This window comes from Phoxinus phoxinus (assembly GCF_949152265.1).
Source record: "Phoxinus phoxinus genome assembly, chromosome: 16".
In the NCBI taxonomy this organism is placed as follows: Eukaryota; Metazoa; Chordata; class Actinopteri; order Cypriniformes; family Leuciscidae; genus Phoxinus; species Phoxinus phoxinus.
Genome location: NC_136891.1, coordinates 10,978,952 through 11,267,309, shown reverse-complemented (window position 1 = coordinate 11,267,309; position 288,358 = coordinate 10,978,952). Strand labels below are relative to the sequence as shown.

The 288,358-nt window shown below is 37.3% G+C and overlaps 17 protein-coding genes and 1 long non-coding RNA gene across 57 annotated transcripts in view; 10 read left to right on the top strand and 8 right to left on the bottom strand.

The window, feature by feature from the left end:
• ivns1abpa (influenza virus NS1A binding protein a) overlaps positions 1-8,271 on the top strand; it is a 12,611-nt gene extending 4,340 nt beyond the window's left edge. The window contains exons 2-15 of the mRNA XM_079583665.1: positions 850-1,114; positions 1,337-1,462; positions 2,298-2,467; positions 2,571-2,646; positions 2,729-2,902; positions 2,992-3,117; positions 5,125-5,232; positions 6,129-6,255; positions 6,339-6,566; positions 6,640-6,761; positions 6,838-6,964; positions 7,358-7,489; positions 7,649-7,822; positions 7,909-8,271. Coding sequence (XP_079439791.1) covers positions 1,352-1,462; positions 2,298-2,467; positions 2,571-2,646; positions 2,729-2,902; positions 2,992-3,117; positions 5,125-5,232; positions 6,129-6,255; positions 6,339-6,566; positions 6,640-6,761; positions 6,838-6,964; positions 7,358-7,489; positions 7,649-7,822; positions 7,909-8,165 — 1,932 coding nt within the window. The 5' untranslated portion in view covers positions 850-1,114; positions 1,337-1,351 and the 3' untranslated portion in view covers positions 8,166-8,271. The remainder of the gene's footprint in view (positions 1-849; positions 1,115-1,336; positions 1,463-2,297; positions 2,468-2,570; positions 2,647-2,728; positions 2,903-2,991; positions 3,118-5,124; positions 5,233-6,128; positions 6,256-6,338; positions 6,567-6,639; positions 6,762-6,837; positions 6,965-7,357; positions 7,490-7,648; positions 7,823-7,908) is intronic.
• Positions 8,272-10,038: 1,767 nt separating this feature from the next.
• On the bottom strand, positions 10,039-52,102 carry swt1 (SWT1 RNA endoribonuclease homolog). Of its 10 annotated transcripts, XM_079583655.1 has the most exons (19): positions 52,008-52,102; positions 51,261-51,324; positions 42,818-42,911; positions 42,537-42,601; positions 40,969-42,058; positions 40,313-40,357; positions 40,109-40,238; positions 39,864-39,959; positions 39,588-39,776; positions 38,413-38,506; positions 37,980-38,137; positions 37,696-37,853; positions 37,366-37,504; positions 35,758-35,900; positions 35,528-35,679; positions 34,464-34,607; positions 29,021-29,087; positions 28,301-28,368; positions 10,040-11,143 (listed from the first exon to the last, which is right to left on the bottom strand). In XM_079583655.1, the coding sequence occupies exons 3-19, from the start codon at positions 42,899-42,901 to the stop codon at positions 11,056-11,058; spliced, it is 2,910 nt and encodes a 969-aa protein (XP_079439781.1). In that variant the 5' UTR covers positions 42,902-42,911; positions 51,261-51,324; positions 52,008-52,102; the 3' UTR covers positions 10,040-11,055. The 10 variants fall into 10 exon arrangements, with proteins under 10 accessions (XP_079439788.1, XP_079439787.1, XP_079439784.1 ...); XM_079583662.1 differs by lacking the exons at positions 51,261-51,324; positions 52,008-52,102 and adding an exon at positions 44,422-44,498 and having other exon boundaries at positions 10,039-11,143; positions 37,696-37,850; positions 42,546-42,601; XM_079583661.1 differs by lacking the exons at positions 51,261-51,324; positions 52,008-52,102 and adding an exon at positions 43,808-44,033 and having other exon boundaries at positions 10,039-11,143; positions 37,696-37,850; positions 42,546-42,601.
• Positions 43,945-51,335, top strand: trmt1l (tRNA methyltransferase 1-like). Its single transcript, XM_079583664.1, has 16 exons — positions 43,945-44,086; positions 45,396-45,527; positions 45,624-45,686; positions 45,792-45,905; positions 46,035-46,099; positions 46,914-47,070; positions 47,702-47,822; positions 48,540-48,619; positions 48,768-49,011; positions 49,104-49,316; positions 49,407-49,597; positions 49,786-49,864; positions 49,958-50,124; positions 50,264-50,329; positions 50,490-50,619; positions 50,721-51,335. The coding sequence occupies exons 1-16, from the start codon at positions 44,026-44,028 to the stop codon at positions 50,911-50,913; spliced, it is 2,076 nt and encodes a 691-aa protein (XP_079439790.1). The 5' UTR covers positions 43,945-44,025; the 3' UTR covers positions 50,914-51,335.
• A 230-nt stretch (positions 52,103-52,332) lies between the features above and the next one.
• niban1a (niban apoptosis regulator 1a) lies at positions 52,333-63,247 on the top strand. Its single transcript, XM_079583663.1, has 14 exons — positions 52,333-52,454; positions 56,113-56,243; positions 56,335-56,463; positions 56,558-56,672; positions 57,664-57,828; positions 57,929-58,044; positions 58,878-58,970; positions 59,291-59,453; positions 60,280-60,467; positions 60,587-60,730; positions 60,845-60,955; positions 61,031-61,138; positions 61,255-61,366; positions 62,152-63,247. Exons 1-14 carry the CDS (start codon positions 52,403-52,405, stop codon positions 63,051-63,053), a joined length of 2,529 nt encoding a protein of 842 aa, XP_079439789.1. The 5' UTR covers positions 52,333-52,402; the 3' UTR covers positions 63,054-63,247.
• A 911-nt stretch (positions 63,248-64,158) lies between these two features.
• Positions 64,159-86,176, bottom strand: kifap3a (kinesin-associated protein 3a). 4 transcript variants are annotated; one of them, XM_079584656.1, is made up of 21 exons: positions 85,939-86,108; positions 85,282-85,413; positions 85,021-85,166; positions 84,871-84,926; positions 84,608-84,749; positions 83,403-83,502; positions 82,896-83,020; positions 82,589-82,687; positions 80,454-80,632; positions 79,454-79,616; positions 75,449-75,549; positions 73,332-73,440; positions 73,134-73,246; positions 72,849-73,014; positions 72,617-72,742; positions 72,400-72,498; positions 72,210-72,295; positions 69,566-69,752; positions 68,870-68,963; positions 67,231-67,286; positions 64,159-65,211 (listed from the first exon to the last, which is right to left on the bottom strand). In XM_079584656.1, the coding sequence occupies exons 1-20, from the start codon at positions 85,968-85,970 to the stop codon at positions 67,259-67,261; spliced, it is 2,283 nt and encodes a 760-aa protein (XP_079440782.1). In that variant the 5' UTR covers positions 85,971-86,108; the 3' UTR covers positions 64,159-65,211; positions 67,231-67,258. The 4 variants fall into 4 exon arrangements, with proteins under 4 accessions (XP_079440782.1, XP_079440781.1, XP_079440783.1 ...); XM_079584655.1 differs by lacking the exon at positions 67,231-67,286 and having other exon boundaries at positions 85,939-86,176; XM_079584657.1 differs by lacking the exon at positions 67,231-67,286 and having other exon boundaries at positions 64,159-65,257.
• Positions 86,177-86,232: 56 nt separating this feature from the next.
• On the top strand, positions 86,233-94,777 carry ntmt2 (N-terminal Xaa-Pro-Lys N-methyltransferase). Its single transcript, XM_079584123.1, has 6 exons — positions 86,233-86,352; positions 87,285-87,399; positions 87,510-87,757; positions 90,582-90,754; positions 91,540-91,792; positions 93,299-94,777. Exons 3-6 carry the CDS (start codon positions 87,583-87,585, stop codon positions 93,553-93,555), a joined length of 858 nt encoding a protein of 285 aa, XP_079440249.1. The 5' UTR covers positions 86,233-86,352; positions 87,285-87,399; positions 87,510-87,582; the 3' UTR covers positions 93,556-94,777.
• Positions 94,778-111,225: 16,448 nt separating this feature from the next.
• Positions 111,226-114,356, top strand: gorab (golgin, rab6-interacting). The gene is made up of 5 exons (XM_079583533.1): positions 111,226-111,475; positions 111,681-111,996; positions 112,423-112,524; positions 112,648-112,788; positions 113,129-114,356. The coding sequence occupies exons 1-5, from the start codon at positions 111,412-111,414 to the stop codon at positions 113,556-113,558; spliced, it is 1,053 nt and encodes a 350-aa protein (XP_079439659.1). The 5' UTR covers positions 111,226-111,411; the 3' UTR covers positions 113,559-114,356.
• A 3,667-nt stretch (positions 114,357-118,023) lies between these two features.
• Positions 118,024-125,033, top strand: prrx1b (paired related homeobox 1b). Of its 2 annotated transcripts, XM_079583535.1 has the most exons (5): positions 118,024-118,887; positions 121,467-121,642; positions 122,715-122,896; positions 123,617-123,678; positions 123,889-125,033. In XM_079583535.1, exons 1-5 carry the CDS (start codon positions 118,641-118,643, stop codon positions 123,942-123,944), a joined length of 723 nt encoding a protein of 240 aa, XP_079439661.1. In that variant the 5' UTR covers positions 118,024-118,640; the 3' UTR covers positions 123,945-125,033. The 2 variants fall into 2 exon arrangements, with proteins under 2 accessions (XP_079439661.1, XP_079439660.1); XM_079583534.1 differs by lacking the exon at positions 123,617-123,678 and having other exon boundaries at positions 118,244-118,887; positions 123,889-125,009.
• On the bottom strand, positions 121,672-128,270 carry LOC306983287. Of its 2 annotated transcripts, none has more exons than XR_013794332.1 (3): positions 128,118-128,270; positions 126,678-126,876; positions 121,672-122,285 (listed from the first exon to the last, which is right to left on the bottom strand). It is a non-coding gene; the product is annotated as an uncharacterized lncRNA (long non-coding RNA). The 2 variants fall into 2 exon arrangements; XR_013794333.1 differs by lacking the exon at positions 121,672-122,285 and adding an exon at positions 122,595-123,208.
• Positions 128,271-143,081: 14,811 nt separating this feature from the next.
• On the top strand, positions 143,082-211,361 carry pde4dip (phosphodiesterase 4D interacting protein). Of its 13 annotated transcripts, none has more exons than XM_079584493.1 (44): positions 143,082-143,286; positions 149,563-149,615; positions 151,967-152,034; positions 169,620-169,733; positions 172,279-172,355; positions 174,801-174,924; positions 175,205-175,368; positions 175,503-175,659; positions 177,037-177,090; positions 182,301-182,438; positions 182,596-182,715; positions 182,950-183,042; positions 183,226-183,594; positions 183,695-183,799; positions 184,452-184,589; positions 184,679-184,858; positions 184,940-185,134; positions 185,221-185,499; positions 185,573-185,692; positions 185,817-185,868; positions 187,976-188,091; positions 189,344-189,513; positions 189,595-189,730; positions 189,810-189,954; positions 190,495-190,611; positions 190,814-191,246; positions 192,077-192,312; positions 192,408-192,462; positions 199,658-199,902; positions 200,017-200,160; positions 200,683-200,871; positions 201,998-202,267; positions 202,371-202,502; positions 202,627-202,749; positions 203,788-203,977; positions 204,107-204,228; positions 205,165-205,287; positions 205,406-205,498; positions 205,612-205,808; positions 206,544-206,675; positions 206,877-207,015; positions 207,095-207,141; positions 207,901-207,991; positions 209,212-211,361. In XM_079584493.1, the coding sequence occupies exons 1-44, from the start codon at positions 143,240-143,242 to the stop codon at positions 209,379-209,381; spliced, it is 6,462 nt and encodes a 2,153-aa protein (XP_079440619.1). In that variant the 5' UTR covers positions 143,082-143,239; the 3' UTR covers positions 209,382-211,361. The 13 variants fall into 13 exon arrangements, with proteins under 13 accessions (XP_079440619.1, XP_079440618.1, XP_079440620.1 ...); XM_079584492.1 differs by having other exon boundaries at positions 185,814-185,868; positions 200,683-200,889; XM_079584494.1 differs by lacking the exon at positions 143,082-143,286 and adding an exon at positions 146,336-146,777 and having other exon boundaries at positions 185,814-185,868; positions 200,683-200,889.
• Positions 211,362-211,942: 581 nt separating this feature from the next.
• slc25a24 (solute carrier family 25 member 24) lies at positions 211,943-222,995 on the bottom strand. 2 transcript variants are annotated; one of them, XM_079584509.1, is made up of 10 exons: positions 221,444-221,909; positions 220,216-220,342; positions 219,820-219,907; positions 219,084-219,195; positions 217,499-217,657; positions 216,617-216,769; positions 215,921-216,028; positions 215,553-215,720; positions 213,032-213,182; positions 211,943-212,950 (listed from the first exon to the last, which is right to left on the bottom strand). In XM_079584509.1, the coding sequence occupies exons 1-10, from the start codon at positions 221,624-221,626 to the stop codon at positions 212,769-212,771; spliced, it is 1,431 nt and encodes a 476-aa protein (XP_079440635.1). In that variant the 5' UTR covers positions 221,627-221,909; the 3' UTR covers positions 211,943-212,768. The 2 variants fall into 2 exon arrangements, with proteins under 2 accessions (XP_079440635.1, XP_079440636.1); XM_079584510.1 differs by lacking the exon at positions 221,444-221,909 and adding an exon at positions 222,852-222,995 and having other exon boundaries at positions 211,944-212,950.
• Positions 222,377-240,997, top strand: elp3 (elongator acetyltransferase complex subunit 3). Of its 2 annotated transcripts, none has more exons than XM_079584508.1 (14): positions 222,377-222,566; positions 224,534-224,633; positions 225,112-225,250; positions 225,367-225,437; positions 226,185-226,248; positions 226,361-226,429; positions 226,623-226,777; positions 231,689-231,850; positions 232,319-232,445; positions 236,717-236,910; positions 237,207-237,297; positions 237,383-237,676; positions 238,724-238,805; positions 239,738-240,997. In XM_079584508.1, the coding sequence occupies exons 1-14, from the start codon at positions 222,563-222,565 to the stop codon at positions 239,812-239,814; spliced, it is 1,629 nt and encodes a 542-aa protein (XP_079440634.1). In that variant the 5' UTR covers positions 222,377-222,562; the 3' UTR covers positions 239,815-240,997. The 2 variants fall into 2 exon arrangements, with proteins under 2 accessions (XP_079440634.1, XP_079440633.1); XM_079584507.1 differs by lacking the exon at positions 222,377-222,566 and adding an exon at positions 223,325-223,981.
• Positions 240,998-241,982: 985 nt separating this feature from the next.
• On the bottom strand, positions 241,983-248,091 carry LOC306983813 (serine/threonine-protein kinase PDIK1L). Its single transcript, XM_079584533.1, has 4 exons — positions 247,848-248,091; positions 245,371-246,065; positions 243,859-244,084; positions 241,983-243,005 (listed from the first exon to the last, which is right to left on the bottom strand). The coding sequence occupies exons 2-4, from the start codon at positions 245,983-245,985 to the stop codon at positions 242,773-242,775; spliced, it is 1,074 nt and encodes a 357-aa protein (XP_079440659.1). The 5' UTR covers positions 245,986-246,065; positions 247,848-248,091; the 3' UTR covers positions 241,983-242,772.
• On the top strand, positions 247,279-261,226 carry pnocb (prepronociceptin b). Of its 3 annotated transcripts, none has more exons than XM_079584536.1 (4): positions 247,279-247,417; positions 251,757-251,968; positions 257,608-257,804; positions 259,286-261,226. In XM_079584536.1, the coding sequence occupies exons 3-4, from the start codon at positions 257,682-257,684 to the stop codon at positions 259,862-259,864; spliced, it is 702 nt and encodes a 233-aa protein (XP_079440662.1). In that variant the 5' UTR covers positions 247,279-247,417; positions 251,757-251,968; positions 257,608-257,681; the 3' UTR covers positions 259,865-261,226. The 3 variants fall into 3 exon arrangements, with proteins under 3 accessions (XP_079440662.1, XP_079440661.1, XP_079440663.1); XM_079584535.1 differs by lacking the exon at positions 247,279-247,417 and adding an exon at positions 248,115-248,447; XM_079584537.1 differs by lacking the exon at positions 247,279-247,417 and adding an exon at positions 250,589-250,716.
• Positions 261,227-262,022: 796 nt separating this feature from the next.
• znf395b (zinc finger protein 395b) lies at positions 262,023-268,545 on the bottom strand. 8 transcript variants are annotated; one of them, XM_079584522.1, is made up of 10 exons: positions 268,432-268,545; positions 266,977-267,090; positions 266,727-266,878; positions 266,434-266,540; positions 265,906-266,105; positions 265,691-265,791; positions 264,384-264,624; positions 264,198-264,287; positions 263,984-264,102; positions 262,023-263,033 (listed from the first exon to the last, which is right to left on the bottom strand). In XM_079584522.1, the coding sequence occupies exons 2-10, from the start codon at positions 267,043-267,045 to the stop codon at positions 262,922-262,924; spliced, it is 1,191 nt and encodes a 396-aa protein (XP_079440648.1). In that variant the 5' UTR covers positions 267,046-267,090; positions 268,432-268,545; the 3' UTR covers positions 262,023-262,921. The 8 variants fall into 8 exon arrangements, with proteins under 8 accessions (XP_079440648.1, XP_079440646.1, XP_079440650.1 ...); XM_079584520.1 differs by having other exon boundaries at positions 266,727-266,881; positions 266,977-267,089; positions 268,430-268,528; XM_079584524.1 differs by having other exon boundaries at positions 268,380-268,450.
• A 624-nt stretch (positions 268,546-269,169) lies between these two features.
• LOC306983819 (uncharacterized protein) lies at positions 269,170-276,310 on the bottom strand. Of its 3 annotated transcripts, none has more exons than XM_079584543.1 (5): positions 276,239-276,281; positions 272,341-272,411; positions 271,713-271,869; positions 271,264-271,339; positions 269,170-270,432 (listed from the first exon to the last, which is right to left on the bottom strand). In XM_079584543.1, the coding sequence occupies exons 3-5, from the start codon at positions 271,841-271,843 to the stop codon at positions 270,040-270,042; spliced, it is 600 nt and encodes a 199-aa protein (XP_079440669.1). In that variant the 5' UTR covers positions 271,844-271,869; positions 272,341-272,411; positions 276,239-276,281; the 3' UTR covers positions 269,170-270,039. The 3 variants fall into 3 exon arrangements, with proteins under 3 accessions (XP_079440669.1, XP_079440670.1, XP_079440668.1); XM_079584542.1 differs by having other exon boundaries at positions 269,361-270,432; positions 272,341-272,490; XM_079584544.1 differs by lacking the exon at positions 272,341-272,411 and having other exon boundaries at positions 269,342-270,432; positions 276,239-276,310.
• A 1,072-nt stretch (positions 276,311-277,382) lies between these two features.
• paqr8 (progestin and adipoQ receptor family member VIII) lies at positions 277,383-279,338 on the bottom strand. Its single transcript, XM_079584534.1, has 2 exons — positions 279,287-279,338; positions 277,383-278,585 (listed from the first exon to the last, which is right to left on the bottom strand). The coding sequence occupies exon 2, from the start codon at positions 278,552-278,554 to the stop codon at positions 277,493-277,495; it is 1,062 nt and encodes a 353-aa protein (XP_079440660.1). The 5' UTR covers positions 278,555-278,585; positions 279,287-279,338; the 3' UTR covers positions 277,383-277,492.
• A 1,044-nt stretch (positions 279,339-280,382) lies between these two features.
• mcm3 (minichromosome maintenance complex component 3) lies at positions 280,383-287,896 on the top strand. The gene is made up of 17 exons (XM_079584501.1): positions 280,383-280,560; positions 280,744-280,856; positions 281,088-281,296; positions 281,386-281,516; positions 281,876-282,114; positions 282,227-282,335; positions 282,481-282,634; positions 283,609-283,740; positions 283,856-284,064; positions 284,335-284,509; positions 284,717-284,840; positions 285,405-285,555; positions 285,677-285,817; positions 285,992-286,104; positions 286,427-286,512; positions 286,888-286,972; positions 287,156-287,896. Exons 1-17 carry the CDS (start codon positions 280,486-280,488, stop codon positions 287,352-287,354), a joined length of 2,445 nt encoding a protein of 814 aa, XP_079440627.1. The 5' UTR covers positions 280,383-280,485; the 3' UTR covers positions 287,355-287,896.
• The last annotated feature ends 462 nt before the right edge of the window (positions 287,897-288,358 follow it).

Below are 288,358 nucleotides of genomic sequence, written 5' to 3'. Positions count from 1 at the left end.
AAATTAAGGCCTAGAGTTTTCCGATTACTGTTTTCAATAATCAGCCCCTGCGTAGGAAAGAGCAAGAGAGGATGAGCAGATTATCCAAAGATCTCCACTGCCTGCATTTACGCCGACTGAGGCTGAAGTGAATAAAAGGATGTGAGTGGAAAAATACCAGCAGGTTTTCATGCAAAACACAAGGATTCCACACACTGGTGCTCATTTGTTTTTCGCTTAGCATTTTTCCATCCCCACACAGCTGAAGCCACATCATTGTGGGAATGTGATAAATCCATCAAAATTCCTGACCGAGTGAGTTCTTGGTTTTGTGACCATCCTCCGCCCCTAGAATTGGGCCATCTGCTGGCTGAAAAAGCATTGAAAGACCTGTGGAAATTTCCAGAATTGCGGGTGTGGTAGAGCCATGTGGTTAACGGGGGAAGGACATGGAGAGAATTTGTGTTTGGGTGTTGTAGAAACGGTCTGACCAAGGGAGGCTTGACGGCAAGGTTGGAAAAGCATGTCCTGAGATTTAGGCAGCTTCTTGAATTAAGTCTGTACGAGACAGATTCTCTCCGGATTAATTTGAAATGTCTGTGCAGCAGAAGTGAAGGCTGATCCCGAATAAGGCACGTGTTTAACACCATGAAAGCAATCAGTAGTGCAAAGCTGGGTCAGTCTATGATCTGCAGCGTTTCTGCCCTTGAGCGACACATGAACCTTTCAATTCCATTGGTTCTTTTGACATCAGTAATAGACGTTGCGGCCATTGACGTTCTAAAAATTGCCATTGATGTGATCAGTCCTGATTAAATCCTGCTGCTATGTGGCGTCATTACAACCTCTTATTTGTTATGTGTCCTGCAGGTTATAATGCATGATCAACACAGAAAAGGTTTGAGTCTATAGCCAACGGGACACCCGAGGACTTGATTGCAGTCACTCTAAGCCTGAGAGTTTGAGTCACCTCTGACCCCCTGCTGTGCCCTCTGGTTGCCTGGTATTGCCTTTTCCATCAACTTCCAGTGACGGAAGATTTAGGCACTCCCATTCCTGGTTCCTCTTCACTCGTGCCTTTTTACGGCTTTCCCAAGAAATCTATCTCTCCCAGACAAACGTCATTCGGTATTAGGTAAGCGCATGACTTATACATGAGACTTAGTGTTATGTAGATGGTTTAATAGTGATTATAGTGGCAGCTTTTTAGCCAGCAGCTAAAATGAGTGATGCATTGTATTGTTTTTGTGTGCGTGGGTGATGATTATGTAAGATGCACTGTGTGGGAAAGATATTTTGAGGTAAAATCATAAAATTGACTGAAGATTGTTTTTCTTTTTCTTTTTTTTTCGCTAAGACTTAATTTCCAAAAATGATTCCCAACGGATATTTGATCTTTGAGGACGAAAGTTTCCTGGATTCCACCGTGGCCAAAATGAATGCCCTTAGAAAGAACGGGCAGTTCTGTGATGTGAGACTTCAGGTAACACACCCTTTTTTAACCTTATTATTCTAGGTGTCATTACGAGAAGGCTGAAACATGACTCAGGGAAGAAGAGTGTGTTTCATTAGACGCAGGTCCTGGATCTTTGAATGGCCTTTAGCTGTGTGACGTTCATTAACAGACAAAGCCAAACCCCCTGTGTTCAGAATATTTCAAAGAATGCTTGGAAGCTTTAACAAGAGATTTAATAGTTAATTATCAAGATTAATTTCCTAAAAGACTCTTGTTCCAAATAGAAATATTGTAAGTTGTCTAGATATTTGTTTTGGTAGGCCTGTTTAAAGGGATATTTCACCCAAACATCATTCATCATTGACTCAAGTTGTTCCAAACATGTATAAGTTTCTTTCTTCTGTTGAACACAAAAGAAGATATTTTGAATTTGAAGAATGTCGGTAACCAGACAGTTGATGGTAGCTATTGACTTCCAAAGTATTTTTATTTTTCCTACTATGGAAGTCAATGGTTACGTCAACTGTCTGGCTACCAACATTCTTCAAAATATCTTTTGTAAATGATGAAAGAATTTTAATTTCTGGGTGAAATATCCCTTTAATGATGCTGCCAAGCTATTACTATTGCTAATAATTCATATTTGGGATTTGTTCAAATTTGTATAGCAACATTCTAAAAACCACACAGAACACCTTAGAAACTGCATAGCAACATACTAAAACCCACTCCGAACACCTTAGCAACATTTGATTGGCCAAACATCATATCTGAAAATCCAGGTTAAATTAAAACAAATGGTGCCTATTTCTTTGTAACAATGCCATCATAAACTTAACCGTTGCCCTTTTTATCTCTGCAGGTCTGCGGCCATGAATTAATGGCTCACCGGGCAGTGCTGGCTTGTTGCAGTCCGTACCTGTTTGAGATCTTTAACAGCGACCTGGAACCTCACGGAATTTCCCACGTGAAGTTTGAGGATCTGGACCCTGAGGCTGTGGAGATCCTTCTCAACTACGCTTACACTGCCCAGTAAGTGCTAGGAGGGCCATCATAGGGCACTTTTTCTACCATATTAATGGCTTCCCATTTGTGGCAATCAATGATTTATGATATTTAATTTTGCTTTCTGCAGGTTGAAGGCAGATAAAGAGCTGGTTAAGGAGGTTTACTCTGCAGCCAAACGGCTCAAAATGGACAGAGTGAAGCAGGTAGGCATATTAAGCATGTTTTTGTGTATTTCTGACAGGTTTACTTTAGATGAAGCCTTAACCTAGTCTTGTCTGCCACCAGATCTGTGGCGACTACCTTCTCTCCAAAATGGATTCCCAGAGTGCCATCTCCTATCGCAATTTTGCCAGCTGTATGGGAGACGGGCGTCTGCTGGGCAAGATCGACAGCTATATCCAGGAGCACCTTCTAGACGTGTCTGAGCAAGAGGATTTCCTCAAGCTTCCACGCCTTAAAGTGAGCTGGCCTTTAACCTCTCGGGTCATGCACTATTCTTGATTGCACGCTTATGCTAACCACGCACTTTCTTTTGGTCTGCTTTATAGTTGGAGGTGATTCTGGAGGATAACTTGACCTTGCCTAGTAACGGCAAGCTGTACTCCAAGGTCATCGGCTGGGTGCAACGCAGCCTGTGGGAAAATGGCGAACCCCTGGAGCGACTGATGGAGGAGGTCAGTACTGCGCTCCACTGTGAGCTCCTCTCTCTCCTCCCTCACTTCTTCCCCCTCGTAATTCATCCCATTCACAGATTTAACAGGTCCGTTCACACCAGCCATCTTAACGGTAGAGGTCGGTTGGGTTTGTTCTCTTTGGCTTCCATATATTTTTTTTTTTGTTTGCTCTCCCCCTTTACCCACAAATCACCCCCGCGCCTTTAAGAATATACGTTTAGGTACAGAACGGGGCTGTTACACCCTCCGCAAAGGCGAGTGGGTAGTCCAGGTGAGCCAATCTAAAAGCCTCCTGAATGTTCAGTGCTGTGCAGTAACTGCAGCTACTCTTGTCTGCTCGCAGAGAGTGACATGGCATGTTGCCGTCCCAATGACATCTCTCTCTTCTCTAAGCAGGTGTGTGAGTGTGTGAGTGAGTGTGCGTTCTTTGGGAACCAGCACTAACAATTCTTCCTCCCCACTGATTTATCTCTCCTTAGGTTTATTAGAGCAAACATCAGCAGGATTCTCACAAGACTGAAGAAACCAAGACTGGGGGCCTCCAGGGTAATGAGTCAGTGAATGAAAGAAAATAACAAAAGAACGAGAGGGAGCCATGGTGAAACAAGTGCTAGGCTCCTGTCTGTTAATCAAATGCACTCACCAACAGTACACAGTTCATTTAAAATGACACTTCAGATCTCCAAGTATCAATGCGTTGAACACTTCAAGACATTCACATATTAAGTCCCCCATACAACACCTCACACAACACAAGTCAACTCGCATATGCATGCATTGTAAAGTAAATCAAAGCATGTTACACAGTTGTTCATGCACACACTTACAGGATATTCAGATAACTGACTAAAATGAATGGTTTATGCCACTAGGGCATTTTACATTTACACAGTATACACTTGATTACTGATTACGTACCGATGAAGGTAAAGGAAGAGAGCCATCGGCTTCAAAATGGCACCTACAATGTCTTTTCTTTTAAATAAAGGAAGTGGAAACTGAGTGCAGTTTAGAGGGATGTTCTCAATTTGCTCTCAGTTCCTAGTTCCTTTTAATCTGCTTTTGGACACATTCCCAGTAGGGATGGGCACAAGTACTCAAAAGTGACAGCTGCAATAATTGCATTACATGATTTTTTTCAGTATTTAGCAAACTACATGAAGCTACTATAGCTATACACAAATGGCCTCATTTGTAATTTTTTTGATTTTCAGCGTTACCTACTGGTCCTAATCAGTTAACGTCAGCACTGTAGACAGTCGGTCAAGAACAGCTCCTTAAAAATGTGATACTCATGGTGCAAGACACTTAAAAACTGCATCTGTGCTGTACTCACTTAATATATCTGTCGAGTACCCATAGACAAAAATACCGAAATGCCCATCCCTAATCAACACTGATGCACAGATTTTTTTTAAAACTTATTTTTAATTTATTGTACTACTTTATTTAATTTCAGTGGATTTTTTTCAGTTATTTGAACTGAATTTTTTATTTAATTTGGTTTCGAATTCACTTTTTCTTTAAGCTTGAAGACGATCCAAGATTTTTTTTTTTAAATGAGGGACTCATTTTTTGAGCTGTTAAAGTTGAAAACAGCAAACTAGTGTTGACCTGGAGTTTATGTGATGACGTCTGATTTGACTAACCCCCTCAGCTGAGAAGATGGCTGCAGGATGACCCCCTGAACATGCACTGATGAAGCTTGTTTGTTTCCTTCTCCAAACTTAAATGAAGGTTCCCAAGATGCTTTGTGGCCGAAAGTATTGTGATCCACATTCTGCTGTTTTCAGTGCAGTGAAAAGTCCCGAAGATCTTGTGAAATGATCCACAGCAACACTGTGTTCATATTCTTAAAGAAGCTTTTTTTTTACCAGCATCTTGCAGCGAACGAGTGCTATGGCCCTCCCCTTCTTAACTTTTCTTCCTTCCCTGACCCACGTAGTTGGGTGTTCTGTTGTCATGGAGACAGCCACATGGGTTTTGTTGTCGCTGTGTGTTTTGCAGGTGCAAACGCTGTACTATTCGGCCGATCACAAGCTGCTCGATGGGAGCCTGCTTGACGGGCAGGCTGAGGTGTTCGGCACTGAGGATGACCACATCCAGTTTGTGCAGGTACACAACCAGCGCCGAGCTCTTCTCGGGCTGGACCGCAGCAGACCTGTAGCGAATGCAGGATTTAAGTGTAATGCTAGCAGAGCAGCTGCTTTGTTGTGCTGGGCTGTTGAGTCTGAGCTTTTTAAGGCTGAAGATATCACGGTGTGTCCGTGATGAGTGTGTGGATTGGGTTGTAGTGCTGCTTATAGTGTGGCTTTACATTGGGATTAGATTAATGTAGATATAAGGTCAGAGGAATATTCCAAGGTTCAGCACAAGCTCAATCAAAAGCATTTGTGGCATGATGTTGATTATCACAAAAACTAATTTCCCCAAAAAGAGAAGCGAAAATGGAGGTGAATGAGGCCAATTTTTAAATAGTATAGTCAAAACAAAAAATGTAAACAATATGCATGTTAACATGATTTTAATGTGACAAGAAAATGACTAATCTTTAAACGTTCTATTCTAAATACTAATCTTCTTTGAGTTATATCCAACTCTGTTGCCATGACAAAGTAATGGATAAAATGCCTGTAAAAATTAAGATTTAAACTGCCTTACAGCTCAAATAGTACATGTATCAATGTATGTCTAAAAGTGATAAGCTTCATATTTGATTTAAAATCCTTTAAAATGGTTAGAATTGTTAGAACCTTACCAAAACCTAATGGTTTGCTTTTTAAAAGAAAATGAGGCATGAGTCAAAATGATTTTTGTGGTAATCAACATGATGCCGCAAATGCTGTCGACAGCGCTTAACTTTCATTGAACCGGGAATATTCCTTTAAGCTGATGTAGCCTGCATCTGATAAGTTGAGTCGGGTTTACGCCTAGACGGGTCTGGGACTGTGTGAGGTTGTATGTGTGTGGACCATGGGCTCGGAGTCTGTAGCTGCACTGTGCCTTTGCAGAAGAAGCCCCTACGTGAGAACGTACACCGACAGCTGAGCACCAGCTCCTCTGGCAGTCTCTCCCCCGGATCTGCCAAACATTCCTGCAAGCAAGAGTGGAAATACATAGCTTCTGAGAAGACAACCAGTAAGTTTGCACCTTTGATGTGTTCATCAGATCGTTGAGACTTCTCTGCGGTCCCTTCAAGTTATCTTTTCCTCTCCCCACAGACAATACATACCTGTGTCTGGCTGTGTTGAACGGCATGCTGTGCGTGATATTTCTGCATGGGCGCAGCAGTCCCCAGGCCTCGCCCTCGTCCACACCTTGCCTAACCAAGAGTCTGAGTTTCGAGGGCCAGCCGCTGGAGGAGGAACCTGAAAAGCTGATGGCACCCATGCGATATGCTCGCTCCGGCCTGGGCATCGCTGCTTTGAGCGACCGACTCATCGCCGCAGGTTGGTGGACCGCACAAAGAAACTTCTGAATGTCTCTCTTGCCTTCGTTAAGCAACTCTGATCTGTTATTCAGGAGGCTACAATCGTGAGGAGTGCTTGAGGACTGTGGAATGTTACGACATGAAGACGGACAGCTGGACTTTCATTGCTCCGATGAGGACCCCACGTGCTCGGTTTCAGATGGCCGTGCTCATGGTGTGTACATGTTCAAATGTGTATGAAGAAGTAGTATTTGAAAGTGCTGTGAACTAACTTGTTTTTATCCAATCAGGGTCAGCTTTACGTGATGGGCGGGTCCAACGGCCATTCTGATGAACTGAGTTGTGGGGAGACGTACAACCCCAGTGCTGATGAGTGGACTCAAGTGCCAGAGCTCAGGACCAATCGCTGCAATGCAGGTAAAAACTTCACTTGTAGCATTTCAAATGTTTTTCAGCTATGAAAACCTTTTCACAGCATTCTAATTTTGAATTTTGGGGTTTTCATAAGCTGTAATTATCAAAATTAAAACAAATAAAGGCTTGAAATATCTCACTTTGCATGTAATGAGTCTATATCATATATTAGTTTCACATTTTAAGTTGAATTACTGAAATCAATGACATTTTGCACGATAATAAACATTTTTGAGTTTCACCTGTAGCTTATTGGCCATGACATAAAACAAAAAAAAATGTATCTATTGGTTTTAGCCAGAATATGTGCATCCCTTCAAGAGATTATGAATTTGTCCATTCAACACAGAGAATACAGTAGGTTTAGATTAATCAATTATTGTTTTCTTTCTTCAGGTGTCTGCTCTCTGAACAACAAGCTGTACGTTGTTGGGGGATCAGATCCTTGCGGACAGAAAGGTCTGAAGAACTGTGACGTTTTTGACCCCGTGAGCAAGGCCTGGACCAGCTGTGCCCCTTTAAACATCAGTAAGTCATGTTGACGTCAAAAATATCCCTATAATTGCTTCCACAGGGGTTTCTGGCACTTAAGAGATCACAGCTTAAGCGTACAGCAGGGATTACAATGATAAAAACCCAGATGGATCTGCAGAAATGGTTCTCAATGCTATTTTCGTGCATCTACAGGGAGGCATCAGGCTGCCGTGTGTGAGTTGGATGGCTTCATGTATGTGATCGGAGGAGCAGAATCATGGAACTGTCTGAACAGTGTGGAACGCTACAACCCAGAAAACAACACTTGGACCCTCATCGCCCCAATGAACATAGCCCGCAGAGGAGCTGGAGTGGCTGTCTATGAAGGTAACCAAAGGACAAATTGCCAGTATATGACCATTAAGCTTGCATATGGTGACTGATTAATTTTTTTTTTTTGTCTTCTCTCTCAGGTAAACTCTTCGTGGTGGGCGGCTTCGATGGCTCTCACGCCCTGCGTTGTGTTGAAATGTATGACCCCGCCCGCAACGAATGGAGGATGCTGGGGAGCATGAACTCGCCACGCAGCAATGCTGGTGCGACCGTGCTCAATGATGTCATCTACGCCGTTGGCGGCTTCGACGGAAACGACTTCCTTAACTCAGTTGAGGCCTACAACCCTAAAACAGACGAGTGGAGCCCCTGTGCCGATGCCTTCACCAATTCCTAAGAGCCAGGGGCCGGGGAACCAAATGGGGACGGGGGGTTATCTCACTCAAACTAACAGGCTTAGTGACGTAATCGTGCTTTGTGATGTCCTGTATGTATGCGGGAGGGTGGGCGGGTGGGTTTTTGAGGCGTGAGGGTGGTCTCGTTGGGTTCTTCTTCGCAGGAGTCACCCATGAGGCTGATTTTTCTTACAGTGTTTGGGTGGGGGAGGTCCGTTGGGGGTTGCTGAAAGCAACATTAAGCCTTTGCATATTGCATACTTTATTTTTTTGTTGTTGTAAATATTGTTGTTTCTCTTTTTTTTTTTTTTTTTTTTCAATTTAAGAAGAATGCCAACATTTATTGCACACTGAGTGTACCTTTTTGAGTTGAGTAGTTTTGAATTTCTCAATAATTTTTAGCGAGTTGAAGACAGGATTGATTGGTTGAACCCATTAAGGAAGTGATTTCTTTTTCTTTTTTTTTTGCTCACTTCATTTGAAGCTCCATGCTTATACAAAGCCTTATTTTACAAAACATTCAAACACATGGCTTTCCTTTTTGTATCATTAGCCATGACGTAGGATTAATGTACCAATCTTTAAAGATTGCCTTTTTTATATTTTTGATACACTGCAACGTAACCAATAGATAGATGGATGAGCTAGCAGACACAAAACACCCATGAAGTTATGAACTCTAACCAGTGCCAGTTTAGTTACTCACATGCGTATAGTCAACCACGCTTCAGTGCTCTTGCTCATTAGATATTTTGTTACTATTTCTTTTGTTTGACTGATTCAAACAAGTGAGACCATGCTCATTTCCTAATTGATATCTTCTCTTTTTAATATTTTCTGTGTTTAGCGATTGGAAGCAACAAAAGAGTTTTTTGGTTCCATGGTTTTGTTTTTTTCCCTCTTATTATTTGGCGGATAAAATTCTGTACTACATTTGTTATGAGCTGATATTTCCTTACTAATAAAACCATTTCAGCCTGTGAAATAATTTTGGTTTGTGTCTCTAGAAACAATATTGAAAATGTCTCATTTACTTGGATTGTGCATTGAGGATGTTTTGCCCTTTTTATCTCAAGAACTGAATTTTGGTTTGACTTTATTGTGTTACATGATTCTGGTAGGATAATTACACTAGTGTTTAGTTTATAAGTGGGTTTAGGATCAGATTAAGGGAAACCAGGCAAAAGAAAACTGGATAGTTTATTATCAGACCATTTATTCCTCTTCTAATACTAACCTGTTTTAATCCTAGATAAATCACATTAGTCGTGCTGGCAGGAAGTAGGCCAAAAATCACAAGGTCTACAGGAGGGATTATAGGTCTTTTCTGGCACTTTATACTCAGGTCAGTCATTAAGTCACTGCAATAACCCTCTGGTACTTGCATGTGGTTTCTACTGAGATAAGGATGATTGAAAAATACGCATCTAGACCTTGCGCGTTTTTTATTTTATTTCCCTGTGTCTTGCGTTTTTGAAACCGCGTTCAGACTTCAGTGTGAACTGAACACCCCCTAATTTACCTATTTACATAATTTACTCATTTAGAACGTATAATACATTAAAACACATGACAAACAACCAATTTCAGATGTATCTGCAATGATTATTATAACGCACATTCTGAATAAAGGCTTTAAGTAAAGTTTTAACAATCTTTTTTCTTGCCCATATTGTAATCGTCTTTTGAACTCAGTCACCTATGAACACACAGCCATTATCTTGCTTACGTCATTGAACGTTGGTGTAATCTCAAGAGGATATTATTATCACTGTTCCCATAATCCTGTAAGGCCTCTCAAACTGTGATGTCACCGGTCTGCCTTACAAACCAGAAACCCAGATTTATATGTGACAAAAAATAATGACACATCATTGATGATCAAATGATTTAATCAAAATGCAAATATATGTAAAGGAAAATATTCTTTTTGAACTATTCACAATATAATACAAATAGTACAGTATCAAAACTTACACCAAATAAAACCATAGTATATTAATAATAAAAAATCTGTCAAAAATTATACTACTGAGGTTCATGTTGGTGCTGGTATTACATGTGCAGAACTAAAGATTTATCATGAGAATGAAAAAAATATATAGCAGCTTATCAGACCTAAAGAGTCTAAGTTTCGCAATTCCCTGATTTTGTAACAAAATGTACCTTCTTAGAATCATGGAACAAATGAGTGGATTTCACAGAATAGTTTCCAGAAGGGTGCTTAGACTGATACCCAAGAGAATTGGCTTTCTGACATGACTCGATGTTGCACTCGCTAATTACTGAGAGCCTCGGAGCAATGGATGTCGTGTCAGACAGTGTTATGAAGTAATACCTCCGTTTCTCCCTGAACACATAGTAACCTGTTACCACAACAGCTTGTGGACGTTAGAAAGACACAACGTTTTTAAAGTGGCACATCAGAATTTGAACATATGGCAATTCTACCTTCTTCTATGCTATATAAAACCACCAACAGACCTATAAAAAAAAATTGTATCATCACTTAAAGAGTTTATTTTTCCCAGAAGGGAACACATCTATAAAGCAAGGTAAAATAATCAATAAATAATCCAAATAGTTTAATACAATTAAAAATATATTGAAGCTTATAAATAAAACGAACTAGAACAGGGTGTAACTTGATGAATTCTTGTCTATATAGACTGTTAGCCCTTGATGCCAAGTTACTTTTGCATAACAGGTTAGGGTCACGTGACTGATGCACCGACTGCTACAGGATGTTACAAAGACAGAGAATCAGTAGGTTGGTACAGCTTTGGTTCCAGCAGATTATGACTCAGCTACCAAAAAACCAGGTCGGTCCAAAGGAGTCCAATAGCAAGTAGACAGTTGGCTGGGTCCAAACATGGAAAGTGAGGTGTTAAATCAGGGCCAAGAGCTCAGAGCAGCCGCACAGTGATCTAGATTTGCATACAGCTCAGACAGCTGCGCACCACCCACACACAGCTTCTCCCTGAGGACAAACAGACACACATAAGTCTTCTCTATCTTGTTTGTACATTTTTCTATGATATATATTTTGTTTTGAAAAAATGCAGGTTTGGAGCAACATGACGGGAGTATTTAATGAACATCTTTGTATATACCGGTATATACAACTTTTGTGTTCACTTAAATAATAGCATTTGGAATGACATGAAGGTGAGTAAGTGATGACAGTTTACTATTCCTTTAAGGATAACATTGGAAAGCATTCTTCATTGTTCTCTTTTTGATAAATATTTGGTCAGCGTAAACAGTTGTTCACACAGGATAACTTCCACTACATTGCCTAAAGTTCCAAACAGGAAGTGGATGTCCCCGTATGCAGGAAGTGAAAGAGGTCAAGAGAAGGTGGCTGAAAAAATTACTTTGCAGAATAAACAACATTATAGAATTAAAAAAAAGCAATTCATGACCTCTTTAACACAAGGCAATCTCAGTGTGCCACGAACTTCATATCTACACGAAATGCTTGTCTGACTAAAACAAAGTTATTCTCAAAGTGTTTAATACTAGCGGGGTTCATGGGAAAGGAAAATAATTTAAACAATTGCAGAAATCTCAAGTCACACGCACACCCGCCCGCTCTCTTTCCCTGGTACTGTGGTTCATAACTGACTTCTCATCTCTCTCGTTCTCGATCTCCTCCCTCTCTTTCTTGCAACCTGTTGCTGCTTGTTGCCTTAGTTTGTTTGCATATTGTGTTCCGCAATGGATGTTACATAACTAAATACAAAAAAAAAGGAAAGACAGAAAAAAAGAAAGAAAGAAAGAAAGAAAGAAAGAAAGAAAGAAAGAAAGAAAGAAAGAAAGAAAGAAAGAAAGAAAACGAAGGATTGCATGCACTTGTTCATTCCCGGTGCACACCCTCACCGAACTGATTCAAGTAATGAAGGGTATGGTGGAAATGAAGAGCAGGGGCCAGTTGCATAAAAGTTGCATAGCCATTGTGTTAAGACAGTGTCTCAAGATCTAGTATGACCCACTAGCAGTTAATCAAGGGATAGTTCTTACTTTTCGTTATCAAATTAGGTAAATGTATGTTTTTATGTAACTGACTTGAAACGAACAGTCTTATAGAAGAAATTTCGATGACTAACTTGTAAGACTAGTCGAAGCGGTTTATGTAACCGCCCCCTGGTCTGGATTTGGAATGTTGTCTTTGTCTCTTTTTTCAGAAATTACAGTTCTGAAAAAATATATCCCATTAATATATCCCATTAATATTAATATATCCCATTCAATATATCCCATTAATAATTTACTGGAATGCACAAAGAATCTCTCGGTTTCCTCCCCAAATCCTTGCGTCTCTTTCCGGGCTTGTTTTCACACAGATGCTTTAAAATAATTGTCTCCTATTTTCACTTCTAATTCCTATTAGCTGTGTTTACTGGAATGTTTCTAAAGCAGGTCAATGTAATATTTATTCTGTTATAATATATATAAAAGATAATGAAATATTATCACTCAATGTTCCAATTTATGAACCTTTTTGATTAAGGCAACGTGTAATGCATAATACAGACATATTACCACACAGTGATATTTAACAAGTGCATAATATTGCTGAAGAAATAATAGGGGGTTATTCATGGTCTGTGTTAGTAATTTGTTAATGCTTTCAGACTTATAAATAGCCTTTTAATGTTCGATGGTTAAAGGGTGAGTAGAATAATGTCACGTCATTCACAGTTTTTGAAAATGCTTATTATTTCGTACAGTTTTAACAGAAGTTATTCACATAATTTGCGCAAAGCGTCATGTGGCGTAGGAAAAAGGTGGATGCACTCACCGGCCACTTTATTAGGTACACCTGTTCAACTGCTCGTCAACGCAAATATCTTATCAGCCAATCACATGGCAGCAACTCAATGCATTATGGTATGTAGACATGGTCAAGACGAACTGCTGATGTTCAAACTGAGCATCAAAATGGGGAAGAAAGATGATTTAAGTGACTTTGAACGTGGCATGGTTGTTGGTGCCAGAAGGGCTGGTCTGAGTATTTCAGAAACTGCTGATCTTTTCAAGCTCATCCATCTCTAGGGTTTACAGACAATGGTCTGAAAAAGAGGAAATATCAAGTGAGCAGCAGTTCTTCAGGCGAAAATGTCTTTTTGATGCCAGAGGTCAGAGGAGAATGGCCAGACTGGTTTGAGCTGATTGGAAAGGCAACAGTAACTCAATTACAACTGAGTTATGCAGAAGAGCATCTCTGAACACACAACACTTCGAACCTTGAAGCAGATGGACTACAGCAGCAGAAGACACACCGGTGTCGCTACTATCAGAACAGGAAACTGAGGCTACAATTCCCCACTGGCTTACCAAAATTGGACAATAGAAGACCGGAATAACATTGCCTGGTCTGATAAGTCTCGATTTCTGCTGTGACATTCAGATCGTAGGGTCAGAATTTGGTGTGCACAACATGAAAGCATGGATCCGTCCTGCATCTATCATGTGTGGTTCAGGTGGTGTGATGGTGTGAGGGATATTTTCTTGGCACACTTTGGGCCCCTTATTATCAATTGAGCAACGTTTAGATGCCACAAGTTAAATGAGTATTGTTGCTGACCATGTCCATCCCTTTATGACCACAGTGTACACATCTTCTGATGGCTACTTCCAGCAGGATAACACGCCATGTCACAAAGCTCAAATCATCTTAAACTGGTTTCTTGAACGTGTTCACTAAACTCAAATGGCATTCACAGTCACCAGATCTCAATATAATAGAGCACTTTTGGGATGAGGTGGAACAGGAGATTTAGTTTATGGATGTGCAGCTGACAAATCTGCAGCAACTGCGTGATGCTATCACGTCAATATGGACCAAAATCTCTGAGGAATGATTTCAGCACCTTGTTGAATCAATGCCATGAAGAATTAAGGCAGTTCTGAAGGCAAAATGGGGCCCAATCTGGTACTAGCAAGGTAATAAGTATATATTCATATTAAGCTTTTTTATATATTGTGATTTTATAATGGTTTTTCTATTTTAATATATTTAAAAATATAATTTATTCCTGTGATGCAAAGCTGAATTTTCAGCAGCCATTACTCCAGTCTTCAGTGTCAGAGGTGGAAAGTAACGGATTACATTTACTCGCGTTACTGTAATTGAGTAGTTTTTTTGTGTACTTCTACTTTTTTAAGTAGTTTTTTAAATCTGTAATTTTACTTTTACTTAAGTACGTTTTGTTTGAAGTATTGTAATTCGCTCCATTTTAAAATCATATCCGTTACTGAGTAAAAAATAAATAAAATAATAATTTTCAAGGAAAAAAAAAAATAATAATCGCGCTCCGGAAACTACTGCATTGATTGAAGGGCGGGAGAACCGTCTATCTATGGGAAGAACAAACGCGCATAAAAGGTGATGCAGACCCAGCTGAAAGTGAAACGCCGTCGAATTCTTATGAAGCGAACCATATGGCCAGTATGTGAATAGGCTACTTTAGATGTAGGAAAAACGCGTGGTTGTCCTCGAGGATAGATAGCCTATCCAATGTGCAAAAAGTGTGGAGTGGACGCAATGTGGCTGCAAAAGGATGAAACATAGAACACCATCCATCCGTGCAGATAAGGGTATGTCCCGTTTGCAGAGTGAATCCAGTCATGAAAATTCAATTTACATAACGCAGGTGCCACGTAAAACACGCAATGATGTAGTAGGCTATATTAATAAATTGAAAGTAGAGCTGTGCAATAAATCCAATCGCGACATGGTCTCTGAATATTAAAGCGCAAAAAGACTGCTATGTAAATATGCTTGTTCTGCGTGCCTCTGTGTGAATGAGCTGCGTCGCGCCTACTACATACTCAAGTATGCCTGATGCTCATTGTGTTTTCAGCCTCTCACAAACAATATGAGGACATGAATACATGAACATTTAGAGAGCTGCTCTGAGAGAACGCCTAATGAGCATTTTCATAATTTTGTTTGAGAAAAACCATTGTCAAATACACTCTGAAACAGGTCTTCACTAGAACCCGTCAAAATAAAAGTTTAGTGTAACTAGGAGAAATTATGATAGAAATAGCATATATTACTATCGTATGCCTATAGAACATACTTCTCAAAATAATAACAACAATAATTTGAATTTAAAAAGATTTAACATTATTTAAGGAATATCTTTTTTGGGGTCCTTTTTAATAATTTAATAAATCTGTTCTGCAGAACTTTCCCAAAAAATAAAAGGATACAGTTTACATTTATTTGTATTAAATCATAAAAATAAACATTCATTTTCTGAATAAAATACATTTCATAGGAGTATTCTTAAACATTTTAATAAATTATTAATGTTAAAAATAGTTCATCTAATGGTCATTGGTCAGTTATTGAATTTAGTTGATTAGACATGTTTTATTGAAATTTTAATAAACAAAACAAACACATAATTTTAAGTTTGTTATAATAAAAGCATTGTTAAACCAAAAAAACAGTTTTCATTCATTTAACTGTCATTTTTTAACTGATGATAATAATAATAATAATAATAACAATAATTTATTATAACCGTTTATTTATTTATTAATTGATTAAAGGGGGGTTAATAAAGGCCTTCTGAAGCGAAGCGATGAGTTTGTGTCAGAAAAATATCCATATTTAAAACTTTACAAAGTAAAATAACTAGCTTCCGGCCACACGAACATGATTCCACTTAAAGGGCACCTATTATGCAAAATTCACTTTAACATGATGTTTGAACATAAATGTGTGTTGGATTTATTTTACATCTTGTGAAAAGGGGCACAATAGGTGCCCTTTAAGTCTAAAGCTACGCCATTACGCACTACGCTACTTCGACGTCATAAGTTGTGCTTTAGACGCAAGTAGACTGCGTTTGGCCGGAAGCTAGAATTTTACTTTGTAACATGTTAAATATGGATTTTTTTTCTTAAACTCATTGCTTTGCTTTAGAAGGCCTTTATTAACCCCCCAGAGCCGTATGGAGCACTTTTATGATGAATAGAGGCACTTTAATGGACTTTTTAAATATAACTCTGAAAGAAGAATGTCATATACACCTATAGGATGACTTGAGGGTGAGTAAATCATGGGCTTATTTTCATTTTTGGGTGAACTATCCCTTTAATAGTAATATTTTCTGAGACATTGCCATACTGTGCAAATCTCATACCGTTACGACCCTACACGGGAGAGCCCCCCACCCCACCTCGCTGTTAAAAAAGTAACTAAGTAACTTTTACTCTGAGTAAATTTTAAATTAGCTACTTTTTACTTTTACTTGAGTAGATTTTTAGACCGGTACTTTTACTTGTACTTAAGTAAAATTTCATTGAAGTAGTAGTACTTATACTTGAGTACAATATTTTATTACTCTTTCCACCTCTGTTCAGTGTCACATGATCCTTCAGAAATCATTCTAATACGCTGATTTGGTGCTCAAGTACTATTTTTAGGATATAACCTTGCTTTCTCAAACGATTTGTATAAATCTTCCTCCCCAAAAATATATTATAAAAAATATATATCATGCACTACAAAGTGTTGGCTCAGTTGCCGTTTGTAGTGAACGCATAAAAGACTCTTGCAATTATACGCTTCACAACAGTGCTGCCATGGCAACCGTACAACATGTGGGCAGCTCCCCTTCACCAGACAGCCGAGTGAATGCTTTATGAAGCCAATCCTTAAATCAACAAAACAGAACATAACACCGCAGAGATGGTGCTCGCTCGAAAACAAGCATGCAACACTGAACATCTGACAAAAGCTGCAGCAGCGTCACAGCCGTTGTGAGTTGACAGCGTCAGTGCAGTGCCTGGTTGCTTAGATATCAATCCCTGCTGAGATTCAGCACCTAGAGACAAGATGTTCATGAACAAATTCAATGAATAACAGTTTTTCTTGTTTCCCAAACCAGATACTGTTGCTTTCCATTTCAGATTATTTAAAAGGTTCACCAAAACATTTAAATTCTGTCATTATCTACTCACCCTCATATCGTTCCAAACCCGTAAGACTTTCGTTCAGCTTCGAAACACAAATGAAGATCTTTTTGAGGAAATTTACAACCACTTATTTGGCCCTTCAAAAAGTTCATAAAGATATCGTAAAACTGATCCATATGAAATGAGCGGTTTAGTCCAAATTTTCTGAAGAGACACGATCACTTTACATGATGAACAGATTGTGGAAGCTCAAACATGCTGCATAACACACGAGAATGAAACTCATTGGTTCTCACCTTTCAAGCATGCATGAGTTTCAGTTTACCACAACTGATGTGTGAGTTGATAAATGTTTATATGTGAATAAAAACCTAAATTGAATCGGTTCATCTGTCTCTCTACGATCTCTTTATGAACTTTTTGAAGCGTCAAAGTGACAGTTGCGTAGCTGCCAATAGAGGGACAGAAAGCTCTCAGATTTCATCAAAAAGATCTTCATTTGTGTTCTGAAGATGAACGACCGTCTTACAGGTTTGGAACAAACATGAGGGTGAGTAATTAATGAGGCAACACTAGTTTAGGGTCCAATTTTCACTATCAACTAGTTGCTTATTAGCATATTACTAGGATATTGGCTGTTTATTAGTACTTATAAAGCACATATTAATGCCTTATTCTGCATGCCCATATTCTACATCCATTAATCCTATACAAATTACCTTAATGTAACAATACCTTACTAACTATTTTTAAGAAGTAATTAGGAGTTTAATGTATAAAGGCAAAAGTGGCATTTAAAGTAACACCAGGTAACTTTTGCTCTCGGGGTCCCCCTAGAGTTGGGAAACAGTATTGTCCTCTACTACTGTCGTAAACTCTGTCATCCTACATGCACGTGCATTTGTTGACAACCATGATAGCCCTGAACACTGTAGGAGGAGTTCACATGCAGGTGTTCTGCTTGCGTCGCGTGTGAAATGTCTTCATCCAGGTACAGTGGCATATATTTCAGCATGTCATGATATGAATATAATTTCATGGGTTTTATTTTTTTTCAAACGACAAATGATCGCGATGCTCACGTTTACAAGCCAGCGTCATTATAGTAGCCTAGTCTATTGGTTACCGTTTTACTGAATCTATATGATACTTCAATGCAATGTTTGAGTGGTAGATAATAACCATATATCGTCAATATTATAATATCAAGCTACCATAGATGAATCTGCAAATTTTACAAATCGATTTGCATAGCTTGAGGCAAGACAAATAAACAAATATCACAGACGGATGTTAGGTATCCTAAAATATGATTTTGTACATCTTATATATTTACTTGCAAGAATGTAGCCCCTACCAAACTTGTACACGCCGTTTAGACATAGGCTTTCATTTGATATTTGAAAGTCCGCATCGGTCGGGCATAGGGTTGCCACCTTTGATTTGTGAAAAACCGGGACACTCAGATTATTATTATTTTTTGGGGTCTGAGTTGTAGGTTGCAAATAGAATTTTCTTTGACACTGGTGGCTCATCCGATTTTGTTGTGTTATCCTCCTCGTCCGTCTCTCCCCCCATTTCACACAATAGATGTAAATAGACAGTTTTTAAAAAGCTAGCTAGCAACTAAACTCACACTGTATCATCTTGGATGTGTGTTGATGCGCGCGCGCAACCGACCAACCGACAGCACAGGCAGTTGCTAGGCGATAAGTTGAGCTTCCAATCAACTAAAAGTAAACGCCTGGCATTGGCCAATCCACGGTTTTACCATGGTTTTTACCCGTTTACGGACACGGGATTGGATGTACAGTACACAACTATGAAGAAAACACAGTAACAGTAGACGGAAACGGTTTAATTTGAAACCAGGAAATTCTACTTTAGAAGTACATTTTCACAGATAAACGAAACAATTCGTGTCCCGGGAAAGAATATAAATTTTCTGGGACTGTCGCTCAAAAAATTGAACAATCCCTGGAAAACCGGGACGGGTGGCATCGGGCACCCCTCCTCCTCCTTCAGCTCACGCCAGCGAGAAACAATGTTGATCCTCGTTCTGCCTTTAATGCGATCACTTTCTCGTTACAAAACGCTACAGACCCCGTCAGGCTATGGCAGACGTGTCATTCAACCTATTGTAAGTCGATGTACCATCACAAGAGACTTGGAAATATATTATTAAGGTTGAAAAGTTACCTAGAGCTGCTTTAATAGTTAGTTAATAGTGAGAATTGGACCCTAATCTAAAGTGTGACATTGAATTAAATAATTTTCATTTTTGGATGAACTATCCCTTTAAGGGATGATTTTAAGGAATCTTTAGCCTACAAATCAATATCTCCTGGAATGACAGTCCAACTGAAATCTTTCTTAAGTAATAAAATGTCCAAGGTAGCCAAAGCAAAGCCTGATACAGCAACTTACTGCGAACAGTGTTACGTAACAGGTCACATTGAAGCAACTGATGGGTGTTATTCAGTTTGGGTACATGATCAGATTATTGTCTCTGTGCATTAGCATACAGTACCTGACAGTACTGATTAAAGCATGCATTTGACACACGTGGATAAGTGTGTGAAATGAGGTCACCGAAGTCTTGGGTGTCACGGCTCATTGACCTCGCTGAGGTAAGTGAGCTAAAGATCAGCTGTCAACCGCTCCACAAATGTGTGTGCGAGCGTGTAGCTACACTTGACTGATAAGGTTAATCAATGAATGTTTTCTCCAGCCCTGAAGACACATCCTAACAAAGCCTGCATCCAGCAAATGGCAATCCTGCTCAATAAATCATTACAAATGAGAGACACATTAAGAAACCGGAAATGACAGTGAACATGGTACATGATGAAATTCATGCATACATTTTTTTTTAAACATGCAAATATGGCCCAATAAATAAATAAAAAGTTATACTATGCGAATATTAATCATTAAATTCATTACAGTGAAAAATAAATAAGACAGTTACATAACTTAACATACATATTCATAAGCCGTTCTTTCATTATAGTAGGATTAGTAGTTAGTGAGTTGATTAGTACACACCTCAATAGGTTCTAGCAAATAATTTAGGCCTACTATGTTATAAAAACAATTAATTCTTATTTTTATTAAATTATATTATATTGCAATGTCAACTGTTATTTGATCTCTCTCCCACACTATCCTGGAAACAATTCATTCAAAATAATTTGGCTGTCAGGAATTTTATGGTTATCAAGAAACCGTATCATCGAATAGCCTGAGGTCTTAAGCTCCGCCCCTTTTAGAGTCTCTCCTTCAGTAACACCACAGAAAACCTTTTTTTTTTTTTTTTTTTTTTTTTGACAAAAACATTTTTTAAAAGCACAACCACATCCTACTGTAAATCTAAATATTCTTTTATATTTAAAGAGTCTTTATATATTGAATAAGTCTCATTAATTTGTAGCATTATATTCAGCACTTCTCATTAGCCTGGGGCTTCATCAACATCGTTAAAATCAGCACATTGGCAGTGTGAAAATCTTTGAGAGAAGATCAAATACGCGTACGTTCTAGTTTCCAGTTAGGACAAGTTCCACAAACACCTTTGTACACCGCTGGGAATAAATTGCGAAATATCTTTACCAGGAATGTGTATTCTGGCAAACGACTCAGGGGGAAGCGGTGATGTATCATTAAATGCATTCGATGTATCATTAATGCCTTCCTCAGAACAAAAGTGTGATTTACAGTGCACAAGAGGACAGTTGATATTGTAAGAAATTATAGTCTGCCCCGATCCAACTTCCACTCCAATATATACATTTATATCAGAATGTTCCTTCACTTAAAAGAGCTTAATTATCATATAGAGACAATTACATCCAATCTCAGTAATATGTAAATAAATAGCATCACAGAGGGCAACCAACCACCATTTTGATTACAGGGACTTCAAATAGCTTGTCACCTTAAGCATTTGACCGTTCTAACAGAAGATCAAAGATGTTATCACTTCAGATAGATTGTATCACCTAAACCATTTGCTGTTCTGATTTCATTTACATTTAGAGTTGACCATTTGGGTTGATCATATCCTGAACAAATGGTAATCAATTGTAGAATGGGAATGGGACACAGAGAATCTTCTCAGACAAGGGGGTGTCTCAACTTCATTAACATACAGACCACAGCTGTCACAATAAGAGCAACTTAATTTACATTAAGAGTTGTAAACTGTATTAGGATAAAAGGTTTGAGATTTGGATGATCTGGGTTCATTCTGACGCCGGTGAACCCAAGGTGCTTCTGTGTACCTTGCCACTACTTTGCTGTAATAAACTTCATTTTTGAGATCTTCGACGTCCACATCATTTTTTCTTACATTGGCGAGCCAGCCCAGTCGACGGATTTCCAACAAAGAAGAAAAAGGTAAGAAAAAGCTGTTTTCTTTCATTTATGCTGTTTTTGTCAAGGAATTCCTCGTTTTAAAAGAATCTAGAAAAGAAAAATTAAGGACAGAAGAGATCGAATTTGGTTTATTCAGTATTAGCAGGAGGAGTTTTAAGCCTATTCCGTACAATTTTGTTTAAGATTCTAACGTAACTGAATAAGCCCGAAGCAGTGTGGTGGCAAACTTGTATTGGAATTGTTGTTTCTAAAGTAATTGAAACAAAGTGCTTAAGTGTAAAGTTTCTAAAGTAACTGAAACTTGGTGTTGGTCTCTTATAATTCTGTTAAGATTCTAAAGTAACTGAATAACCCGAAGTAGTGTGGTGGCAGAGTTATATTAGATTGGTTGTTTCTAAAGTAACTGAAACAAATGTGTAGGTTTCTAACGTACTTGAAACTGATTGTTGTAATGATTCTGAGGAAATTCTAAAGTAATTGAATAGACCCGACGCAGTGTGGTCACAGAATTATTTCACAACTATTGTGTGTTATAGCATATGCTAGACTAGTGAGTCTGATGTGCCGTGACTTTGTGAAGTTTAAAACAAAGAACCCGAAGCAGTGTGGTTTTGCCCGACGTACTGTGGCATTGTTTTAAAATTTATAAATATTGTTTGAACCCGAAGTACTGATAAGCAATACTGTTTTAAAAAAAATAACATAAAAACCCGACGTAGTGTGGTTGTCCGACGTACTGTGACAGTGTTCATTTTTTATATTGTTTATGGCCGAAGTACTGATGAGCAGACTGTTTTAAGAAAATAACATAAAAACCCGACGTAGTGTGGTTGTCCGACGTACTGTGACAGTGTTAATTTTTTTATATTGTTTATGCCAGAAGTAATGATAAGCAGACTGTTTTAAGAAAATAACATAAAAACCCGACGTAGTGTGGTTATGTCCGACGTATACTGTGACAGTGTTAGTTTTTTGATATAATTTGTTTATGGTCGAAGTACTGGGATTTATCAAGCTGTTTTAAGCAAAATAAATAAATAAATGAAAAAAACACAAGGACCCGACGTAATGCGGTTGTGTCCGACGTACTGTGACAGTGTTGTTTTTAATTTTTATTTTTTTTTCCCAAAACGATTTGGTGTAAAAGTTAAGGTCCTAAGGACTGTGACTTTGATTAGGTTTAGAAGGTTCGCTCAGTATGCTGGTTGTGTTCATTTGCATACAATCTGGGAATAAATTGACTAATGAATATCTTAAAGCATCTAGATAACGCAGTCATTTAAATCAGACGTTGTGAATACACAAGTTACTGTAAACCCAGATATAACTTTAAAATGGAAGAAATGATTGTTAAATACATCGCTAAACACGGTTCTCAGGGATTGTTTGATGGAATAGAAAATATTGTTGATAAACCATATGAGTGGGCTATCTCTAAGTTTGAAAATGATCCCAAAATGCCTAAGGACAAAAATGGGAAAATTGCTAATGCGCTTCAAGCTCTTTTTGCTTCATATAAAGTAACTAGGAGGAGAGTAGATGAGTTAGAGGCTGAAAATGAGCGACTCAGTGTTGGGGTAATTTCTACAAAAAATTACCTGGCTAGTGAAACGATATGGAAAGAAGAAAAGGTCAAGATGCAGAATGAGATTACACTTCTTAGAACTAACAATAGTATGCTTAAATCATCTGTGGAAACATTGTCCAACAATTTGGAAGAAGCGAAGGCGGCTTGTCAGTTTATGATAAAGAATGGCACAACTGAGAAAAACCCTAGTAAGACATTGTTAGGTGTCACATTGTGTAACCCAGTTCCAGAAATGCCAAATTTGCAGGAAGACAGGGCTGAGGGTTGGGAAAAAGATTCTCAGTCATTCAGTAGCCAATACTCTGACTGTAGAGTCAGGTTTCCTATGGCACCAGTCCATACTATTACGAATGTGCGTGCTAGTGAAGGAAGGGAAGAACCAATGACCTCTACTATAGTCCGAGGATTTAATCCGACAGAACTAGAAACTATGATCAAGAATATTGGAAAATTTGATCCTGCCAAACACGACCCATTAGATTTTCTGAAAAACTTGGAGGAATATTCTGAAGTTTACAATTTTACAGATGGTGATGCATGCGTATTGCTAAGAATGTGTTTGCCTGACACTTTGTCTGGAGCATTAACTCAGAAAGTGAAGAACAGAACTGCTACTAAGTCAGAGAGGAAACAGGCACTGCTGGATGTCCTAGGTGTGATGTCAGTTAATTGGGATAGGATATCTGAGATGCAAATGAGAAAAGGGGAACACCCAGCAGCATTCTCAGAACGATTACTGGAGACATTTAAGACTTTCAGTGGCAATTCTGATATTACTCAGGATGATATCAGTTTCAAGACTGCTTTGATTAGCAAATGTGACTCATCCACCCGTTCTGCTGTGACGATGTTTGTGACACCTCTGTCTGAATATAATGACATTATTGCTAAAATTACACAGTTTTACAACAATAATGCTAATGCAAAAAGTCAAATGAAAGCTGCCAAATCTAGACATCCAGTTGCTGCCTTTAGTGGGAGAGAATATTCTACATTATCTAATGGTCTCCATCATAGACCAAGGAGATTTGCAAGAATAAATTCAGGTGTTATTCTGTGCTATGCATGTGGAAAAGCTGGTCATATTGCTAGACATTGTCAAGACAATGAGAGACCTCTTCAAAGCTTTGTCTGTCATGCATGTGGAAAGGATGGTCACATTGCAAGGCACTGTTTGGAGAAAAGAAAGGAAGATCAGGAAGTTGTTTGTTTTGCTTGTGGAATGATAGGGCACAAGGCAAGACAGTGTCACTTTTCACACAAAAGAGGGCAAAATGGACAAATGGGCTATCGTGGTTTGCTTAAGAAAATAGGCAATTTAGAAACCCAGTTAGCACTGTTGAAAGGGAATAATGAAGAATTAATTCACAACTTGTCAAATATATCACTGCACGAGCAACATGACTCAGTCACAAGCACATGCTGATGTAAATTAGAATGAGTTTTTATGATAGTAACATATTTTAGAAAATGGTTTACTATCAAAAGGGGGGCGATTCCTTCTGAAGCATGTTTTATTAGCGTTGATATGTAGTTGAAATTTATAATAAATGTTTAAATGACATTAATTTTGAAATTATTTTTGAGACATTACTGATGTTTGATGTTCATTTGATTAAACCTGTGACTTTGATGTTTGAATGTGAAAAGATGCTTGTGGGGGAAAGGGGGGCAACCTCTTCTTTTGATTATGGTTTCAGATATAAGCATCAAGATGTTGTCTGAAATGTGTAACCTCCTGGAGAAAGGTGATCTGGTCGTTTGAAGGACGAGAAGGAAGTAGAACCAGTGGAACCAGGGGATTTTCTCAAGAAAAAGAAAAGAATAGAGATATCCAGATCTGCAAGATCCAGAACTCCAGACCTAAAAGATAGGATGTAATGAACTGATGAAGAGGCACAGACTTGAACAACACCAGTGACTGCTTCTTCCAGAAGAATGGTCCAAAAAAAAAAAAAAAAAAAAATGGATCATGAGAAGTGAAACAAGAGGAGATTTCAGAAACAAACCATTTCAGAGACTACGGACAGCAGTTTCTCCACATAGAGGGAAAACAAGTGGATAAAGGATGTCCACACTGATAAAAATGGACACAAACACACACACATGGACACAAAATGACACGCATACACACACGGACACAAAATGACACACACACACACATGGACACAAAATGAAACACACACACACACATTGACACAAAATGACACACACACACACACACACACACACACACACACGGACACAAAATGAAACACACACACACACACACACACACATGGACACAAAATGACACACACACACACACACGGACACAAAATTACACACACACACACACACACACACACACACACACACACACACACACACACACACACACACACACACACACACACACACTATTGTCTATTGATTGTTGATTATTTGAGTTATCAAAACTAAACAATATGCTAACATCACTGATGAGAACACCACTGAACATTTGACATTGTGAGAGCCCAACAAGGCCTTGAAGAAAGACAAGATTTTTGCTAAACAAATGCATGATGGAGATGTGGCCTATTCTGGTTTAATTTGGAATGTAACCGTTAAAACGGCTGTATGTGTATGTATCTTTCTTATTATTTGCCAATGCATTATGTTATGTATTCTGTTTAAACATTAGATTATTGTTAGATTATAGATAATTCCATGATCAATATTGAATGTTCCAAGTGGATATAATGGTTCTTGGTTACCTCGGTAAAAAAAAGAAAGAAAAAAAAAAGTAAATTTCATTATCACAAACTATGATAATTTTGCTCAAGTGAAGTAGAGCCATAACTCGGTGTGCAGGAGGCGTAGATCCCAAAGACGGGTAAGATTCTCCGATGGCCATAAGGGAACAACCTAAGGCAGGGCTACGCCGCCACTGAGGCACCTGCCCACCAGGAAAGGGAGGTGTTATATATGAAAAGGGAGTGGTTTTGATGCTTCTTTTGGGCCAAGAGCATCACAGGGGGGTCTGTAAGAAATTATAGTCTGCCCCGATCCAACTTCCACTCCAATATATACATTTATATCAGAATGTTCCTTCACTTAAAAGAGCTTAATTATCATATAGAGACAATTACATCCAATCTCAGTAATATGTAAATAAATAGCATCACAGAGGGCAACCAACCACCATTTTGATTACAGGGACTTCAAATAGCTTGTCACCTTAAGCATTTGACCGTTCTAACAGAAGATCAAAGATGTTATCACTTCAGATAGATTGTATCACCTAAACCATTTGCTGTTCTGATTTCATTTACATTTAGAGTTGACCATTTGGGTTGATCATATCCTGAACAAATGGTAATCAATTGTAGAATGGGAATGGGACACAGAGAATCTTCTCAGACAAGGGGGTGTCTCAACTTCATTAACATACAGACCACAGCTGTCACAATAAGAGCAACTTAATTTACATTAAGAGTTGTAAACTGTATTAGGATAAAAGGTTTGAGATTTGGATGATCTGGGTTCATTCTGACGCCGGTGAACCCAAGGTGCTTCTGTGTACCTTGCCACTACTTTGCTGTAATAAACTTCATTTTTGAGATCTTCGACGTCCACATCATTTTTTCTTACAATATCATAACCTGTTATTACACAGGTGCCACATTAGTGAGAGTTATTGCACAGATTGCAACGCAATGCAAGCGATCTAGAATCTAAGCAACAGCTTATGTTATAATGAATGCTGACATTACTGGACTATAGCTCCCTGTATGACTTGATTATCTGAAAGATAATTTATTTTATATGAAATTACAATTTTAACTGGACATATGCCAGAATTAATTATAATATAATAATTTCAAACTTAAATTGAGATTTTGAATCAAAATCTACTGAAAGTGAAAGTGCCTTTAAAGTTTTTGCACCTTTTTCCTGGTATAAATTGCAAAATCAGCTAAAATTTGACTGTTTACCGACAATGACACAATTTAAAATGAGGATAAAGGACTATTTGAATGCATTTGAATGAACTAAATGCACATGTGCTGTTACTGAGAGCTGCTGGTGATTATGTTGAGATTATGTTAAATTGCCAAAATGTATTTTTTTGTTAAATGTTTGTATGTACTTTTAATATGGAACTATTATTCTGCTGTCTTGGCCAGGACTCCCTTAAAAAAAAGATTCTGAATCTCAATGGAATTATTTCCTGGTAAAATAAAGGTAAATAAATACTTTGGAATACTGCATTTATATCCAGATACTTCCATTCAAGATCTGATCAAAATACCCTACATTTCAAAAGTTCAGGGTCGGTCAAAAGTCTCTTATGCTCATTAAGGCTGCCTTTATTTGATCAAAAATACAGTAAAACAGTACAATTATGAAATAACATTACAATTTAGAATAACGGTTTTCTGTTTTAAGATATTTTTAACGTAATTTATTCGTAATAATTTATTTAGATTTTCAGCATCATTACTCCAGTCTTCAGTGTCACAGTATCCTTCAGATATCATTCTAATATGATGATTCGGTGCTCAAGAAACATTTCTTATTATTATAATTTCTTATTATATTTCACTAGGGACTGCAGATGAAAATTAGCCTGTATGGCTAAATCTGGCACATTTACATGTTGAACTTTGTGCTCATGTTGATTAATGTGCGTTGTCCCTTTTAAATAAAGAAATCATACAAAAAAAAAAACAGTTGAATATGATGACGATTTTTGTAACTATGGAAAAGTCATTGCTGTTATTTTTTATCAATTTAATGCTTCCTTGCTGAATAAAAGTATTAACTTTTTTTTTTTTACTTTTACTTACAGGCCCCAAACTTTTGAACAGATCACCAAATAGAATTCTAACGCAGCATAAAAACAATGAACAGAGGATTCACTTTGCCATTTAACCATGGCAGGCATGATGTCGAGGATTCACAGAACTGTCTTCTGAGGTTTGGGTAGGCTTATGATGCAATAACACCCTTACGGCAATAACAACTCAATGGCCCTACGAGACAGGAGATAGCTGCTGATGCCTGCCGAAGCGAGCGCTGACCTGAGAACAGCATGCTGAGCTCCGGCTGAAATGCCTGTCTGCTGAAGGTGGGCGGTGTTAAAACCATTACAACAGAACAATCCGCATCATGCACGTAGCTTGGTAAATGAAAGCAATACAAGCTGTGAGTATGACTTTAAGATAAGCTAATGAGTCTCACTATCTCTCATAACTCTTAACTAACCGGTATTCCTGTTGAGACACGCAATCAAACAGGTCCCTGGCAGTGAAACGTGGCTCCATAGCAGCAATCTGAAAGCAGAAAGCACATGTTAATGTAAAGTACACAGTGTTACAGCTCAACACACACGTCCTGCAGAATCACTGTATTGCTGCACGTATTGTTGATCTTAGAACTCTTGGTGGTTATGTGATCTGACCTAAACTAGATAAATGGCAATTCTTCATGTTTAAAACAAAATATATATACACTACAGTTCATAACTTTAGAGTCTGTAAGATTTTTTTTAAATCAATACTTTTGGTATCACTTTACAAGAAGGTTTAATTTTTTTAACATTAGATAACTACATTAGTTAACATGAGCTAACATTGAAAAATACTTTATTAATCATAGTTAATGTTCATTTTAACATTAAGAAATACCTTATTAAAATCAAAAGTTATATCTGTTAATATTATTTAAGTGACCTGAGCTAACATGAACTAACAATGAACAGTTGTGTTTTTATTAACTATTGTTAACCAAGATGAATAAATACTGTAACACATGTATTGCTCATTGTTAGTTCATGCATTTAATAAAAATTAGTATGATTTCTGAAGGATCATGTGACAGAAGACTGGTGTAATGGCTGCTGTTGTACTAACTAACTATTGTTTAATATGGGGCATGGCTAGTCAAAAAGGTGGATATGACCTTTAGTGGGCGTTTTGTTCTTACCTCACTGGACTGAATGAAGGAGAGAAGTGACTGTGCATCCTGAACACTGCTGTCCGCAGATAACAGTCTGTGGGAGGGGAAAACGTTCATTTTTATATCACATTATAACAGGCATAACATCCCACCGGTACAATTACTAGAACATCGACTGTGTATATTATCTGTGGGTATTGCCTGATATGCAATTAAGAATTCTGTGTGTGATTTTAAAATGCATCAGTCAACCAGAGCACACTTCTACATTTAATATTAACCACAAGTAAAGAGACAGCTTAAGATTACAATGAATAAATGTATCAGATGAATCATTAAATCTATCAGACAATCATATGCAGGGTAGTGTTTTCTAGTGTTTACTGAGCCTGTAGTGTTTGGATCACACAAATTGTAAATGAGTAATCACCACAATTACTCATTAACATCTGTGTGATGTTAGAAAAGAAGGAAATTTATAGACACAAAAGTTCTAAATTTAGACAGTGTCTGATAGAATTGACATGTTTGATCATGGCAGAAACATGTCCAAGACTGAAGCCTGTTTCACACATCCTGAGTCCGCAGCACATAAGCGAGGACACAGGATAACTGCAACAGCAGAAGACGTTTCTGGTACATAGTATAGCTACATAACAAAGCTGTGCTACATGTGCACGACCCTTCAAAAGTTTAGGCTTGATAAGATTTTTTTAATGTTTTGAAGTTTCTTATGCTCACCAAGGCTGCATTTATTAAAAATAACAGTTTTTAATACATTTCAAAATGTAATTTATTTCAGAAATGGCAAAGCTGAATTTTCAGCATCATTACTCCAGTCTTTAGTGTCACATGATCCTTCAGAAATCATTCTAATATGCTGATTTGGTGCTCAAGTATGGAAAAAAAATACTATGGAAGTAAATGGGGTCCCATCAACTGTTAGGTTACCAACATTCATCAAAATATCTTCTTTTATGTTTAGCAGAACACTGCAACTTGAGGGTGAGAACAAGATGACTTATCTTCATTTTTGGGTGAACTATCCCTTTAACGCAAGGATAAAACAGCATAGCCTCTATAGGGAGGTAGAGGGGAGGAGGAGGAGGAGAAGAAGAAATGTAGAGTAATTCAAGGGGCAAGACGAAGTAGGGAGCAGAAAGAAAAAGCTATTTCAGCAAGAAAGCCTGAATTATGCATGCTTTTCCTCATTCAGGGGCACAGGGGGATGGAAAAGAGTAGGGCAGCGCATTTGTGTGCATGTGTTAGCTCTGATGACTCATCGGTCTGCTTTCTGCACATAAAATGAGTCTAGCTGTATCCATGGAGACAGCACCTAATCTCCCTTCAAACCTTGTCATCCTGTCTTCTCAGAAGCAATCAATGGAGAACCAGAGTGGACTCAAATGCACAACAATAAAATGCAGTAAAAACAAACCCAAAGGGACCCTGAATCTCAGATGAACACTATGACATTGAGTACACACGGTCAGTTAGTGGGGTCATCAGCTTGAGTGAATAAAGTATATAGGGTTGATGGGTAAAGGGTGACATTACTGTCAGACAGATGACTAATAGAGTGGAAAGGCACATGTCTGATCATGTAACTGGTAGGGCTGGACCTGAATATTCAAATATTTGTTCGGTGGGTTGGTATTCGATTTGAAAATTTGACATTCGAATATTCGGTTGTTGTTTTTTTGCACACCTGGCATCCCCCTCGAAACGGTTCTCATTAACGCTTGAATATGTTTTACACTATAAAATCCGGTGAAATATAATACTTAACATATAACTTCGTTATAGCTACTTAATAAATATATTTGCTTCTTCTTGGACTACTAAAGTGTTCCTGCAACGGGAGTATTCCTTGGCTAGAGCTCAGAACAGCGGAGTTTGTATGGACAGAAGTGCATGCCTGAGCTTGTATTTTGGGTTAAGCTGCGCTGCTTTGACATTGTGGAAAATAGAATAATAGAAACAAAATGTATTATCCTTTTTACCCGTTATTATCAATCTAAATTAATCTACTGCGAAATATAAGAGACTTTGAGATTTTTACGTTCCGGCCACTTCAACTCCATCAGAGCGGATTTTCTCAAAAGCTGGATACGTCGTTAAGAAGACCCGAAGTTCCCTTTTACCTGAAAATGTGGACAAACTCATCTTCCTCGCACACAACATGAAGAGAGTGTAGACTGATTGTGATTTGTTTGAAAGTTTGACTTTTTCTGTTTATTGAAATGTGAGCTGCGCTAATTACCGGTATGCTAGCCAGCCTAAAATTTGTTTTCGCAATCGCATTAATAATTTTAAATTACCTTGTTCTGTTTACAGTTTTTTAATTATATATAAGGGAACTCATTTTATTTTATTTAAACTGTTCGTTAATTTAAATGTGTGATGTTGTTATTTCTACCGTGTTCTTTATTTAGGCTATTAGGGTTTGTTCATATATTTTTCGTTTTTATTTATTTAAATTTCGTTTTTATTTATTTAAATTTCGTTTTTATTTATTTAAATTTCGTTTTTATTTATTTAAATTAGTTTTTATTTATTTAAATTTCATTTTTATTTATTTAAATTTCGTTTTTATTTATTTAAATCTACCCTACTTTGTCAGTATTGCTTAAATTAAAAGACCTGTGTGTGTCTGTTTTATATCACTAGTGCAGTGTCCGTTCTCGGAGCATATAAACCCTGCTCGCGTGAGGCGCACCGCTTCTTTATTTAACTCTAACCTACTTTGTCAGTAATTTGTTAGTGAGAAAAATATTAGACTACCTTATTAAAAATATTGCTTAAGTTAACAGACCTGTGTGTGTGTGTGTGTGTGTGTGTGTGTTTTATATCACTAGTGCAGTGTCTCGTGCTGTTCTGTAGTTTATTAAAAGTTTATTAATTCTGAACGTGTTGCGTCTCGTCTGTCTATCTATATTGCACCAAATACGACACTGCACTCCCTTGTGAAGTCGTTTGGATGAACGGTTCTCGAAATAATCAAAATGCAAATGGACAGACAGGCATATAGTGGTTTGTGCCTTTATTAGAGATAAGAATATGTTCAGCCCCCTCTCTCCGAAGCTTCGAATATTCAATTTTCATTTCTACCGAAGCTTCGAAGCTCAAAAAATGGTATTTGGACCAGCCTTAGTAACTGGGAAGGAGAACACTTAAAAAGTTGAAAGTGCTTGACTTCATTTAGGCAGGACATTGACCCAGGCATTATTAAATGACCCAGGCATTATTAAATAACTCACACTTAAGTTTGGAATTTCTTTTCTTTCGCATCTTCCTCCAAATGCAAACTATATAATAACACTCTGTCATAATTAAAGTAAATGTCTTGGATAAAATGAACAAGTTGGAGTGTAAATCTATTTTAATGCACTGATGCAAAAGCGTGGTGTTTTGTGTGAGAGTAAAGGAGCATATAATCAATTAGACGGACAATGCAGCACAAGTTTCACATGACAAATCATTCATTTGCAGTGCTGAATGAAGTGTATGCTTCAACTCCTCTCTGTGTTGAACAAAAATCTCACAGAACAGCATTTATAGCACTGAGACAAAATAATTCATAGTGTAAAAGTAATAAATCACTTAATTTGACAACTAGAACTGAGCTTTCTGACAACCCAAAAATAAGATGTTCATGCATGCCACATTCCCAGATTTTAGATTTATTAGATACCTTATTATTTATTAGAGATTTATATTCATTAAGAGGCCGTGAATGATATGAGCAGGCAGATTAATATGGCAGCGAGGCAAGTCATGTCTGCTATTACACTCCAACATAAAGAGCTGTCTCTGTGTAACAGCTATGACACGCACCACAGTCTCTGCACGCGAGATGCAGAGATCTTAATTTAGAGGAAAAATTGGCATGTCACAGTACAATCCGTCTGCCTACTGCTATGAGTTGTAAAGAAATAGTGAGCAACGGAAGTGAGTCATAGAGCCCTGCACGGGCCTCAAATCTAGGCCCTAGCCCGGCCTTGGCCCGAGACGCTCAGGCCCTAGCCCGGCCCGTGTCCGACAGCTCATCTTAATTATCAGCCCGAGTCCGACCCGAGCCCGTTTTTTTTTTTTTTTTTTTTTTTATATAGGCTACATGTAGCCTGGTCTAGGGCAAACTAACTATTTGCAGCCATTAAAATAGTTCCGTTTTGTTAGTTATGTTTCTTTTCATTTCTTTATTAAGTTAATTTAGACAAATGTTCGGTTTATTTTTGTTTTTTTATTGACGACCGCAGACAGCGAGTTAAACATGTTTGATCCATTTAGCCTCTCAAATCAACACTTTACTTGGCTACAATAAAATCCATAAAACACCTTACGCATATCACACATAGGCCTAGACAGTTATAGTTTAAACGTTTATTATCATTTTTTAAAAGCTGAGGCAAACTACTCTGCTGCACACAGTGGCAACAGCGCCCGCAAACGAAATGAGCTATAGCCTATAAACAAATCAAATAAATGGCATTAAATTAAAAACAAACATGCACATTATCTTACCTCAAAAATCAAGTCTTCACTACAGAACATGGCCATTCTTATTTCCAATAGTTTCCAACAGACTGATGAAAATAAAGTCGTTTTCAAACGAAAGCCAACAAGACAGCCCCTAACATGGCTAAGAACAGTTACAGAGCATCGTGAAGAAAAATCACAGCATCCACAGTGGAAGGTTTTAATCCAGTCGTACTTTTTTCTTGAACTATTCCAGCTGCGCTGAAGTCATGCTCGCTATACTTCTGCTGCTGGCGGGGACACTAGAGCGAGCCGGTCGCGCGAATCTTGGGTCGCGCCGCCGGGAAACCTGTGTGCGTGCGTGTGTGTGCGCGAGCGCGAGCGCGAGCAGACTGTCATGTGTCAGTCATATGTCAGTGTGATAGGTTTAAAACGTCTTTCTATGTTTGTTTTTCCATCGTCAACTTCTCATATTTAATTTTAATACATGTCAAAAATAGGCTATAAAAAGAAGGATAAGCCTAAAACAGGCCCGAGGCCCGGCCCGCGTGTGAACTATGACGTGAAAATTGGCCCGAAGCCCGGCCCTAGGGGCGTAAATAAGTCGGGGCCCGTCGGGCTCGGGCTGAAATGCAGGGCTCTAGTGAGTCACACAGACACACTCACACTGGATCAGGGGAGGGTTAGAGTATATACTGACGATTATGAGAATAAAGACCACCCCCTCCCCTCCCCCTCCCCCTCCCCCTCTTCACGTGTGACACACACCTACTCTGTCCTCTACATGCTCAGGAGACTAAGGACACACACTGAGCAAATTCTTTTGGGAGGCACATGACTGGAATGGTAAAAGACCCTGGTAAGACTTTACAGTTGTGTGTGTGTGTGTGTGTGTGTGTGTGTGTGTGTGTGTGTGTGTGTGTGTGTGTGTGTGTGTGTGTGTGTGTGTGTGTGTGTGTGTGTGTGTGTGCGTGCGTGTGTGCGTGCGTACCTCTGAAGAGCCTCCAGTAGCTGTTTCAGTGCAGTAGAGAGCCTTTGCAGGCAGGAGAGGGCGTCCTGAGGCAGGGTTGAGGTAGATCGTAGGCTGGGCTCGGTGGTTCCTGGAGTGTAGTGGAGTGCTGAGAACAAAGCCGAACTGAAGAGAGAGAAACAAGCAACGCAGTAAAGTTTCTGTTTTGTTTTTTGTTGGTATAGCCTCAGTAGACAGTGTAAAAACCTGATCAGCATTTAAAAAGTTTAATATTTTAACAGAGCATATTTATGAAACCTATATTGAATATAAAACATACATTGACAGGAATTAGTTCTCTAATGGTTTTGAAAGAAGTCAAAAAAGGCTTGAATCTAAATTTGATTTAAAAAAAAAAGTTTTGTTTTGAAATATTATTACAATTTAAAACAAACTATATATATATACACATACATGCATACATACATACAGGTGAAACTCAAAAAATTTGAATATCGTGCAAAAAGTCATTTATTTCAGTAGTTCAACCTAAAAGGTGAAACTAATATATTATATAGACTCATTACATGCAAAGGGAGATATTGCATGCCTTTATTTGTTATAATGTTGATGATTATGGCTTATAGCTTATGAAAACCCCAAATTCAAAATTAGAATATTGTGAAAAGGTTTTCATAAGCTATAATGTATACAGGTAAAATGTTTATATATATATATATATATATATATATATATATATAAATAAATAAATGTTTTTAAATGTAATTTATCCCTGTAATGGCAAATCTGAAGTCTTCAGTGTCACATGATCTTTCAGAAATCATTCTAATATGCTGATTTGGTGCTATTTAAGGCCTATAAGCACTATTTTTTCGAATGATCAATGTTGAAAACAGTTTTATATTGCTTTATAATTGTGTTGATTTTTAGTTTTTTAAGTTCAAAAGAACAGCATTTATTTCTAATTTAAATATTTTGAAACATTATTATGTCTTTACTGTCAATTTTGATCAATTTAATGCATTTGAATGGTAGTATAGGTTGAGAAATAAATACAAGTCTCTCTTTGTCATGGTCTCTCTCACCTTATCTGACACACGTTGTTCCAGATGCTCTCAAACAATGCCCAAACTTCCTGATGAGATGTCAGAGGAGGTGGAGCAACATCCTCCTCTATCTCTGTCATTAGAGAGTCCTCATTTTTAGAGTCATCATCCTCTACTGGAGCTTTCAGAGACTGTCACACACACACACACAATTTATGAGTAATCAGAATGAAAAAAACGAACCATTGTTCAATCTTAATGAGACTGACCTGTAGTCTTTGCTGTAGCATATGAAGGGTCGAGAGAGCATGAGCTACATGACCGTTGTACTGAGATCTGCCAGCCAGTGCTGACAGCAGCTCTGCAGCCAATCTCACAGCACTCTGAACAGATCTGTGCTCTATGGACCTGTCTACACACAGACACAACATAATATGATATATATCATAATATCAAAGACAGAAGAGGGCAGAAAACAAAGGTTCACAAATGTGTCCACAGCGGGAGTGGGAGGAGTCCTGATTATAAAAGGTCATCTCCTCTGGCCAAATCACTAACCCACAAACACAAAAGTCACCAAATAAATGAAGGACACTCCTCAACTCCATAAAGTGCAGTAAATCACATTTAGGTGAGAACAGGAGGCCCCTGGTACTTTTCCACCCCTCCACTACCGAACAAACTCCCTTCCTCCCCTCTGTCTGGCTGGGCTCATGGCCAAAGGCAGCAGAGAAGAAAGGCACAGTCATACTCCTGCTGCAGTGATAGGCAGAATGAGGTCAAACTCATAACTACACACACTGCATGAGAAGAGAGTGTGCACGAGTGTGGATCAAAACCACAAACCGAGAGATGCACATACTGTACATACACACAAACACCAATTATACTGGTGTTTAAATTACACATTTAATGACATATTGAGCAACTGAAGGACATAGAAAAGAGCAGGCCTAAAATATATGTTTTGTCCTTTGTCACAGAGATAACAAAAGAGAGATAACATCTACACAAAGTGTGACAGAATAGAATGGAATTCCACTGCTATATTCACATCATTTTTGAATAACTGCAATTACAAGGTGACAACTCAAGAGATTTTGAGATTCAACAATACAAAGATAAATAATACATTAATTAATGCACGATTAAACTCATAATTATGATTTTTTAAGATTAAGATTTGTTTTTAACGTTTTTGAAAGAAGTCTCTTGTGCTCACCAAGGCTGCATTTTTTAAATCAAAAATACTGTAAAACAGTAATATTGTGAAATAAATATTAGTTTTAATATTAGTAGTTTTATAATTTAATATATTTTAAAATGTAATTTATTCCTGTGAAAGCAAAGCTGAATTTTCAGCATCATTACTCCCAGCCTTCAGTGTCACATGATCCTTCAGAAATCATTCTAATATTCTGATTTGGTGCTAAAGAAACATTTCTTCTTATTATCATCAATGTTGAAATAATATTATTTCTGCAGTTGTTCTGCAGGATCCTTTGATAAATAGAAAATTCAAAAGATCAACATTTATTTGAAATAAAAATCTTTTGTAACACTATAAATGTCTTTAATGTCACATTTGATAACTTTTTGGCATCCTTGCTGAATAAAAGTCTTACTGACAAAATACAGACCCAAACTTTTGAACGGAATAGAATAGAGAATAAATAGAATACATTCTAAAATGTGACAGAACAATTATAAGACACAAAATAATTATAAACTTAGAAATACAATTAAAGCAAAACATTGGAATTCTAATGTAGAGCAGAATTCAGATATTTTTTAATATATATTATTATTTTATTTAAATGTAACCAAATTGAAGTTACAAAGTATGACACTAAAGTAGTGAGACATACAGTACATACCTGAACAGAGACAGTCACTCAGCATCTCCACAGAGCTGAGCAGGCTCCTCTTTATAATGCTTCCGAAGACAGCGATCCAGTGCTTCTTAAAACACTTGAGCAGCCCATCCAGACTCCACGGAGGCTTCACGTACACGATCTGCATTCACAAACAGATAAGGTCACAGAGAATGGGGCTCCAGCAGATGAACGTCAAAAAAATGATCTGAGCCCTGAATCGCACTAAGACTAATACATTTACATGAATGAGACACAGCTTTAAATATTAGCTTCATATAACATTAATAGATAAATGAACTATCAATGGCCGCAGAGAGAGTGCAGTGGTACCTCAGTCCACAGGTCTCCATAAGCTGCCTTCATCTCCTCCTCAAGCACCTCAGAGAGCGCCCCTTGTAGGCAGGACTCCAGCAACGACACACATTCACTCAACTGTCGCTCCTCCGCTGCATTGCTGCTCCTATTCTTTTGCGGCCCTTCCTTCTCTGCTTCGTTCACATAGGGAGGTGGCAACAAGATGACTTTACTAAGGCTTTTGTAACTAAAGCATTAAGAAAAACACAACTAATGAAGCAAAAACTGTGATATTGATAAAGCAAATGTCAGTAGCAGACCTTTATCTACAGGTCCAGCTGTGGGCGGCACAGCAGGGTGAGCATGAAAGTAGTTTAGGATTGTAGATCTTGTTCCCTCCACCTCTTTCACCAAGTCTGCCTTACTCAGGGCCTTCACCCCACTGAGCAAAGCCTTGCTGCACAAGTTCTTATCATTGCTACAAAAAGATTCCAGAGAGTGAGAGAGAGAATATAAATGTAAGCAGTAAGAAGTATTGTCCTCTACCTTCAAAATGAACATTCTTCAGGATGACACTAATGGCTGAAATATAGTCATTTAATCACATAATGTTCATTAATAAAGCAAACACATGGCCTCCTTGCATTTAATTAGCTAGCTGTCAAATGACAAGACATCAAACAAATGGGAATGTTCTTAATGTAGTGCAGACATGCCTAGAGGTGAAACAGAGGTATGAGTGAATGTACTCACGTGCAAAGAACTACAGCTCCCTCTGGGTACAGAGCCTGGTACTGCAGACAGCACTCCAGCACTCTGTCATCATTGTTCACAACACCAGGCCCACCTGAGAGAGAGAAAAGACAAAGTCATATAATCCATGTTATACACTGTAGTATGCCAGGTTAGGAGTGATGCAGCCTGAAAATACAACACCAAAGGAATCTGTATTGCATAATGTTTCCACTGGATTTTTGAAGTATGCATCCATGCATGCTTTTAGAGCCAATGCTGCCCATAATCCCTTGTACTACAGAAGAGCTTGAGTTTTCAAAGAGCTTAATACAAAGTATGCACTTTACCATAACCAGTACAGTACATACTTTCAGTGTAAGACTCAACCACAGTTTACAGTAATATAGCAATTATTGCTGTACTGAGTTACTTATGTGTTGCAATATACACAACCATAGAAAACCATTTATGTTTTAAACCGCTTTTATCTCTACTTTGGAATCGTACATGTGATCTTAATATTGAATTATTGTACATCTAAACGGTTTCTTAGAGCATGAATATATGTCAGTGCTCAACAATGCAATGTTTTAGTATTATTTATATACTATTACAGAATTTCTTAATATTTAATTAATGTTTTAATTAATTAATTAGCTTTTTTTTCTTCATTTTTATTAAATTTGAGTAATTTTAGTTATTTAGTTAATATTCAAATATTACTTATTTTATTTCAATTTGTTGCCAATGCAACATTTCTATTACTCATATAAGATTTGAAAGTTTGCATAATGCAGCTGAATGGTAATATTTGTCCAGCTCAAAAAAGTAGCAAACATTTTTATTATTATAATATTGTCATGTGCTTTTATATATTTTTTTATATTTCTATTCTAAAAAAAGTAATTATACAATTATTTAGCATGACCTGCTAAATGTCCAGGATGAAATTAGAAAGATACAAATAATTAATATAGTATGGTAGGTTGATTATAGGAATTATGATTTTGTTTTTCTATTAGTATTCATTTACATTTTCTATTATTCAATTTAATTATTTTTCATTCAAATTTAAATGTACCTGCAAATTAATTTTATTGCCAACAGACAAAGTGTGCTTCTTTTTACATGTCTTAAAAAGTAAACCTACAGAAGAGGCACATCACTTGCATCTCAGGATAGGAATAACTCACCGGCAGCTTGGGAGGCTTGCTGCATTGACTGGCCCATGAGTCTGGGCTCCTGGTTTTTCAGGCAGCTGTAGATGTAGTGGACAGCTGGCCTGGCTTTGTCCTCCACCTTGCTGGAGAGTTTACCACTCTTCAGATAGTCCAACTCCTGCAGCACCACCCATGGGATCAGCAAAGTGGGAAACCCCAGTCCTAGGATGAGGGGTGCTTAGAGTGAAAGGCTGTACCAACATTATTCTCCAAATGTATGAAAGTACTAAAAGCTAGTGCCTTCCTTACCACTGAGACCATGTGACCTGATCTTCTTCACAAACTCCAGGTGGCTGAGCAGCACATTGGTATCCAGGACTATAAGGAGGGCCTGTTTATGTTGATCTTCATGTGTAAACACACACACAGACACAAAGCACAACTATCCATCAAACAAACCAAGATTCAAATACAAAAGGTGCCTACTGTAGGACATTGCTTAGTCATTTTCCAGTAATAATTAGTTATTTTGAACATTTCACAGGTGACCTTACTTAGCATAGTGCTAGCACCCTCTTCTGGGGGGTCAATGTCCATACAGGTGAGCTCTCCACAGTTCTCCACCAAGTTCACCTCCAGTCTCCTCTCAGAACGTGCCAGATGAAGTTCCTCCACCAGCTGCATCTAAACAATGAATGAAACAGAATGAGAAACACACAAGATTTTATTCTGAAAACAGAGGCAGATTGTTAACCTACCTCATGGTCACAGTCAAAGGTCTCTTCAGGTTCTTGGGGAGTTATCTGAAATGGTACAAAACAACTGTTGAAGTTGTGTTTAATTCAATGGAAATAATAATATGTGACCCTGGATCACAAAACCAGTCACAAGTAGCATGTGTATATTTGTGACAATAGCCAACAATACATTGTATGGGTCAAAATTATAGATTTTTCTTTTATGCCAAAAATCCTCCTGAAATGTTCCATGAAGATATTTTGTAAATTTCCTGCAGTAAATACATAAAACAATTTTTTTTTTAGTAAATGCAGCATAATTGCGAACATAAATGGACAACTTTAAAGGTGATTTTCTCAGTTTAGATTTTTTTGCACCCTCAGATCCCAGATTTTCAAATAGTCTCTCGGCCAAATATTGTCCTATCCTAACAAACCATACATCAATTGAAAGCTTATTTATTCTTATTTATACATCTCAATTTCATAAAATTGCTCCATGTGACTGGTTTTGTGGTCCAGGTACATATTATTTTAATGGAATTTCCTAATTCACTGCTGTTTCCTCTTAAATATTGTCTAAAATTTTCTTCAACACTGTGTTTTTCACATTTTGTTATGTCGCTGCCTTATGTTAAACTACAGATTTGTGACAAATACAAACACAAGACACTTACATTTAATGCCTTACAGGAAGTATTGCGTTGAATCGAGACCTCTCTTGTTTTGTCAGTGTGCACTTGCTGGACTTGGTGAGAAACATATGAAGGACGTGATGGGCAAAGAGAAGAGGGTTTATGAGAGGTTTGAGGCAAAACCTCTTTAGGCCTTGGTTCTAGCTGCTGTGCGATAAAATATTTGCGTTTAGATAGAGTAGAACCAGGAAGAGAAGGCTGAGTGGAACATTGAGTACTGCCATCTGAAGAATGCACATTAAACATATTTGTGTTTGTCCGAACTTTAACAGCACTGGCTTTCATTGGGATCTTGAAACTGACTTTAGCTGTGGGATCACCAAAGGATGGCCTTTTTTCTTTTAAGATTTCACCAGGTACATTACCAAACTGTACATGGTCTTGCTTCTTCTTGGGTGAAATATCCTCTAGCAATTTCAGTTTAGATCCAGAATTTACATGTTTCACTACTGGCAAAGCTTCTTTGGAGTTGTCATCCACAGTTTTACCACGAGAACTCTGTGCACCAACAGTTTGGTCGAACTTCTTGGAAATCCTGCCCACCAACATTTCTTTTTGAACTTCAGAATTACATTCTGCATGTGCTACTTTGGTATTTGTATTGGCATTTGGCTTATTGACGTCTCTTCGTTTGGGTTCAGCGTGAAGTTCTGGTGACAAAGTCCTCTTCATGGGTTTCCTCTTTTTCTCCTGGAGTTTCTCAGTGGAGCAATCATCCTTTGCAGGCGTCCGCCTGAAATCCTCTGTTGCAGATCTCCTCGAGACTAGCTCCCGTCTCTTCTTCTCCAAATCCTTTGAAGAAGGCTGGTTTGATCCTGCATGCCTGCTGGAGCTTTTCCCTGAGACATGGGCGCTTGCCATTTCACGCTTCCCTTTGAGATTCACTTGCTCTTTATCATGTGTGACAGGTGACTTGAAAACTGGCCTGGAATTCTCAGTTACTTTGCTTTCTCTGGATCTTTCTTTCTTCCTCTTGCTGTCTCCAGCATCGGTCTTCTTTAATTTTGTATCAAATCCTCTTGCTGATGGTGAGTCAATAGCCCTCCTCCATTTAGCTTCATCTTTGTCAGAACTGTAAATCAATTAAAAGTTTGTATTGAATAGATAACAACTCACAATAAAAATTTGGTGAGGAAATGGTATATAAGGAAATATTTCTATATGCATATATTGCTTAGTTCTCAAAAAGTTGAGACGTATGACGTATTTGCTATATGCAGATGCGAAATGTAGTATCCTCTGACCAAGTAATCATTGATAAAACTCAATACTCATTTTATCAACAACTTTTATTGTATCCTGATTTCGTAAACTGCATCCATTTTTAAAAGGTTTCATGATCTAGCACATTCTTATCTATCATTGAGCCTTGAATAAATTTAAAAAACTTTGCAGAAGGTAAAGAAGGTAGAATGTTTTTCTTACACACTGTCAGTTGTATACATTATAGTATATTGTAAACACAATATGTACAACTATATAAAACAAGTATGTACAAACACTCAAAAATTTATTCTAATTCTATTAATATTTTACACCCCGAGACCCACCTTACATACCGATGATGATGTTTATGTTTGTTCTTTGGGCTGCTGAATCTCTTTGTGCCTTTCTCCTATGACCAAAAACATTCACTCTTTTACCAAATGCTTTTATCCAAGATAATTGACGTACAAACAAGAATTAATGTTTATAATTTAATGCTAATATGAATGAGAATGAACATGTCAAAAAATAAATTATAAATAAAAAAATGAGAATAACTCAGATGTTAGGCATAACTCGATTAAAAACTGCACATTCCAACAATATTATGTTGCAGATTCCTCACCTTCTTCTCATCCTCACGTAAAGAGCTTGATGACATTCTTTCATCCTTTTTGTGTTTCTTCTTCTTTGATTTCTTGCTAGACATCCTCAAAACCCTGCGAAAAAACAGATTTTTTTGGGGTAAACGATTTCAGTGCCTTACATTAAATTAAAAATACAGCGTCTAATTAAAAAAAAAAAATCCACAGCTTGGTGTTTTGTTACTTTTAAGAGGACAGCAGTACAGCATGGCTTGAAATGCACCAGTGTTGTTATTGTTATTTAAAAAATCATTTTATTTATTAAAATAAAGCTTAAATAAATTGTAATTTAAATATTATAAGAAACACTTTCACATGTAAACCAAAATCAGATGTCTAAATGTAACTAAATGAAATAAGTTTAAGTTGACCTACAAAAATTACTAATACGGAAATAAAAATTTATTAAAAATGAATAGAAAAATTACATAAATAAAAGCACATAACAAAATGACTAAAACGATTCAGTTAAAAAAAAACATGGGAAGGTAAGGATCTAGCTTTAGATTTTATTGTTTGCTGCATATAGATTTCTGCTACAATAATAACAGTATAACTTTTTATATAGTCCTATTTATACAAGAAAGTAGTACTTTAGAGAGCATTTCTAGTCAGTACTAAGTAAGTTACAAAGAAAACGTTTTTCTCCCAAGAGCTGCATATCAGCGAATCCCAAACAAAAATCCTATTCATCCTTGAGAAACAGATAACTTAACTGCCCATGTAAACCAAGTGAACATAAAGCTCCCAGTGAAATCTCGTTAGTCTACTTGTAAATATGTGGCAACTTTAGGTCATACAGAAATACAACTGTGACAGGGATGTCAAACGGATACTAACATTGCAGCACATATTTTCGGACCTTCCTAGTCTACAACTTAAAATCAAGTTACTGAGAAACATGAAATTTAAGAGTCTACGTTATACTTTTTTGTTTTATTTTGTACAACTTCAGTAAGAAAGAGGTTTACCTATCACAAGCGGGAGGAATGTTGTTGAATAGGACACCGAATGACAGAAGGTAAAATATTATTCAAGCAATAAGAGCTGTTCACTTCACCACTTGCTTACATTTACCTCGCTGATTAATTCACTTCCGCCCTTTTAGTTTGCGTAGTTTACGGGAACACGATTGGTGCAGCCCCACAACGCTCAATGCGTACGATACGAATTCTACTAGTTTGGGAAAATGGCGGAGCTCAAGGAAGGGGACGCTGAGCAACTTCACCAGGAGGACGCCAATATAAAAGGCAAAATCATTTGAATTAATAATTATACATTTATTCAACCCTGTTTTGCAGGTTTCTTAAATAACACTCAGCATTTAGAAATGTTGTATTTCATGCAATTTATCCTTAATACGACTTCAAAACTGCTGAAGTAAATATAGGCCTCCTCATGGAGCTCCACCATAGGACCTAGGTGTAAATAATGTAAATGTTCAAAACGCAAATATTCTCAGCGCATAACGACAAAGAACTGACATATCACTAGGTTGCAAAAACTTTAAATCCATCGATGCATTATCTGAGTTAAATCATACATTGTGAATAACAGTAATGTATAAATGTAGCAATGGTCTTACCGCGGAGCTCCGCACTAGGGCCGTTCTGCTTGGAAACATCAGCCTCAGAAAGCGGGATTGGTTACTCCATGGAAATGTACATGGGTTAACATATGAGGGCGCTCCAGTATTGTTGTATTGTAAAAAAATTATATATAGTTTTCTTCATTACAGTGTCTGCAATGCGAGCGATGCACTGTAATCTATCATACGTCCTGAGACTTTTCTGCAAAACTCAACCTCTACGTTTAGCTAAACATAATCCATTCAAACTTCGTTTTGTTGAAAATTCTACCTAGGCTGTCATAATTATGTGATAAAAAGTCATAATGATATAAAAAAAATTACATAAATATGTAATATGTTGTAATTATTATAAAAAAAAATGCTTTTATGCGATAATTTAAACACTCATAATGTTTACTTTTTATAATTATGATTGATCAAAGCATGATTTTTTTTTTTTTCTCATCTGACCAAATCTAACCAATCCAAATTGTTCACACAGTGAATCTTAAAATTATTATCCTGAAATTAATTCTGTAACCATTTAAAATATCCAAATTTTTAATGTGTATTATTTTCCAGATGTATTTTCCAATTTTAACATCAAAAGGCTTGGCCTGGAACAAGGGCGAAACAATACAATCTCTCTCTATATATAAAGGCTTTAAAAAAATTAAGACATTGTACCAAGGAAATTTTAATGTGATATTCATATAACAACAACAACAAAAAAAAGTTGTTATAATAAAAAATCAACCCCCGGGACATACAAATGACTGTTAGTCGAATAAACACTCAATTGATTGCGATTGTACAGTAAGAACAGTTGAATGCAACTGTAGTTTTCATCAATGCGAAATATATAATATTTTACATTTATTAAATATTTATTTAACTAATGATATTTTCATGAAGGAAAACCCTTTCGTCTTTAAGTTTGCTTCAATATACAGTATTTTGCTGAAGTGTGAATTTGTTTGTATTAACAGACACTGGGACTGATACCAGTAAGATCCTCGCTGAATCTGTGGAGCGTGAGCAAATACCAACTCAATCAGCAACTACTACTCCAGTGAGAACAGAGGACAAAAATGGACAAACATCCTCCACTGTCGTGTCAGGTAAATATTCAACAGTATATAATGATTATCACACTCCTCAGACAGTCTCTCAGCATTGTTAAATCACTGAATTGAAATCATCTGTCTCTGTTTCAGAGAGACATGTGTCTATTCAAACCACACTGGAAGGGCTCGAAATGCTTGTGGATTTAAATGGAGGTACTTAAACCAGAAGTACCTGTTTATTCTGTCCGTTTATTACAACCACCAGCAGACCACTTGAATCTGAAGCTAATAAATATCTCTGTTCATTGATTTCGACAGCCGGGAGGAAGTCTTGTCCATTGTGTCCAGAAGAGAAATTCAAGGCCTGTTACAGTCATAAACTTAGACGACACCTGCAGAACTTGCATTGGAAAGTTTACGTGGAATTTGAAAGTAAATGGTTCCCTTTGGCAGCTAATTTTCTTTTCCAACACACATTTGAAAGCTGTTGCTTTGGGTTAGCAGCTAATTCATGCGTGAAAGTTTTGCTTGGGTAAATGAACTTTGTTTCCTCTCCTGCAGGCCAAAGGATGTGCATCTGTCATCTGCCTTGCAGACAACTCAAGTCCAGTCTAGGCTCTGACCAGGTAAGATGACGTGTTATGAAGTGTTTCTTCCCATACACATCCCTTGGCTGTAATTATATTGACAAAAAAAACCTTGATATTCTAAAGTGAACATAGAGATGCTGATTAATTTTATTTAGAATTTATAATTATTATTCTTAGCTTTGCGAAACCTGTTCGTTTACAATGATTGAACCTCATTACTAGATAGATAGATAGATAGATAGATAGATAGATAGATAAACATACCACACTACCATTGAATAATTGCTCACTATTGCCACATTCAAAAATACAGTAAAACAGTAATATTCTGAAGTATTATTACATTTTAAAATAACTGTTGAAATGTAATTTATTCCTGTGATGGCAAATTAGATTTTTTTTTTTTAGCATCATTACACCAGTCTTCAGCGTCGCATGATCCTTCAGAACTCATTCAATGTGCTGAATTGGTGCTCAAAAAACATTTCTTATAGTTTTCAATGTTGAAAACATTTGTCCTGCTTAATATTTTTGTGGGAACTATGAAATATTTTTTTTAGACTCTTTGGTGAATAGAAAGTTCAAAAGAACAGCATTTATTTTGAAATGGATATCATTATAAATATTTGTACTGTCTCTTTTGATTCATGTAATGCATCCGTGCTGAATAAAAGAAGAATAGCTCGCTGACCCCAGCCGTAAATATAAATATCCAGCCGTAGCCCTGTTTGCCTGTAGTTGGACAGTACAGATAGATCGAAAAGCTTTTATCTGTGCCAGTTTATCAGCAAAAATGAAATGAAATCCTCTTGAATTAATACATTTATGTACGTGTTCCCCTCATCTCCAGACTCAAAGCAGACATGTGGCTCACTACCACTGTGTGGTTTGCTCTGTCACTATTGCTCGCAAGACCGACATGATCAGTCATCTCAAACGCCACTTCAACAAGGGTGAGACAGAGGCCAGCTATTCGGGCAGCTCAGATGTACCCTTTGAACAACCTGGTGAGCCTTTACTCTATTGGTGTTTAAAATGTTTTATATGCTTCCTCGTTTGATGTGCTTTACTGACATGACCGATAATTGTGCATTTGTGCTGACAGGCGTCTCAGAGACAATAGCCATTAAAAGAGAACCGCATGAACCGGATGCCAGTTTGTTGATGTGGAATAATGTAGATGTTTTATTTTCATAAAATAATAGTTCCCTTTTTTGTGGTATGTCCTTTTATCGTGTGCCTTTAACCTTTTGAATTTTCAGGTAGGTTAAGAAAGAACAGGTAAATCTAACACTCAGCACTCAGCCGCTCACAGGATGAAGTTCTTCAGAAGTGATATGAAAGATCCCCTTGTGGTTCATGTTCAGGCCTTGGCCTTTGCTTTTTAGTTTAAAGTAAGTCTCACAGGAGGTGGTTGTAAAAAATAAAACGCTTTAATTCGCTACAGCACTAAGCAATTTATTCATTCAATTGCATATTAAATCCACTCATTAGGGTATTTATGTAGGCAGCATCTGAAGAGCGTTGTGCTCCTCAGCCTTTTTACCGTTTTTTTAAGGATGGTATTCCTCTGCATTTAGTCAATATTTACCTAATATTTTACCAATATTTACCGGATTGATTCTCTTTCTTTCTCAGTCCCAGGTGGACAGGCTTATGAGATTATGAAAGAACTGGGCACCAATGTCCAGCTCCTGCCCAACCACACCACACCCCAGAAGACAGACACCTACTTCAACCGCAAGATGAAGACAAACAGGTTGGAGAATTAATTTTGAAGTTATACTTAATATACTTAATAATATACTTAATATTTTATTTCTGTTTATATAAATATATAATATAATATATAAAATAGGCCTACCTATGAGTCATGGACAGACACCCTGTTGAAAAACCCTATAATAAAGTTAAAAAAATGCCCTCATACTCACATTGGGCCTCATTCACCAACCGTTCTTACGAAGAAATGTGTTCTTATACCCCACTTACGCACTTTTTACGAAGATTCTGGCATTCACTAATGTTTTCTTATCTTGGATTTGTTCTTAGCTAAGAATTATATTGTTAGCTAAGAACAAAATCTAGGCACACACACTCAAGAGCGCTCTTACTGACATTTGAGTGATGACAGTTTGCTCCAAATAATTGGTTACTGCTATTTTATTTAATTCTACAGTTGTTTACACTGATAGTATTTTACTGTAATGTATTTCTGATCATTTGTTAAAAAAAAAAAAAAAAAAACTCATAGTACACAAAGAAACACTAACACTGCAATTTACGTGGGATTCATCAATCCTAACAGGTGCGAACAATTCTGTTGTTTAAGAACATGTAATGAATCCGACGTAGACTTTTCTTAGGAAGTGTATTAAGTACGAAGTTAAGAAAATTCTTAGGAAGATATTGGTGAATGAGGCCCATTGTGCTGATTATTTGATGATTGTATAACAATAAAATGTGATTGTTGTAGGCAGCTGGTGTTCTGCTCTCTTGCTGTTCTTGCTGAGGAGAGGAATCCACTTGAATGTCTCGATGCCTTTGGAGCGACTGGTAGGACATTTACTGTACAGAAAGAGCTAACATCTCATGATGATAATAAATAGCACTGCTCAGTTTTTGCTACGAATGATTTGATAAAAATGAAAGGGTCATATATATATATTTGCATACATTTCCAACAAATTGATCCTTTTTGTAGGTATCATGGGTTTGCAGTGGGCAAAGCATCTGCGCAACTCTGTAAAGGTTACTATAAATGACTTAAGCGAAGCTTGCGTGAAGATGATTAAGGAGAATTGTCATTTGAACCACATCCGAGTAGAGGGCACTCGTACGGGCCGGCAGCACGACGGAGCGGGAGATGCAGACTCGCCCATTGCCTCCGTGGAGGTGGTGAAGATGGACGCCAATGTCATCATGCACCTGAGACCCTTTGACTACATGTGAGTGAGAGACTGATGAACTGTTGGTCATAATTACTAAAAAAAAAACATTGTACCCATAATAATTTATTGCATTTTTGTTTTTAAATCAGACACCTTGACCCATTTGGAACGACTGTAAACTATCTGGACGCTGCTTTTCGTAACGTTCGGAACCTGGGCATCGTCTCTGTGACGTCGACAGACACCGGTTCGCTTTACTCTAAATCTCTGAATGTGACACTTCGACATTACGGTTGCCAGATAGTCCGAACCGAGTATTACAGGGAACTCGCAGCACGTATGGTATTGGCATCAGTGGCCAGGTGAGCAGGTCTTTCTGAAATGAATCAGCATACACATCTTTATTTTATTAGACAGTTTGTAAACCGTCTTGTTAATGCATGTCATTTCAGGGCGGCTGCACGCTGCAACAAAGGGATTGAAGTGCTGTTGGCCGTAGCTCTTGAGCACTTTGTCCTCGTGGTGGTGCGAGTTCTTAGAGGGCCCACCCAGGCAGACGAGTCCTCTAAGAAACTGCGGCAGCTGTTGCACTGCCAGTGGTGTGAAGAAAGGGTGTTCTTCAAGCCAGGAAGCATGGTGGAAGGTGCGAAAGCGCTTGTACAAACAAACAGCTGCATCCTGATAGTGTCCCTGTAGCCAAAATAGTCGAGCATGGCAACAGTAATGGCAAGGTCATGGGTTTGATTCCCAGAAAATGCATGAACTGATTAAATGTATAACTGCCAAATCCATAAATGTAAATACATGCTCCTGCTTATGGTATATATACAGAAAACCTGTACAGACAGCTGCCCTGCCAGTGCCATGGGAGTATGCCAGGAAAAACCGCAGTAGAGCTTGGACCACTTTGGTGAGATGATGTCCTTCATACTTTTTTATTTTATTTATACTTCCTTCATTAATGACTATCATTTTTTTCTTTTTTACCCCTTCTATCCACCAGGGCCGGTCCTCTGTTTAACACTGGATTTCTGAGGCGGATGTTGGTGGCAACAGTGCAGCACAATATGGAAGACATCCAGCCTCTGGTGAAGACGCTCATTTGTGAAGCTGACTGCACCACTCTCAAACCTTTCCCTGTCCCGGGATTCTCTGCCTTCTCCAACCAAGGTGTGTTTGGGTGTGCAAGTTTTTGCCCATCACTGTTTTTTCAGTAATCTTCTGGTTATTATTCGTTGAATGATATTTTTTCAGCATAACTTGATTTTTGCCTTGTATTTTTCAATTAATTTGACACATTTTTGTCTAGTGGAGTGTGGTGTGGTCATAAAAACTTTACAGAAGGTTGAAGAGGCGGATACATCTGACCAGTCAGGTATTTGTTGCTTTATCAATATCTTTTACCTGCTGGTCTCATGGATTTAACTGTTCCTAGGTTATCCCAGATTAAGTAGGGTTTATTGTAGAATAAAACCTGAAATGGATTGATTGCATAGGCAATAAAGTGTATTTTCTTTTACTTTTTTTGTGTTCAGGGAAAAGAAAGCCCATAGGGGAGGACTGTGGGAATGTGCTGAAGAAAGTCAAATCAGATACATCTTTGGAGCATCCAGCATTCTACTACAGCATCCATCGGCACAGCATCCGCGGCATGAACATGCCTAAGTTAGTCAGCGCAAACTTCTCCATACACTGTCAATCATGTATTGATGTGCAATATATAATACATGTAGAATCTGACACTGAGGTCTGTTCCCCTCTCTCAGGCTGAATAAGTTCCTGCAGTATCTCACGGAGGCCGGGTTTAGAGTGAGCCGCACACACTTTGACCCAACAGGCATGCGGACCGACGCCACCCTGGCACAGTTTAAGGAAGTGCTAACAAAATACAGCGTGCCTACCTACTCATCCGCCCCTCAAAGCGACGCTGCCAGCTCAGACCGACGTCCAACTCTCTGACTTGAGATAATGTGCCCGTGTGAGCATGCATTGAGTTGAGAGAGCACAGACGTCAACTGTGGCTATTTTTATTGATGAGTTTTCCTGTTTATTTTAGACATTTTTAACGACAACTTGAATAAGTTCTGGATAAGAAACATTTTCATCTGAATTAAAAGGGTTGTTTCAATTTGTTGATGTTTTTGTGGATTGCACTGAGGCTTTGACCCATTAAAGGGCTTCATAGTGTTTGAATAATCAGTTTGTGTTGACGATGATGCAGTATTGACTTTTGTTCTTTGGTTTTTGAATTTTGAATTTCTAAAAATATTAATAAAGACTCTGTCAAAGGTTTATATTTAACTTACCTGATCTGATTTTCTATTTCACTTGTGTCTACTTCACTTGTGCACTTCACTTTTCACAGCTGTGCTGTATAACATAAATATATAAACATTTTAAATTGTGTATATTATAATTTATATTCAAATATAATATAAAAATTATATTATTATAATATTATAATTTGAAAAAATGGACTAAGTGCTTGGGTGAATTAAAAAAAACATGTCCGGACCACATTTTACCTTGAAAACAACAGAATATTTAGCATATTTTAATACATTTTTTGATTGCACATTAAATTATTTTCATAACATTTAAGCAAATTTCCCCCTAGAATTCTCATTATTAATGCATTCTTAAATTTTGAGCTTTTTTATTTAGTGTGTAGTATACTAAAGAATTTTTCTTTTTTTACAGCAATTAAAATTTACAGAAATGTGCTTTATTGTTATGCAAATGTCACAATGCAAAAACAAATCATGGTACAAATAATTTTTCTTTTAAGTTTGGCGTGAAATAAGACTTGAATGTGTTCAGATTTGATATGCTTCATCAGCTTGAAAATGACGTGTGAGAAGTCATAAATTAGAGCCACCCCGCTTTATTTGCATAGTACATGTCTAGACCTCCCTGAAATGCACTAAAGTTATCTTACTGGTATGACAGTTTGAATAGAAATTGTTCGTGGTAATACACCTTAATGGAATCAAGTCTGTCCAGTAAGTCACACATGTATTGTATTTCACAAACAAAGATGTAACAAAACATACCATGGTTCTTCCTTGAAGCACCCTGGAGTCCCTTCCACTGTTACTCTGGTATCTTTGATCACAGCTCAGATACTCTTGCATATTCACAGAGAAGCCTGATTTATAAAACACATATCACATGGCATGTTATTTTCATGAAATCATTTGACTGTTTCAAAACTTGTGAGCTGCCTCCCTAGACAGCATTTTGGGCATCACAGGTCAGGTTGTCTAGGTAGACAGCTCCTTTTAAAAGACAGCCCTTGGTTGTCCTGATGCAACAGTTTCATTCATGCCACTCCCACAGTCTTGAAATATAACACCAGCTTTCAGATTCTCCCTCAGTAGTGACTACAGAGACATTGAATCAACCTCACCAGAGCAGAAGAGAGCTCACCTGAACTAAGCAGAGCAGTATGGGAACATCGTCCAGCTTACTGGATGAAAATAAATCCAACTACATAAAAGGTATGTGTATAGGAACTTTATGTGGTCATTCTAAGTCACTACGTGGTTTGGCATAGTTTATGAGTGTGGAAATAGCAGTAATGTTTGTATGTTTTCCGATGCTCTTAAATAATAATAATAATAATAGGTTGCTGAAACGTTTCACTATACTGCAGGGATATGGGCAGAGAAAGATGGTGGATGTTTCTGAAATTGCAGATTGAAATGCATGAGATGTTTTCCATTGTCCTAAATTGCATGACCATTCAGTGTTAGAAAAACAGTTGAATTTGGACTTGTAAATGACTATCATTAGTGTCCATTAGATCACTGTAGTCGCTCTACCCTCTGACCTGAAAAGTGAGAGGCAGAAACCTGTTTGTTTTCTTCTTGTCATTTCAAACTATATGGGTGGAGGTTTTTAGTGTGTGTCAGAGATTAAAGGATTCAAATCAGCTCTGCTATTTGCTCAAATGGAAAAACAGCCAGTGTTTGCAATTCACATCTGTAGTTTGTAAAGAAAGAGTGATGTTAGCAGACAAACGTGCTGAAAGAGCATTACAGCATTGAGTGTGTTTTCGGAATGTGTTTTGTTATGCCTTATTTCATTCACAGAACTCAATTTGATTTTTAATGAAAAGCTCATTGTCCGGAAACGGGAACATATGAGCCTGAAAATTGACAGCTCCCAAAGATTGTATCCGCTATAGGGGGCATGTCTCCCAAATATTATATAAGTATTAAATATATAAGGATTATTCATTGGCTTATTTTGTAACTTCTATAACTTCTGAATATATGGTTACAGGCTTGCAAAGTACCAATGTTATTTTGATGTGCGTAACCTAATGTAAAAGCATTACATTATTTCAGCCCCATCACAATAAGTTGAATTATAATTTGTATTTTTCATATCTATGCATTTAACATGCACTTTTATTCAAAGCAATTTACAGAGCATTCAAGCTATTTGACATTCCCAGGTAACTGAAGCTTTGACTTTGGCGTTCCACATGCTACGCTCTACCAGTTGAGCAAGACAAACATTTTGTTAGAATAGATGTAAATTCTGATAGTATCATAGGTTTCTGTTACAAACCAACAATGGCTTTAACTAGAAAATATTGTCACATGACACCACACTTTTTACAGTCAATGTTTTAGTTGCACACGCAGAGAAAACATGCCTTTTTTGGGGAGCTTGACTCAGTTAATAAGTATAACGAATAATACATTTACATTTATTCATTTAGTAGATGCTTTTATCCAAAGTGACTTACAAATGAGAACAATAGAAGCATTTAAACTAACAATAAGTCAAGAAATGTAAAGAATAAAGAAGATATTTTGAAGAATATGGGTAACAAAACAGTTGATGGGCCCCATTGACTTCCATAGTATGGAAAACAAATACTATGGAAGTTAATGGGGTCCCATCAAATGTTTGGTTACCAACATTCTTCAAAATATCTTCTTTTGTGTTTAGCCAAAGATATAAATTCATACAAGTTCGGAACAACTTGAGGGTGAGGAAATGATGACAGAATTTTCATTTTTGGGTGAACTATCCCTTTAAATCTGTCCGATAATGTGACTCTAAGTTTAGTATCATGTTAATTATGTCATTAAAACACATGGGAAACAAATGGGATCGCTTCCTGAGAATGAGCTGACAGTAAACTCAAGTGCTGTCATTTCACACCTAAGGTTAGAGTGTGTTGTCAACAGCAGCTCATTGTCAAGGAGGTTTTCTTTCTTTCTCACACACACACGTGTGTGTTTACGAACATTCCCTTGACAACCTTGTCCTCTTGCTGAAGTGTTGGCGAAGTGTGATGATGTCTGTGTTGAGGTATGTTCATACAGAACTGGCTTTGCAGGTTACAAACATCTATGGTAGGCAAAGTAGCTCACATGTCAGAGCTCAGGAATTCAAGACATCTCAAACTACAGTTCCTTCCAAAACAATGAATCTCGTTCTCACACAAAACAATAGTTTTAAGAAGACTGCATGAAGAAATGTGAAAATAATGACAGAGCGGCTCGTTACTTTCACTCCATTGTGAAATATGATGGAAGTGAATGCCGTAGCTCTCAGTTGTTGTCTAAATTTAGCAGTTACGTAATGTAAGGCTGTAAAATCATATAAACATTTAAAAATGTGGAAATTCAAAAAGTAGAAACTCCCTCTACAAGTGGTCATTCTGGTTTAGGTGTTAAATCCTAAAGTCCAGTCTGTTTCAGGAAACAGAACATAATTCTGTGGGTAAATCTATGGGCGCAGTGTTGGCCATTTCATTAAGTGTTTTGAGTCATAGCTGATACTGTTTATTTTAGAACGACTTGAATACTACTGACCAATCAGCACCCAGAATTGGAACTTTCCACTTTCAGTGATATAATAACACTTATAGTAATAAATAGCCTGGAGATTTTTCATATACCATGCCTCATGTAAGTCATGTTTATGTGATATGTTCTCATGCCTCCAAAATGGAATTTACGGTAAACGTATGATTCTACATTAGATCTATGAGGTTTGAAAGTAGGGTACTGGCAAGAACGTTGAAATGTTCAGGCAGGGAATAAGCAGTCTGGTTGGCTGTAAACACACATTAATATTATCTGTTCACTGCAGTATTGTTCAACTAATTTTGTATGTGGTCCTGGGGAAAACACAATTAACTAATTGAGACAATCCGCTGTGAATTTCCTCTCCACTTTGGTCTGTGCCTATTTTGGTACATCACGTACTGCCATCTGTTTTTACACGTTGCAACACATTGATGGTGGGTTCTTCTCCAGGTGAAGCGCTAAGTTGAATTAAAGAGAGATTTTAAAAAAATCATGAACCATTTTCCTTTAAGGTAACACTTTACAATAAGGTTTAATTTATTAAGATTATAAACTACATTAGTTAAGATTATAAACTACATTAGTTAACGTGAACTAACAATGAAAATAGCCTACTTTTAGAGCATTTTCTTTTCATCTTAGTTTTTCATCAGCATTTACTAATACATTGTTTTAAAAAGATGTACTAGTAGGCCTATATTTTAAAATTACTTAGTGGACCTAAGCTAATATGAATAACAATAAACAGTTAACAAATATGAATAAATACTGTATCAAATGTATTGCTCATTGTTAGGGCTAAGTTGCATTAATGAACTTAACTAATGGGACCTTATTGTAAAGTTTTACTAAGTAAAACAACATTCTGTGTGACAGAGAAAAACAGCAAAGAGAAGTGTAAGGAAATATTAGATTAGCGAATGTACCTGAAATATTGTCTATGCCCTTTTGATTCTTCCAGCTGTAATATAGCATTAGCATGTCATATCATTTAAGTGATTTATATATATATAGGCCTTTATACAGGTTGGGTTTCGTTAAATAAATATGAAGTGTAATTTTTGCAGCACTAGCATCACCTCTGGAATTGGGAAATGACTGTTTACATGGCCCCAATCTCAGGGCATGAGCTGATGTTACATGCTATTATTATTATGATACAGTAAAGTATGACTAAGTAAATGTTAGATCAATGCACGCCACATTAATTCGTGCTGAGAATATAGGCAGTTGTTTGTAATTATTTGAGAATAAAATAGACCTGTTTTACTTCTAGTCATTTTAATATTGTAATGACCTCCGTCCGCATTGTGTTGTCTTGCAGAGCAAGTGGATGAGAAATTTGAGAAGTTCGCACCGATTTATAGGAAACAATATTCTCTGGCTTACCTGTCCCAGATCCAAGATGAACTTGAACAACGCAAAGAGGAACGCACACAGTTCCTCAAACAAAGGGTAGGAATCAGATATCTCAGATATGGATTTAACAGTCATATCTGTATTCATCTATTCTTATGAATTCGACACTTTACATTTAATTTACCAGGCCCTTCCAGAGTCTGGAAAGGTGCTGTATGAGGAAATTGCCCGGTGCTTTGTCGACGGCAAGAAGTGGAAGGATAGATATATTGTGATGCGTGCCTGTCACGTCCTGGAGTGCCACGAGAGCTACAAGGTATCCATTTATTCACCATCTGAGAATGAACATTTGCTAACTGAGGTACTTATAACATTTCCTACCTCGGCATCTCTAACCTGCTTTCCTGCAGGCGTTTGTGAAAGGTGCCCCTCCAACACACAGACTGGTGCCAACAGGGGGCACTATTCTGACTACAGAAGAGAAATACATGGAAATGATTGACCAGGCCTGCCCTTGCACCAACAGTGAGTACATTTAATTAAGAGTACCCATGTATACATTTTAAGTGAGCTAATTTATTCAGCAATTATTAAAGACCAGATAACTTCGAACAAACATTCTATTAATGTTACTGGAAGAACATTTGTTCATAACTTCAAGAGAACCTTTCCAGCTACAATGTTAGCCAAAGTTCTGAGAGTGTTCCCTGTTAGCTGGGTAGACGGTCTTTTCGTTATTAGTGGGGTTCAACACATGCCATGTACTGTAGCATAAATTAACACACAAAAGAAGACATTTTGAAGAATGTTGGTAACCAAATTTCATGGGCCCCAATGACTTCCATATAATTGTTTTCCCCTTCATACTATTGAAGTCAATGGGGCCGATCAAATGTTTGGTTACACATTTTCTTCATTTTTGGATGAACTCTCCCTTTACAGTAAGTCAAGTCAAAATGATGTATATAGCAGATTATGTCAAAGCTGCTTCACAGTAATAAACAGGAAAATAACAGTGTTAATGTTGTAGAATTTATCAATTATGAAACAAATTCAGTTTCAGCTGTAAAGCAGCTCTACAGAATTATTATTAAGCATCAGTGTTGATTCAGTTCATTTCAATAACAGTGTCAATGTTACAAAATTAGTGTTATATAAAATTTCGTTCTCACTCAATAGTCTCAAAGCGGTTGAATCTATAATATTACTAAATATTGTATTTTAAAACCAATTAATTACTGAGCTAATGATAAATGTTATTTTGTTTTTAATAGAACATGACTTCATTTAAATGTGACCAAAATTGACCCTATTTCATTTCTTTCTGTTAATGGTATTGTTGTGAACAATTCATCCATGCATTAGTCTACTTAAGACTTCTGTTTTTGTTTTCTATAAATCATCATCATTTATTTACTGAAAAGATTTATGGAGAGCATAATATGTAATTTACAATAATTGTTATACATATAGTAAACATACATAATGGAATAAAATTGTGTGTGTTGTGATGCAGATGTCCAGGAGGATTTCGCACCCCCTGTGGTGGATAAACTGTGGAAGTACCCAGTTTATCTTAGACTTCCGTACCGCCAAGATTCCTACTTCTGTTTCCAAAATGAAAAATCTCAAGCTGAATTCATCTCTGTCTTATCTGACTGCATTCGCCACCAGAACAAAGGTATGACTTTCACTGTAACAAAACCAGTGCCAGTGGAAGTTGTGGTGTAAAGAAATATATCAGCTTATATTAAACGGAAAACATTTGGTCTATTCAACAGATTTTCTCAAGAAGAAGACTTGTGAGGTTAAAGCTTTCCTCAAAGCTTTTCAGCTCTATAGGCAGGAGAATGGCCAGTATGAATCATGGGATATGCTCATAGGCAGTGATGTGCGGGTAGGTGTCCTTCCACATTTGTGCTGGTTCACATTGACAGCACATTTTTTGAAAATAAACAAGAAAGCTTTTGGTCTTCTAGTATGGCATGAAATGTTCTAGCTTTTGACATGTTTTGTAATTTACTGTGACATGTCATAACTCATAAATAATCTTTATCATTTATAAATGGCTGGAACCAAGTTGCAAAACATATTTCCATATTTGGTATAATTAGGCATTTTTTATAATTTGTTTTCCTCACTAAATGGTAGATTTGAATATAAGAACACACCTGTTTTTTTCCGTTGTATAATACCATAATACACAGTCTTGCATGTATTATCCGTACTCAGTCTCCAAAACCCCAAGTCACACGCTGTTACATCAGAGCATGTGTGGAATCTGAATAATGCTGCACAGAGGCAGTTTCACTGTAGTTTCACCTGTTAAAGCCAACTATCGCCACGATCGTCAATGCATCTCACAGCACATATTAGTTTACCTTTCTAATAGAAGAAGGTAGATCTGAAATAGCAACGTGTCCTGAAGCTCACAGTATGAACACTGGAATATATATTACACACAAACACATTTTATAACATCATTACATTCGGTTTATTTATGATACATTTAACAATGAATTATTTGGTTTCTTTTATCATACTTTTTCTGCATTTTCTTAAAACTATTTGATACGTTGGTAACACTTTAGACATTCTACTAACTATAAGTAACTATGCAACTACATGTCAACTAACTGTCAGAGTATTAGTAGACTGTCTGCTTAATATTGGCTAATATTTCTGAATCTGTGTTTGTTTGTTTGTTTGTGTGTGTGTGTGTGTGTTTAGGGTCTTGCTAATCTATTCATGGAGGACTTAATGCCCTATCTGGAGAAAGAACTGGAGCCATGTATGAAGAGCAAGAGAAGAGTGTGGTTTGCAGTGCGTCTCTTTCCTGTGATTGTACAAATTGTTTCCCATTATGGCTTTGGGTTTCTCCTGAACCTGTCCTTTATGCTTGAAACTTGGGTGTGTGATGTTGACGTACATGTAGGATGCCCCACACCTAAATAGCTTCAGGCCAGAAATGTCCCTTTGGTGTTTCCTAAAGGGTGGGACAAACCAGATACATACCAGAAACACATTACATTCCATAGCTGTGATTATGGACTGACAATTTCATCACTGAGAAGCAAAGAATGATTCATAGAAAACTTATGTAACAGTTATTCATTAATTGACCCCTGCCATTTGTCTCATAGACAGTTGAAGCTGCTTATTTTCTGCTGCAAGAGCATCTATTGCAAAGGCTGACCACACTGAAGGAGGAGTGCAAAGAAATGGTGAAAGAGCAGGAGGCACGCATGCGCTCTGACATGGACCAGATCACCAGCACAAGAGCTTTCATAGAGAGCAAACTCAGAGGTACATGATGACACTAAAAATGGGTCAATTTCAAGCTTTTAAGAGCCTTGAAACTGAAACCGGTCACTTGCCAAACATTGATGTACACTACCTTTCAAATAAAATAAAAAAGTATACCTTTATGAAGCAATTCACTTTATAATCATAAATGAATCCTGACAAATAGATTAATTCCACAAAAATACAAAGAATAACAAATGTTGTCAGCATCGATAATAATAAGAAATGTTTCTTGAGCGCCAAACCAGCATATTAGAATGATTTCTGAAGGATTATGTGACACTGAAGAATAATGGAAACATACATTTCAAACATTATATATTTCAAAATATATCAAAATAGAAACTTTAATAAATATTAGTAAGTTTAATACAAATTGTAATGTGAGCATACGAGATCTTATCAACCCCAAACTTCTGAGCGGTAGTGTATGTATACATAAATAAATAAAAAATATATAAAATATAATGTAATATAAATATCTCACAAAATTTATATTTCATTTGAATGGCCATCAGTAAAGCAAGTTGGTTACCCTTTATTTTAAGGTGTCCTTGTTGCAGTGTACTTATACATTTAAGTATGGAGTAAAATGAATTAACACTTACATTAACATGTACTTACTATAGGGTTAGGAATATGGTTTGGTTAAGGGTTAGTTGCATGTAATTATGCATCATTTACTGTTATTACAACAGTAATGTAACAAGAAAGTGTAGATGTCTTTTGGCCTCAGTCACTCTGTTGTAAAAATGTGTATATGTGGGTGTTTACCATATCCGAGTCTATGTACTTTAGCCTAATTTTACTCTCTCAATATGGGTAGCTATGGTAGCTGAGCCAGCGACAAAATACTGCACTGAGCAGGTGCGGCCTTACCTGCCGGCCGTCCTGGAGGAAGTGATGGGGCCCATCACCCTGGGCTTCACAGAAGCCCGGGACTTGAGCGAGGGCATGATGAAACAGCTTTGTCAGGACTTCGAGGAGGCTGACCAGAGGGAGGAACTCCGGCAGGTGAGATGAGCTAAAACATGTATGATTGATTAAGCAGCATAAAGCCAAATTATTATTTATATTAATACTAGCCTTTATATTAAAACAACAACTCTTCTTCTGTTGCTCTCTTTCTCAAGGCTCTGTTTAAGATGAGTAAGGCCAATTTACAGAGCTGTTATGACAAAGTGAGTGGACTGGCAGATCACATCCAAGAGCTACAGCAAACCTTCAACTATTGCATCAAAGGTTTGGCGAACAGCACAGAGATCGACTTAAAACAGGTACCCAAAACTACAACCAAGAAGCCAACTCCTTTCTGACTTGCTTGAATACACTCTTTAGTCTTACTGCGATCGATTAGGGTTTCAGACGTGTCTGTTGTGTGATGGTTTTAGCTGATGGAGAATGCAGAGTACACCTTAGAGCTGCTCGTGCGAAAGGCTCTGGAGGACCCATCTGTCAACCTCACCGTGGCTTTGCAAAAGGCTTCGAACAGGGTTCTGAAGGTAAGCATCTAACTTTTCATTTACAAACAAAAATGGCTGTCAGATTGCTTGGCTTAATTGATCTTTGTTCTACAGCAATTTGACTACGACAGCAGCACGGTGAGAAAGAGGATCCTCCAGGAAGCTTTGATCAACATCACTCTACCCAGCATCAAGAAGCATCTGGCCCCGTCCTTCAAAAAGGTACATTTGAGACCAGTCGCATAATGACACGAGATACGAGCACTAACTTAAATACACAAACCATACATGTTTGATATTTCCTAATAGACATGTCTTTTCTTAAAATGTACCTTTAGGAACTGCCTGACTTTGAGCAATACATATTCGCTGAAAATTCAAACTTCATCAGTGTGGAAAACTTGTATGAGGACATTATCCACCAGATACTGGAAAAGGACGTCAGCATGGGTATGTCACATGATCACAACAAGATTACAAGTTTTCTCGCAAAGATGTTATTGATATTAGGCATTATTTAGTACAAAGCACAGTTTTAAAAGTATTTTTTTAAAAATCAAGCGTTTTTGCACAAGGATGATATCTATATTAAAAAATTACATTTTTTGAAGAAATAGTTTTAAAAAATTGGGATTTAATTAAATGAATCCTTTTATTCAGCAAGAATGCATTAAATTGATCAAAAGTGATGGTCACATTTGAATAAATGCTTTAAAATGAACTCACTATTTATCAAATAATCATAAAAGTATGATGGTTTCCACAAAAATATTAAGCAGCACAGCTGTTTTCAACATTGATAATATTAAGAAATGTTTCTTGAGCACCAAATCAGCATATTCGAATGACTTCTGAAGGATTATGTGACATTGAAGACTGGAGTAACTTTACCATCACATGAATAATATACATTTAAAAATATAATCAAATAGATAACAATTATTTTAAATTGTAATGGTATCTAAACATTTTGATCAAGCAAATGTAGTCTTGGTGATATATATTTAAAAAAAAATCAAATCATAACTTTTCAATGGTAGTGTATCCACTATTAAATCTCTATTAGAGCCCAGCGGTTAAAATAGATTTCAAAAGTTGCTCAGAAGAGTGTCCGACTCCTAATACATTTTATGCCCAAACCACCATATATATAAAAATCCCAAACAAGAAATTATTACTCATTTATATTTGCCTAAAAAAAAATCTCAAATCTGATTTGTGCTTTTGTTTGGCAGTGGTCAAGGAGGCAGCCAGCTTGAAGAAATTCAACCTGTTGATGGAGAGCAGATACAACTTCAGTGTGTCCAGCCTGTCCTCCACTCCCCCGGGATCTGCGCCCAGCAGTCCAGGACACTTAAATACCTCCCAGAGCCTGCGTACGCCCCTGCCGGCCTCCCCGCTGCTGGGCAACGGCACGACAGCAAACAAATCCGTGACTGTTGACACGCTAAAGTCAGAAAGTAGCACACTGAGCCAAGCTCTGCCTGTCATGGGAAAAATCGGTGATGGAGAGAACGAGTCACTCTTAGAGGAGAGCAGTGATGATGGATTTGCCACTGCTGAAACGTCAACCTCGATTACGTCAGCCGAGGCTAAACCAGAACTCATAACAACCACAATCGCCACGGATGTCATTCCCACCCCTGTTATTATGGTAACAGAAGCCACAGAAAGTGCTGGTAATTCTAGTTCACCAAAAGGAGGTGATGCAACTATTTCAGACTTTGCTAATAAGCCCACAACAGCAAGCCCGACCTGTATGAAAACCTCTGGTGGTGACCCTGCTGAAACGGAGGACAACAGCAAGCCAGCAGTTTCGTCAGATGATCCAGCCCAGATTAAAGCACCGATACGTGATGAAAGCACACATCCAATAGCCGTTTGCTTATCTATTGAAGATGCAGAAGCTGGAGATATCCATAAAGAGTTCACAAACAAACAAATCATGGATCTTCCAGAAAAAGCCTCCGAAACACAGTCTTCACCACAGCTAGAGGAGGAAAACAGACCCCTGGGCTGTGTGAAGCAGATCCGTGACCTGGTAATCGAGGTTATTGAATTCGAGGAGGTCCTTACGACTTGCAAAGACATTGGAGAAAAAGTTCAAGCGTTCGAGGAACCAGAAGCTATAGTTTAAGATGTAATGACCGAGTCAGTACTTCACTCAACTTGTTCACACCTCCATTTTTCTGTGTGAAGAGACAAATTGTACATTTTGAAGTTATTACGTTATAGTTAAGATTGAAGAATTTCAATTGAAGAATTAATTATATATTTACTGTGTGTATGTATGTATAAAAGTGACTAACAACATTTATAAAAATTATATTTAAAATAACTGTTGTTCTATTCAACTTTATCCTGAGAAAATGCATCAGTTTCCATTTAAATAAGGAGTTATTAAACCGTAAAATTACATTTTAAATATATTAAAATAGAAAAAAATATTTATTTTAAATTGAAGTAATATTTCAGAATATACCATTACATTTAAAAAATCTTACCAACCCCCAAATTTTGAATGGTAGTGAATATATTGTGTTTAAAATTAGTTCAAGAGGATAACATGTTTTTCTATCTTATAAGGACTATTTTAAGAATGTCATATAGATAACCTTATTTCAATATTGTTTAAAGCAAATATGTACAAATGAATAGCTATGTTAGCATTTAAATAATATACGAAGTCTAAATTGTAACATAAATATTGTATTTGGAAATGATATCCTTTGTGAAACTTTCCGCAAGGTGGTTTTCAACCTTCAGACGACACATTCACAACAGAGCCGGCCATGAACCAGGGCTGACTGTTTACTTTGGACCCACAATGCAGGCCCGACTGGTTTGTTTGCCATGGAACCTGGCTCTGTGACATACCGACAGCACAGTGCCGGTTTATGTCATGAATCTGTATTGAGTGACACAAAAAGATTTGTGTCACTCAATATTCACAGAACCACTGAGATCTGTCTATATGGAGACAGTCATTGCTCTGGGCACTTGACTATCTATTTAAGATCCACAGAAACAATAATACAGTCCATCAATACACCTTTGTATAAGCATGCCTGCCCTTTAAAAGAATGTTGGAATGATAGGTTGAATGATTAAATATGAATGGCACGCATGGCATTTCATCACATTAAAGTGAGAGTAAACAAGACATTTGCTGAGCTTCTGCTGTTCGAAAACTCTAAAAGACACGAAATATTTCTATCAAAGTAAACACGAGGAAACCTTTTGCACATCAATTTTTGTATTTCATATTGCACCACAATTAAATAAAAAGGCATTTTTATATTAAACAGTCATTAAGACAATCCCCAGGCACCAATGAAGTTACTAAAACGCACATCAATAGACCAGTATTGTTTTAAAAGAACACTTAAGTTTGGCTACATTACAAAATACATAAGAATTTGTTAACACTGCACCATAAAAAGGAAAGCTGTGTCGTAATATTTGTACTACTACAGTATCAAAGGCGAAGTAACAGGCAACATTAGTGAAGATATTAAGACTGCAAAATGACATTATTGTTACGGTGGGCACTGTGCTGTAAAAACATCAGTAGTAATGTATTTGAACATAATATATCATTTCATAGGTGAGTCCACAGGGGGGCACCACAATCTTTAAAATGACCCGCCTTACAGTCAGTTGCTTTATGTAAACATGCAACATTGATTGAAATCTTATAATGAACAACAATAATTGACATGAGTTGCAGCTGAAGCTTTACAATATGTTGTTTCCAGAAACCTAAATCTGAACCACTTGTAATGTATAAAGAGTTGGTGTTTTCATCCCTCAAAACTTAACTCACCTACACCACTGAAATAGCATGCAACTAAACGCCTACTTTTGCTATATTGCACAGAAAAGGCAATGTGGTGCCATTAGTTTCTTCAGTGTTGACAAGCAATACACTGTAGGCTAAAGTATACACTGAAACTACATGATCTAGCCCAAAATCAAAGCTTCATTGAAAACATTCTGTTTAAAACACATTCAGACTGAGATTCACGTGGAATGTAATAAATATAGAAAGAAATACTGACAATGAAAAAAATCAGTAGTGTTGCTTTCATTTGAAATGATAAAGAGACCATACCTAACTAACAGTATTTGAGTTCCATTTAATCGGTTTTCAGAATTTTCGAAGGGCTTCCCTGATACTCTCCTACCGTGATGCTGTGTAACCGTAATAAAACTGCTCATCAGGCCGAAAGCCGTAAGCCGTGGCAGGACGTGCTGGAGTCACACCCGTCTGTCCGTATCCGTCTGTCAAAGAACTGGCGGAAAAGAGACACAGCCATCTGTCAGCCAGTCATATAACTGCTGAAATACATGAGAGTTGAGATTAATCACAAAAAGCGTACATAAATCATGTTAATGTGCATTTTATGAGGCAATTACTTGTATGACGTTTAGATAAAGGTTATAAGTATCACTAGATGGCGCTCTGACTCTGCAAAACAGAGCTACCGAGATTAAAAAAGAACTGCTTACTAATTATTCACACCAGGAGTGTTCATAAATTAAACTTTTGATTTTTAAACCAGTACAATTATATTAATTCTTCAAGGCAAATGGGTAATATATGGAAATCCATTCCCACCACCACATAAATTAAAAAAAAGCTCTGGAAAGTCATAATTTATGACATAAAAAAAATCTAAATGATGACAGACTAAATCATTATGTGATGAAAATTTTTAATTATGATTTCAAAATCTAAATTATGAGAAAAGAAAAGAATCTCGTAAAAATCTAAATGATGACTTTAACATTTTTAAATTATTAGATTAAGTCGTCAAAATTATGACTTCAATTCTTTACATTCTAAATTGAAATTATGAGATTAAAAAGTAAATTTGACAGAAAATCTGAATTATGACAGTCAAAATTAATACGTCAATTTTGACTTGACTTGTCAATTTCGACTTAGTATGTCGTGATTCGAATTAGTGTCAATTTAGATTTTTTTAATCTCATAATTTCTTCTTTTTAAATCATAACTTTGACTTTTTAATCTCAATCTCAATATAAATCATAATTTGGAGTTTTAATTTCATAATTATGACTTACATGATTATTATGTATTTTTTAGGTGGCATACCTACCAATGGGATCATGTCACATTATACTCAATTTATTATTTTATGTTATGTTATGTGTTGTTATGTTATTTTATGTTATGTTTTGTTATGTGGACTAGTATAATCTGCCTCTTAATTAACAACGCCAACCCGTCTCTGGCCTGTCCTCTTAAAATATGGGTTGTTTGCTTTGCCCCTTCCAGCTCCCATAATGCGGAGTTGTTTTTAGACTAAAAAACTTCCAGTGATTGGTTACATGCGTTACCCTCTTAACTCCCAGAACACCCTCCCTCTCCGGACATTAAGCCTGTCTTTATCCTCTGAGGGACACCACTGCTGTCTGGGGACATTTCAGACTTTGTTAAAAGGCTTGAAGAGTAAAAAACTGGATGTCACAGAGTTTGGATGAAACCGTAGTTTATAACTATCAGAATAAGTTCAACTGAAAAGGGTTGATGGGAAGGATTAGGCTGTGTGTTGTAGGTCAGATGATTAATCCAAAGAGTGTCCAGGTAAGAGACAGGCCTAAAAAGTGTGTGTTTGTGTGTGTTACGATCATTCTTGCAGTGAATAATTCATCCCAAAGGAATGCTGTAATCCTTTCCAGGAAAGTAAAAATGGTTCTGTAAGGTTTCGCAAAGAATGATGTGACAAAAGACTCAACCCAACTTTTTTTTTTTTTTCAATTGTCTAATCATTTAATCTAAACCAAATAATTTGAGATGGAGAAACTGTTTATTCTTCTACTTTCTTATGAAACACAGCCGTTGGCCCTTTACACTCGAGGGCCACAGACACAGTGCGCTTGGTGATAATCTGGAGATCTGAGGCTGGAAAAAGATCCCAATGTCTGGCCCCAGGGGCCCCTGAGCGTTAACACAGAGGTGAGATTCTGTAAAAAGCACTCAGAAACCTCTAAACAGGAAAGAGTCAATGTTACCAGAATTTCGTCTTTCCTTCCTCTGGTGCCAAAAAACAATAATTCTGGTAAATTTACTCACCCTCATGGCATGCCAAATTTGACTGACTTTCTTTCAGGAAACACAAAGGGATAAAAGAAGATGCTCTTTTCCATGAAATTACAATGAAGGAATGAATGAGCACACAAAAAATATGTAAAGCCCCATAAGTTATTTAAAAAATATTTCCTCTTTTAAAAGGTTTGAAAAATGTAAAAATGTATGAAGTTTTATTGCATTAGATACAACTTACCGGTACTCTACTGTTCAAAAGTTTGGGATCAGTATGATTTTTCATTTTTTAAAGATCTAAAAATGTAAAAAAAAATAAAAAATTATTTGATAGAAAATACAGTAAAAACTGTTTTATTCTGAAATATTATTACAATTTAGAATAACAGTTTTATATTTGAATATATATATTTTTTCAATTGCTTTCAAAAATAAAATAAAAATTGACCCCAAAATGTGAACCGAAGTTTATGAAACCAAGTGTTATCTGCAAACTAATGATGTTAGATGTTTTCTCAGAGCTGACATTAATTATTTAGCCATTTGTTCTATTACTTTAAACCAACTGGTCTCTATTAGTGAATATATGAAGTCAGTTCTCCTAAAGTTCACACAGGTGTCTCAGCAGAGTAACCACAGGTGTAGTTCATCACATTAACTGTGGACATGTTACATAAAGTTTGCCAACGGAAAGTATCCAAAGAAAGTCAAATAAATAAATGCCACTTGGTTTAACACTTTCTAACTTAGTGACATTTAAACATCCTGATAATGTTATATATGTTCAGTTCAGAAAAAGTTGTTGCACTTAACTGCTTTGAAATCATTTAATTTTACTTTTAAATATTTGATTAATCACCATAATGTGATTTTTGAACATTCAAAACGAGGAAGTCCCTTTTTTTCAAACAAATGCAGCCAATAATTTGTTTTTCATCTGGAATAAAGCATTTTTATGAGCTAAATGAAAGATTGCTCTGTGCTATTCTATAAATAAATGTGATTCTATTAAAGGGCTTTTAAAAGAGCCGTTCCCAGTGTGTCTGGCTCCTGGCTCGGCGCAGGGGAACTGAGGCTGGATTTCATTATTGTGTTAACCTGGATCTCTAACACCACATGGACAAAATGAAAACCACACTTTCAGGCCGCCCAATTCCCTGTGCACTCTCAGTGTATTCTACAGGTATCGCTTACAAAGAACTGTGAAAAAAAACATAGCTTCCTCTGCCGCCCCCCCCTCCCACTCGTATTCACTTGCTCCTTATTTTTCAGCGCCTCTTCTCTGACTTCAAGACAACCGCCTTTTTCTCACAGACTGATGTATAATTTAGAGCGCTCTCTGTTGTTGGACCCATCTCTTTTTTTTTAGACCACTGGCAACCTATGAGTAAAGACACACAATTCTAAATAAGTCATTCTAAAAGTGTGTCCAATCATTTAAAGAGGTCATTGAATTATAGTATTAATGGCCCCATATCAAATAATCCCCTCTGCTATCGATTATTTGATTATTTGGAAAAGAGCTCAGATATTTTGCACAGTCCCATAACACAAAGTGGCCTACACCATAAATCATTGCATCAAGTCCTCACACTAGTGTTTTTCTGAAACCCCTAAACAGTAGGTATATGGCAACTGAACCAGATTTGGAAAAAGCTGAATAGAGGGAGCTGTGTTTACTCTCAAAGCTAAGGGTATTACTGTTGGAGGAGTGCTACGGCCTGCTGGGATGCCGTAGGACCCTTTGGCGCTGTACTTTTGGGCCATTCCCTGCTAAAAGCAACAAAACTGGCAGACAAGGATGTGTGTGTGATGCAGTAATAACAAAACCAACAGATCCGCTGCAGTCAGTCTGACCGATTCATCATATTTAAACGTACCTGCTGAGGAAACCCTGTGGTCCTAACAGGTCTCCATTCTGGAAGTCTGTGAAGAACTCTGGACTAATGGCACCATCTGCTGGGATTATTCCATCTGCAGGAATAACAAAGAAACCGGTTATCATTGGCACTTTTGTGCTAATGCATTAGAGCCAGGAAAATACAAAGATAAATCATTACTATTTCTACTCAGTCATCTGCAGTTATTAATAAAATAAAATAAATAAATATATTTTTTTATATTAAATATCTAATCATATTATAATGATAAATTGTAATAAAAAGTATTATAATATAATTCTTTACAGTCTTCAGTGTCACATGATCCTTCAGAAATCATTTTTAATATGCTAATGTGGTGCTCAAGATTTTTTTTTTATTGTTATCAATGTTGAAAACGTAAAAAAAAAAAGCTTAATATTTCTGTAATACGTATTTTCAGTATTTCTTTATGAATAGAAAGTTCAAAAGAACGGCATTTGATTTGAAATAAAAAATATTTTGTCTTCACTGTGTTTTAGTTAATCTTTGATTAATTTAATGCATCCTTGCTGAATACGTTTTTTTTTCTCCAAAAAAATAAAAAAATAAATTGAGCCCGAACTATTGAATGGTAAAAAATATATATATATATATATTCATAACAACTTCTACTTAAATGCAGCAATATTTCTTAAAACCCCTGCCCAATATAACCTGCACTGTAGAAGAGGTCTGGCCGTTCCAGGATGTCACCATTTTGGAGGAAAGGTTCTCCATCGTCTCCATACATGAAAGGCTCTGCCTCATCCATTTGCCGGTTCTCCACCATCTCCAGCCACTGAGAGTTATGCCAGCGGAACTTCTCGCTCTGGATCTTCTTGCCCCACTCCACATCATATTCCTGCAGACGGAGACAGAGAGAACAGCCAGAGTATTAGAGCAGGACATAGAAAGGCTCTGCCTGTATTGCCTCCCTGCATGTACCATACCGACCATGTAGGAGGAATCAGGTGTGCTGTGTTGCTTGGCAGACGGATAACATGGTAGCTGTTTATTTTAACTCTACAGGGACTGAATGTAATAAAACCTCTTTGAGGTTGGTGGAAATAGCAAAGCTAAGCAACCCGGCCCTCTGATTAATCATCCCCACACGGGGTGGAAATCAACAGGCCTCATTGTCACTGGTCCGGCCCCACCGGCATGCACAGTGACACTTTTTGCCAGGGCACAAATTCATCATTGTTAAGCATTAAAAGGCACCACATGCTGCACTCCCATGGCCAATCAGAGCAATGAATGTGGTCTGATACCCCGGTTAATCAATCTTCAAGTAGCTGAGCTCATGGCGTTACTGAACATTTGGATCCGGAGCAGGTTTGGGTGTTTTTTAAATAAATGTGGTGCAAAAATCTTTAAGCGTATCCAGAAATAGCATGTAAAAATGAATTATGAATGACTTCACTGGTCTGGGTTAAAAACCACTGCTACAAAAGCAAAAAGCTTGGGCATGAAAAGACAAAATAAGAAAAACTGTTCAGAAACATATTTTCATTTTTGTATCACATAGAAGAAGAAAAAGGGGAAGATGATCAGCATTGTGTATGTGAATTTGTGGTATTCAGCAGATCTGTGTTCTGTCCACCATCCCCATGTGACACTAAGCAGCCGTCTCCTCCTCTCACTTTGATGTGGCTCCTTGCTTTAATGGGCCTTTCCGATCAGATGTATGGAACACTTCCCTTGGCCTCAAGACCAGCCCTAATTACATTAATCTGAGGCCTGGGACAGATCACACATGACAGAGCAGCTTCAGAACAGCTTATACATTTAACCCGCTAGCCACAATGTTCACCCAATCGTCTTTCATGTCAACTGACCCTGACTATAAACCGTATGTGCCATATTCATCGTTAACAACAAAGTGCTGGTTGTCTTGACTTACTCAAAACATAAGAAACAAGGAAGAGGAAGATGGGCCAACAAAAATTTTTGTTATTTGAAATAAAGAAAAAAATATAAATATTAGATTAAAAACTTTTTTAAAAATTAACAAAAAAGAGAAAAGTTGCCCTGAAATAAAATAAGTTTAAGTTGAAAAGCTAAAATTGTTTAAAACTGAAATAAATAGAAATTAAATAAAAATAAATAGAAATATATAAATAAAAAAAAAAAAATGACAAAAGCACATAACTGAATTACTAAAATTTAAACAAAAATGTAAACGAATACTGCAAATATAAAATTAAAATCTAATTCACAATAATAATAAATACTAAAATCATATATACATGATACCAAAAAATTATACTGGTTCTTCAACATATATTGGACGTAAACAAGGTTATGTAAAAAGTTTATGCAAATGACACAAGAAAACAGCAGATCACTACTTTAAAGGGGTCATGACATGGTTTTTTTTATTTTATTATTATGTTCCCTTAGGTGCAATTATAGTATTACTATAGTTTTTTTTACAAAAAACTTTTAAAATGTAGTGATTTATGACCGTTTCCCACCCTGTTTCTCATCCTCTGATTCAAACAGTCTGTTTTGGGGGTGTTTCCCCTTTAAGAGTTCAGTGTTAACGCCCACTGTTATGATTGGCTAACGTCAGTGCCTATGCATCAATTATTAACGCCCCCAGCCAGAACGTTTGCGGATTCGGCGTATTTAAAAAGTAGTTTAAAGTTTTAAATACATTACTTACAGTTTGCGTCGTCGTTGTTGAGCCCAGAATAGTCGGCACGGACTTATCTTTGAGCAACAGTTTTCTGGCAAAGCCAGCATCATTTTGGGATTTGTTCTCAAAACAGTCATCCTTCAAATGTATAGAACAAACGCTTAAACTAACACTGCCGTGACTGAGACGTCCGCAAAAAATAAAGTGCATACATTTTTCCCTGACGACTGGATCTTTCGCAGCGTATTCAAAGATGTTGTTTGTCCACAGCCAGGAACAGCACATCTGCGTGGTATCGTAATTTCCCTGTACACAGACCCACTCGCTGTCCGTCGACTGAACACTTGTGAGGCGCGCAGGGCGCGGGCGCGACAATGATACGAAATGAGCGTAGTTGCCTTGCGCTTAAAGCATAGTTGTCTTGTGCCGGAGGCGGTCTATATGCAAACGCTGGTACGTCACTTCGTACCGTGACGTCACTTCTTACCATGGATCCAGAACGAGCTGTATTTAGAGCTTGATTAAATAAATGATTCGTTTATAATGGGGAGGACGTCTTAAGCTATGAAACTTGCAGGACGTTTTAATGGTACAAAGACCTTTTATATACCAAAAGATCAAGGTAAATTTGGTTTCTCATGTCATGACCCCTTTAAGGTACAGCAGATTTATACTCACAGCAATGATGTCCAATGTATTGTCACACACTTTGCGTATCTCGGCATTTTTGTCGTGCATAAGGTCAATGAGATATGCTGGAGCCTCTGATAAGATAACAGTCAAAGAGAACAACTCTGAAAGAGAAACCTGTTGACTGAACAACACCATCATCGTCGTGCAACTGCAGGTTTTACAAGATGAAGGATACGGGTTTCTTTTATAATGACATCTCGAGTGGCCTGGTGAAACACCATTTGGTAAAAGACGTACACAATCTGACAGACAAACTCATCATCCTCTTGCTGGGCTGAAGATCGAAAGAAAAAAGAGATTGCCATTTTTCTACTTCCACAAACATGTGACACACAAAAAAACCTTTGAAACAGGCACTTTAAAAGCATTCCAGGCATCTAAATGTTTCTTACCATTCAGTAGTTCTATTAGAGCAGGAATGATGCCTGATTTGGCCAACATTACGGCACAGGAGTCGTCCATGGAGACAGTGCCAATCATAATCACCACCTCCAAAATGAGGTCATCCTCTGCAGAGCCTACAGGAAGTAAATATGGGGAAGTCACATATCACAAGATCTTGAAACTAAAATTCTCATGTATTTTCCGTTGTGATGTAGACAAATTAAGTGGAATGAGATAGACCTGGTTTGAGGTGGTCTTTGAGATAAGGCACCAGGTTGTACTCCTTTAGCACAAGTTCCCAGTCTAGATCAGGAATGGTAAGATTGGAAAGAGTGCCCAAGCACTCAATCACAAACTCCTCCTCTTCCTTCAGTCCGATCTGAGCTGCCAAGTCCCCAACATAGTCCTCAAACACATCACATGCTTATTAGTCATCAATTGAGTAAGCATCATTGTACCCATCCGCAACAAACCAGCAAACATTATTTGTATGGGTGTGTATTCTTTTTTTTCTCTGAAACTCACAATGAAAAGATTTTTAGATGGTCCATCATGCTGAGATATATTCCGGATCATCTTCATCATTAGAGGATCTTTTAGCTTCAGTGCTCTCTTCATCAGCATCTTCAGACCATTGCCTTGAAAAGAAGCATTAACGTAAGCACAAAGTCTGCTCTTCACGTTTTTTAGTTTTTTTGGTTGTGCATTTGTATGTGTTCTTACCTTCACACATAATCTGAGCATTCCTTTTGTTGGCAGCCAGGTTGATGCAGAAGGAAATGAGCTCAGCGTCAATCCTCTCCTCACCACAATCAAACAGCATCTTCATTACCTGCCAAACAATATACCATAAAATAGCACAAGACATAACCTAGATAGTTATGGAATGGAAGATAATTAATAGGAATGAACTTGTTCCATTGTTAACATGCAAACTGAACATTTATTTTTATCAAAAATACAGTAAAAACTAATTTATTTCTAATAATCTAATATTACTTTTGCTCGTGTTCAGATGGTAAAGAGAAATGCTTTATTTTTTGTTTGCAGGCATCACAATCTTCCAAGACAGTTAGCAAGTTTCAGTCCAGTTACATCATCACCCACTTAAAAGCTTCAAGCTTCAACCCAAGACTCAACAAAGTCAGCAAACGGCTAGAAGTTCTGACCCGTCTAGAACTTTAATCAAACCTGCTTTTGTCCCACAAAAAAAAGCTGACAGGCCTGAAACATTCTTTCCAAACTCCCGCACCCAATTTGTAAGTTTCCCAGACGTCCAAGGGTTCCTGATTTTCTCAAGCGGATCCTAACTTTAGACACAAACCTTACATGTCACTCTGCATTAGCTCGGCTAACGTCACCACACCCCGGGCGGAACAGAGGACCGGACTCTGCTACCTGAGGGGACGGTAGGGGTCCAGGAAGGGAGTGTAGGGGGGAAGGGAATGGGCAGAAGTCCAGGCCAGGGTTAAAGTGGTCAAGGGTTGTCAACATCGCCCCCTGACGTTAACGATAAGCAGGAGGCCAGGAGAGAAAGCTTGGTCCGTGAGGAGGCAGCGGTGAGTATGCAAAGCATACAGTCCCATACTGAGTATCACATAGCAGCCGCCCTGCAGCCTAAATCACTGTGGCTAGACTTACTGGCACCTGCCCTGCTTTCACATGCAACATCCAGTCGCCCCACCAAAACCTTGGTAACCCCCAGCCTGCAGTTACCATTTCCATTTCTATAGTCACCCAATTTGTCCAAAAAGGGCCCTTCTATTTTCATCTTTACTTAAACTTGAATGTCTATTGCTTCCTTTTATGTATAACTGAATGATAACTAATCTCTAACCTGCTTCAGTAACCTGCATTCAATTTGAAAAAGTATACATACTCAATACAAAGCAGAATTCTATTAGAAAGTCAAGCTTGAAAGTTACAAGGAAAAAAACTCTACTGTAGAGGGTTTTCACACTTTTTGAAAAATGACTTTTCATGACTTTCCCAGTTATTTTGATCAATAGATAGATATTAAAAAATAAAAGATTGCACATACAAATAGCACATTCTAACCCATTCTGGGTGAAAATAAGTAACCTTCATTTAATAAAGAAATTTCCATAAATTTCTCAGGTTTGGAAAAGAAAATCCTTGATTTAAAAAAAAACCCCTTTTCAATCAGTGTTAATATTTTTGTTTTATTGTTAATTGCAGTCCTTTTAAAATTTTTGACATGGCATATAACTTTAGTTTACAAAAAAAAAAAAAAAGATGAAAAAAATGATCAATTCTCATCAACAGTATTATAATGAAAATCGTTTCATTACTGTCATGATGCATATTTTTGTCTTATCCGAAAAAAACTGTCAACAAACACCATTAATAATCTGATTTATTGAAATTAACAGCAAAAAGTAGCAGGAAATTTAGATTTTTCACACCTATAAGTATTACATTAATTACTGTGATCAGAGACGCAGGAAATGTTGAAAGGGCCGCTGAAATGAGACCATGTCTACACCGTATGTATGGGAGCGATGCATCGTGTTACAACACACTCAAATTATAAGCAGCGATACTATCTACACTGAATGTGACGCATCACAATGAGACACAGAGAGTAAACTGACACCCTGTTCTGTTTCTGACGTACTCCGCGAGCTTGCGTTTCTTCCGACAACAGTAGATTTGGAACTTTTGCTTTGATGTGTTCAACGTCCACAGCCTCAAGCTGTCAAGCTTGTCGGAATGGTGTGGCACAGAGGAACAACGGTGTAGACACTGTGTGATCGAGCGGCTAAAGAGCTCTCCTGTCCCCTGCTATAAGCTCATGCTAATGCAGGCTGACCTCTCACCTGTGGAATGCAGTCCGTGTAGGCAAACATGGACTTGAAACGATCGTCCATGCTGATGTGGTACAGAATGCACATGGCGATCTGTCTCTGTGCTTCGTCTCCTGAAATACAAACACGCAAGCCATGAATGGACAGACGCACACTCTTGAGTATTCAAGGTAGCCAGAATTACACCTCCTCCTTTAATAGAAACATACAGCAGGATAGGACAGCAGAAGGATGCTGATCATGGTTTCTGGAGAATTTGATTCACGAGTAACACAATATTTAGTGGATCATGGCCCTTGCTAGTGCCAGAATTTGTGTTCAAGATTCACTGATTCATGTCATAGGGAACTAAAGAGTGGAATGAGACACAACCATATACTTTTTTGACGATTACTGTGGACCTACAGAAGCGTTCAAATGTTTGGGGTCAGTTTTTTTTTTTAAAGAAACTAATACTTTCATTCAGCAAGGATGCATTAAATTGACCAAAAGTGACAGTAAAGACTTTAAAAGACTGTTACAAAAGAAAATTGTTTCAAATAAATGCTGTTCTTTTGAACTTTCTATTCCTCAAAGAATCCTGAAAAAAATGTATTACTCTTTCTACAAAAACATTAAGCAGCAACTGTTTTCAACATTGATAATAATACGAAATGTTTCTTGAGCACCAAATCAGCATATTAGAATGATTTCTGAAGGATCATGTGACACTGAAGACTGGTGTAATGGGTGCTGAAAATTCAACTTTGCCATCACAGGAATAAATTACATATTAAAATAGAAAACAGTTATTTTAAAATGTAATGATATTTGTAATAATATTACTGTAATACTATTATTATTAAATGTAATAATATTATTGTTTTTACTGTATTTTTATCAAATAAATGCAGTCTTGGTGAGCATGAGAGGCTTCTTTCAAAAACATATTTTTTTTGTCCAAACTTAAACTTTTTAATGGTAGTGTATATATAGTGAAAGCAAATCTGCAAGAACTACTTTGTTAATCTCTGGATTTTTTAAAGATGTATTTCAGACCTGAGTAATTCTGACCCTGAGAAAGCACAGTTTCCCTTTACAAAGCAGACCGAAACCTGGACCTGGTAAGAACCTGAGCCTCCGACTTAATCAAACAGACAGACACAGACCCCGAGAGAGGGAAGAGGGGGCGGGGACGGGTCGGAGCCGGCCACGCACCCTTTAGGCAAGGTTATCTCAGCCTATTGGAGCCAGATGTGCTCCTATAGACCCCTGAAAAGAGAAGGGCTTCTCCATTTAATTGGGGGAAAAAAGGAGGAAGCATAAATTTTACTGCCATTAATAACTTCAAGCCAAGCTGCTCTGCACCGCTAGCGCCACGATTGGCCCAACATGTGCTTCTCATTAGTGAAAGACACACACGAGCACACAAACGAGCTCTAGCGCACACTCAGAGGTCAAGCGCAAACACACACACGCACACCCCGAGTTAACGCCTCGGTCTGCACGTTGGGAGAGGAAAACGGGGGATCCTTTATGAGGATGGAGGAGAAGGGACTGTAAAAATGTTCAAAACAGCCCTGGAGCCTGGGAGAAAAAAGCCCATTAAAAATTCATTATCCTGTTCAGGGTGCGTTTAGTGGGAGAGCAGGAGAGCTAAACTTCAATTACACCCCAGTAAGATTTAAAACACCCAACTGCCATAAAAGCCACGGCAGCCAGGCCTTCAGGCGACCACTACAACCCTAAACGCCAATGTCCTTCATAGTTGACCGAGACATTGAGCACACACTAACGGTAAACAGTAGGGATGGGTCAAGATGGTCGACCAGGCAGTCATCCAACAACTGATTAGTGAGGTTGAATTGTTTATGTACATTTCAGGACCAAAAATCTTCGACCTACCTACCTGCATGTCTATTTCCATACCCCTGCTCGCGCAGACATCAGTGTATTCCATGAGGCTATGTATGTCTAAAGTCGTTGGCTATGCAGAGTTGTTGACAATCACAGTGCCGCGAACAAAGACCAACAACCTTTTACAGTTCTTCCTGAGTATTTAGGATGTAATCTCATAATTACTGTAATTATGAGATGGCAACCCATGACATTCTACTCAGAGCTGTTCATGTCCTCAGACTCGGATTTATGCGTTTCTTTGGCAACACTATCAACGGCTTAATGAATCTGCACTGCAGCAGTCAGGTGGTGCAACTAGAGCTCTTTAAGTTGTTTATATTCATTGTTATTGTCATTTTATGTGCTTTGAGACATGACGAAATTTAACGCCGTCTCTTTGCAGACTCTGCTGCGCGTGTTCATGTGTTTTGGAGGAGGAGTGGCTTTCTGAAGAGAGATCTCTGAAAGGAGGGTGGGATCTTATGCTTTCGAAGCTAGCTTGCTATTGCTAGCCTATTTGAAACCGCACACCCTAGCAATAAGTTTGCGAAGCATAAATGTGGCAGTACGCGGCATTTGTAGGTGTTTACTATTAAATTCAACCCAAATATAAATATAAATATATGACAAATATAAGAGTTGTTTCAGCAGCAGTGTGCTGTGTGACAGCCCATATGAAGATTTCTTCTCTGCTCTTTGGTTTAGATGCCTACACGGCAAAAAAAAACAAAAAACCTTCTGAGATGTTAAGTAAGTTTTTGCTTAAAACAAGAAAAATATCTGCAAATGGGATTAGAAAAAATAATGTGAATTCAATTTCTTACCTTATTTTTTGTTTAAAGCATAAATTAACTTCTTTTTCAGAAAACAAGACTTCATATCTTAAGTAATTTTGCTTCTCAAGTAAATGTATCTTGATTTAAGAATATTTAGACATTTGTACTGGAAAACAAGACAAAAGAAAATCTTTTTTTTTGCAGTGTGGAGTGAGTTGTCGATTAGTGGGTTCTGGTTTTGAAATAAATCATCAACGAGGTTCGAGATGATACCAAGCTTCACTTTCATCTTATCATCAAGGCCATGACCCTCAAAGGGACTTATGGGAAGAGCAGATATGAGCTTTACTCTGTGCATTTTGAAGATTCATGAGGCATCTGCAATATTCTGACAGCACTGGACGTCACACTCTTACAAAGCAGACCAGATAAAAGCAGAGGTTACACACACCTTCTTCTTCTTCTTCTTCAAAAAAAAAAAAAAGACTTACAAAAATATTATATCATCCACACTAGTGCAAAGAACCATTAGCTGTTGGCAGCCAGTCCAAAGAGGTCATAAAGAATGAGTAGTTGTATGTGTCTGACGGAGAGAGAAAAATCTCCATAAGCTGCTAAATGTGGACTTCCCTCGTGCTGGAAGAACAACATTTACTTTAGAACTGAAGCTGTTTTTTTAACAAATATATTACTTTAATTGCATAGGACACACGACACCCCCCTGAGGCCTTGCAAAAAACACATTGTTGGTGCCAAAGCCAACCACGCCTGTATATGTAGTCCATGCACAAATCGTGTGTTTTGTTTCATCTCAGGAAGTGGTCTTTGAAAGACAGGAGAGAGCCAGAGTGTAACTGCTTTATGAGGGTGAGAAACGCCTGCATCCTCAAACACAACATAAACGACTGGTAGACTAACCATAACTTCTGCTGTCTCAATGCTTGTAATCTGGCTTCTACAAGTCTGACAAATGGCAATTAATTTGTCAGGATACTAATTTGAAATCATAACCAAGTGATAAAATAGGACCAAGGACCAAACGTGGGTTTGAATCCGGCGTGCAAACATTCCTAATATAATTTCCCATTTCTTCCCTTCATGACCTGTGCTTCCTAACTATTTGTAAAAATAAATAATAAGAAACTTTTGAGTTTTTGAATAAAAACTTTTCAAAATAAAATGTCAATAAATTTATATATAGATTAACACAGCTTTAAATAAAAAGCAGCAGCAGAAAAAAGGGTCTGTCAACTATCTATATAAATAAAAAATAATAAAACATTTTAATAATAAAAAAAAAAAAAACATTTTTTTAAATAAAATTACATCTTGAGTACATCTATAATACCTGCAGGAATCTTACCTAGCAATGTGGTGAGTCTGGGCAGAAGGTCCACCTGCACCATCTTGCTGCGGAGGCCGGTGTCAAAGGAGAGATTAAGGAGGAGGCGAAGAGTAACATTCAAAAGATCTTCATGTTCACAGGGCACCAGTTTCGCCAGCTTCTCTACTGTATCTACCTCAGCCTATCAAAGAGAGGGAGAGAGATGGAGTGATGTCAGAGACTGTTGTAAGGTCAGCCATTTCATTCTCTTAGTCATGTGCCTGTGGCTTTGCTTGTTAACACATCTGCCTGCTCAAGCTGTGGTCAAACACAGCCACAGACAGACAGCCCAGCAGAAATGTGATCCCCATTAAAGGCACAGTTCACAGCCTGGAACCAGTTTTCAAATCAAGCCTTCAATGTTAATAACGGCCTACATCCACAACCTTACATTCACAGTCAGTGTCAAAAAACGTGAGGGACGATTGTGCAACCGTCATCAGTGGATCGAAAGTGTTAAATTAATCATTCGAGAGTGTGTTATTGTATAGCATTTGTCAAAATCAGAACCATCTTTGCTCGGCTGCCTTGACAAATGTTTGATTTACAAGATCAGTAATAAGCTGATTAATGAATCCAAATAAATGATTGCGAGATAACCTTTAAGGTTAAGTGTGTGATTGGTTACAGGTGGAGGAAGTGTGGGATAAGTGGTCGACTAAACAGTGCAGCTAAACTGTCTTGAAGTAGTACAGAACACTATATAAGCAACGAGTTATGAGAACAGGTGTGGCTGATTTAGGAAGGAGAGAGTAATAAGAAGAAAGTAACAACTTGGGGTGGTGTAGTCTTGTGGGGTTTGAACCTGCAACCTTTCAGGTTGCAATCTTTGAGCACAGCATTTAAACACCCCATGAAATCAAAATTGGAGTTTTGTGGCTTATTAGTCCAATGATTTCTTTGAGGGCACAAGCATACTCCTAAAGTTAACTAAATAAGTGAGTCACTTTGGATGAGAGCATATGAAAGTATTGCTCACCATGTCATTCTTATTCTCTAAGAAGATACTGAGCTTCTTGAGGAAGGACACCACCAGCACCAGTAGCTCCTCACTGTCTCGGTCCAACGTTTTCACCAGGAGGTGGACAATGTTCTTGTTCCTCATCTTCAGCTCTGTGCGGGTGTCCTCAGACAGATTTAGCAGCAGGTACAGAGACACTGATGACATACAAACACAACAGCTTGGCATGATCAACCATCTTCAAATCTCTATTTCAAGCAGACAATATTGTAAGCAAATACAATAAAACGTTTTTTTTTTCAGTTCAAACTCTATATAAATGTTTAAAAGTTTGGGGTAAATACGATTTAAAAAAAAATTAAATAAATGCTTTTATTGAGAAACAATGCATTAAATTGATCAAAAATAAAGACATTATAATGTTACAAAAGTTTTCTACTTCAAATAAATGCTGCTGTAAATAACTTCTTTTGAACTTTCTATTCATCAAGAATCCTGAAAAAAAAAATGCATCATGGATTCCACAGAAAAAATTAAGCAGCACAACTGTTTTCAGCATTGATAATAATAAGAAATGTTTCTTGAGCACCAAATCAGAATTTTTGAATGATTTCTGAAGAATCATGTGACACTGAAGAATGGCTGCTTTGCCATCACAGGAATAAATAAATATATTATTTCGAACAACGATTTTAAGACAATATTACTGTTTTTACTGTATTTTTTATCAAATAAATGCAGTCTTGGTGAGCAATGAAGATATTGTCTAATCTTCTGCATCTTATCTTATAATAATGAGGTCTCATTTGACTTAAAGTAAGAATTTCTTTAAAAGAGTTTGACATTTCTGCACTGACAGAACTGCCAAATAAATATTTCCAAAATGATTCCCTCAACACTCCCCTTGTCTTCCATTCGTCTCGAATTTTTTTTAAAACATTTTTTAACAAATTTTTATTTAGAACATCAGCCATAACAATCATTTTCAGCAATCAGTTTTAGCCAAAATTTCCATCTGAGCCTGTCAAGACAAAACACATCTTTAAAGGTACAATATGTAAGAATTTTGTAATAAAATATCCAAAACCCACTTGCACCGTGTGATCTATTTCCTGCAGTTGTGTAGTTTACAATATCCAAAAAGTTCCCAAAGATTTTTAATTTCAGAGAAATTCCCATTTTAAATAATTGTCCGTCCCGGAATCCCTGTTCACTTGTCGCTTGTCAATGACGTAATATCTGCGATATCCCTGGTTTCCGCTCATAGTACTGCCATAGTAACCATGGCAACAGACGTGGACAACTGCGTAGTGCGTAACGTCTAGCTGCACGCTGTTGTTGTTTCCTTCAAACATTATGTACCATGGCAAGTAGACTTTGGGGGAAAAAGGAGAACTAAAACAAGGATCAATATCAGCGTGGCATTTTCGAGATGCCGAGAGCTCCACGTCCATGACAAACTTCGACTTGACAGAGCTTCAGGAGTCACGACTTGACAGGGACGCGTTCTTGCTTGTACTTTATTGACAGGTGAGCAAATGTACATACCGGTAAAACTAATCAATGTTATATAGTTCAAAATGATGAAACGTTAGAATATGATCTGTATGTTATTCTAATGTTGATTTAGCTTACTGCTAGTCTCATATAGCCAACAAACTAACAAATAGACTAACATTATAACTTTCAACACACTTAAATGCAGTTTATTGTGATAGTGTGTAGACCAAGATAAACAGCGCTGCATTACCTCACAAGTTTAATTCGTCTAATAAACTGACCTGTGTGAGTAGTAATTCAGCACTTGCGGGTAAGTTCGGTAGAAATTAAATGTCCTTATTCTTTTATATCTGCGGGACTCACGGGATTCGCGTGTGGCGCTGATATCTGTCTCTTATTAGCAATCGCGCCCTGCTTTATTCCACAGTCATGGTAAAAACATCAATGTATTCACTCATCCATAAACATTATTAGATCCATCGGCTTGACAATAAGTTCCATAATACCGCAGGAAATTTTGCGTCATCTACGTACGCATTTGTTATTGTAAGAGGTTAGCGACCCCTAGTGGCGAAAAAAATTACATATTGTATCTTTAAGAAGCAAAATGAGCCTTGTTATTTTGTGGATATGTGGGTAATAATGTCTTCTACCTCTCAAAAGCTGTTCCTGTTTGGTCAGCAGTCCATGGTACTTCTTCAGGGCTTTCTCGTACTCCTTCTTCAGATTCTGATTGTCCGGGTCATCGTCCCGTTCAAAAAGTCAAGGACCTTTTCTATTAAACCCTTGTGTTCAGAGCAGTAATTAACATAACATAACACCCATGCCCCCTGACCCTTGGCTTGACTTTACCTTTGCCCTTTCTCTGACATCCAGTCGCCCTTTCCCCTATGACCACCCCCAACAACCACCACCACACATACACACACACACACACACACACACACACTGAAAGGATATCAGTCTTCTTTTTCTTCTGCAGTTCATCCTGCCATAGGTCATAGCGCTTCAGCTCGTGCTCGATTATGCTCATGCACAGCGCGCCGATCTTATAGTGAGTGATTAGGCCGTGGAACTGGGAGAAACTGGAGATAAAAAAGCTTGTTTGTCTAACCTTCACCATGTATCCAACCATGCCAAAATAAAGCATCAACCCATGTCAAACACGGTCGCTCCCCGAGAGTATAATGAATGTTAACCAAACCGTTGCAGACTTCAGCAAAATAACATCGGAAGGGCAGAGATTCAAGAACGATTCCAGCTTTCACATTTACCAACAGCCTCGCTTTTCAAATTAGTTCTGACAGCAGCTGATGTGTCATATTATGATAGGAGTATTCAGTATTATGATTCTCAAGAAAGAAAATATCTTCTCCTCATGGCACATAGCCATTGTTGTATCTCAGCTCTGTGCACAACACCCATCAAACTGAATAGTGAGTCTTGGCTAGAGTGTAGCTCGTGTACCTGGAGAAGCAGAAGAAGACATAGATGATGGTGGTTGCCAAATCGACACTCTGCTTCCAGTCTTCCCTCAGGACCCGGGCCAGTGCGCCCAGAGCTGTCTCTGTGGGAGAGCAGACAAAACACTAAATGCTTTCATTGCTCATGAAAAGAACTCATGTTGTGAATACAAAGTGACAACAGCTTGAAATATGTGACTGCTTTTGAATATGGAGAGTATGTTATGATCCGTAAGGACTGATGGGAAAAGAAAGATCACACTTGTGAAGGAAAAAAATGCATTATGGGTAAACTCAAAGGGCACTATGTTAGATGCTAAAGGGCAAAAAGTTAGAGGAAAGTGATGGAAAACAGGCTGTAGTACTGCAAAATGGATAAAGTTACAGAGACCAAAAGGGTTAAAGAAATTGGACACATGAGAAAGAGTGGAGATGGCAAAGACTTGCTTTTTCCAAATGGACCCTGTTTCCACCCCTATTAAAGGGATAGTTGACCCAAAAAAATTCTGTCATCATTTCCTCATCCTCATGTTGTTCCAAACCTGTATGAATTTCTTTCCTCTGTTGAACACAAATGAAGATATTTGTGTTCAACAGAGGAAAGAAATTCAAACAGGTTTGGAACAACATGAGGGTGAGTAAATGATGACAGAATTTTCATCTTTGGGTGAACTATCCCTTTAAGTTTAGTGTGAAATAGTATATTGTACAAAATTTACACTACCGATCAAAAATTTGGGGTCGGTATGATTTTTTAAATGGTTTTGAAAGAAGTCTCTAAAGTTCACAAAGGCTGCATTTAATTATTCAAAAATGCAGTAAAAACAGTAATATTGTGAAATATTGTTACAATAAATGTTTTCTATTTGAATACATTTTAAAATGTAATTTCCTGTGATGAATTTTCAGCAGCGATTACTTAAGAGTCAAGTAATCCTTCAGGAATCATTCTAATGCTGATTTGATAAATCATACTGGTTAAGAACAACATTAGGCTGGGTTAATGATGACAGAATTTTCATCTTAGGTGAACTATCCATTAATGATACAGTCTAAAATTAGATCAAATCAAACCTTTGTTCAAAGGCACTGGAAAATGGTATAACTATATTTTAATATAAATGCATTTGAACACTATGGCTTTAGTGGAAGTTTTAAAGATAAAATCCTAAAATGTGTAAAGATGACTCATTCCAGTGCGTATCGCACCATTCTGCAGCAACTCCTCCAGGTTGTCAGGATTCCGGGCCAGGTGGAGGATGAGTGTAGCTCCTCTGATCTTCTCAGGGATGTCCTCATACAGGAGCTCAACATAGTCATCTATGCTATTAATGTTGGCCTCCTCATCCAGCTACATGACACATGTAAGATAAGGCATTAATTTGGTAAAAAATGTCTTTAACCAAAATGTATATTAAAAAAAGAAAAACGATTAAGCGCCAAGATAACAGGAGTGAGTGACACAGCTATACCTCCATGCCTTCAAAAGGAGTCAGGTCTCTTGGCTTGATCTGTTTCTCTTTCTTTTCTGAGTAAACAAAATAATAATAATAATAAAGAATCAGTCTCTAAAGCACTAAAGCAATATTTATAATAATTTTACCCAATTCTTCATCTCTTACCTGCAGATTTCTTGCGGTTCTGCAGGTAGAACAATAACTGTTCCACCTCCGGAAGTCTGGAAGGGGAAATGAGTCTACATTCCTCCACTACCTTCCGTGCTAAAGACGCAATGTCTGTGCTGGTATTCAGGCTTTTCAGACGGATTCTGCAAACAGATGAAAACATTGCAAATAAATATGATAAATTCTACAACTGTTCTAAACACAATGATTTTGCCTACTATCACAAGGACTGCACTCCATATACATGAATAATCTTACATCTTCTGGCACTCTTTGCGTTCTCCTAGCATTGGGTCTCCCATCTCGCCCAGAATCGTGGCTTCCACTTCATACTGGACAACGAGGGCTTTTTCTGTGGGGTGGACATCTAAACTGCCGCCCTTATATTTCCTGAACACAAAATATTACAGATTATTGATTATCTTATGTATTTTTTCCAACTCATTTGTAAAGCACATTGAGTTACTGGTGAAAGATGCTCTATACACACATCTTATTATGCTAACAATATCACCACAATATTTACTAGTAAAAACAATCATGTTTTTCCAGATATGTTCAGAATTCTTCACAGTACCTTTGACTGTACCATTATGGTGCCACAACAGTACACTTGATTTATTTACGTATTTATTTATTTATGTGTTTATAATGTGCTTTATTTAAAGCTAAAGCTAGTGATATGATGGCAGAGATTAAGATTTTCACTATTATTATGAACATAAAAATTTGTTTCAGACCATAATGTGAAAGAACAGCCTGACAGCTGTATATACACAGCAAAAATCCATGTTACATTTTAGAAAACAACATTTACACGCACATATGGTGTTTTATGTTGTGTTAAACTCAAGCTCGCATCAGCTAATGAGTGTATCAGATAGATCTGCGCGAGCACATCAAACAAACACTCACCGTTTTAAATATCTGGCGTCGTCCGCTTGCATTGCTGCCCGTATGTTAAATTAAATAGACCTGTTATTTTGGTTTCTGTCAGATTTTTTGCCGTGTCTAATGTATGGACTGCTTCATCGTTTCAGCTCTGACAGGATGCTGGTGTTTGTGTTGCTATGGGTGTGTACTCTACTCTTCGTGAAAGACCGATGAAGTAGAAATAGACGAAATAAGCTCTAGCGCCACCTGTATATGTGGAGGTATGTATCGATCAGTTGATGTGCCTTTAAACTTTTGTTGGATTTTATTTTTTTTATGTCGATGGAGATCTTTCCTGGGCGCAAATAAGTGCATGCGAAAGCTTTGGATATCTTGCTGAATGTATTAATTCGAGGCTCATAGCAGTTTAAATTATCACACCATTTACAATTGGAAGTGAGTAACTGACTTACCCTCTATACTAGATTAGCTTGTGCAAAGTATAGCTGTCAGTTCTAATAAGACAAATAATACTTTTTTACCACCAACCTAATGTTTATACAATTTGCTGGACTAACAAATATCTTGCTAAAAAGCAAGTTAAGGCAGGACACCACATTGTTTTTTCATGGAATGTTGAATTTAGAAATTTTTGACAATTTTGTCTCTATAGGCTAACCTCTCAGACTACTATTAGTATCCATGATACACATTTAACTAAGTGTTTATTTTATTACACTTACATTTTTTTGGATCTGTACATTTTAATTACAATATTAATCTTAAAAAGCACTCAAACTAATTATGACAATGTTGGTTCGGGTTTTGTGGACTGACTTTGTAGGATCAACATTATCTATAAACAGTGTTCTCTAATTGCATTGAGTAAGCATTTCCAATTTAAGCACTGGTTCAGTTTTGGTTCACTGAATATCGAACATCACCCTAAGGTGATGATGATTTGGCAATTAATCCAAATCTCAAAATGAATCATATGAGTAACACGGCTCATGAGCTGACATGACTAAACATGAGAGGCATGATATCTTATTCATATTTTTTCTCTCTGGTGCACTCCCTCTCTCTCTGCTTTCTCTTTTGGATTTGCATGTATAACTTAAAAACATTGCATTTTCTCAGTTGTATGTTGCTATTGTAACATATGGTTACAATGTCAATGCATACAGATTGTAAGCAGCAACAGCATGTTCAGATTATATCTGTCTTTGATCTTTCCTCACCACCTTAAACTTGTCAGCAATACTGTGTATACAAACATGAGAAGGCTGTGCTAAGAATAGCTACTACATAAGCCACTTGTCACTAGCTGTGAATGAATGCACAACCTTCTGGGTCATGTGTTGGTATGCACTGATTTGTCATTCTAGATGTGTTGTGGAACTTGGGAGAAGGAGCTTCTTCGAGAACTGGAGAAGGCACCACCCCATTCTGAGGCAATCTTACCAGTCCCTTTTTCATTCAACCACCCCAGGCCTAAAGCAGGTGATCTGAGAAGATGTGGTAGTTTTAAGCATTCTGCTAAGAAAAGAACGCTTAACTGGTCAGTTACAGCTCCTCTTCCTACTAATATAGCAGCACTGTGGTGTCTTCAGCATTTCTTCCAGAGACCCCAATTGAGTCACACGTTACCACATACACTTTGAGTCACTTTGCAGAAGATACAGAATGTCTAATTCCACCTCCGTCGAGGAGTTTAGCGGGACGCATCAAGCCTTTCGAGACCGCTGGGCGAAGACAGATGATGAGATGTGCAAACACAGTATGTCTTTCCACTTGCACAATACTCTGAGGAAGGAGTTCTTCGCCAGCTACCTGTACCTCCTGGAGAAGATTCCTCTGGGTAAGAAATTTTGGTTACACTTTATTTTACAGTACATGTATTACAGTAAAGTTACCCAAGAAAGTACTGGTAATATAAGGTAACATGGGTTAGGTTAAGGGATACGGGCAGGGTTAGTACCAGTTATTGTAATTGCTTTAATAACTAATTGCATGCAGAACAGGGCTGTAAAATGAAGTGCTACCGAAATGTTTGTGTGAATTATGACCCTTTAAAGTATTCATTGCAAAACCTGTCTGCCCAAACCCACACACTGTACAAAGATTTTTCAATCTGCATCTATTAATATTTATGTTACTGGTATGTCTCGATCAAAATTACATTTACATATTTGTGATGATATTTTGAGCAGATACTGGTGAACAGCTATACTTAAACATCAATATCCAACCGATATTCACTGTACAGTATAGGCCTACATATTGTTCATTCATGCAATCAATGTACAGACCCATGTTACTATTTTAAGCACAATTTCATAAACGTGTATGCATGCTGCATTATTTACATTCCACTGAATATAAAATAGACTTGATTTGTGTGTTAGCAACAATGACAGCTGACTTTACAGGCTTTGTAGATGGTGATTAAGTGTTAAAGGGATAGTTCACCCAAAAATAAAACATTCTGTCTTCATTTACTCAACCTCAATTTGTTCCAAACCTGTATGAGTTTCTTTCTTCTGTTTAACACAAAATAAGATATTTTAAAGAGTATGGTAACCAAAAAGTCAATAGGCCCAGTATTTTTTCCATAGCCTACTATGGAAGTCAATGGTGCTCCACAACTGTTTGGTTACAAACATTCTTCAAAATATCTTCATTTGTGTTCTGTAGAACAAGAAATTCATACAGTTTTTGAACAACTTGGGTAAGTAAACGATGACAGAATTTTTATTTTTGGGTAAACTATCCCTTTAAGGTTGGTTAAGCATTAAGAAAAACAATTGTTCGCCTTTAAGCAACCGTGAATATCATACAATGATTTGGAGTTCATAAACAATTTTGTTATGTTGTGTTGTTGACAGTAGTCTTTGTCTGATGAATGTGAGCTTGTGTTTTCACTGGTTCACATATTTATTTAATCGGGTGGGTAGTGTAAACTGTGGAAACACGTAATCCAGTCTGTCAGTGTTACGGTGAGTTGTTGGTTGGATTGAGAGGCCAGATTTCTTTCAACAGACACATCCATTATTTGTATTGTTACTGATGAGCTTCTTTTAAGAAAACGGATACATGAGACAGCACAAGGTTAATAAATGAATGACCACATAGGTAAAGTAAGATAAACCCTCAAATATACTTGACAGTTTATATTAAATTACATGTAAAGGAACAATGGGATATTTGAGGTGAAAATAAAGATAGTTCAAAATATTTGAAATAGTTTTTTATTTTATTTCAAACTTATATACTTTATATACTTTGGATGGTATAAACAGTAACCCAACTGAATCTCCTAGGTAATTACTAGCTAGCAATAGAGCTTGCTGTTATCATGCTAAAAGTAACTTTTTTTAACCATTTGTATTGTTTTAGTAAGCATAAGGAAGAACATAAAATTACAATTATTCAATGTTTGTTTTGCCTGGCCCATGCAAAGCATGATGGGAATTATAAATCCCCTGCCAACTTTCAGCAAAGCTGCATTAATGCAAGTGGAAATTATTAAGCAATGCAAATCTCAATGCGAACAGAATAAGTCAACTTAAAGTTTACAAATTAAAATAGCTTTTATTTAATTAAATTAAGCTTTTGATAAAAATTAATCTTGCTCAATCATTTTATGTAAATTGAGCAAGAAGCAAAAACTTATGAGTACATATGAGATCAGCTTTTTGACCAAAAGGAAAGACAGTCATTCATACTTTTAAATGACCTGTTAAAATGAACTCAGAAAGTATTTTGTGAGAGCTTAAAAGAAAAATGAGTATTAATGTCTCTTTTGGACTTGATAGCTGAATTTAGCGGGTTGTTTTGTTGCCTCTTGACCGATAACGCAAAGCAGATTAAGGTATATATAGAGGACCAAGAAAAAATACACAGGACCAAAATAAAATAGTCCACAAGGAAACATTGCCCAGTGTTACTATCTTCGACTTTGGACTATACTAAACTTGTGGTTCACATGACAAACTCTGGCCTGCTCACAAATTCAGGATCACAGTCCATTCACTCTGCCAGTTTTCTCACTTATAGGACTTCAGCAAGGTCTTCCCGCTAATCATCTAGTGATCTGATGTTTGACTCGAACTTTCCAAGCATGTATTGACTTAATGACTGGTCTGTCCTTTAAGTGACCAGCCATTTGAGGGAGCAGATGTTCCAGCTGAACTTAATAATGTGGCATTAGACTGATGCTGACAGACTTTTGCATGTTGAATTGCTTCAAACCATCTAAACCCCTAAATGTGCCAACGACAAAGCATTCCTTACAAGCTAGAGAGAAAAATTTGGCATTAATTTAGTTAGTCGAAATTGAATATAATAATATTAACATTCAATATTATTATAATATTGACATTTAAAGGTCATCTGTGCATGGGGTCAAAGCATCTCAAGGGAAATGAAAAGAAGTTTCAATGCAGTTGTGTCTTCTCATTCACTTTTCACAACACCATTTAGTCATAATTAGTTATTTGATAGGTACCAGATATTAATAGCATTAAGAATGTTTTCATTCAGTTTATGGTGTGACATTGGAAATTCCAAGTTGCCTGTATTGATACTGTTGATATTGACAGTGTTGTTAAAAATTCTTAAAATAAACTGAGAACAGTTGTGAACTTTTTACTAAGTGATTGTATATGTTTGTTGCCTTACAGTGAAACTCTATGCAGTGACTTGTGAGTACATTAAAGGGGAGAAGCAGTTTTACTACAGGGCACAGAACTTCTACAAGGATGTCCCGGCGTCAGAAGAGGGCATGATGGGAGATTTTTTGGAGATATCTGAGATTGACCTTGAAGGCTCAAGACAGTTCCTGAAGAAATTTGTTGTAGGAAATTTTGCCTTTCTCATTGATACTGAATGTTTATTATTCATTGTACTTAATAGTGGCTGTGTATACATGAATAATACTGAAATACACTGTAAAAAAAATAATTGTACAAGTATAATTGGAGTACATTTTACAAGAAACCTTTTCCGTTTTCCTACTTCAAAATGTCATCGTTAATTTAATGTGTTACGTGCCATTTCTTTGTAATTAATTATTACAAAGAAATGGCAAGTAACACATTAAATGAATTACTTGTGAAATGTACTAGTCATTTCTGGTTCAAGTCTATTGTGGTTGTGTCCAAAAGTAAAAAATCTGTTAATCAGTTGAATGTAGTACATCAATTTATAAATATCAGACACAGCCTACACCATAAAAACTGATCAATTGACTTAACTTAAAAAAAGTGAGAAACATATTGCCTTAAAATTATTAAGTAAATAAACTTCATGCGTACTGAAAAAATGTAAGTTATGTGAACTTGATCACTTTTTATAGTGTATGACAGCAGGCAATTCTTTTCAATTGCATGTTGCCTTTGTAGTGTGCTCACACACACTCTTTAGATAGCAAGACATAAAGATCAAAAGAGCACACACCTTTACTTTTTGAACATGTGGTTCATTAACACATCCAAGTTGACAAATCGTATTCAGCTGTTGTGCAAAAACTTTGACCATGAACCTGAAGTCTTCAGATTTCTTTAATTTCTTGTGTTATAGCACTCGTTATTATTTTTGAACATCAAAAAGAACATTGGGTTTTTTTTTAATGGTCCCTAGGGTCCAGGAAAGACTGGCACCAAGCGAGCACTAGACTGTGGCTGTGGAATCGGGAGAGTTTCTAAAGGAGTTCTGTTTCCTGTGTTTGAATCCATGGAGATGCTTGACATGATGGAAGATTTCATCCTCCACGCTCATGAGTGTTACCTCGGAGATGACGCAGACCGGGTGGACGCATACTACCTTTACAATCTGCAGGAATTCATCCCAGCTTCAAATAGATACGATGTCATCTGGATGCAGTGGGTTACCTGTGAGTGGGTTTCTTGTGACCATTCAATAGTTATATCATGCTGTACGTTTTGCGGTAATGAGTTACCTACATTTACTCCTTTAATTTGACCTTTTTTCTGCCTGCCTACATCTTATTTTAGTAGTTGCAGGCTATCCTTTTCCATTTTCTGTAATGTGAGCAGCTGTATGCTAGTCAGGGTCTTTTGTTGCAGTATACAGTTTCAGATCTCCCTGACTGCAGCCTATGTGTATATTTGACACCGATGACAGAGATATCTATATGAAACTGCTTAAAACCATATAAAGACTTAAGATAGTACATGAACTCCTCGTGGTGACAGATTTTTTTAAGACCTAACTGAAGCAACTCACAATCAACTTATATTATTATATACAGTACCAGTAACAACTTAGTGATTAAGCATATGACTCAAACGGCCATTCAAGAAGAAAAAGTAATTAATTAATTAATTGTTTAATTAATTGTATATACAGTAAGCAACAGCAGTAGATTTTTTTTTTTTTGACAGGTGTGGCATATACGCTCACTGGCCACTTTATTAGGTACACCATGCTAGTACCAGATTGGCCCCCCTTTTGCCTTCAGAACTGCCTTAATTCTTCATAGCATAGATTCAACAAGGTGCTGAAATCATTCCTCAGAGATTTTGGTCCATATTGACATGATAGCATCATGCAGTTGCTGCAGATTTGTCAGCTGCACATCCATAAACTAAATCTCCCGTTCCACCTCATCCCAAAAGTGCTCTATTATATTGAGATCTTAGTGAACTCATTGTCACGTTCAAGAAACCAGTTTGAGATGATTTGAGCTTTGTGACATGGCGTGTTATCCTGCTGGAAGTAGCCATCAGAAGATGTGTACACTGTGGTCATAAAGGGATGGACATGGTCAGCAATAATACTCATTTAACTCGTGGCATCTAAACGTTGCTCAATTGGCAATAAGGGGCCCAAAGTGTGCCAAGAAAATATCCCTCACACCATCACACCACCTGAACCATTGATAGATGCAGGACGGATCCATGCTTTCATGTTGTTTACACCAAATTCAGCCATTTTCACCCACAGTACTGCCGCTCACTCTATATTTTCTCTTTTTCAGACCATTCTCTGTAAAACCTAGAGATGGCTGAGCTTGAAAAGATCAGCAGTTTCTGAAATACTCAGACCAGCCCGTCTGGCACCAACAACCATGCCACGTTCAAAGTCACTTAAATCATCTTTCTTCCCCATTATGATGCTCAGTTTGAACTTTAGCAGATCGTCTTGACCATGTCTACACACCTAAATGCATTGAGTTGCTGCCATGTGATTGGTTGACTAAATATTTGCGATAACAAGCAGTTGAAAAGGTGTACCTATTAGTGGCTGGAATAATCTGGACAATCTACTGCAGTTGCTTAGTTTTGCATGAACAGTGCCTGTTTGTGGACATTTTAAATTTACACACTCCGTTTTTGTCAAGAATTACATCATTCATGAGCCATTTTACATTTCGCAGGTCATCTTACTGATAAGGACCTGATGGAATTTTTAATGCGTGCTAAGGAGAGCTTGAGGCCCAACGGAGTGATTATCATTAAGGATAACATGGCACGGCAGGGCTGCAAGCTGGACCCGATTGACAGCAGCATCATTCGCCACCTGGACATCATGAAGAGCATCATTCAGAAAGCAGGCCTCTCCATACTGGACGTGGAAAAGCAGGAAGGCTTTCCTGAGGCCATCGTACCTGTATGGATGATCGCCATGCAGTAAATGAAAGACATGGGTTAGAAGCAGAGAGTGTTTTTTAGATGGACGTGTTGTAGATGCACTTAGGTACAGTAGTAGATATATTATAAATGCATATTATGCTTTATCCCATTTACCAACTAACATGTCAGAGTGTAGTCATTTCAGTTTATGAACATCTGTTTTCCCCCCCAAAGTTTTATTTTTCCAGTAGCTTTTGCCGTTTTCAGACTGCTGTCATTGTATAGTGTAGTTTCTACTCATATTATATGTTTACTCATATAACATATATAGTGTTTATGGTTTTACCCATTTAGAAGTGCAAAAATGTTATTTTGGCTTTGACAGAAATCTTTAGTGAAGATTTTGTAAAATATAATTTCCATTTTTATTGAAATGGAACAGATAGGTGTATATAATTGTCTTGCCATTTTTGTATATTTACTGTAAAGTAAAACTAATTATTTATTTATTTTTTACAAAAAATAATGCTTTTGTCTATGTATTTTTGTGTGTGATTTAGAGTACAAAAATGTTAATCATTCGGAGTAATAAATAAAAGAAAAAATACAGTATATATTACATTGACATTTATTTTATTACAACATAATAACGACAAAGCCTTCGTTATTTTTACATGTGAGATGAGCAAAATATAAAATAACTTATAGCACTAGAGGATCTTGCTTACAATGCAGAAAATAATACATTTGTTGAGTATTGAGTAAATTGAGTAATTGTTGGATACTTCCATGCTTTTGGTGTCTTTGAAACAAATATTCTCTTCTCATATTTAAAGAAAGAAGGATAAATAATGTCAACAAGTTCAAAACTTCATTGTATTCCCCAAAACATGAAAAACCACACTGTTTAGGTAAATGGTTCTCAGATGGTGTCTTCGTAGAGAGGAAGGGAATTATCCCTGGTTTTGACAGACTCTTTTGTATCTGCCTTGGGTTCTGTCCAAATCTGTCAGAACGTGTCTGCATAAAGAGCATCACCAAGTCACCTCAAATATTCAGCGTGTAAGCCTCACAAAGATGTCTTGAGCGGTGCAGTGTAAAAATTCAAGCAGGTCCTTTTCGCCATGAATAGACTGTTTGTCAAGAAAAAAAAACGCAAACACTCACAGCACGCAATGCAGGCAGTCTGTTCTGTTTTTGAGTGATCTACGCTGGTTCTTTACCAAGCAAATTCCTTGCACTCACGGGATTTTGCAAATAAATTTTTCAAGGTTCCAAACACCCTCAGGCTGCAGTCGTATTTCTTTCATAAATCTCTGTAAATAGCAGCCAAATGTCTATTCGCCTATTCAGAAATGGTTAGCGTACCTGGCAGTTTCTGCTATCAAGTCTAATCTTTCTCGTTTCCCTCACAGGCAGTCTGGCAGCTAATGGTCTGTATTAACAGAAATAACATTAATAAATTTGGTCATATTAGAGCTGAATTGGGCCAAGCTCCAGGCACAGAGAGTCAAACATAACATTGACAGACAACTGGGAGTGTTGCACTGACACAGGTAATTATAGACAAATGATCTTGTGCCTAGACCTGGCAGTGGACAGCGACATCAAAATTCAGGTTTATTTCATTATTATTTCTCATTTTTCAAAAAGATGAATGCTTATTTGTGGTGTCAAAGTTTATGCAAGTTGCTTCAAATCTACTTTTAATCAAATTTAATAAGAATTTATGCTTTTCATAACTAGACTTTAACCCCCAAAGTTTAATAACTACAGGCTTGATGCTGAGAAAATTGGTCCTCAGGGTGAAATCCGATACAACCAATTGACATATTATGGTTTGGCGTTAGGGAAAGAAAAAATAATAAAAAAATGTATTTAAATCTCAAAATATTCCCTTTAAATCATTATGAAGGATTGTGATGATTTTGGGGCTGGTTCCTGCCAGAAGGGTGACAGAGTACAACCATAAACATTCACAGTTTGTTTTCTGGTGCGGACTCTCAAGCATATTCTACATGTCAGCTCAAAGGCCAGAGCTCAGTTACACCTACTTTTTATAGGTCATGCTGATATTCAATAGTTTATTATGCACTACCCCTATCATGTCCTGCTGATAACATCAATTTGATCTCCAAACTGTTCAAACTCTGACAAATTACAGCAACATGAAGGTTTTAAAGGGAATATCATTTTCTAAAATGTCAAATGCCTTCTAGTATCACAGTTTTAATATGCAGAAACTATGAGTTGATTCTACACAAATTTGCAAACACTGTGGCATTGTCAAATCTTGGAACAGCGGGCTATCAGGTTGGGTGACCAATGCTTTGGAAACGTTTATGACTGCATGTTAAAACCAGCATGAAACGGCAGTTGCAATCGTTTTTCGTCCCTATTGTGGCGTATGTTGCAGTGAAATGGTTTTTCGAATAGGATTAGTCCATCGTTGTGGTTTGCTATTGCTGTGATGTCATGTAAGTGACAGGTTGTCCCGCCCTCGGGACAGTAAACACGTCATCAGAGAAGAGAAGATGTTATTGCAAGAGAGAGGGGAAGTTATTTTGATTAAAGAGTACGAGGGCACATAAATTAAAGGGGAAAAAAGATGTGCATGGATAAATCATTTACAACAATTATTGCATAAAAATAAGATTTTATAAAAAAAAGAAAAAAGAATTGTCTATTTTATTTCATGGCCATAACTCTTACTCTGGATGGCGCCATTTCATAATATTCAATCCAGCCACGGTAATTTCTAAAAGTTTAGCGAATTCAATATTATTACTTTTTCGTACTGTGATTATGGATAAGGTTGGGGAATCCCTGTTCTATCATCAGGTTTTGAAATGGATGTGCTGATGTTCAGCACCATACTACTTCAGAACTGTCTGGTTCATCAATGCGGTCAGACTAGTACTATTGAGGAGAATGCAGTCATGGCCACAGTCACCTTAAAATGTAAGCCGCAAGCCACGGCTGCCCCATCAACGATCATGTGACCTTGTTTGGCCTGGCCTGATGTGGTTGATTGGTTGCTGAGGTCAGACATTTGTCCTTGTAACTGGATTGGGCTTTTACATTGCGGGGGATTAAAATTGACCACACTGGCATAAACAGTAAACATAGTTGCCTTTAGATTCGATGCCTGTTTTCCGAATTAGCGCAGCCTCAGCTATCAGCCTGACTTGTAACATGTGTTTGTTCTGCCACAACTAAGCCAGAAGCTTGTTTTGTGTGCCGTATCCCAGTTTAAGTGAGAGGAAAACACTGCTATTTCACTACTTTGCAGGGGTCTTCCAGCACAATTATGCCAAAGAAGGGAAGGAAATTATGTGTGCAAGCCCATTAACTAAGTCAAGCTAATTAGCTACAGCTAGCACCTAATTTAATGACGTTGTACAGAGTTTAATTGTAAACCCACCCAATTTGATTCAAAGGAGCGGGTGACATAACACAATCTGTCTCTTGTGATCTGTTGGTTTTGCTCTTTGTGAAAAACTTGTATAATCACCTTGTAGGCATTTTCTTTTCCTCTCAGGCTTTGGAAGAATCATTCCTCATGCTGGTTTCAATTCACTAACCTTTCAGATCACATTATAATGAGCCAAAATAACTCTCACATGCACACTGAGCCTGCCCGAACCGTTTTCCGCCAAAGCCATTCAGGTTCATGATTCACTATTGGTTTCCACAGCAAGAGGGGGGAAGATGTTTTTGTTGTTAAGAACAATCTCTTCCATTTCAGATTGTTCTGTGGTGAACTGCAGCTTGGCTCGTGAGAGCAGATCACCGCGAGAGAAAATAAATAAGAGGGTAAAATATAGAGAGAGCCTAGGAGAGCCATTAAATCTAACTGGACCCCCAAAAAAACGAGTGGACGAAGCGGCAGGTATTTCCTGCTTCTTGATCTTCTGAAGCTGAGCTCATTTTTCCCCCACTGGGGGTTCAGGCTTGGTTTGTATAATAACTTGTGGGATAATGCCAACAGACTATTATTCATTTTTCTTTGGAGGAGAATAGTTTGGAGGAAAAAATGACATGACTTAAAATAAATGTCTGGTGATCTGTGTATCATCTTGATTGTAATATGTTTAGCATGGAAAATGCATACATTTAAATTCAAGGTTACACATAAATCCCTGTGATATGGATATCATGGATTGCATCCGGTACAGAACTAAATGATCAGATTCATATGTTAGTCAAACCTGCTCATGTTTGATTTTCTCATAGACACCATAGGGTATACATATAAATATATATACCAAGAACCTACCAAGAACATAAACATGATGGCCAGTGAGTGACCTGACTTAAGGGGACTTTGAATAAGATACACTTCTTGCCCTTTCACCACTGTGCCCTTCAGTGCAGCACTTGTAATATACTGCAAGTCACTTAAAACAACAACAAAAAATCTGTTAAACAACCACCAACATAATTGAATACATTTAGGCCTAATGCAATTACATTTACAGCTCACAACATGTTGATTCATTTTCATTCATTTCACATTGGTTGGCTCCAACCAAAGAATGCAGAATTTTCCTAAGCAAACAGCCATCTCTCGGCCACAGCAAAGCCCTTGCTAATGAGAGAGCAGGCAGCTCGCTCATCAATTTCAAGTACGATTTATGAACCGAGCTGAGAAATATGACTTTAATAATGGTAACAAATGGCAGAGCTGCTGTCGGGATTGGCACATGGCAGCGAGACCGAAGCTATAGAGGAAAATAACACCCCAAGGCCAACCACTTTTTGGCAAAGTCATTCTAATGAACTGTGAAAATGCTTTGCAGTGTGTCAGATATGGGCACCGCAGAAACTGGCTCTATAAACTCCTGATTAAACTACAGTTTCTGTGGCTTTGCCATCGTTTAACTGTGTTACAGGCTCTGTTGTAGTCATAATTGTGGGTGCAGAGGTTAACAGAAATACAGAGATGGCTCTGCCTGGCGCTAGTGAACCTCAGACATGGTCTTGTGCAGCAGTTACTATTTTTAAAGATCCAAATGGAGTTTTTAAAACGGCCTGGAAATCAGTTTCTTTGCTATTCCTACACCAAATTTGGAATGTGTGAAAGGATTAGGACATGCACTGGCTGGAGAAATTGCGCTGACAGCTCACCGCATTTTCCATGCCCACGTCTTAGGACAATTTGACAGGAACAATTTTAGTTTTATTACTCGGGGTGTATTAAGCTAATCCAAACGATGTCAGGAAAATTAATGTAGTCACTTCCCATCAACGACTTCCATGTAATCCTTATTATCTATTCTTAAACCCTTGTTCAGTGACCATATTAAAGCTAAAAGTTTAATAGGAATAAATTAAAATGCAGACACCCCGCAGATTCTTAACATAAATGGTCATATTTTATGAGTCTCTCTCACCAGGAAAGAGATGTTGTTCATTGTCACATGACGTTAAAGAATACCGACAACTCCTGAATCCCCTGGCTTTAACTCAGCTCCATATCCCACGCAAACACATCTTGTTGGCAGATGTGGCGACACCACAAACACTTCAAAGTGCCTGCACTTAGACCTTCTCCATGCACTGACGCCAACTGTAAAAAGTGCCGGACATATGGGTTGGAAAATATTAAACCTTTCAAACAGCGACTGGGCAGCCTACTCTTGTTAGGAGAAAATATTTTTATTACTCATCATTTAGTTCTGTTGACAATCTGCAAATTGTGACAAAGACCTTCATGAGTCATCATCACTGCAAAGCAAAGCTGACAGAAGGGAACAGATCTGAGTTACACGGTATCACGCTGTGTTAAATGGAGCTAGTACATGTTGAGGGAAAGAGATTGTTAGGGTAAAAGTAAAAATCGCCCGTTCAAACAAAAAACAACAATTATATAGATTACTATAACTATATTAGTGTCCACACCGACTGACAATAAAGTTGTTTATTATAGCTTATGCTGCTTTAAATGCTTAAAGTCCAGTGTTTTACTGTTCATAAGCTGTACAAAAATGGGGTTACACTTATTTTAAGGCTTTGTAGGCTTTAATAATTGAGTTAGTTCATTGTAATTATGCATAATTTACTGTTATTACTATAGTAAGTGTTTGTAGTAACGTGTAACTAACCTTAAAGGGGTGGTAAAGTATGATTTCACTTTTCTAACTTTAGTTAGTGTGTAATGTTGCTGTTTGAGCATAAACAACATATGCAAAGTTACAACGCTCAAAGTTCAAAGCAAAGGAAGATATTTGCTTTTAAAGAAAAGGACTACAACAAACAGCTGGTAGGGACTACACGACATTCCTCTGGGGTTAGTGACATCAGCAAGCCTAAAATGTACATAAACCCCGCCCCCGGGAAGACACAGTCCAAGTTGAGAAGAGGAAAAGTAGTTAAGAGTACATTTGTGAGTCAGCTCAAACTTTAGCATCCATCTTTTCACATGCAATAGAAAGTCACTCTGTGTGCATCTCACAACAGTTCCTATACGAGCGATTTATAAATTACCATGACAGAATATGCTAATTGAAGATAGTTAACTCCACATCAGCAACATAAATTCAACAACTAACCATTCAGAGACGTCCTGTTGCATTCTACATGTTGTCACTTCTTCTTGAGTCTCTCCATCTTTGTCTGACTCCGTTTTAACATTAAAGACAGAACAGTTTCTGTCATTTTAGTGTCTGCGTGAGGTAATCGCAGCTGCTAACACACATGAGCTCTTTAAACCCCGCCCTCTGCAGCAGCTCATTTGCATTTAAAGGGCCAGGCAGAAAACAGTGCTTTTTCTCAAACCCTCAAAAAGTGACAACTTTAACATGCTATATAAAAATATCTGTGGGGTATTTTGTGCCAAAACTTCACACACACACACACACACACACACCCTCTGGGGACATCAGAGATTTATTTTACATCTTGTGAAAATGGCATTTTACAACCCCTTTAAAATAAAGTGTTACCAAAAATGTCTAAAAGTGATTCCAAAGATAGGCTATCGTTCCTCTGTGTCCTTTTCGTTATCTACCATATTTTGCAACGCATAATAATTATGTAAATGAGCGGTATCATTAGCCTCAGGTAAATAACTAAAAAATGAACAGTAAAAAAATAGTAAAGCGAAACTGACACTGGTAGGTCACATGACAATGGCAACATGACAAATGTAGTACATCCAGATGACATTCATAATACAGAGTAAGTAATTACCTTGAAGTAATTATTCATTAGAAAAACATGCAATTTCTGTTTTAAAATGTTTTTCAAAATGTCACAACCAATTAGTACGAATTTGTACGAGTGATTAAAAGGTGGCTAATTCGTACTAACTCACTCGTAGGAATTCGTATGATTTGTCTAAACCCGCGTGATGGGTAGGTTTAGGGGCGGGGTCAGGGGTAGGTCATTCGTACGAATTCATACGAATTTGGCAACTCGTAAAATATGTACTATTTGGCAAAAATCGTACAAATTAGTACGAGTGAGGTCGTATGAATTGGTACGAATTAGCCACCTCGTAAAATTTGTACGAATTGCCGTGAAATCGGATTGGTAGGGCCGGTTTCATTTACCCGGATGAGCAGTCTGATACACAGTGTTGCCATGGGTGAATCTGAAAGTAATAAGAAATATCAGAACACTGGATTGAATGATTGACCAATCAGAATCAAGTTTTCCAGACCTGTGTCAGCAGTTACCATAATGAGTCAATCAGTTAATACAATGCAGCTGTAACAGAGATGCAGTGTGAAAGCCGTGGGTTGCTGGAGCTCTAGGGCTCTCTTAGTATTTTCCCATGAACATGAAGCAAAAGCACAGTATATTCTTCCTGTTGTGGTGAGAGGCAACAGGGAGACATCTTATTCAATCTGACTTCTCAGGGGACAGATGTTTTTTTTTTAAAACTCCTCAAAGCTCTTGAGTGACTTTAAAGTTTGGGTTGATGTAATCGCACATGGCAAACAATGAGAAAATCTCTCCTCTTGAATATCGCACCATGGACATGCATGCTTTGGTTCACTTGTAACTGAAAACACACGTACGACACACTCTGCAAACAGACAGATCTCCATCAGGGAAGAAAAATGAAGTGCGGGAAGTGAAAATTGAGTGTTTTTTCCCCCTGAGTGACAGTTCATTAGCAGGTCATTGAGATCTGTTTCCATCTGTTTCTGTCACTCTCAGTCATTTTTCATTTGGACTGAATGAACAAGGAGAAATAGTGACTTAACCTCATTAACTCCATAAGAGGTTTGTTTCCCATTAGTGCCGAAATGAAGTTTTTCTAAGTGAATCGTCATAGACGGGACCCTCGGGGCACACTGTCAGTTTTGAAAATGATTTACCTATTTAGTGTCAAAATGTGTTTACTGATTGTGTGTGTTTCTGAATGTGCTTCATTTGCCATTTTCAGTGTTGACGTATTTGTGCCTTTGCAATTCGTTTAGATGTCGCAATAGGCTTACAGCACAATTTCAAAGCATAAGTTTGAAAATATGCTAGCATGTAATACATTTTTGAATTTATATACAATCAGTTAAAAAACGTCAAAATGATTGATTATATAGAAAATAGCGTGAGAAATGTAACTAAATTTATCATGTCTTTATTAACAATCTATAATGTTTTTGTTTTTGAATTATCCTCATTGGGGACAATTAATTTGCACTTAATCTGATTAAAAGGATTTCTTTCTTTCTCTTTTCTCTCAATATTGAAATTGTAGTTTGAAATAAAAATATAATAGAAAAAACAAATTAATTAAATATTAGATAAATAATATTATAATATGTTATTTTACACATATTATTATATGTGTTTAGTGTGTTTTTCTTTTACATATTTAACATATGTTTTCTAACCTATGTTTCTTTTTTGCCCTTTTTTTTATCTAGACTGTATGAAACTCCCATAGCAGCATTAATAGTGTCATCACGAGAGATTTTACTAGACTCTGGTACTTTTATAGTCCTGCTAGACATCATACACTAAACAAACAGCTACAACACCACACCATAAATATGTAGCAAATTAAACCAGTTAAGGATGTCACAGGAAAATTGGTGAAGTTAGGCATGTTTTGTATACATATAAGTTACACTAAAATAAAGACAGATGCCTTTCGTTTCCCTTCTCTTCGAATTCAGCTGAGCTAAAGCAAAACCACATTTTCAGGGTCCCTCCCTGGCTGCATGTCGTTTCAGCTCTTCAGTATAAGAAGTGGGGAGAAAAAAATAGTTTACCTTCACAAAGTCTCTTGACAGTGTCAGGCTATTGTACGTAATGAGAAGTGCCAGAGATTGGAGGCAGATTGACGTGTATCCTCCACACTGTATATGCACTGATGAAAACATGTCAGCCATGGCTGCCAAGACTGGATAATTAGATGAATGCCACCCACTTAAGGACACTGTATGAATGAACATTAGTCCTGAGGAGGACACAATTTTTCAAAATTGTTTGGATTAAATTCACCATTCACATGGTAATTGTTCAGCATAAGATGTCCGCCATATTGGAACAGTCAAAGCCAGTCCGTCAACATTCGAGAGCAAGTTGACTGTGTCTGCAACCGTAGTTAGACGTATGTAGGAATACGTATATTTGCAATAGAGTTTCCCGAACTAACACAATACAACAAGACGAATGCGTCAACTAACACGACCTTAAAAAAGATACCACTGTGAAAGTAAATCTAGCCTATATCTCGGCGGTTTCACAACCAGAAGCTGTGCAGCAATATTGTGGCATCATTCATTCTTGAGGCCCTTGCACACTGAGTCTGAATGCCTTTTTTCGTATTCGTCATTTGGTGACTCTGAGTTGTCAAAACACCTCTCAAAATGCTTGCTATATGTGAAAAAGCAGAAAATCGAATCCGATCCGAATTTTTTTATGACGGATGAAAGTTTCGGAGACACTTTCCGTTTACGTTACGTCAAGTAACGTAAACGTGATTGACACAACGTTAGGTCGTATTTATTTTTTAACGAGCGAAAATTTCGGATGAGAATTTCAGACTCTTTTTAAAAGATTTTAAAGACATTTACTGTGAGTGACAACATGCTGACCATTCCAAGATGGCGGGCGCACCGGCATGTCTGGAGTGGTCGAATGTGGATTCTATGGATATATCTATGGTTATCGTCTCTGTGTAAACTACAAAAATACTTTGTGAAATTTGTGAAAACGGTGACGTCTTGCGCAAGCATATTACATTTTCTGTCTATAGAAACATAGTGTTTCTTTACAAAGTTATATCGCCAACTACTGGCCTGGCACGTATAATACAGCGGTTTTTTTTTTTTTTTCGCAGATCCGTGTGAATGGTGATCATTTTGACAACGTTTCTGTATGCTAAACTTTTCAAAAACGCATAGGAAATTTTTTTCTGTTTTTAGTACATCATTGTCATGTAAGCGTACCCTAAAACTAATAAACCAAAATTAATAAAAAAAAATAATAATATGGACATGAAAACCAACACTAATAAAATGAAGAAGAAAAACACACACCAAAATTGCAAAAATTTACTAAATTATTAAAATGACCAAAACTTTAATAAATTACTAAAATTACTAAAATTAAAGAAAAAAATTTAATATAAAAATTAAATCTAATTCAAAATATTATCAATAATAATTGTATGAAAATAACACTGTGTTGGGTGCTCATTTTGGAAGCTAATTAAAAAAGAAAACATCAGATGTCATATAAACATGTCCACATATAACCCACTTTTGTCTGACAATATAAAAACGTTGTGCATCGCATGCATTCTGGGAAATATTAGCCATTACTCATTATTATTCAGCATTACATTCCATGCCACTAGAAAATTAGAAATACAACAACCAGAAAGCTAACATTTGCTAACCTGTTTCGATTTAGTCTGAAGTGTCTTCATTTCTATCCTAAGTCAAACATATTAGTCTTTAACATAAACTACATCTAAGTATCATCGACAGAGGAAAACCTGTTGACATACACACATGTAAGCCTTGAAACTGCATACACAGCTGTTGTTTCGCTCATTTGCCTTGCTGAAGGTTAAACCAAACAAGTGTTTTATTACGGCTGTTATGGTTTTGTTTGGTTCCAAATTACGCCAACTTGACTGAGGATAATTAAATGATTTTAGAAAAAAGAAAAGCAAACCCATAATCAACACTGTTGTCTTGCGATGGACAAGCTGACACATCAAAGAAAGCCTGTGGCCTCTTGTTAAAACTCAACAACATCTCACGCTGCTGTAAACCTTCCACAAAACACACAGGCAGCACTTTCCTCCGATGCAAAATAACTGTAAACGTTTAATTACATTCATAAAGTAGATAGAGGCAGTAAATCACCCAGGCGCATGTGTGTGTGTGTGTGTGTGTGTGTGTGTGTGTGTGTGTGTGTGTGTGTGTGTGCATTTGTGTTTAATATAACAACAGAACAAATGCATTACAGTAACTGTTCTTCACATTAGGGGGCTGCTATTGGGTGGGGTGCGCACAACAGTGGCATGCTTGTATTGAAGAAGGTGGCTGTGACTGTGCCAGTTTCTCCTGTAGTAAATACATTACAAATCCCATATAAACTATTCTAGGCCTTGCGGCTGGTGTTGAGTGCATCTTGAGGTGGGCTGAGTGGGCTGCGGGCACAGAGTGGCTGCCGGTGGGGGCTCAGGGTGGGCCAATTCCATATTGCTGATGGGTACACTTCAAAAAATCATGACCAGATGTTCATTAATGAGCTTTTAGAAAAGCACTGGGGAGAGAAAGAGAGCAAATGCAAAAACTAGTTGTTGTTTAAGTGTTTCAAATATTTTGCTCAAAAACCTCTTTTTTTAGGAGAAATGTGAGAAACCAACTCTTGACTCTTTTGAAATGGTTCTTTTTAGTGAATCAAAAACTCTAGGTACATCCACTGTATTGCACTATCTTTGAGTAATGCCTTGACATTTCAGAACTATAAAATAAGTCATGGGATAAACTTGTATTATAAAATCTTAAATGGATGCACTTCAGCAGCACTGACTGCGTTGGTCCCAAAACTCAGCTCAAGATTCGAGCGCACTACGAGATGTGTTACAAATGGACTTTGCCTCTACCGGCTATTATGAACTGCTATGGACAGAGATCTTTTTTTCATGTGCTCACTAAAGCCTGGAATGAGATTCCACAGGACATCAGAACATCAACAAGACTATTTAAAATAACATTTGCTCGCCATCTAATGGACAGGTAGTGACCACTGAGATGGCTTTATGGCCTCCCCCTGATAGTCATTTTCTTGGTTTGTGTGTTTGTTGTACAAACACAAAGACAGCAAGAGTTGAATATAAATACATTGGAGGGGCTAGTTTCATTTGAACTAGTTGTTGCATATACCTGCAAAATCATGCGTATACAGCATTTCTATGGAACCGTCTTTATTGTCTCAAGTGTCTTACTCAAACTACCCTTGTTTCATCTTGAAATGTTGTTTTGCTGTATGTCTGAGGTTTCTGCCAGATGTGCTGTGGGTGGCTGAACAGGAGACTTGCAGAGAAGTCCTGGATCAGAGCCTGCACTGGTCAGAGCAAAGCTGCTAATTCAAATGGTTTTGGCACAAATATAGGTGGAGTTAGTTTCAGGTGACACGATTCAGGACATGTGCCAAAATGTTCTTGTTCTGTTGACCTCTGGTAACTGTTAGCTCACAGGTAATAAGTTAAATATGTCAATCAATGCCACATCATGCCAGTAGGGCTAAATATATTAGGGAACGTGAAAAGAGAGCACTGTGGAGAAAAAAGAAAAAAAGAAAAAAAGAAGTGTTTGAAAAGAAAAAGTTATATAGGCCTAGTGTACCTTTAACATGACAAAAAATAGTCAAATAATGTAATCACATTAATTCAGTGCATGCTGAGAAGAAGGAGAATGAAAATAAAACTACAAAACTTCCAGTGTAAGACTATTTGAAAAAACAGCATTAATCCAACCCACTTGCATTGTTCATTAGTTCGACATTGTACACACACACACACACACACACACACACACACACGCAAACACAGTTTTAAAAAGACCTAAAAAAGGTCACACTTTATAGGTGTCATCAATACTTATTGTGTCCATGTTTTATTGCAAAACTCATGTGCTGCCATTGAGGTGGGATACTGGGAAGGTTAGGGACAGGTTTGGTGCTATGGGTAGGTTTAAGGGTGGGTGTAAGGTGTAAGGGACAGGTCAACAGTGTAATTATAGATGTCATTACAGAAATTAATTACATATGTAATTATATGCAGGTATTTTTTATGTCAAATCATGTATACAAAAAGTGCATTGTATCAAATGATTTATTTAAATGTAAGTAGTTACTAAAAACAACTATAAAGTGGGACCAAAATATTTTTTACTTTCTAGATATGGCATAGGGTTAAATGTTATGATAAACATATACAGTGAAAGAGTCAGGGAATGATCACAGGGTAATTTCTGTCCATTTAAATCATCGCATGACATCACACAGACCCTGTCTGGTCCCCTAAACTCTTTACAGATGGCCACGACTGGAAACTGAAACTCTGTCTCGCAGCATAAACAGAAAGGACCGCTCTGTGACGGACACAAATGTGGGAGAGTCAAAACGTGGGATTTGAAACCATTACATCTGCCTGCTTTGACAGCTTTGACCCCTAATCATCCCCACATTGACCTCAACCTTCCTTGAGGTCAACCATCAATTGGCTGTTTGTCTTTTTGACCCGTTCCCTGACTGATTAAGGGAAGTGCATTTTTATTGATGGCTAAAAGTCACAGCGAGGCCGCAATGTGCACTTGCTGTTCCTGCGCTGATTCCTACTTAATTGCCTATAAGTTATACACGGCCGTCAAACGGATACCGACGCTGATCTGTTCTATCTTCCCAAGACACACTAGCAATAGAGCAAAACTTCCTGTTTCCCTTACATGGTCTGAAATGTCAAACTCTGTCTAATGTGAGAATTTATCTGGCTCACAAAGTAAATAGCTCTTTATATTGGACTGTACAGCCCAAGTTTTGTTAAATATCATGCCGGTAGGGGTAAATATGTAAGGTAACGTGTAAAAATAATAATAATCAAAAAATAAAGGTTTGCAAGTGCATAAAAAATGAAGACAGCTGGTCACATGACTTTTAGTTCAGACAAATTAATTTACCCAATTATTTTCAGGAAATGTCTTGACTGAATAAAAAAATGTTAGGTTGTCATGATTTATCATTGTAAAATATTAACTTTAAGTAACTCTAAGAAGATAAAGGTGTATTCATTTTATGTGATTCGTCTGGTTTTCTAATAATGGAGACCCAAATCCTCCTTTTTTATCTTTCTCAGCCAAAAGAAAGCTATTTTATGCTATAACACAAAATGAATCCTTCAATATTCTCTCTCTCTCCCTTAAATCATTCCATATGATTCATATATACCTATATTATATCTAAAAGAAACTTTATCTGTCTACTTTTAGATAGCCAAGCTAGTTACCAAGGTGTTGGGTGATGTTACTTGCACAAATTACTCCATTTAGGACATTCATATTACTTCTTATGTTGTTTCAATCCTGCAATAAATGTGCTTTTATTAATGGAGAGGACTAGGTTGTATCTCATAAAAACATATTTATTCTGAATTCATTCATTCAGATTAATGGTTTGACTCTACAGTTTCACTTAACACATCTGAACAATAAAGTGCAAGTTTATTCTGCCGGTACACAATCTAACACTGCCATTCTCTCTCTGAAGTTTGAACATATGAACTACAAATTCAGGCTCCTTGTTTTTTGGGTCACGGTGGACGTTCCTCACAGGCTTTTCTTGTAATAGGAATATGGTCAGGTCTGTGCCAAAGACTCTTCCATCTTAATTTAAAACAAGCTTGCGTTCACTCGCCCTGCCATATGGAGCCCACTCATCAGTCTGTCTGTCTTCTCAAAGTCTACATTTATCCTTTCCTGAGGTGTTTCTCCTTTAAAGTGCGCAAATAATTCCAGATGGATCAAAGATGTGAGTCTGCCTTTAAAAAGCTGCTGTAAAGTGATAGTGATTGTTTGGTTGCCCTGTGTAGGGCAATTAACGGTGCTTGACATTTTAACTAAATACAGTTGAGGAATGGTTGGGGGGCCAGAAGCATATTTGTCCTCTGCGTGTTGACATGCAGACCCAGATTTTTAAAAAAGCTCAGAGAGAGAAGAAGAGAAAAAGAGAGAGACTAGAGAGAATTAAGGTGACCGTTCTCTGCCAGTCTTTTATTTATGATTTTATGTCTGGATGAAGTGTTATGTCATGGCAATGGGCCAAACGCATCAAATTTGTCAAAGATGGCTGCCAATTTAAATGAATTAATGGCTGATATTTGTGAAGAATCACTCTAAGAGACATTTCAAAATGTATGTGAAGCTCAAAAGACTAAAAAAAGAGTGCATTTTCAAAAGTTTAGCAATTCCACATTGAATCAGACACAGATGTACATGTGAAAACTGATTCAATATAAATTGATTTAAAATATAAATACAGCATATTCATTCATTCATTCAGTCAGTGACCAGAGGTGGGTTTTTTTTGTTTTTTGTTTTTTTTTACAGTTTGGAAACCCTCTAAAAATCCTGCCCTACCACTAATATAGACAATTCCCTATATTACAGTATGTCCGTGAAAAAGTAAGTACGCCCTTTTGAATTCTATGGTTTTATGTATCAAGACATAATACAAAAAGTCATCTGGTCCTTGGCAGATCTTAAAATTAGGTATCAACACATGACATATTGTGTCATTTGTAGAGCCACCTTTAGCAGCAATAAAGTGTCATTAATAATAATTTTCTGTATGACTTTATCAGTCTCTCACATCGTTCTGGAGAACACGATATATAAATATTGTATTATAACACTTCATATTGTATACTGCATTTTTTATTTATATGCCGTGTTTGATCATATTAAATTAATAAAATAAGAGACATTTTCGGAATAATTCAAATTATTATTTATTCATTCATTCATTGTGGCCAGAGTCGTCTTGTTTTTCCTGTGCAATTGGGAAACCCTCTAAATCTAAATTAATTACTGTATATCTTTCAGTGACTATAAGTATACTTTTTTAAATACACTTGACAGTGTTTGACCACCAAGTGCTTCTACTTGCCAACACTGGCAGCTCAACACATTTAGGCAACCAAACCATCCACCACAAATGGAGGTCATACCCAGTCTCACTGTTGCTAATAATGGGAAATCAGACATCAGTGTTGCAGCAAAAGAATCAGACATGAGTTAACTCGTGCTAATTTGGCAGCACATGCCAGATCATACAGATAAGCAGTCGATCCAAACAAATTACAGGGCCTCCCATAGCCCCACACAGAGCGCTTACTCCTGCCACAATCATGGGTGCTTCTGGCAATAAAGCAAAAGTGAAACTCAATACAACTGTTTGACATTTCCTTTTCTCTCTGGATTTCATGCTTTTTATCACCAAGCATGCTCTTTCATTAACCTCTGACCTCTCTACCACTAGGAGTGCAGGATGGCTCAGTGAATGTGAAGAGGGTAATTGGAGCAAGAAGAGGAGGATAAACAAAATTAGCCGTTGACTCCAATAGTCTGATGTATAGCTTTCCTGGAGGACGACTAAAAACCAAACACTTTTCGTACAAAATGTAAACACTTTTTATAAAATAGTTATAAAAAAATACAGTTTAACTTGTTTAATCCATAAGCATATAGCCTTTAAAGTTGTCATAAAACAGAAGTTGTGATTGACTTTCCTTCCCTATTGTGACGTATATCAGAGGGAAAAGTGTAGGGCGGGATTTGATTTTGTCCATTGAATATAGATTGGATGGTTGTGGTTTGCTATTGCTGTGATTTCAAGTCATGTGAGTGACAGCTTGCCCCACCCTCAAGCCAGTAGGGGAAGTTATTTTAATTAAAGATTATGAGGGCACATGAATTAAAATAAAATGTGTACAGATAAATCATTAAATACTGCAATATTCCATAACAAACTAGAATTTTGGTTTCATTGTGACTTTAATGTTGTTATTCTATTTAAAACGTATAACAAACCATGTCACAGTTTACTAAATAATATATAAGCATTAATTCACATTATTTTACATACAATAAAGTCAGGCAAAACTATTTAAAGTAGTCAAGTAAATGTCAAAATTATAAATATTGGCCACTTTTTATGTTACCTTTTATGCGGTCTTAATATTTTACAGTGCTGACATTGACTTGTTAGACAAAAACATTTTTTTTTTTTCAATTGCTGTAAACTTTTTGAAACAGTTTTCTTGAAATCATTAGAGCTACTTAGCTTAGCATACAGTTCTTCAATCTCCAACTCATGGAATAGAAAAGCATGCATTAGCTCCACACTTCTGGATCTCAGCAGATCAGTAAATATTTTTTGTTTGTTTATTGTTTCTGAATACTGCATAGGCCTACTGCATACATCATACGCATATTTTTTTTATTTTTCTTTAAATAAGTAGATACAATCGAATGCAGGGCTTATTTATATTACAATTAAGCACACGGAAGAAACGGATTTATTTGTATATGTGCCTGAAGAAATTGTAAATGTAAACCACCTACATCTATTTCCTGTAATTATAAAATAATACATAATACAAAGGTTACAAAAAATAAAAAATAACGTTTTTTTTATTCGCAACATTATACTAAAATAAATATACGTTTCCAAAAACAAACAGGCAAATTCCGAGGGCACACGCAAAGGGGGCCTTTCTTGGGTCTTGAACGTGGCAGTCAGTCAGTATACACAAACATGGCGGCCAGATGAGAGCGTAATGGTAACTTCTGTAAGTTATGTGTATGTTGAAAATATAATTTAAACCCACGTATATTTGTCTTTGATAAAACCGGTTAGCAAGTACATTTATAGGGTAGTGAAAATGGCTGCGTGGGCTGGATTTTCAGAGGAAGAACTACAAAGATTGCAGCACAGCGGCGGTCTCAGTGAGTAAAATTTTTGAAAACTTCACTCGATTCACTTCACTTATTTTATTAGATATATTATATATATTATCTTATACAGAAAATGTGCCGTGTATCAAAACATATATGTAAATCGGCAGTCCACTAGTTTTTGGAACGCAGTAAGTTACCTAACTTAATTTGTTTGGTGAATCGTGATAAATCTGCTCGAATCTTCTTTACCCAGTAAACCAGGCGGTGCCGGTCACATTGGGTCGTGGCCGGAGACCCGCTCCGACTAACCGGAGCAGGCAGCAGCTTCAGCGGGAGAGGGCTCTGCAGCTGACAGCCAAGCAGAAGGAGGGCAGCCAGTCTCTTTCACCTGACCAACAGCTGACCAAGCCCCCAGACCCACCTGTCGTCAGTCATCCTGCTCCTGTAAAATCACAGGACGAGTCCAAACCGGAGTCGCAGAATGAGGCAGAACCTGTTGACCGAGAATCACCTGTGGAGTCTGTACCACCAGCAGTCTTCAAGGAGCTGGACAGACAGGAAGTGGAATTGTTAGTAAGTCTAGTTCCTTTGCCAAACACTAGCTCAGATATGAATATGTAAAGATATATTGTACTATATTTCATATGGAATATTACTTACTGTTTTATTACTATACGACATGTTTGGATTATATCTCACACCAAAATGTGAAGAAAAATGTATTCTGCATAACGAAAATATGTATTTACGTTGCCATGTTTTTGTTTTTTTATATGTGGAATTGGTCACCTTATATATTTTACAATATAAAAATAGCCTGTCCTAATATTGTATATATTTCAATACGTTTATATATTCATAACTCAAAAATATTTGACTAGTTATATTAATATAACAGACTGAATTTGTATGAATCATTGTGGATGATCATGTGTGTTATTTTTATGTTGTAATGACTTCAATTGTAAGACTCCACCAAACTTTTCTTATAACAGGCGAGAGAAGAACCGTTTCCAGCAGTTGCAGTGGGAACAACGGATAATGGAAGAGAAGAATAAACAAAGAAAAGCTTTTCTTACAAAGACCATTGCTGAAAAGTAAGAGGAAAGCTTGTTTTAAACCATTATCAATATCAATCTGTCTGGAGTATGATAACCTTACATGAAAATTGATGGTAAAAAATATATATATTTTAAATATTGTCCCTTCCTCTTCCCCAGGTCCAAACAGACACAGGCTGAAGCTGTGAAATTGAAGAAGATCCAGAGAGAACTTCAAGTACTGGATGATTCGGTGTCCAATGACATTGGGATTCTCAGAAAACTTATAGAGCAGTCCAGCATGGATTATTCTCTGGCATGGTAATTATTAATTTCTGGTCCATTCCAAGTGTACTTTAAACCAAGTTCACAGTAGCTTCTTGTTGGAAGCAGCATCAGTTTGTTTGTGTGCCACTTCCTCAAAATCTGCCGCATTACAGAAAAAATATATCTCTAGTAACTACTTCCATGATAATAAGAGTGATTAAAAAAGTCTGTTAGCTCAGGATTGAAAATGCTGCCCTCTGTAGCCTTACTTTATTAATTCGGCCAAATGATTACTTATAGCAGAACATTCGCATGCCTTTTTTAACCTTGATTCAGTTTATTTCTGGACACGTTTTCAACTATCTTGTCTTTGCCAATCTTTTATCGTTGACAGGAAGCGCTTTGAGAAAGCAGAGGCCGAGTATGTTGCCGCTAAGATGGACTTGCACAGGAAGACAGAGGTGAAAGAGCAGCTGACGGAGCACCTGTGTGCAATCATCCAACAGAATGAGCTGCGCAAGGCCCGCAAACTGGAGGAGTTGATGCTTCAGTTAGAGCTGAATGTCGATGAAGTCCCCATCCCAGCGGAAACCAATCTAGAGGACAAAGAGAGGGAGGGCAACTCCCAGACCAATCTAGAGGACAAAGAGAGGGAGGGCAACTCCCAGCATGTTACTGAAAACGGTCCCGCAGCAGACATGGAGCGGCGTACTGACGTGGATGACTCAAGTCTGAGCAAAGACTGTTCCATTACAGAACCAAAGATCAGCCAAGACAATCAGGAGAGCAAATCAACAGATGTTTCTGCAGATGGGCTAAGCTAGCTTCCAAGCATCATCAATTTAATAGTGACTGTATGACAGTTTACATAACACTTGCTACCAGGTTTATAAATTTCTTCATTGTGAGATTGTTGAACAAACCAATAAGTAACCCTGGATTTGTTAGTGAAATTTTTTTTTTTGTAAGACGCCAAGACAACCTCATTCTACTAACACTAAAATGCCTTTTTATTATGGCGCTCAGATATTGATTATGATCCGTTAAGCTCAGATGCAATAATAAGAGCAGTAATGATGAAGGTACTTGATCTTAATGCTGCATCATTCCATGTTTTTATTGTGGTTCGTCTGAATGTCAGTTAATCTGTCTTACATTAAGAAAATAGCCTGAATCTCTTGAAAACATTGTGCATATTCAAAACCCTATAAAATACTAAATACTGATAACTTTACTGATTGTTCCATAACTGTATTCAAAATGGAATTTTGGCAGATGGTCTGGTGATAGTTTGTAGTTGTGATTTATTTCACATGATGTTGCACAAATGAATGGTATGATCTTTTATCTGTATATGGCAGTTGTCTCGTAAAAATTACTTTATGTGAATGTACAAATCAATAACGGCAGTTTTTTCTATCATTCAAAGCTGACAGTTTGTTCGGCAGAGATGAGAACAATTTTGTACTGTAGTGGGGAAAAAAACTATTGAAGTGTGGGAAGTCGAATACCATAGCTGTTTTTTAAAAATGTTTTATGTATATTTTATGCTCTTTCTAATAAACCTGATACTCCATGCAGAGCTGTTCACCAACTCTAAAGACCTTTAACAGGCTATATGTTATTATTTAAATATATATATATATTCTTTTGACTATAGCTTTTACTTATTTTAAATGTATGTTTTTTTTTAATATATATATATATATATAAATGTGGTCAATCATTTAACTATTCGTGAGCATTATAATAGGTATGAAGTATGCTAATTCAACATTTTAATTATCTGTTGGTGAATAAAATATTTTAATAATGGTAACCTGTTTTGTTTTCTCTTATTTCACATCGCTGCATATTTGAAATAAACTACAGGAAATCAGTTTACATTTTTGCTTGTCTTTTGAACATTGTTTAGTGGTAATGCATTTAAGAACGTTGAAACTGTTGATTTAATATTTGACTATATTCTATTGTTTTTCTTCCGCCACACATTTAAAACCTTGATAAAACATTGCCATTTTTACGCCAAGGTCTTAAAAATATTAATAATAATGGGGTTAAGTCTTAATAGTAATGTATGAAATATGATCATTCGATCCAATCACCACAATACGAAATACAATATTATATGTTCTTTTTTTATTCTGGTTTAACTGTATAAAACAAGAAGTGACAAATCCTGGAAGTAAATACAGCCAAAGAGATTTTCGTGAAGCACATTTTGTGAGCGCATTTCTGATTTATGTGCCCTCAGTCCGCCGGGACAGGTTGAAAAGACTAAAGTAACTCGAGAAACTCGAGGGGGGAAAAGAAAAAAAAAATCACACACGATCAACTTTTACTGAAACATTTTGCCTTCTGGAAAGTCAATGTCATCCAGTTTTGATAACGACGATTAGCTACCCTCGCGCAACATAATGAAAAAATGAAAATCAATAGGCTACCTTAATGTTATCTTCGTTTTTTAATGTTAATTAAAATCATCTTCCGTTATCTTATATTTTAGTCTAACCATAAAAACATTTAAAATAATATACAAAATCGACCGGAAATCGTTAAGGAAATGAGTGTAAAATGTTTAATTTTTTTTTTTTGATTGTAGGCAACGCAGATTAAAAAGCTTAGATTCATAACAGAAATCTTAAAACAAAACTAAAGTGCATTTTTCGTGGGAAAAAATTATTTAACACCATTTTTCACACCGAATATTACAATGGTTTATTTAAGCCTAAATCTTTTTGCTAGCCTGTATTTGTAAATGGTTGATTTATTACAAAACGGTCTCTTTCAAGTATTTCTAAAAAACGTGCTTTAACTAGTCGACTGTTAGGAGAGCATTCTGACGTGTTAAACCCGATCACGCGCGGTAGTGCTGTCCATTGACCCCTGGTGCTGATTAGACGACCGCGAGCTCAGTCCGCTTTTATTTCGCTAATTACAATTTAAGTGTTTCCTTCTGTGCTCGCGCTTCATATCCTGCGCGGGAAACACACGCAGACATACACGCGCGCGCTCTGATAGTGCCAGGGGAATTCAAAAGTGCCTGTCGCTCAGCCATCCAAACAGGACGACTTCAGTTGTGGGTTCAATGATAAAGCACATTTTTAAGACAATATTTTACTTAAATATATTATAATTACTCCGTGCTGGTGTAATGATAAAGTCAGACGTAAACCATGCAGGCCAAATCAAAACTTGTGAATAATAATTTATCAATGTTGTACAATATAATACAATGAACATAACAAATTGCCTTTTTATTATTATTTTCGTCCAACAAGATCTTGTGTCTGTTTAAATTGTTGTAAATTAGCCACTTTTAAACAAACGGAACAGTTTTGAAGGGTTTTCGATTATATCAAATATATTTTCTGAGACGTGAACTGTGTGCACTGTTCTTGTTCAGGTTTTTTTCGATAAATAATTAACTCCTTTTGTAGCTAATTCATGTGTTAAGCTGGATTGTTGAGTCTGTGTTTATCAGAATGCCATTATGTCAATCCACAGTTGCTATGAGTCATGAGTTATGTTTTTCAATTACACACATGTAGCCTACATTATCTCTAATATCTTTATATCATTATAAAATCTCGAAATAGGCCTATTTAGCCAACAAAATACATTTTAGTGATGATTTGTCCGTTGGTGTGTGTGTGTGTGTGTGTATGTTAGGTTCACTCAGAGCGAAATATAATAGCCTTTCATTTCATATTCTGTCCATCTATTTACAGGGTTCCCACGGTCATGGAAACCTAGGAATATCGGCGAGATTGTGATTTACAGGCCTGGAAAACTCATGGAGATTAATAAAATCTTAAAACGTAAATGGTGAAATTAGAGAATACACATTTTACTAGTTTGTTGAGCGGATAAATCATGGAACTTCATTAGTCAAATATATTTTAAATCAATGGAATTCGATTAAAAGGGAAATGATTCAAGAAACTTGATCCAAGCGCACATTTAGGTGTCCAAATGATCCTTTTGGTCATTGAGACTTCTAAAAAAAAAGTCATCACAAAACAGAAAAAAAATATTTTAAAGTTTGGCTTTTGACAGGCCCTTAACAAATGTAGCCCAATGTCTTTCATCCGAGACGTCTGTGCTTAAACGACGATGGACATGTGGCACAAGGATTTGACATTTGAATCAAAAAACTTTTGCTGTTTGTGGTTGAAAGGACCGGTTTTACAAACTGTCTTCTATATTGCACGATCACCCCGATAGCACGCTTTTTTTTTTAGAGAAGTCGCTTGTAGAGGAGCTGGCAGCTGAGGGAATGTAGAGGGAAAACTAATGATGAAAAAGGTCTACTCCATCCCAACAGCGGCTTAATTAAATACATGGAAAGAACGAAAGCAGCACATCTGGTTTCAATCCGTTTTCCTTTGATGGCATCAAGTGTTCTTTTCCCAGATCTGGGGCTGGAAGCTACGGGATGTCTGTGGCAGTGAGGAGCCTATAGACTCTTGCCATTGAAACACATGGACATCTACCTTGTGAAAGACACACCAAATGGCCTGACACGACTCCCGTCCCAGCTGGAGATGTAGGACACTGCAGCCAAAGCCTTATAAGACGACAAAACTAGCGTCAAAACGTTCGCTGATGAATGTGCATAATGTTATAGGCTATTCGTATAGTGGTGTTACACTTTGAAAAAAGTTTTCTGAGAAATTAAATAGACTTTATTTCTGTTGAATAAAGAAGCCTATAAAGGTCGACTACCATTACCAATTCTATAGCCTATTTGAGGACACTGAAAAAAAGAATCAATGAAAGTTATGGACATCATTATTAGGCTATTTCTAGCAAATGAAAAAAAGAACGCGTTTATTTGTATTCCATTGGGCTGCCTTTAGTCGTTGTTTTTTTATTGTAAATATTCGCTAGATAGACGTTGTTGTCCGTTGCACTCATTGCATTCTAAAAACACTACACTTTATAGGCTACACAACTTTTATAAACCCTTCTCTACATTAACTTTCATTGATTCTTTTTTTCAGTGTCCTCAAAGAATTGCATTTCAAAAAGCGTTCTGTGTGAATGGTCATTTGCAAAAAATAAAAATGGTGTCACCCCTGCCCCGACTAAAGGTGCACGGCTATATATATTCAACTAAACCATCCCATTATTTGGACGATTCCTTTACCTTTCACTTTAAACATTGATAATATCAGTTTTGTTGTGCAAAATGACAATAAGTGACAGATATCAGGAATTCAAAGATTGGGGAGGGTTAACCTTCGAAGAAGGAAGCTCGCTGTGATGGAGGAGGGAGGGGTGGGTAGCCTACTGCTAAACGTCAAAGACAGCACAAAGTCTTTTGCCACGTAATTACGAGAGCCTTTCAGCTCCATCTTCTCTCCCAGGGGTCTCAATTTTTCATTTACAATCCAGTCCACTGCATGCCAGTGAGCGCGCGTTTGAAGTGCCAGAGCGTGTGGGTGTGAGTGATTAGAGGAGTAGAGGAGAGAGCCAACAGCTTCGGAGTGTCCTGCCTCCTCTCGACGCTTTACGCACATGCATCTGAAAGGCATCAGCATTTCTGGAGCGGCGCTCAGTCAACAACTCCGTGGACCTCGGAGAGTTTTTTCTTCTTCTTATTGAACCAACATTACTTTGCAGAAAGAGATTACATGGGTGAACGGATTCAACAGAAGTCGTGATCTTTACAATTAAGTTCCACAAAGTTTTAGACCAGGTTGTAATTTTGCTCCTCCTGGATCTGTGGGAACAACTTTCCTATAGGTAGCTAGCTATCATAGTGAGCAAAGGCAACTAAGACATCGGCTTGGAGGCGCTGTTCCTTATGAGTTTGTCTTCAAATATATGCGAGGAGGACCTGCTTGCTTAACAATACACTTGCCCAGTTTTTTCTCTCTCTCTTGTATCGTATTTGCGTCATGACTTCTAGCTATGCACATGTAATGGACAGACAAGCAACCATATCCAGCAGACTGGAGAGTCCCATTACAGCCAACCTGGAAAACCTGCAAGCCAAAAAGAACTTCTCGGTGAGCCACCTGTTGGATCTAGAGGAGGCTAGAGAAATGGTCGGTTCTCAGGCAGATGAAAGTGTTGGAGAAACGGGCAGGACTATGCTGGAATCTCCGGGTTTAACCAGCGGCAGTGATACAACCCAGCAGGAGAGTAAGTGTGTCTGCTCATGTTCCAGAAAATCAAGTGTTGTTGTATATCAATACCACTGAACAGAGACAGCACAATATACAATAAACTACAGGATACTTGCATATAGCGTAAAAAATACTGTCAGATTTATTGACTATTTGATTCTGTAAATATAGAGCCGCACACAGTCCTATTGTCAGACGATTCCCTAGTTAATCACTCAATTTAATTTATGTTGACTTTTAAATATATTATAGCTACACTACACAGTTTTTCATAGCAAATGTGTAGGTCAGGCGAATTTTCTCTCCAGAAATAATAATAGTAGAAAAAAAGGATTCCGCATGAGAAAAGTTTATGGGTCGTAAACGCATTTTGTACATAATTTATGATTGTTGACATTCCAGCCCGTTATGGATTAATGAAAATATGGCCGAGTAAACATCGACATTTACTTTTATAAGATAATTTGCTTTATATAATAATTAGAATATCTGCAACGAATTTCAGTAAAAAAAAATAAAGAATGGAACTGAATAACTTGTAGATCGCTGTCATTATTTAGTTTGCTTGGTCCAAGGAACGATAAAAAGGGCGTTGGAAAAACCCCAGACAAAATCCTAAATCTACTTTCTGGACCTTTTCAGTTCATTTAAACACTATAATTTGTCATCATTATCCTGCATCCGGAGAACATACATATGCGATTATAGTATCAAATAGCAAACTTCCATTACTTAAGCTGTCTATTAATATAAATCGTGTTTTCAGTGTTTTGCTGCATGGTCGAAAGGGAAATATTTTTTTATTTCGGCCTGTTGCTATCTTTCAAACTTAGGATACCTATAAGCTTACAGGGGGGATATTATATAAACTTCTGTAAAAGTAGGCTAGGCTATTACGGATAGGCCCTGTTTCTTGTTTCTTGTTTTTTTTTTACATTAGGCTACACTTTTCTATTTATTTTTATTGCAACATTATAAGCTAATCACGTTCCCTTGTAAATTGCCGTTCTTAAAATGCACAATCTAAACACTTTTTTCACAACTGTTCCTGTTATTTATCTCTCTATCCCGAAATTAAAATTAAAATTAGTGAAAATGAGATATGGTTGTCGTCATATTGCATTGTTCGACACATCAGTTTTCGTTTATTCCCCGGCTCTTGTAAAAGCATAAATCCGTTAGTTCTCTTTAACAAATCAACATTAGGCTACACACACATCATTCACACAACTAGAATTACAACCTCTGAGAATATAGCCTAAGTTTATTATAATTTACAGGTTAGCACATACATTTATATTTTTATAAACAACATTTTAATGAAATCAGCTCCCATATGATCAAACATTTATTAAAATAAATAAACATATTGTTGTCATCCTATGAGCACTGTTCCAAGATACTGAGAAATTACAAATAGCCGACAGGGAAATCAGAAGGTATTTGAACACAATGTAATATAGTATGTTTTGTTATAATTAATTAACTCATTCATTATTTGTTAGTGTTTTTCCTAAAACTCTTGGATACATTTTTTTAGAATCCACATAACAAGCCCATGCCCCATTAAACAGCTTGAGTTTTCATTTAAATGTAACAAACAGGAAGGTTAAATTGTAATTAAACTGACCTTTACAATCTAGTGAATCTGAAATTCGAACCAATAAAATGCTGGTATTTGACAATCTTTCCAACAGGCCTACAGAGACTACACCCCCTGCTATGCCTAGGTCAAATGTCAAATTTCATCTTGTGATCCTTTTGGAAAATTATGATCTGGGAACTACTGTTGTCATGAAGTGCAAAAAAACACTGCAGTTTGTCTGTGCTGTCAGCTGAGTGATTATCAAGTCTCATGAGAGTCTAAGTTACTTCTGTGCTTTTGGCTATAAAGTGGGGACACGGATGGGAATAGACTCTTAAAACTTGTTTATTTATTTATTGCTCATTGTAAAAGTAACTTACAGTGGATGTTTTGCTATGCTATTGCTCAGGATAAAGAACGGCAAGCAAGGGCATTTGTCATTTTCTAAATCTCTCCTTAACTGCACACTGAAGATAAAACATGAGCGAGGACGAAAACTCAAACTTTAAAAAAAAAAAGTTATATTTAAATTAACCTCTGGTTTATGGTCTCATTAGAAATGTCTAGGCTCATTACAAAATATTGTTTTCATTAGGTAAAAGTTCATTTCAAATTTCATTAGGTATTTTGTATAGTGATGTCCATCGGTTTATTAACTCGGATGACTTCACTGGTTGCAGTGTAATTCATTTTATAGTACTAAATGTTATTTTTCAAGCCACTGTAAAACGTAAAAACACTGTAAAAAAAAATTATAATTTTTTTAATTGCTTTCCACAATTTTTTTTTTCAAAAAGTTTAACTTTTTCTTTCATATCCCTTTAATAATAACCACACTTTTTATTATTTTATAATAATCTTGCTATCATCTGTTAGATCAACAGCATACGAGATAACATAAAAATGTCAATAATAAAATATTCCATAGTGAGAACTAAACGCCTGCTGGTGGACATTTATCTAAAAGCTGCAGCACCTGATAACTATATCATATGTGTATGTTTTACCAGATGAGCAGCTAAACTCAGAAGAAAAGAAGAAGCGGAAACAAAGGAGGAATAGAACCACATTCAACAGCAGCCAGCTGCAGGCGCTGGAGCGAGTGTTTGAGCGGACACACTACCCAGATGCCTTTGTTAGAGAGGACCTGGCACGCAGGGTTAATCTCACCGAGGCTAGAGTTCAGGTAAACTTCACACCTCACAATCATCAACTGCGGTCCATTAGGTCCTTCATTTACTGCTTGATTAGAAAATACATGCATTTTGAGAATTTTAAAAATGTAGATTTATGCAAATAAAGCTACTTCAAAAGTAACAAATGGTGACTTAACCAGTTGCTAATTCGAGGTTTAAGCAAGGATGCAGTTACAGATAAACGTGATGGTGACACTGAAGCTTTGTGTTGTTTCTCCACTGTCATCGGCCCCATCGCCATGATTGTTTAAAAAGCCCCGGCCGATCACTCTGCCTCTCAGCACACATGCTGTAGGCCGCAGCCAGTCTCCACATTCTCCTGTAATGAGACTGTTTTTGTAGAAAGATGGGGATTATTCCCGTTTATAGATCAAGAGAAGGAAGGGGAGAACGAAAGGAAAGAAATAGAACAAACACATCTGCAATTAATGTGTCCCAGAAAGGGAGCAATACAGAAATGCTTTGATAAAAGAGACTTTGAGCTCATTCCTCAGGCGCTGCGTAACCGGACACTGTGCCTCCACCAGGCCTGGTGCATGCAGCCAAGGCTTCGAGATCTGGGCTCCCCGCTCTGCCTTCGACCATGTTTCACAAGCGCGTTTGCTCATTCTTCAAGCTTCTGATGTGTGTCCTCTGCAAAAAAAGGTGTACATGTGTGCACCAGCAGATCAGGCTGAATTTCAAAAAAGCGCAGCGAAATGCAGTCCCACGAAAGGCAAAACATAGTTACGCCGAGGCTGAGACAGGGAAAAAACGACTTCAACGTTTTTTGATTGAATTGATATCAATTTTCACGGTTCATTTTCTAAATCCCATCATAGCTAAGCCAATCATATTTGTATGTCAGGTAACAATCTCAAGCAGAACAGTGAATCATCTAATGTCAGAGAACATAGAAAAAATCTGAAACTTTATAGCTTTGTTCTAACCTTTTTTTTTTTTCGATGTGGGAAATATTATACCAGTTATGTCTCGAGTCTAAGAATCTGCTTTGCTCTGCAATTTGCCTTTCATCGGCGTGCGCTAAATAACTGGAGTAACCACTGTACTGTGTTCTCATAGGTGTGGTTCCAAAACAGACGGGCAAAGTTTCGGCGTAATGAGCGGGCGATGCTGGCCAGTAAGAACGCTTCTCTTCTCAAATCCTACTCGGGAGACGTAACAGCAGTGGAGCAGCCTATTGTCCCCCGTCCCGCACCCCGTCCAAATGACTACCTGTCCTGGGGGAGCGCAGCCCCGTACAGGTAACCCTCTGAATCCTTCTTATCTGAGCGCTTTGGTTTCATTTCATTTCCTCTCTGTATGTGTCTTCTGCTCTCCCGCCGTGACTTCATCTTCTCCAGTCGCCCATATTTTCTTCATCCAAACGGTTAAAATTAGATTTTTTTCTTAAGCTTGTCAAAATTTTGGTGGAATTGGAGGGCCGTGTCAGCAAACAAGGAAAAAATGGAAATTCCTTCTTTTTCCCAGTACGTAAAATACTCCAAAGTAGCACAATGATTGGCTAGCGAGTCGTTTTCCGCCTCTCTTTTTGGAAGTGATGGTGGGCCGATCCCCTGAAAATGAAGTGATAATCTGAAAACAAACCATATGAAATCTGCCTGTGACCCTCATGACCTTTGGGCCATAGGATACAAATTGACTTTCAGAGGAAGAAAAGTCCATTGGGCAGGATTTTTTGTGACTCTAGTTACACTATGGTTCTGATTTACAGTAATCTTCATTGTTAAAAGCCATATAGAGTAACTAACCCTGCCACTCCGGCCAATGACCCTTTTCCCAGCAGCTGAAATATGCAACTCAACCGGGAACTCTTTCTGGCATGGAAACGCATTTGACCAGCGACCATGCCAGTAAAACAAGCTTGCACAATTTCAACGCACACCTGACGCATTACTGTGCACAATGCATACATATTAATGCAGTATTTATGAAGAATTGTTAACTATTTATATATTCTTAAGCTGGTACCCAAGGCCGGAGGGAGGGCCAATGCGAGTGCCACAGAAAATGCTGCCCACAGAATGCAAGTACTTCTTTAAATTTCTATTTATGGTTTATCATTTCAATTGAAATCGTAAGCATTATCTTTGGGTTCACTTGAAGACAGTACAATTCATTTTTATGTATTTATTTTAAATTTGAGGCACATTTCTCATCAATTTCTAGTTGAAATTGTGATGCATTTAACATGTTAAATTTTAAATTGACTATCATTCTCATATCTTATTTTCAGCACCATGGCAACCTACCCACCCACTTGTGCCAACACCACTTCCACACAGGGAATGAACATGGCCAACAGCATTGCTAACCTGAGACTGAAGGCCAAAGAGTACAGCCTCAACCAAGTGCCCACTGTCAACTAAGCCTGAAAAGAGGGACGGGGTGAGGGGACAAAGAGAAGCAAGGGACGTTGAGAAGAGAAGAATTCAGAAGAGCTGGATGAGTTTGGCCTCCTGCAGTGTCAGAGCAGAATGGATATGACTTTTCACCCCCTCCTAAACCAATGGAATTGCATTGTTGTCCCTCTCATTTGGCTTTTTACTTCATCACAGATGAAGGTACGTTTCTGAGAAACTCAATCTGATTTTGTACTGATCCGAAGATTGTAAAGACAACGCAAGGTCTGCTCTTTGGAGAACAAGTCGACGAGCAGGGCTCCGCTAAATCAGTAAGAAGTGGCAGACGGAGCGTCTGGATGCTGTAAGCTGTTCTTTGCTTGTTTGTTTTTGGCTGTATTTTGGGTCGACCGGATGGAAAGTAAAGACACTTTCATGGCAAACAATGGAGGACTGTTGTTCACCATTCACCGCCGAATGGTTTAAATTACACCAGACGTTTAATGCTGAGATTTGGCAAAATAGTGACCCAAAATGTCTCCATGTCTACATCCAGTAGAATAAAGAGACATTTGTGGAGTTTAATCAGTAGACATGAGATGTTTAAAACCATCAATGCTAACGGAAGCACTGGGGCTGGATTACAATTTTTTAATGTCTTGAATATTACACCACTGTTTAAGGTAAATACTGTTCCCCATGGTGACCTATGTATCTGCTCACAGTACAATAACAATTATGTTTCAGTTTTTCTGGAGGTGATTTTTATCAATCATATTTCTTCTACTTATATTTGGAAACCATATAGTAATAAAACAATTTCAAGCAATAAATCTTATACTATTGTGTTGAATCCTGCGGTTGAAGAGACATGACCTTTTTGCTGTTTTTGCTAAATGCTCACATTTGAGAAACTGTTGCAGGCAACAGTGTAACTACATGACCGTTAAAATATATATCTGCATGTTCTTGCTTTATGTTAGTCCAAACACCAACACTACAAAATAAATAATCCAAAATGAATTTTGTTTCATATTTTAGATTTTGATGGTTGTCGATGTTCTTTAATATTGGGTCTGATACTATGTGAGATGATAATGCTTTTGGATTTATCCTACAATATTTTTTAACTGTTTGAACTTTTGGCAGGTAAAATCTTTCAGTGGAATGCACTAAGCAACACATTTGTGCTGTTCAATATAATTTTGAGCATTGTGCAATACTATGCAATGCTGCTGAGCCGCTGTATGACTTTTTGTGCTAATCCTGCCTGAACTCCTGAAATCTCAGGACTTTTTGTTTTAGCAAAAGTTGATTTCTCATGTGTACACAGAGAAAGAAAATGTCCCACTTTTTAAAGCATTTCAAATCAAATTGAATTTATATACAGTTTTTTTTGCAGCAGCAGTAGCAACATTTTCCTTTGAATTGCTTAGTTAAATAATTTTTTAACAGAAGCTCATTACATTCAGTGTCATGGTGTATTATATATATTATATATATATATATATATATATATATATATATATATATATATATATATATAACATCTGTACTGAACTGGTTACTAGATGTGTTAAGTACAGATTAGATTCTAGATCTGATATACTTTGCTGGGTGTGAACTTTTTGAGCATGAATTTCAGTTTTTTTCAAGCAGATCATTGCAATGTCTTTAACCCTGAATCTTTTAGACTAAATATTTATTTGTACATTTGTACGATGTGATCACTTTGGGGAAATTTAGAGCATTTCAGTTTTAAGACCGGCTACCAGTTTTGTCCTGTATAATACGAATAGACAGCCACAAGCACGTTTGTCATACAGTATGGTGGAAAGTGAATCCCGGTTTTCCCTTTATTTATATGGGGAAAACAAAGAACATTTTCCATTTATATTATTTATGTAGAAGAACATTCCGTATTATTTATATAGAAGAACAACATGCCCCCCAAAAAATTTTGCACTTCAAATAAAGCAAAAAAATCCCAAACTGTATTTTTTTAAACACCAAACCAATAGGATAAAATAAAACTGTGTTGATGAATACAAGCAAATCAGTGATGAAAAATAAGAGATGCTTGCAGAATCCCTCAAAACATGCATGTTTGCACCCTGCCCTATTTTGCAGATTTAATTACAACTAAAATAAGTTAATTTAGTCTGATGGGATTTTTTTTTAAATAAACCAATGCAATATACGATGTACTGCTATATAATGATCATCATTCATTGTTCTAACAGTTAAAATATAATGTATGTGAGTGTAGCAAAACCTGAAATGGCAAAAAGTGATTTTGTGACATATTCTTTAAATCTCTACGTTATTTTATTTACTTATTTATTAATCACCTAGTGATGTCACATATTAAAACTCGCAAATGCTATTCAATACAGTCAAACCCAGTTTCACAATGAGCAAGACTGTAAGTTAGATGTGCTAGAAATTCTGGGAAATTCACTAAGTCAAAGACAGGGAATGGGGTTGTTATTATTTCCCATCATTATTGCCGGCCCAACCTATTGAAAATGCTTTCTGAGGTCCGTGTTTACACCCACGGGCGCTGATTAGTGACATGACTCATGTGTATATGTGTGTGTGTGTATGCAAGTGCCTTGTTCTCCGTCCAGACTATTGCATGCTCTCCATGCTGTGGTGCTCAGGTCAGGTCGAAGCGTCTCACCTTTCAGGCAGCCAGGCCCTGCTGACCTGAAGTGCTTCCAGATGTGTGTAGGCTGTGACCCGCTCGCCCCACCACCTCAGGCCTGGGGCCCAGGCCCCCTCCATCAGGGCTGACAGCATCCCCCTCGGATGGGTGTACGCGCAGCCGCCCGAGCAGATGACATACAAACACCTCACCCCCTCAGCACCACATCTGGAGCCTATTACAGAGGAGACAGTCAAAGTGAGCATGGGGGGGAAGAGTCTGAACAAGCGTGTGTGAGGAATATGCATGATAAGGTGGAGATGTTTGGAGTATATTTGAGCGTGTATGAGTCTACTTATTTCCTGTGACCTTTTTCGTCTCTTGAATCTCCCTTCTTGTCTTTTTTCCTTTGCTCCATAACAAATCTACCGCCTTCCATGTGAGCCCTCTGGCTATTGGCTAAGGCGCTGAGAACATTTGGCCACAGCCAGTTTATTATTGTGAGCTTGGATTGGGGTTTGCACAAAACTAAAAGTTACTTGTCTTTTGTAAAATACAGTCCAGCTGTTTACAGTGTGGGGTAGAAGCGAATGCCAAGGCGGCATTGTGAGCTGACATACTCTGACGCTGAATGGAGTTGAATGAAATGTGTTTCTGTCGTGCAGAGTTCACTGACCACAATCCACCTGCTGGGTTCAGAGGAACATACAATCATCTTTATGACAAAAAACATAGCACTTTGGCCTTTCAGATGGATTGATTGGCATTTTAAATGTATGTTTAATGTGCACGTCTTGGTGAAATTCCCTTGTGTGGTTTTACTTGCTTTGAGTGTTAACATTGCACTATAAAATGAGGTGTTCGTACTTCGTAGAGCTTTAAAAAGTAGCCTATGTTTAAAATTATATTAAATTAAAGTTTTCATTTACTTATTTTAAGTAAATATCTTGAATGAAATTTAAATTTCAAGTTGCCATGATTTAGGCTACCTTCTTTTACCTGAGATGAGACGAGAGATTTATAACTTGCAGTTTACATCGGTGTTAAGATATTTTCACCGATTTTTTTCTCCCGTTCAAAAATGCTGCCTTCACGTGCTATCAGAATTATCGTAAATTTATCGAGTTTCCTTGCTCGAGGATAGTTTTGATACCCAAGTTCCCAGTTGGGGGAAACTTTAAACTTTCTACATAAACTGTAACGTTAAACATGGCGGAGGAGAACGATTTGCTGTGACTGGTGACTGGTAACTGTTATTGTTATCCCAGCTAGCAGCTAAGTTACATCCTTGTCGTTAAATTAGTGCATGTTGTTACTTATATGAATATCCATTTAAAGCGTATTGTATGTTATACACAGCGAAAATATCATGTGTTTGACCGAAATTCCAGAAGACGATCTAGATAGCGATTTTGACATTGATTGATGGGACGCTATAATTTTGGCTTTCATAAGATTTTCCCAATAAATACAAACCTTCTGATCTCCTTGTTTCCATTTTTTTCCCGACAACAAAAGCACCCTTTTTCCCCCAGATTCAGAAGTGGGAAGAAGTAGGTAATTTCCAATTTCCGTCCGATATTTTTAGCTCCTCCATCTTCACGAGAAAGACATACTCAGCGCGCACGCGCGCGCCCCCTAACGAAAGAAAGGGATAAAGTAAACGCGCGCTCCTGCCAACATTATCAAGCTGCAGACTCGGAGCCTGCTGCATCTACAGTCCCGCACCCAGAGTCCCGCATTCTCAGTCCCCTCGTTTTTCGAGACAGCGCCACCTGCTGTTCGGAAGATCGTATAACACCCTTATCCAAATGCCATTGAAAACATTGGAATGCAAGATTACGGTCTCTTTTTATTTAAAGTTATCCAAATAAATATTTGTGTTCCCTGCTTAATGCATGTACCAAAAAAAATAATAATCATTGTGTTCTCAAACTAACTAATTACCCAGTATTTATTTTTTGAGCGTGGGTGTAATTGAAAGGAAATTACTGATGTAACGGACACAAATACAGATTGAACTATCATCTGAAAAATATTATGTGATATTATATTGCTACAATGTTTTAGTTTGTTTTTGTACAATGTTTCAAATTCCATTTTTTCTTTCAGTTCAACATATAATGGTCTAATTAACATTATACCATGCTAACATTACAAAACCTGTTTTTTGATATTTTGAATGTGAAGCAAAACTCAAATAATAGACAAAACACCAATAATAAACAATTCTGTACTTTATTTAACGATCACCTTAATCACTGTCATCTTGCTGTAAACAGGACAAAGCAAAGAAAAAAGGAAGAAAGAATTGTGTTAGTGACTTTATTTTTGTCTTCAATTGCATTCAAAAAACCTCCTCATTTATAAGTCGCTTTGGATAAAAGCGTCTGCTAAATGAATAAATGTAAAATGTAATGTAATCACTGCAGCATTTAATACATTTCAGTATTTCTGGAAGTGAATTCCCTGTTTGAATTGTTATATCCATCTTCAAAAAAAAAAAGAGAGAGTCAAACTCAAATTCAAAATTTAAGACCACCCCATAGAGCCCATACAGTCAAATTTCAGTCAATACAAATTAAAACAAGGAACCCTCAAAAAAGGCCAAATGACACATTCTAGCTCACATGTTAATACCATAGACTGGTTAATACAAGGCATAGCAAATTTGATTATTAGGCAACTGTAGCCTATGAGTTGTAAATGGCTGGCAACAACTTCATATCACAGTAAAATTAATATTGATCCATTTTAATGCTTACGTTTTATAAGAACTAATTTAAGTAGTCTACATAAATTATATAAAGTAAAATAATTACTCCGGCATTAATTAATTCAATAGTTTTAGGAGAAAAGTTCCGATAATTAAAAAAAGGTAAATCTGATTAAATAATTTATGATGACATTCTATAATATAATGTATTTAATTGGTCTACTTTAATGTCAACTAATTTTAATCCATTTTTTTACAATGGCTTGTCTACAAAAAGTCCATGGTTAAAGGCTAACGTTAGCTATCAAAATATTTTCGGGGGGGAAAGGCGAAAAAACATACATTAACGGCTCAAATTTTGTTACAAACTATCATTACAAATATTAAATAGACTGTTCATATGTTGGTGTATCGATGAGCTATAAAGTAGTTTGATTAAAAAATAAATCATTGAATAAAATTGACGATACTCACGTTTCGGTTCTTCACGTGTTTATCCCATGATGACATGTCATTATATAGATCAGTGGTTTATCCAATCCTATTTGATAGGTGGCGCTGTCTCGAAAAACGAGGGGACTGAGAATGCGGGACTCTGGGTGCGGGACTGTAGATGCAGCAGGCTCCGAGTCTGCAGCTTCATACTACTCGCTCCTGCCTTGCATTTGCGTACCGGTAATTCATGTTTTAAATTATTTTACGTAAATAATATTATTTTGGAAATATGTGATACCCAAGTGAAGTAACTGTTATTTAACTAAAAGTCATTATCTGTGTTATATATGATTTCGACTTTTAGAATATAGCCTATACACATGTTAATTAATAATTAACGTGACAAACAATGGTCAAAGCCCTGTCTATGGGTCAAACAGTGCACGCTGGGAAAAAGACCAACAATACTGAATAAAAACAATTATTTTTTTTCAACTCACCTGATGCTTGCTGGTGTGAATTAAAAAATATGAGTAGGCTATGTTGTAAGTAAAATAAAATCAGCATCAAGCCTTTAACTGTGTTAAATAATTATGTTTTAATAATGTTTTTGTTATATTTTCAGCATCATTTGATTGATCAAAGAATAAAAAATTTTTTTTAACATTACTGGCACTCTGTTCTGTTTTTTATTTTTTTACCTTGACCTCAGGCAAACTTGCTGAAATCAGAGAGAGTGACTCCCCCATGGCAGCTTTCTAATTTGCTGCACTTTTACTGTGTCTGTAATTACAGGTTGTCTCTACAATTTCAAAGGATGCTAATTATTATATACACTAGATTTGGGGGATGTTAACTGGCTGTTTGGACATCTCAGGCTTGGATGAATATGTATTTTCATTTCTATCTCTTAAACAAACCACCAGCGCGCACAAGTCTGGCTGATGTGACATCTGTCTTCATCATCATCACCATATAATCAACTTCAGCTTCCCCCGGCACGAAAAGTCACATTTATTCCCTCAACAGCTGAACAATTTAAAATATGTACTGTTAAAAGGCTTTTATTTATAAATGGGGCAATGGAGAAGTGGATTGGGGTTTGGGTTTACATGGCTCAGAGCAAAACACATGTGAGCCCTGGCCTAGCCTGGTGACAGCTTTCAACTCTCTCTGTTCTGGAGTGAGGAACGGAGAAGAAATGCAGACCAAAACATCTTTCCCTCTTGCCAAATTACTTCAGAGTAAAAATCTGTCTTTCCTTCTGTGTGGCTTGGCATTGCATTTAATTTTTTTTTACCTAATGGAATATAGTTAACCATTTAGTTGACCTTGAAGGGGTCAATGAACAGCAGGACTACCGTATGAATGTGTGATTAGAAATGTAGGGTAGGGTAGGCCTTTTTTTCTATAAACACTTTTTGTTATTCTGGTTGACACACTCTTCACATCCTGATAGCAATCAATAGTGGTCTAAATATTAAAACATGTACATATCTTCTGTGGAAGTCTCAGGACCAAACAATGTTCGTCCAATCATTGCACTCGGTCTGAATGCAATGATACGCTGTCCTGCCTGCCTGTCAATTATGTATTTTCATACCTCTGCGCACCCTGCACATATCAACACGTTCTGTAAGGCTATACAGAGACAGTCACCCGAGTGCCAATAACAAACAACAGCTGTCTTTTACAGTTCCTCCTGAACCAAAACAACGAGTTTATGCTGCGTTCACGGCATGTCATTACCGTAATTACGAGATGGCAACCCGTGACATTCTACCCAAGGCTGTTCACGCCCTCAGACTCAGATTTATGCATTTCTATGTCAACACTATCAACGGCGAAATGAATCTGCAGCAGTCAGGTGGTGCATCTAGAGCTCTGTTTACGTTCATTATTATTGTAATGCTATGTGCTTTGAGACATGAGGTTATTTCACGCTTTGCAGACTCTGCTGTGTGCGTTAATATGTTCTGAAGGAGGCGTGGCTTTGGAGACGCTCTAAGGGAGAGCGGGATCTTATGCTTTCAAAGCTAGCTTGCTATTGCTAGTCTCTCCGAAATTGCCTACCCTACCTTTAAGTCCAAGGATAAACTATTGAGTGGGTGTCACATGAAAAATGAACACTTTTCTCTAATCTTATAAATGTCATGTTAATGTACTGTTATCTGACAGATGTAAATATCTCCATAGACTCAACAAACACATGACAGATGACAAGCTCATGAGCACCATCCTGTGGAGTAATTACAGATGCACTTGGCCCTTTTATACCAGTAGCAAAAATATTCAACTGAATGAGTAGACTTTTATTGAAAGGAAGTGGTTAGAAATAACATTTATTTATGCTATGCCCTCGCCAGCACTGGGAAAGCTTGACTGGAAACTACAAGGTCCATTCCAAGATACCTAGTCTAATACAAGCACGCTTCCTTTTTACATAAAAGTTGCTGTTCTCACAAAAATGTTAGCATATTACCAAAATGGTGAGAAAAAACATTTCTCGAACAAGATCAAACCTGAAGTTCCCACTTTACCTTGCTGACAGGATCCGAGGCCTTGTCATTTGCTGATATATTCAAGAAGTGTGGAACGGGCTGTTTAGGCTGACCTCTGTGTTTAAACTATCACTAATTTGAGCAGGATAACTTCCTGCTTTCATTACTCTTGCCAGAAGGGCCAAGATGACAGAAAGTCCCAGCGGCGCCGGCCTGCTGGAGAGGAAGCAGTGCTGTGACAACGGCGCCCGAGTCAAACACAAAGGTCAACAACCAGCGTGCACCCGAATCTCCCTAGTGCCGTTTAAAACCGCAGGACAACGTAAATAGGTTGTGTCACACCATTTCCTCAGGTTTTAAAAGAAAGGTCATTCCTGGAGAGGATAATTTAAGATGTTAATTCAGACATATGATTAGTTCTTCATCAAAGGTCCTACGTAAGGAAGCCATTCATTAGGATTATGATGACTAACGCTATGCAGTTTCAGTTACCAAGACAAAAGCGATAGAAATACAAGGAATGAGGTCAGCTGGAGACCCTCAGAAAACATAAGCATCAAAAGAAAAGATCAAGAGCTTTTGCTTTAAGAATCCCCCTACACTTTAAGTAACAGTTCGCTTTATATTACATAGAAGAGTCTATTCTTTTAACTTTACAGGGAGGTAGTAATCTGGTCATTAATCTTTATTAAAGCCTCAGTATATCATATCTTCTCCAAAAAGCTGATGCTTAGATCTGCTTACCAATGGTTTTTATCTTCCGAAACTGGGAGAAATATTTTTTTTCTCTCTCTCACAATCACTCTTCTTTTCTCTCTGTGTTAGTTTGGGGTAGGTTTTCTATTTCAGAATTATCTCTACTGTGTGTAAATGAGGGTGCAGGGGTATATACATGGTGAAATGAATATTATTGTCACATCTCGAGCCAGGTCAAATTCCCCACCAAATGTGCAATTTGGGGATGACGCCTGCCACGGAAAGTCTGCCTTTAATTTTCTCTACTGGCACACACACTGACATGTGCACGCACATAGCACATGTACACACATACATACAGATGCTTCCAAAGACAGAAGAAGAAAGAGACACAGGAGAAGAAAGTGCAGAACAGAGCAGTGCAAGCATTTATTATGCTCAGTTGTCTGTTTTAAATTGCCTATGCTGCATGAGACTCAATGAAAGGGACTTTATTAAACAAAGGTATTAATGTCAATAAAATACTGTGAAATAGCTTAAATGTAATCATCTACAAATATTTTGTTTCATTTTGATGAAGGAAAGGTATATTGATTTCCATACTCGCATACTCGCATACTCATTGGTACTTAATTTGAGTAAGTAACTATGACCACTAAAAAAGTAATTTCTATATAGTATGAGTGTGTGTAGTTATGTAATCTGGACGTACTACATTCGTCAGTTACGTCCTTTAAAGTGTCCTTTGTATGCACACTTCACAATCTCGCCGAAAGAGGCCATCTGAGTATTTTTTGCATACTCTTATACTGTAAAAACCACCGTCTCCGGCACAGACACCAACGTCTCCTGCACAAATACCAACGTCTCCAGCCAGGACACCACCATCTTCGGAGAGGACACCACCGTCTATCGTCTCCGGCACAGACACCAACGTCTCCTGCACAAATACCAACGTCTCCAGCCAGGACACCACCGTCTCCGGGACGGACATCAGCACAGACACCACCGTCTCCGGCACAGACATCAGCACAGACACCACCGTCTCCGGCACAGACACCACCGTCTCCGGCACGGACACCACCGTCTCCGGTACGTACACCAACGTCTCTGGCACGGACACCACCGTCTCCGGCCAGGACACCAACGTCTCCGGCACGGACATCGGCACAGACATCGGCATTGACACCGCACGGACACCACCGTCTTCGGCACGGACACCACCGTCTCCGGCACGGACACCAACGTCTCCGGGACGAACACCAATGTCTCCGGCACAGACACCAACGTCTCCGGCACTTACACCAACGTCTCCGGCACTTACACCAACGTCTCCGGGACGAACACCAATGTCTCCGGCACAGACACCAACGTCTCCGGCATGGACACCAACGTCTCCGGCACTTACACCAACGTCTCCGGCACGGACATCGGCACGGACACCACCGTCTCCGGCACAGACCTCACCGTCTCTAGCACGGACACCACCGTCTCCGACACAGACACCACCGCCACCGGCACAAATATCAATGTCTCCAGCCAGGACACCACCCTCTTCGGAGAGGACACCACCATATATCGTCTCCGGCACAGACACCAAGGTCTCCGGCACGGACACCAACGTCTCTGGCACGGACACCAACATCTCCGGCACGAACTTCTCCGGCACGGACATCGGCACGGATACAACCACCGTCTCCGGCACGGACACCAACGTTTTCGGAATGGACACCACCGTCTCCGGCACAAACACCAATGTCTCCGGCACGGACACAACACTTTACTTTTTTTTGCCTAGTACAGTATATAGTAGGGAAGTATATAACACGTTCTTGCGTTTTATGAAATGTGAGTTTAACTTTTAACTTCACATAGGCCTAGTGTCAACTACAGTGCAAAATGCATTATATGCATTATAACTTTATGCATTATAACTTTAGGGGCCATTCACACAGAATGTGTTATTGCATTTAAATGTGGAAAAGATCTAGAGATGCGTTTTTAATTTATTTTAACGCTGCCTCTTTAGTACGCCGTGTCATGAGCAAAACGATCAAAGATGTCCGCCTAGACTGGAGCATGCAGAAAAACAATGGAAAAGCAGCTCAGTTGATTGCAAAAATGTGTTTTGTGTGACCCCAAGTGAAAAGTTGCGAGCATTTATTTCTTTGCCCATATATGCTGCCAGTTAAATTCCAAAATGAATTGGGTTATTTTAGACTGCACGATATTTGCGGGCACATCAGCGCTAAGTATAACGTTAAGAAATTTCCTTAAGAAAAGAGGAATGTTTCATGCTCTATAGGGCATTATGTTTTTGGATCCTGTCCATGTACATTTCTAACTAACCCAGAAGTCAATTCTTTCTCACTGAGCTGAAATATTCATCTTCTTGAGTGTTGCCACTGCCTATAGCCTACACAATCCATGAATGTAGACAAACAAACAAAGTCATAATTTATGGTCAACAAAACATTCAGCCATCCGCCTGCAGGCTTTGATGTAAAATCAGGGATTGACTGGAGTTTAAAAACTGGATTATAGTGCGGATGTACAGAACTGCACTGCTAAAACTGGGTTCCCCTCACACTAATGAACATTACATTCCTTGAGTCTGTAATATTGTATCAAACATGTGTATTAATAATTTTAACTCAAGTTCAGCACATCTGGAGCCTGTTTTAAAATTTATAGACGTGACTTTTGAGATATTAGGCTTTGTTTAACATTATTAATCAAAAGTAGGCCTATATTTATATAAGACTAGTTATTTACAAGGGCCTATGAATAAATTCTAACATTTTTCAAGCATGTATCCCGTGAGGCTTGTAAATCATTTGGCTCATAAAGATATGCGCAAGTATTTAAAAGTCAGTTTGTTGATGTTTTTATATTGGCATTCATTGAAAGAAAGCGGCCCCAAAAGCCACAGGTGAGCATGACGTCTTGGTTCATATTCAACTCTTACACTAAGGGAAAACCTAGTAACCATCTGTCTGCATTTAATGAAAAGCATTCCACCGCCTTTTGAATTAATGAAATATTACACTGAAATGTTCAAGAATATCTTCAGACAGGGTTTATGCGCCAATGGACCTGTTTTGGCTTCCCAGGGATGGAGAAATTCTTAGGTTTCCCTAGAATCAGTGGTTTCAGAAACAAAGGAAATCCAACTGTAACTTTCATGTCTTGTACTAGAATCATTCTTTTCTCAGATGCACAAACAATACAAGTGGAACATATAATAGCCTACATACAGGGAGTTGAATCAGTGAATAATTATTGTGAATCCGATTCACCAAATGAAATTCCAATGTTACATGAGGGAGAGGATAATTTAGGACGAACCAATTCTCAAGAGTAAAAATTAATAAAAAAAAGAGGATTCACTAAAATTAATTAGACTTTCCAATGCTGCACAAGAGAGAAAGAGAGAGATCAGACATTAAAACAAAATAAACTGTGATTATTAAAAAATTACATTTTGAATTAAAGATACTTAAAATTAGTCAAAAGAATGAACACATTAATTTTTCATGACTGATCATCACTAGGCTATCGTGTTGATGCCAGACAAAGTCACAGACTCCTGTGGATGTCATTGTAAAAAAAAACAGCCCATCTATGTGCTTTGTTGTCCAGATGAGGTTTTTCTTGCAGCTTGCGCACCGGCCCTGCTGCTCTGAGGGGAGCACAGTGGAATTTAGTGCATTTCCCCTTTTCGTGCGCTGGACTTGTTCGCTCACTGCCAACTCTGGGCTCCATTTCGCCTCCACATGGATTCTTCCCTCAGGGGTCACCATGACAGCGAGCAGATCGATAATTAGAAAAACAAAAAATGGGAGCCTGTGGACATTGAGGGCAGAGTGTAATATTCACATAGACATTGAGGAATGGCTGACGAATCACAGGCTGTTTTGACAGCTCCAAACAAACAAACCCAGGGACCACTGAGGGACAGAGTGATGACTGGGTGAGACAGGGAGGGGCCGGTTAATGACAAAACCCCTCTTACTCACGCACTCAGTCATTCTTTATACATGTAAGGCTGTTACAAATTCAGTAGGGTCAAACGTCTGAGAACACTCATGAAAATGCTTCTTCTATATTGCTGTTTTAAAAATCATTTTAATTTAGTTTATGTTCTCAATTATATATAATATTGTAAGCATAACAATTTGAGAACATTTAGATTTTTTTATGTTTTTTTTTATTTCCATTACACAGTTATGGAACACACACACACACACACACACACACACACACACACACACACACACACACACACACACACACACACACACACACACACACACACACACACACACACACACACACACACACACACACACACACACACACACACACACACACACACACACACACACACCTATGTGAATCTAATGATGTGTTTTAGCAAGTCTTGGCCACACACACACACACACACACACACACACACACACACACACACACACACACACACACACACACACACACACACACACACACACACACACACACACACACACACACACACACACACACACACACACACATGTGAATCTAATGATGTGCTTTAGCAAGTATTGGCCACAAGGTGGCGATAAGATGCTCAGCAAGCAAGGTTTTTGGAGGGCTGTGGATGGCAGGTAACACGTGTTTTTCTTGACCCCAAAACATTTGACAACAATTTGTATATTTCCATGTTGTTGTGGGTAAATTTTGAAGGTTGGGCTCGTTTGGTAAATTAACTAGTAGGCTAACTAACACATAATTATGCTTTTCAAGTAAAGTGTTGTTCCAGTAGCGACAATTGTTTCCTTGCTGAGGCCTACTAAAAAGAAAAACAGAGAACCAAAAATAAGCTAAAATCTCTTATCTTAGAGTTCAGCTTACTCATGTTAAGCCACAATCTTGTAATTATCTTAGAAAGAGGTCTTAACACATGTAAACATCTAATGTTCTAAAGTAATAAAAGAAAAAAGAGAAAAAAAGAGTGCCAGATGTGACCTAAACCGAACTCTTTAGTCAGGATGAAACGGAAGTTGCGATAGTCTATTTCCTATTGTGATGTATATCAGATTGAAACTTAATTTCATTTACATCGTCAAATTGATTGGATGGTTGTGGTTTGCTATTGCTGTGATGTCATGTGAGTGACAGGTTGTCCCGCCCTCCCGCCAGCAAACACGTCATCAGAGATGAAAAGGGATGTCGCTGCAGGTGGAAGGGGAAGTTATTTTGATTAAAGATTAGTATACCTTTTATTATAAATACGGCAATATTCCATAAAAAACAAGAATAGTAGCCTATATTTTGATTTCATGGTGACTTTGACTCACATCTATGCAGTAACTGAACTACTTTGTTGATTTCTTCTTTGATAATGTGAGCCATTCCTTTATTTTTCCCTTCTTTCTTCTCCCTTGCCTTTTTCTTTTCTCTCTATTTATGAGAGGAGGGAGAGGAATTACTTGACTCTGCTTTAGTTCCTTAGTTATGTAACCAAAGTCTTAATAAGGATGCAACTCAACTGTTTACCCTTTTAGTCCGTAAACTCTATTTTAGGCTTTTGTCCTTTGTTCTCAAAACACTGAAATGGCCAACATGTGTTAAATTGATCCACATCTTTCTTCATTGTAGCTATAGGAAAAGAGGCCCTACTGATTCAAAAGATGTTTCCCTCAGGCTGTACTTAAAAAAAAAGGTGAATGAAAGAAAAAAAAATTTTTTTTTTGCCTGATAAACACCTGAGATTTTTTTTAAACTCTTTCTGCATAGTGTCCGGCACCTGTACAGACACACAATGTGCCATAGTAAGCATAGTTTATGATAAAAACAAAAACAAATATATGAACATGAAATATTCATGAGTTCATTGAAACATCTGAGAGACATAACTGAGACACAACGAGTGCAGTGTCCCGGATGAGCTGCCATTATTCAAGAATATTTGACCAACCATTATTCTGTACAAAAAAACAAAACAAACAAAATGGTATATCCTTTAAACAGACTGCCCCAACTGGATCAACTGGAATTTGTTGATTATCAAAATTAGCTTAATTGAAATTTTTTATGGAATGTTGCGATATTTATTATCAATAATTTATCTGTGCACATCTTTTTTTTAATGCATGTGCTCTTGTAATCTTTAATCAAAATAACTTGATGAAAAAAATAAAAACAAAATGTAAGTCTACGGAGAGCCTGGCCACTCCCTATTAAAGGTGAACTATGCAGGTTTTTTACCTTAACCGAACAGCTTCGGAGTCATTGGAATGGTTATATTACTTTTTTCGGGTTGAATAGTGGTCGTTTCACACACCCCTATCGCCTGTGAGCGGAAAAAACACTCTTGCAACTTTGAGCCGACGGGCTGCCGGACGCAGCGTCAGGAAGTATCACGTGATATCAGATCTCGCGATGTAAAGAATTGCTTTACGGCAAAAAGAAATCTGCTAAAATTCTAGCATTATTGCATTCCCTCACACTGTTCGAACCCGAATGAAGACGACGTTTTAAAGAATTTCCCATCTGCTTTGATGTCGTTGATCTAGCCTCTGGTATCTGAGAGTCGCCAACAAGTTTTTCGACAGTGTTGTCAAATATCTATTCCGAAGCTGTAGGGGGAGCTCTATAGAGAAACCTGCGAGCAAAAAGCGAGAATACAGCGAAGAAATTCCCAAACCTGCATAGCCCATAGACCAGGGGTCACCAAACTAAGGCCCGCGGGCCGACTCAGGCCCGCCACCCCCCTTTGACTGGCCCCCCAGCCCCTCTGCCCCCCACTACTTGAACCGGCCCTATGAGGCAATCCCCAAAAGTCGTCATGGTACGGGCGTCACAGTTTGGTGCATACATTTACACTGAGAATACACGGTATAAAATAAATAAAACTTGCGTGCAATTTAATTAATGTAATGCTGAACTACTGTTAGATACGCGGATTCTTAGGGACACCTAATCTGTAGCTCCGCCTTAGCTCTGAAGCTCTGAAGCAGGCTGCGGTGTAAAGATTGCAATGCTGGAATATGTTGAGAGAGAGGTGTGGGCGCGATCGAAAAGTCGTAAAGTGTTTACTTATATTTGTGTGTGTGTGTGTGTGTGTGTGTGTGTGTGTGTGTGTGTGGCGCGGCCACGATCGAACAGTGGAAACATAAAAACATACTCCGTCATTTAGTTTATGCAGGACATCATTCAAACTGCAAAGTGTTTAAGTTACTGTTAATTACATTTTTAAGGAAAACAAATATATTAATCTGAAATGTAGCAGATTAATTTTCAATTAATTCAGGTACAATTACCAAACATATCAAGGTATTTTTATTAATTGAATTAATGAACTAATTATATAAAACTATTGTCAGTGAGTGCACTACAAATAAACTGGTTCTATGCCTTTACTTTATTAATAAAACTTATTTTAAAAAAAGTACAAGGCTTAAGACATTTATTTTTCTTTTGGTGGTCCAGCCTGAGACATGCACAAGCCTTCTGCATTTTTGTTTTGCTTTTCCCTTTATTGTAACCAACCGTGATGTCTGAACCGAGGTATGAACCGAACCGTGACTTCTGTGTACCGTTCCACCCCTAAAAGAGAGTGCAGAGTTTTCAAAGAACAGTGGACCAACGATTATTTGTGAAGAATAACTTTAAATAAAACAAAGTGTGAAGACTCGATTACAACTTTTGCAAACCACTAGTAAAGATAAACAAATATGTACCATGAATCAAGTGTTGATATAGTAGTGTGGATATAGTAGTGGGGATGGCTGTGCCAGGCTAGTAATCTCTACTACACAATGAGGCCTGCTGGTGGTCATTTTGGTCTGGGTTATACAATTCTATGTTATATAGCTGACCCGGCCCCGGCCCCCCATCACAGTCAGGAACGATAATGTGGCCCCCAGAGAAAAAAGTTTGGTGACCCCTGCCATAGACAGTATATAAACTGGACACAGCGACCCCATAGGTTTCAACGGAGAAAAGTGAAGTCAATTAGAAGCACTCACTTCCTGATGGCTGGGCGAACTGCGCAGGCTCAAACTGAGCTTGACGACGTAGATGTGACGTCAGCAACCTGTCTGACAGCTGTAGGTCTTCTAGTAGCTGTGCCGAGAGAAATCTGTATCATTCCCTTCCGAATCTCGCAGAGACGGAGAGCGTGAGTATTAGCTGTCCATGAGCTAGCAGCAGGAACAACTTTATGACTCTCTGTGGACTTCTCCCTATACTTTATCGGACTTTATGCCTCCACGTCCCCGCAAGCTTCTCTGCCCGTCTATACGGTAATTTCTCGACTTGTGCGACAGAGTCGCGCGGTTATGACGCAATCGTTAGCCTACTTTTACAAAAACTGCTTCTACGGGGCTATAACGTAAGATACAAGGTAATGGAGCCTTTTATACATTTTCGTGTTTCTTTAGAAATAAATAATGGACAAATGGAGTCTTTAAACGCCTCAGATGTAAAGTTATTCGCTGTCAAAGTGACGCCAAAATGAATGGGAGTCAATGGAATGCTAACAGCAGGTGGGGGTCCGCTAATTAATGGCAGCGCCCGGGGAAGCTTCAGTTTCCAGCGGATGGATTACCCCCTTGGGCATAGCCCTGCTTTAAGTCCTATTGTACCGAATTTTGGTTGTAGTTCCACCAGAGTTCCACTGGGGGCGATCGCCCGAGTGCAAAATTAATGGGAGTTTATGGAGCTAGACGGCTAAATTTGTCTCTTTCACCCGATTGCCGTTGAGAAATCTCAGATTTGATTGTAGGTTTTGCAAGTTCAACATGGGTTATAGGTCGAAAATTTTATGAACGAGTACTTTTCTTACAGGTTGAGTTGTTGTTGCCCATAACACGCTAGCATTCTGCTAATGAACGCATTCCGAAGCGGGACCAGAATGTCTTCTAGCAGAAACTCTTCTAGCACGTGTATTTACCTGTGTCAGCTGTGTTGTCGATGCCTCGAGAGAAAAGAAAGTGCAGAGCGCAAAAGCACCAAAGTGACTGAACGATTGCCGTAAAGCAGTATCTCTGGTCGTACGATGTGTATGACGTCGTTGACATTTTAAAAGACTTTTTAAAGCAAATAAGTGACTCTAAAAATAATGTGTAATTTCTTTGCATCTCCTTTCAAATACAACATTCAAATTACTAGACAAAAAATTATATCCTGAGAAAAGTGGATTTTGAGGGGTATAGCTCCATAGACATAGCTCCATTTTCGTTGACACAGAGAATTGCTGAGAGTCTCGAGATGTTTCGTCGCTCTGCATACGTCATGTCATTCATCGCTCTGATTGGTTTTAGATCTATCCGACGTCCGTTGGTGACGCCCCTGTGGAAATGAATTGTCTATGGAGCTTTGCCAGACCCTTACTCAGTTACAACTGAGAGTGGTCTGGGTTTTCCCAGGCAACCATAGAACTCCATTTATTATTCACTCGTTCTTTGAGCGCCCTCATTTGGAACCAGAGTGGAACTGCAACCAGTTAAGAAGCCGGAAGTTTACTGAGAGTGGCAGTTCTCTATGGTTCTCCCCATATTAGACATTCTCTGCTGTAACTCAGGATCCCTATTGACACAAAATCTTGTCCTGCCCTACGTTTTTTCTTGTTCGAAAAGTCATTTCATTTTCATTGCATAATTTATTGACACCCACCAGTTGGAAAACACCCACAAATGTAGAAACGCCCACTTTTGTTCCGCAGAGACCTCGGGATACACGTCACAACAGGGAAGGGAAATAAATCGCAATTTTTGGTTCATGCCTAGCCTAGCCAATGGTAATTTTTGTAGGCCCTATATGTATTCTTCGGTAGCTATGTTATTTTCAACGAAAACAGTTCAGTATTTTGCCTACACAATAGAATAGGCTACAGTTATCCACCAAAAATGATAGCTAATTAAGCTATAATATTCAACAGTATCAACGGCTTACGGCAAACACAAGCACACGATGAATAAATGTGTTGACAGTAGAGTGAAGAGGGCACGGCCAGCACAAGGCTCCTTTGATACGGCTGCATCTTCTCCTGACGCGTGCGATACACGGAGCACTGGACCGCGGGGGGGTTTCCTCGCTTGCACTGACTCGACAGACACCAATGACAATGAACTGCGCATCCTCATATTGCATTCGAAGCTATGCGACTGGTTTTATGACATCTGCAACACAATGACAAGCTCATTTACCTTAATTTGACGCGATATTGTGGATACAAAGACGCGCATGAAATATGGACTAATATGGACTGGACAGCGTCCGATGAGCGATACCGGAGAGATGTTGAAAGGTATGCTGTCCTCTATGACTGAAAACAAGTTGAAAATGCTGTGGTTGAGTCGGTTTATTTATCATTTTATCTGCGTAAATATAGCCTAATTGAAACGTTGTCTGTGATGGAGATGTTAAACATCAGAAAAAGCTATATTTTTTTCACGTGTGTGTTCATGACACAGTTCAAGCTGCAAAGGGTTAATGAAGAAAATAATGACCACGTTAGACCATGTGCTGACATAAAATGCAAGCATCTGTTAATCACGTGTGTCTATCTGTATTCTGTCATGTTGATCTGTTTAGATATCAATAAGGTTGAGTCTGTGCTGAAATGTAAGTCTGTGTTTGGGGTTTAGTGCTCTTTCACCACCAGTTTTGCTCTCTACATATGAGTGAAGAATAATTAGGATAAGCTTACTAATCCCAGTTATTATCAAGTGCTTGTCTAGGGTGCTGAAACTGTTCCAGTGAAAGAGCCATCATGGGTGGAGTGATGTATTTGCAAGGATGTACCCAAATGTTAGAGAAAATAATATTGGTGTCTCATTATTATTATTATTATTTTGTAAACATTAGGTTTATGCATCCTTACAATGGTACATTTTGACCCTCATAATCTTCCTTCAAATTGCACCTAGTAAGCTCCAACTGCCAATTTGAGCATTTGTATTATTACAAGTCATCCATTTAAGTTGGACAAATAATACATTTTGTAATTTTACATATATTTTTCATCATATTCAATTCGACTTTGCTTGATCATTCAAATGCTTGAAACTTGTATGCAATAATATATTACACGCAATAATATATTATTAAATATTAATTTTATGTTTCAATGAGTAAAACCGTATTTAGATTTAGTGTTAATCTGAAACACAATTTTCCTTTATTATGGTAATGTCAGTTATCCGGTTTGTGTAGGTCCTGATATCATCTAAAGCAGATTATTGATCTAGCCTAAACATAGCTGTCATAAGACATTACTGATGTTCATAATCAAAGTTTATGTTCTAGCACATTTATTTTCTTCTCAAGATTGCGGGGTAAATGCTGCTACAGCATATGTGAGAGCAGCTGTTTGATGTTACGAGCTCTCAATGTCATTTACTTCTGCTAATATTTTCCGTGCTTGATGAGGAATGTTAAAAGGACTATGATAATGACTTTCTTAGCATTGCATCAGTTTCCAAATGGCTGTCTAATTGTAATTGACAGAATATTGTGTCTGCTTCTAATTCTACTGTCGCAGATGGACACGTAGCAAGGAATTGTACTAGGAGTTATACAACTTTATTAACAGCTTGTAAAATGTGACAGTTAATTATCTAGTCGCCTCCTACACACAGACATATATATATATATATATACAATACAATGAAGGGGAAATGTCCTGTTTCTAATCAGCCGGTGCAGGGATTGCCTGGGATTCATTCTACACATATGGCAACCCAGAATTTCCCTGTCAGTGCTGCGAATTCATTATATACAAGACATAGAAGCATGAACAATTCCACCAATTAAATAATAATAGCCGTAGCCTGCCTGCTCACTCACACGCCATGTAATAGTCGGTAAACGTAACCATAACATGTGAGGTCATAGACGTCTTAATGCTTGAAAACATTTCACCCACATTATGTTTCAAAAATATTATGGGATAAAAGGGTGCTCAGTTGCTATATATTTATGGTCTATAAAAATACTGGATGAAGTGATGTAATAGCTGTTAGGAGGATCACCTGCTCTGAGGCAAAGTGCTCACTATGAAAGAATCCACTTTTCTGATATAAAACGGGCTGTTTGTGGTTAGTTAGGGTCCTGTGTGACTTGTGGTTCTCTGTCAGCCGTGCACCCAGCAGCTGGTCCTGGGCAGCTGTTCAAACACAGGGATTTCAGATTGAAGGGTGGGAACATAGTGCAGTCTCAGTGGTAATTACAGGGTCACCGTTGCTCCTGGGTTAGATACACTACCTCTTTCTCTGTTATTGGAAATATACTTGGGTTTAGTGTGATTCTTTCTGTACATTTAACGTTTTCTCTACCTAACTTCAGTTTTATTTTCTCTTTCAATCTCAAAGCATCTTTAATCATTCAGTTGAGCTGAGGAGAAACCTCTCAGAGAGTCCAAACGCAGTCGCATGCTGGCTTTCCTTGAAAGAGTAATGCGTGACATTTCCCAGGCCGGCAAGAAGACTAACGGGAGGCTTAATAAGAAATAAAATGTATAGCTGATGATGAACATGATGATTAATAGCTAGCAGGCTCTTCCAATGTCAATTATTTAACAGGGGGGGGGGAGGTTTTGTAATTATGTAACTTGCCTGAATGTTATTTCTCGCTCGAGTCAGTCTGTACCTTTAAAAAAAAAAGTGACATAACTGTTCTGAGAAGCTCTATTTAAGCTCCGGATAGTTTACTCAGAAATGAAAATTCTGTCATCATTTGTTAACCTTTATGTCATTGTTTCTGTATTCACTCTAACCTCCATACAATTGCATGCTAAATCAGTCACTTTCTCAGTGAGATTGCATGTATGAAAATGATGTGGATATTTCGGACTAAACTGTTACTTACCTCATTAGCCACTCCCCTGGAAAATATGTAATGCAATTTCCATTTTAGTCTCCTTGAGTTTAGTCTTAGTCACACACACTGTGGATTTTATAAATCATCCTGGAGTGAGACAGAACCTCACAGTTATGTCTGTGCTATATATATATATATATATATATATATATATATATATATATATATATATATATATATATATATACAGTATATTCTCTGTTTTTTACAGCTGAGTTAACTTTCAACGGCTTTTTGAACTTGGTAACATCAGATTCCTCATCTTCAGCAGAAAGAGATAGGCTAATCTTCTTAAATGCTGTGTTTTACCTACAGACCTGTCTGAGCCTGTGTCCCTCACCGCCCCTCCTCTCAGCTCATAGACCGTCACAGCTAGGGGCGGATAGCCCATTTACAATTTAAAGGATGCTCCTCAAGCCTGGGCAGGAAGGCCCAATATGGTTTTTACCAGTTGGAAACAACACACCCTCCTCCCCACACATACACAGAAAAACCTGTATTTGAGAGCATGCACGAACAGATCATTCTTTCAGGGCAAGCCAATGGCGCTCTGAGTGTGTGTGTGTGTGTGTGTGTACCCTCACCTCTGTGCTGTTTACCACTTAACAACCGTCTATGTGTTTCGCTGACTTCTGGTCTGGCCTTGCCACGTCAAATGACCGTCTCTTGTCTGCCGTCCAGAGAGAAATAGTAGCTTTGCCCCGCATGTGTGTGTGTGCGCGCTTATGTTTGGTTGGACTCCTGACCAGTCTTTGGAAATGAAGATTTCTTCACTAAAACACTGGATTAAGAGCAGAGCCACAGAAGAGAGCCTGGCTGTTTCCCTCTTTAGGAGCTGAGTTTGTTCCTGTCTGTTCTTTTTTAACTTTCCTGTGGTTTGGATGTCGCAAAGATGAGTGGATTTCTGTATCGTGGCAGGTAAGGTATTCACCCTGAAACAGAGCGGGAAACATATACTTCAGGAGAGAAAACAGCTTGCTTTCGTTTTTTTGAGGAATTTGTTTTTATATTGCTGTGTGTTCCACCATGATTTTGGGATTTGTTTGTTGTCAGAGTTTGAATCCAGGCATAACTCGCAGTAATTTGAAAAATGTGGGAGTACAATGTCTGGTTTGCCTCATCTTAAGGCTGAAATCATTACATTAGCAGACTTTGCATGAGTTAATTAAGGAAATAAAAAAATGTCAATGCCATTTATGTTTAAGCAACTCCGAATGTTTGGGAATACTAAACTATGCCCCTCTGCTTATGCAATACACTGTTTAAACAGCATTCACGTTTGAGCAGACCATTTGTCAGTGTGGGGGAGTTCATTTCTCAGCTGACCACCAGCGTGATTATGAGTGACCTAGAGCAGGTGGTCATGACTCAGGGATGTTCTTGGCATCTGAAGCTATTGGCCATGTTTTGTTTGTATGTGATGAAGCTTTCCTTCTCTATGGAAAATCTGACTGCAATGGTGGCCGTTCACAGAAACAAAGAGGATCGTTACAAACTTTTTAGCATAGGCCCTTCCCCCACAATATGCACACCTTAGTGGGTGGATCGTTGCCGGCATGGTGAAGTTGTTGACACCCTTGTTTAGCTGTGTGTGGAAGACCATCTGTTTATTTCTCTTTTGCTTGCAGAACCCTTCTGTCTGTCACCCTCTGCGGGGCAATAATGTGAGATGGCTGTTCTTTGGCTTTTAGGAGAATATGAGATCTTTTAAGTGCTTGATATATGGATCATGTAAATTAGGCGCCCGACTCTTTGTCTTTCGGATCAAAGTGAGGAAATTGAATGGTCGGCCCCATCTGTCACACTATTGTCGTCTAGGCTGTATTATTGCCTAAACCCATTTATTGGATAAGTGTGAAGAGCTCATGTGCGCGTCAGTCATCATCTATTCTAATGGGCCTTTAGGAAGGGGCCAGGGGTATATACCGGTAGTTTGGAAGTGGTATTGAAAAGATCAAGAGAGGAAGACTAACTGCATTTATGAACATTCACTGGATATGTTTTGTTGTCAAACCAAGGAAATGTTTATTCTATCTGCCTTGCATCTGTAACATCAAGTACCCAACAACTGCAATAGTAATTATTTAAAGTAGATTTTAGTTAGCTATTTTAATTAGATGAGTGATTCCCATCCCAACCAGGGGTATATGCACCCCCGGGGGTTCTTAAGCAGGTTCCAGGGGGTAAGATTTAGCTTTTGCTTTGTCAAACCTTGAAATCTGACTTGGTGTTGGTGAAGCAGCACTGTAGCCTGATGGAATACATCCATTTTTGAATGAAATTAATGTTTTTATTCTGCAGGAATGAATTGAATTGATCAAAAGTTGCAGTAAATGCATTTTTGAACGGTAGTGTGTATGAAAAGTTTGAGAGACATTGACTTTACAAGATTCTGCATTTTCAGCATGTTCCTTTCAGCCATTTAAAAACTGCAGTGCAGTCAAATGTTTTCTATTATTGAGGCATGTGAGCATGAGAATGCATAATTTTACCGTATTACCCTATTAGACTGCCACTTACTTTAAATCAGCCATTTACTGATGCAGCAACAAACAATTGCCTCATGAGTCATGACAATTGTGGCATGCTACTAAATACGTTGGAATATTCTAGGGGTCTTCAAAAGTGTGTCCGCAACATTACTGCATGCAGGTTTGACAATTAATAATACAATGAAAATATGTGGTAGAATATAATGTATATGACATTGTAATAATCATTAAATGGCTATATATAAGCATCACAAATGTACACTACTGTTCAAACGTTATATTAGGATTTTTTATTCAGCAGACACATTAAAAAGATAAAGATATTTATAATGTACAAAATATTCCATTTTAAATAAATGCTTGATCTTGCTATTCATCAAAGAATCCTAAAAAAAATGCATCACAGTTTCCACAACAATATTAAGCAACATTGATAAGAGATGTTTTTTGAGCACCAAATTAGAGTGATTTCTGAAGGATCATGTGACACTGAAGATTGGAGGCTGGAAAAGGCTGAAGACTCTTAGAATAATATAGAATTACAAAATCGATGTCATTCGCATATAAGCCAAGCACTCAGGCACTGAGTGCATGTGAAAGATGACTCTGTCTTAAATGTCCTTGTGTCCATTTGTGCTGATGATCTGCAATCTGAGCAGCGTTTTAGACCCTGTGGGCACTAATCAATAAGAATGTTTAGGAGGTTAAATATTAATGTTTAGATGAGCACTAGGAAGGAACTTTGCTATCTTCTATATGGGGCAGAATGAGAGGAAAGCTACTTTATTTAAGATATGCTGTCCCACATCAGCTCGTGTCAGCATTGTGATTATGCAATTATTTAACCTCTTATTATAATCACATCACTATAATTATCATAGTGCCCAAAGAATACCTGTTTATTAGCAGTACAACTGACCATGCTGCCCAATTAACAAATGTGAAGCAGATGACAGGTGACAAAAATTAGGCATTAAAAATGATCAGGTGTGCTGATTATGTGTCACTTGGTTAACATGAACAGACTGATGAGCCTTTAGTGTGGAAACTCTGAAGGTTTGTGAACTGGATATTTATCTGACATTTGAGAACGTTTAAATATGGGTAGAACCAAAAAACATTGTTTCCTATATAATACAGTATTATGTTCAACAGAAACAAATTAAACTGATACAAGACAGTTAATGTTAATCTTTTCTTGTATGTTTCAGACACTATAATGAAAATAAAGTGGCCCGGCCCAAGAGCATGATCAATATGGGTGGTAAGTAATAAGTATATAATTTTACTGGTAGATTTTCTGTTTTACACAACGGATGAACTCACCAGTTTTTGCAAGTATTTCCAAATGTACAATTATTCTTAATGCTGTCACAACACATGGCACTTCATGACTTGCCTAAGAAGACCTCTTACCCACAGTAAAATCTCTGGAATGCGTAGCCTCTTGTGACTTTTTTATAGAATATTGGACAAATTTTGCCAAAACAACTCATTTAATCTTAGACCTGATTGTGCAAAACACTGTGGCAGTGACATTTTGAAAAACCCTTTAAGTCTGCTTGGTTGGGTTGCTTCTCTCTGGATATCAATTGGCACAAAGCTCTTTCAAAAAGATTAAGGGGCCGTTTACACGACACCGTTTTCAACTACCGGTAAATACGGAAAACTTTTTGTGAGGTTTGGCCGTTCATTTACACGACAATGGCATTTTGGGTGCCTGAAAACGCAAACTTTTGAAAATTGGTTTCAAAGTGCAAGTTCTTGAAATCAATACTGTTATCTTCATGTAAACTACAAAAACGTGAATTTGTAAAAACGGTGACGTCATACGTATGCGACGTGTATTACGTGTCCAGTCTATAGCCGTGTAGTGTTTCTTTACAACGTGACATTGCCAACTACTGGCCTGGCATGAATAATACAGCGTTTTCTTTTGTTGTTTTCGCGGATCCATGTAAACAAGGGTCGTTTTGATAACATTGTTGTCTGTACGTGAAAAACGCCAAGGAAAAACAACGTTTTTAGTACATCATTGTCTTGTAAACGTACCCTTAATCATCTCTCCCTCATCCTTTCCCTCCTCCTCTCCGCAAATAAAAAAAACATACAGTATATTTCTGGACATATTTATGAGTTGCTAATAAAAAACATAAAGCTAATGGCTTAATTATGTTTAAGTAAAAGTTCCAGAAAACTCGCTCTCGGACACCTCGCTGTGAGAGTGTTTGACATTTCTCTGGCACAGTTAAAGTGTGGTGCAACAGGCCTGTGCCATGCACTCGTCTCCAATACACCCCCAGGCTCACTTCCAGTACACATCACTGGCACATTTTAAATAAAAGTCCTGTAATAAGCTTTAATGAGGCCATGCCATGGTTTTAAAGAACTGCAAGAAGATTGGGCCTTACCAGTGTTTCTGTGATTATGTCCTGTGGGGGTTATCCTATTCTCATGCTTGGAAAAAAACACATAATTTTAGCCCTGTTCCTGGCCTGTTAATGGCTCGACACAGTTCTGCCCTAGTGTATGTGCTCCCAGCATTATAGGTAACACTATAATAACTGCATGCTATTAGTTAAGCATTACTAAACAGTTAATTCATAATTTATAAAGCATTAATATACATTAATAAGCAGTTTATAAATATGCTTATAAATCAAGAATAAAGCAGTTTTAGCTGTATCTATAATGTGTTTAATAATTGTATTTTCATACTTTATTAATGATCAATTTATCATTTCTAAATTAAGGATTTCATTATTTACAAACCAGTTATTTAGGAAGTTGTCAGTGGTTCATAAGATCACTTAGAAATTTTAAGTAAATGATTAATAAACTATTTAAGTGCACATTCATAAATCTTGAATATATTTATATGTTTTATCACTGTGTTTTGTCTGTTTCCTTTTTCTGTTTAGAAGATAACTGAACATTTAAATCTCCTTTGTAAATGCTTTACCAGCATAAATAGATCTCACTTTAGATGAGCTCACAAAAATAGTTAACTAACCACTACTAAATGCTTTATAAATACCTGAACTAACCATGAATTACAGGAGAAAAACATGTTAACAAAGCATTTATTAACACACTAAGTAACTATTACTACATGTCTGCATAATTAGATATATGAATGTACATTTAAATAGTTTATTAATCATTTACTTACACTTTTTATGAAACCACTGACAACTCCTAAATAACTGGTTTTTATATAATGCAATACTTGATAATTAATAAAGTATGGAAATACAATTACTAAACACATTATATATATGCATATAACTCAAGAACAAAGCATTCTGTATTTATAAACTGCTTATTTATGTCTATTAATGCTTTATAAATGATGAACTAACTGTTTACTAATGCTTAACTAATGATTAACAGCGTGCCGTTATTATAAAGTGTTACCGCATTATATTATATTATATTATTTAAAAACAAACAGAATTTATTTATAACAAATTATTTATTGTTTGAGTCATGGCATGCAGCATCCCATTTCCCTCTCTTTCCTTCAACATTCTATTTACCATAATTTTTTTTAATAAAGCAAAACATATATTTTTTCTATAGAGATTCTAACTGTTGTTGATTGTATTCTAACAGATTCCTCCAGTGATGACGCCGAGAAGAGCTCTGTTCTGCAGACACATAGCCTGAGAGAGTTTGAACAGGTAGGTGCTTGCTTTCCTTTCCCCGAAATTAGATTTAGCATGCAACCGCAACCTCTGAAAGCCATTTGTCAGGCCTCTGAGTGGCTTCCACTGTGTTGAGGACGTTAATCTTTGGTGTTTTCCTGCAGATGAGGTGATCCAGTGAACTAGTTGGAGAGCTTACTTAAAACGTAGATGTAAATACTATACTTTGTTCTTTTGAGTAATCAGAACCATCCTCTTGTTGCACAGCTAATCGTTCCTTGTACCAGTTCTGACATGTTAATACGCCATCAAGCTGTCCTAGTTCATTCTGGGAATGCCAGATTGTGAACAACATCACTATTGACATGTTCTTTCAGCTCGTTGTCCTTTCTAATCACATTTACTCATGCTGTTGTCCAGTAAACACAACGGAATCCATCAAGATTTCCCAAAAACTACGTGCGCACACGCACAGCCGAGTAAACTTACATATGGTTTTTGTAGTGTTCTTTTTTATTTTTATGTGATTTCCATAAAACACACTCTGGAGCAGAGCAGAATCTGGAATGCTTGCTGTACACACGCTGCTGTGGTCTATCTGTTTGCAAAATGCTTTCTGGGAAATGAGCCAGCCTATTATGGCGGTGATATAACTTCAGCCTTGCTACCTTCATTTATGAGAGGCCTCTGTGAAATACTGCAGGTTTTTTTCCCTTTGGAAAGGTTCAGGAGAGTTTTGTGAAAAACATTAAATAAAGACACAAAACAAAAAGATGACAGACCACTGATTAGAATATCATAACGCATATCAGTATTCCATAACAAAAATGCTTGATAAAAATCAAAGTGGACTTTGAGCTATTGTATTCTAACCCTCTTAATTCAGATATTGAGTTACTCTAATTTATTGAATTTTCATAAATTTGCATGTACTGCTTTATAGAGAAGAAATCTCATCTGATGCTCCTCAAAACTGTTGTAGTTAAAACTGGCCTTTATAGTGTTTTTCAGGGCTGGGATTGGGAATTTTGTTGACATTTTATAATCTATAGTGTAAGGTTTTTATATTACATATTATACAGTAAACTTTAAAAAAAAAATATATATGTATATTTTATTCAGATGAATCCCAATTTTCATTTATCCTTTGTTTCTTCGATTCTTAAAATCTCAAGATCTCTGATGCTATGCCTTTTGTCAGTGGCTGCATGATAATGTGAACACTTTAGTTGTTGGCTAGTTTTAGTGAATTAATAACATATGGCACAAGCAGTGTCTGATTCTTGTAATGAATTTGTGTTGTACCTTTGTGTTTGTGTATACGTGAGAGATTTAAACGAGTCGCAGTGATCTTTTCTCCATGGATGGAACATTTGTTCTATTAAACAAGGTAGGCCTCTAGCCTAAATTCCTGTCAGTTGGAAGAGCCGATCGTTTCCAAACTTGCTTGAAATATGAATCTGCCAAAATATCATTTTTAGCTGTCAAACAACTCGGTGGGGTGTGATTGGAAGGTAGAAGAGTTGAAAGTAGGAAAAAAAATCAAAACACACTTCTTCAAAAAGCACTTTTTGCTGTATTTAAGAAATTGAAAGCTTATGGTTGCCCGTTGTTCGTAGTCGTACCAACCACAAAGGCAATTTAAATGAATATAATACGATTGTTTGTGCGCTATTACAACCTCAGGACAAATTACAATTGCTAATCTGTTGTTGTGCCCTTATTTTGAATACTTCACAGAATGTGGAGATTTTTGACAGGCTCTGTCAAGACCTGATCACATGTGGCCTGGCTCTCTTTCAGCAAGTAGTCGACAAAATTCTTAAAGCCTCAGACAGCGAGAGCCGGTTCTGTCTATCTGGGAGCTTCTGAGCTCTGTGCAGCACTCCCTTCATGTAGTTTTTCATTTGGATAGAAAATAGGTCAAAATTTTCTGCATGAAGAGCAACACATGCCTTGAAGCATTTCATTATATTTTGCTCATCGTGTCTGATTCATGTCACAAAGGCAATTCTCACTGAAACAAGCCCGGCACAGGGAATACACAAAATGATGGAAAGGAATATTATAAACTGAGGCGCGTGATGTATATTCGAGTGCGTTTTGGGCTTTTTAGGGAATCGATCAGTATTATTCCCCTCCGAGCTGGATATCATAGACTGATGAATGGGTATAACCGCTAACATGTGGCCTTTCTCTCCCAATCTGTCCATATGAAAAGCTTTTTTTTTTTCTCTCTCTCTCTCTCTCTCTCTCTCTCTCTCTCTCTCTCTCTCTCTCTCTCTCTCTCTCATCTCACTCAAATTCATCTGGATTGTTGGGTTATTACTCTCTGACATGAGAGTGATACTTGATACAGTCAGTCTAAATTGCTTTCATTTCCAATATGAAGGCTATATAGAACCTTCTGGGAGAAGGAGGCGGGAGTAAATGTTTAAGATTAAGATTGTGGGAGATTTTTTGGTTCGATTTTGGGCTGTGGAAAACGCATGTAGCACCATAAGTGTCTCGCGCTGCCCTCTACTGGTTTGTTTCACAAAAACAGTATATTTTATCCACCCCCTGACCCCATTTCCTTTTCTCCCCCCCCCCCACACTCTCACTGATCAGCACCATCAAGCATACAGTGAGAGAACTGTGGCCAGACAGCTTAATTCAAGCCAGATCTTTGTAGTAAATCAGTGGTCCGCATCAGAGGGACAGAGCCATCATGCTGAGTAAATTACGGAGACAGTCATGGCTGATGATGATAATGTACTGTAGGAGGATTTAATCTGCACCATGTCTGTCTACAGACTAGATGCACCACGTTACTTTACTAAGGGGTTTCCTCCGTATTATTCGCTGCATCCTTATAGATCACCCTTATATGTTGTGAATTCGGTTACATTGTGAAGTATAGGAAAAGACTGCAGTAGCCACTATAGATGTAATCCAAGGAAGAAATTTGGGATCTTGGAATATCAGTAGGGTTGTCAAAAGTACCGGTAGTTCAATACTAAGCTCATAATAAACTTAAATATGTAATGGTTTGGTATCGCACTTCCTGCTCAAACAGCCATTTAGATTTTTGTATTCAATGGTGTTTGTCTTACTTATTAAGGGGATGATGTGATGGTTTGTTTATATTTTCAACCAGTTTTTGAAATGCACTTCAGTACTGTGATAAAAGCTTCAGCAATTATCATAATGTGAAAATTGAATACCGTCACATGCTAATTAAGTTTCTTAAAAAAGATAAAGCAATATTTACTTAATGTGCATCTTTGATATGTTGATGAAATACACCTACACCGAATTGAGAAATGTGAAACAATGTTTATTTATTTAAGAAATACTTGAAGGCTACTGCTACACACAATTATTTATTTCATTTGTTAATACCGGTATTTATATTATTATTTTTGTATTGAAATCGATATTGAGAATTGTTAAAATTGATACACACTACTGAAATTTTGACAAGCCTGATCGCAAGGTAAAAAATCTGAGACCACATTAAAAATAGAGGATTCAAAATCGAATTTAAAGCTGGAAGCAAACAAGATTTTTCTAATTTTGGAAAATATAAAGCAAACGTTATGATGCAAAATTAATAGGAAATATTTCAGATTTTACATAATATACTTTACTTTATAAAGTAATTTTCCTATTCAACATTTAATTTACTGAAATTGTTATGCTAATATAATTTGTAATGAAAAGTTTGTATTAAATTAGAAAAATACATGGAAGCATTTTCACTAGTGATCTATTTATTTTGGATCCCACTGTATGTTTGAAGCAGCCTTGTTCTGGCTTCAGATTTCAAACCTGCTGTGAAATTATCGCTATTTCAAGCTCTATTCACAGATGTTCACAGATTGAGCATTGTGTATATTTTTCTGAGGAAGTGTGTCACAGTATCTGTGTTCCTTTATAAAATAATTAGTAAATGAGTGTGTGTGAGTAAGCCATCCCTGCCTATTTTTATTATTCCTTGAGGCCATGTGGGACCAATTACAAACAAAATATGCAGGGAGGGGCAAAAGCCATATTTTTATGAATTGCTTCAGCACTTAGTGGCAGACCTAATGCCTCAATTATTGTACAATAAAGCAAAGACATTAACTGAGGTCAAAGAACCAGCAAACCACTATACTCTGTAAATCTTGACAGTCGCCGGCCAAATTGCATGGCAGAGCTGGATTAGAAAATGAAGAAACATTCAAATTTACAGATTTAATGAGACCTCAGATGATAAATGAGCTGCGGTCGGATTCCTGAATGACAGAAAGATCGGCCGGGTCTTTTTTCCCTATTCGAAAAGGAGTTTAAATCATGAAGCAAACTGTTCTTAATTAAATGTAACCTGTTTTTTGTGTATGCCAGCACTCATATATCAATGTAGTGAGTCACTGTGTAAATAGGAGCGAGTGCTTTAGACCAAGGCTGACACAGAAGTCTGCTCTGACCCACTGACTCTCTCTTCTACAAAGCAAAAGGGCTTTGAAGCGAAGAAAAGCATGCATATGCTTTTGTTTTTAATTTAACTTCTGTCATATGTATCCAGTATACATGCAGCAATCACAAGGAAAATTTGATTTATATGGACAGAGCTGCACGATCGTTAAAAGATTGCGATCTCGATCTCACGTAATTTTATTCCTAAATGACAATTCAACAATCGCCTTTTCAAAGTAACTTGATGCTTCAAATAAAGATTGTATCAATTGCATCGTTACACCAATAGGTTTTGTCAAGTGACTGTTAATAAAATGTATCTGTCATTGAATCAATCAAGAGAGTCATTCAAAAACACTGATTCATCCAGCAATGAAACAAGTCATTTTGAGTGAGTCATTGAATCTTTAATTCAAACCGATATTTAAAAATAAATAATTTAAATAAATGTATAGACTGTAGAAATTAAAATTTTGTCAAAACTTCTAGTAAATTACTTGCTAGTTTGTTTAGTTGCTATTTTGTTTGAGTTGTGATCCTTATATTAAACAAAAAAGTTCTTGATTCTCTATTTATCCAGAATCGTGCAGCTCTAGTGGACAGTCTATTGTCATGTATTAATTCATTCTCAGGAATTTTTTAATTATTTGTATTATTGCTGTTCACTACTACAGAAAATGTGTAATGCATTATTTTTTTAGACAATTATTCTGTAATAAATCTTTAATAATATTAAAATATGTTTATATATATATATATATATATATATATATATATATATATATATATATACATTTATTATATTAAAATGATATATGAATTAATGTTAATATATAGAAGTATATATAGACAATATATAGCTGATTTGTGTGGAGCAGAGTTGGTCTCTTTTTTAATATTAATGTTTAATCCGTTTCTTCTCCAGATGTTTTGCTGCTGGGTTTATCAAACAGCTCTGTTTTGTTCCAGTGTTTGGTGGTTTTCCCCTTCATTCCATCTTCTGTTTCCTTGGCCCACTCAGGTTTTGCAGTTTATGCAGTTACATTTTCTGACATCTTGCCAGTACTCAAATGTTCTTTAGTTTCTCTGTCTGCGCCGTGCTTGCGCTCTGGCGTGGTAGTTTGGAATGGTAATAATACTAATTTCACCGGGGGCACTCTTTCCTGGGGGAAACTTAAAGGCCGTGAGATCATATTTTGAGATCCCAGTCCAGTTTTGACATCAAACGCACAGGCCTGCATGTTCTCAGGCGAGGCCGTAATCCGATTTTTGAAAATATACCTAACGTCTGCTTTAATGAGCTAACTCGAGTGCCTCATACCCCCTGTGAAAATATTCGAACTGCCTATGAAATACAAGAATTGAACCATCAAACCCTTGTTAAAGCACTCAGAGCTCAGGGGATGATACTGTGCGGTGGAAGTACTGGGCCGTTATGTGTTCTGGCTGGTTCTGTAGAAACGGTGAGCCACGATAGGCCTGGGAGGAAGGAATAGCGGTGTTTGTAAATACCTCTCCAATTTTCGGTAATGCGCCACTAATAGGAACCAGATGAACGTTTATTTAATTTGTCAGGAAGGTAAAATTAAGAAGAGCAAGACTCTAGAGTCATGGAGCTGCGTTGAGGCTCTTGCGCCCGTGTGTTTGTGTTATTCTTGTTGATTTTTTTAAGGCAATAATCAAACATTTAGCTGGTAAGGAAATGCCAGGGGTCGACTTACTATAATTGGATTTCAGACTATTTTTCCACATCTCCTAAATAAAGCACACAACTGAGACAGAATAAATCAGATTAAGATTTTTTTTATTTTCGAAAGAAGGAAAAAATTACTTATGGTTTAAACTACCAATTAGATACAGTATGTAGACTATCTAATATCATGTTTTTTTTTTGGAACTTATTTCCTAATAATCACTTACATCCATATATATTTGCACAGCACCGTTTTGGGGTATTGGCTACCAACCATGAAAGTTTAAATGCGTAAAAACCAATTATAAACATGGAGACCCAGTGTGAGAGATTCTCTCCATGCTATCATAGCAAGTAGGCTACACAATATTGCATTGCATCGCACAACCCAGGTTGAAAAAAGCCTCACACTTGTGTGGCAAAAGCCAGAAGCTCTTGGCTGAATGTGTTGACCACAGATTCTTATATAAGATTGAAAAGGGGAAGCCACGAAAGATTCAGATGGTCTGTTGTTCATTTGAGTACTCAGTGTTTGACAGTAGTGCTCTCAAACCTCACTCTGTAATTATACATAATGATAAATGGCAAGTATAATTGACATATGTCAGCCACCATTATCCCGTGTGCATATTATGTATTTTTCAGTATATCTCTTATACACGTATACAATGAGCATGTTGAGCACCCCTGAGGTCTTTCCACAGCAGCCTGTTCTTTATATAAATCCTTTGTGGTCAAGAAATAGTAGATACTAGTAGTACATTAACTTAAAGTGCCCTACCTCTGTGATTGTATATTTCCATTCACCCATATATAAATGGACAGCAGCATACTGGTACAAACACAAACCCATGTTTTTGTCAGTGTCTTGAATGAATGCTTATACTCCATTTGTAATTAGCGGGATGTCTAGAAGTTAAATTAAATCGTAAGCTCCGTGTAGCTGCTTTCAGTTAAACTTTGATTCTAATCTATCCTAATTTAATCTAATTAGATTGAAATAAATTAGAATGAAGAGAAACTATATTAATTTGATTATTTTTGAAAGCCAGGAATCTAACCCAATGGGTTCTCTTAGTTGTAGTGTTTAAAAGTCAGCTGTTAAAAGCTCAAAACTGACAGCTATAAAGGACATATTTGTATCCGTGTTGTCTATGTTTCAAAGGCCCGTGATTTCTCTTTTCAGTCAGTGAATCCACACGGATAGATCCTGGAAGACTGCAGTGACCTGTGGAGGTCTGGTTGTTGGCTTGGTTGGACTTTTTTTCTTCTTCTGTGCTCTGGTTTTAAAGAATGACTGCTCTCTTTGTTTCTGAGCTCTGTTTAATTCGAAGCAACTTTCCCCAATCATGTTAAGCAGAAATAGACAAAGAGAGTTCGAGGGGAAATTCTGTTGCACGTCACACATGGACAATAGCATCCAATGCAAAGTCGATGACAATTGGGAGCGGGTTTCTGAGCTGGTTGAACTTGATCCCATAATTCAGTCTCACCATAAACACACTGAATTGAAGGCAGATTTAGTCTTTGAAGTGTGACTGAAAAACCAGTGCTTTATTTTGCTTCTCCCAAACAGAATTCAGCCTGTAACATGAAATGCTCACGCAGAGGAGGTCTCGTTCGCTGTGTTTATGGTTTGCTCTGGGAAAATGCCTTGCTGGACAGCTTGTGACACAGTAGTCAATCTCAGTCACTTTTTTGTTGTAGTTCATTTAGGAAGGCCAGTATGATCACAGTGACTTGATTTGTTTTACAGTGACTTTTATGTGTGCATAAACATAAGTGATTATTCTTTCACTAAGTGATTTCTCATTTGAGATCAGATACTTCTGTTAGACATAAGAAGCTGATTGCTCATTTAACATTCTGTTAGAAATGGCAAAATCTTGTTGATATAGCAAATCCATTCAGTGACGTGAAGCTCTCAGTAGAACAGCTTTGTGTAGAAACGTGCAGGGCAATTTGTTTTTTTATTGCTTACATTCAGTTCTTATGGTGCATCAAGACATGTTTTGCCAGTTTTGACATCAGTGATGTTGAAATGTATTAGTTCGATTTTTAGTTTCCTAGGAAGGAAATAAACTAGGAGATTTTTTTATTTTTTTATTTTGAAAGAAGTCTCCAATGCTCGCCAAGGCTTCATTTATTTAATAAATAAAAAATGCAGTAAAAATAGTGGTATTGTAACATATTATTACAATTTAAAATAACTGTTTTCTGTATTATTACATTTTCAGCAGTCTTTAGTGTCACATGATCCTGCAGAAATCATTTTAATATGCGGATTTGGTGCTCAAGAATCATTTTCAGGAAAAAAATCACGAAGAAAGCTCAAAAGAAATGTATTTGAATTAGAAATCTTTGTAACATTATTAGGATTTGTACTGTCACTGTTGATCAATTTAATCTTTCCTTGCTAAATAAATTTTTTTTATTAAAAAATATATATATTGACCCAAACTTATGCTAGTTTACATTGTACAGTCTAGAGAAAATAAAAACCCACAATAAATCTAATTGTAAAAAGACCAATCAAAAAACATAAAGTAACAAAATAAAGAGGTAAAAAGAATAAAGAATAATGAAAAAGATTAAATTGACTGTTCGCAAAGACCCGTCCCCCTTAGTTACTGTTGCTATGTCCGACAAGCTACGCCACTCTCATGCCAAACCATGTTCTCACGCAGAGAAAAATACATCGCCGATAAAGATACTTTTCGGTTACTTTTGATATTAAACATATAAAACAAAGTCTCACCTTTAAAATTTGGTAATTTTTAAAAATAAATTTAAACAATAAATACCGTTTTGTGGCTTTTTAATGTGTCGTGACAGATCGCTGTGGAGCCTCAGTTAAAGCTGCTCGTGAACCGATCATCTCTTCCTTCTAGTTAATTTATAGCATCAAATAAACATGAATGAACATAAGAAGGAATGTTGTTTTAACCGCGGAAAGGCGTCAGTACACTCCGTTTTTCAAGTTCAAATCCTGCCATGTTAATCTACTAACTCTCCTGACTGCTTTGTCGGACAAAATGGCGGATGGCGAAGTATGATTGGTCAGATCACCTGTCAATCAAGCTCCCTGCGAAGGGTCAATTACATGAATTTGAAAAGCTTTAGAAGTTCACAATTTTCTCAGGTTCAATGTTTTCATATTTAAAATGCTTTTAATATCTGACCTTTACTGATTCAACTGCACCTGCCAGGTCAAATGCACCTTCTAAAAATTGACCAGCACCCACTACTTTTTTCCATTCCTGTATTTCCACTAGGGATATTGTTGAGGTCACTTCCTCTCCTGGCAGAAACTCAGAATTCACACCTCTGAATGTGTTTAGAAAGATGACACAAGAGATGGAAAGAGGGAGCAGTAAGAGCGAGAGACGCCAGGCTTTAGATCTTATGCCAGTGCAGTAACACCTTGGCACAACTTTTCATGTTTTCCCTCTCATTTGCTCTCTCTTTCTCTCACTTTTTCTCTGCTATGAATGGAGAGAAAATTACCAATGTGGTATAGAACGTCATCAATGCCTGCTGCTTTATTAGGCCTAATTTTAAAGTATGTTATTACATTTGGTTTATAATCAGTTATCATAAGATTAGTAAAGGTTATGAAGCATTAACCCAATGTTGAGTATGTTTCAAGCCTAGCAAAAGTGCCTTGGTGTTTCTTAGACATTATTAAACATGAACATGAGGGCTAAATGTTAAGATATCCTGAAAGAACCAGAGACTCACTTGGCTCAGCATGATGAAGTGATCCCTGTTTTCTCTAATGGCTTTACGTTGTTGACGGTGGAGCGAAACCTTTCTTTAAAACTCGGATTACTGTCCTTCCTCTCATTACCGAAAAGAAACAGATGTGGAAATAATGAATCGGTTGTTATCAGAGAGTAACGTGCGCTGCAATCGAAGAGATGTATGATGTATTTCCTGAGTCATAGCGAAGAGGTTTAGCATGAATTGGAATTTAGCGAAAAGAAGAAAGATGTAAGTAAACAAATTAACAGACAAAATGGGAGATGGGAATAAGTCATCTCGTGTAGTTTGATCATTTTGCAGCCGTTGTTGTGCTGAAGCCTGAACCGAAGCCCAGAGTCTCAGCGGGAGTATCGTTCTGCTGAGTGGATGCGAGCTCAACGACGAGAGCCATCCGTCACACTCCATGCCCAGGGACGTCCACATTTGCCTGGGTAAAATATCACAACCCTGCAAGGGCCGGGGAACTCCGACAGGAGCATCAGATCTTTGGCCAAGAAGGCTCTGGTCTGGGATTCAGTGTCAAGCTGAAAAGTAATCGCACTGTTAAAATGTATGGCTTGGATGTGTAAATGGCACCAAGATGTGATGTTCTCTCTTCATTTCCTCTAGAAGTTACTGCAAAGAATCCAGCTGAAAATTAACTGAGCTGTTGCTGTGTTTTTGGTTGGTTTTATGCAATATATATATATATATACCATTCAAAAGTTTGAAGTAAAAAAAGTTAATACTTTTATTCAGCAAGGATGCATTAAATGAATCAAAAGTGACAGTAAAAGCATTTATAATGTTACAGAAGATTTCTATAAAAAAATAGCTGAATTGCTGATCTTTTGATCTTTCTATTCATCAAAAGATTCTGAAAAAAGTATCATGGTTTTGACTAAAATATGAAGCAGCCCTGTTTTAAATGTTCATAATAATAAGACATGTTTCTTGAGCACTAAATCAGCATATTGAAATCATTTCTAAAGAATCATGTGACACTGAAGACTGGAGTAATGATGCTGAAAATTCAGCTTTGGTATCACAAGAATAAATTACATTTTAAAATATGTTTAAAATAGAAAACAATTGTTTAAAATTAATTTTACTGTATTTTTGACAATAGAGTTCTATCAATAAAAACCTCAAACTTTTGAACCGTAGTGTGTGTAACTGCTTCGAACATTTTTGTGTTGTGGCTCTCCCTCTGTTCACACCTTTATGTAATGTTACTTTACACTGGACATTATTAATTCCATAAGCTCCTTCTGCGTTAGCCACCAGGGTGACTTTACCTCATAAACGTTCTGCCAATGAACTGTTAAAGCCAATACAAGGGCCCTTGACTTTTTCACAAAAATGTAGTCACCACTGTAGAGGGCGAGGGGTAGTGGTTCAGATACAGAACTTGCTTTCTGTACTGCAGTGTTGGTGTGTTAAGGTGTGTGTCTGGCGTATGGCTTTTGTGTTTGTCTGCGAGTGCTTGTGCTTGCGTGTCAGGCTCAGTGGGGCTGGCATAGTCTGTGGAAAAGCTCTCCCCTCGCCTCCGTATGATGCTGGCAAACAGGCAGAGCCTCCAATGTACACGCACCACGAGCACCATCCCGTGCCATCGCATCTGGAAATGATTTACCAGGCAGTGAGAGAGGACGAGGGGGAGATTGTGAATGGAAAAAAGAGAAGTTGCATAGGGGGAATTGAAAAGGGGTTTGAAAGAGTTCACCAAAAAGCAGAAAATTCTGTCATCGTTTAATCATCCTCATGTAATTTCACACACATTAAACACAAAATAAGCACCATAAAAGTGATGACTGGTGCAATATTTCATGTCTTCTGAAGCCATATAGCAGCTTTATGTAAGAAAAGACTGACATTTTTGTCCATACAATGAATAACAAGTTGGACCCAGTGTTTTAATATTTTCCATTTTCATTTGAATTTATTTAAACTTAAAATAAATAATAATAATTTGTTTTGTTTAACTATAATAACCCTGATTGGACCCCACTGACTTTCATTGTTTATTCATAGTACATTTTTATTTAAACATCTTCTTTTGTGTTCCACTGAAGAAAGTAAGATTTCATTTTTGGGTGAACTACCCCTGTAAGACCGATTATTTGACATTTTGGGATCGAAATTTTTATTTATGCATCTGTAATCGAACGAATTGTTTTAGATTTAGGTTCATGAAACAATAGCTTGAATCAAGCTCAAAGAGAGGATCCCATCCGCCTCCCTTCCATCTATCTTTTCTGTCTCCATGGCAACAAGAAGGATGTCCTGTGAAATTGGCTCAGGAATCTGGGTCTCTGCAAGAAGGCTGAAAATACATGAAAATGCCACAACGAACTGTTGCTGAACTCATCAGTCAGAGATGTAAGGAGTGCGATCATTACTTAAGACGATACAACAGTTGTGTACAGCGGAGTGGCCGTGACTGTTGATTTTCTGCTTGATTTATATCTGTGTTAAATAGAGAGCGGGCTTTGAGCTCTCAAACCCTCTCAGGCTAAGCCTGTCAGACTGAGTTTCACACAAACACATCAGCCATGTGCTTCGGTCATCATAATTACAAGATTCAAATAAACATAGAAATGGTCCAAAATAATTGACGTCTTTATTGGACTGTAAAATTGTAGTTAAAATAATTTGTTCTGGATTTAATTTGTATCAGATGAGAGACGTTGCAGGCCTTCAACATGTTTATAGCACATCAGGCTGTTTAATATGTTTTTATAGCATTATCTAAAGGCATTTCCCCATTGAGCTTCAAGACTACATTTGCCAATGGGTATTGCTGCCTCAGTCTCATTTATCATTTAATAACTGAAATATTTTGAAGGGTGTCCAATTTAGTTTGGAGCACTTTATGCTTTGTTTTTGTGTGTGTACTACTTGTATATGCCTTATTGTCCCAGAGAAAAATATTATTTCTCAGCAGTTGCTCATTCATAGCTCAGAGAATTAGAGTGTATAGAATTGTGCATACTCGTTTTCCTTATTTTAGATTACATTTGCCAACACTTAAATGTAAAAAATTTTTTTTTATCATATTAAATCATATTAAAAATTATTAAACTAAATTTAATAACACTGTTAAATCTAATCTCAAAATCAATATCCATTTTCATACTATACACTATAATGTTGCCTTAAATCATTGTAGCTTAAAATCATTGGTGTTTAATTTAGTGTTCTAATTAAACAAAATTGTTATAGAATTATATTGTTCAATGGTTTTGGTGTTGGTAAGATTTTGTAATGTTTTTGACTGAAGCATCTCACCAAAACTACATTTATTTGATCATCAATAAAGTACAACAGTATATTGTGAAAAATGATTAATACAAAAAATATGACTTTTCTATTTTAATTAGGGGTGTGCCAAAAAAATCGATTCACAGAAGAATCTAGATTCTCATTGGCAACGATTCAGAATCGATCTGAAATGTCCAAGAATCGATTTAATAAATAAATAAAATCAGCTGGCTGTTCGCCTCCATTTTTGTAACGGGACGTGAGCGGCAAATCACTAAAACAAAAAGGAAGCAAATGGATGAGAGGGAGATCTTTCGTTCCTACCATTTGCATGTGTTTTAAGTCCTGTCAGTTTAACAGGGCGCGCTTGACAGGGCATAAGAGCGAGCAGAGAGAGAGAGCCCCGGCCGCGCGCGCGCACTCACCCGAGCGCTGTCTGCTCTCTCTCTCTCTCTCCGGCCGCGCATATTAATCAAAATCAATTAATACGATGGTGTCGGGAAAAAAAAACTCTCCAGTGATGAAACGTTTTCTGTGTTGACAAATCTTGTGCGATATCCTAAACTGCCGAATGCATTGCTTGTTTTTTCTGTTTACATTTCATTGGGAATGCTGCTACGTCAGAGCGGCCAAAGCGTCAACAAGATTCTCCGTACTTTTTGACAAGCGTCCTTGACAGGGCGGCCATAGCTTTTTTGCAGCTCAAGTCGGCGGCGGTGTGAACGTACAGTCAGCCGCCAGCTGCAGACCAACGCACACTGCAGTGCTTCACGAAACTCCCTGCCAACTCCGAGAGGGCAAAAAAAAAAAAAAAAGACTCGGTCTATCGCTGCTTCATCGCCAGGTAGCTTAGGGGTAGGACTATTATTCATTTTGAAAGAAGCACTTTATTTTCATAACTTGTTATTCTTTAAGTTACTGTGTCTGACTGAGAAATATAGATGTTTTTTTGTCTTCACCGGTTGTGTTCTACATGATATTTGTGGTAAACTGCATCTATTTTCAACCATTTTGTATTATGAAGAAGCACTTTTGTTTTGTTCCAACTTATTTTATAGCTAGATACTAATGAGTAGCAATTGAGAACATGTTTTTGATAAAAGGCACTTCCCTGAGAATTGAACTTAATAAATGTGAAAAAGACACTTTAAAGTCTCCGTTTGTCATTCTGTATAGCAAAGCAGATGAGAGTAGGCCTAGATCATGATCAGAAACCCGATTAGAAATCATTATGGATAAAATCGAATCGAATCGTTTTGAATCGAAAATCTTTTTGAATCGAAAATCGATTTTGAATCGAATCGTGGCCTCAAGAATCGGAATCGAATCGAATCGTGAGATGGTAAAAGATTCCCACCCCTAATTTTAATATATTTTAAATGTTATTTATTCCTGTGATGCAAAGCTGAATTTTCAGCATGTCTTCAGTGTCACATGATCCTTCGGAAATCATTCTAATATGCTGATTTCATAATAAAAATGATTCTTAGCAATGTTGAAAATAGTTGTGCTGCTTAATATTTTTTGTGAAAACCTTAATACATATGTTTTAGTACATATACAGTACAAAAAGAACATGAGAGATGTGTGTATCATTTGCTGTGTATGTTCGTGTCTTTTGGCACCATTTGTCGCCAACTTGCATCACGTTACATTCATAATAATATTTGTTAGTGAGTATTCCACAAAAACTGCTGCATACTGATAAGACGTGAGAAGTGAAGCAGCAGTTGGGACTCAGGAAGCAAGTATCTCTGACACAGGGCGCCATGGCAACATTAACCGTCTACAGTAAATGCAAATGAGGGAGACACAGAGCTGATCATGAATACATTCCTGCACAGAAACAAGAGCAACCCTGGCTTCAGTATAGATGTGCTTCATTGCAAACTCTGCATTTTATATAGCTGTGCTGTATTTTTAAGAGATTGTAATCATAGTAAGATGAATTTGATTAATAAGGCTTGGATTTGTCTGGAAAATATCACACTAATATTATAGGACCTGCTGACTGAGTTTCTATGTTTGTTGCTCATTGTCTTTATACATAGTTATTATTATGATTAATGACTCCTAGTAATGATTGATATATGCTTTCATTCCTAATTTCTAACCAAAAGTCCATACAGTATCACTTGTACAGTTTGTCATCTAGCATTACTTTTATGGCAGACAAATCCCTTCATTTGAATTTTTTCGGCATGTGTAATCCTTTAAACGACTGTTTCAAAGCCAGTTCCCATTAGCTGGCTCATAATATCAAAGCTCAAGCACTCAATAAGAGTCAGTCAGTCAGTCAGCTGACTGTGAATATAGACTGCATGCGTATGAACCTCAGTACGTACGGCACACAGAAGCTCACTGTCTTTGGCCTCCTTGTTTCAGACCTCTGCCCCGTCTGACAGCGACAGAAAGACAGAGTCCAGACGCCGATGTGTCTCTTTACAAACATGTCAAACCTCCCATTTTCCTCCCACAACGGAAAACCTCCTGTGGACCTGTAGAACTCAAGTTCCCTCGCTGACAGACTGAGCAACGCAATCACCCTCGTGATGGGGGACAGACAGCAAGCGCTAGGGAAATAACCATGAAAGAACAGTATTGCACTTATGTAATCTAGTCTCACTGCCTTTAACAAAGTCTCATGCATTTGATGGCAAGACTGATTCCAGATTGAAAGAAATAGGGGTTTGCTTAAATTAAAAATGCCCGAGGCGACATCTCTACAGTATGTATGAGCCCCTAATGTGTTTTTAGGGGTCTCCAGTTGTCATTCCCAGTTGTCCTATACTTTGAAGTTTAGTCCGCCAAGCTTTTTGTGCATATTCAATTTCTTTTTGCAGCGAAATCAATCATGTTCAATTTCATTACTTACTTAAGCCATCTATTGATTAGTATTATTTTGTGCAACATTTTTTCATCTCACATTTTTTGAAGCTTGAATTGTGAACCCGGTCCCACTTTAGATTTAAATTCAATAGGTTCAATTCTCACTATGAACTAATTACTAACTACGACTTTTGCCTCAATAAACTCGTAATTGCTTATTAATAGTTAGTAAGTTGTTAAGTTTAGGTATTGCGTAGGATAGGGGATGTAGAATAAGATCATGCAGAATAAGGCATTAATATGTAGGCTACTAATAAACAGCCGATATCCTAGTAATATGCATGCTAATAAGCAACTAGTTAATAGTGAGAATTTGACTCTAAACTAAAGTGTTAGCCTAGCAACAGAAAGTAGAAGCTCCCATCAGTGATATTAATAGCATTTATATGCTATTTTTAGGTGTGTGTGTGTGTGTGTGTGTGTGTGTGTGTGTGTGTGTGTGTGTGTGTGTGTGTGTGTGTGTGTGTGTGTTTGTAAGCCTTTGTGAAGTGATTTTATTGGGAAATGGTGAATCTGTCTCCACATAAGTGTTTGGCTTGTTGATGTATATGTTGGTTGTGGATCGAGGAGGCCGACTCGAGTATGAAGGACGGATCCAGTCCAGAATTCCTTAGCGACAGCTGGTACAGGATACCTCCTGAAAATAACCCTGAAAAGTACGGAGTCTTACTAAAGTTCACTTTCTGCACAGTTTAGAGCCATACTGCCCTCCAATGGTTAAACTCTGTGACAAATAAACATACATTAAAGTATTTACATGTAAGTAAATCTTTAAGTGGTTGATTCTAAATACATGTATATATGATAAATTATTTATCTCATAATTTTTTAGTTTGGGGTCTGTAAGATCTTTTCATGTTTTTGAAAGAAATAGTGTAAATCATATTAATTTGTTTTCTTTTAGTGGTAATTATATAATAGTGCTGCATGACCCCAAAAACAAAACACGTCTGTTTACATGTTGAGATAAATGTTTGTGGTGTGCTTGATAGCTGGATATAGTCGACCTGAGTCGGACTGACACCATGCATGCACACAGTCTCACAGTAAAACATTTTGAGTGAGACTTGAGTAACAGGTTTAGTAATAGTAAAAATCAGAGGATGGCGGTTGTAAATTCAGTTGAATCTAGTTGAATCGTCCACTTTTGGAATGAGCAGTCTGTGATTTTTAGCACGTAAGCCTCCTCTCTCTCTCTCTGTCTGTTCTATTGCATTGTATGTATCAGTTAACACACCACGCATGCCCATGATCCTTAAAGTTAATTCCTTATGGTGGCTGTTGAAGTAAAAAAAGATCCTCATAATCACCCCTCCTTCTTTGCATACACCACACATGGTCGAGGGGGGAGGAGGGGGGTTTAGACCCCTTTGAGAAGGAGGACCCTCAGTGTGTCACTTACAGTTCATGTTGATGTTGTTGTCCTAGTTTTAGAAAACCTACTACATTTAAGTTGGCTTGTTTAGATATCTTTACTCGCATTTAACGTGAGCGTGTGATTTAGGCAGTATGGCACAGGTATGAGGGGTCTGAGGACCCCTACGTGAAGGAAGCGATCATGTTTAACGGCTACCGTACTATTTCACAGCACCTCAATGACCTGAAGAAGGAGAACTTCAGCCTGAAGCTTCGCATCTACTTCCTGGAGGAGCGTTTCCAGCAGAAGTTTGAGGACAGTAGCAGTGAGGATGTCCATCGCAGGGTGAGTGTCACTGGGCTACACTTAATGTGTTAAAGTAACCAATTAAATTTAACAAAAAAAAGATCAACCAATTATTAGCCATAAAGGTCCATCATTTGCCTGTCTATTGCCATAAAATGCATATTTTAGCAAATGTTTTGATAATAAGAAAATACTTTACTCCAATTGAACACATGTTGATAATTTGTGACAACAATGTTATGGGATGTTGTCCTGCCGTTAAACATTCAATCATCCCAATTTGACAGCAATTGTGCAATTAAACAATTATGAAATCAAAACAATTCATGAAACGCCCAAAACTGTAACAACAAAATATCAAACCATTTTTTGGCCAACAAATATTGCATGTAATAAAGAGAAAAAAAGTTATACATTTGAAACACACGTCACTGAATCTGTTTGAGGTGACAATAAGCTTTTACATAAGTAAATTCTAGTACTATAGCATTTGTTTTGCTGGCTTGACAAATGCAAAGACCTAAAATAGCCCATAGAGCCGCAGACACCCAACCGTCTATTAAGTCAAACAGTGGACAACAACTGCAGCCTGGATATGTGTCTATTTAAATAAACAGCATTAATATGGACCAGCAGTCTCCTGCACCTGTCACAAACTGACCATCGGCACGGGAAAAACTGGATTCTGGGTAGAGTTGACTGACTGACACTGGTTGGGTTTGGTTTCTAGGGGGAAGTAAAGGTGACACTCTCCAGCAGCTGTTGTCCATGTACTACTATACCAGTCTGGAACACAGAACAAGAAGAGTGTATCACTATGCAGCACTATGTTTAAACATAGTTTTGTTGCATATAAAGTGACATATAAGCCCAAAAGTCTGAAATCACATTAAAAATTAGCGATTAATAAACCAAAGCATTTAGCAACCAGGAGCTTGCCGGGCCAGAGATGCCGATCAACTTACATCAATTCAACTCGATGGACAAAAAATCAAGTGGACAAAAGACTTCAAGTATCTTGGCTCTTACATCGCGTCGAGCGAAGCAGATATCAGAGCACGAAAAGGACAAGCGTGGGGAGCATTCTGGAAAATGAAGGATGTATTTCTATCAAAAACTCTTCCAATCAAACTCAAACTAAACATCTTTGAAGCAGCGTGCATCTCCATCCTCCTGTACGGCTGCGAAAGTTGGATCATCAACCAGAAAATGCAAAACTCACTCAACAGCTTCGCCACCAGTTGTTACAGAATCCTGCTCGGCATTAAGAAAATGGATCGAATAAGTAATCAAGCTGTATACGAAGCAGTCGAAAAGAACCAGCTTATCCTTCAAATCCAACAAAGACAGCTACGCTTCGTCGGCCACTCACTTAGAAGAGACCCAAACGACCAAATTAACAAATATGTGTTATATGCGCCCCACGAGCGGCATGGCAAACGAAGCCGAGGAAAGCCACGCACATTATATCATACATACATCGGCAAACTAATTAACAATGACATGCCACCAACTGCTGACGAGACGCGAAGAGCTGCCAGTAATCGAAACAGAATGGAGAAAACTTGTGACCGACTGCGAACCCGTTTTGTTTGCAGCCGATTGATGATGATGATGATGATGCCAGGTCATATATAGAGGCCCATTATTCCTAAGGTGCATGGTTATACTATTTATGCATAAAGTATTAATATTGTAATGAAAACCACACCATTATGGTATACATGGCCCAACAATCTTGATTTGACCAATTTGATTCATTTTGATTAATTAGATGAACTTGCATTCATGCACAATTGGACTTAAAATAGCATTGCTTAACTGTTCTGGTAACTGATACTCGCAACTGAAGTGTGTGTATGTAAAGCCCAAGGATGCGGTATTAGTGCCAAAACCAGGCTATTTCTGTCTGACCTTTTCAAATGAGCCCGATAAAACAAATATTAGTTCCACTGACCCATATAGGCAGCACAAATCATTAAGAACGACTGATATATGACAGCTGCTCATATATTGCTTTCATTCATCAAACACCATTCAACTGGCGAAGCTCTCTGAGGGTTACAACGGGATGCGTATGTATCATTTCAAAAACATATCGATGCACACACAAGTACTAGCAGGAACTGATCTCTTGCCAGCTACACTGAGTATGTGGTGGTGAGAGTTAAAAAAAAGTCTCTGTTTCTGTGGCCTGGTGCATTGTGGGAAGAGGAAAGTAAAAAGGGGTCAGGTTTGAGTGCTTGTCAGAGAGAGTGAAAGAGCAGGTGGTTGGCGTCTCTTGTTCTATTTTAGGGTGAGACTGCAGCTGCACGTGCAGAGAGCTCACGCAGGCTCTGCAGACTCAGCAGAGAAGACCCATGAATCATTTACAACTTCTTTTTTTTGTATTTTTAATTTAGCATAATGCAGATACATTTATGCAGACAAAAATATGTTGATAGCAAGTTGATAAATAGTGTTGGAAGCATGAATTTCTAATGGACGGTTTATTAAAGTGAATAATACTCTATTACTTGCAAAACTCGGAGACTTGCAAAATGTGATTGCAATGACTTTTTCAAAGACTCCCTTTGTTTTTCAGAACATTGAGCTGAAGGTTGAGGTGGAAAGTTTGAAACAAGATCTCCAGGAAAGACAGGAACAGCTTGACAAGGCCCTGTAAGTATCAAACAACACAAATATATTCTTTATATATTTGCTGTTCACAAATTACAGTTAGGCTACATTCACACAGCAGAATATGCTTGTCAGTCCTGAGTTCTGAATCCAGTTACATTTGCACAGTTCAGTTATAAATTAAAGTATAATTAACTGACTCCCATACATTTTCATACCTCTCATACCTGCACTTTAAGAGCTTATACGAACAGAATAATCTATTGGTTAATGATACAAACACTGACCGTGTGAAAGCTATATAGCTATAAGAAAAAAATATAAAATGAAAATGTGTCATCATAACTGCTTTCTATATTAGGAAGTATTTATTAAGAGTGCAAATAATGAAGCCAAGCATAATCAGGAAAGCAGCTGAGACATAAGTCTGTGTTCTATGAATCTGTCTCCTTCAGTCTGGTAAACCTCTCTCTCACTCATAATGCCGGGCTGCAACTACTATCAGAATAGCTGCTTCTCATAGGCATGTGCGACTTATCTTGCTATACTGCCAAATGCAAAAGGCCAAAGCCTATCGCCAAGTCCATGTCGAACACTTATCTGGTTTAGAGGATAAGACAGAGTGTCATGATACTCTTTGAAACGTGTAGGCCTACTGCAGCACATGGCTGTGACTTTATTTTGCTGATGAAAAGGCTATTTGAGCCCCTTTTTAGACACTTGAATCCCCCCCCCCCCCACACACACACACATTTATTTTACAGCAAAGCTGAATTTTCAACATCATTACTCAGTGTTCAGTGTCACATGATCCTTAAGAAATCATTCAAATATGATGATTTGCTGTTCAATAAACTGTTTTTATTATTATCACTGTTGAAAAAAGTTCTGCTGCTTAATGTTTTTGTAGAAACATCAGGATTCTTTGATGAACAAAGTAAAAAATAATAATTTGTTTGAATTATTTAACAATTGAATCTTTACTGTCACTTTGATCAATTTAATGAAAGAAAATGTCATTCAATTTCTTTAAAAAAAACGTACTGACCCCAAATGTTTGAATTGTACTGTATGCACCTGTCTATAGTGGCAAGGGCTAATTCATTCTCAGTAAAACACACAATGAGCAACTTAGTCCCCACGTAAGTAGGGTTAAGTTTGGTGTTTTATGGCTGAAGCTTTGCTTTTTCTTCTACAGTTGGGTGGAAGTGTGTCAGTAATGTTTAAATTTACAGTAGGATCCATTGGCCTTCAGGGGATCACCTATAAATGAGACCCCCTTCCTTCGTGTTATTCTTCAGCTGACATCATTGTTCCGTTGAAGGGCCAGTTGCTATGTGTCATTTCCATCACACGCTCTGTTCGGTTCTGATGATGTGTTTCCCGGTGACCTGAGTCTGAGTCTAAGCCGTCAAGCAAAAAATCCCCTCATAATTTCTCCTCACTTTTTTCTTCATAGCTTCCCTTAAGCCATCGCTCTGACCCTCAGAACTGACATTCGGTTCACCGAGGACTAAAAAAAATCAGAACTGAATGATTTCACCTCCCGAGCTAAATGACATGTCTTTAGGCTATGATTGCTAACATGTTGTAGTGACTGATCAGGACGATCGCTCAGACCGCTCGTTGCAGTTATGGATGTCCTGGCACGACACAGTTAAAAACCCAGAGGTGCCGTTTGCTCCGGATCAAACAATTACAGCGGGGTCAGTGCCGCAGCCATCATCACGTTCAAAAACAGCTCCGCTGCAATGGAGCAACGGGGTCTGGAAAAGCTGTTGTGAAGTCCTCGAGAGGCTTCTAGAGCGCTGCGCTGAGTGAAAGGCTCTCGCAGACACTCCAGAATACTTAAAATGTCAGAGCAACACCCTTCACACACACAAAGAACTGTTAAAAACATCCCACAGGAGACATGAGCAAAGATTGTTACGACTCACCTTTGTGACTCTCTTCTTTTGCTTTAATTCTCTTTGGGGATTGAAAAATGAAATGAAACTCTTTCACTGAGTCTGAAAGGTATGAATGTGCTCAGGGACAAAGATTAAATAAATCAAACATGACCACTAGCAGTAATTTGATTTTTGAATTTTTTCCACCCCAAAGGACACTAATACATTTTCCCAAAACGTGATTTTTTAAATACATTGTTGTATAATTTATTTTTAGAATTATAAATTATAATTACCTAGAGTTTTAGAATTACACTCATTTGTTTTTATATATATATATCAGTGAAAGAGTCCAATTTAACTGTGCTGTACAATTTAACTGTGCTGTACATATATAAATTAATTTTACCTTTCTTTGTTAATTAGGTTTATTATATATTTTTAGACTCTAACTATCAGACAAATCCACAATGGCACAGGCAGCATTCAGATCAAAAGCGTCCTTTTCCCATTTGTATCTACTGTATAGATTTGTTTTGACCCATTCTTTCCGAACTGTTCACTAAAGCTGTTTTGTTTGTATTGTGTTACTTCACAGAACCACAGCAGAGAGTCTGACCAATCAGAATGAGGTGGAGGTGCAGCGTCGCTGTGAGGAACGCCAGCAGGAGATCGGACACATGCAAGAGATTCTGGAGACCAAGATCCAGCTTCTGCAGGAGGTGCATATTACATTCCCAGTTCCCACACACACAAACATCCACATTTACAGTGCTTAGTATTTAAAACACTTGTGCTGCTTTTGGTTACTTACTCTTGTAAGTGTGTGTTTTTAAAGCAAAGTCTGTATAAGAGACTTTATAAAATCCTGTCTTAACATGTTTCAGCATGCAGAACAAAACTGTCCATTTTATTTTATACTATTTTATTGCATTGCAGTTTTTTGCGTTTTATTTTATTTTATCGCATTGCATTTCATTTTACTGCAATTTTTTCTTTCAGGAGACTCAATTGGCAAGAAGTGAAGCAGAAAAAATGGCTTCTCTGGCTGACTCGGAGACCCGACGCTGTTTGGCCCTAGAAAGGAGGATGATGATGGAAATGCAGGGGGGGAATGAAAGCTTGTCTGCCATGGCACAGCTTGATGAGATGGCTGAGAAGGACAGGTAAACATTACAGCACTGATCATGAATATGACTGAATATACTGAAGTTAATTCAGGGATCGTTTCAAATAATGTTGATTATTCTGATCATCTGTTTCTCAATCTCTTACGCCTTTTCCTCTTTGTTTCACTTAGGTTAATAGCAGAACTGAATGAAAACGTATGCAGGAGAGAGCAAGAAGCATCCGATCTAAGTTCACAGAGGGACGTCCTTACTGCAAAACTAACTGAGCTGGAAGAGCAAGTGCAGAGCCTCAACTTTTCCCTCCAGCAGAAAGAGAAACACACACAGGTATACAATAGGACTCTCATCCATCTCAATGCACACATAGATTTCACGTTGCCCTGATAATCCGTAGCCTGCTTTAATCTGTGTCACCCCTGCTGGAGCATGTCACAGAATAATGCTTTTAGGCATATAGCATACACACTCGAATTTACATGCTCACATAATTGTGTGTTATATGTGATTGTGACATCTGGCTCTACTGTATTCTTCAGTGTGGTTAAGGCAGCTAACTAGGTCACTTTGGCCTCTGGCCCCTATTCAACCCCAAAAGAGAAAGTGGGTTCGGATATCAGATTGTATTTATAAACACATACACACACAGTCATGCCATTGCAAATAGGTCATGGCACTCGCAGGAGTGATTCAATACTTTCTCCCAGATTAGTATATTTACAGTATGGGTATAAATCACATAAACAGGGAGTTTTATATTAACTTCAACTTAGATTCATATGTAAACTGAGACGTATAAAATTGGTATAGCCTGCATGTAGATAAACATGTTTAACATTGTAACAATTAATCAAATTGACTAAAATATGCAAATTGACACAAACGCAAAGGAAATTGTTTAACCCTATAAAGCTTACTGTATCATATTTAATACACACATTTCTAAGACCTTTAAATTATCAACGTGATCAAAGCTTTGCTTTTGTACGCAATCTACTACATGCCTTCTGTCTTTTTTTGTATAATTCGGAATAAACTTTTTTCTGTGAAATATTTTCTGATTTTTATAAAGTAAATGTAAGATTAACTTTTGTATTGTTAGTAATATTTCAATATGGACACTTACTGTCCTAAAGCAACTTAGGTTCACATATTATCCATACATTGTTCTTAAGAAAATTCATGTTTAAATGTATCAAATATGATACATCAGGCTTTTGAGGAATGTTTATTTACACATCTCTCAATCATCATTGTATTTTGATATATAAAAAACTACAGAGCTTTGATAATAAAACTAAGCATTTAAATATCTAATTAACTATTATTATTGGGAGATATAGAGAGATGTGTCACATTTGTATGCATTTTAAGTAGTCTGCTATACTGTTATAAAGATCTTATTGATTTACATTACAAGCTATCAGACTTTCTTCTTACTTGTTGGCCATATGAACAGCAACTGCAACAAATTGCATATTTTGCTCAGTTTGGGCCTCGGAGTCATAAAAGCCTGATGTATAATCAACAAAAAAAATGCAAACTTTTTTTAAAAATTATTATTAAAAATAATATTTCAAATAATCATATGTCGGGCTTTACAGGGTTAAACAGAAATACACAATCAAATGTTTATATTAGTCTTTTAAACTGTGTGCCATGGCTTGTTTTGTAAAGTAGGCTACATGTTTCTTTTTCTTTTTTTAGACCCTCAGAGAAGAACTGGCTCATGGAAAAAGCAGCACAGAGCAGGAGATGCAAGTAAGACTTTTTATTTTATTGTTTTATAAGTCAATCTAATCAATGAATTGGCCCATTTTTAGGGAAATGGCTGTACGTTTACTGAAGAAATAGCATCACCAGTGTGCTGAGAGCGACATCTAGTGTACAGCCATAGCGAGCTGAGACTGCACACGAGCACACACATTTACAACCATTTTAAAAATCGAACAGCATGTTAGTTGTATTTCACAGCACTTGCCATTTGTCATCCAATCCAAACTGTTTTTCTGGTTTATATGTATATATATATATATATATATATATATATATATATATATATATATATATATTGGTATTTTCATGTATTTTACTTTCAGTGTTGCTATTTGCTCTTGTAAATAATTTTTGTCATCCCATAGACAAAAAAAAAAAAAAAGATCCAACTGAGGGGTTAAAGGTATATGCAGTATTCGATTTCTTGTTTAACCTGGGTTTGCAAGGTGACAAGTGATGACATCTATTTTTGAAATCCTAGCACTTTCTTTCCCACAGTTAAACAACGTATTTCAACTTTGAAGTGATTTTTCAAAATATAATTTAGGCCTAAAATATACAATAATTTACATCACACAGAATAATAATGAAAACTCACAGTTAATTTTACTGTCTCACAACAGCTCATTGCCATCACTGTCACTGGTTGACATAAACAATGAGATAATACTACATTTGCCTGATTAGGATAAATAGGTTTTTGATTAAGGCTGTTTTGTGTTTTAGCACTGTTATGGTGTTCTGTCTCCGTTGTCTAAATTCTAGAGACATTTGAATGAAAAATTCACAAAGGGACACCACAAACTGCCAGTATGTGCAAATATACCATAAAACATGACATCATTCAGTTATTTCTAGCTAGAATCAATAGTAAATTATAAGAGATTGATCCATCTATCCTTACAAGGTTGGTGTGTGGTTGTTGATGGCAAATCTGGTTGTTTAAATCTTTGTACATCAATGTAACAAATCATTTGTAAATCAATCAACAAATGACATTCTTCACTGCTGCAATTTACAAGCAGTGCTAAAATGCAGTAATTATTTTGACCCATTAACTGCACATTTATTATAAAAACAACCATTCACACAAATTCAGGATTGTAACGAGGAATATATAGACCAGTGGTGTAGATAGATACTATAAAACCAGGGCGTATGAAAATCAAAATCATTTTCCCAGTCGTACCTCCTTTCGAAAATGGAAATCAGTATGTAAAGTAGTGTCAGCGTTTTCTTGGCTTGTTCCCTTTGTTTGGCCGGTAGCACTGCATATACCGAGGGGTGATCAGAGAATTTACAAAAACACAGTTGACACGCAATGAACAATAAAACGACGATTTAGATAGTAGCTGTAATCTAATCTCGTATTTGGAAGTCAACAGCTGTTGCTACGTTTTAAAGAGATAGCATATATTGTAGAAACGCATATTTGCGACCCCCCCACTTTTTGTCCAGAAAATGGTACGCGCCATTTTCCCTGCCTCACTCTTTGCCACATCGTTTGCTGCTTCACTGCCTGTACATTCATTGATACCCGGTTATACACAGAATATTGGCAAATATTCTGGGATAGAATATGATATTATTTCCGTTTACAAATCGTGTACTGATGGTTATATGAAAATGACTCGTGTTTTAAACCGGAGTCGGGCGGTGGGATTTAAATGATGTCCTGTCATGTCGGCGTCTTCACAGAGAGCGAATGAAACATTATCTGGACCGCGCGAGTGAAGGACAAAACACGCATCTTTATTTCCATTGACGAGGACAAGCATCTGGACATTGAAATCAAAATCGAGATTTATTTCCAGCGATATATATTTAAATATCAATCTCAAGGACATAAATAAGGACATAAAATACTACAACTTTAAGATATGGATTGACTGGGATAAATGAAAGTCGTCATCTAATCTATGATAAACAACCTGACGTGAAGTTATGATAGTTTCCAATTAATATACATATATAACGTCTTATTTTCAATTGATGGGAACTGAAGAAGAATAGAAATATAAGATCTTTATATGTCATGACATCTTCACTTTCGCTCTTGGTATAGTCTTGGCACAAATACCTAGATTATTATTAAATTGAAGATTTATGATGTTGGACTCAAAGATGAAGGACTTGTGTCGCATCTGTGCAAGGGAGCTGTGTGGTAACCAACGCCGATGGATCTTCCACCCAACTGCCAAGCTGAGTCTGCAGGTGCTGCTGTCCTATGCGTTGGGCAAGGAGATGACCCGAGACGGCCGGGGAGAGTTCGCCTGCAGCAAGTGTACCTTCATGCTGGACCGAATGTATCGCTTCGACACTGTAATCGCCAGGGTGGAGGCGTTGTCAGTCGAACGGATGCAGAAGCTCTTGTTGGAGAAAGACAGGCTCAGACAGTGCATCGGCGGACTGTACCGCAAAAACAATGCTGATGATTTTGGAGTGGATGATGGTGCTTTGGACTCTCCTGTAGTGGACTTTTCCAAGTTGACTGAAGTTGAATACAGTGCTCTACTGCAGGAAGATCTGACATACTCTGTCTATGAGTCATGGGCTGAGCAAGGCGCTCAAGAGCAGGTTCAAGACCACCAATGCCCTCACCATCAGTGCCACGCGGCAGCGGATGCCAGTCCGTGTCCCCGACCCAGGAAGTGCAAAGGATGCGCTGCGTTGCGAGTGGCAGATTCAGATTATGAGGCTGTCTGCAAGGTTCCCAGGAAAGTGGGTCGGAGCACTTCCTGTGGACCCTCCACACGCTACTCCGGTAGTGTTCAGGACAACGCTGAGGAGACCAGCCCATCCGCACCTCCACCAGAACCCGAACCGGTCGAGAACAACCAAACTTGCTGCCCCAGTGATCAAGAGCCCTTCTGCATAAGTCCTGGCTCTTCTGTGGAGTCTTTGGACACTGCTGTAGATCTCACCCAAGAGTCTAATTCAAAAGTCCACCCTAACACCATGCAGGGAGAGTCTGAAGAGGAACAATCTACAATCAGGAGGCCCGAGTCCAGGCCTGGTTCTGTGTGCGGACTTGATATTGCCCTCAGCCTGCTTAAAAGCTTTGAATATCATCCTCTCCAGAGTCACAGAGGTAGTCGGATTCCTGTGCTCCTCAAACCTAACGCTACAGCTATGGAGAGTCCTTACCCTCTGCTCCAGGTGACTCCCACTGGGATGGAGTGTCCCCTTTCCCCCCATCTTCCAGATGCTACTTCTAGCATCCAGCAGGAGCTTCAGCTTGAGTTGGCAGAAATGGAAGACCTGTGGTTGGATGATTACATTCAGTGCAAGCCATCAGGGCTTGAAAAGGTACATAAGAAGAATCAGAAAGAAAAAAAATCAGAATGAAGAAAAGGAGGAAATAATGAGGGTTGTTTGGAAATAATCTTCTTTGGACTGTCCGTTTGTACAAAGTAGGCCTATATTAAGAAAGAGGAAAGATGAATTTATAACTAGACGAGTTGATCAAGGACTCCCTCAGGCTTTTTTGTTCCCGGAGCTCTCTGATTGCTTTTGATTACTAGGTTACCCATCATCTTCTTAGCAACTCTTTCATAGCAACTGTTGTTGTGAGCAACAGGCTATTCCAAAAGGATTGCTATATTCTTGCTCTTCTAATGAATGCATATTGGCTGTTAAAATGTTGAAAAGTTTGGGGTCACTAAAAAAAAAAAAAAAAAAAATTAATACTTTTATTCAGCAAGAATACATGAAATTGATAAAAAGTGACAGTAAAGACATTTATGTTACAATCTTGAAAAAAAATGACCACGGTTTCTATAAAATATTAAGCAGCACAGCTGTTTTCAGCATTGATCATAATAAATGTTTTTTTGAGCATCAAATCAGCATATTAGAATGAAGATCATGTGACACTGAAGACTGGAGTAATGATGCTGAAAATTCAGCTTTGCGTCACAGGAATAAATTACATTTTAAAATATATTAACAATAGAACAAAGTTATTTTAAATTGTAATAATATTTCAAAATTTTTACTGTATTTTTGATCAAATAAATGCAGGCTTGGTGAGCATAAGAGACTTCTTTTTAATAACATTAAGAAATCTTACCGACCTACATTTTTGAACGATAGAGTGTATATATCTTAAAAAACACCATTAACGGAATAGTTCACTTTGAAATGAAAATTCTGTCATCTTCTACTCACCCTCAAGTTGTTTTAAACCTGTATTGAACACAAAGGAAGATATTTTGAAGAGTGTCGTTAACAAGACATTTGATGGGACCCCATGGACTTCCATAGTAGGAAAAAAAATACTATGGAAGTCAATGGGGTATATCAACTTTGTTTGCAGACATTCTTCAAAATATCTTCTTTTGTGTTCAGCAGAAGAAAGAAACTCAAACAGGTTTGAAACAACTTGAGGGTGAGTAAATTATGACAGAATTTTTTATTTTGAAGTGAACTAATCCTTTAAGTATATATGATCCTTTTAGCAATATAATTGTATGTAATGTTTAATCTAACCTCTCAAAAGGTAAACCCTGATAGGTTAGTGACAGATAAAGCAACGGGCAGTGTGAGTAATCTGATCTTCAGTGTTGTGTTCACAGCCTGCACTATTGTACTACGCACAGCCATTTGTAATCACTGTATGTTACTGTAGACAGGGCTGGATCAGAAACATTATCCTCCAGTCACTGGTGCTACCTCTATTGTGCTAGACAAACTTTTATTTTTGTGCACAGTCAAGTCTATTTATTATAGAGACTCATTTTTATTATTTTTTATTATAAGATGATATGATAGATGATGAAGAAATGATGCTAAGTGAAAATTAAAAACAAGGAAGTGGACGGCATGCCGCCATGGAAAAGTAGGACATCCTGAGGAAGTTGTTGAGTGAGGCTATGGTCATAACTGTTTGTTCTGCAACACGCCTGTCCTCTCACTCACATCAATACAGTTTTCAAGCATGCTCATTTAGTAATTGCAGACTTTATATTATGCAAGGTGTTTATTGAAAGGAAAGACACGAGTATTTTTAACTTCCATAACGTGAATAATCAGTTTGATTTGGATTGATTCATGTTAATATTCCCTAGCCAGTTGATTGGTTACATCAGCAGAAAAGAACATTTCAAATTTGAATAAACTTTGCTGTCTCGGAAACGAGTAACAATAATCCTATGGTTTAAAGCATTTGTTTGTGTGATGTGTCTGTGTCTCAGAGGTTGATTGAGGAGCAGCAGTGTCAGCTGGCGGAGTATGAGAACGCAGCGGGTCAGTGTGTGAGTGAGCTGCAGAAGGCCCAACAGCAGGTCCAATCTCTCCAGACCAAGATCCGAGAAAGCGAGACCAGCAATAAGGTATTCACATCAAATGTAAAAGCCGTTTCATCAAGCAGCCTTTTTGTCTTTTGACTGTCCTGTTCATATGGTGTACTGTTGTTTGTTGCCATGGCATTGTTATGTCTCAACGGGCATGAGAATCATTATTGCACTGAGCTCTTGTTTGTCTGCACAGAAGTTACAGCAGAGGCTCGGGGACATGGAAAGTGAACTACGTTCTGTCAGAGAAGCAGTATGTGGTCAAGAGAGAACAATACAGACCTTGAGTGACTCGCTCAACACTAAAGACTGTGAGGTATGTCTACCCCTCAAGCACAAAGCGGTGACTGGAATATCAGGCATTCCTCACTGGCTTGCTTGAGACACACTGTTTGGCGTTTGGATTTTTAGTTAATTTGTAATCAAAAATAACATTAAACCGTCAAACCATCAAAATTCTTTATTTTTTAAAATAATCTACATAAATGAATTTAGTCTGGGACTATATTAATAATGTAATGTTCATTTAAAATAATGTGTTTCATACTAGATTACTGATCTCCATCGGCTCACTGAGGAGCAGAATGAGCTTCTGCACTCTCTGAAACAACAGAACAACCATTTCCAGCTCCAGCAGCAGCAGGTGGGAATCCTCCTTCAGTAAAGCTCACAGATCACACCCCTCAAAGCTTCATGTTTTACACAAAGTTCTGTTTTACACTTTCTCATTGTTTTATCACCGTCACTAGGGAATGACTCCGATTAACCCATTTTGATGACTATATCTGGTTCTCTGTCCCACCGTCCTGTCTCCTCATTGGTGCAGGTGTCTGTAGTGGCTCCTAGCCGTCTGCAGGCTGATCTGCTGGACCTCCAGGGCTCTCTGTTCTCAGCCCAGCTTGAGCTGCAGGGCCTTCAGAGAGCACAGCAGCAGGGCCAGAGGCGAGAAGATGACCTGTCCCGAGGAAACCAGCGCCTGCAGGCTGACCTGCAGGGAGCCCTGCAGCACCACCAGGAGGCAGAAACACACAACCACGATCTGATGGCTGCTCTCGAGAGGGCTCGCTTTGAGGTACAGCAAATGGAGGAGAAATGGAGAGAGGAAGGGAGACAGAGTGAGAAAGAGGTCGAGGAAAGAGAGAAGACCATCCGAGAACTAAAGACCTCACTAGAGCACAAAGAACAACTGTTACTAGTAAGAAATACAAAGAACATTTTGATTATTAGTTCTAGTGTTAGTACTGATAGACTTACTGTAAGGATGTTAATATTTGATGCTATATACTCTTGATCAGGACTACAGTGAGCTGGTGGATGGTCAGAAAGAGCCTGCCGGAAATAAAGACAACCTCATCTTCAAGCTCAAACAACGCATTCAGGAAAGAGACAGAGCATTGGAGGTACATAAACACACGTTTGCCAAACATACAGTATTATTATAATTAATCAAATCATTTTGAATTATTCTAAATTTTAAATAATTGTATTTCTTTTTGAATTATTAATTAATAAATTTTTCTTTGTCTCCTTTCTTTTTATTTAATTTTCTTTGTCTTAATGTTCTTGAATTATTTTAAGTGACACAAAATGGCCTTATATACACTAGTACTAAGTTGTTTTTTAATGTTTTTCAAATAAGTCTTATGCTCAACAATGCTTAATTTATTTGATAAAAAAAACAGTAATATTGTGAAATATAAAATAACTGCCTATTTCAATATACTTTGAAGTATAATTTATTCCTGTGATGGGAAAGCTGAATTTCCAGCCATTACTCCAGTCTTCAGTGTCACATTTATTATCATTAACAATGTTAAAAACAGTTGTTCTGCTTAATAATATAATTATGGAACCTGTGATAGAATTTTTGTTTAGGATTTTTTGATGTGGTTCGAAAGAACAGCATTTATTTAAGATAGAAATCATTATAAATGCGTCCTTGCGGAATAAAAGTGTTAATTAAAAGACATTAATATGTCTTTATTTTCCTTTTCTTAAAATTCTTATTGTGTATGAAATGTGCGATATTAAACTTTCCCTTGCCTTTCTCAGCGAGCGGTAGACGAGAAGTTCACGTGCATGGAACAGAAAGAAGACGAGGTGCGTAAACTGCAACTGCTACTGAGAGAGAAAGAGAGAGACCTGGAGAAACTTCGACGTGTGCTTTCCAACAACGAGGAAACCATCACGGTATTGATGACTCACGCGCATCCTGCTTAAAATGGTGAATACCAGCATTACAATTACTTCAAAGCTATTTTGTCTGCTTATCATTACAGAGTCTGGAGTTGTTGCTGCGTGGCAAAGGTTTAGAGCTGGAGCAGGTGTGTGAGGCCTGGCGCAATGCTCAGGGTGTTCAGCGTGAGAGAGAGGAGTCACACATGCGCAGCCTTAGAGAAAGAGACACTTTAATCGGCCAGCTGCAGACGTCACTGCACACACACGCCAAAGAGACGGAGGTGAACACATGCTTCAGATATTTTGAATATCTGTGTTCTTTTCAACTTGCTTCATTCCATCCATCATGCATCTCTATGCAGGATATGACTGCGGTTCTGCTCAGTAAGGTGTCAGTCGGGTCCAGTGAGGTGGCTGAGGAGCTCAAGTCTCGGCTGCAGCTGAAGGAGCGCTTGTTCCAGGAGCTTCTGTCGGACCGCACCAGACAGACTCAAGAGCATCACTCACAGGTCCAAAACCTTCTGAACACCCTCAACTCAAGAGAGCAGTACATAAAGGTGATCTCTAAACTACAGGCATCGTTAAAAATGAATGCATCTCCTGAGCTTTAAATAGCTTTTTAACCTGACACTCAATCTCCCAGGATTCTGCAGGTCGTGTGGGTCAGGTAATGGCTGAACAGACCGCTCGATTGCAGGAGCTACGCAGGCAGCTTGGGTCTTCAAACCCTCAGTTAACCGAAGTCGACACACAGGCGCTTCAGGATGAGCTCCAGTTGACTCAGCGCAGAGAAAGAGAGGCCCAGAACCAGCTCACCGCCCTGCGCTCCACCCTGGCGTCCCACCAAGACCGGCTCCAGGCCCAGCTTTCAGATCTAGAGGCCTTAAGTAGGACTGTGAGCGTCAAAGAGGAAATCATCAAGGTTTGTGTTTAGGCTCTGAGTTTAAAATGTTATCTTTTAGTACATGTGTATATTTATCAAGTTTGTTTTTCAGGACCTGCAGATGCAGTTAGTGGAGCCATCAGGTTTACCACTGGTAGAGCAACTGACCCAAGAGCTGCAGGTGCTGAGAGAGAAGCTGGAACATCACGATGCCACCTGCATTAATCACAAGGTAAGTCAAGAGCGTCAACACGAATAATTGCGCTTTAACAAAGCAGACTGAATCAGCAGACATGTCTACTGTACAATTTCAGCTTTTCATATATGTACTGTATGATTATTATTTTTTTAAGCAGGCTGTTTTGGATCCACTGGTGCCCATGGAAACAGGACATGCTGATTTTGGAGGTGGGGACAGGCTGCAGTTTGGTCTGTAATGTGGGTTCTCCTGGGCTGCAGAGGACAAATGATGCTTTGTGCATTTCAATCATGTTCATAATTGCTAGATAAGCATGTTCTGAGATTAACAAATGTTTGAAATGATTAATAACTAAAGACTGAAGTGTGAACTCTTAGTTATTTGAAGCCACTAGAGCCTCATAGATACTATTGTAATAGATTCTAACAAAATGTTTACTTATGTTTCCTCTTATCTGTGTGCATGAGTTTTTTTTTGAAAATTTTATTTTGTTTTTAACCGTGCAATCATTTGTATTTGAGCTCATTTTGTTTATTTTTATTCAGATATTCTATGTAGTTGGCTATACTTTATTAATTTAAAGAGAAAAACTAAAACCGTAATATATTAATTTGAGGGCTACAAAAAAGTTTGCATTATATTATTTTGCTGTCTCTGTGTTCACTGTAGAAACCTGTAACAAAATGGACTCTAGAAGGACTGTAGTACCAAAACATTACAGTTTCACTGTATTGAAGTGCTGCTGTGTTCATTTAGAATAATGATTTATTTAATAGGTTAAGAGCATAAGTTTAATATATGATAACAAGTGTGTCTCTGCATGCAAAATAACAAGAACTGATGTTTGTAGCATGTAGCATACAGATTGTTTGCACTTAGTATTGAGCTTAATACATAATGTCACTGCCTAACTGATGCCTTTACGGACATATGCTTGATGTGTGTTGTGCTTTCATATTTAGTTTTCATATTTTTTGTATGTACCATGATTGTTTTGACTCTTAGTAAATTATTTGATGAAATATACTCAAAAGGAAAAATACTGGGTGTTAAACCTGTTTATTCTTTTTATACTGGGACATATATCGGACCTTCGGGCTGATCCTTTCTCTTCTATATCTTTCTCTTCTCTTTCTCTTCTTACATTTCCCAAAGTCACAAGCACAGTCAATGCCCAAGTTTAAATATGGCACAGTAAACCTAACCAAACACGTTCCCTTTTGTGTGTTTATAACTGATCCATCCAGTATATGTAGCTAAAATATTTGACAAAAAGTCCTAGGGATGTCGTTTTGGGATATTACACAATATACACAGCTGAGCTCCTTTGTGAAACACATTCCAGAATAACAATCCCGTCAATCACTCATTCTCAAAACTTATCAGTAGCTGATTTATATCAATATATACATATATATATATTGATATATATATTGATATAAATCAGCTATATATGCTTTATATATATGCTTTAGCTGCATATATATATATATATATATATATATATATGTGTGTGACATTATCATAAATTGACAGATATAAATAAATATATTATATATATATATATATATATCTGTCATGAAATTATGATAATGTCAAATGTACTCTAGTCATTAGTAAATTAATTCAATACACACCAACTCTTAGTTCCACTTTGAGCATTCCTAAATGTGTAGAGCATGTAGCAGCTTCCCTTTTATAAATGCTCAAATTGTAATATTCAATAATTCTATTATCTAGTTAGCTATAAACAGAGTCCAGTTTCCTGTAGTTACATCCCATTAGACATATACAAGTCATAACATTTACACTTTATTTTCTAATCTTTTCTTTAAAAGTTATATGAGCTGGAGAAAAGATTAATATACCACTGAATTTACAATACAGCACTCAAAACAGACCTTTTCAATATTCTGTGAACTTGTGCAAAACATATTAACTTGTACAGTAATGGAACGAAAGCAAAACTGGGCAGTGCTGCCAGTCAGGAAATGAGTATTTTTATCTTTTTGCTTCTGTTCTTCCTGTCTTTCTGCTTGTTTTTTTGTGTGCATACTGGCCTGGAGAATCTGTTAGTCACTGAGAGTCAAAATGATCCTGGATATGCTTGGTTTTATGGTGGGATAGTTTGTGAATACGTTGCTGATGAAAGGTTACTCAGAGAAGCCCACTGTCAGTAAGCTGAGCCTCATTAGAGTATTATGTTCACTAGTCTCCATAGTGACGCATGCAACAGTCAGTGCATAGTGTCTATGTGAGTGTGTGAATGCGTTTGGGTGTATTTCTGTATTAACGATGCAACACTTTTTCCTCTAGGTTTCACATCAGATGATGGAGAGGAGGATGACGAAGACTGCAATAGTGAGTTTGCTGACAGTGCCGAAGACGAGGAACGCTCCAAACTGACTGCTCAGTCTCTGCTCAGCATACAGGTATGTCAACATGCTGAAAGCTCTATAGTACTGTATGTACAGTAGTCAACATTTGAAGTGGATCAAAACCTTTCATCAAAGTTATACATGAATTTTGAACAATACCCGTCTTTGACTCTTGTCTTAGGACAACTTTGATGAACTTTTTTGATCCACTTCAAATGTTGACTACTGTATTTTGGTCATAGTCATAAATATATATTTTTATGTAGGCCTATGTTTGAAGATATAACATATAAAGCAAATCTGAAACATATTTTGTATATACATTGAACTTCAAATATTAAAATATTTGCTTATTATATTATACTACTGTATATACTATACTATGCTATGCTACGCTATACTATACTATACTATACTATACTATACTATACTATACTATACTATACTATACTATGCTATACTGTAGTAAGTTGCAGCATACAAAAAATATAAAATTCTACAACCATGCTGACTTATACTATACAATCGAATTGCAAGGCACATTTATTTACATAGTAGTACTCCGACTATACTATACCATTGAGTATTTCATACTCAATGGTAATTCAAAGTGCTTTATGTTATAAAGGGAGAAAAAAAAAATGTAAATACATTTTAAAAGACAATTAAATGGATAGAAAAATAACATTAAAAAAACTAAAATAACATAAAAATTAGGAGAGAAAAATCTAAATAAATTTTGCAAAATAAATAAAAAATAACATAAGAGAAATTAATTTAATATGTATTATATACAATAGTAATATTATAAGTAATAGTAAAAATGCTGCTATATTGTACTATATATACTATATATTATAAATATTTATAATATTAGCTATTTTATATTTGCAGTTTTCATTTATATTTTAGTTTAATTTTTAGGTGTTTTTTATGTGCTTTTGTAATTTTTTACTAGGTTTATATGTATGTATAAATAAATGAAATAACCTTAAAATCAAAACTGAATTTTTTTTTACTTTGTTACTTTTTAAAAGTTTTTTAGTTTTGGTTAACGGTTACTAAATATTACACAATAACTGTACTAAACTACAGATGTTTTTGCAGTCTTCCATAAGACATCTGCCTGACGTGTAAAATATCAAGAACAACATTTAAGTTTAAGCATTTTTTTTGTTTTATAAGACATGAAATGTGGATTGATGCATATAAAATGTATAATTCTGAGTGCACTATATACAGAGGCTACAGTCATAGTTTATTTTGAAGTATAGCACAGGTCTCCTAATCATTTCTCCTTTCATAGAGCTGTGATCAGCATACAGGTCTTAAAGGCTGCCAGGATGCAGTAGCTGAAGGTCCGGGTCTGACCGAGGTCAAGCTTCTGGTGGAGCAGAAGAGGGCAGTAGAGAGAGAACTGATGGAGCTCAAGTCCCAGCTGGAAAAGGCTGGCTTCTCCTCTCTCTCTCAGATGAGGTACAGCTATCCATATAACAAACATAGTTACAAAGGCACTGAAAAGGTGAAATTATTTTAATGCGTGTGCTCCTGAAACAGGAAAGCTTTCTTTACTCTATGCTCTGAAAATGAGGAGCTCAAGAGTACGGCGACAGGAAGAAAACCTCAGAACGATGGACTGAAGAGCACATCAGATAGGTCAGATGGACAACTGGTGGAAGCATTTGGTACAGAGGTGAGTTTGACTTTACATCTGAGGGTAAATATTGTCCACAGGTTTTTACTGCTAACGTTCATGCATATTTGTGTTTCAGCCAAATGAAAAGGATTCGGTGTGTCTGAAGTCTGACCTTGAGCACGTCCAGCAGGAGAGCAGGGAGCTTCAGGAGAGACTCATGGTGTCAGAGGCCACAGTTCAAGCTCAAGCCGAACAACTCAAAGATTACAGAGAACTGCTCAGTGAGTGTACACACCACATCACCAATGAAACTGCTGGCAGAAATGATTGTTAATGAAGGGATTTTTACAGATGTTGCCTAAGATGGTCAGAATGCCATTTGGCGAACCCACTCAGAATGATAGTTTGTAAAAATGTAATAAATAACAAACATACGGTATGTAGAGTAAACTCAATTTTATTACAATAGTGTACTCAATTATAACTATGTTGAGTTATTTCAGGAGATCGTTTTTTTTTTTTAAACAAGGACCCTAAAAAGTTTTCAAATAGTTTTTTGTTAAATGATAATATGTTTAAACTAATATATAAAATGTTTGAATATTTGGTTTAATTTTACACTTTCTTGTCAAATAAAATATTTTTGTAGGCTAAAAAGTGCATGAGTAAAATGAACTAAAATTTATAAATCTGACATCATGAAATACTATAATAATTTGTATTTTTGTCTTAAATGTATGATTATTACAGTATGAATATGAACACTTAACACACATAAGTAGAAAGCTTTAAATGAAAGGTTTATCTGGTCATTTGTTTAGCGGAAACATCAGTACAGCAGGACAATAAGCAGGTCCAGGTGGACATCCAGGATCTGGGTTATGAAACATGTGGCCGCAGTGAGAATGAGGCAGAGAGAGAAGACACCAGCAGCCCAGGTAATCTCATTTGGTGTTACCACTAATGGGCATTCATTTCTTAAAGTCATAGTATTTATTTTAGTTTTGTTGCACTCATTTCCTGTTATCACTGTAAAACTGCTTTGAAACAATCTGTGCAAAAAGTGCTATATAAATAAAGGTGACTAGAATTTTTTATTTCTGAACACAATATCAAAATGTACTTCTTGCTCTGCTGCAGAGTTTGATGATCTGGAGCTGTGCACATCTCTCTCCTATCGGGATGGCGGCTCTCAGTGGTGGGGTGGTGCCAGCTCACTGAACTCTGGGAAGACTGTGCATGACGTGACGCACCTGCAGCAGCTGGTAGAGGACATGCGCGGTCAGCTGTCCCGATCTCAGGCTCAGATCCGTAGCTTGCAGGCCCAAACGCGTGATCAAACTCCAGTCAGCACTCTTCGTAAGGTCAACTGGGGCTTGGATAACTCTGAGGCACAGAGTACAGCTGAGGAGGACGAGGGCTGGCAGTCGTCTGACGGCTTCGGTTCTCTCCCCCGCCAGCCCAAGCAAGACCGAGAGCTGCAGGAGCTCGTCTCCCGTGTGACGTCACTGGAGGAGCAGCTCAGGAAGGGCAAAGGTCAAGCAGAAGATGGCAAGGCTGTAAACTGGCCGGGGTGAGTTTACATATATTGACTGTATATAGGCTTATATCTTGCTAATAAATGTAAGATTAATTGCAATTAATCACTTTTAATTTGCGATTATGCATTTTAAAACAATATTACATTTAATTTATGTTGCCTTTTTATTGTTTCTGTTTATTTGTGTGTGTGCGTGTGTGTGTCTGTGTGTGTGTGTGTGTGTGTGTGTGTGTGTGTGTGTGTGCGCATGTGCGTGCGTGTGTGTGTACAGTATATAGTATTAAGTCATATTAAATATAATATATTAAAAGTATAATAATACATATTAAAATATTATATATATTAAATGTGATTAATTGCAATTAATCTTACATTTATTTGTATTTATTAAATATTTTTGTAATCTTGTAACATTTCAAAATTTGCAATACAGTATTATTGAAAACAATATATATTTAATATTATATTACTGAATAATATATACTGTGTGTGTGTGTGTGTGTGTGTGTGTGTGTGTGTGCGTGTGTGTGTGTGTGTATATGTATATACATTAAAATATGCCAAGTTAAAGATTACAATTACATTAAAGATAAATACACATGATTAATCGCACTTAATTAGTGATTAATTCTTTAATATTTTTTAAAATATGACATTTAATATATTACATTTTAGAAATGTATATGAAGTGTAATATAAAAATATTTTATTGCGATTCATATATTGCGATTAATTTAATTAATCAGTTTATTTTATCGTTTAATTGATACATTTTTTTAAATCAATTGATAGCACTAAAATTTCACACCATGTATTCTCACTATAATGATGCATAATTGCTACTCTCACCATTCTCCCTGCAGTAAGTTTGACACGCTGATCCAAGCGCAGGCCCGCGAGCTGTCTCACCTGCGTCAGAGGATGCGGGAGGGCCGTGGCGTGTGTCATATTCTGACTCAGCACCTGGGAGACACCACCAAAGCCTTTGAAGAGCTCCTGCGCTCCAATGACATCGATTACTACATGGGACAGAGCTTCAGAGACCAGCTCTCTCAGAGCATCTCTCTCGCCCAGAGAGTCAGCACCAAGATCAGCGGCCGTGAGTGATACATGCATACTTATACCCATATACATCTGACTGTATCTCTAAATGCATTTCTGTAACAAAAGCATTTCCTTATTTTATCACTGCAGGGGATCATTCTGAAGTCCCAGATGATAAATCTGGACATGAGCTTCTCGCAATACGGTGAGTACACTGAACGTATAATTGATCACACCTTGTCATATACCACTTTAGAACTGAATTAGGTTTCCCTTTGCTGTCAGTTCATCAAATCAGCCAGAACATGTGATGAGCACAGCACATGGACCATATTGATTTGTGAAGATTTGTTTCATATTGACTGACTGTACTGACACAAATTTCCGTTTAAACTCCCAATAAAGAGCCTTTGAGGAGTGTCTTTGCTCAGCATTTTTCCTCAGTAAAGTCTAATTGCTTGCAGTGCATTAAAAGTATGTTTTGTGAGTTCATAAAGCAGAGCAGCTTGTTATGTAATTATTAATTTTGGCAGTGCATGCATTTGGTGGAATAACCACAGAGCATTTTGGCGTCCTATTGACTTGGACACCAGCTGTGATGAGTTTTCACCCAGTAAGCATCATGGAAAGTTCAGTCTGTGCTGAATGAATCAATGTGAGAGATTATTTCGGTAATGAGACATGGTCAAGCCTCGGTCCATATAAATACAAAGCACAAAAAAAAAGAAGGTTCATCCAGTTATACTGGATCAATGAATCAGCATTTGGGGTTAAGTAAGCGCAGTTTGTAAAAAGTTTGTAAAAAACAGAAAAACATTTATGGGAATGCACTTACAGAGGAAGCCTCTGGGATAAAATAACCTTGTAATTGGGTTTAAAATGTAAAGCTTGTATTTTGATCACAACACTAATAAGTTATTCAGGAAAAAAAGCTAAATTTGTCTGATTATGCATTACCAACATGATTGCATGCTAAAGTTTAACAGTCAAGTTCGTCAAATATTGTTATAGTCAGAATGGAACTTTTTTTTTTGTTGTTGCCAGTTTTACATTTATATCTGTTGACATGTGACCTTCAGTACTGAGAGGTTGTTTTTTGTTATTTCTTTTCTGTTTCCACTTCTCTTTGCTTTCATAATCTCTTCCCTTACACCTCCATCTGTAACTCACTTACTTCGTTCTACTCTTTCACGGGCACTGAAGTGGACTTATTTGACTTTGCCCGCAGGCCGCTTAAGCGATGCTGTACACTAATGCTAATGTGAACTGTCAGAAGCTTGCTACATAATGTCACAGCTAGTTCTAGGGCATCTCTTAAATGCTTAGAACTCATGGGACATTTGAACAGAATTCATGCCCCCATTCCCCTACAGGAAATGACCCTTATTTTTCTTTCCCTTACACCATCATGCATTGTGTTGAGCGGTAGTCAGCTGGTGGTGAGCGTGCATGAGCTGGGAAGATCTGCACTGTCTGCCTGTGAACAGAGTCATCTGTGTTTGTATATTGAACGCAATGGCGGAGTAATGGATTTCTTAAGCATGTATAGCCTACTGTATCTGGAGGCACTCCGAATCATCCAAAGCTGGGATTAATTGGTTTGCTGGATGGGTTAGTTGAAGAGATGGATTTTAAAGAGAATAGAGAGACAACCACTAGACATCAGAGGATCAATATTTATTGCGAAATATTTATGGTAACCAAGATTTTAGTATTAACAGGTTTCGCACATTCAACCGATACAGATGGAACACCGTACAAAAATATATAGATTTTCTTGCAGTACTCATTCAGCGGTGCCACAACACCGCTACTGTAAATACAGCTTCGAAAAATATAGCGCGATCAGTAGGTTTGCACGATATTGAAGAAAAATGCGATATACGATAACTCATTAAATAATGCGATATGCGATACGATAATGCTTAAAGTGTGTAAAATAAACTTAAATTATCTATAAAATATATTTAAAATGATATAACCTACATACGTTTCACATTCTTTTTGTGACAAGAAAACATCCCTACAGCTTCTGAAAGTGAACAGCAGTGTTTTACTGTAGCATAAGAAGTGTTATTTTAACATCAGTGTAAACAACGGGCTTTAGGGTTTCAGGTTATCCTACATTAGGTTTATTTAATAACAGAAACTGAATAATCAAATGTAAAAATAAAACACTGCTTAGTTTTCACTGTATGAATTAAATATACTGATTATTATTAAAGCTACAAAAGTTATTCAGCCTTTGTCTTTTGTTCATGACCCCATTGCAAGCCGTTGAGATATGCATATCGCGATATATACATTTCGCGATATTTCGATAATTTCTATATATTATGCAGCCCTAGCGACCAGTGTGGTCCGATTTCCGAATGTTTGACTCATACATTGATACTTTTTAGTGAACCAAATTATACAACGCAAACCATGTAGTCTGATTCACAAATGAATGACTCTTATGAAGTAATTATTTGTAATGATTTAAAAACATGCAGCGCAACCAGTATAATCCGACTATTGTAGTCCGATCTATTGTAGAGTATTGTACTCTTATCAGCTTGTCCTTTTTAGTGAATCAAACACATACACGTAATCAGTGTAGTCCGATTCCTGAACGAATGACTTTAATGAGTCCGTTCTTTCAGTGAATCAGTTACTTTAGCTTACAGTGAGAGTTAGGGTATGTTTATAAGACAATGTTGTACTAAAAACTGAAAAGTTTTTCCTTTGCGTTTTTTACGTACAGACAACAACGTTGTCAAAACAATCCCTGTTCACAGTTATATGCAAAAAACGACTTAAAAAGCTGTAATAAAAAGCTAATATACATACCAGGCTTGTAGTTGGTGATGTCACTTTATAGAGAAACACTTCGCACCTATAGACTGAACACGTAATATGCATGCGCATGATGTCACCGTTTTCACAAATCCACGTTTTGTAGTTTACATGCAGATGATAACAGTATCGTTTTCAAAAACGTGCACTTTGAATCCCGTTTTCAAAAGTTTGCATTGTCAGGCCCCCAAAACACAGTTGAATGGCCATAAGAACATAAAAGTTTTCAGTTTTTTAGTTGAAAAGGTGTGTAAAGTAAAACAGCCCCTTAAATAAGTTTAGCTACTTACTGGTTGTTCAAATTACAATGTGTAGTTAACTCTTAAATGCATACCTCGGGTCTTAGGTGACCCGGGACGTTATTCACAACCCTCCTCCTCATTCATTTTTTAAAGTTAGACATCAACCTTCTAAGTATTCCTCAATCAATTAATTATGAAGAAAAAAAATCAGCAATTTACTGCAGAGCAATACTGAAAGCAATCAAATATTAGTGCCACTGTCACTTGATAGTGGATCTGGTGAAGAAGCTGTCCGTGATCAAAATATTGATTTTTGAAGATATTGAAAATGATAGTTTTGAGAATATGTTTGAGATTGTGAATATGAGCCAGATGCTGAATGTACTGGGAAATGAGCTCTGACGAGGACGTTGTTGATGGTGTTAAACATCTGCTCAAACCGGACAAAATATGCTTTATGTTATTCTTCTGTAATTGTTACTCTAATATCAGGAGAGTTTTATATTATCGTGACAGGTAGAGATCTATTCGTGTTAGATATAGATCCGGGTCGGTAAAGACCCGAATATGTAATAATGATTGGCAAAACATTCATGCATTTAAGTGTTAATGTTGATGCACAATATGAGAAATATGTTAACATTTGGTTTGTTTTAGTAATGTTTTTTTATTTTATTTTATTATTATTAAGAGGAATCGGAACGGAACCATTAAGTTCTTTATGATTCCCATCCCATCCCTACCGCACCAAACCATGACTAATTTCCAAAGGACCATTTAGCCAATAATATAATTCCCTTCTTACATCAAAATGGATCTGTCATCTTCCTAATGGCTTTAATTGCAGTTTAGAGCCATTCTGTGTCGATCTGGTAGTGGCATGTCACCTCTTCGTCCCTTATTTCCTTCGTAGCTCTGTCATAATGGAAACTCACAGCCAGAAAAGGATGATACCCAGTGTAATCTCCTTCTGGAAATGTCTCTGTTTGCCTCTAATACTGCAGCCTTTAATGAGGGGAAAGAGAGAGAAAGGGTGCGCAGATGGCCAACCAGCTGCACGGCTGGACTTAACCCTATTTTGTTGCCAGTCGGTTCATTTAGCTGGAGCTTGTAATTGAGTGAAAACGGAGGGGATTTTGCATCGGTTTGATGTCCTAAGCGTTTTATGTGCGTTTCTCGTGTCCTCTCGAGAACATTTGCCCTGGGACAGAGCTGTCACATGGTTGGTAGCTGTGCTGTGACCACCCGTCTCTGGATTGGGTGTTGACTTCCACGCTAATCAGGTTAAGTTATTAAAACCTCATGAGTGAAATAGGTCAGAGGCAGCTAAAGCTGACAGAGAAAGAGAGCGAGAAAGAGGAGAAGACGGTGGAAGGAGAAGACCACATGCGAGGCTATATGAAAGAAGAGTGAGACTGAATGCCACAAGAGGAGGGACGACAGAATATCGCCGTATTTTCATTTGTCGTATGTACTGTATGTCTTCATTTGGATGGTTACGGATGCAAAGCCATAGAGAATAAGAAGGAACTTTACAAGAGACATTTTTTTAGGTTTCTTAATTTTATAAGCATTTAATAGTCTGGATAGGCTTTATGTTTGTTTATTGGAACACAGATGTGTCTCTTTTGACTGAAGCACCCTGTTTATGCACAGAGGAACACTTCAGCCCAACGGCAAGGACCACACATACACGCACACTTCACCATGAGGGTTTGTTGTGTTTGAGAGCTCATGGGGAAGGACGTTACGTTTCAGGAAGGTACTCTGATTACCCTTTTCCTCTTTTGGGAATAAATAGAAAAGCCCTCGTCTCTGAGAAGAAGGACTTACTGAACATTCGGCATCAGTGGCTTATGTTTCTTTGAAATGGAGACTTCAGGAATTTCAGGTTGGCTTAGTGATTAGTTCCTCAAGGATGTGTTTGATCTGTTCCTGTTGTCCGGCAAGGACTTGAAAAAGAAGAGTTTGGGTAAGACCACTGCCACGCTGGATGTCACAACAGTTGGTATTTTTGCATATGTGGATTTATTAAAACTCTCCTTTGTGTTTGGGAATGACAGATCAGTCTTAGCATTTAGTGTAATCTCGGGATTTGTGTTGCTCTTCACCCAACTGCCTGCTGGAGAATTCCCAACTCCTCCCCCATCACTACTCTCAATCTGGGCAAACCCCCCTTCCTTCGTCACACGAATGATCGCAGCACAGTTACCACGGAGACCCAGTTGACAGGCACCACGCCGGCTGCCGGTCCTGCGGCCCCTGATCTGCTCGTCTGTGTTTCCCAGCCAGTCGTGAGTTTGGAAAGTCAGGATGAAGTGCTGGTGACCAGGCCTCAAGGGAGCATAAAGGGTCAGGCTGGTCGGGGGACCATGGCTCCACTTTGGAGGAACATGCTGTCCAAAAGCAGCCCCCTGTACCGCGACTCCCTCTTCTCCTTCTCTCTGTGGGAATGGCAGGTGCAGAAGAGAGAGTTGGCTATTCTCAAGAAGCAGGCAGAAAGGGAGGGAAGAACCGTGCACAGACAGATTGAGAAGTAAGAGCTTCAAGGTGTTTTACGGGTGTAAATCATTCTGTAAACTTAAAACTATTTAAACCAATATTTGTGTTTGTGTACTCTACAGTTCAAAAGTTTGGGGGTGTTAAGATTCTTTTATGTTTTTGAAAGTCTCATGTATGGAAGATTGTTTCCACCACAGGATAAAAAAAAGGATAATTCTTACTTTTTATCTCACAATTCTGACTTTTATATCTCGCAATTCGTACTTTTTTTCTCAGCATTGTGTGTTATAAAGTCAAATAAAGTCAGAATTGTGTGTTTTTGTGAAAAAACTGCTTTAATTTTCCTGGATTCTTTGATAAAAAGAAAGTTCAAAAGAACAGCATTTATTTAAAATGGAAATATTTGTAACATTATAAATGTCTTAACTTTATCTTTTGATCAATTTAATGAATCCTTGCTGAATAAAATACTTTTTTTTTTTTTATCTTACTGACCCCAAACTTTCCTGTGAGAGTTTCCTGTTAATTTTACATGAGGTGCTCTGTCTGGTGCTTATGTCTCTTATGGGGTTCCATTTCTGTTAGGATGTTGTCTTGGAAGACGGTTCTATGTAGACAGTAAGGCAGCTTACTAGGTCTTTAGCTTCTGAAAAATTTACTATGTGGAATAGAAGAAAAGGCAATGTTTTATTTGTTGTTCATTTTGTATTGTAAAGAGCAATTCACACTGTGCCGACAGACTCTTCATCGGGTTTTGTCGTGTGAGTGTGTTGTGAGATGTGAGAGCATGTGTGAGAAAGATGGCACACACTGTGTAACTGTGTGTGTGTGTGTGTGTGTGTGTGTGTGTGTGTGTGTGTGTGTGTGTGTGTGTGTGTGTGTGTGTGTGAGAAAGAGAGAGATCTGGGAAACACCTACGTTGTAGTAAAACTTAAAATGTTTGACCATGTGGGGACTTTTTTTTATCCCCATGAGGAAAGCAGCTTATAAATAATTATAAATTATGTTTGTTTTTGAAAATGTACAAATGTAGTAATTTTTTCTGCAAGAGTTGTGTTTAGAGGGTAGAATATACAGTTTGTACAGTATAAAAATCGTTATGTCTATGGAAAGTCCCCATAAAACATGGAAAACCCAACATATGTATGTGTGTGTGTGTTTTGGCTCTGACAGAACAAAAACGGGTCCTAATTAATCCAGCTTGGAACGAATTGTGGGTACAAAATTAGCCTAATGCCCTACATGCGGGACACACCTGGCACGTGCTAAACAGAATATGGTGACAATTTGCATGTACAACACGCTTAATTTGAATCCACATAAGCATAATATACCCAAAACTCACTTTTATCAGAACCTGCCATTTATTCGTTTAGCAAATTTGACTTACAGAAAGAAGCACAACACAAGCGCTTAATCATGAGTGTGTGGCACATTAACAAAAATAATCCTAAGTGGGAATTTGCAGAAGCATTTACTTGTGTATTGAATGAAAAGTGATGAAAAAGTGAGAATGCATTTGTGTATATATTCTGACAATAGTTATAGATTTTTTGTTTGCAGATTGTGCTCAATGGTTGTTTTTGTCCAGACCATCATAAATAGCCACAACTGCAACAAGCAACAGGATATTTTGATTATCACTTGGTTTCTATTTCTGCAGCTGGGTAGCCTGACCCACTGTGATATCTGATTGGTCCAAAGTCACTGCTCTTCATAACTGTACATTAAACATAAAACCCACTGTCATCTCATGGCAGACAATTAGCTAAATATTAAATACTATCTATACAAAATGTCATTTTTGTCTGTTTTCAGGCTGAGTAAGGAGCTACAACAGAAAGACAAACTTATTGAGTCCCTACGCTCTAAACTTGACCAGCAACAACCACAAAATGATACTCCTACTAGCAGCCACGCCCACTCTGTGGCCACAGACCAATCAGACAGGACCTCTTTTGTGTCAGAAGACCATGGCTCAACCAATGAGGATCTTGAGCTGTGCTCCGAACTAGATGCTGCCAGTGAATATGGCCAAGAGGAGGCAGCAAGAAGTGCCACAGGTTTTTGAATTTATTATCATCACATTTGAACATTTTATCATGTTTTCCCCACTTTATCATATTCAGGTTAGCTTCTCATTCACCTCTTTTCATTTTCCATCTGTTTTGTTTCAGATTCACACAACCATAGAGGCTCAGCCTCATTACATCCATCCAATCCTCCATCTGTTACTTCCTCTCACAGCCACCAGTCCTCCAACACCTGTCCCAGCATGCAATGCACACCACACAGGCCAATGGAAACCCAGGCACAGACAGGTAGGAAGAGTGCAATGCGAGGGTACCAAATCACACATGCCCTTTTAAGTATCTCTCATTACAATGTTACTGTATCACTATGTACACTACCGTTCAAAAGTCTGGGTTCAGTATTGTTTTAAAAGAATGTAATACTTTAATTCAGCAAGGATGCATTAAATATATTTATAATGCTACAAAAGGTTTTTATATCCAATTAATGCGGTTAAAAAAATATTAAGAAGTACAACTGTTTTCAACATTGATAATAATAAGAAATATTAGCACAAAGCAGCACAAAATCAGCATATTTAAATTATTTCTGAAGGATCATGTGACACTGAAGACTGGCGTAATAGATGCAGCTCTGGTGAACATAAGAGATTTATTTCAAAAACATTAAATCATAACTAAAAAAAAGAGCCCAAACTTTTGTAATGGTAGTGTATTGTTTTAATTACTAAAATATGAAAAGGTTTAGTTTGTTCTATAGACAACACAATGAAGTGTCTGTAGCTCTTTCTCCATGTGTCCTCCCATCAGGCCTCTCCACTGTACCTCTGTCCAGCTCCATTTCTTTCTCCACCTCTCTCCACTGTCCTCAAATGTCCTCTCCACCTGTGTTTGAGCCTCAAACTCATCCCTTGAGAACCCGTCACCCTTATGGTGTGGGATTCTCACTGGCAGAGGTTCACCAAGAGCTTCAAATGCTCCAGAAGCAGCTTGGAAACAGTGAGCCTGCATCTGAGTGTGTGTGGCACTGAATAATTCATACTAATTCTGTGACGATTCAGTATAGGCAAGATTTGAACTCTTAACTGGTATAATGCTATTGCCAAAAATAAAATAAGATAGTTGATTGAAATATAATAAAATAAAGTGATTTTTAACCTCTTTGTCAATCAAACTTGAGAATGAGAATGTATTGGTGATTTATGTAGTCGTTGAATGTTGACTGACTAATACGCATGCAAAAATAAATTACTTATGTATTTTTCCAATAAAAATATCTAAACTTCTTCTATTAAAGACTGAATTGAAGAAATTGTGTAATATAATAGACTTAGGATATATTGTGAATTAACATGATTTATCTTACCTTGTTGGCATGATTTTGTTTTCTTGTTTTAAGCTTAGACCTCACTAAATTTGGTTAGATTTATGCCTAAAACAAGAAATGATTTACTAATAGGAAAAATAGGAAAATATATGGCATGCAAATTTTTATTTAATGCACTTAGATTTTCATAATTTACTGAGATCAGATTTGCATCTTGTTCATGCTACACTATTTATTTTTGTTATTATGTTTTTACCTGCGTTTGCAATATAATCATGTTTCAGTGTACATTACCATTCAAACGTTTTGGGGTCAGTAAGATTGTTATTTTTATTTATTTTATACTGGAAATGAATACTTTTATTCAACAAGGATGCATTAAAACTAAAGTAAACAGTAAAGCCATTTACATTGGTCAGAAAAAAATCTATTATGGAAAAAGTTTTCCACACAAATATTGTGTACAAAATTGATAATAAGAGATGTTTATTGAGCAGCAAATCAGCATATAAGAATGATTTCTGAAGAATCATGTGACACTAAAACCTGGAGTATTTATCCAGCTTTGCTTTCACAGAAATATATTTTTTTTAACATAAGTCATTTTTTCATATTTAATAATATTTCTCAATATTACTGTTTTTTTTATCAAATAAATGCAGCCTTGGTTAGCATAAGAGACTTCTTTTAAAAACATTAAAAATCTCATAGACCCTAAACGCTTTGATCAGTAGGGTGTATATTCTCACACTGCTTACATTCTCTCCATTAATACTTGTTTTTTTTATCCCGGTACAGGCTACCATGGTCCTCAGATCAAACCCATTCCTGCGTTTCCACTGGGCTCCCATGATCAGCTTGACCATAGCAGTTTACACCCACTATCCCATCATGCCTTTGAACAGTCACCTGTCAGAAGCAGGCACACCAGTCCCGCTATGAAATCAGGGTCAAGCCTTCTGGAGAGCAGTGCAATGTGGGATATGATGTATGGCCAAAGACCTATAAGACCAGGCGTGTATGGAGACGTGTCCTCTGGTTCTTCGGGATATCAGTCTGGCCATATAGGTACTCCAGCTGTGGAAATCACATAGTTAATCCTAATGTTAATAATATGTTGTTGTCATATATTTTGGAAAGCTTATCGTGCTGTTTTTATAATATACTTCAGGCTCAGACTTGATGGAGGAGCATCTTAGGGAAATTCGCACTCTCCGACGGCGTCTAGAAGATTCTATCCAGACCAATGACCGTCTGAGACAGCAGCTGGAGGAGAGACTGGCCTCCTCTGTGCGAAATGGAGGTCAGAGACTTACACGTTCACATTCGTTTTGGCTATAAAATGTAATATTTGTGTTTGTATACATATGTTTATATATTTTATACAAGTTTCATACAAGTTTCAAATGTATCTACATTTTTGCCAGGAGGAGCACCCACTAACATCTATATCCAAGGCCTTGATTCTGTTAATCAGCTGTCCAATGAGATTCGAGTGCTGAAAGAGGAAAATCACACCCTGCAGGACCAACTCCAACAGGCCAGGACAGGTAAGATCCTAGCGCTACTATATTCGTAAGGAATGTTAGCAGTAGTACTATATACCAGCTTTAATATATTAAGAGTATATATGAGCAAGCACAATTTTTGTCAGTGTTCGCAATGGAATAGTAGCTTAGTCCATACTGAACTAACACTTAACACTTTTGTGTTAAGATGTGTTTAATATTTAAAAGAAATGATATCTAAAGACATTAGTACTCAATTCGAGTGCCTTGTGAGATACAGTATTCCATGCAGAAAGCTCTGTTGGACAGTATGGCACATTTACCAAAATGTATCATGTAATCTGTTTTTTTTTTGTTTTTTTTATGCATGCAGAACATTTGCATACTGTGCACAGTATACATACTATATTGTACTGCACTACAGCTCTAAGTATTGCATTATGATTAGGATGGTATGCTTCATAGATATCGTTTTTATTTCAGTTTTAGTTAGTTCCCCTGTAGTCAATAATTGTATCCCTTAAAACTCATCTTCAATCACCAAAATTACACATTTAAGCGTTTTTCCTTAAAAAAAATTATTCATGCCTTAAAATAGCTTGAGTGTAACTCTACACACTTGCCTCATTTAGTATACGCAGTTTTATGAATATGCAAATTAGCCCTGTCTCACTCACACCTGCTCAGAGATCCACTCGTTGACGATCACACGTCGTGATTGGTTACAAGGTAGTTTGTGATGTCAGAAACACCAGCGATTTCTTTCGTCTTTGGTTCACTGCAGTGCAGTTTTAAGGAGAAAATACTCAGCGATGGTGTTTACTTATGAATTTCAATTTACACATTGTTAAAGCATATTAAAAACACCACATAGACATATAAACAATATTTAATCCTTGATTTTCACCACAGGGGGACTTTAAGCCAAATGAAAAAGGAGAAATGTGGCCTTGTCAACTAGTTTTATTTAACTAATTCCACTAATTTATTTAGCATTTCAGTTGACATTTAATTTATTTTAAGTAACAAAAATGTAGCCAAGATTCCCTGAGCCCTGAGATGTTTTGCATTTACGGGCAGATGGCATTAAAGAGACGGAACGGCTGAGAGAGGCGGTTCTGTCTGGGCGTGGCCAGTTAAAGGAGGCGGAGCTAGAGGCGGGCAGGTGGGCGGATCAATGCAGGAGACTGCAGGCTCAGATTAGAGAGCAGGCTCAGGCAGTACTACAGCTCAAACAAGACAAACAGAACAGCCTGGACAACAGCACCAGGTACAGTGTCAGTCTACAATGACCATTTTTGGCCTCTTGAAAATTTAATATTTGTTTTGAGATTCCGCCCTCAACAAAAATGTGTCAGACTGCTATGAATAATGTGTATGTGTATACATCTGTGAACAGGCTACAGCACGAAGTGAATGTTCTCCAGCAACAGTTGAGTGAGTGTCAATGTCTAGTTCACACACTGCAGTGTGAACTACAGGTGTATCAGAGAGTCTGTGGCACTACTGAGAGCAATACAGGTAAGAAACAAATGCATCTGCCTGAAACTCATAAAGCAAAATTACTGAAAATTGTGTTAGATTGTAAAATTACAACAAACATCTTGCAGAGTGCACCTGGCTTTAGATTCAGGATAGGTTGACAAAATGATGATTGAATAAACATTATGGGTGTAACAGTTCACAAAAATGACGGTTCATGGTCAAGTCATGGTGGTTCGGGATGTTTTTGGTACAACAGGAAAAAAAACTTTTATTATACAGTGGTTTACTGAAAAACCACATGAATCTAACATGTGAAAAAACATGTGGTCACATGTGAAACACTTTCCACATGGGAAACACGTGGTTTTGGAACAGTTCCCACATTGTACAGCAACCACACTGCAGTTTATGGTGCTGTTGTAATTGGGGGAAGAGTCAAAATTCAAAATATGTCTTAAAAATGTTTTCGAATAAGGTTAGAATCATTGCACTCCCATTCTAATCCGCTCCATCTATTTAACGTGTACACGCACGCCGCCACTTGTTCGTTGAAGTCTATCAAGTTAAAAGTACACTCGCTTGCTTTTTTACGCAAAATGGAAATGTGAATGTGTTTCATTTAAAGGTCGCTTTAAACAGCACACATCTGACAGTAGGGCAAGCCATGTAGGTTTACGATATAGTTTGAAGCGCTTAATAAAAAGCACGTCTGATGTTTAAGACAACATAGATATAAACAATATTGTCCCATCCTATGAGGAAAACTTTTTGAAATTACGTTCCGCACACAGTTAAGTTCCGCATATGTAGTAGTTAAAACAACAAAATGTATTCGAGCGGTACACATTAATAGAAAGACCCGTCTTGAAAACTTTTGGTGAGAATGCATGTACTGTTACACCCTAATAAACAGAGTATTAAAATGATAATTAGCATTGATGTACTGATATATTGCGCCCTCTTCTACTCTAGGCTATTCTACTACCTTTGACCTACGTGAGCGAGAGTCTAAAATACATTTGTTGGAGCAGCAGTTGAGAGAGAGGCTGGACCAGTGTATGCCTCGCCTCTCCGCCAGAAAACAGCTATTCCACGGTGAGACAATTAATTGCAGTGTAAGAAGTTTATCATGACTTAAATGCACACATGTGCGGATTCATTGTGCCATACTTATGATATTTCCATTAACCTTGGTCTAACCGTTCTGCTGTAGACCAATCATCGTCTCCCCCCGTTCGAGATACAGGGTTCTCCAGCCCTGCTTCACCAGCCGTGGAACTAGATGACCCAAAGTCTTCTGGTAGTGGTAAGTAAGAGTCTTATATAAAACACATTTGATGCTTTATATAAGAGATAAACCTCACTCAACTAAGTGCAAGTCACAGAAAACTGATTAATCAATGCACATCTTCTGATTAGACTCGCCAAAGTCTGCTGGCGAAGATCTGGAAGCTGAGGCCCCTGACGGCTCCTTCGCCTCCAGGACGGGCCGTCATATGATTGGTCACGTAGATGACTTCAGTGCCCTTCAGCAGCAGCTACTGGAGGGGAAGGTGGTTATCTGCAAAATGGAGGCGGCACTGCAGTCCAGCACAGAATCACATGACCTACCGGAGGTCAGTATAATGGGTTAAGATGAAAGATGTGATACTAGGAGGACAGACAATACAGAGATATGAATATAATTTAGTAGGCCTGTCAAACAATTAAAAATGGAATTGATTACATGATATGATGATTAAATCAATCAAAATTAATAGCATTTATCAGTATTTGCTTAGAAAAGCCTCCCAAATTAAGATTATATTGCAGAAGATGAGTAAAGAATTGAATAGACTTCACAAAAAGTCAATATACACTACGGTTCAAAAGTTTATGGTGAATATATATATGTTATATATATAATTTTTGGAAGAAAATACTTTTATTCAGCAAGGATTAATTAAATTGATCAAATGTTTATATTTTAAAAAAGGGTATTCTTTTCAACTTTCTGTTAATGAAAAAAATCCAGAAAAATATATATTGGTTGAAGTAATGGCTGCTGAAATTCAGCTTTGCCATGACTGGAAAAAAATAAATTATAAAATATATTAAAATAGACAATTATTAAAAACATTTTTTTTTACAATATTACTGATAACCATTTTTACTTATTTATATATATATCTCATATAACATACTGTAAGCACATCACTGACCTACAGTCAAACATTTAGACCATTTAAATGTGACCAATTAGACCATTAGAGTTTTATAACAGCTGCGAGTCTAAAATGGAGAAAGGCAACGTGCTGAAAAGTTTGAGTACTCCAAATGAACTGTTCTTGACGCGCAGTCTCTCTCTGCAGGGTTATGTGAGGAACTTGCACGCCAGCACTACAACACTGAAGCAGATTCTGGAGGAGACAAGCTCTCTCTTGAGAATGTTCTGGAGGGCGGCTCTGCCCAGCACTGAGGCCTCGGCCCAGCAGCTTAAAAAGGTAAACATTTTGGTTATCACAATAAGTCTTGGAAACACTACCCACTTTTGTGCACGTACCTGTAAAAAAATTCACACCAACAGCTACAGAAAAGGATTTCAGGAATGCACCTTTACTTGACTAAACCAATAATAAAAACAATTTGAATGTCAGTTATTGATGTAATCCTAAATGTTTTTAGTTTTTTTTATGTTTGTGCAGGAGCAGTCTTTGAGAAAAGAGGTTGTCGCACTGAGGCGCAAGTTTTCAGAGCAAGAGCGGCTTCTCAGGGACACGATGGAGAATCTGAGGACCTCCAGTCGCACTAAAGACAACATGGAGCAATTCATCGTCAATCAACGTGAGTGACTCTCTTCTCTTTTCTCTTCTTTTTGTTCATGCTTATTGTTCTTCTCTTCACTGTTTTTGTTTGTTTCCAGTGTCAAGAACGCGAGATGTGTTGAAACAGGCTCGCTCAAATCTAGAGGTAAGCCTTTTCTACCATTCATACATGCTTCTCTTTTACAACCTCAAGCATGTTTCTTTTTGTGAAATAAGTTCCCCCTGTCACACACATAAGTGTAGCCCAGTGGCGGCTGGACAATAGAGAGAGCTAGGTTTTGATGGATGACGATTGTAATAAAGGTAAAGACATGAGCACATTTCAATACGGCCAAGTGTTTTAATAATGGATGCTTGCCTAAGAAGCGTGTTTTGGAGGAGTTTGCTAGGGTCAATCTGTGTTGAGTAATTCTGAATGTATCTGTATAGTATATATGCAGTCAGGTCAAGATGGCGGCTGGAATCTCCATGTGGTCCTGTTTGGTATCACATATTCGCATGTAGTTAGATATGAAAAAACGCTCTAAACAAATGTAACATTTATTTTTTTCCTTCAGTTTTTTCTGTTGCAGTGTATACATACATTGTGATTAAAGCAAAATTAAAAATATTTTCTACTTTTCCTTAACCAAAAAAAACGCGCCTGCAGAAAAGAGCATCATACTGGGATGTTTGCTGAAATTGATCAATAACTGCAGCCCTTCCTAGAAAATTTCCCACCAGCCGCCACTGCTGTAGCCCAAATGGTTTTTCAATGTCTCAGAATAGTTTTAACCGAATATATATTTTCATCAAAGGAGCAAAACTAAAAGGACTCCATCAAACGATTGCTAGCTATTAAAGTCTCATTCTCATCGGGTTATTTTCCTTCTCCTCTGTATCTATGTCTTCTGAGTTATTCCAGAAGAATGAACTCAAGATTGCCTCTCTAGGCTGTACCCCTCTCCCTTCATCCTTCTATTCGGTCTCATCCACTCCTTCCTGGTCTGATAGAGGTACTGGTATAAGTGTGTGTTAGTGTGTATGTGTTTGTCTAGCAACACATGCATGCCTGACCCAATCTTGCGTAACCAGCATGAAGTGTCGTCCAGCTTCTTTTTCATCATATTTTCAGGCAGCAAAAAAACTCTACTTTTTTCCCCAATGGACTTTATGCACAGCTACACTACTTCCTGAACTTTAGCCAGCTCCTTTGTTTCCTGTCTGCCATTATTGGACAAACTGATTAATCCAGGTGTGTCTGATTATTGTTGTTGGTCAGGCACATCTGGATTAATCAGTTTGTCCAATAAAGGCAGACAAGAAACAAAGGAGCTGGCTAAAGTTCAGGAAGTAGTGCAGCTGTGCATAAAGTCCATTGAAATTTGTACAAAAAAAAAAAAAAAACATTGTGAGAAGAACATGAAATTTGATTTCAAGCAACTTGCTTATTAACGTTTGCAGCGTTACTATAACAATCAATGTGGGTGCGCAAGCAAAAGTGACAGTACAACATTTTCAGCATCATTACGGCAATCTTCAGTGTCACATGATCCTTCAGAAATCATTCTAATATGTTGATTTGGAAACATTTCTTATTATCAATTTGTGCTACTCAATATTTTTGTGGAAACCGTGATGCATTTTTTCAGGTTTTTTGATAACCTGAAAGTTCAAAAGAACAGCATTCATTTGAAATATAAATATTTAGAAACATTTTAATTGTCTTCTGTCATTTTTTATCAATTTAATGTATCCTTGCTAAATAAAAGTATTAATATCTTTAAATCGTACTTTTCCCCAAATTTTGAATGGTTGTATAACTTGCACTTTGAATAGTGTCTAAAAGATTTAACCTGCAGTATAAATGAAGCTTGTATATCGCAAACAAAACACTTTCAATAAGTTCATTTGAACTCCAGTTCCTCCTCAGAAGTTTATCGTGGCATTGTGGGCAATCCAGTCAGTCATATGGTCATATCAGAACTAATCGTGTCAGTCAGCTCATTTTTGTGCTCAATAGGCTAGTCAGATCTGACAATAAAGTAGTCATCACATCATATGCTTCCCTCTCTTGGCTTGGAGGGAAACTACAGAACCAGTTTTTGTTTGTTTGTGCATAATCTCATTAAAGAACATTCCTTTTGGTTTGTCCTTTAATGGCACGGTGCATTATTAGTGATTCTAAGTTTCTCATATAACATTATAATGACTCTTCCTGTCACTCTTTGTTCAGGTGAGGTCTCAGGAGCCTCCCTCAAATACGCCTCCTCTCTTGGTTGGAATTTCGTGACCCCTCATGCTCAGGATCAGCACAAACTGACGACTGCCTCATGGCCGGCACAGGGGAGTGACAGACTACAGGTGTCCTCCAGGCTGAGTGCTGCTGTCTCTCCCCGTCTCTGAGTGAATCAGTGTCATATTATTTCACCATAAAATGCATTAGATATCCTGGATTATGTGTAGATCTATTAGTCAGTTTGATTTGCTACATAAGAACCACCAAAAAGCTCTCAAAGTTGCATTTGAGTAGATTAGTATTATAGACATATGGATTGGCAATCCATGTCTTTAACCAAAGTAACATCTTATGGGTTTATGTTTGGTGTTAAGGTTTATATTGAACCAGCAACATGATTAATGTGCAATTATAATACTACTGTGCTACCAGCCAGACCCGCTACACTGTAAATGAAAGTCCCCCCCCCCCGGGACGAGCTGAAGATCGATGGTGCAATAATCTTTCAATCCGCCTGCTACTGTAGTCTTGAAATTATGTTTGTTTGTTCTGTGTTATTGCCAAAGTATTAGTATGTTGCTTTTAATGAACTTTACTTTTTTTTCCTTTTTATTTTTCATTGTCCATCCTTTTTTCTTTTCTTTTTTACACAGTTTTTATTTAATATTTTCCCTGTTTTATATTCATTTCATTACTTTTTGGTTTTGGTCCAAAAAAAATATTTTTTTTATATTTATATTTGCTGTATCAGCTCTTCTTGATGGACCATTTTGGATTTTTGTTTTAATGTTTTTGTTTTGTTTTCATTTACTTTTCTATTTGCTTTTTTTTCTCCCTCCATGATAGATTTGCAATGTCTGTAAATTGGTTCCTTTGAGATAAATACTAAAGTGAAACATTATTTAAAGATAATAAGTGAACACTACTGAGTTTAATTATTATTGTGTTAGACACTGCGACTGGTCATAACTCTACACAACATGTGCATAGCTTTACTGTTCTTAACTGTATGTGGGTTTGAAAGAAAGCCTATTGCCCTTGCATGAACCACATAGCTTTACGCTGTGCAGTATTTCAGTATTCCACAACCGTGCAAGAAGTCCTGGGGTTTCTGCTGTATATGTCAACTGAACTGGTGCCATTTTGTTTGTTCTGTATATTATGTTTGTTTATGAGAGTCCAGATTCAAAGCATAACGCATGGACGCGTTATGATGAACTCCTGAGACAAAGGAGAGCTATGGGTCATTTCAGTTCAACTTGCACTCATTGTTCTATGACAATCAAATACTTCTCAGAGGTTTGTAATTTTGGACTATCAGTTTAAAATATTGGTAGTAATGCAATTTGATTTTAAATTTCCCTTTGTAAATTAATGCACATTGAGTGAGTGTTGTTAAAGAGAGTAAAATGCATGTGTATTTCAGGGAAAAGTGTGTGGAGGAAACTCAAAACAAAAATGGACGATTTAAAAAAAAAGGGAATCATACACGTGTCTCAGTGTAATTTGTTTTGCCAATTGCCAATATTTCTTAATATACTCCAGTTGTGTATTATTGGCACACAAAAACATAAAATAATATGTTCACATCTTCATACATGTATACTTCTATTTAGACATTTTTTTAATCTACAGAATAACTTTTCTCAATACGTTAGTCTCAAAACTACGTCTTTGTACCAGCAGATGGCACTATACAGCTAATCTACATTGAGACTTATGACCATAGACAGTATATAAACGCTTATGCTTATTAATACATTAGCATATTAGCCACATCGGTAATGAGGACGTAATTGAAAGCTTTTATCAGGAAGAATTCCTCTATCCTGTTCAGTGTCCAGTATAATGTACTTGAATTATTCATAACAGCGTGCTGCTGAGTCTGAGTGAATCCAAACGAAATCAAACGCACTGAGGCCAGCTTTTGCGTCAGAGTTGTGTAAGCCACTTCAGTTAACTATTCTCAAGTCTTTAATCCTTTTATCATTTGTTACATGCAGTTACAAGGGGTGGCTTTTCATTTTGACCGTATCACGTTGACAAGTTTACATTACTCCAACATAAATCAAAAGAACGTGAGCCATTCCGGTAGCTCAATACTTTGGGGTTGGGATGAATTTGTTTATGGATTATTTTTCTTGCATAAAAAAAAAAAAAAGATTATGCTCTTCTGATTCTTATTTGATAAAAAACATTTGTATAATAATTTAACATATTTTAACATTGAATTTATTCCTGTGATGGCAAACCTAAATTTTCAATAGCGATTACTCAAGTCGTAGCCTATAGGAAAAGTTCAGGATTCTTTGATGAATAAAGAGACTAACAGAATTATTAAAGGGATAGTTCACCCAAAACTGAAAATGTTGTCAACATCTACTCTCTCATGTTGTTCAAAACCTGTATGAATTATTTATTTATTCCGCTGAAGACAAAAGAAGATATTTTGAAGAATGTCGGTAAAACCCCCATAGTCATACTATGGAAGTCAATGGGGCGTGGGGCTTTTTGGTTGCCCAAATTCTTCAAAATATCATCTTTTGTGCTCAGCAGAAGATTTTTTTTTATAGAATTTTCAGTTTTGGGTTAACTATCCCTTTAACATACATTTCTTTACTGTCACTTTTGATCAAATTAATGGTTTCTTGCAAAAAAAAAGTATTAATATCTTAAAAAGATCTTTTAAAAAAATGTATGTGGTAAAATGTGCAATAAAACAACAAACTGTATTAAAATACAACCTTTAATGTAAACAAGGGTTACTAAAATAACCAAACGTTGGGGATAAAAGGCAACACAAGTTCATCATAGGCTATTTCCAATGTAGAGTTGAGATGGAAAGGGACCCACGCAGAGATAGAACAAATGATATAAGGCACATTTAGCTCTTTTATGTGGGTTTCCGTTTTGGATTGCTTCTCTGGTCCTTGTTTTACTGTGGATGTTTTGCATTTTTCACAGAATATACAGAAAATTACTGACTGCAGTGTATAAAGACTTGAATACGGCCCAACCTAATTCACTTAAAAAAATTGTACTATGTATAATAAGGTATAATTACTTTATACAAAAAGGCAGATTTTCATGGACTGTCTATCTATCTATTTATCTATCCATCCATCCATCCATCCATCCATCCATCCATCCATCCATCCATCCATCCATCCATCCATCTATCTATCTATCTATCTATCTATCTATCTATCGTAAAACAGAGACTGATACTGTATAGCATTATAGTGCACTGGCTCTTCAGTGTTCTGGTCAGGTATTACATATGATAAAAGCATAAATGGATCAAATTATTATCAGAATATTTTAGAAATTTATTAACTACACATAGGTACATTTATATTTCAGTGTAAACATTAATTAGGTTGGGCCTCAACCTCAAGGCAAGACACCATCATGGCTTTTTCCAGAGTTGATATTTGAAACACTTTGGTTACTGAACAAAACGTTTTCTTTTCCCATCATGGAGGGTGTTTTTAACGAGAGGTGGTTAAAAGTTGTGCGTGTAAAACATGCAAGACTGTCATACAAAAAATTCATCATTTCGAGATGCCTAATCCAGACCTCATATACTCATACACCACATAGCTGATGCTGACAGCTGGGATCACTTTCATGAAGTTGGGCAAGATCCCACGGTACAGCCCGAAAAAGCCCTCGCTCTCCATGATCTTCTTCACTAACTTGGACATGGACACCTGCTCTGATCCCTCCATTGACGCTGGGAAGAATAAAAGGAAATGTTAGGCAAATCATAGTGCAAAAGCATAGATGAGGTGTATATTCTGACCTGAGTATTTACCTTGGGCCTGCATGCGTGTGCGGATCAGAGCGAGAGGGTAACTGGCCAACTGGCCGCATGTGCTGGAAACGGTCCCGCAACCGAGAAGAACCAGCACTCCTGGGTTAGCAGTGTCTTTGGCGTAGCGAGACAACCAGGCGTTCTTCAGGGTCTGTAGAAATAGAACGAATAAAATTATACATTTATTCATATTTTGCATTAAAATGCATGTCATCAAATAAGAAGATAGCACAGACACGCCAGTCCCATATTGCGGAATTGGTATTTTTAAATAGAGCTTTTAAGGTCAACGCAGGCTCGTTTTACCAGCTCAACAGGTCAAATTAGCATGAGAGCAGAATAAAAAAATAAAAAAAAAACACAGATGGGAGTGTAAAGTTCTGTGCGTGATCTACTGACGCAGCCGGATCATTTCCATAATGACCAACGCAATCTACCAAGAGCAACTGTTGACATGCTTCATTTGGGCGGTAAATAATGGCACACATGATACCAGTATATTAACAAGCGCAAACCTTAGTAAATCACCTTGAGTGATTTATTTAAACACTCTCCTACCATAAATGTAGCGTCTGAAAGGGAAACTTCTACAAATATGCAATAAGGTCAGAAGGTCATGGTAAAAAATGTCCATGCCTTTTCAGCACTATTTTTTCACTGAATGTCTTTAGTAGATCCTGAAAGTAGTTATTTAACATCAAACGAGGGTTTGCGCTGGCACAAGCTGTTAGTTAATCCTGCCCTTAGTTTCTTGTTCTTATTTTAAATAAAAATGTATAGATACTATCCGCAAGGGACCGTCATTTTTTACTATTATAGTATTTATTAATATTCAGAGTTAGCTTTTTTCGGTTTTCATTTAATTTGAGCTTAAGTTTAACCATTTATTAATCATTTTTAGTACCCATTTATTACTACAATGAACCTGTCTAAATATTATATTTGTGCACTTCAAATAAAGTACAAAAGCTTTGTTTTTATTTTGTTTACTTTTGACCAATTGTATATTTGATTTATCTGATTTGCAATGTTTTTGTAAAATGTTTTTTTTCTAATTAAATTTTCTTTATATATTTTCTATAAAAAGGGTCTATTAAATAGATCAAATCTATTAAATGCTTATCTCCATGTCCTTCACGAGAACTAAACGCACAAAAATGCAAACATCTGCCGCATTTATAAGTAGGTCACGAACCAGAAAAACATGAAAATGCCCAGAGGTGTAACACCTAAGCTAAAAAATACATAGCTTCATATTCAGGAACTGGTTTTATAGTCTAACAATATAATCTTGAGCAGTGGTTCCCTGGTCCTGGAGAACCCTTAACCCTGAACACATTAGTTCACTAATAGCCTATAGTTGACTTGAGGGAGTGAATGAAAACTATTGCATGAATGCGGACACTCAAAGAGCTGCCGCTTTTGCAGTTTGTGCTTGCGGTTTAATAATCATTTGAAACTTAGCAAACTGGAAGATCCTGTAGAGTAAGATGAAAATATTTATCTTGAACTCTGTCATGGAAACTATGTATAAACCTTAATTAAACAATTTAATAATCAATTAAAAGGAATCTATACCTGTATGATATTACGCTGTAGCCACATGGGACCAGCGGTTTGGAAAATGAATGGATGATTCAGCTGCGGGCGTCACCTTCTGGTCTGGTTCAGCACGTGACTCTCATAGTGGATTATTGGAATTCTATAGCCGTTGAACATACATCAGTTGTACACTAGTTTTTGCGGTGCATTGTGATTGAATGAGTCCACACGATAACATCCACTATGGTTTCGGACACCTCTATAAAAATAATGCCTCATTTAAGGGTATAGGGGGTGATTTCGGACACAGCCCTGGTCACTACATACGTTTTCTCTAATTGAATAGCTATCGGATTTTGAAAAGACCAGGTGTAAATGCCCTCCTAAATGCTTTCGAGACGGATTTAAATTCGTTCACTAAAACCACTTAAGGAGGTTGTCTGAGATACATTACAGATAAAAGATGAAATTATGCAAATTTTACTCCTCCCAAAATGGTCAAAAATGTATTTGCGGGCTTGTCATAGGTTATATGATGGATTATAGCCAAAAGTGACAGGGCTACTGCAACAAGCATCGCCTCATATGAGTAGCTGAGTATCTCTTCAGCAAGCCGACGTTTGAAACTGAACTCATCACACAATCATCTTCATTAAAAGTAATGAGAATAAATGATCTGACCAGTGCTGATGCTGCCCTCTCCTACTGCAGTCTTTGATCCTGAGATTAAATAGTCGACGTGAACTCCGTTAAATTTGCACATAGCATGGTAATTGAAGACCGGATTCATATTAGTTTTGTGGAGGCACATTTATGTGGCCAAGTGTAAATGGAACAGTTTTAATAAATCAGATAGCCATCCGATCAGTAAAAACACATGAAGTGACCAGGTGTAAATAGGCCCTGGGGGTATTCCAGGACCAGGATTGGGAACCACTGATCTTGAGGTATTTCACAGTGTTTCAGAGTTTGTACTCACCTCATACACTGCTAAATCTATTCCAGCATACGGAATAATTCCAATGATGTTGGGCACATAGCCTTTATAAAAGGCCTTCACACCCTCCTTCTTCATAATCTTCTTAGCACAGTCAAACATTCCAGAATACTGGCCGGTCTTCCCCAGAGTAAGTCTGGTCTTCATTACCTACAATTTAAAAAGAGTTAAAACATTCATAATCATTTACCTGAAGATGGGCACCATGTGCCATTATTACCACTGAGCACAGTTCATTTTAAATGGGCAATATTGGAGCCACGATATATATACAGACATCTTTATAAGTCTTCACTTTCTTCCAAGAACATCATTTAGAATTATCCATTTCCATGGGTCTCATTTCTCACCTCCATTGGGTAGATGGCCGTTTGAGCGGTCGCGCCGGCCATAGATCCAGCAATGAACCTCTCGTGTGGCTGGACTTTCCCACCATCTCTGGTCAGCATCCTCTTGTACTGTCAAAGCACAATACAAAACACATTATGCAAGACTGACTTAACTGATGTGACAGCTCATCCAAGCAAAACTGAGATGGGTTTAAAACAATCGGTTTTCTTTTCATTAGGTAAAGGAAATGCGATCCTCTCTATTGTAATTATCGTCTGTCCTCCACACCGGATTACCAGCCCAAGGTTTTGTGAATGACTGCTGTTAAAATAGCTCTCACTGACACGCCGCTTGTGTAAGACACTTAAGCAATGTCACATGAGCATTTGACCATCACAGCCGTGTTGATATTCAGGAAAACAGTTCCATAATCTACAAGTTCATTTTGAGTACCGGTAAGTGACATTTTCGCACACAATATTGGCTAGTTATTTTGCTTATTCAGGCTTCACCAAGAAAAATAATATCACAAAGACAAAAAACAAAGATTGTGGCAAAGAAAAATGCAAAAGTGGAAGTGGTTTTTAGTGTTTGTGGGTTTCTTGGCAATGTGGGTTTCTCAGTGTCACATTGGGCAACACCCTCTTTAAACCAACAGATATATTCACTGATCTGTAGTTCAGTATTATTTGTTCATTTAGAGAGTGTTTTCTCACCTGCTCATATGCCATGAACTTGATTGAAGTTTCTGGAGCGATTTTTATGACGTTGACTCCATTACCCCTCCACAGAGAGGTGACGCCCCCTTCTTTTATCATCTTCTTGAATCCACCCACCAGACTGATTTTGTTGGTTTTTGAGGAATGAACCTATGAAAAGTATAGATTTAATACTTATAGTATAAAAGTATAGTATAGATTTTACGGCATTCGATTAAATAATAAGTTAATTACATGAAATGTATTCATTCAGCAGTAGACCAGTGTTATTTTACTATTATTTATATACTAGTACAGTATTTTTACTAATACAACTATAATATTTTTAAGCTTTCATTTAAGTTTTCATTTTAGTTGAAGGTTTAGTCATTTTGTTATGAGCTTTAGTCACTTTTTAACTTCAGTAATATATTTTTATTCCAGTTTTAATTTTAGTAAAACTTTAATTTGACTAAATCTCAATATTCCTTTCAAGTAAATTGTTAATTGCATTAAATATCTTGTAATATTCATCAGCCAATTCAAATATCAGTTTATCATAAATGTTATTATCTCACAGAATTGTATTTCTCAAGTAAATTTCTCACTGAAATGCTTGCTTGTGTAAGACACCTGTCAATTCAAATAAGCATTTGGTCATCATAATCATGTCGTGTTGATATTCAGTAAAATAGTTCCCTAATCTACTAGTTAATATTGAGTAATTGACATTTTACATACAATATGGCAAGTTTATTGAACATCTATTCTCTGAATTTTTTTTTTTTTATTGCGTCAGAATTGTATTTCTCAAGTAAAAAGATCTTGTTTTATGGAGGTGTACATATTTTTACTATAAATAATATTGAGAAGGAAAAAATATGAATATCTGAACTGCACCTGCATGAAGACTTTCATCCTGTCCAGGGGGGCGGTTCCTGTTCGAGAGATCGCCCCTGCCACGGCCCCGGCAGCAAGCTGCCTCCACCAGATGCCAGTGGTCTTCTCCTCCTCAGTGAACTCATCTGGAATGCTTAGACTGTCACCTATATCCAACACCTAGCACAAGGTAGAGGTGAAGTTAGTTCCTAACCAGCTATCCTGCAGAGTAACTTACCAAACCATACTGAATCCTATTTTGACTTGACCTCTGAGAAAAAAAGCTTCTTTGTCTTAGTGTTGGATTGAAATATGAAAACAATATCCTGTTACTGTTTTATGACTGGTCATATACAGTAATATGCAAAGAATATGAAAATAGACAAACGGGATGCAATATAACAGTATACGAAAGCTGCAGTGTTAAACAGAATGTACATGGGTCTCATTGCTGGACCAACTCTGACCTTTAACATCACACAGCTACTGCTACAACCTTCTTATATTTTTTGTTATACATGCCATTTCGAATCTGGAATTAAGCTATTTAGAAACAAAATATACCTCAATAGCATATTTTCACATTCATATCTTTATACCATAATATGGAGGATACAGCTCAGCGGGCCAAAGCTGCTTTGGCCTCTATGAAACAATGTGGATCAGAGGACCTACCATATCTACATCCATCACATATATAGCTTCTTCATCCTCAATATCAAAGATGAGCCATTCCCCCTTGTGCTCCTGCAGGAAAGCCATGCTGACCCTCTGCTGCCAGCTCGTCTGATACCAGCCGTAGATGCTAACAACTACAACGAAGATCTATTGGTTCACCTGCTCTCCTCACAATGTTACAGTACCGGTTCACTCCTTCATCTCTGCCCAACATCGCTGCACTTCCATCAGTTCAGCAGTCAGATGACGAGCACATCCAGGGATAATCCCAGTACAGGACAGTCTTAAATTAGCTCCGCTGCAATTGGCTGTAACAACTCTCGCTAAACCTGCACTGCTCAAAAATCTGTGATTCAGGGTGATTTTTGCCCTGCGCTTATTTTAAATCTTAAAACTTAAGTAAACCTGAAAAGATTTTAGATATAAATAACCAGAAACATTGTATTATTTGAATTTTTAAAATGAAAAAAAAGCGTTAATCAGTAGTAATTATAATTAGTTTTATTTAAAAACAATATAAGTCTGTGGTATGTCCTCATTTATATAGTAAACGTGTGTGTGCAAGAGTTGTCTTAAACATTGAACATTAGTATTAGTGTGACTTTTGTTAACATTTGACACACTTAATCGGTTAAGAGACTCCTTATCCTTCCTGCTCTCAACACTTTTCCCATGATTTCCCAATCCTGCCCACTCACAGAGGGATATAAATGGCTGGCCAAGCTGATTAAAGGGCTACCTAGCTGTGTGTCTGACTAGACAACTGAAAGGCCGTCTGACCAGTCAATGACATGTGACTGTTTGACTAAACAAAGCCAGGCCGTCACCATAGCATTTAGTGTTCATCCTAATAACTGATACCTGCTTCAAATCAGATGGTAATGGATGAACGTAATATGCAATATCCGAGTTCTTTTGTGGAACTTACAGTGGAGTGTTTCCAGTAGCGTATGATTTCCTGAAGGTTATCTGCAGGGTTGAAGAGAAAATGCTGCCTCCATTCATTCCAATCCAGAGACATAGTTCCATCCGCATCAATACTGGAGAACAAAGGTCAAATGAGAGAAGACAAGTAGGTCTGGAGAACAAAGGTACCATGGAGCTTAATGGGTGAATCAATTTAAATTGTCAATGAAATAAGAAAGGTCTTATTTTAGCATATACATATTACATACATACTTTTTTTTTCTCACAAAGAAAACAAAGCCTATTTTTTGTGAGATTGTTAAACTTCTTTCATTAGTCTCATGCTTTTCGCACAAGATTTTCCCAAGAAACTGTCTTTCTCTGGAGTACTTTTATCAGAGAACTAACTAGATTGAGCATGAGCATTTCACAAGCAAAGACTAAACACCAGGATATTGTGGAGTTCACTAATCCCTGACAACACAAATGTGTTGCAAAGATTTACATACATTTTACATAAAGGCCTGTTCACAACAAGTTAACACTATGACATTATCACTATAGTAAAGCAAGTAAAATTTGTATCAGGTGTGTAATATTTAGCATTAAAGTGAGAGGAATCTTTATTTTCCAGTGAGTTATAGTCTATATTGCTATAAGTCTTGGATGATTTTTGATCATGTGTGAACAGACATTTCATCTAAATTTTTATTTCACTTTTTCATTTAGTTTTTGGTGAGAATAGTCCTTAGGAATACCTGTAGAGGATCTTCTCTGCATCTTGATCTGTCAAGTTTATGCCAATGTCTTTAAGTGACTGCTGAATCTCTTTGGCATCAATGCGACCTGCATACGCAAATAATGTTGTTAATTAATGTTTATTTTGTGATCAACAAAAGCAGAATGTACAATGACAAGTTTTCAATTTGACTCTAAATTAGATCTTCAGAATACACACTGTTTCAAAGCAGCTTTACAGAAAGTCATACAGTTAAGTCTATAATGCCTTAATGCTTTAACATAGAGTGGTTTTAAGGCTAGTGTGGCAATATATAATAATGGTATAGGTGAACCCATCAATCTAATGGTCCAAAAGTGCTTCAAAATTAGTCCTCAAAGGAGAGCAAAAAACATACAGTATACTTAAATCTTACCATCCTCATTTGTATCCAGACTCTTGAAGGTCAATCTGAGTTTTTTCTCATGTTCTTTCAGATACTTTGAAAACTCCTCAAAATCCAGCCCCTCATCCTTATCAGTGTCCCCAGAGGCAACAATTTTCTGTAATAGAAAAACAAAACATGAGGTTCCTGAAAATGTCCATCACTGAGTACAAGAAACTCTGTACTGTATCTGTAACAAAATATACAATACAAACATGGCCTATTTATTATCACACATTGTAAAGATTCTGGTAAAGATTTAAATTAAACAATAACTTCTCAACTTTATACAAGATAAAACATTGCTCATTTACTCCTCATTTTCATATTCAAACTGACAAACCTAGCTCAGTTTTTTTTCTGACATCTTTAAAAACACCGCCAGCCAGTGTTGTCATTTAGGTGCAATTATAGACTTCTACACACTTCATTATAACAGAACTGTAGGTAATAGAAATCATATGAGCAACAAATGATACTCAACCAGGATACCTATTATAAACCCCATTTAAGTGACCTGATGAGTTTGTTCCAATGCTCCTGTCTTTGAACTTTGATACAGTGAGTCTCATTTGCCTAGGCAAGGTGGGGTTATATCAGATGTCTCAGGTGTTAGGAATGTCAGGGGATAATGGAACGTGGGTTATTACAAATGAGCAGTAAAGGAGTGTCTTTACCCACCCTTTTGCTTTAAGTGCACTTCCTTGCAAATTACAGGAAATGGCTTAACCTATATGTGACTGGAAACCCTATTTGAAAGGAATTCCTATTTGGGGGAATGTTGAAGCAAAAAAAATATCTGCTATTCCCTGTTGTCAAAGTTTGGTGACTAATTATATGTGCATTAATATAAAAAGCATGACTATATACACTCCGATCTCTAAATAGTATCAAATATTAATAAAAGAGGAAGAGGAGGAGGATGTGGGCTGGCACTAAATGCATAATTTTCCATCATTTATTTGAACTATTACTACTGATAGCATTTTCAAATAATGGTTAAGTTCAGAAGCATTTATTATAATCTGCAGTTTTCCATCAAACAAAATGGTGGATATTTCTTAGTAGTAAATTCCCCTTGCATGCGAACAATATAGCTTAACAACAGCCTGGCTGTCAACGTGGTTTATGTGGTTTATGCATGCACCCAATACACAGAGCTATATCAACAAAAGTGAGTCAACCACAGAAATGCAGTGAGCCAGTGAACTGGAATTACCTGCGCTTCTCCTTTGCCCATAGAGAAGCCCATAGTAGCCAGGCCCGTCTTGAGCTCAGAAACATCCACTTTCCCATCTTTATTAACATCCAACTTCTCAAACAACTCCGCGAAACTTTTCGAGCTGTCCTCCTCCAAACAATGCGACTCGGTGAACACGAATTTCCTTATAAGCTGATACATGATGAACTGCGATATGTGTACTACAGTATTTATGTTTTTTTTCCCCGCACGGGATCCAAAGATTGCAGGGTAACTGCGGAAGAACAACAGATGTTGCCTGGCACTGGAGAAAATAGACCCTCCCTAAACGCCGTGCCCACTGTGTTAGACTATCGTAGTCATTCTTTTATTGCCACTATCTCTTGAAACTCAACGCTGTATTATTAATATGTAGGCGTTTCAGACCGAGCTGAGCTAAGAAGGAGGGACTAGAATGACTGGGGTTATTTCCCTTGCGGTGCCTTCTCATTTTAGACGGACACACCCAAATGTGTGCCAGCTGAAGGTTTTTTTTTTTCTATCTGACTCACTGTGTCAATAATTACTTAACAGAGGCTGCATTTAGTAATTCATGCTCAACTTCCCATTTGGCATAGCACTATAGGCTGTAATACATCCTATACACATATAGCAGATAGATAGATAGATAGATAGATAGATAGATAGATAGATAGATAGATAGATAGATAGATAGATAGATAGATAGATAGATAGATAGATTTGTATTCTAGTGTTTTTACTTTTCAACTCCATCATGTTATTATTTTTTAAAACAAAAGACATTCAAGATAGATTTAAACCTTCAGTGTTTATTTTTTGCAAACATACTTTGCAGACATTCTTTACAACTTAAAAGTACTTTGCTCGGTTATGCAGTCACTTGGATAAGCACAAGTCAACCTGCAATACCAAACAAGACCACATGGAGATGCCAAATGACTGAATACGGATCCATTCTGAATTATTAAGCAACAAAATACAACTGAAAAATAAAAACAAAACATTCTGAATGTGCGTGGAAACTCTGCGATCTGAAGGCGGGTCGATGTCATAACAAGTGAACAGTTCCTATGACAGAACAAGCAATCGTGTCTATGTTTGGAGCGTCTGATTCCCATGTGTAAGTTAACGTAAGGCCTAACGTTACATAAACACCACACTCACTGATCTTCACAAACTTCTCTAAAACACACTTCTTCGGCGAGAATCCGTTATTAAACACACACAGTACATTAATTCTGACAACTACGCGAATATATTGAACTGTGTTCAAGCCGTAATACACGATGTTAAAGCGATCCGTGAGCCGAGAGCGCACATAACGTTACACGGTTGCGCAGTAATAACGGACTCGCGCGTGCCTAATGTACGACTCCTGTATGAGCGTCACTGTAATCGTATTTACCTTCATTACAATCGTCATCAATCAAAGCTTTATTAGTGATACTGGTTTTCTTTATCCAACTGAGAGATGTTTGCGTATCCTATGTTCATGAAGCGGTGGGGTGTTTTGAGCCGTGACAAACGGCTTGGGCGCGTTTGGTTCCTCCGAAACATTCACGGACACGGAGTGACTGAATTACGAGAGAGGTGGTGCTTTGTTTTAATTAATTAATTTAATTGATATTTTTATTCGACGTATTAATAGTAATAAATAAATAAAATTATATTAATATATTTAAATTATTTTGCGTTATTTCCCCCCCTCCCCCCTCCCCCCTCCCCCCTCCCCCCTCCCCCTCCCCCTCCCTCCGTGGATCACTGAGGCCGCGCCCAACAGGTTGAAAACCACTCAGATAGATAGATAGATAGATAGATAGATAGATAGATAGATAGATAGATAGATAGATAGATAGATAGATAGATAGATAGATAGATAGATAGATAGATAGATAGAATGTGCAATGCATAATCAGTTTAGTGTTGCACAGCTGCAGAAACAAATCCCTAGATCAGCCTAAATATAGCAAGTTACTGCTGTGGTCAGATATGAATGGGGTAAATATAGCTTCAAAAGACTGCTTAGCAATTATTATAATTGCAGTACAAGTTTCTGATACCACGAAAGGACATAATTGATAGTAGTTGATGGCCAGAGCGGCAATTCTGAAACATTCACGGGCTACAAATACTTTTATGATGTTCATAACAATCGCTTACTGTATTTTTCTGACATGATAATTTTAACAAAAATAGTATTTATATTACATTATATTACAATATTCATATCACACAATAGCCTTTTAAGACAAAACATACTGGGATCATCTGATTCTGAACACTAGAGGTCCTCCAGTGTGTTCTTCAGAAGCTGTGTAGCAAAGTGCCTGACAACTTTACGACAATTGTACCACTTACATGTGTTGCTTTACGACACACGCATTCGCTTTACGGAAGAGTGTAGCATGTTCACTGATGTTGACGTTTGTATCAGTGGGTTGATGTTCTAACTAACTGCAAGTTTTAGTGTTTATCGTATACGAGTTCTGGATTATTTGTTGATTGTTTCCAAGATGGGAAAGCCGAAAAAGAAGAGTAAGTATTTACTGCTAATTTTAAGCAGGACTTATTCTCTTAACGTTAGCTGCTAAGACGAGCATGTTCTTAAATGTCTAACGTTAATCTTTCATCATCTACTAACGTTACTTAGACTTGGGTATTGTATGTTTATGGGAATTATATATTTCGGTTTTAATTTACACAAGCAGTTTAGTAATTGTTCGTCACTATTAAAATGACAATGTGACAAAAAGTTGGCAAAGTTATGTGAATGAATGCACATTTTGAGATTCTTGCATACTATTTATCTTTTTGGATATGTTTTGTTAAGGATACTTTTATTTTCCTTTTACTCCAAATAAAAAAGCCACGTGTGTCAGCATATGTGGGAAAAATGTTGGGTAAGGTAAGGATAATGTTGTAATTATCAAAGCTGTCAGTCCATCTTAAGTAACTAGTTCTATCCTTTAACTAGTCCTTAACAGTAGTGTCTGGATTCATTCTACTGAGACAAGTGTACAGATAGAGATATGTGTTTCTCTAATATTAACTGTCTGTTTAACTCAGTGCTTTCTGTGTTCACATCAGGTGACTTGAGCCGTGCAGAACTGATGATGATGACAATTGCAGATGTCATCAAGCAGCTGGTTGAGGCCCACGAACTGGGAAAAGATATTAACCTTAACAAGTCAGTGCATTTTAAAGATTAATTAATTAATATGATCATATTAAAGTCATAATTTTTTATGGAATATTGCCGTATTGATAATGAATGATTTATCTGTGCACATCATCATTTTTTTTATTAATTAATATGCCCTCATACTCTTTAATCAAAATAACTTCACCCCCTTTTTTCAACTACTACTTTTCTCTGATGATGTGTTTACTGTTCCGAGGGCAGGAGGACAACCTGTCACTCACATGATCACAGCAATAGCAAACCACAACGATCCAATCTATTCTATTCCAGATAGAAAAAAGTCCTGTCCTAAATTTTTTCTTGGTCGAGAAACCGTTTCACCCTGATATACGTCACAATAGGGAAGAAAATACTATCAGAACTTCCATTTCATTGCAATACGTTTCAAAAACAAGTGGAACTGTTTTCTCACTGGATAACTATAAACCAAGTTAGATTGACAGCTAAAATTGTGTCTTTATAGAGTCAAGACGAAGACATCAGCTAAATACGGTCTCAGTGCACAGCCACGGCTTGTGGACATTATTGCTGCAGTGCCGTCTCATTATCGAAGAGCCTTGGTGCCCAAACTGAAAGCCAAACCCATCCGCACTGCCAGTGGGGTAAGGATTGTTTGTTGGCCATTTGTAATTGTATATGGCGATGGTGTAAAGATATCATAATGTAGACATGAAAGTTGAAACCAGTGCTCAGACTTTGATTTAATATTTCTTTGTAGATTGCAGTTGTTGCTGTGATGTGCAAGCCTCATCGCTGTCCACACATCAGCTTCACTGGCAACATCTGTGTGTGAGTATGTCCAAAATAAAGTTTGTGTCTTTTACACTACCGTTCAAAAGTTTGGGGGTCAGTAAGATTTTTTTTTTTTAAAGAAAGAAATTAATACTTTAATTCAGAAAGAATGCATTAAGATGGATCTATATACATTTAGAATGTTATAAAATATTTTTTATTTTCAATTAAATGATGTTCTATTTAACTTTATTCATCAAATAATCCTGCATTTTTTTTATCACGTTTTCTCCAAAAATATAAAAATATTTTTTGTGCTGTTTTCTACATTGATAATGAGAAATGTTTCTTAAGCGTCAAATCAGCATATCGGAATATTTCTGAACGATCATGTGACACTGAAGACTGGAGGAATGACTGCTGAAATGTCACAGGAATAATCTACATTTAAAAATATATTAAAATAGAAAACGGTTATTTTAAATTCTAATAATACTTCACAATATTACAGATTTTACTGGGTTTTTACCCAATACCCACATAAGAGACTTCTTTCAAAAACATTTAAAAAAAAATATTACCGACCTCGAACAGTAGTGTACATTTATACAGAAGAGCAATTCTACAACACAAGCTATTCATTCAGGTGCCTTTTACAGTGCAGATTTGGGCTTGCATCTGGTTCAAGCTATTAGCGTTGTGTGTCAGTTAGTGGGGAAACTTTTATTAGCAGGATATAATGATAAAACTGGTCTCAGTTTTGAATGTGATGTAGCGTGATTTTGTTTTCATTTGCTCAAACAGCTACTGCCCAGGGGGTCCGGACTCAGATTTTGAATATTCCACACAGTCTTACACAGGATACGAGGTAATTATCCATCTGTCTCCCAAAGCAATGCTATCACGCATATTTTTATGAGTTTCGCACTAGTGTCATGCAGTATGCTTCATTTTGACGATCTATTCTCCCTCTTACCTAGCCCACGTCAATGAGAGCCATCCGTGCACGATATGATCCCTACCTCCAGACTAGGCATCGAGTAGAACAGGTGAGTCATCTTCACAGCTCATGTTTATCTGCTGCTTTCTGAGCATTGTGCAGTTAAAATCATAAGTGATCATTACATACTACTTAATGGTTTTGATTTTACGGTTTAGATCTGCAGGGTTGATGATCCTCTCAGCTTTTCTACTCATTTAGATGGTGTTAATGACATTACGCTGCTGTGTTTGCACATCTAGCTCAAGCAGCTGGGTCACAGCGTGGATAAAGTGGAGTTCATTGTGATGGGAGGCACATTCATGGCTCTGCCGGAGGAGTACAGAGACTATTTCATCCGTAACCTCCACGACGCGCTGTCAGGACACACGTCCAACAATGTCACTGAAGCTGTCAGGTATCAACGCCCCATGATAAACTTGTCTGAGTGATAGAATCAGGCCACTCTTAATTATGATAGTCCCGACACAAATTTACTTGGCCTGGAGAGGGCAAGAAACAGTCCATCACCAGTGGGTGCTATCCCTTAGGAAATATTTGTCATCAAATGTAGCTTGAAATCAAGTTATAATGTAAAACAATTTTTTATGACTGGTTAAAATTCAGTGCAGTTTTGTTTAAAATAAATTTAAAAAAAAACACTAAAAACTTAATGAAATGAGGCAAAACAAGATTAAATGTTTTATTTTATTTGTCACAAACAAGCATGCACAGTACAACATGCAGTGAAATGCTTTTTATATGTGTATAAAAAAAACATAAAGCATACACAATTAAATATAAAATATCGGCTGATTAAATGAAGATTAATCATTATTAAAGTTACAAAAGATATTAATTCAAAAGAAGTGAGTGATTTCCTTGTCTTTTGTTGTTTGATTAACATTAAAAACACTTTGGCTACTGTTACTTTAAGAGATAATGCACTGATACTGAACACATGCGTTGTCTTTCTCGAGTGTTTACATTCACTTAAGATATAACCGACTATGTCTGCTAGGACACTCGCCAAGACGGGCATGTTGTGAAATTGTCTGTGTAAGCGCAAGAATTAAAAGAAACCTCAATATGGCTCACTGTGTGCGCACGTGCGAGTTCTCTTTCGCGTCTTGCTCTCGAATGTTAAAATTGGCAACGCTTAAATGAGTTTAGTTTAAACACAGATAGCAACGTGAGCTGTTCAGGTCTGACCTGCACTCACACTACCAACACCTGAGTGATGACAGCGTAAATTACGGGTCATATATAGAGTATACGGCACTCACATTGACAAAGTTTAGGGGAAGCCAGAATGCGTATCCATCGACAGAAACATACATTAGCCTAACTCTGCCTTGTCTGTTTTATTTATTTTCAACAAACTGTATTATAGATGTGTATGTGTCATCATATTTGAGATGACTGGCAGTGGAGAACGGTACGGTTCAATTTTTTTAAATTAATTTTTCTAACTGAGAGCCATTACACCCCTAGCTGATATATACAATATATAAACCAATAGATAGATGTAGATAGATAAAACTTAATTGCCATTGATTGCACAATGCAGGTACTCAGCAACAAAATGCAGTTTAGCATCTACTAGTGCAAATAGTAGCATTATATCATAATATATATAAAAAATATATATATATTTTTTTTAATGTAATAATATAATAAATATTATATTATGATGTATCATGAATGCCTACTCACATTTTCTTCAGAAGTAATTATACATAAATCTACTTGTCTTTAACCCATTACACAACTGGTCCAAGATCAGTCGATAAGTGCAGGAGTCAAATAAAAGTAGAGGGATTGGAGCAGCTGTTGTCTTATTATGTGTGTCTGGGGAAAATCAATTGTTAATAAGCTCTGACCTGGGATCAGTGCTTTTTGCTGTTGGATAATTTAAGTCTATATTAGCAAAATTAACAAATGCAGCTCTTGGATCAGTTAAAGCACAGCGCCAAAACCCCCCGGTGAGCAAGTTGGTAGGGTGGCAGTGTTGGGAGGAAGAGATGGTGCTTTTGGACCGGTCTTCCACTGTCAGAGCAGCTGCATTGGCTCTGCTTTCTGCCTAGTCACAGAGCAATAAGACAGAATGTGGAATTTGGGCTCTGCTTAAATGATGAAGACAAGATAAAGTATGTTATTAGTCACATCTCCTGATATGTTATTTAACAGTTTAACAGCCGTCATTAACTTGGCTAACCAAGCGAATAAAAGCCTTCTTTTCACTTTGACCATTAGTCTAAGACATTTAAATAGGTGATGTATGTGATTTCTGTGCCACCGCTAACAACACCAAACGAAACTGAAAAAATTGTTTATACTTTTTTTTTAAATATTTGTCAAGCTTTTTCATAAAACTTATTTGCATCAGTTTTGGCAAAGTGGTGACTCAGATGCTGTTGACCACCCCGCTGACATCAGCTCCATAAGGAAGGCAAACATTTTGAAGTTAGAATGAAAGGCATAGGAGATGATTGCAAGATGTGGATAGACTGCCACTGCAGGGCGCTGTTAGTTTATTACTGCGTTTTTGTTATTTATTTTCTTGATAAGAGAGAGTGTGTATGTGTGTGTTTGCACGTAGGCAGAGGTCCACAGAATTGTCGGAACACCACAGCTTATCAGCGGGTTTGTTAAGATGACACGATTGCCATAATTGTTCCGGCGGCTAATCAGCCAGAGATGGGGGAGACAACAGTTCGATTTCAGGCACATTGCTTATCTTAGGTGTGTGTGTGTGTGTGTGTGTGTGTGTGTGTGTGTGTGTGTGTGAGAGAGAGAGAGAGAGTGTGATTGTGTAAGGGAGAGAGAGGTAAAAAGAATAAGTATAAATGTGAAACACTTTGTTGGTTTCATAACTAAATTGTCTAAAATTTGGAGCAAAAAACAGGAGCTAAATGGACAGAAAGAGTTTTGGGCTATTAAATGTCCATTAAAACTTTAGAACTATGTCAGGCATGACAGGAAGCAAAAAACCACACATTTCTGAATTGTTATTAAATTGATGCAAGCCAATTCAGTCGTTAAATAGTTTTCATATTATCATCAGAAACTATTATAAGAAGATTTTTTTTATCCTGCGTTCAGTTAGACTTTCACAGAAAGTAAAAAAAAGCCATTTAACAGTTAAATTGACAAGATATCGCAGTGGACATTCAAACGGATTTTTTTATTATGAATATACAGGACTGACCTGAAGGAAAATGCTATATGTTCTGTAAATGCAGGTACACTCGCTTACTCGATCTCTCACAATACTCTACTATAGCAGCTCAAATTAACAATATCGATGAGATCAAACGTGTTTAAGTTGCTAAGAGTGGTTGCTAGGGGTGTTGTGTAGTGATACATAGAAGTTGGGTGAAGCGGTCATAGCCATGTTTTATCGTGAGTAAAACACAGCTATTGACCAATCAGAATCAAGGATTGGAATTAACCGTTTTATAAATATACAGTCATGGTCAGAATTAATGGCACCCCTGGTAAATATGATCAAAACTGGCTGTAAAAAAATTAATCTGCATTGTTTATCCTTTTGATCTTTCATTCAAAATATTGCCACAATTCTAACCTTTCATTGAAGCAAGAGAATTGAAAGTGGGGCTAAATCACATTATGAAATAAATGTTTTTCTCCAAAACACGTTGGCCATAATTATTGGTTATTCAACCCTTTTATTAAATACTTTTTGCAACCTCCTTTTGTCAAGATATCAGCTCTGAGTTTTCTCCTATAATGCCGGATGAGTTTGGAGAACACCTGACAAGAGATCAGAGACCATTCCTCCACACAGAATCTCTCCAGATCCTTCAGATTCCCAGATCCATGTTGGCGCTTCTTCTCTTCAGTTCAGCTCACTCATCTTCTATAGGGTTCAGGCCAGGGACTGGGATGGCCATTGCAGATCTTGGTTTTGTGCTCAGTGACCCATTTTTGTTTTGATTTTGATATTTGTTTTTGGATCACTGTCCTGTTGGAAGATCCAAACATGGCCCGTTATAAGATTTCTAGCACAGTCTGTTAGGTTTCGATTTTTTATCTGTTGGTATTTGATCCAATCCATGATGCCATGTATCTGAACAAGATGTCCAGGACCTCTGCTGTATATTTAATTCTGTGGGCCTACTTTTCTGCCAGAGTATTTCATTTTACACATGGGGTACTTTTTTATCCCTGTGTGAACCAAACCCATCTTAAGTGTTTGCTGCCAAAAAAGCAATTTTTTTGGTTCCTCTGTCCATAGACGTTTTAAAAGTACCTGACACGACTGGAACTTCAAACGGGACGGGTTCTATGGTCAGATGAAACAAAAAAAATTTGCTTTTTTGGCAGCAAACACTTAAGATGGGTTTGGTGCACACAGGGATAAAAAAGTACCCAGTTTTGATCATATTTACCAGGGGTGCCATTAATTCTGACCATGACTGTATAAATAAATTACTATGTGTGTAATGCATGATAGAACCCTTCATCTTTTTCTTTTAAAGGGTTTTCCCATGCCCATATAATCTGTGAGTTGCATCTTCCTTCTCCGTGATCACAAGTTTGAGTCCTTTCAATGTAAAAGTCTTCTCTACTATTGACTCCGCTTCGTGTCGTGCTTAACAACGCCCTTCAGCCGTGACTTATTCACGATACAGCACAGCCTCTCGTACCTTATTGCTTTACACACACACACACACACACACACACACACACACACACACACACACACACACACACACACACACACACACACACACACACCCACACACATTACTGCTACAAAACAGTATATATAAATATAGCTAGGATACTAGAATATATATTAATAGAATTATAATAAATTGTTATACACACACACCATTCAGAAGTTTGATAAATTCTGTATCAAAATACAGTAAAAACATAAAGTCCTTATAGTTTAAAATACTGTTTTCCATCTGAATATATTTTAAAATGTGATGCAAAGCTGAATTTCCTGCATCATTACTCCAGTCTTTAGTGTCACGTGATCTTTCAGAAATCCTTTTAATATGCTGATCTGGTGCTCAAGAAACATTTCTTATTTTTATCAGTGTTGAAAACAGTTGTGCTGCTTAATATTTTTGTGTAAACTAAACCAATTTTCTTAGGACTTAGCATTTGTTATCAAATATAATATTTTGTAACTTTTTTAATGTCTTTACTGTGATTTTTGATCGATTTAAATTGGCATCATTAACGTGTTCCTATTTATTTCTTTAAAAAAAAAACATACATATATAAATACATACACATATATATATAATATAGTATCAAAATTTCTGAGTTGATATTCATTTTTTCTCAGGTACTCTGAACGCAGTAACACCAAATGTGTCGGCATCACGATTGAGACCAGACCGGACTACTGCCTGAAGAGACACTTGAGTGACATGCTGGCCTACGGTTGTACCAGACTGGAGATCGGCGTACAGAGTGTTTATGAGGATGTGGCTCGTGATACCAACAGGTCAGAGTTGGTTGCTTTTAATATGAAGGACTTTAAAGGAAGGAGCCGTAGAGTAGAAGATGTTTGGTATTTGTATAAACTTGATCCTGGGATGTTAATTAGCATAACATCAGTGTTAAGACTTCCAGTGAATCATTTCGTTCCTACAGATTACGTGTCATTTAGGAATCACTTCAAGGCATTAGGAGACTTAGCAACTATGCTAATTACACTATACTTACACCCTTTGGTGTAGTTGTAAGCACTTTGCTAAAGGACACAGTGGGAGTTTACCAGTTACCTTTTTATCAGGACCGATCTTAAACCATAAGCCTCAAATAAGATCTTTCTAGATCTATATATACCGAAAATCACGATTAATTGGAAAATCAATATGACCACACAAAATTCAGTCCTACAAAATTTAGGATGATATTCCATTTGTAACTGCTTGTATCTTTTTATATTGACTTTATGTTTTTTTTCTAGGGGACATACAGTTCGGGCTGTGTGTGAATCTTTTCAGCTTTCTAAGGATGCTGGTTTTAAAGTTGTAGCCCACATGATGCCAGACTTACCCAATGTCGGCATGGAAAGAGACGTGGAGCAGTTTATAGTGAGTACTTCCTGGATCATTTTTAATTCTGCAGCATTCATCTCCAAACTCTGGCACCAAACGCAATCTAAGAACAGCAAAATGATTAAGAGTGAGCTAAAGCATGGAACCATTGTATCAAATTTTTGGGTATATTACTTTTTTACTGGTCAAAATGTTTGGTGTGAAAATACTCAGTAGAAGACAAATCTCATAGAGATAGTTCACTTAAGAATACACATTCTTACCATCATCATTTACTCACTGTCATGTTCCAAGCCTGTATGACCTAATAATAATATTAAATGTTTCAAATCAGCATTTTAGAATAATTTCTGAGGAATAATTTGAAACTGAAGACTGGAGTAATGGTTGCTGAAAATTCAGCTTTGCCATCAGAGAAATAAATAACATTTTAAAATATAAAAGAAAACCGGTATCTGTTTATCTCACAATAATATACCTGCCTTGGTGAGCATAAAAGACCAAATGCCAAACTTTTGAACTGTAGTGTATACAATATATTCGCAACAAGACATGTCACGACAGGTTTGATGTCAAATGTCACTTTGAATATGCACATTTAAATCAACGGGTGAGATTTTCATTGAATAACAACTTAAATTTTAGTCGCTACAACTTGAGGGTGAGGAAATTATGAAAAAAATAATAATTTTAAGATGCTTTCAAAAGTGTTACTTTAATAATCACGTTTGAAAGGATTTCTTCAAATAAGGCTCAAACATGCACTTGAAAAGGATTATGGGAAGGTTTGTAATTTAAGGTCCTCATACTTATAACTGTTTATTCTGTAAGCTCTTTTAATGTAAATGAACTGAGGAGCCGAGAGACAGACAACTGACTCCTCATGCACAGGTTTATCTCGGCATACCTCACAGGTTACGCAAGTGGTTTACAAAATGTCATTTTCATCAACTAAAAGAGTCCAATTAATCAACGTTTTCTGTGAAATAGCTGTTGGGGTATCCAAAATTTCCATATCACTTTCAGGTGCTCTATTAATTTTGACACTCAAAGCAGAAGGAACTACTGAGTCATCATCAAGCAGACTGCCCAGAGGTATTAGGAGAAATGTTGCTCCTTTAGAAAAGTTTGAAGGAATAATAAGTGAAATGAAATAGTTTTTCATATCACACAGCCCTAGGTTACAATGCGAAGAGGCAACAGAGGTTATACACGAGACGTACAGTACAGGAACACCATAGCACGACTATCCCAAGGAAAATGTCACTATTATTGGGTGCAGTAGCTAATTGTCACATAGCGGGAATGATGGGTGAATGTAAATGAAGTGGGGAGTGATGTGCCATGGCAGGCTGCTCTTTTATGGCCTCTGTCAGTGTCCAGCTGTGACGCATTGGTTCACATTATCAGGGGCTTCATTATATGAAGTGAATAGAGCATTCATTATGGCGCGTTTCATTACCGAGGCATGGAGATCCAATCAGTGACTGCGCTCTGGAACCTATTCAAAGTGCTTCTCTCTGAAAAACTGTATTAAACACCAACCGGGAGCAATCCAGGTGGCAACAGGTTTCTTTGATGTCTTAAGCGAACGCTGTCAGCGCACGATCTCTGGAGTTTAGCGATTTTAAAGCTGGTGATTATTTCCCATTAGGAGAACATAAGAGCCTAGAATGAAGCGAGTGACATTAATGTTGCATAAGAAACATCATGATTAACTGAGTGCAATTATATAAATAATATTTTGCATTAACAGTCACATAAATGCCACTTAACTGTAGAAGAGAACCATTAACTTTTTATTGCAAATAATCCAGTCTCTAGAGTCTATGAAGGCATGCGTACGTCTCTGAAGCTAAAAGACTTTTACATTGTTGTACCAAGCCAAGCCCACATTACACCTACCTCATTTCCCCTCGGGAGGCTCTTACTCGCCTCCACACTGCTGCAATCAAATGACAGCTCCAAAATATTTGGACAGCAACACCTTTTGTACTCTATTTGTACATTTTGTAATTGTAGTATTGCAATTAGAGCCTAAAAGTGAAAAACAATCTACTTTATTTTAAAATGTCCTATTTTTTATTTTATTTTATTTTTTTGTCCTTTAATGTTAGTCAAAGTTTCTTGTACCAAAAAACAGAGAACCATGTAATGAAAGAGGTTATACACTGATGAAATAAAATGTTACCGGTGTGATTTTTCTTTATTTACAAAAGCTCTTAATAGTGTAATAAGTGTCTGCTTCTTTTTGTCACAGCTCACGAGCTCAGGAAAATTGGCAATAAAGGATTTGAGATTTTCCTGAACAATCGTTTGTGCACGATATTTGCCGTTCCATGACATTTATTTACCTGTGGCTCCAGAGTAGGGATGCATTAATATTAAAGTTAGCAATAAGATGATTCAATGATTCTATTTAAATTGCTAAATCATTTAAAAGTGAATTTAAGCATTACAACATTGTGAAAACAGTATAAAAATCTTAGCCAATTTTCATTCTGAGATTGGCTAAAGGTTATATTTAGCAATGTTTATTAAATTATTTTATATATATATATATATATCATCTAAAATTATATTATTATTAATACAATTTGTATTTTTGTACCCTCTGCTGTCAAGCACAAGATAGATCTTTCTTATCGATAGATTTGGGTCGGTATGCCTGAAAACCGTTCAGTGTGTTCATCAGCAATAAGTTCCTGTCATTTGGTTTTCCACTTTATATTTCTGACCATGTGTTTGCTTTGTAATAAGGAAAATGAAATGTTTGTTCATTGTATGAGCACCCATATGAATCACAACACTGTGCAAATTTTTGACGATAATTGGCTCATTGCTTGCCGATTGCTCCTAATTCCTTCTGCGTTTTATTGGGATCCGTTTCATGCATAAATTTGAGTGTATAGCGAGAGAGAGAGAGAGATTAATGGCTCTGGAAGGTGGTCTCTGACCCCACCGCTATCAGCTCCCCTCCTCCACCACCGCATGCCCACACAACCTCACCTGTGTCACCCACCGGCACCACTCGGCTGGTTTATCTCACCTAACCTGCTTTCTCTGATGCTTGTGCTCTCCTATTCCCCTCCCACTTCCGTATTTTCTTGCTCACTCGCTCGCTCTCCGTCACGCCTCTCCCCACCTTTCGATACGGGGACCTGTCGGCGCTATCTCAGGATGAGTGTGCAGTGGAAAGGAGCGTGGCTTGGTGATAATGGAATCCCATTACTGGCTCGTCCAACTCTCACTTCTCACTTATCTGACTGTGTGCAGGCTCCCCTCCCTACATAAAAAAAAATAACACTCGGCGTAAATATATCACACAAAGACTCATTTCATTTGACTCTTAGAGTAAGGAGAAGCTCAAACCGCAAGGATAGTCGTGACTCGAGTAATCCGTCATTTCAATTTGCCTTTGAAAGGCAACTATTTTTGATTGTTTGCACTATTTAGAGTCACTGTTTAGTTTAGACCCATGCAGTCTTTGTTTAAATGCACCAGTGTCAAGTCCGATGATTCGCTAGTATGTCAGGAAGTCGGACAGTTCCAATTAAATGACCATTGGCATTGTCTCTTTGATTGTAATGGTTTCGTTTTTGAGTGTGCTGCGTGAACCCTGAGGTTTTCAAAGTAAATGGGACAAAGCAAAATCCCAGCACTTATACGTAAGCAGGATCAGTGACGGAAGTCATGAGTCTTTATTTAGCCCTTTACCAATTCTTGAACTCTTGAATGATGTTATTTGTCAATTACGTTGAAGAACTTTAGGTGAAACGAATCGGTAGACTTTGCATCACAAGTATGTAACGAGCACAAAGCCTACCAGCATGCAAGCTGAAAAAGCTGATATTCTACTTGCAATTGTGTCATAAATCTCATGTCTACGGCTTCTAAATTCTATGAAGAGATCTTTAGTGGCAACCGTTTGGAAAAAGATTAAAAGTTTGATAACTGGTAAAAGATATCTTTATTATTGTGTGCTATAATGAGTTGTGAAGTTTGTAAAGTCTTTATCATGAGTGGGTTAGACCCGGCAGATGCCACTAATTATAGTGCAGGGTGACTGATATTATGCCTATATATCATGAATAATTTAGTTTTATGATGGCAAATAAGCTATAAGAAGTTACATAATACAGTATATTATATTGTACAAAACTGCTTAAATTAAAAACATATTTTACACAATATTTACTTAGAATTCAAAATGTTTTTATGCATGGCATTTATTGCTCTTTAGTGCACTCATTACTGGTCCTAGTCTCATGTTGTCACAAAAAATATCACTTGTCTCTGTCCCTCAGGAGTTTTTTGAGAACCCTGCGTTTAGACCAGATGGGCTCAAACTTTACCCTACGCTGGTGATTCGAGGCACTGGACTGTATGAGCTGTGGAAAACGGGCCGCTATAAGAGCTACTCTCCCAGTGCGTTGGTGGATCTGGTAGCACGAATACTAGCGTTGGTCCCACCATGGACTCGTGTGTATCGTGTACAGAGGTAACAGGGACTCTAGATACTACCTTTCAAAGTTAGAATTGACCTTTGTTAAACGGCGGTCACTCTAGATCTTGTATTCCATTGAAAATGTAGGAGACTAAATGCACAAATGTGAATTTTTCATCTGATTGTTAGCCAATATTAAAAATCTACATTGTACTGATGTGTCATGGATCTCTAAATGTATTATATATTCAAAACAGAAGCATTTCCTGCTGCCCAAATCCATTGTAGTGTGACCAATATTTAGTTTTTAAACGGCTTTTAAGAAGCTAATAATCCGTGTCCTTTTTCAGGGATATCCCCATGCCATTGGTGAGCTCTGGGGTGGAACATGGAAATCTGAGAGAGCTGGCATTGGCCAGAATGAAAGACATGGGTACTGAGGTAACCTAAAATCTTTAATCATTTAATTAGTTTGCCGTATGAATTCATGGCCATTAATTTCAAAACATGTTGTTGACTCCTGCAGTGTAGAGACGTACGAACCAGAGAAGTGGGCATTCAAGAGATCCATCACAAAGTTCGACCATATCAGGTCGAGCTGATCCGCAGAGACTATGTGGCTAATGGGGGCTGGGAGACCTTCCTGTCTTATGAGGACCCCGAGCAGGACATTTTAATTGGTCTCCTGCGTCTTCGCCGCTGTTCACCACAGTCCTTCCGGCCCGAGTTGAAGGGTGGCGTGTCCATTGTTCGGGAGCTGCATGTCTACGGAAGCGTGGTCCCTGTCAGCAGCCGAGACCCAAGCAAGTTCCAGCACCAGGTAAAGACACCTTATTTCACACGGCAGAAACTGCTTTAACATGATTCGACATTAATGATGTCTGATGCCTGTTACCTCATGAAGGTCTCGTTGCCAAAACCTTAAATTTAAATAAGATTTGCAAGAATAGTGGTGTGCATTATTCATCTATTTTGGTTAGATTATTAGCTTCTATTTATTTCTATGCACCTGCTAATAGGATTTTCAGAAGTTTCGGTATCAGTTAATTTTCCAGTACATTAATGATGGTTAAGGGTGTGTTCACACTTGGCAGGTTTGGTTTGAATACAGCGAACTCTGGTGCAATTGCTCTGTGTATTATAGTTAATTTGAATAAGTGTGAATGCTGCCATCCGAACCCAGGTGTGCACCAAACAAGCGGACCTGTCCTCCTCCAAACAAACTCTAGTGCGGTACGACTGAAATATGAATGCAACACTGACCAAAGACATCCAAACAAACCAAAAAGAGGATGTGATGTCACAAGATGTGACCCTAAAAGGGACATAATGCTCAAGCATACCCGTTTTATTCTCGTCATATGAGCTACGTTCCCTGTAACAGTTCGGTACAGGCATTTGGAACCACGTCTCCTTGCAGCAGATCTCATCATTTGTGTGTGTGACGGAGGAATTCCTGGCACTGTTTTGACTCCTTTACACAATTTAGAAGCTCTTCGTGAGCTTGTATATATGTACATACATACAATGAGCATGTTTAGTCCTGCAAATTTTTTTGTTTTTTGTATCTTTATGTTTGGTGTTATAAATGACAGTGTGATAGCTAACCAAACCAGGACTAAATGTATCTTCTTCTATTTTTTGGTCAAAACCAAAAGAACCAAGAAAACCAAACAACAAATGTGAACACACCCTAGAATTGTATGTTAAAAAAACCTTTCCTCTGGTGTGAGAGCTGAAGATAAATGTGTAAATTGCCCAGATTTGTACTATTTAATTTTTATTTAAGGCATATTTCTTCATGTATTGTATATATTCTCACTGACTTGCCTTCTCATATGTTCTCTTTCGCCTCGTGCATTTGTAGGGTTTTGGGATGATGTTGATGGAGGAGGCCGAGAGGATAGCCAGGGATGAGCACGGCTCGGGCAAATTGGCTGTTATCTCAGGTATCAAAAAATATTCTCAGCGTTAACGGAAATGGCGCTTTCATTTTGTTGGGTCTTCTCTTGCCCTCGCTTGAAAAGAATGAATACGAAATTTTGACATGCACCTCCCCAAATAAGCTGCAGGATGGAGATAACAGCAATTGGAAAATAAATGAAAATTGGCATTCATATTATTCTGGCTCTGATAATTTAATGCATGTCTGACAAAGCAAAGCAAAGCATCAACAGTAGAGTATATTGGAAATACAGTGGGGTTCAAAAGGCTGAGACCACATTCTGAGTTTATTTTTATTGTAATTTTACTGTTTCTTGCTTTAAATATTTTGAATCTATATGGCTTCATTGAAACACTGAAACGATAGTTCCTCTCACTAGACAAAAAAGAGTGATATTCTTTTTTGCTTCAATCAGAGCAAATTCATTAGTATCAAGATATACATTGATATTACAATAAAAAGTAACTTTTCTGTTTAAATATATTACTCTAGTCTTCAGTGTCACATGATCTTTCAGAAATCATTCTAATATGCTGATTTGCTACATTATCTATGTTGAAAACTGTTGTGCTGCTTAATATTTTTGTTGAACCGTGATCTATTTTTTTTTTTTATTCTTTGATTAATAGAACATTTACAAATAAAGTCTTTGTAACATCATAAAAGTCTTTACTGTTACTTTTGGATCACTTTAAGTCATACTTGAAAAATAAAAGCATTAATATATATTTATATATATATATATATTTTTTTTTAACTTTTGAACTGTGTATGTTGTTTAACCCAATTCAATAGTACTCAAAATTGAGTACTTTTTTAGTACTACAAAATTCAATATTTTTTATTGCTTTTTCATGTTTTATTCCAAATAACATTCTCCATGGTGCCTCCAAAAAGGTTGTTTTCTACTATAATTCTAAATTTTTGGTGTTTCAGGTGTCGGAACGAGGAATTACTACAGAAAAATGGGTTATGAATTGGAGGGGCCGTATATGGTGAAACCCCTTTACTGAAGCAGAGAGGAATTTAAACCAAGATGCATCATATTCCCTGGAGAATTTCATATGAAATGCAGGACACTAACTTTAAGGGCATCTTTACCCCCTGTCTATAATTGAACTGGGCATGAGGACTAGAGAGGGTGTATGTGGTCAACACAAAGCAAACTCCACTATTCTGCTACATGCCAGCCAAAGAGTTTTCTGTATGTGTTTTGTCACGAAGACCATGATGCAAGTATCAGTGCTTGTTAGAAAGGTACACTTGGCCTTACCTCCCATTTTACAGAGTTCTCTCTCCAGTATACTTGCCAGTGCTTTTACTTCTCTGGGTTAACACTCTTTTTTTTTTTTCGTCACATTATTTTCGGTTTACTGACAACATTGGACATAAAAGAGGAAAAATAAACTGCGGAGGCTCTCAGCTATCCCGCTATGAAAGCCCACATTTTTCTTGTGGATTTGGGAGGGAGAAATAATTTATGCTTGCAGCTTAGCACATTTGATTAATCCACCATTTTTCCTGTTCTGTTAATTTTGAAGATGGATTAATTGCATTTTTTCATGTTTTCTTGGCTTTGCATGAAAAGTGTTCATCTGGCCATTTTTTTTTATTGTTAATAAAAGATATTTATCCGGGATTTGAGTTATCACATGATTGTACATTGTCATAAATCGCATGTTGGCATGAAGGCAGGCGATTTGGATGAAGTTGAATAGACGTAATACAGCCATCACTGAACATTCAGAAGAATTAATGAGTAAGAAATCATCTGCGGTGGTCTCCTGTCCGGCTCAGATATGAAAAAACTGTCTCCAGAATGATTGAAATTCAATTGCCTCTATTTTTGACAGAATGAAAAGTTCACTGGAACTACTCTGCTGCGTTTTAGTGTCTGTCACCACACCACCAATTTCTGAAAAATGCCGTCCATCGTGGCGAGACTCTCCTCCGCAGGAGACCTCATGACTGTCTGCTGATGGGTTTTTACTGCTTCATTTGACATCGCAATACCCGATTATATCGCTATCTCTGCCTGTGAGTCAAGGTGTCAGGCGAATGATGACCGACTGCGCTCTAAAGCTAAGTTCAGTCAGATCACACTTGTAAGAGGTTTGTCATCAGAGAAACGGCTTCCAATAAACGGCATGATGTTGTTTTGCCACCACCCCACAATAAAGTGATGATTTAACAATCGTTGATCTCGTAATTTCCCAGCACAGACCCTTTGTTATGACTTTAATGGCTTAATAACCTCACGGTTAAAACAATGAACAGTGGCACTGTGTCATAGTGTCATCATACATACCAATCAGCAGCTTTCACTAAATCTCAGGAAAGTTTTAACTAGACAATACCATACTGGGTTTAGCTAATTAAGCTGGATCATTGCGGTCATTATTCCTCATGAGTGAAGTCTTACCAATGCAGAATTAATACTGATGTAGTCAAGATGATGACCTCAGAGAAGGCTGAGTGCAGCGTTTAGATAATGTGCATATTTCGCCACCGAGGTCAGGATGAGCCATCGCAGCGTTTCATTTGCAAACCAGCGATGCGTGAGGAAAAGGGCAAAGTGTCTCTAGAGATGGAAATGTCACAGATGAGATCCACTTAGAAGGATTCTCAGATGCATTATATTATTGCCGGTGAGGCTGTAAGGTTTTGAAACCCTCTGTGACCCTTTAACACTCTTTAAAGTCATTAATATTCAAGTTTGGCATTATTATTGGCTTTCATCAACTCAACACTGAAGTTAACTGCTTTTTGTCTTGATCACAGAGATTTGTCAAAAAAATCTCCCGGTTTTTCCATTTTCTTGACCTGAAAACTGAACACAACTTAAAGTCCAGCAGCCACAAATCATTTATATCCATCGCAAAGGGAGACTTTAATTTCCTGTAAAAGATGGAGCACTTCCCCAAACCAAAAAGCCATTTGATGCATCCTGCCGTGTGCAAACAAAACCAACTAGGCCTACAAGACCGGCCACTAAAGCGGCAGAAACCAAGACGGCCCTGGCGGTGGAAAACAGGCGATCTGAATGATTGATACGTGTGCCATCTTTCACAGATACACATTAAAGGGAAACCGAATTATTTTCCCTCCTATCTAGATGTTGTACATGCGCCACCAACTGAGAAACTTCAAAGGATTCAGTCATTTTTGACTTTCTATAATTACACTGTCGCTTCAAGGTGGCGATTTGTGGTGTGACCGTTCCGAATGTGCCGTTTCTCGAGTCTTGCTGCGTCTGACAACACGACTGAAACTGATTGTGACTGACTGTCCGTATAAGCATGAAGACTGTTATGTATTCTACAGATAAAGCAAGTTTGGATTTGAAAAAAGAAGTTCAGACAATACTGTATTGTTGCACTTGTTTTGTATTCTTCAGTAGTCTTTAAATAAATACATAAAATAAAACTTTAATCAATGAAAACAGCTCAAAAGAGAGCAAAAACAGTTATATTAATAGGGCTGCATGATATTGAAGAAAAACGCAATTAAACTGTTTTAAGTGTAAAATTAAAACTGAAAATGATATAATCAACACGTGTAAGTTCTGAGAAAAGAAAGCATCACTGAACGTGAACAGCAGTGTTTACTGTGGCATTGCATAAAACATATTTTCAGCAATGTAAACAGTTTAAAAAAAGCACCAACTTTTTGCCAAGTATTTAGTTATATTAACTTATTGAAGTGTCAAATCATTGTTATCTTTGTTCAGTTGCAAAGTTTCAATATATTGTGCAGCCCTATATACTATACATATAATTCATAAAGCATCATATAGTAACAGATACACAGCACTAAATGAAAATGAAAGTAACACATAAATCTATTTTTTTTTAAGTCTCAATTTCCAACTGGATGAACAGTGCTGTTCGCTAACTTTTATTGGCTTTATCTTCAAGTTATTCAGTGTACAAGTTGGCTGGTTGTTGGCATGCTGCTCTGAGATCAGTAGATCAGTGCAGCTCTATGGCTCGCCGGACCCTCTTCTCCAGCTGGTCTGCAGTGGGCCGGGTGTCAGGGTCAGAATCTAGCATGTCCAGCAGTAGCTCGCACATGGCGTGGTTAAGAGGTGGCGGCAGTGGTGGAGCACGTCTTGCCCTCATAGGGATGGTCAACTGCAGGTCTGGATTCTGACTCAGCGCTTCACCTAACGGGGTGAGCCAGCGGCCTCGCATTACATATGCACCTAGAGCGACAATAAACAGGAAACGTTGTTATGCTTAATCAGGAAATGTTATGCTTAATCAATTTTCAAGCATTTTGTGAAACAGGTCCTTTATTCATTACCGTGTGAGGAGTTTCCTTTGATCTCCCAAACGCTGCATTTGAATTTGCCCTGTTCAGTATAGCTACACTAAACACGGCAACAATAACAAACAGATGCATTTTCTCATGCGCAACTTGCCTAGTACAAATTCATTATTATTCACAAAACTTCAAGGCATACCCACACCACACAGAGAGGTTAATGAGTGGAAAGACGTTAATTGCCCTTATATAAATAAGCTACGACATTTGACCTTTTTGTATGCCTGCTAGCAGCACAGAAAGTGTCTGGGTCCGAGTAATTACTGAGGACTGCCTGAATAGCTTATGCACTTCATCCACAACCTGCGTCCTCAGACCACTTTACATTATCTCAGCTATTACGCATTAAGTTAATGGGCTACTATATCAAGCACTCAACAACAAAGCTTTCTCACCAATATAAAGCGGTCCGGATGAGGGAAGTAGTAAGAGGAGTAACCAAAATAGCCACCTGCCTGCCAATGCTAGTGAAAGGCTCTGAAAACTGGGAGAATTTATATTCCCGTTCCTATTTTTATTCCCATTTCCTGTGAAGTAGCTCTGACAATCACAAGACGGTGGGTTTTATTTTAATCAGCCATCATAATACCTCATTTACAAGTTCCCATTTCATTTTAATCATAAAAATACATGCATCATGGATCCAGATTGATTAAGTAAAGACGAAGACCCTAAAAACATTAAACGGGTAATGCTAAATGAGCCAAAGTATTTTCCCTCGCTCGACTCACCCAGTTGTTCTTGATTGGTGCCATCCTCTAGGAAAATGATTCTATCCAGCACAGCCCAGAAAAGAACACCCACGGAGAAGATGTCAGCCTGGGCTGTATAACTACGGCCTGCCCAAACTTCTGGAGCCATGTAGAAGTCTGAGCCGCAGGTAGAGGAAAGAGCCAGTCTATTCTGGACGCCATCTGTAGGATTGTCCACCATCTTACTGAGGCCAAAGTCTGCCACCTGTAATACATGAGGAGGGAGGTAACATGTTGTTAATAACTAGAACCAGCTTTCAGACCTGGGGTTAATGTATATATTTTTTATTAATATTAAATTGCACATTTATATTAATTTAATAACCATTAAAATGGTTGTTTAAAATATATTTAAACAATTGTATAATAAAAGTATTTAAATAGTATAATATTAAAAAAATAATTATTTTAAATAATTATATCTATTAAACCATTTATTTCTATTAAAATCATTTCTTCGTCTCTGAGTCTGCATAGGACCGTTCCACCGAATAAGGAAAAATGTAAAGTCAAGTCAAGTCAATTCACCTTATTTTATATAGTGCTATAGATTGTATCAAAGCAGCTTTACAGTGATAATAGGAAATAGGTATAGTCTAATATTATTGAAATTCTTCAGAAAATTAAACTACAGTCAATATCCGCTATACTTGCAATGGAAAATATTGTAAACTACAAAAGCAAACAGAGGTTCAAGTACTTTTTTTTAACAACTATAGACAACTCAAACTCTATAAAAGCCCAAGGCAACTTATTATCCACATTGTGCGATGTCTAATATTTGACTGGATCTAGGGCAAAATGGATCAGTCGCTTCAAAGCACACTACATTGATTGTCTCTACATGCAATGAAACGTAAAAAACTCATTATTTGAAACTTTAGAAGAATGGATTTTAAGACAATCCATTTCTAACTTTATCTGTAGGCTGATTGTTTTGCTAGACCTTTTCGCATCCCACTGTTTGGTATTGATTAACAGAAAAGGCTTAAAAATGGTCAGGTACAATTTGTGACTATACATAAAAGTCATTTGTGTGTGTGACGACAATATTCCAAATGATTTACATCATAAACTGTCATTTTCTTATCTTATGAAATGTTCTCCGGGCACTATTGTGAATAGTTTTTATATTGTATGTCTAGCATGCAAATACAACTCCAAAAGTACTTTTGTATTGCTTTGTTATGCATTACAGTCCAGCTATAAGTGGAACAATTTTCATGCCTACAGACTAATAAAAATTAAATAAAAAGGGAAGGCGGTAGAAAAAAAAAGACAATGTGTCTCCATTAACAGTATAGCCTATTTCAAAAGCAAGATGAAAGCATGGAAAAAAGGCAAATCGGACCCATGACAATCGCGCTTAGTTTGACTCCTCCAAATACTCCATGAGCATTGAGCACTTTAACCAAAATCATTGTTAGAAGTAGATGCTTATATAGGCTGATATAACAACGTGTATTATTTTAGACTGCATCCTTTTTGTACCTTCATGACCGGTCCTGCTTTAGTAAGACGGACAAGAACGTTATCTGGCTTTATATCACGGTGCACAACTCCACAGCCGTGCAGGAATGTGATGGCACTGCTGAGCTGCTCGAGCACTGCATTGTTGCACTCAGCATCCGGCGGCCTGGACAGAATGTACTGGTTTAAATCCCCTCCGTCGCAGTACTCCATCACCAACCAAAAGGCAAAGCAGCGCCTGGGAACCTCCTCTGTGGACATCAGTCTCCTCTTTGACCTGGAAGGATTCCTCACTTGGGTTTTTGAGTCTTCGTCCACCACTCTCCCTTTCAGAACACTCTCCACTAAATCCAAAGGCAGCCTCCCTGATCTTAGGGGCTGCAGTGTTCTAGGTCCGGTCTCTAGAAGGCAGTTGTATAGAGAGATGACATTGGGGTGGTTCTGTGCAGTGATTCTCATAGCCCAGAGCTCCTGCAAATACAGCTCTATACTCTCTGGGCTACAGCAGGGTAGACGTTTAATGGCCACTGTGTCACCCTTATCGCCCCAACAGCCAGTCTCTGTCACGTGCCCCTTGAAGACCACTCCATAGCTGCCTCGTCCCACTTCTTGTTGCAAAGTGTAGATATCATCCATCCCAGCAGCCTTTGTTGTTCACTGAATCAAATGCAAGATTCGTTGGTGTTCTCAGGTGTTGAGTGTTTTATTCCATTGTTCTAATATTACAAGGGGGGGAAAAAACAATAACTTGTTAACTACAAAACGTATGCAAATTATATTTATATATAATTAAATATATAAATAAAGTATAATATATATATATATATCATTTACATACTTTGAGATGGACTCTTATGGAAATATGATATTTTGTAATAATAATTTAAATCTGACAAATTTTCACATTGTTTGTCATAAATCTACATCTTAGGAAAATGTTACGAGGTTTCTAATCAAAATATGACTTTCTGTTACAAAACAGGGCATTGATTTCATATATACCAGGTCTTTCGTCATGTTTATCAGGCATTTTGGGAGACAGGGAATAGAGAAAGACATGCAATATGTGGGTAAAATAGCCATAAATGGGTATTGGCAAAATGTTCATAATAATAATATTCCTAAGAAATATTAGATATTATTATGAAAATGTTGGCAATTATTACTCCCGATATTATACTTCTTTTTTCATTACATGTTGCCCCAAAAACACATCCATATGCTAGTTAGATACAGTGTGTAGATAGTGACTGGGAATGCCCACGCATAAAGTAAAATGGAATTTCAATTCATTCCATTATACATTTAATCATAACATAGTTGAGAATCATCATTTTACAAAGTTTGGTTAAAAATCCTAAAACCTAAAAATTGATTGGTGAAAAAAAAAAAAAAAATCCCATTGTTTTTGCCTATACGTCATTTCATGTCTTATTATTTTTTACCCTGGGACCCATACCATGATGGTCTCTTCTGCAGAATATTACAAGATTGAAAACAAATTAAGAATTTAAACAAATTTACACAGCAAGAAGAAAAGAGTTGTCTAAGAAAGAGGACAAATATAAGAAAAAATCTTTATCAGTGCAAGTAATATAGTTGTGATGTTAGTTTATATGCTTGATATAGCTATAGAGAGAATTGAACATTTAAGCTCACATGTAGTCATTTTTATAGCTTTATCTTTTGATTCTAAAGCTTGTTTATATTATTACCTTTATATATTTATATTCATTTAAACTAGGCTAATAAGTGCTTAATAATAACTGCTAAACTAAAATTTTACATGTGTAATGGATTAAGGGTAAAATTGCATAAATAATATCTAAATCATACAAAATTATTACTATAGATAAGCATCACTAAAAGCCAGACAAATTTGTCTTTAAAAATATTTTACTATGTAACGTTAGTGACCTTTAATTTGGAGCAGAAACAGGGGGCGTGTCGCGTCAGACATGTGTCACTTTGCTCACAGCTGATTGGTCCAATTTCGGGTTGAGATCTCTTACCCAGAGCCTTACCATGTCTCTTACCTGGAACATAACCTCCAACCTAACCGTGGAGCGTAAGTTACTATGGCGATGAACACTGCAAAAAGCCTAACCACTTTAATGGTGCATAAAACCCAGGATTGGCGAAAACTAAACTGAAACATAACGTTACCTGGCTATCCACTTAAACCGGCTTCATGGTGTAACTTAGGCCACTAAGAGGACATATCATAACATATGAATTAAATATATTTTCAAAAATGTTTGTTTGTGTGTGTGTATGTGTGTGTGTGTGTACAAAGTCCTTTAACTAGACAACATATTTGTGTTTACAGTTCCTTTTAACACTGTTCCTATTAATCAAATTAACGTTAACTGTCTTTACTATAAACATGTATCTTGCTTTAAAATAACAGAGAAATGGACGCCATCAAATTATTGCACTAACGTTACTTTGACATTTCCACTCCTGTTGCTTTTTGTCAATAATGTGAATAAACTTACCGATCGCATTAAATGGAAAGTGTAGGTCTTCAAAGGTTGTTTTGTTTGTTTGTTTTTTATCCACATATAATTCATATAAAAACGTCTTGTCAGTGTCCGACTTGAAAGCACTCATGTACAACTCAAACGTAAACAGTACCTCATTTCCGTAATAAAACTTCCGTATTTTTTAGATCTTCGCGCGTCTGGTGGTGTTCTGCGTTTCTATTGGCCAATGCCCTTTCAGTTGACCGCGTTCACCAATAAGATACTAGAACGTCAACACCCATTTCAAAAGTGACCAGTGAAACAAGGCTCGCCTTGATACAAATCTTTTAAAGGCATTTATTATTGTTTGAAAATAAAGAAACGTAATTAATTGTTTTGTAACATTATTATTTATTAGTTTTGTCAGGTTTTGCGTAATTTGGTTTGATAATCATTACAACGCAAGCCCAGTAGACTAATCTGTTTAAAACCCAGTTAAAATATATAGTTTGGGAAATTATTTTCGAATTTTCTAAACTTGAAATGTAATATAATCATATTTTTGTTATCGCTTGTTAGCGAGCACAACAAAACCACGCATACATTCAGACAAGACGCAGCTACATAATGAAGGTAGGTTGAAATGCAGTCCGATCAAGAGTAGGCCTAGTCTACTACGTTAACTTAATAAATAATGTCGGGGCAAGTTGTCACTTGTGTTTTAAATGTTATACATTTATACAATTTGTTGGTCAAAACAGTTATTTAACATGTTAGTACATTTCATTTTACATCGTTGCTGTTAAGATTTAGCTGAACAAACTAGCATAGGTTACATTATGACAACTTACCCCATAATGCTTTTTTTTTTAGCAAGGGCAAATAGAGGCTTTCTTTCTTTCTTTCTTTCTTTCTGTCTTTCTTTCTTTCTTTCTTTCTTTCTTTCTTTCTTTCTTTCTTTCTTTCTTTCTTTACACCTCATGGTCTCCATATCCTATCAGAATCAAGGTTTATCCAACTTTAAAAGTGGGATTAAACAATAATTTTATAGCTATTTTGTGTTAAAAGTACAAAAAAATCCCCCATGAGTCTCCTTCCAACTTTTAAAATGTGATAAAAATCCCTGACACGAGGTGGCCCTTTAATGCTTGCCTAAAGTTACCAAAATGTCAGACACAGATAAGGAAACCTCTATGATAAAGAACATCCCCTGCCCGACTGTCTGAACAGGCTGTCACTCCCATTCTCACATTACAGAAAATACCCATCCAATTATTTTCTTCTAATTTTACTTCTCTGCTAGCAGCACCTACATTATGTCTAACCAATGACCAAAGAATTTCTCGTTCCTCATCCAGTCAGTGTCATGAGATATATTCCGGCTCCTTTCAGATTATTTTTGCGTTGATATTCTACAGCCTTGATAACATTCTATAGCCTCAATCTCTCTCACCCACTGGCTTTATATTTCCCATATTTTATAATTATTGAATCATGTCTTTGGGTCATTCTGTTTAAATCAATTAAGTGTCTAGAATTAATAGTCATCATTGAAAATGATTGCCAAGGGCTTCCCATAAAACATAGTAGTGTCTCACAGGGACGGACAAGCCTCAGTGCTCTTCATCGCCTCATATAACAATAAAACTTTGCCCTGGAATGATGAAGGGAATGAAACAACATTGAGGCCCCCCAATCATTCTGCGTCACAGAGGTGAATAAGCCTACTCGTATAATTGCCTATCTTGCGTAAACTGACTTCAATCTGACTCTGAGGTGGTATCTCACCACAATGCGTTCAGGTGCTGGTTCCGTGATTCAGCCACTGCCGTAATATGATATGGCACAGAATCTGATGAGTTCCTCTGTAGCGGCAAGGCGCATTTCTGTTTGTCTGTGTATAATATCTCATTCCAGACTTACTGCATGGAACAGTATGCAAATGCATGGGACAGGGACTCAGGTGATGGGTTATTTTGGTTGTCTGTTATTTAGGAACGAGTTATCAAAGACTGAGTACTGGACGCATCAAATTAATAATTGTGATGCTTATTGGTTCATTTCATCAGTGGCACAAATGCATGACACATGCTTTTTATAATATGTGCATTTAGAGATTAATTACAAATCAGGATTTGTGTTTATTTTTGCATCTAATCCATGTTATTTAACAGCCTCTGAAATGACATGATTAGGAAGATCAAAGCAAGCTATTGTTACTTAAAGTGTGCTCTTATCCAGACCTATATTAGCTACTGGTCTTACCCAAATTAGTTTATTTTTCAACAGGCTTTTTCTAATGCTGAGCCACTTACAATTATAATGTGCTCATTCAAGTAATTATCAGCTAGAACACAATGTTACAGTATTTCAATTTTCCCCAATGCTTTTTTGGGATTTCGTGTGTTTTTTTTATGGCTTTGCATGCTTATATATGCTCATTATGTAAGATCACAACATCCTTGCTGGAAAGACCAGATCCAAGCTGGTTTTCGCTGGTCTTCCTGGTTTTGAATGTGAATTGATATTAGCAAACTCCAATTTGAATTTCAATGTATAAGTTAGTACTGTCACATTCTTGTTTCAGTTTTGTTTTTCGTGGATTTTTAGTTTGTATCACATTATTTCTTGTGTTTCCTTCTGTTGTCATGGTTGCGAAGTATGTTTTTGTTTGTCGTCGTCATGGTTACTTATTGTTTCATGGATTTCACACACCTGATCCTTGTTTTGTTCATTGAGTTTGCTTGATATTGCCTCAGTTGAGTCTGTTTTTTGCCTGGTGTTGTTTGTGTTTGTTCACACTGTTACTAGTGTGCATTGTTTAGTATATTAAAGTTAATAGTGCTGCAAATTAGATCCTCTGTGCCTCACCTCATCTTCTTCCTGACCACCTACGTGACAAGTACACCATACATTTTTTTTTTGTTGAGTAAACTAAACTTAATTTAGTGTGTTTATCCAATTAATGTTTCCAATGTATTTGAATTGATGAAATAATAATAAATAAATAAATAAAAGTGACCTCAACTTTAGGAGTAAGTAAAACAAAAACAAAAAACAGGGCAAAATAAAATTAAAATTATATATATATATATATATATATATCATCAGTATTTCAGTTGAGATTGTTCACAGTGTAGGAATTAGATAAGAAAAGGAAGATTTGTCAAGAAAGACTTTGAATATTGACTTTATATATGGTGTACAGATAGAAATGTGAAATTACATCATATTTCATAAATTAGCTTTTGTGGACCAAAGTGTAAAAAAAAATCTGTGTTGAATTTCTCTGAATTGCAGTTCAGTACATTTCTCTTTCTCTCATTCCTTTTTAAATTTCAAGTCAACTTCCTGTGGGTTGTGGCCAATTCAGATCAATTGTATTTCAAATTGCAACTTGCAAGGAACCAATGAAGTATGTTTTAAGGCTGATATATTAAAAACAAATACATTGTATTTAAATGCTGTATAAAATCAAGTTATTTTTATTGTTATTATTCATTACTCTTTTAAACATTGCTTTCCGTTTTGTCATCTTATTCTTGCGTGCACAATCCCGTCTTTCCTTTTGGAGTGGATGTGGATGTGAAGTGTCAGCGTCCACCGAGACTTCCCTTTGCCTCTGGGAGATTTTGTTTTTCTCCTATGCACCGCTCAACTGTAAATTGCGTCTCAGGCTTAATTTGCAATTCTCACTCCCAAGTTACCGCTTATCTTGTTAAAGGAACGTTATCTAAGTTTCTTATCATCGTTAATTGATGGGAACTATGTTTGGACATATAGAGTCAATAGATAAATCCAATGATTTTTTGGTCCATGACAAGAATGGATATACAATTTGAATGATGCGTATTTTTAGCCCAGGTCCTATCTTTTGGGATGGAGAAAGAGGTGACGTTGGTCTATACGTCAGCCTTGACTAAGGGTTGTATGTCTGTCCAGGTTGTGCGTAATACCCTGCCATGGAGTAGCCCCATCCACCGACACTGGGGGGGGCTGAACCAGTGGAAGGGGTGTGTCGTTATAAGAGGGGAGAGAAAGGGAGCAGGCAAGCAGTTGAACAAACCAAGAAGCTGAAGATTGGACATAACCACCACACCTCAAGACTGAAAGTGAGAGAGAGAGACTGAGAACAACCTTATCGCAGACGGCAGGTAAAACAAGGTGTCATGGTGATGCCTGTATTTTTGTATTGATTCTAAATCCACAGTGAAAGAATGCAGATTATTCCTGTTTATTGGGTCATTTAGTAGTTTTTTGCCTAATGTGACATGTATTTTGTGATTACTCGCTTTTTTTTTCTTTCTTTTTTTGATTGCTTGTCTATTAATGATAATATTTGTTGAAGCAATAATGACTGCAATTGCATTCACAGTCAATGTTTTTCTTATGGGGGTGTGAATGAGCTAATATTAAGTGCTGCTCTTTAAACAGTATTTTCCATTACTCATGGCTTTTCTTTATTAATCATCTTCACGGTTACCAATTAACCGACATTAACCTATGTGGCTGGAATTTCTTGCTGTTGCTTGTAAACTTTTTGTTAAGTTTTTCACTTGCAGACATCTGCCTTTCTTTTTATCATGCTCTTTTAAATATTTTTGGGGTTAATAAGCCACTTTTCCAAAGGATGGATTTATTGTAAAAATAGAACGGATACCGGATTGTGTTTGTTTTTGGAGGTGTAGCGTTAGGCTCTCTAACAAAATATTTGCATATAACACTAGACAACAGTGCTAAACAAATGCATTCCATACAAAGCTTTGATCACAGACACTTGAGTGTCTGCGCTGGGTTTGCCAGTGAAGAGGGAAAGAGCAGCAATTCTGATACAGCTGTTTTTACAGCTGTAAATGAGCCAAACCTAAAACGATGTGTCCACTTAGACTCCCTTTAACCAACTAGAGGATTTTCAGCTTATTTTTCATTTCCAATTTTTTATAAAATTTCAGCCTGCGCAGAATAGCAACAAGTGCGCTATTTATTTAATAATTTCTGCTTCTAAGACAACATTTAATTTATAGTAAATAACATTATCAATAATAAAAAAGACTGGAATAAAAAATTGATAAATGTAAAAATGTTTGTGTGGGGTCATATATATAATGCATGATGCAAAGTATTCCACAAATATGAACTGTATAATATTATAATATCTGCGATTAATTATAATATAAGATTATAATTATCTGTGGTGATTTTATTTGTTAACTAAATTTAGTTCATTTTTAATTCTGGTTATTTTTTTTACATATATTTTGTGTTTTATAAACAATATATCATATATAACAATACAAAAGATAATGATAGTTGAATCATTATTTGAAATTATGTAAATTAAGCTAGATACATCTGAATTTTAGATAATTTTTAAATGTTATTTTTACCCAAATTAAAGAATATAACAATGTATGTATTTCTTATAATTATAAACATCATTTTATTTAACTTTTTGTAACTTTATTTGTCCTTTATTATTATATTCATTATTTGCAAATTCTCTGTAAGAAGCACTCTCTCTATAAGAAGCAATTAAATGTCTCTTTTAAGGCCTGCAAAATATTTTCATGCATTCATGAATGCAATTAAAAAGTGGACATATATTTTAAACCAATATCTGCGTGTGCCAATTTCCAATACCAATATCTTTCAAACCATGCATCTAAAGACTAAGGCAAATTCAAGACGAACACCGCATCTAAATAAATCTTCCACATTACACAGATTATATGCATCCCTTAATAAATGCATGCACCAATCCCCTGAATTGAAACATGAAAGCTGCTTGTCTAATTTCATGTAATTATTTTCAAACTTTGGACTGCATTAGGGAGACTAGTTTTCCTCAGATTAATTACCTGAGCCATGTTAAATTGATTTTTACCCCAAAATCCATTAGAGCAGAAGCATTGCATGCATAATTACGTACATCTATCAATTAAAGTTGTACTCTCTTATATTGGCAAGATAAAATCTATTTAATCAATTAATGCCCTCGCTGGATTTCCAGAAGCCGTCAACTTTTAAGCTTGAGCAACATATTTAATATTAATTGCAATGAAAAATTGTGAGCAGCACAGAATCGAGGGATCACTCAGAAAAATCCAGTAAAAGGTTGAAGCTGCCATAACCACATCGTTTGTAATTATGCATAATTGTGAGACTTAATTGAATGCATTTTATCCCATTCTGAGCTGCTCCTTAACTTGGACTCTAAGACCGAAGAATTGTATTCACCTCCACAGCTCATTGTGAGCATTATTATTATAACTGCTTCTGATGCCTACATCATTTTGATTGTACATTGAAATCGCAAACCCTGTGAAGGAATTGTGACTTCCCATGAGTCAAACCGTCTGATGTATGCATTTACTTGCACCTTTGCTTTTGATTTGAAAGGTGGTGACGGTGGCATTGATTGCATTTTCCCCTCGCAATTGAAATATCATGCAAATAGTTCTTCAAAAATAAATAAATAAAGAAACTTTTCACTCCCTCCCCCTTCTCTTTATGCTCATTGTCATGGCCACGGGGAGGATAATGCAATGATTGCTGCTGTTCTGCCAGTGAAGAGGCAGTGTGTGTGGAGGGGAACCATGATCATCTGCAACGGGACTGCAGACTCTGAGCCCTCTGGCTATCCTTGTGCTCTCAATTAAAGTAACCATGCGAATCCCCCCATTCCTCAACGGAAATGGTAATGACAAAGAGGAGAACCTAGATTATTTTGATACGATGCTACTGCGAAGGACAAAAAAAAAATTAGCTAGATGTAGCAAACAGGTGAGCTATCATTTACTGAGTAATAAATCCGAGATGAAGTGCATTCAGCGGATGATATTAACGTGGACGAGAAATGAGAAAGGGGTCATGTTCTTCCATCTGCTGTGGAACAAACAAACAAAAGTAATTGTTAGCCTATTTGCTGATTCTTGAAATGTCACGACACAGTTGACCTACAAAAATAGAAACGGGAAAAACACAAAGCTGAAGAAAAGCAGCAGACTTGATTTTCAGAATCTGGCGGTGACTCGGTTCAAGCAGTTGTGTTTCAGGCAAGGCGCGGGGACAGAATGAGAATGGGGTTCGGTGTTTACCGTGGAGGTGATACGATCAGGTGGCTGTATAAGAGAGCGAGCAGACTGATCCAATCAGATTAGTCGCATTCCCTTAGATTAGTCAAAGACTGTGGACAGAGCACCTTCCATACGTGGAAATGTATCACCGCGTGCAGCTTTCATAGACACAGTGGACCCAAAAAGAGCATTTCTGTCATCATTTACTCGCATATCGTTCTAAAACTTTTTTGTCAGTGCAATGAAAATCAATGGGGTCCAAAACAACACTACTTTCCCTTATAAGTCTAACAGGTTTGAAATTACATGTATCATAATATTTTGTATAGACTTCTATCTCTTCTGGGGTCAAGGTATATGTCAAACAGGACACTTCTATTTCTCAGCAATAGAAACTAGTGGAAACCTATTCCAAAAATCCAAAAATTCATACTAGGCCTTCTACAAATCTATTAACATATTGACTGACATATTGCTTGCACATTTCTTAATATTAAGCCTAAAATGCATTTTAACATCACTATTGGTAAGGATACATGATCTCTGTATAATATCAGTCTTTAATGGCAAGATATTTAAAGTGTACCTAAAGTATATTTGCAATAGTTCCATTTTAGCACAATCATACATACTTAAGTATATCTTTCGTTGGATCGAATTTCCGTATAGCTACAGTGTCTTTAGTACAAAATTAGTTGTTCTAATTTAGCTCATTTTAAGTAAATACATTTTGTATACCAAAAGGTATAGAATAAGTATAAATATGTACATCTATTTGTACTTGTCAACTACATTTTGGTATATTTATTTTTCACTGAGAAAACAGGCGCCGAATTTGCAGATGACAAGTTGCTAAGGTTGATGCCTTTGCACTTTCCCTCCAGCTGTTTTCATATTTCCATTATCTCCGCCGTACACTTTTAAGAAGAGATTATAGCTGGGGATGATCATAAAAAGTTCCATCAAATCACTCTCTAAATTGAACTGTATTAATGATGCAAGGGATTTGTTCTAAAACTTTCTGTGTAGTGTTTTTTGATAGTCCTTCCCTCAGACCGCATTAGATAGCCATGTCCACATGAGGGGCTGTAATTACACATACTCACTGAGCAGAGACATCTCAAGATGCTTTTATTGTCAACTTTTCATCACTGCTCCGCCGAAAGATTTTTGTTGGCTTTCATCAAAGAAAGCTTTTAGAGGTGCGCGCATGTGTGCGTTTCTCTCCTAATGCGGTCGTGACTAATGTGTGCTGGCGCAGTGTGTGAGTCAGAGTTTGATGGGAACTGCATTCCCGCTCTTTCTCTCCCGCACTCATTTCCTTCTCATTATGCCACACACGCTAATTCAGACATTAATTAGGGCCTATGATGAGTTTCCTTAATGAACTTCAGTATGTGTGGGGGAAAAAAACAGATGGTGACTTGCGAATTTTGACATGTTTCAGTGGTGGTAGTGATCCACATCATTACGTTATACTTTCATGTGTGAATTTTTGCAAATAGGTTTGATTAAGTTTCAGACTTTGGTCTTCATTGTGTTTGTCTTGACTTGATCTTATCTCCAGAGGGACATGAGTTTGACTTCTCGGTAAAAAATGGACCCATTTCTGGGTTTATCTTCAAAGTGCCAGATTATCGGTTCTAATATCTGGGATTAGCAGGAATTCGTTTAGCTGATTGACAAGGGTGGACAAAGGTGTTTCCAGAGCTGATTAGCTACAGTTCAAGTTGGCTTTGGATGTGCACGGGAACGTCCTTGCAAAATGTACTAGACCTTTCAAACTTTACATTACCTGGAAATTGATTGGAAGCCTAACACTTCATAATTGCTTTCATTAAGAATATTACCTCATTAGATCAAAAATATTTAGCAAATTATCATTCATATAGTTCGAAAATTTGTGATAATGAAAAAAAGTTTAGAGCCGAAAAAGAAAGAAGTATACTCATATATAAATATGAGTATACATTATTACTGTGTAATATTATTACTGAACATTATTACCAAGGCTGCATTTATTTGATCAAAAATACAGTAAAACAGTCATTTTGAGAAATATTTCCTATATTTCAATACATTTTTAAATGTAATTTATTCCTGTGAGGACAAACCTGAATTTTCAGCACCCATTACTCAAGTCTTGAGTGTCATGATCCTTCGGAAATCATTCTATTTCTAATAGCAAGAAAAATGTCTTCTTATTATCAATGCTGAATTGTGCAGTTGATCTTTTTCAGGATTCAAGTTTTTTCCCCCTCAAACTTTTCAACGGTAGTGTAGTTAGAAATGTAAAAAAAAAAAAAAAATCATTATAAAAAATATAGAGTAATATATATCATGTAACAATCAACTCCAAGGAGCCCCTTGAGTACCTTCCACAGACCCCAGGTAAAAACAAAACAAAACAAAAACCTAGACCTGGACACATAAAATATGAAGATGAAGCCAAGGGGCAAATATGACTAAATTACAATCCCTGAGCCAAATTGCTTTGCATATTCAGGTTTTCTTGGAACCACTTCAAATTTGCTGTTACTTTATGAACCTACGCTGTCTTAGTCACTACAAAGTGCTTAGATATCTGTAGAAGACTTTAAAGTCTTCCACAGACTTTACAATTAACAGCAAAAAAGTTGTAAACTGCAATTGTTTAATGCAGAAAACGATTACCAGTCAAACATCTCACCCCCCTACTCTTCTCTTTCCTTCATCAGAGCTCCCAGTGGCTACTCTTACTCCAAGTTCCTGCTTCATTTGTTTAATCCGGTGTGTGTTCCGTGAAGAAGTCATGAAGACCCCTTTATGGACCCTGCTGCTCTTATGCCTGTGCTCCTCGGGTCACAGCGACTGTCAAGGGGACTGTTTAACCTGCGGACTCATCCTACCTGAACATCAAGCTTTTAATACATTGGTAAGTGCCCCGTCTACTAATAGAAAAGTACAAACTCCCTATTAATGTTCGTGGTTTTGAAATGAAATGCTCAGCAAGCACATATGTGTGGTGGTGGTGGTTGTAATAAATCAAATATGTCTATAAGATACCTTAAAGCAGGAGTGGATGAGAAAACTGTAATACAAATCAGCTTTGTTAAAAGTTGGTCTTTGTCACAATAGTGGCTGTAATGAAGTTGCTAATGACTGTGCAGACCAAACAGCTGTGACTGGGGTGATTGGGGTAATGCCTGCCCATAATTGGCTGCTGTGGTGCCGTCAGCTGCTGATGTTGTGGTAGTGATTGACACTTGGTGAAGGGCGCTCTTTCTGTGACCAGATGGGTCCCTTTGGGCATGGTTTTCCTCTGTGACACCACAATGGTGTCAGACTTTAACATTTCATCAACAGATGAAGACAGTATATTCACACTCGCATTCAGTGCATGCTAAATCTGTTTTTCTTATCCCCATATACATATTGTCTTTTATGTTCTATCTGATTGTTTTTCAGATGCCATCGACATTTAATTCGCAATGGCCAATTACTTTCCATGCATGCAACTTCTAGTTTCACTCCACTGCTACAGTATAAGCCGCTACACCATTTATGATCTATTTTCCCCTATAAATGGGAGATAATAAAAAACAGGCTCACGCTACATGATCGTCTTTAGAGAGGACATCACATGAACATTTTGAGGAAACCTGCATTTGTCAAGCTGAGCACTGCTGTGCTGATCACATATACATACATAATAAAGATTTTTATCCCATTCTAGTCACTCAATTATCATATCATTTCTTGCACCAATGCCACATATCATTTCACATCTCATTGCACTGGTAAGACCGTTTGCATGCAGCATTGTGCCACTAGGAATGTTGTATATTTCGATTTTTTTTAGTAGAAAGGGCAAATTCAAATAACATCATAAATCTTCAAAGGATAAAACATATTTCCATTTTCAATAGGAAATGTTTTATATTCTTCAATCCGTTATTTTAACGGAACAAAATATAAACATACACACAAAAAAAATCTAGCTTTTTTTATAATATTAAGCAGCACAACTGTTCAACATTGATAATAATAATAATAAAGGTCTCTTGTGCACCAAATCAGCATATTGTGATTTCTGAAGGATTAAGACTGGAGTAATGATGCTGAAAACTCAGCTGTGCCATCACAGAAATTATGTAATAAATAATACATTTTAATAATACATATTAATATTCAAATAAAAAAAACTGTTGTTTTAAATTGCAATAGGCTATTATTTCATAATGTTCCTGTTTTTACTGTAGAGGGAAATCATTTCAACATTTAAATTGTATTCAGTCCAGTCCATTTTGAGTAGGCCTATTTGTTCATTTTATATATCTGTTTTAAAGAAAAAAAATCTGTTTTATGAAACTATTTTTCACGTCATGTAAAACAATAAATAAACCTATTTTGCAGGTATGTATCCTGGAATGTGAGGCACAGGCTTCTCCTGCATTGACCTGGGATTTGTGTTACCAAGCAGCGGGTCTGAACCAGCTTCCACTACCGTTACAGCAGGAGGAAACATCAAAGCGCTCTGATGATGAAGTGGAGCCTCTGGCCACAGTGAGCATAGAGAATGACAATGGTGTCGAGTATACGGAGGCTTTGGAGCGGTTTCGACACGCCGCGCAAGCACTCCGCAGCCAAAAGCCTTCAGAGGAGGAGAAACTGGGAATTTCATATGACCCAGACCTTGACCCGGGGACAGAGGAGGACCAGGATGGTGTAGGAGACGAGAAGAACGGCGAGGCAGCCGTGGGCGTATCCAAGCGTTTCGGAGGTTTTATAAAAGGTCGTCACGGTTTCCGGAAATTGGCGAGCTCCGGAAGGCCTTTGCAGAAACGCTACGGTGGCTTCATAGGGATAAGGAAATCTGCCCGCAAGTGGAACAACCAGAAGCGCGTGAGTCAGCTACTGAGGCAGTACCTGAGCTTGACGGGCCGCTCGGGGCGTAACCTCTCCACCAGAATCCGAAGACAGAATGAAGTTTAGATGGCCTTTATAGCACAGGCCCTGGTCTTTTCACTTACCTCAACTCAACTGCTCATCAGCCATCAGTAACTGTGAACATCTGTCATGCACCACAGGCCAGAACTAGATAAATCTGTGTTTAATCAAACAAGAGGAAGATTTTGTTTAGCGTTGGTTTTTATCATTGACATTTCCATGGTGCCGTTCCAGACATCAAATACATCTCAATCAAGTCGTTAGGACATATGTTGCTGATGAGAACTGATTGTTTATTTCAGAATCAAAACTCCTAGAATTAACCTTGAAGCATTGTGAAAAAAATTAAAATAAAAGGCAAAGCAGTAAAACTTGAATTGAGCACGTGAATCAGTTACAAACGAGAGCAGTGGGTTCTAGTGGAGTATCGTGTGTTCTGTTTTGGGGATTTCTGAGAGAAAAGCACTTTATATTTTTACATTGCACACTGTATTGTGCTAAGATTGATTGTTTGCACACATCTGTGTTGTATGGAACAATCTCAGGAGCAATTTGAGGAAGCAAGATCAGAAGCAATCTGGGATCAATCAGACTGATTTTCAAAATCAAAAACAACTAGTGATCATTTTTAGCCCCAATATATATTCTTTAGGGTTTGATGGTTTTGTGAGCCAATGCTGCCCCCTAGAGCTTACACTCGGAATCATTGTCCATATTTTGTGGAATAAAAAAAAATTAGATATCACTGAAAATAGCTGCATTCACGCCATGTCATAATTAGATAAAGCTCTGAATGCTTTAAATAAAGCTCTGAATGCTTTCGAATCGCTCTTGCGGTACTTTGATGTCATACACCGATCGGTATGCACAGCGCTGCTTCAAGTTGAACACACCTGAACACACTTAAAACTTTAGTTCACCCAAAAAAGTATTATTTTTACTCACCCTCATGTCATTCCAAACCCGCAAGACATTCAGTCATCTTCGGAAGTTATCGGAACACGAAGATCTTTTTAATGAAATCTGAGAGCTTTCTGTTCCTCATTGACAGCTAACACAACTACCACTTTAAAGCCCCAGAAGTAAGGGGAGTCACATGGATTACTTAAATTATGTCTTTAATTACCTTTCTGTGGCTTGAAAGTGGTAGTTGCGTAGGCTGTCAATGGAGGGACAGATTTCATTAAAAAGATCATGATTTGTGTTCTGAAGATGAACAAAAGTCTTACAGGTTTGGAACAACAGCGTAATAAATGGCAGAATTTATTTTTTTCAGTTAACTAACCCTTTAAATCTGCAATACATCAGCCATGTGGTACAAGTTGTAGCTCTCAGAAATGTGTGAGTTTACATGTTGTAATTTACAAGTCCAACAAGCAAGTCAAGGCTTTTTGGTTACACTTTATTTTTAGGTGCCCTTATTACAGTGTAATTATACATTTAAGTACTGAGTAATATTAATTAACTACATGTACTTACTTTAGGGTTATGATGATTAGGTTTGATTTGGGGTTAGTTGCAAATAATTATGCATTACTCTATAAACTACATGTAACGTGTGTAACAAGTACACTAAAATAAAGTGTTACACAGCTTTTTACAGTTCAGAATCGTTACGTATTTACGGCATGGCATGAACGCATCTAATATGACAGATAGGCTCTGTAAACAAAGCAGAATCTGACCGTGGCCCGTACATGTTAGCCAATCTGAAAATGTGGAGCAGCTCTCTGTCCTAACAATAGCAGGGTGGGGAGTGTTCAGAAAACTTGTTTGAGAACAATTCATAGTCATTATTTGTGCAATTCGGTTTGGCTCCACAGAAATATCACATTTAATTGTTTGCTTCCAACTGATGAGAATAAATGTAGCATGTGTTCCAGCTTTCTGCATTTATTTGTGCATGAACATATACAAATGAGATCATCTTAGTACTTGACAGATTCTCCCTCACATTAATACTCATCGGATGTCACAGAATAGGTTTGGAAAACTGACACCCCCGACATGTAAAAAAATAATAACTAGCAGGTAGTCTTTCAGCATACTTCACAGTATTCTGCAAATAATTGTATGGGTTTTGTCTGTGTAGACATTTTGGCTTTGTGAATAATTTTCATTTCAAACACATTCTGCAAGCATTTTTGGAAGTTTTTTTCTTTTAATCCTTTCCACTTGTACATGAAATGCACACAAAAGGCCAATAAAATAATTTTACAATTGTTCTTGAAATTTGTCATGCACAAATGACAAGCTTTTGACATTTGCATATTTTATCGTGTGTCTTCTTAATTGTACATAATATCTTTTTTCAATGTGATGTTATGCTTTCGAATCTTTTTAGATGTTTCCAAGGGGATGATCCGGCATTGTTAGCACGGACCTTAACACTTTTTGGAAGGATGTCAAAAAAACGTACAAAAGGAAACGAGCCCGAGCTATTGTCCGGGCAGTATTCAGTCAAGCTCCCTTTAACTCTTTGCAATAGCACTTTGGTATTCAATCAAAAGGTTATAGCTGCACTTTTATCTCCAGACAACATACTGTGACCACCATTGTGGCCAACATCATTCACTCAACACCACTCTAGCTTTATATCTGGCAGTTTAGATTGATTAGGAAGAGCTGTGGCAAACGATAGTCAAACCTTGCGAAACTCAAAAGTTGTGACTTAATTCTGAGTAAATACAGAGGAAAAAAAAGACAATACATGACATTACACTGTTACACCTTTCAGGCTAACAAAACGGCAATAGAAAAAACATCATGACAATGCTGAGAGCAATACATTGTCCACAGTATACAAAAATCAACAATCACTTAAATATTTCAGGTATGGATGAGGTGCAGGACTGGGGTAGAAAAACACCTTGTTCAAATACAGAGTTCACCTTTAAGAGCTTGGGATCCTACTACTCCACAGTCTCGACAGCTAGTACCAGCGTTCACTTTGTGGGAAATCATAGCCAAAACACTTTTAACGCTAATAGGAAAACGAAAAAAAGGTAGAAAAGTGAAAAGAGGGATCCTCTACAGTGCAGGAAATAGTTGGAGAAAAGAAAGAAAATGGAGATTCTTCCTCGTCTCCTAAAGTCTTTCAGATTAGTCTGGGAACCGCTGACAGGCTTTCTTCCAGCGGCAGGCGGTGCACCATTGGTCCCTGCGCTCCACGCCGTACACTTTACGGCACTTTTTGGCCTCACCGCGGCCCTTCCTAAGGGTAAGATATTATTTAAAAAATTATAGTAAACACTTATTTCTACTTGATTTAAAAAAAAAACTTTTTTTGTTGTGTAATGTTAAATTAAATGAAAATGTTAAGTCATTAAACATTTTAGAATGTATCTAAAATGCTGCAAAGGCATATATATACATATATATATATATATATATATATATATATATATATATATATATAATTTTATTTTATTTTTATTTAAAAAATAAAATTATCTTAAAATATTAAAATATCTTTAAAATATAATTTATTTCTGTGATGCAAAGCTGAATTTTCAAACTTTTTTCAGGATTCACTAATGAATAAAAAGTAAAAAAAAAAATATAATAAAAAAGTATTTATTCAAAATAGAAATCTTCTAACAATACATCTTTACTATCACTTTTTATCAATTTAACACATCCTTGCAGAATAAAATTATTAACTTCTTTCAAAAAAAAGAAGAAAGAAATTACTGACCCCAAACTTTTGGACGGTAGTGTATTTCTATTTTAAATAAATGCTGTTCTTTTTTTACTTTTTATTCATCAAAGAATCCTAAAACATTGATAATACATCAGCATATTAGAATGATTTCTGAAGGATCATGTGACACCGAAGACTGGAGTAACGATGCTGAAAATTCAGCTTTGCATCACATAAATAAATTATATATATTTTTTAAGGAATATTAAAATAGAAAACCATTTTTTTAAATTGTAATAATATTTCACAATTTAAAAATGTTTTCTGTATTTTTGAGCAAATAAATGCAGGCTTGATGAGCATAAGATACTTCTTTCAGAAACATTAAAACTAGTGATGTTTCCAAACTTTTGATCGGTACTGTATATATGTTTTGTTCATATTTGTGCTACTTGAGTTTTAGTTTTGATTAGAGACCTTTTTCTTGACCACAGAGGGCAGCATTTAACTAAGCGGTTCACCTGAATGAACAGTGTCCTCTGGAGGGAGATGCACTCATGGTCTGTGATCTGGTGGGGGCGCTGTTCCGCTGTAGCCACTGCTCTCCAACACTCACTGACCGGCTGCGAGATGTTGGAATCTACAGAGCAACATAGTAATAAAAGGCCAGATGGCATAAACTGTATTAAAATGCATCACTTATGATGTTAAGTGCTTTTGGAGAGGCAGACCAACCTGAGGTTTCTGCTGGACATCACCAGGCAGGGTCCAGGTACAAAAGGTGGGGGAGCCTGGAGAGACTGTCACCTGAATGGGCGCGCAGGCCTGCAGTAAAACAACACAGTGATGGAATTACAAACATAATTCTATAAAAAAATTCCAAACAGCATCAAACGATCAGTTTTAGCCAGTCATCTGTACCTGATAGAGATGTTCAGTGTGGATCTGCCACACGCTGCTTGGAGCTGATTGGCTGAGTGGGGTTGACTGGACTAAAGTATGTTGGTGTCCTGGGGTGGATTGGCTTTGAGTGGAGCTGCAGGACGTCCAGGTCCCGCTTGAGAAGGAAGGAGCAGGAGATGGAGGTGCAGTTTCCTCATCTTCAGAGGAGACCTCTGTGTAATAGAAGTCTTCCTCCCTATGCGACTGCTCTGAACCGCCACTGTTTGAGAGAAAATCAAATAATGGGAAGAATAAGAAACCTTATTTGTTGCATATTTGCAGACCTAGTTAATAATGTAAACTTTTATAGTATTCATGGATTATCAAACCAATAAAACACATTGCTTGACATTATTAACCCTGACATATGGAATAATAGTCAGAAAAATCAGTCACACTTTAGACTCCATGTCAGTGTTTTTTTTTTTTTTTTAAGTTGCCAGCCACTGCCATTTTTTTTTTATAATTTTCACTAAAGTTTCATGGCCCCCAGAATATTTTTTTGTATGAGTATCTGAACATGAAATATGTCAAAAGAAAGAGCAGACCCTCTGCTTTTAAACAACAACAAAACCACTATTTGTATTCTATCATGCATTCCTTTTTTATTAACACTTGAATATGTGACCCTGGATCACAAAACCAGTCACAATTCGCACAGGCAATAGCCATTGTGGCAATAGCCAACAATACATTGTATGGGTCAAAATTATCGATTTTTCTTTTATGCCAAAAATCATTAGGATATTAAGTAAAGATCATGTTCTATGAAGATATTCTGTAAATTTTCTTACCGTAAGTATATAAAACATTTATTTTTGTGAGTGAATGCAGCACAATCACGAACATAAATGGACAATTTTTAAGGCGATTTTCTCAATGTTACGATTTTTTTGCACCCTCAGATTCCAGATTTTCAAATACCGGTAGTTGTATCTTGGCCAAATATAGTCCTATCTAACAAACATTACATCAATGAGGAGCTTATTTATTAAACTTTTATGTGATGTATAAATCTCAATGTCCCATGTGACTGGTTTTGTGATCCAGGGTCACATATGGGTAAGTTTCATAAAAAAGCGGAGAAAATCGAACCTTTAAACAAAAAGTTTGTATATATGTTTTATTTGTTGAGTACCATATTTGATACACCAGGCTTTCATGGCTCATATTGAATGATAGTTGCATATAAGATATAATACAGCAGGCTTTTTAGGGTTCAAGATGCATCATAATGTGTGCCATCGCAATTGTTCCAAGAGTTCGGTATGCGCGGACGTACTCACCCCAGGTGAAGAATGCGAATGTGCCGTTTCATTCCGACCCTTGATGTCAGCACTTTCCCGCAGCCAGGCCACAGACACCTGTATGCTCCCCTGCTCAAGCTCTGAGAGTGAGACAGAAAAACAAAGAGTGACTCACTTGTATTTTTACAACATCAGCTTAAAACGCTGTCCATTCCCCCTCAGGTTCAGCAAACTGACAGTCTTCTCATTCTCACCTTGCACCTCCTGGCCTCCGGCTCCTCACATGCGGCTTGGTCCAGCTCCATGTGCAGTCCTTCGTCTGTCAGTTGGCCCGAGCTCCTGTCCATCTCAGTGACCGATGGAGAAGGGGCTGGGCTTACACTGCCATGGTCCCAGCTCCAGTAACCGCTGCTGCCGCTGTCAGACAGCTCACCTCCGCAACACTCCATGTCCCCTATGGTAAAAAGATAGGAAAAGTGTTAATAATAACACAGGAATAACCATAGAATTGCTACATACATTTTTGGGTTGTGTGTTATGCTGTACAATAAAAATACAATACAATAATTGTTCATTCATATAAGCGTATATTAAAAAGGTGAAAATAATCAAACATATTTCAAAGAGCGAAAATAAAAAAAACGTTTTTACTACGAAATTCTATTTAAAATCTGATGCGATTTTGTTTCAAATAAACAGTCTGCATCGGTTTGTCAAGCAAGCACACACTGAAAAGTGTTCCTTGTTCGGTAAGATATGGTTTCCAAAAGAAGCCAGTTCACCTGGTAGGAGGTCCCTCTGCGGGGGGCTTTGGACCACTGGACTGCAGGACAGACTGGTGAGCACCATCGCAGCCATGATCTCATCCATCTCCACCGACTCAGGACTTCTGATATGGCAGAGAGTAAGAAAACTGTTCACACTACATTACACTGCATTATAGATCTATGAAGAACATGATGCACACAATAACATTACTACACCTTACACATAGATCAATTCTTCTCTAAGAGAGTTAGGATTAGAGTGATAAGATTTTGTGTGCAAGACAACAAACAAAGATCTGTAGGTTAACCTGTAAGGTGAGTCCACACCGGAAGAGTGAGAGAATGATAGGTTTGTTTGCTGTGCGTGTGCGCTGACATCAGCAGACAACTCGATCCCGGGTCCTGAATTCATCTTCTTCTGCATGCTCACCCCTTCCTGTCCACGACACTGCATGTAGCTCTGCTGGATTGGAAACAATGATATATATACAGACTATCCACACTTTCCTCCTTCTATTTGTATGTTGCAGGGGCTATATCAATTATTGTGATACACACCAATCCGTCCTGCGCTTCTCTGCCCATCGGTATTGTGTCCAGTCCTGCTCTGGATCTCACCGCTGCCATGCTCTCAGCTTAATAGTAGGCTTTGGCTCTCAGTAAAAAAAAAACCTAGAAAGCAAGGAAAAGCATGTTATAACAATACCGTTCATTTAATATTGCATGTTTTAATCTGAGGGTCAAGCTGGCTAATAATAACACCCATTCTCTGAGACAACGCCACGAGGCCATGAAAACGTGCAAAAATAATAAATAAATAAAAAAATACATATATCAATCTCTTAAAAAAACTAAACAAAAAAACTAATGCTCTACCGAAATTCAAGGGAGACCTAAATAATCCGATATGGGATTTGCATGAAAAAGGCAACATTTGAATGTAAAAATACCTTTATCGAATACACGCGGTAGATTTTCGCTTATGGACAAGCAACGCAGTGGGATATTGCTCGGTGCCTTTACTTTTTTTTTTAGGGCAACACACCCCCTGACTGCGAGCCTCTCAGATACTGTAACTCCGGATTTAGGGAGTGAAATCATGGAGAGATCCAAATCCCGCATCGGATTAGGATTCATTCCAGTGACTCGAATGTTTTGAATCCATTCGCTCACAAGATTCTTGCAGAGTTCCTTTCTGTAATTTAAACCATTATGTCAACTGAGTCAACTAAACTATCGTTTTTTTTATCTATTTATTTGTCAGGTTTTCTTTCTTGCATCTATTTGAATTGCGGTTGTTTTTTTAACGTATTTTTTTTACCAGTTCATGTCCGCCTTTACACTTATTAGTTGATTCTTGTCTCGATGACAGATGACATAAAATAAGATGCTTGCTGACAGCGTTTCATTTACAAAGCCGACAACATGCTTGCCTAAAATGTAACGATATTCCTTTGCTGTCATTTCCTCTAGGAAATACAGATTTAGTTTGAATATTTCGAACAGTTAAAATAAACCGTGCCATTTGTATAATCCAGAACCATACTTTAGCTGGGACGCTCGTAGTGGGCGTTTACGTCCAGCAAATAACAACCTTCCCAACTGGGGGCGGAAGCTGTGCTCTGATTGGCTGACTCGGTTCCCCGAAGGACACACCTTCGCCCAACAACGTGTGCGTACACGAGTTTCTGCTCAACCCCCGTTAATGTACACAATCTAATAGGCAAAACAACAGACAGTTGCAATACAATAAATCACATTTGTCCAAATTACTCTCGAAAATGCAGACTTAAAATATTTTAAAAGATATGCATTAGATAGCCACGCTCAAACAGCTCATTTTAAACACCGTACTCTCTCGAAACGACCGCAGTAGGATTCAAATCAGAACAGTTCACATAAACACTGGCTACATTATTATAGTTGGAAAAGTCTGTAAACATGCAGAAACATAAAATAACCTGAGTATCTGCCATACCGTCAATGAAAAACCGGCGTGTTTAATGATGTTACCTAGAATGTTTTCGTAGGGAGAGATGCCGCCGCTGCTTGCTGCTGACGTCACGCGCGCTCCTCCGTCAGTGAGTGAGTGAGTGAGGGAGGGAGCGTGCACTAATGCTCAGCTATGAGTGCAACATCTCACAACATTGTTTATATAGCTTAACACGGTGCTATACAAATGTGTTATTCTATATAGACAGTCACTATTCCTTGTATTTTACTAGTGTAGGCTATTTTTAATAACATAGCCCAATAATAGCCTATAATAAAGTGCTCCACACTTTTTTTCTTTTCTTTATTTTATATATGTAGACTGTGTTTGTCATATGATCTGAGGACACAATAATGACGGGTATTAAGGTAAACAGGGTTTACAAGGGCACTTCCTGGTTCCTCGTAAACCAAATGGCTTAAAATCATACTAAACGGTGTTAAATAAAAAGAAAAATGGGTAGATGGGTAGGATGAGGGTGGGTTTAGGGGGAAACAATATACAGTTTGTACAGTATAAAAACCATTACGCCTGGAGAGTGTTGTAACAAGTATGGTTCTGGTAAACCCAAAATGTCCCCACAAGGAAGGCACAATTCGAAATCTTTGTCCGTGTGGGGACATTTTTTGGTCCCCATGAGGAAAACAGCTTATAAATCATACTAAGCTTTATGTGGAATATGTTTTTTAGACATGGAAAAATTGCGAATGTTTTCTGTGATGGGTATGTGTATGGGGATAGAAAAATACACAGTTTGTACAGCATAAAAATCATTATGTTTATGGAATGTCCCCATAAAACATGAAAAAGTCAGTGTGAGAATAAAAATTATTGTCTATTTTGACTAAAGCCTGATCCTATAATATTGGTATGTTCCATCATGTGTTTCTTAAACAAATAGGGACATAAACATTGTGTTTTTCTACATTACAATATTCACTTTTTTGTTCAAATTATCTTTTATTTTCAATATTAATGATATACATGAAAACAAGTCCCATGAAAACAACATGTAACAAATATCAACATTCATCATATATATTTCCATATTTAAAATAGATAAAAATGTATCCCCAGGATAAGTCATTTTAAATTAAATATAGTTTAGACAGATGTCTGCATGCAGATTCAAAAGCAGTCCCTTGACACGTGTCACCTTTCACCTACATCATTTGGTCTACTATTTCCTAAATATTCAGCGTTGTGTATTTGCAAACAGACATTTGGAAGAAAACGTTCATCATGTAAATGATGTCTGGGGATTATAAGCTTTCTTCTGTCTGCGGCCGTGGCCGACGGACTTCATCCTCCAAAGGGGATTTTAGGTCTGGACAGCACAAGCATGTTGGGTTTCAGTCTATGAATCCAGTCTGGGTATTGGCTCGAGGCATTATGTCATGTGACTCATGCTGACCTACAATAACCCAGACGTGTTTGGCTTCCTTTATATTTTATGTGAAGTTGCAGTGATGCTAAAACAGATGTACTATTTATTTATTAATCTAAATGTTTTTGTATGGCAAGTTTGTTTTTAAGACTTATAAATTATAAAGGTATAAAGACGTATAAAGACTTAAAAAGCATAAATATAAATGCGTTGTAAATGAAAATGTTGCCATTGTGTCATACTAGAAATGTTTGTCTGGAATGGGAGGGACAGCCTCCCTAGCAATATCACTCATATCAACCACAGTATCCACAGTAGGTTTTGTGCTTTTGTTTTTCCAGTTCACTGCAGCATAAACAACTGAGCTGGTCAAATGTAGATCCTGGGTGTGAGGTGAAGAGAGACGCTGCTCCACTGCCTGTTTGTTGAGCGCTGAGACAGAGTGATTATCATCAGGCTTTGTCATTGCTGTGGAAGGGCTCTCATTCTCCCATTCAGCTTTGTCAGATGGAGGCTCTCTAATGCACTCGTAAGGATTTTCCTCATTCAGTTCAGCCTCCAGGAGCGAGTATATATGATCAGATAGATCCTTGGCAGCTGGCATATATTCAGCACCCTGGGACTCCGGTAGTTTCTGCGAAGTTTGTGAGAATAATTGTTTATTATTATTGACCTTTTTTTTCATTCCACGTCAAGTTAAAAAAAAAAAAATCATTAGTAGCTTTCTCTATCTGCTCTCCATTACTGTGTCATTTCCCTTCCAATATTAATCTAATAACTCTTTGAAAATTACTTAACCTCTCTTGCTGATTCGCTGCAATTTACCACTATAGTGATTTTAATTGACCATAATAGGATGAATGGTTCAACAGTCTATTGCAATTGGTCTCATAGCAGGAAAAAGTTTCTTCCTCCTAAAGCAAATTGTCAACAGTGGTCCGCACTACTCAACAAAAGCTTTGTTTATACTGTATATTCTAACAGTCATAGTACACTGGGAAAGTAGATATGTGCAGTTTTTTAGCGCAAGGAAAAGGAATCATTTCAGCATGATCTCTTACAATGATTTTTGTAGGTGTAACCTAATTAAGTCAGGTTGATTTGGTCATATTAAATTATATTTTGACTTGAATAAAACCAGGTAATTTAGATATTGTCAAGTGAAGTACATTTTTAAACAACCTGGCAAATCATTTTTACAGGGAACTTCAGTTTTGAACAATATTCCATTGTAAACTAAAAAATGCTCTAAAAACGGTTTGGGTCAAAAATGAACAAACCCACCCGTTGCTTTTTATTTTTAAATTAAATGTTAAACCCATTTGGGTTTAAAAATGGGTTTGTCACTTTTGACCCAAACATGAGTTGAAACAACCCAGCATTTGTTAGAGCGTAGCAACAGCCAAAAGTAATACACACTTATGTACTGTTTTCTGAATATGTATGTCTTATGTCGGTCTCTTACATTTTGTGGAGATGCCAATGGAATATTTCTTTTCTCTTGTCTGTGTAAATGGCTGGATGACGCACTGTCAAACATACTGGAGACAAAAAAAAGAAAAGTCACTATTTCAAATGTTACATAGCATCCACAGTTTTTGCATGCAAACATGATATCAGTATCCCATCTACGTGGTTTACATATGTGGTTGACAAACAGGTCTCTACTTTTATTACAATAACACAAACAATATTCATGCCGTGCATGTGAATCGGGCTCTTGGTGACTTGTGCGTCTGAACCTGTCATTGCACATTCCACTGAGATCACCCATTTACTCACAGCAATTGAGCTTCTGTTACAATCACTCCCTTCTCTTGGGTGTGTTTTGAATCAGCACATGTGATAATGAGTGATGATTTCCTAAATATGCATTTAAACATACAGTGAAAGACAAAAAAGTAAGAGACTTACCTAAAACAGCTTGTACAAAGGCTGTAGAGTGTGACATAAATGATGATGAAGAAGGCGGACACAATACTAATCTGAAGAGATGAAGAACAACCTGATAACCAGGGAATCAGACCCTCCCCAACAGGAGCCATCACTCTTCATCCAGTTTCTGTAATGACTGAAAGGTACGAACAGAAGGAAACTAACATCAATATCCTGTCACAGTTGATATTCTCAATCAAAACAAGCTATGAGATTGTTTGTTGATGGACCAATGAGCAAAAGTAATGAAAGCGAATATAATGTAAGCTGTTATTGCTGTTCTCACAAATATGATTAGCAACTACACAGGTGAGTACATGTACAAGTCACGCCTCTCTTTCATGTTAACACAAACAGACTGCAATTGTTACGGCAATGTTTAGTGTATTACTATTTAAAAAATGCATGAAAACTAATACCAAAAAAAAGCAGTAAATATATATATATATATATAAGACCATTTAAAATGTACATTAAAATACAAATATTTAAACTGAATATAAATTAACTTTATTTTATTGCTTGGATCTGTGAGAGATTTGTTTTAGAGACTTCCTATAAACAGCCTTTTTATATCAGTCAAGAATAAAAGAGAATCTCCCTTTACCTTTGACCTCAGTAACACGATCCTAGATCACCTGTCATCATCCTGTCTTTACTGGCAGCAACACACAGTTCCTACAGGGATTTGACAGTCACACTTCCTCATTCTGGATGCCAGCACCAGCAGCCACTCCAGTTCCTAATCCATATCTCCCTATATCCCTCAAAAGAATTCACTTCACTTGCATTTTACTTGTTCATGTAATTAGCTTAGTAGTTGATTTATGTATAAAACCATATCATTATTTTTCAGATTTTTTTATAGATATATGGTTAGTTCTGTTTTGAATTACATTTAAATAATTACAACATTTAAAAAAAAAAAACGTTAAAATTTTCCCGTTTTTAAACGGAACACTGCTGCCTCCTAATGGACAAAGGAGGTATAATAAACTGTATTTTAATTATGTGGCTGCTCTGAAACACTAAAATAATTACTAAATGAAATAGCATGGTAAAGTTTTTAATTATAAATAAGATGTGTCATTCAACTTTGTTAACTAAAATCAAAACTCACCAAAGGTATCTTAGAATGCTTGGATTTTAATGTAACATTTATTAAAATACAAAGCACAATCAAAAGTACAAAGCAGTCTCTAAGGCACCAGAACTGAATTTCTGCCCCACTGAGGTAGACATTATTTGCTATGCAAAATAAACACTATACATCATACATTAAGAGAGTAAGAAAGTAAATGCATTCAAAAACTTGTTTTGCTTTGACTACCCCTACGAAAAAGAGGTATATTTCAAGTTCATTTTATGAAGTATACTTTATGTAGTAAGTATACTAATATCAATGTGTACTTGTAGTAAACTTGTAAGTGTACTATTTCAATACTGTTTGGGACTAAATTGGCCCACTATTAGTATATAAAAGTATACATTTAAGTGTAGGCTACTATAAGTGTAAAAGTAGTAAACTTTAAGTACACAACTAGGTTTCTCATTTGTAATGCATCTGTACTACAAGTGAAGTTTATAAGTATACTAGTAGTTTAGTATTTTAATACAATTAGTATTTTGTTTTGTTTATGAAAGTACACACTGAAGTGTACTCTCAGTAAACTACTAGTTTAGTAGTTTATACTGCACGTATACTTGTACGTTTTCTTTAAGTGAACATAACATTATACCTATAGTTGACTATTTAAAATTTTTGCACTTGCAGTATACTACTATGTTCAAATGTAGATATTATTTTTTATACTTGAAAAATACCTTTAACTGTATGTTTAACTGTTAAATTGTGAAAAACATTTTATTAGCTTCATGCATCCTTTTTTTATCAACATTTGAATGTCGGCAAGTTTCATAAAGAAAGGCAACATTTTAAACAAAAAGTTGAGAAAATCAAATTTTTGTCAAAGACTAACGTTATACTAGCCTGGCCAGCCAGACTTACATCAAGATGTTTAGTCTGGACACTCTCCATAGACTAGGCTTACTCCGAGAGGCGGGATAAACGGCTGTCTCTCAAAATCCCTCTGCACGCAATAGGATAGCGCTACAACCAATCAGAGCAACGAAGAAGGTGACGTTTTCCCACCAGCGGAGCTAATTGGTATATTAAACTTTTTCCGTATCCAGTCGGCAAAACTCCGAACACATCTTCCTTTTTTAACTCCTTATCAAGCACCGGCCCGCGGGCGGGCCGAAGGGGCGTGGCTAAACTTTTATTACTTTTTATCGGCTTTGTTTTATAACAAATATTCAATCAACTATCATAAACTATGCATCATTTGAAAGCTAAAACACTCAAGAATCATGTTCTGAGCTTGTTTTTGCAATCAATACACCAGAGAGGAAAGGGTTAAATTAAATGCTGACTGACTGACCTTGTAAACATGAACACAATGAACGGCAATACTTATCTTTGATCGCGTATGGTTCAGATCAGTTCGGACGAATCCAAGAAACACCAGCATACATTTCAATGTAAGGGTCTACTCTTCAAAATGCATCCCACTGTTTAATCCAAAACAACAACAAAATAGGGAAAAAAACGAAATATCCTCCTTTGTTTACATGAGCGTTTTGAGTTAGAGTAATCCATCATGTTCATTTTCAATGAAATATCGATTCCAACGTTCAAAAGCCATATCTCCCCCGTAGTTTGGAATCTTCCGGGTAAATTGAGCCCTCCCTCGTGTCTATCCTTCAATCACAGGCTTTGTTATTGACTGAAACAAAAAGGGAGCATTTTACCGGATGCGCGAACTGTCAATCGCGCTCCTCGGTTTTCAACTGGATAAAAGCCTGGATAAAGCCAGCCAATGTCTAGTCAGCAAAGTTTTGATTGATGGGAGTATTGACCAACCAACATCGATGCAGTGATTGACGAATCTGCTTGCATGAAACGTGTAATACAAGAACAAAGCGCAAACTTTTCATTCACACGTGCGCTTTCGCCATTCCACACGCAAGAGCGCACACACATAGTGCGCCGAGACATACACACACATAGCGTTGTTTTGCCCACGGAGTTCGAATAAACCATAGACAGTATATAAACACACGGATTTAATCCAAAGCTTATATCTGAACATCTCTACCATTGATCGTCGACTACAGAATACTTTGGTGGTGTTTTGAAGAAGGTGGAGAGGAGAAGCGACGAAGAGCAGCAGAAAGTAATAGGATATCCATTATAATAATCCGTTTACTGTAATTTATTTGAGTAAAAAACACTGTTCTAATTACAAATGTTCTAAAACTATTTTTTATATATATATATATTATACATTAGTTGGAAAACGGTCACTTCTGGAATGTCTAGGCTATACATTTAATGATAGACGTTTTATTTCACTGTTTTTGCTATTAGAATTGATCAAAATAAAGGGTATTTTGTTAAAATGTTAAAATGTTTTGCTGAAATAGTTTTTTATTGTGTGGTTTGATGGGCAAAACAGTCTTGAATTGATATACATGCATGTAGTATGTACTGTTTACTCTTATGTCATTTGGTTATCAGGTGTCTCCAAATAGGTTTTTGGAAAGGACGCCTATACTTTTCATCAATAAAAGCTTACAGAAACTACATTTTTGGGAGTATCAATCTCAAATTTGACTCAAAACATGTCCAGACATTAAATTTTATCTTTATGGTGTTTTCAGGCCTTTGACATAAAAGTCTGATCAATTTTTCCCTAAGTTAAGTTCATTCAAAGAAATCGTAAGTCACTTTCATGTCAATTTACCTTGTTTTACTCTTTTCCTATTCAACTTTGAGTTAAAATTGACTCTTGGGTAACAAAGTTTCAATTGTCTAGTTTAAAAAAAGACAAGAATTATGAATGTGGACCATAGGGTTTAAGAGCTACAGACATTTGTATTTGGGTATGCCGTTTTCAGAAAATTCTCAAAAATAGGGGCGCTTGATAAGGGGTTAAAAATGATTTAAGTGCCGTTTTTTGCTCTTTTCTTAAAGAGAAACTTAACTCCAAGTCCTCCAGAGTCGCGGCCAAAGCCGATTCGAAAGACTGCTGTTCGACAGCTGCTGCCGCCATTCTTTGTTTACAAGTGCCTATGCCAGCCGTCGCAACTCTGTCGTCATATGTTAAGCCCGCCCCGCATGCTCTATACACGACGTGATTGGCCTGACCCAATCTGGGTTTTTGCTGCTAGAATGTGTATTGAGAGTTGCTAGACTGGCCCTGGCTGCAAAATACATTTTGCTGCCGCTAGGGGCGTCTAGATTTCTAGGCTAACGTTATACGCCTTAGATTCAGAACGATGATCAGATCACAGATGGAGTAGATCGAGTCTAAAGCTTCACAGTCGTTTTCTCTTCATGGGTTCGACATTTTATTTGGTAAAATTAAGCCGTTTTGATTTTCATGCTGTTTAATGTTTGATGATCACGTTATTTTACATTTGAGTGAGCAATCTTCTATCACCTGTTTCAGCTTCTTCTTCTCCTGTGTTTTGATCCGGAAATTCAGTACTAGAAGATGTCATAGCGCCCCCTAACGTATAACAGTGAATACATGGATAGCTGGAAAATTCAGTCAATGGTGGGGAATGAGTAAAGTAGAATTAAAAGTAAATTCCTATGTACACTACCAGTGGACTAGCCTACACAAAAACTCATATCTGTTTTATATCAATATTCTAATCAATATTTTCAAACAATGTAAGTTTCATAAGACTGTATAAAAAACTATGTAAAAAAAAAAGAAGGTATATTTAATAGGCTACTCAATCAAAAGAGTTAACACAACTACAAGCCAAGTATGAACACTTAATTATACATTTAAGTATATCTCGATCAAAAGATTGAGTACAAGTATAGGCCAAATATACTTGGACTTTTCTCTCAGTATAAGTCAAGTACACAAGTGTCATTTTAAGTATATTTCTGAGAAGTACATACAATGTAGACTGAAAGTACTTTCTTATTTTTAGTTTTAAAAAAAGTATACTAATAGAACACTTGAATAAACTTATTTTTCGTAAGGGTATGCTGAGTGCAAAATAAAAGTAGCCTCTTTATTCTCCTAATCCTATACCCCTACAATTTGGGCCAAGTCTAGCTTTACTCCTTAATTTGAATGTTTTTGCCTTCAAAAAACTGTCTCAGACAGTTTTCAAGTACCGTAAATAGGCCAGTTGTGTAAAAGCCATACAGAACTGGATTTTAGAGGAATGTCGGCTAAGTGGTAGATTAAACTCAGTCAGCAGTGAATTCATTTGTGGGGAAATCCCCAGTATTTATGTTTGATTTGATTTGTAAAAGTATTTGATAGTTACAAAAGTAAAATGCCTTCTTGTGGCTGATATCTGCCATTTCAGATAAAATGGTACAAAAGCTGTCACTGGGGTGCTACCCTTTAAAAAGTTACATCTTTGCACTTTATTTACCCCATAAAGGGTGTACTAAAGGTAGCCTACATATTCGTGCCTACAGAAACATACCGCCCATGTGACAGCTTTTATATAATTTCTTCTGAAAATGTGGGATTTCAAAATGATTGTTGGACTTTTAAAGAAAGAAAGAAAGAGAAAGAAAGGAAGAAAGAAAGATCACAATTCTCATAATAAATGCACTAAAATAAAATTATTATAATTAAATAAACATTTATATTAATAAATACATTGTGGTACTGTATAACTAACAAAATAACTAAGCAAATATGTTTTGTAAAATCTTCTCAAAAGATTTTTTTCTTCAGCTGTCTTTGCACAGCTCCTCTCATTAGAACTGCAGTCAGAACACAGCACAGCACTAGTACGAAGAAGGATCCTCCAGCCAGTAAAATGAAGTGTTCTCCATGCATACCTACTCCAGACTGCTGATGCACAAGATAGTCTCTGAACATTGCTTCCAGCTGGCACATAGTACACATGGCCAGGAAGATGTGGAAGATCTGATGTCCGTGGCCCACAATGTCACATCTCCCTGGAAAGAAGCGCTCAGGAACCGGGCAAGAGAAAAACAGAGCCGATAACACAAAAAACACCACTTGCAGGGCGTGAAACACCAACACTGGCTCGTCCCAAGATCTGGTGACCAGGCGGTGAGCTACAGGGCTTATGTCGAGAAAGTAAGCCAGGCTGGTGGGAATGATCTGGCAGATCTTCCGGCGGAGGGGGTATGGACGGCGGTAACGGAATTTGGCGTAGCAGCAACTGGCGCAGGACAACCAGGCCAGCACCGCGGCACCGGGTAGAAACACAGCTCCCACTAGGCTGTGTCTCCATTCTGGCTCAGAACAGTAAAAATAGTGGCCTAGTGCACAGCCATATTGGTAAACAGCTACGCCAACGTAGTCTACGAAGAAGAGGGAGTAATGGGCCAGCTCAGAGTGTGACTGAAGCAGGTGGGCGGCCACGCTGAAACTGAGGTAGGTAAGTGATGACAACACGTACAAAAACAGAGGCAAAGACGCCATATTGAGCGCTAGCCCCCATGCCCCTGCGAATAAAGAAAAGTGGAGTAGAAGCGCAGGGATCGCCAGAAGGTGTGTCCATACATTGAGCGACTCATTGTGACATTGAAAGAGGCTACAGAAGTAGCTCAGCCATTCCTGACGCACAGGACGATAGCCAGACAAGATGTAGGGCTCACGAAACAGGCTCGGCACGTCAGAGGCGAGCACGGTGGCTTGAGGTAAAGGTAGACGGGGCATCCAGTTGGACAAATGTGGTAACTGACCCAGCTGCTGTATACTCAATGTCAGTGCACTAAGACGACCCAAAACTCCACTTGGCATGGTGAAACTCTGGATCAATAACAAAAATGAGCTGCAACGAAAAGCAGAAAACAGCACGAGGATAAATTATACTGACAAATCATTCATACCTCTGCCAGACAAAGAGCCAATTCTTGCTGAACTAAACCTCTTACACTTGATAAGTTAATATCTGGACTGGTTGAATTGATCATTGTGTTTGCCAAGTACTCACATTGTGCCATGCCGCATATTCCTCCAAACCAACGTTTCTCAATTTTAAAACACTAGCTGTGTCTTGAAACCTATATGTTGCCTACTAAAGCACTGTTGGGGGTTATATATGTTTTCAGTAATGGTTGCATATGTATGATACCTAAAAATGCTGTCTAGATAGGGAGTTTGTTATCAATATGTGCATTCTGTATTCTGTATAAAAAAAACTCAATACTAAATAGACTACTGCAACCACACCTTACAGCACATTTCAAAATAGGCAAGGCTTGAGAATAGTTTGCCAAATTTGGTATATTTAATTGTAAACTTGTAAATTATCATTATAAATAATGAAGAATTAAACATAGGCTACTTTTAAATGTGCATTATTAAGTAAAGAAAGAGCAAGGCTCTCTATAGCACAGGCTATGTGACATTTATTCAACCTTCTGCAAAAATTAATACAAAAAATTGCCGGAAACTTTCTGTAGCGAAAATAAAATTAATGCGTTAAATAAAAAAGAGTTTATATTATCGTTTATATTAGTAGCTCCTCACCTGTGCGGTACTGGTTGAAGTCGCTCTTCACTCTACAGACTTCACTATTCACTTTTTAAAATATATAAGGGGTTTCATATCAACATAAAGATTAAATCCGGTTCTCAGACTTATGCATTATTATTACCTTGGCAACTGTGCTGCTGTCCATGTCCAAGTCTCAAGTCTCTGAGAGACGACCTGTTGTGTCGGCTCCTTGTGAATTTGGGCGGGGCTACAAATCACTCGTGTTTGAAGCGACTCTGACTCAGAAAATGACTCGGTTCACTATGTGTTCGAAAAACCTATATTAATATAATAATAAAAATATCACAGTAAAAACTGCTTACATGATTGTAAAATTCAAATAGCCTACATTTGGATGGCGGAAGACTAATTTTCTCTCAAAATAAAATGAATTAGAAAAAAAATCTGTCAAATCAGGTTCTCTATGCTTCAGCATACAGTGAAAGTAAATGGTGACTGAAAATATCGTTCTGTCTTACCTGTTTTGCTTCTCATGAGATGTTGACTTTAAAAGTAACTATTCATTATTGTAATACTATTTATGACGGCAACAACAAGACATGTAGAGTGATGGTGGATGGTCGGACTCGGCCTTCACTGATTTTTTTTATCCAATACGGAGCCCAATAGTAAGAAAAGAGTGATGTTCGTGTAACGTTATAAAACGGGTGTGTATTTTACACTATAATGTAGGTTGTACTGTGTATAACTAATTTTGTGACTTTTCTTTTCCTCGGCTCTGTATCATATCTCGATAGGCAGGGAAGTAAAATGCTTTGATATGATTTACATACTGTCTGAGTGGCAACAGTGAGTGACTTCAAATGTGCACAAGAAAAAGGAGCAAACAGCATGGACTCATGTTTGTTGTCTTCAACGACCATTATTTGCAACAACATCTCCTCCGCGCATACCCTGCATCTGAAGTTGAGCAACGCATGCGCATCACCGGTTCTCTTTTCGCGCGAAACACTCAAGAGGGCCGGGCGAATCTTCACTCCATGGATTTGATTGGACGCCACAAACCAAAAGACAGAATATGTTAATAAGTCACTGGTGTGTTGACCAATCAGCGGTCGGACTCCACAGCGAGAGGAGCCTGTTGGCGCGAAAAGACACACAACAGTACGGCGATTGACACGAGGTGTTCTGCACTGAGGATTTCTTAACACTTTTAGAAGCTATATACAAAAATGGCTGCTGAAGTTTTGGACGACCAGGAACTGAGAGAGGCGCAAAGGGATTACCTGGATTTTCTTGACGATGATGTAAGCATAACGCATTTATTATATACTTATTAAATGTTAAACCATTTAAGTGAATGTGTCTTATAGGAACAAAGGCCCACTCTCATAAACCATAACGTAACTTACTTAAATACATTTTTCGTGGGTATTTTTGCTCAAGTTTTGTTTGTTGACAACTTTTTCTTTGGCTTTTACCTTTTTCAGCAAGACCAGGGCATCTATCAGAGTAAAGTACGACAGATGATCAGCGAAAACAAATCCAGGCTCATTGTGAACCTCAACGACCTGCGCCGCCGCAACGAAAAGCGAGCAGCCAAGTGTGTTTAACTTTTTTTTAAACCATTTCCTCCTCCCTTACTTACACTTTACAGTAAACACATGATTCATTGAATTAGGCCTAAATTAAATTATATATATATATATATATATATATATATTCATATATATTGACTATAACTACATATTAAATTGCTCTGAAAATATAGTTTAACATTATAATGTAAAGTGTGACAATGTTTTAATTGAAATGAACAATCTCTGGTCCTCAGGTTGCTGAACAATGCTTTTGAAGAGCTCGTGGCATTCCAGCGTGCCCTGAAAGATCTGGTGGCTTCAATAGATGCCACTTACGCCAAGCAACACGAAGAGTTCTTCGTTGGTCTGGAGGGCAGCTTCGGCAGCAAACACGTCTCCCCACGAACCTTGACCTCTCGTCTGCTGGGTAGCATGGTGTGTTTGGAGGGCATTGTCACTAAATGTAAGTCCAAGCCCTTTATTGTGCATTTTAAAGATTTTATATTTTGCATGTCATGGACTTTGAATTGATCAGATTGTCTATATTCACAGGCTCTTTGGTGCGTCCCAAAGTGGTACGCAGTGTGCACTACTGCCCAGCCACTAAGAAGACTATGGAGCGCAAATACACAGATATGACCTCTCTGGAGGCCTTCCCTTCAAGTGCCATTTACCCAACCAAGGTACTAAGATTTGTCCCAACTCACAACTTGGATTAGTGGAATCGTGCAAAGATGTTGAGGCCAGAATATGATGATCACCTTGCGAAGGCAGCTGTTTATTACTATAAGATCCGTTAATATTCTGTGAGAGAAATAGTATGATATTATAAAGACAACAATGTCTAATTATTTTAGTAATAATAACATTATTATTATTACATAGTAATAACAATAGTAATGATTTAATAGTATTGTTAATCATAAAATAATTTGAAATTGTTAATAGCACACTCATTATTTCTCTTAGTGTCAAATTATTTTAATAACAACAGCAACAGTAATAATTATTATTAATAATGCTCTATATTTGATCCATTCAGGACGAGGAGAACAATCCACTGGAGACAGAGTTCGGTCTGTCTGTCTATAAGGACCATCAGACCGTCACAGTGCAGGAGATGCCGGAGAAAGCCCCTGCCGGCCAGCTGCCCCGCTCTGTGGACATCATCCTGGACAATGACCTGGTGGACTGTATAAAGCCAGGGGACCGTGCGCAGGTGATCGGGACCTACCGCTGCCTGCCCGGCAAGAAGGGCGGCTTCACCTCGGGCACCTTCAGGTACAGCTGCGGTTAAATGGTTTTGAAATAATATTATAGTATTACTATTATAAATAATACTTTTTATGTCAAAGCCTTAATATATCTTGTTATCCCATTTGTGTTTGTTCAGGACCATCATGATCGCCTGTCACGTCAAACAGATGAGCAAAGAAGTCGCTCACTACTTCTCTGCAGATGATGTAGCCAAGATCAAGAGCTTCTGCAGATCTCGCTCAAAGGCAAGAGAATGAAATTTCAGCTGAATTTAACTAGTTGGATTGCATTCAAGATTTGGACACATTTTTGTGAAGTGAACTTTATTAAGTTATTATATGTGTATGTTCTCCTAATATAAATGCCTTATTCGTCTTTCTTCTCCTTTAGAATTTGTTTGATCAGTTGGCACGCTCACTGGCCCCCAGTATTCATGGTCATGAGTACATAAAGAAGGCCATCCTGTGTATGCTTCTAGGAGGGGTGGAGAAGATTTTGGAGAACGGCTCGCGCATTAGAGGAGACATCAACTTACTTTTAATAGGTATTTGCCTGCTTAGATAATGAGCGACATTTTTTTACAATTCGCTCTCTGCGCTGGACACCAGATTGAGAACTCCACAATAACTTTTTTGTAACTATATACATTTTAAGTAGACTCAAATGAAATCGGCTTTTTTTGCCATTTTCTGTAGAAATCTATTGATATAAAAAATGTTTACAAACTTTACATGCAACAATACATATATAATATGTAATAATTTCAAGTTGAAAACATATAGAGGATCTAGACCAAGCATTTTCAAACTTTTTGCCCCAACCTTGTGAGTTCCCCCTTCCTATAAGACCCATTCATATTCTGTGGGAGATATATTATGCGTGATATAATAAAGACAACAACGTCATTGTAATTATTTACTATAAATATTATAATATTATAAATATATAATTTATATTTATAATAATAATAATTATACTATTTTTTAAACCCCATTTTTCTATGAAATTTTTCATGATCCCCATAGCAGCTCCCTGAATTTTTTTAAACCTTTTCTGTGGAGAACAATTTATATTTTTGATGTATTTAAAACATTATTATATGTAACAATACATATATGATATGTAATAGGTTCAGGCTACAAAGCAACTTTGTATTAATTTAAACGCAAACTTTTTAAAAGGCCAGTAAAAATGCTTTGTTTTCACCTGCTTCTTATTGAACTTGCAGTACTTCAATGCTGGTTTCGGGTGCTGTTTTTTACAGATCCACCAGATGCCGCCATTTATCAGTTTCCTGGATTCATTTATGTTTTATAAATGATTAAGACAAATGTGAATGTCTTCTTAATAATATCTGAACTGATTTTGAGGAAAAACCTGCAGAATGGATTAAAAAATAAATAAAATAGAGAGTATTATATTCATTGGTAGCCTCAAACATAATCAATTTAGCCAAAATACTTAGTAAATGAATGCATAAGATGTGTTTAAATTCTGCATAAATCTCTATTTTTTTAGGTGACCCGTCAGTGGCCAAGTCTCAGCTGCTCCGGTACGTTCTGCACACTGCACCTCGTGCCATTGCCACCACAGGCCGAGGCTCATCAGGTGTAGGTCTGACTGCAGCAGTCACCACTGACCAAGAGACAGGTACTGCGTTTCACACACACCATCAAGCCAAGAAACCATAGGTTCATTAATAACAAGTTTGCCTGTTTCAGAGTTTTGTTTGTTCTTTTAATATTAAGTTGTGTCTGTCCCTCAGGTGAGCGTCGTCTCGAGGCTGGTGCCATGGTTTTGGGGGATCGCGGGGTGGTCTGCATTGATGAGTTTGACAAAATGTCAGATATGGATCGGACTGCTATCCATGAGGTCATGGAACAGGGCCGCGTCACCATCGCCAAGGCCGGCATCCATGCTCGACTCAATGCCCGCTGCAGCGTCCTGGCAGCTGCCAATCCTGTCTATGGCCGAGTAAGTGCCTTATTTGGTGTTCGTAAAATCTGAATTTGTGAGTAATCCGTATCTGTGCATCAATTCATAAGATTATTCTTGATAAATATCCAGTGTAGTTCAAGAAATCACCTAGGCAGCAACACGTGGATTCCACACGTACCATGTGGGCCGGACACTATGTTGCTGTCTGGGCAGACTTGAAAGAAAAATGATCTGGATTATAGTTGCTTCAAAGAGCAACTAGCCATTATTTTTCATGCTTATGATTTTGTCTCTCTTCATCTGCAGTATAATCAGTACAAGACCCCCATGGAGAACATCGGGCTGCAGGACTCGCTGCTGTCTCGTTTTGATTTGCTCTTCATCATGCTGGATCAGATGGACCCAGAGCAGGACCGTGAGGTATCCGACCACGTCTTGCGTATTCACCGCTACAGGGATCCCCATGAGCAGGACGGAGCAGGTACAAGCTGATTTATAGCATGTTATACTAAATATTTTATGTTAAGTGTGTCACTACTGTGCAGTTAATGCCACCAAAAAGAGTTAGATAAAGATGGATTTTCCTCTTCAGATTTGTCTGTGGAATAAAACGTGATATATTCTGTATTAGGGAAGAATCATGTTGAAAGAAGTGTTTATTTAACTTGCGTGTGTTTGTGTGTTTCAGCTTTAGCTCTTGGTGGTGCGATCGATGCATTGGCCACTGAAGACCCCAATGTAGTTCAGGAGGAAGAAGAGGAGCTACAAGTGTATGAGAAACACAATCCACTTCTCCATGGCAGCAAAAAAAAGTATGAAGTGCCCACTTTTTTAAATTTTCTGTACCTTCTGTTTGTTTTCTCTAATGCAAATAACCGGTGCTAATTCTGCTCAGATTATGTGCCTTCAATAATGATTTGATATTTGAATTGGGTTGCCATGTTTTGCTTTTCTAAGATAGTTTTACACTACCGTTCAAAAGTTTAGGGTTGGTAAGATTTTTTTTAAAGAAGTCTCTTATGCTCACCTAGGTGGCATTTATTTGATCATAAATACAGCAAAAACAGTAATGTTGTGGAACATTTTTATTTTTATATATTTAAAAATGTAATTTATTTAATGATTTTAGCATCATTACTCCAGTCTTCAGTGTTACATGATCTTCAGAAATTATTCTAGTATGCTGATTTGATGCTCAAGAAACATTCCTGGTTGTTTTTTTCACTGTTGTGCTGCCTAATATTTTTGTGTAAACCGTGATGCATGTTTTCATACTTTTTGGATGAATAGAAAGCTCAAAAGAATCTTTTCTTACACATTCTGTCAAATATGAACACCCCATTATTATACAGCTAAATGTTTATTGTGTTTTTTAGGGACAGAGTGGTGAGTAAAGCGTTCATGAGGAAGTACATCCACGTTGCCAAGGCTCTTTCTCCTGTTCTGACTCAAGATGCAGCCAATCACATTGCAGAAGAGTACTCGAGACTGCGAAATCAGGAGCAGCTCGGCTCTGACATTGCACGGGTAAATACTGACACGTTTTCAAACTAGTCTGAGTGGTTTTGCTGGTCAGGTATTAGTAAATTAAGTTCTTATGCTGTAAGATAACTCATTTGAAGAATCTGTGCTGCGTTTTGTCCCTCAGACGTCACCGGTCACTGCTAGAACCCTGGAGACATTGATCCGTCTTTCTACAGCTCACGCCAAAGCTCGCATGAGCAAGGTTGTGGAACTGTTGGATGCAGAAATTGCTGTGGAGCTTGTGCAGTTTGCCTATTTCAAGAAGGTTTGTTTGTTAATATAGCTTATTAGTCACATTTGTTTACTCTATAATGGACAGATACAGAATACATTTAGCCTTTACGTTGTTGTTTTAAGATACAAGTTTTTTGATTTAAATCCATTAGAAATTTCCTATCAATTAAATTGATATATTTTACCCTCATTTCCCATTCCTCAGGTTTTAGAGAAGGAACGTAAGCGCTCTAGAAATGGGGGGCAGGACGCAGACTCCGAGGATGAGGAGGAAGATGAGAATGAAGCACAAGAAACACCTCGACCACAGAGAAAAAGGTCTAGTGTTATTCACAATGACAAAGTCGATTTTTATGAATTTTCCAAGCTATAAATAGTTTGAGGTTGGCACGTTTTTAAAAAATCTTACATTATATGTCTTTACTGCAAAAAGATTTACTAAAAAAAATCTGACTCCAAACAGTGGTGTATTCATTATTAAAATCATCAGGTGTAATGATTCCTTTATAAAATTGTTAGTTTACAGTGTTTTGTAACAATTTCTAACCCTAACCCTTTAATGTGTTTAAGTAATGATTATGATACTTATTATAGGCCACCTGAGTGAACAGAGTTGACCAGAGTTTTTTTTGTCCTGTAGGAGGCGCAATTCTGAGCGCAGAGCATCTCAGGGCAGCGAGTCATATGACCCTTATGACTTTGATACTGAGACTGACATACCACAAAGTAAGAAAAACCAACAATAGGCATTTTCTACATATTATAATAAATAAGTTATATTAATCCTAAAATAAATATCACACATTAAAAAAATAAATATATTTGAAATATTTTAAACAAAACAAACAAACAAATTTGTTACATTTATTTATATATATATATATATATAGCGCTTTTTCTGAGACCTCAAAGAAATGTTTTAAAATATAAGTTAAATTGGGATAAATCAATTATAGTTTTTTTATTTTATTTTTTATTATACCATGTCATTATTTCTTTAAAATTTAAACAAGCTTTAATTATATTTTTAAGTTAAATATAAAATATAAATATTTTTGCATATAAAATGCACAAATGATTAATAATATATTTTTTCCTCAGTTCAGTCCCCAGCTCCTGCAAGGCAGGGTGAGGAGCCAATAGACACACCTGATCAGAATGGTCACACGGAGTTGTCTGATGACAGGTAGGCGTTCAGGATTTGTCTGCTGAAATTTTCTGTATCACACTCAGCGCTTTCAAAGTGCTGCCACAGTCTTTTTGAAGTATTGTTTCTGATTGAGTTGTAAACAGAAACTGTATCGCTGGCAAGTCCGCTGATTGTTACAGATGCTGTTTGTCTGATGCACAATGTGTGTGTTTGCTGTAGGTTGAAGGAGTTCAAAACTGCATTGCTGGAGGTGTTCCGCTCTGCTCATGCTCAGTCAGTGGGCATGATCGCTCTAATGGAGAGCATCAACAAGAGCTGCCCATCACCGTTTAATGAAACCGAGGTCCGCGCTGCTCTCGCCCGCATGCAGGACGACAACCAGGTTATGGTGGCTGATGACATCATCTTCCTTATATAAATGTGTGTTTCCGGTGAATCTATTTCAGAAGATTTGCAATATGTGTGCAATGTTCTTTTTCTAATTCTTGTACATGCATACATATGCATGTATTTCAAAAAAAAAAAAGTATTCTCTCAAACACATCATATTGTACATTTTTCCCATGCTTGTACATGCGTACATATGCATTTAAGAAACAACTCAATTTTATTCTTGCCAAGACACTTTTTTTTATATAAAACATGCATTTGTTTCATGTTTATCACCGTTTTTAGACTTGGTTAATGTTTTACAGAAATTTGTTATCTCTTTTGGTTTAGCTTGGACCAGTTTTTTGTGACAACTTGTAAATAATGATTTATTGTTAAAAAGATAAGTTTGACATCTCTGAAAATGTAAAAAAAAAAAAGAAAAAGTGTCAGAATAATGACAATACACAAGCTGGAGATGCAGTTTTCAATCCAGTCTTTACCATATCTCGAACCCATTCCTCCCTTCCCATCCCAATATTTGTCTTCTGTCTATTGCCTTCCGTCAATAAAAACAAAACCGAATATCTCACTTTTGGTTTCTCATTGACTGTATTTTTCTACAATATACTTAATGTACAAATAGACTCCAGATCCAGATCTATCATTTCATGAATCTCTGCTCTTTTGCGTAACGCCAGAAAGCCACATAACCTCAAACTAGTCAAAAAATGCTTCAGACATTCCGAGTCATCATAGCTACTGTTTGCCACATTGCCCTTTCAGTGGCTGTCTGCACCATTATGACTGGATTGTCTCATAGATGTAGAGCAAATGATGATTTAAATGCAAAGTTCTGCTCCTCATTTATAAACCTTAATACTTGAGCACGCAGAGATGCATCTTATTGCTGTCCAGCTTCACGGTTCCTCAACTGGTGATCTTAACTTTTTTTTGCATGGGAGCTGGAGTAAAATATGTAATGTTCATTCTCATAACACTGTAACCAGAATTATGGTTTCCTGATATACTGTAAAGGCATAGACTGCTCAA

What these genes read in the sequence shown, in the direction of transcription:
- swt1 (XM_079583655.1), bottom strand. Translation starts at nt 42,901, where the DNA reads ATGTCTAGCAAGAAATCAAAGAAGAAGAAACACAAAAAGGATGAAAGA. An exon ending in AACAACGTGTGTCAGATAAG is followed by an intron (nt 34,608 to 35,527) that starts GTGAGAGAGACC and finishes CTCTCTCTTCAG; the next exon opens with TTCGGCTTTGTTCTCAGCAC. An exon ending in CTACTGGAGGCTCTTCAGAG is followed by an intron (nt 29,088 to 34,463) that starts GTACGCACGCAC and finishes CCCCTCCCACAG; the next exon opens with ACTGTTATCTGCGGACAGCA.
- trmt1l (XM_079583664.1), top strand. Translation starts at nt 44,026, where the DNA reads ATGGCGGAGCTCAAGGAAGGGGACGCTGAGCAACTTCACCAGGAGGAC. An exon ending in TGTACCCTTTGAACAACCTG is followed by an intron (nt 47,071 to 47,701) that starts GTGAGCCTTTAC and finishes TTTCTTTCTCAG; the next exon opens with TCCCAGGTGGACAGGCTTAT. An exon ending in GTATTGGCATCAGTGGCCAG is followed by an intron (nt 49,317 to 49,406) that starts GTGAGCAGGTCT and finishes ATGTCATTTCAG; the next exon opens with GGCGGCTGCACGCTGCAACA.
- niban1a (XM_079583663.1), top strand. Translation starts at nt 52,403, where the DNA reads ATGGGAACATCGTCCAGCTTACTGGATGAAAATAAATCCAACTACATA. An exon ending in GGCCTGCCCTTGCACCAACA is followed by an intron (nt 56,673 to 57,663) that starts GTGAGTACATTT and finishes GTTGTGATGCAG; the next exon opens with ATGTCCAGGAGGATTTCGCA. An exon ending in TCATAGGCAGTGATGTGCGG is followed by an intron (nt 58,045 to 58,877) that starts GTAGGTGTCCTT and finishes GTGTGTGTTTAG; the next exon opens with GGTCTTGCTAATCTATTCAT.
- kifap3a (XM_079584655.1), bottom strand. Translation starts at nt 85,970, where the DNA reads ATGCAAGCGGACGACGCCAGATATTTAAAACG. An exon ending in GACGCCAGATATTTAAAACG is followed by an intron (nt 85,414 to 85,938) that starts GTGAGTGTTTGT and finishes TTTTGTGTTCAG; the next exon opens with GAAATATAAGGGCGGCAGTT. An exon ending in TAGAGAATAAGAATGACATG is followed by an intron (nt 79,617 to 80,453) that starts GTGAGCAATACT and finishes TCTCTTTGATAG; the next exon opens with GCTGAGGTAGATACAGTAGA.
- ntmt2 (XM_079584123.1), top strand. Translation starts at nt 87,583, where the DNA reads ATGTCTAATTCCACCTCCGTCGAGGAGTTTAGCGGGACGCATCAAGCC. An exon ending in CCTGGAGAAGATTCCTCTGG is followed by an intron (nt 87,758 to 90,581) that starts GTAAGAAATTTT and finishes GTTGCCTTACAG; the next exon opens with TGAAACTCTATGCAGTGACT. An exon ending in AGTTCCTGAAGAAATTTGTT is followed by an intron (nt 90,755 to 91,539) that starts GTAGGAAATTTT and finishes AATGGTCCCTAG; the next exon opens with GGTCCAGGAAAGACTGGCAC.
- gorab (XM_079583533.1), top strand. Translation starts at nt 111,412, where the DNA reads ATGGCTGCGTGGGCTGGATTTTCAGAGGAAGAACTACAAAGATTGCAG. An exon ending in GCAGCACAGCGGCGGTCTCA is followed by an intron (nt 111,476 to 111,680) that starts GTGAGTAAAATT and finishes TTCTTTACCCAG; the next exon opens with TAAACCAGGCGGTGCCGGTC. An exon ending in ACAAAGACCATTGCTGAAAA is followed by an intron (nt 112,525 to 112,647) that starts GTAAGAGGAAAG and finishes CCTCTTCCCCAG; the next exon opens with GTCCAAACAGACACAGGCTG.
- prrx1b (XM_079583534.1), top strand. Translation starts at nt 118,641, where the DNA reads ATGACTTCTAGCTATGCACATGTAATGGACAGACAAGCAACCATATCC. An exon ending in TGATACAACCCAGCAGGAGA is followed by an intron (nt 118,888 to 121,466) that starts GTAAGTGTGTCT and finishes ATGTTTTACCAG; the next exon opens with ATGAGCAGCTAAACTCAGAA. An exon ending in GGGAGCGCAGCCCCGTACAG is followed by an intron (nt 122,897 to 123,888) that starts GTAACCCTCTGA and finishes TCTTATTTTCAG; the next exon opens with CACCATGGCAACCTACCCAC.
- pde4dip (XM_079584483.1), top strand. Translation starts at nt 179,212, where the DNA reads ATGATGTTGGACTCAAAGATGAAGGACTTGTGTCGCATCTGTGCAAGG. An exon ending in AAAGAGACAGAGCATTGGAG is followed by an intron (nt 183,800 to 184,451) that starts GTACATAAACAC and finishes TGCCTTTCTCAG; the next exon opens with CGAGCGGTAGACGAGAAGTT. An exon ending in AGATTACAGAGAACTGCTCA is followed by an intron (nt 189,955 to 190,494) that starts GTGAGTGTACAC and finishes TCATTTGTTTAG; the next exon opens with CGGAAACATCAGTACAGCAG.
- slc25a24 (XM_079584509.1), bottom strand. Translation starts at nt 221,626, where the DNA reads ATGTATCAGCTTATAAGGAAATTCGTGTTCACCGAGTCGCATTGTTTG. An exon ending in GGATGAAAGTCTTCATGCAG is followed by an intron (nt 216,770 to 217,498) that starts GTGCAGTTCAGA and finishes TACTTTTCATAG; the next exon opens with GTTCATTCCTCAAAAACCAA. An exon ending in CGGCCATCTACCCAATGGAG is followed by an intron (nt 215,721 to 215,920) that starts GTGAGAAATGAG and finishes TTTAAATTGTAG; the next exon opens with GTAATGAAGACCAGACTTAC.
- elp3 (XM_079584507.1), top strand. Translation starts at nt 223,960, where the DNA reads ATGGGAAAGCCGAAAAAGAAGA. An exon ending in GGGAAAGCCGAAAAAGAAGA is followed by an intron (nt 223,982 to 224,533) that starts GTAAGTATTTAC and finishes TGTTCACATCAG; the next exon opens with GTGACTTGAGCCGTGCAGAA. An exon ending in GTGGCTCGTGATACCAACAG is followed by an intron (nt 231,851 to 232,318) that starts GTCAGAGTTGGT and finishes TTTTTTTTCTAG; the next exon opens with GGGACATACAGTTCGGGCTG.
- LOC306983813 (XM_079584533.1), bottom strand. Translation starts at nt 245,985, where the DNA reads ATGGATGATATCTACACTTTGCAACAAGAAGTGGGACGAGGCAGCTAT. An exon ending in AAGCAGGACCGGTCATGAAG is followed by an intron (nt 244,085 to 245,370) that starts GTACAAAAAGGA and finishes CATGTATTACAG; the next exon opens with GTGGCAGACTTTGGCCTCAG. An exon ending in CACCAATCAAGAACAACTGG is followed by an intron (nt 243,006 to 243,858) that starts GTGAGTCGAGCG and finishes TTGTCGCTCTAG; the next exon opens with GTGCATATGTAATGCGAGGC.
- pnocb (XM_079584536.1), top strand. Translation starts at nt 257,682, where the DNA reads ATGAAGACCCCTTTATGGACCCTGCTGCTCTTATGCCTGTGCTCCTCG. An exon ending in ATCAAGCTTTTAATACATTG is followed by an intron (nt 257,805 to 259,285) that starts GTAAGTGCCCCG and finishes CCTATTTTGCAG; the next exon opens with GTATGTATCCTGGAATGTGA.
- znf395b (XM_079584520.1), bottom strand. Translation starts at nt 267,045, where the DNA reads ATGGCAGCGGTGAGATCCAGAGCAGGACTGGACACAATACCGATGGGC. An exon ending in GCAGAGGGACCTCCTACCAG is followed by an intron (nt 266,106 to 266,433) that starts GTGAACTGGCTT and finishes TTTTTACCATAG; the next exon opens with GGGACATGGAGTGTTGCGGA. An exon ending in ACACTGAACATCTCTATCAG is followed by an intron (nt 264,288 to 264,383) that starts GTACAGATGACT and finishes GTTTTACTGCAG; the next exon opens with GCCTGCGCGCCCATTCAGGT.
- LOC306983819 (XM_079584544.1), bottom strand. Translation starts at nt 271,843, where the DNA reads ATGGCTCCTGTTGGGGAGGGTCTGATTCCCTGGTTATCAGGTTGTTCT. An exon ending in CTTTGTACAAGCTGTTTTAG is followed by an intron (nt 271,340 to 271,712) that starts GTAAGTCTCTTA and finishes TTTTGTCTCCAG; the next exon opens with TATGTTTGACAGTGCGTCAT. An exon ending in CATTGGCATCTCCACAAAAT is followed by an intron (nt 270,433 to 271,263) that starts GTAAGAGACCGA and finishes CAAACTTCGCAG; the next exon opens with AAACTACCGGAGTCCCAGGG.
- paqr8 (XM_079584534.1), bottom strand. Translation starts at nt 278,554, where the DNA reads ATGCCAAGTGGAGTTTTGGGTCGTCTTAGTGCACTGACATTGAGTATA.
- mcm3 (XM_079584501.1), top strand. Translation starts at nt 280,486, where the DNA reads ATGGCTGCTGAAGTTTTGGACGACCAGGAACTGAGAGAGGCGCAAAGG. An exon ending in TGGATTTTCTTGACGATGAT is followed by an intron (nt 280,561 to 280,743) that starts GTAAGCATAACG and finishes TACCTTTTTCAG; the next exon opens with CAAGACCAGGGCATCTATCA. An exon ending in GGAGGGCATTGTCACTAAAT is followed by an intron (nt 281,297 to 281,385) that starts GTAAGTCCAAGC and finishes CTATATTCACAG; the next exon opens with GCTCTTTGGTGCGTCCCAAA.